This window comes from Schistocerca cancellata, chromosome 3 (genome assembly GCF_023864275.1).
Source record: "Schistocerca cancellata isolate TAMUIC-IGC-003103 chromosome 3, iqSchCanc2.1, whole genome shotgun sequence".
Taxonomy (NCBI): domain Eukaryota; kingdom Metazoa; phylum Arthropoda; class Insecta; order Orthoptera; family Acrididae; genus Schistocerca; species Schistocerca cancellata.
The window spans coordinates 2,040,664-2,329,021 of record NC_064628.1 but is presented as its reverse complement, the minus strand read 5'-3'; the positions used below and the strand labels follow the sequence as shown (position 1 = coordinate 2,329,021).

Here is a 288,358-nt window from a genome sequence, read left to right as displayed (position 1 = left end):
GTTGTTGTCTTCAGTCCAGAGAATGGTGATGCAGCTCTCCATGCTACTCTATCGTGTGCAAGCATCTTCATCCCCCAGTACCTACTACAACCTACATCCTTCTGAATCTGCTTAGTGTATTCATCTCTTTGTCTCCCTCCACGATTTTTACCCTCCACGCTGCCCTCCAATACTAAATTGGTGATCCCTCGATGTCTCAGAACATGTCCTACCAACCGATCCCTTCTCCTAGTCAAGTTGTGCCACAAACTCCTCTTCTCCCCAATTTTATTCAATACCTCCTCATTAGTTACGTGATCTACCCATCTAATCTTCAGGATTCTTGTGTAGCACCACATTTCGAAAGCTTCTATTCTCTTCTTGTCTGAAATATTAATCGTTCACGTTTCACTTCCATACATGGCTACACTCCATACAAATAATTTCAGAAACGACTTCCTGACACTTAAATCAATACTCGATGTTAACAAATTTCTCTTCTTCAGAAACGCTTTTCTTGCCATTGCTAGTCTACATTTTATATCCTCTCTACTTCGACCATCATCAGTTATTTTGCTCCCCAAATAACAAAACTCCTTTACTACTTTAAGTGCCTTATTTCGTAATCTAATTCCCTCAGCATCACCCGACTTAATTCGACTACATTCCATTATCCTCGTTTTGCTTTTGTTGATGTTCATCTTATACCCTCCTTTCAAGACACTGTCCATTCCGTTCAACTGCTCTTCCAAGTCCTTTGCTGTCTCTGACAGAATTACAATGTCATCGGCGAACCTCAGTTTTTATTTCTCCTCCATGGATTTTAATTCCTACTCTGATTTTTTCTTTCGTTTCCTTTACTGCTTGCTCAATGTACTGATTGAATAACATCGGGGATAGGCTACAACTCTGTCTCACTCCTTTCCCAACCACTGCTTCCCTTTCATGCCCCTCGACTCTTATAACTGCCATCTGGTTTCTGTACAAATTGTAAATAGCCTTTCGCTCCCTGTATTTTACCCCTGCCACCTTTAGAATTTGAAAGAGAGTATTCCAGTCAACATTGTCAAAAGCTTTCTCTAAGTCTACAAATGCTAGAAAGGTAGATTTGCCTTTCCTTAATCTAGCTTCTAAGATAAGTCGTAGGGTCAGTATTGCCTCACGTGTTCCAACATTTCTACGGAATCCAAACTGATGTTCCCCGAGGTCGGCTTCTGTCAGTTTTTCCATTCGTCTGTAAAGAATTGGCGTTAGTATTTTGCAGCTGTGACTTATTAAACTGATAGTTCGGTAATTTTCACATCTGTCAACGCCTGCTTTCTTTGGGATTGGAATTATTGTATTCTTCTTGAAGTCTGAGGGTATTTCGCCTGTCTCATACATCTTGCTCGACAGATGGTAGAGTTCTGTCAGGACTGGCTCTCCCAAGGCTGTCAGTAGTTCTAATGGAATGTTGTCTACTCCGGGGGCCTTGTTTCGACTCAGGTCTTTCATTGCTCTGTCAAACTCTTCACGCAGTATCATATCACTCTTTTCATCTTTATCTACATCGTCTTCGATTTCCATTATATTGTCCTCAAGTACACCACCCTTGTACAGTCCCTCTATGTACTCCTTTCACCTTTCTGCTTTCCCTTCTTTGCTTAGAACTGGGTTTCCATCTGAGCTCTTGAAATTCATACAAGCGGTTGTCTTTTCTGCACAGGTTGTTCTTTTCCTGTAGGCAGTATCTATCTTACCCCTCGTGAGATAAGCCTCTACATCCTTACATTTGTCCTCTAGCCATCCCTGCTTAGCCATTTTGCACTTCCTGTCGATCTCATTTTTTTGAGTCGTTTGTATTCCTTTTTGCCTGCTTCATTTACTGCATTTTTATATTTTCTCCTTTCATCAATTAAATTCAATATTTCTTCTGTTACGCAAGGGTTTCTAGTAGCCCTGGTCTTTGTGATCGTAACTCCTCCGATTTAGGGTGAAGAGGTTTTTCGAGTGCCTCGAATTCTTTGTAGAGTCGTGAGCGCGACGCCACGGAAGCTCGGAGGCGCAGACGGAAGGAACGTTTCGACCCGGGGTCTCCTCTTCGTGGGCGAGAGTGGCCCGAGGCGAGCAGGTAGGGAGGGAGCGGGATGACAAATGTCGGCGGCCGGCGGCCAGATGGGGCGCGGATTGGCCGCTAACCGCCGTCTGATGGCTTTTCAATCGAATTAGGCCGGCGCGGCCCTGCCGCAGACGGCTTCTGTTCGCCGCTTCGCGCCGCTCCGCCCCGTCCCAGCTGAGATCTGTTCCGCAGCGAATGAGCCAGCGCGGCGCCGTCTAGAATTTGTCCGCAGTCCGCAGCGTAAAAGGCCACGCGGTTCTCCTCTGATTGCCGCGCCCTAACCCCGATGTCCTTCTGTCCCGCGTTCCGAAAAATTTCCACCCCAGCCCGCGACTCTAAAAGGATTCTACGTTAAGAGGCAATCCCTTGCTTTTATTCGGTCGCGTCTTTTCGATTTTACTGTGCTAAGAAAGGCAGTTCAGTATTATTGGCTGGAAGAGCTGGAATGGGTTGTTCAGCTACCCAATCGGAAGGGCTTATCGTTTTCCACGAGTCGCGCGGAGTGGCCGCGCGGTTTGAGGCGCTATGTCACGGATTGCGCGGCCCCTCCCGCCGGAGGTTCGAGTCCTCCCTCGAACATGGGCGTGTGTGTTGTTCTTAGCGTAAGTTTAAGTAGTGTGTAAGTCTAGGGACCGATGACCTCAGCAGTTTGGTCCCTTAGGAATTCACACATCTTCCACATTCACAACACACGTGTGTGTAGCTCACTTTCAATAACTGATAATAACAAATCTTCGGACCAATCGTGTCCCTAACAGCGAACATTTGTGTTAGTAATATTATACTTCTTGTAGTCGAATTACATCAGGCGATGCTGAAGGGCCGGCCGGAGTGGCCGAGCGGTTCTAGGCGCTACAGTCTGGAACCGCGCGACCGCTACGGTGGCAGGTTCGAATTCTTCCTCGGGCATGGCTGTGTGTGATGTCCGTAGGTTAGTTAGGTTTGAGTAGTTCTAAGTTCTAGGGGACTGATGACCTCAGAAGTTAAGTCCCACAGTGCTCAGAGCCATTTGAACCATTTTGAAGGCTACGGTCGCAGGTTCAAATCCTGCCTCGGGCATGGATGTGTGTGATGTTCTTAGGTTAGTTAGGTCTAAGTAGTTCTAAGTTCTACGGGGCTGATGACCTCAGAAGTTAAGTCCCATAGTGCTCAGAGCCATTTGACCCATTTTTGATGCTGAAGGATTTAGATTAGCAAATGGGACAAAAAAGAGTCGTAGACGAGTTTCACCTACATCTACATGGATACTCTGCAAATCAAATGTAAGTGTCTTGCAGAGGGTTCATCGAACCACCTTCACAATTCTCTGTTATTCCAATTTCGTATAGCGCGCGGAAAGAATGAACACCTGTATATTTCCGTACGAGGTCTGGTTTTCCTTATTTCATCGTGGTGATCTTTCCTCCCTATGTAGGTCGGTGTCAACAAAATATTTTCGCATTCGGAGGAGAAAGTTGGTGATTGGAATTTCGTGAGAAGATTTCTCCATTACGAAAAACGCCTTTCTGTAAAATGATGTCCAGCCCAAATCCTGTATCATTTCAGTGACACTCCCTCCCATATTTCACGATAATACAAACCGTGGTGCCCTTCTTTAAACTTTTTCGATGTACTCCGTCAGTCCTATCTGGTAAGGATCCCACACCGCGCAGCAGTATTCTAAAAGAGGGCGGACAGGCGTAGTGTAGGCAGTCTCCTTAGTATATCTGTTACATTTTCTAAGTGTCCTGCCAGTAAAACGCGCTCTTTGGTTAGCCTTCCCCACAACATTTTCTGTATGTTCCTTCCAATTTAAGTTGTGCTTAATTGTAATTCCTAGGTATTTAGTTGAATTTGCGGCCTTTATATTTGACTGATTTATCGTGTAACCGAAGTTTAACGGATTTCTATTAGCACTCATGTGGATGACATCACACTTTTCGTTATTTAGGGTCAACTGCCAATTTATGCACCATTCAGATATCTTTTCTAAATCGTTTTGCAGTTTGGTTTGATCTTCTGATGACTTCATTAGTCGATAAACGACAGCTTCATCTATAAACAACCGAAGACGGGTGCTCAGACTGTCTCCCAAATCGTCCATATACATATGGAACAGCAAAGAGCCCATAACACCACCTCGGGGAACGCCAGAAATCACTTCTGGTCTACTCGATGACTTTCCTCCGACTGCCTCTTATACTAATTTTAAAAATTTCACATATATTCACGCCCAACACACAAAGTACGAGGGATGTAATGCAACACATTTTAGTTTCTTGAAAGCAGGTCGGTTTTATTCCGGATTCCAATGCACCATATTATTCCCCCATTTTTCTGGCTACAAAATACTGCTTCTCGACATCATATCAAGCAGTATATTGCTCCCTCCTACGTATATCTCGCGAAGAGACCATGAGGATAAAATCAGAGAGATTAGAGCCCACACAGAGGCATACCGACAATCCTTGTTTCCACGAACAATACGAGACTGGAATAGAAGGGAGAACCGATAGAGGTACTGAAGGTACCCTCCGCCACACACCGTCAGGTGGCTTGCGGAGTATGGATGTAGATGTAGATGTAGATGTCCGTTCAGTAGTTCAAGTTCAAGTGGCTCTGAGCACTATGGAACTTAACTTCTGAGGTCATCAGTCCCATAGAACTTAGAACTACTTGAACCTAACTAACCTATGGACATCACACGCATCCATTCCCGAGGCAGGATTCGAACCTGCGACCGCAGCGGTCGCGTGGTTCCAGGCTGTAGCGCCTAGAACCGCTCGGCAACTCCGGCCGGCTCAGTTCAGTGCGACGAGTTTACGCCACCTTACTGTGAAGGCCTGTATGTGTGCATGCTACCATTCTTCTGGTCGATATCGAAGCCAACGTCTTGCTCCATTAATTACCTGCCAACCATCCATGTACTGCTTTACGCAGAGTGCATCTTTTCCTGGACCAAAAAAACGGAAGTCGGGAGGTGCGACATCCAGGGTGTACAGAGTGCGTTAGCATGAACAGTCCAGTGAAGGCTTGCGTTGTCATGGAGAAGGTGAAGTTTGTTTGCATTTTTGTGTCGGCGAACAAGCGCAAGTGTTTTTTTTTTTTAATTTTCTGAGGGTAGCACAATACGAGATGCGACAATAAAGTAATGAGACTGATGTGAAAGAAAATGTTGCTTACCGTTTTAGCCAAGTTTAGCGTTGTCTCCTTCAAAGTAGTTCTCTTCTGACTGCTCACACTTTTCCCAGCGCTTCTTTCTGCCATTGATGGTAACATTTCTGGAACTCATCGTCTGTAATATCCTCCAAGACCCTCGTCACAGCTCTTTGGACATCTTGTGTTGTTTGAAAATGGTGTCCCTTGACCGTCGTTTTGACTCTCGTAAATAGAAAACAGTCGCACGGAGCGATATCTGGTGAGTAAGGTGGCTGTGGTAGTACTGAAATTTGTTTTGAGGTTAAAAATTGCTGTACTGGCAGAGCAGTATGGGATGGCGCATTACCGTGACGCAGAATCCAATTATCAGCAATGTTGGCAAGGACACGAAGGACTCTTTTAGGATTTCTTTGTACTAATATTGGTTAATTGTTTGTCCAGGAGGCACCCACTCTTTATCAACAATTCGATTGGAATCAAAGAAGCACACAAGCATGCATTTCACTTTTGACTTTGACATGCGAGCTTTTTTTGATCTGGGTGATCCCTTTGAGCACCACTGCGTAGTTTGCCGTTTTGTGTCTGGATCATACTGAAAAAATCAACTTTCATCACCAGTAATAACACGGTTCAACGACTATGGATTGACTTCCGTTTGCTCTAACTGATCGGCTGCCACATTTTTCCGTGTTTCTCGCTGTTGTGGTGTGAGATTTTTGGGGACCATTTTCGCACAAATCTTTCTCATACCAAGATCTTCAGTTATTATTAGACGAACCGTTACTCGATTGATGTCCAGTTCTTCTGCAATCAGTTTCACGGATAATCTCCGATCTGATCGTACGAGTTCACACATCTTGACCAAGTAGACATCCGTCCGTGAGGTTGATGCGCGTCCACTGCGGTCTTCATCTTCAACATTCATTCTGCATTCGCTAAACATTTTATGCCAACGAAAAACTTGAGCTCTTGACATAACCTCCTCTCCAAAAGCCTTCTGGAGTTGTCATCGCGCTTTCACCCAATTTAACGCAAAAAGAAATGGCATGCCGTTGCGCAATATTATGCGGTTCCATTTCCGCGACGAGGCACAGGTGTTAACCTATTACAGCACAACTCACGACTGAGAAGTTGCATCGATGTGGCACTTGGACTAGAAGCAGCTTATACACTCCTGGAAATGGAAAAAAGAACACATTGACACCGGTGTGTCAGACCCACCATACTTGCTCCGGACACTGCGAGAGGGCTGTACAAGCAATGATCACACGCACGGCACAGCGGACACACCAGGAACCGCGGTGTTGGCCGTCGAATGGCGCTAGCTGCGCAGCATTTGTGCACCGCCGCCGTCAGTGTCAGCCAGTTTGCCGTGGCATACGGAGCTCCATCGCAGTCTTTAACACTGGTAGCATGCCGCGACAGCGTGGACGTGAACCGTATGTGCAGTTGACGGACTTTGAGCGAGGGCGTATAGTGGGCATGCGGGAGGCCGGGTGGACGTACCGCCGAATTGCTCAACACGTGGGGCGTGAGGTCTCCACAGTACATCGATGTTGTCGCCAGTGGTCGGCGGAAGGTGCACGTGCCCGTCGACCTGGGACCGGACCGCAGCGACGCACGGATGCACGCCAAGACCGTAGGATCCTACGCAGTGCCGTAGGGGACCGCACCGCCACTTCCCAGCAAATTAGGGACACTGTTGCTCCTGGGGTATCGGCGAGGACCATTCGCAACCGTCTCCATGAAGCTGGGCTACGGTCCCGCACACCGTTAGGCCGTCTTCCGCTCACGCCCCAACATCGTGCAGCCCGCCTCCAGTGGTGTCGCGACAGGCGTGAATGGAGGGACGAATGGAGACGTGTCGTCTTCGGCGATGAGAGTCGCTTCTGCCTTGGTGCCAATGATGGTCGTATGCGTGTTTGGCGCCGTGCAGGTGAGCGCCACAATCAGGACTGCATACGACCGAGGCACACAGGGCCAACACCCGGCATCATGGTGTGGGGAGCGATCTCCTACACTGGCCGTACACCACTGGTGATCGTCGAGGGGACACTGAATAGTGCACGGTACATCCAAACCGTCATCGAACCCATCGTTCTACCATTCCTAGACCGGCAAGGGAACTTGCTGTTCCAACAGGACAATGCACGTCCGCATGTATCCCGTGCCACCCAACGTGCTCTAGAAGGTGTAAGTCAACTACCCTGGCCAGCAAGATCTCCGGATCTGTCCCCCATTGAGCATGTTTGGGACTGGATGAAGCGTCGTCTCACGCGGTCTGCACGTCCAGCACGAACGCTGGTCCAACTGAGGCGCCAGGTGGAAATGGCATGGCAAGCCGTTCCACAGGACTACATCCAGCATCTCTACGATCGTCTCCATGGGAAAATAGCAGCCTGCATTGCTGCGAAAGGTGGATATACACTGTACTAGTGCCGACATTGTGCATGCTCTGTTGCCTGTGTCTATGTGCCTGTGGTTCTGTCAGTGTGATCATGTGATGTATCTGACCCCAGGAATGTGTCAATAAAGTTTCCCCTTCCTGGGACAATGAATTCACGGTGTTCTTATTTCAATTTCCAGGAGTGTATACCAAGGTCAAAGGTACTGTGCCTACGCAAGCGTGCAGGGTTGCCACAACTTGCAAAGTAAATCAGTCTCATTACTTTACTGTCGCACCTCGTACACTTCAGAGCTGATCGTTGCAGTGTGAGGAAGAATATTAAACAGAATAACCCCTTCAGAAGACCGTCGCCAAAACTGGTTGTTTCGCCACTCCATGGATTGCCATTTTTTTCCCTGTTCGAAGTAACGAACCCATGTTTCGTCGCCCGTGACGATGTTCGACAGAAAAATGCCAGCCTTGTAACGGTTAGGCGATTCCGCACAGACGGTCCTTTGTTGCTCTTTGTGAATCTCCTGTTAGGTGGGTAGCAACTCGGCGGGCATATGCCTTTTGAGTACACCAACTTGTAGACGAATGTGTCAGCACTACCGATTGAGATGTGTAGTTGAGCAGAGAGGTGTTTGATTGTGATCTGTCCATCTCCTCGAATGAGTGTGTCGTCACGTTCCAACACTGCAGGAATCACGGCTGTGTGCAGTCGGCCGGCACGCAGGGGATGGGACAGGTTTACACGACCTTGATGCGATAACGACAGACGCCTCGTCCAACGACTCGCCGTGCTTTTGTTCACGGTCAGGTCTCCGCTGGAATTCTACAGTCGCCCACGAATATCTTCTGTGCTCTGGTTTTCCCAGGCCCCCACAACCGCACGAGTGGTCGACTGTGAAGAGCGGACAAATTGAATAGCTGGCCGGCGGCCATTAGAGTGGTAAACTGACGCGCGGAGTTCGAATGTTTATACATCGCTTTTGGTTGTAAAATGCCTTCCCTAGAGTTAGGTCACAAACATAAAGGCCGAAATACTAAATGTCTTTTTTCAAAGTTGTTTCACAGAGGAAGATTGCACTGTAGTTCCTTCTCTAGATTGTCGCACAGATGACAAAATGGTAGATATCGAAATAGACGACAGAGGGATAGAGAAACAATTAAAATCGCTCAAAAGAGGAAAGGCCTCTGGACCTGATGGGATACCAGTTCAATTTTACACAGAGTACGCGAAGGAACTTGCCCCCCTTCTTGCAGCGGTGTACCGTAGGTCTCTAGAAGAGCGTAGCGTTCCAAAGGATTGGAAAAGGGCACAGGTCATTCCCGTTTTCAAGAAGGGACGTCGAACAGATATGCAGAACTACAGACCTATATCTCTAACGTCGATCAGTTGTAGAATTTTGGAACACGTATTGTGTTCGAGTATAATGACTTTTCTGGAGACTAGAAATCTACTCTGTAGGAATCAGCATGGGTTTCGAAAAAGACGGTCATGTGAAACCCAGCTCGCGCTATTCGTCCACGAGACTCAGAGGGCCATAGACACGGGTTCACAGGTAGATGCCGTGTTTCTTGACTTCCGCAAGGCGTTCGATACAGTTCCCCACAGTCGTTTATTGAACAAAGTAAGAGCATATGGACTATCAGACCAATTGTGTGATTGGATTGAGGAGTTCCTAGATAACAGGACGCAGCATGTTATTCTCAATGGAGAGAAGTCTTCCGAAGTAAGAGTAATTTCAGGTGTGCCGCAGGGGAGTGTCATAGGACCGTTGCTATTCACAATATACATAAATGACCTGGTGGATGACATCGGAAGTTCACTGAGGCTTTTTGCAGATGATGCTGTGGTGTATCGAGAGGTTGTAACAATGGAAAATTGTACTGAAATGCAGGAGGATCTGCAGCGAATTGACGCATGGTGCAGGGAATGGCAACTGAATCTCAATGTAGACAAGTGTAATGTGCTGCGAATACACAGAAAGATAGATCCTTTATCATTTAGCTACAAAATAGCAGGTCAGCAACTGGAAGCAGTTAATACCATAAATTATCTGGGAGTACGCATTAGGAGTGATTTAAAATGGAATGATCATATAATGTTGATTGTCGGTAAAGCAGATGCCAGACTCAGATTCATTGGAAGAATCCTAAGGAAATGCAATCCGAAAACAAAGGAAGTAGGTTACAGTACGCTTGTTCGCCCACTGCTTGAATACTGCTCAGCAGTGTGGGATCCGTACCAGATAGGGTTGATACAAGACATAGAGAAGATCCAACGGAGAGCAGCGCGCTTCGTTACAGGATCATTTAGTAATCGCGAAAGCGTTACGGAGATGATAGATAAACTCTAGTGGAAGACTCTGCAGGAGAGACGCTCAGTAGCTCGGTACGGGCTTTTGTCAAAGTTTCGAGAACATACCTTCACCGAAGAGTCAAGCAGTATATTGCTCCCTCCTACGTATATCTCGCGAAGAGACCATGAGGATAAAATCAGAGAGATTAGAGCCCACACAGAGGCATACCGACAATCCTTCTTTCCACGAACAATACGAGACTGGAATAGAAGGGAGAACCGATAGAGGTACTGAAGGTACCCTCCGCCACACACCGTCAGGTGGCTTGCGGAGTATGGATGTAGATGTAGATGTAGATAATGCCTCATTTAAATACGTTACTACAATATAGTTTTTAATTTATGAACAAACAGCAACTAGTCACTGTTTATGAATTTATGTTACGTAGTACATGGAATCTGCCTTAGCTAAAAGTTACGTACTGGACCCCTAGCATTTTTCGTAGTTCATTTACGATAGATGTACGCCAAATGCATCAAAATACTCGAAGATTTGCCCACTATGTTAATAGATATTTTCTGACGCTACCTTGCTTTAGATTTTATGATGAAAAGTGCGTTATATATGGCTTAGTGCTTTGGCAACTCACGACCAAATTATCAAGTTTCAACCTAACCTAGACCATCAAAACACTACCGATCAGCCAGCTACAACAAACAAGACTTCAGGCAGGCAACCAGTATCGCATTAGTCACAATATTTACTTTCGTAGATGTACACTTCAGTTTATATGTGTGGTTTTTTCATATAATAAATAAAACTCAACAACTGTTCCATCGAGAGAAGTTGTGAAATCAGATTACAATTACACACATTCAGTTGCATTTTATAACGATAAAAAGCCTGCTAACTCAAATTTCGTGTTGCTTGCAACTCAACTTTTATAGTTAAAATAAAATGTGGTTCACAAAGAAAAATTTATCTTCTCCTGTATATGGTCTGGAAAACGAAAGATGGATGGAACAGCAACATCTTTCAGCTTTCTGCGATTTACGTAATTTTCAAGGAAACAACTTTCTTCAAAATGATCGGAACACATAAAATGGCATTCTGTCGGTCGGAAATCTTGCCTCCTGACAGCGTGTAACTATTTTTGTAACAGCTGTGGTTTTGAGAAAGGAAACCTGCAAATATATGCACACACATTATGCTAATACCGTGTTACAAAAACATTTACTAAGCAAGTGCACTGACATACAAAACAACTTAAATCGCTGCACAACTCTTCACCATTGTACTTCTTTTGATTGGAACGTACAGACAGTAGAATTTCGAGTAACAAATACTGTATGTACGCCCCAACAAATATACAACGTTGAATCAGGATCTTCATAAACAACAATACTACACAACACATCAGACTACCACCACTATAATGGCGTCCAGCCGAAGGTTCAAATTACCCCGCGACTGCAGCGCCATCAGTGAGTCTAGTTATTTTTTACAAGGTCTTTGGGTTTTCCACCAAATAAAATCACTGCGCTGTGCTTGGATCGCAACTGCGTTACAGATGACATTTAGAAGGCTTTCTACGAGGGGCGTTTGAAAGTCCGTGCAAAGTCCGAGAGATGGCAGCACCGCCGCGTATCGCGGTCATGTTTAGTTAGTAGCATCTTTGGTAAGAACGCACACCAAGCTTAAGCCATATTGGTCTATTTCTTTGTGTTTGGCATTCGTGTGAATCAAGGAAGTCGAGTGATTGTCAAAAAATGGACGAAAAAGAATTTCCTGTGGTGATTAAACATTACTTTATGAAAGGCAAAACGCCTCAGGAGACTAAAGAGAACAGAAACATTACGGTAACTCTGCATCTTCGATTAGAACAGTTAATAAGTGATTTCAAAATTTTCGGAGTGGCCATATGGGCACAAGTGATGCTAAACGTTCCGGACGCCCTGTGCAGGTTACGACTCCAGAAATCATTGATAAAATCCATGATATGGTGATGGATGACAGAAGAGCTAATGTGCGAGTGATTGCTAGTGCTGTGGGCACCTCGAATGGACGGGTACATAATATTTTGCATAAACATTTGGACATGAGAAAGCTATCCGCAAGATGGGTTCCGCGATTGCTCACTCTTGACCAAAATCAGAATCGTGTGAAGTGTTGCAAGGATGGTTTGCAGTTGTTCAGGAAGAATCCGCAGGACTTTAAGCGTCGTTTCGTCACTGTGCATGAAACATGGATACATTACTATACTCCTGAGGCCAAACAACAGTCTAAACAATTGGTTACCAAGGATGAATTTGCACCAAAAATGGCGAAGACTATTCCTTCGGCCGGAGAGGTTATGGCGACTGTCTTTTGGGATTCGCAAGGGATAATCCTCAAATGGTTCAAATGGCTCTCAGCACTATGGGACTTAACTTCTGAGGTCATCAGTCCCGTAGAACTTAGAACTACTTAAACGTAACTAACCTAAGGACATCACACACATCCATGCCCGAGACAGGATTCGAACCTGCGACCGTAGCGGTCGCGCGGTTCCAGACTGTAGCGCCTAGAACCACGCGGCTGTAGAGCCTAGAACCGCTCTGCCAACTCGGCCGGCGGATAATCCTCATCGACTATCTGGAAGAGGGTAAAACTATTACAGGTGCATATTATTTATCGTTATTGGACCGTTTGAAAACCGAGCTGCAAGAAAAACGCCGGCAAGAAAGTCCTTTCTCATCACGACAATGCACCAGCACACACCTCAGCAGTTGTGGTCGCAAAATTATTGCAAATAGGATTCCAGCTCGTTTCATATCCCCCCCCCCCCCTATTCTCCAGACTTGGCTCCCTCTGATTGCTATTTGTTCCCCAATTTGAAGCAATGACTGGCGGGCCAAGGACTTTATTCAAACGAGGAGGTGATTGCAGCAACTAATAGCTATTTTGCAGAGTTGGACAATTCCTATTATTCGGAAGGGATCAACCAAATGAGAACATCATTAGACGAAATGTATAAGTCTAAAAGGAGGCTATGTCGAAAAATAAAAAAGGTTTACCCCAAAAACGTAAGTAGTTTTTATTTTTGCACGGACTTTTCAAACGCCCCTCGTATAGCTCCTCCACTGATCGGGACGTCGTGAAACTGTTGTCCCGCAACAAAATTCTGCATCTTTTCAACCGGAACAGGCTGAGAAAGAAATGTGTTGCATTACTTTTTGAACTCCCCTCGTAACTACAATTTAATTTTGGCTCATGTTTCCGAATTTTGTACGCTGTTATATGGGCCATAGCCGGAGGCCAATTGATGTAAAATACGCAGACAGAATGTTGGGGAGTGATACGGATCTACAGGGGAACAAAGAGAAAAAGGAACGAATATTCTTCTAACGGAAACATTTTCCATGTCAGTTTTACAAACGTAATAAAAAAGGACGTCCGGATAGCCTTATGCTGCTATTTCGGTCCACGGAGAAAGCTCTCGGGGAGTGACAAGTCGCAGCCTTAAGATTAAGCGGAACAGCGGACGCAGCGGTTGTACCGTGCCGTCTGGAGACGAGCGATCACTTTAGGTGCTTGTCACATTCGCCCACTGCAGTCGGACACGGCGCTCCCTCGGCCGAGTAGCAGCATTCTCGCAATAAAAAAGCTTTCGCTGCGCGGAATGTAGGCCTCGTCCGCTCCGCTTTTTATTCCCTCGAGAGGTCAGCCCGACGGCAGGAAGAATGACGCGAAGGGGGGGCGGCGGGGGGGGGGGGGAGGGGAAGCGCCGTGAAAGGAACGCGCAATAGCTGCCGATAAAAGTTCTCCCCCGGCAGCGGCGAAAGAGAGACGCAAGTTTCCGCTCTTTTTGCTCCCTTTATTTTTCCCGCGCTCTCTATACCGCCATCGATGCCCTGACTGCCAGATCTGGTCGTACCACTTGCGAAACGAGAATGGACCTCGAGCTGCGACCGAACCCACACACAATTCGGTATCCTTTCCGCACTCTTACGAAGGAATTATATTGCAAGTGAGGCGAACCAATACCACTCTCTGTCTCTCCCCCTCTCTTCCGGTTATAACTTTACTGGTTCACTGTAAATAGAGTTGTAGAGCTAGCCACATAGAAATTTACGCTACTGGCCATTAAAATTGCTACACCACGAAGATGACCTGCTACAGACGCGAAATTTTACCGGCAGCAAGAAGATGCTGTGATATGCAAATGATTAGCTTCTCAGAGCATTCACACAAGGTTGGCGCCGGTGGCGACACCTACAACGTGCTGACATGAGGAAAGTTTCCAACCGATTTCTCATACACAAACAGCAGTTGACCGGCGTTGCGTGATGAAACGTTGTTGTGATGCCTCGTGTGAGGAGGAGAAATGCGTACCATCACGTTTCCGACTTTCTACATCTACATCTACATTTATACTCCGCAAGCCACCCAACGGTGTGTGGCGGAGGGCACTTTACGTGCCACTGTCATTACCTCCCTTTCCTGTTCCAGTCGCATATGGTTCGCGGGAAGAACGACTGTCTGAAAGCCTCTGTGCGCGCTCTAATCTCTCTAATTTTACATTCGTGATCTCCTCGGGAGGTATAAGTAGGGGGAAGCAATATATTCGATACCTCATCCAGAAACGCGCCCTCTCGAAACCTGGCGAGCAAGCTACACCGCGATGCAGAGCGCCTCTCTTGCAGAGTCTGCCACTTGAGTTTGTTAAACATCTCCGTAACGCTATCACGCTTACCAAATAACCCTGTGACGAAACGCGCCGCTCTTCTTTGGATCTTCTCTATCTGGCAGAGCAGTATAACACCTTTGATAAAGGTCGGATCGTAGCCTATCGCGATTGCGGTCTATCGTATCGCGACATTGCTGCTCGCGTTGGTCGAGATCCAATACTCTTAGCAGAATATGGAATCGTTGGGTTCAGGAGGGTAATACGGAACGCCGTGCTGAATCCCAGCGGCCTCGTACCACTAGCAGTCGAGATGACAGGCATATTATCCGCATGCCTGTAACGGATCGTGCAGCCACGTCTCGATCCCTGAGTCAACAGATGGGGACGTTTGCAAGACAACAACCATCTGCACGAACAGTTCGACGACGTTTGCAGCATCATGGACTACCAGCTCGGAGACCATGGCTGCGGTTACCCTTGACGCTGCATCACAGACAGGAGCGCCTGCGATGGTGTACTCAACGACGAACCTGGGTGCACGAATAGCAAAACGTCATTTTTTCGGATGAATGCAGGTTCTGTTTACAGCGCCATGATGGTCGCATCCGTGTTTGGCGACATCGCGGTGAACGCGCATTGGAAGCGTGTATTCGTCATCGACCTACTGGCGTATCACCCGGCGTGATGGTATGCGGTTCCATTGGTTACACGTCTCGGTCACCTCTTGTTCGCATTGACGGCACTTTGAACAGTGGACGTTACATTTGAGATGTGTTACGACCCGTGGCTCTACCCTTCATTCGATCCCTGCGAAACCCTACAAATCAGCAGGTTAATGCACGACCGCATGTTGCAGGTCCTGTACGGGCCTTTCTGGATACAGAAAATGCTGCACGAACAATTCGGCGATGTTTGCAGAGGTCACTCTGCAGATCTCTGACCAACTGAAAACGTCTGGTCTATGGTGGCCGAGCAACTGGCTCGTCACAAAACGCCAGTCACTGCTCTTGATGAACTGTGGTATCGTGTTGAAGCTGCGTGGGCAGCTGTACCTGTACACGGCATCCAAGCTCTGTTTGACTGAATGGCCAGGCGTATCAATGCCGTTATTACGGCCAGAGGTGGTTGTTCTGGGTACTGATTTCTGAGGATCTATGCACCCAAATTGCGTGAAAATGTAATCACATGTCAGTTGTAGTATAATACAGGGTGATTCAAAAAGAATACCACAACTTTAAAAATGTGTATTTAATGAAAGAAACATAATATAACCTTCTGTTGTACATCATTACAAAGAGTATTTAAACAGGTTTTTTTTTTCACTCAAAAACAATTTCAGAGATGTTCAATATGGCCCCCTCCAGACACTCGAGCAATATCAACCCGATACTCCAACTCGTTCCACACTCTCTGTAGCATATCAGGCGTAACAGTTTGAATAGCTGCTGTTGTATTTCTCGTTTCAAATCATCAATGGTGGCTGGGAGAGGTGGCCGAAACACCATATCCTTAACATACCCCCATAAGAAAAAATCGCAGGGGGAAAGATCAGGGCTTCTTGGAGGCTCGTTCTCGGCCGTCCAGAACTTTTCCCTTTGCACAAACACCCATTCTCTGTAAACTGTTTATACCAACGTTTAATACACCACATATCAGGAGGTTTAACACCATACTTTGTTCGAAATGCACGCTGAACAACTGTCGTCGATTCACTTCTGCCGTACTCAATAACACAAAAAGCTTTCTGTTGAGCGGTCGCCATCTTAGCATCAACTGACGCTGACGCCTAGTCAACAGCGCCTCAAGCGAACAAATGTACAACTAAATAAAACTTTATAGCTCCCTTAATTCGCCGACAGATAGTGCTTAGCTCTGCCTTTTGTCGTTGCAGAGTTTTAAATTCCTAAATTTGTGGTATTCTTTTTGAATCACCCTGTATATTTGTCCAATGAATACGCATTTATGATCTGCATCTCTTCTTGGTGTAGCAATTTTAATGGCCAGTAGTGTATTTGAGACATTAGTGGTGTGCAAGCCACATCGTGTTGCAGCACTTCTGCGTGCTGGCGTGGGCCCTACCACGATATTAGGCAGGTCTTGGAGTTCCTTTGGCTCTCCAGTGTAACAGGCGCGTAAAACTTCTCTCGCGATTTTCTCGTAACTGCTAGGTTAGTGCACCTTTCTACTTGGACATTGGGCTGTTTTGATGGCCAGCTAGCCCGCATCTCGTGGTCGTGGGGTAGCGTTCTCCCTTCCCACGCCCGGGTTCGATTCCCGGCGGGGTCAGGGATTTTCTCTGCCTAGTGATGGTTGGGTGTTGTGTGCTGTTCTTAGGTTAGTTAGGTGTAAGTAGTTCTAAGTTCTAGGGGACTGATGACCATAGATGTTAAGTCCGATAGTGCTCAGAGCCATTTGAACCATTTTTTGATGGCCAGCTAAAGGTGTAAAAAGTTTGAAGTAAGTTTGTGATCGGAAAGTCGTTGCCTCCCCTTACGAGCAATATTTGAGGGTGGACAATTTGCATGCTTTTGGGAATCGCACTTGGTGTACCTTCATGAATACTTTACAAGGTGTAGATGAGGAGATCACGAAATGTGCTAACTTCATATCCCGACACGATACTTGCCTTAAGTTTCCGCGTCGGCGCCTACTGACGTGGCTGCTATAGCGAACTGGCGCAATTTGCATAACGCTGTATCACGAGTGCAGCCGCTGTACGGAGACGCGGGGCAGCCGGGGTTGTTTGTAGCGCAGGGCATGGCGGGCTGGCAGTATCAGGTAGCCGCGGCACGTACCCGGCGCTCCGGACTTTGCGCCGCACGGCCGACGCACGGGTGAGGGGGTGGGGGGGGAGGGGAGGGGCTGTACACGCCGCCTGCATAATGCGGCCGGTGTCGTGTCGGGCGCGTGTCGGAATATCGCGGCCGTGTACGGCGCACACGCCGAGCTGCTGCGTGACTCACAATAGCCGGCAACGGCGACGGCCGTCAGCGGCGCAGTCGTGTCAACGATAGCGCGCAGCGCTGCTTGAACCTGTCACGCTGCTCAGGCACTCTGAATGAGATGGCCAAGGCGGCGGAGACATGCACAATCTTAACGAAACCGTCCGGAACCTATCAGTGGGTATCGCACCGAGGTGACACGAGCCATACGATACCTCATAATATCGTGCCGGACCTCCTTTCGCTCGGCGAAGTTCAGCAACTCGACGTGGCGTGGACTCAACAAGTCGTTGGAAATACAGAGCCATGCAGTCTCTATGTTGTTGTTGTTGTTGTTGTTGTGGTCTTCAGTCCTGAGACTGGTTTGATGCAGCTCTCCATGCTACTCTATCCTGTGCAAGCTTCTTCATCTCCCAGTACCTACTGCAACCTACATCCTTCTGAATCTGCTTAGTGTATTCATCTCTTGGTCTCCCTCTACGATTTTTACCCTCCACGCTGCCCTCCAATACTAAATTGGTGGTCCCTTGATGCCTCAGAACATGTCCTACCAACCGATCCCTCCTTCTGGTCAAGTTGTGCCACAAACTTATCTTCTCCCCAATCCTATTCAGTACCTCCTCATTAGTTATGTGATCTACCCATCTAATCTTCAGCATTCTTCTGTAGCACCACATTTCGAAAGCTTCTATTCTCTTCTTGTCCAAACTATTTACCGTCCATGTTTCACTTCCATACATGGCAACACTCCATACAAATACTTTCAGAAATGACTTCCTGACACTTAAATCTATACTCGATGTTAACAAACTTCTCTTCTTCAGAAACGCTTTCCTTGCCATTGCCAGTCTACATTTTATATCCTCTCTACTTCGACCATCATCAGTTCTTTTGCTCCCCAAATAGCAAAGCTCCTTTACTACTCTACGTGTCTCACTTCGTAATTGCCTCAGCATGACCCGACTAATTCGATTACATTCCATTATCCTCGTTTTGCTTTTGTTGATGTTCATCTCATATCCTCCTTTCAAGACACTGTCCATTCCGTTCAACTGCTCTTCCAAGTCCTTTGCTGTCTCTGACAGAATTACAATGTCATCGGCGAACCTCAAAGTTTTTATTTCTTGTCCATGGATTTGAATACCTACTCCGAATTTTTCTTTTGTTTCCTTTACTGCTTGCTCAATATACAGATTGAATAACATCGGGGAGAGGCTACAACCCTGTCTTACTCCCTTCCCCACCGCTGCTTCCCTTTCATGTCCCTCGACTCTTATAACTGCCATCTGTTTTCTGTACAAATTGTAAACAGCCTTTCGCTCCCTGTATTTTACCCCTGCCACCTTTAGAATTTGAAAGAGTATTCCAGTCAACATTGTCAAAGGCTTTCTCTAAGTCTACAAATGCTAGAAACGTAGGTTTGCCTTTCCTTAATCTTTCTTCTAAGATAAGTCGTAAGGTCAGTCTCTATAGCCGTCCATAACTGAGGAAGTGTCGCCGGCGCAGGTTTTCTGCACGAAATGACCTCTCTGTTATGACCTATAAATCTTCGATGGGATTCATTTTGGGCGATCTCGGTAGCTAAATCATTTCCTCAAATTGTCTAGAATTTTCTTCACAATTGTGGCCTCGATCTATGAGGCATTGTTATCCATAAAAATTGCATCGTTGTTTGGAGACGTGAAGTCCGTGAACGGCTGGCTGCAAATGATCTCCAAGTGGCCGAACTTAACCGTTTCCAGTCAATGATCGGTTGAGCTGGACCAGAGGACTCGGTGTATTCCACGTAAACACAGCCCACACAATTATGGAGCCACCAGCAGCTTGCACAGTGCCTGAGGTCCACGGTTTCCTGCGGTCAGCGCAACGCTCCACCTCTTACCAGCTGAAATCGGGACATCAGACCAGGTGACGGTTCTCCAGTCGTCTAGGGTCTAACTGGTAGGGTCATCATCACAGGAGAGGCGCTGTAGGCGATGTGCTGTTAGCACGCGCGACCGCTGCGGTCGCAGGTTCCAATCCTGCCTCGGGCATGGATGTGTGTGATGTCCTTAGGTTGATTAGGTTTAAGGGGCTCCGGAAAGGCTCAAAATCATGAAAAATTCAATTTTTACTTTTTTGCGTTTTCTGAATCTGCAGACTATTACCTTTTAATAGATATATAATTTATTCAATTCCGAAGACTACAACTATTTTTAAATTTTTTTTGAAATGTGTTCTACATGGGCGTGACCCACTGCGGCGCTGTTAAACTGCTGTCAAATGGTGTTATTATTAACGTCCGTGTTCATCACGTACATTTTAGTGATGTGAGATAAAGTATGTGTTGTGGCTAACCTGTGATGGTTCAATATATATCGCTGGTGTGATTGTCGATTGTTTCATGTTAATTTACTGTGTCGTTATCTCGAAAATATTCGTAATTAATTCTGTTTCTTGAGTCTCTGTTTTGTTGAAGTATAATAATGAGTAAAAGTAAAGTTGCTGTTGCGACTTTCAATGATGGCAACATTGTAAGGTGCAAGCTATTTAGAAATATGGGAATGAAGATAGGTTCTAACATGGTACGAGCGATGCTTGCTTTAGACAAGGAACGCCTTCGGGCTGCAGACAGGGCTGTAAAGAGTCTAGAAACACAAGCAAGAGTAAACAGGAGGAGGAACAAGAGGAAGCTGGAGGAGGGGTTTGCAGAGGATGAACATAATCCATCCTATGGACCTGGAATGCACTAAAAAGTTAATCCAATCTTTGTCGCTCGATTCCCAAAACTTTTATTTTCTCATACTAATTACATGTTTTCTAAGGATCTTCCAAACATATTTGTTTCAAACTTTCAGTAAATGTTACACAGTACCTTCTGCATAATTTAACACAGCCTTTTTCCAAAAAACTGTATATTTTTGAATATATAAATAAAAAATTGCAAAAAAATGTTGTGAATTTTCATTACAATTGAAAAAAAAATCATCTTTAATAACTGAACTAAAATTTTGTAAAATCCCTGTGTTAAGTTGTAGCCCATATTCCAATAAATAATCTGTAAAAAGTTCAACTTCCTACCTCAAATACTTTGTGAGGAAAGATGTAATTTATAAGCGTTATTGTAACATTGCAAGTATAGGGCGTTCCGGAGCCCCTTAAGTAGTTCTAGGAGACTGATGACCTCAGAAATTAAGTCTCATAGTGCCAAGACCCATTTTTTTGCTCTTAGCAAAGGTATTTGCGTCGGTCGTCTTGCTGCCAGAGCCGATTAACGCCAAATTTCGCAGCACTTTCGTAAAGGATACGTTCGTCACACGTCACACACCGACTCTGCAGTTATTTCACGGAGATGTTGCTTGTCTGTTAGTACTGACAACTCTCGGTGGTTTAAGCGAAGGCTGTAAGCCACCGTGTTGCCCGTGGTGGTAGGTAATGCCTGAAATTTCGCGTCTGTAGCACGTCATCTTCGTGGTGTAGCGATTTTAATGGCCAGTAGTGTAATTGCGGACGGATCTGACACCTTGAATCCTGCAGAGCTGTCAATAAATGCGTGAGAGTACGAGGGAGGTCATCCTCTGAACAGCACGTTGCTAGGCATCCCAGATATGCTCAATAATGTTCATGTCTACGGTGTTTGATGGCCAGCGGAAGAGTTTAAACTCAGAAGAGTGTTCCTGGAGCCACTCTATGGCAATTCTGGACGTGCGGGGTGGCGCATTGTCCTTCCTGGAACTGCCCAAGTCCGTCGCAATGCACAACGGACACGAATGGATGCAGGTGATCGGACAGCATGCTTACGTACGTGTCATGTGTCAGAGTCGCATCTAGACGTATCAGGAGTCCCATATCACTTCAACTGCACACGCCCCACACAATTACAAACCCTCCACCTGCTTGAACAGGTCTCTGCTGACATGCATGAGGTTGTATCCATACCAGTAAACGTCCATCCGCTCGATGAAATTTGGAACGAGACTTGTTCGAGCAGGCAACATGTTTCCAGTCATGAACAGTCCAGAGCCGGCCGCGGTGACCGAGCGGTTCTAGACGCTTCAGTCCGGAACCGCGCGACTGCTACGGTCGCAGGTTCGAATCCTGCCCCGGGCATGGATGTGTGTGATGTCCTTAGGTTAGTTAGGTTTAAGTAGTTCTAAGTTCTAGGGGACTGATGACCTCAGAAGTTGAGTCCCACAGTGCTCAGAGCCAACAGTCCAGTGTCGGTGTTGACGGGCGCAGACGAAGCGTAAAGCTTTGTATCTTGCATTCTCCAAGGATACAAGAGTGGCCCTTCGGCTCCGAAAGCGCATACGGATGATGTTTCTTTGAATGCTTCGCACGTTGACACTTGTTGTCGGTCTAGCATTGAAATCTGCAGCAGTTTTCTGAATGGTTGGTTGCACTTCTGTCACGCTGAACGATTCTCTTCGGTCGTCACTCGTCCTGTTCTTGCAGGATCTTTTTCCGGCAGCAGCGATGTCGGAGATTTGATGTTTTACCGGATTCCTGATATTCACGGAACACTCATGAAATGGTTGTACGGGAAACTCGCCACTTCACCGATGCCTCGGAGATGCTCGTGCGCCGACTATAACACCATGTTCAGACTCACCTAAATCTTGATAACCTGCCATTGTAGCAGCAGTAACCGATCTAACAACTGCGCCAGACCCTTGTTGTCTTACTTAGGTTTTGCTGACCGCAGCGCCGTATTCTGCCTGTTTATATACAGGGTGTTTCAAAAATGACTGGTACATTTGAAACGGCAAAAAAACTAAACGAGCAGCGACAGAAATACACCGTTTGTTGCAATGTGCTTGGGACAACATTACATTTTCAGGCGGACAAACTTTCGAAATTACAGTAGTTACAATTTTCAACAACAGATGGCGCTGCAAGTGATGTGAAAGATATAGAAGACAACGCAGTCTGTGGGTGCGCCATTCTGTACGTCGTCTTTCTGCTGTAAGCGTGTGCTGTTCACAACGTGCAAGTGTGCTGTGGACAACATGGTTTATTCCTTAGAACAGAGGATTTTTCTGGTGTTGGAATTCCACCGCCTACAACACAGTGTTGTAGCAACAAGACGAAGTTTTCAACGGAGGTTTAATGTAACCAAAGGACCGAAAAGCGTTACAATAAAGGATCTGTTTGAAAAATTTCAACGGACTGGGAACGTGACGGACGAACGTGCCGGAAAGGTAGGGCGACCGCGTACGGCAACCACAGAGGGCAATGCGCAGCTAGTGCAGCAGGTGATCCGACAACGGCGTCGGGTTTCCGTTCGCCGTGTCGCAGTTGCGGTCCAAATGACGCCAACGTCCACGTATCGTCTCATGCGCCAGAGTTTACACATCTATCCGTACAAAATTCAAACGCGGCAACACCTCAGCGCCGCTACCATTGCTGCACGAGAGACATTCGCTAACGATATAGTGTACAGGATTGATGACGGCGATATGCATGTGGGCAGCATTTGGTTTACTGACGAAGCTTATTTTTACCTGGACGGCTTCGTCAATAAACAGAACTGGCGCATATGGGGAACCGAAATGCCCCATGTGGCAGTCCCATCGTCCCTGCATCCTCAAAAAGTACTGGTCTGGGCCGCCATTTCTTCCAAAGGAATCATCGGCCCATTTTTCAGATCCGAAACGATTACTGCATCACGCTATCTGGACATTCTTCGTGAATTTGTGGCGGTACAAACTGCCTTAGACGACACTGCGAACACCTCGTGGTTTATGCAAGATGGTGCCCGGTCACATCGCACGGCCGACGTCTTTAATTTCCTGAATGAATATTTCGATGATCGTGTGATTGCTTTGGGCTATCCGAAACATACAGGAGGCGGCGTGGATTAGCCTCCCTATTCGCCAGACATGAACCCCTGTGACTTCTTTCTGTGGGGACACTTGAAAGACCAGGTGTACCGCCAGAATCCAGAAACAATTGAACAGCTGAAGCAGTACATCTCATCTGCATGTGAAGCCATTCCGCCAGACACGTTGTCAAAGGTTTCGGGTAATTTCATTCAGAGACTACGCCATATTATTGCTACGCATGGTGGATATGTGGAAAATATCGTACTATAGAGTTTCCCAGACCGCAGCGCCATCTGTCCCAAGCACATTGCAACAAACGGTGTATTTCTATCGCTGCTCGTTTAGTTTTTATTGCCGTTTCAAATATACCGGTCATTTTTGAAACACCCTGTATCTCTGTACTTGGATACGCATGCCTGTACCAGTTTGTTTGGTGCTTCAGTGTATACAACGTATCTATATGTGCGCAGGAGCCGGACATTAGAGTTGATGGTGGTCAAATCTTGGCGTTCGAGCTTCGTAAGGCGAACGTGTATGACACGACGCCTCGACTATCGCTCACACCTTCATTTTTGTAGTTCATGTGTAAATAATGTGACATTCAAAAAAATTGTACTTACACTATTCGTTGTTGCTACATTAGTCGCGTCTCACTCCTACGCAGATTAGCTGCCAAATGGGGCCTTCCACTGTGTCTCCAGCGCGAAGCGTCGAGATGCGAAATAGTTCCGGATACCTTACCAGATTGATGTATAAGGGATTTCTAAAATCGCGACAGACGTAATTTTTCAGGAAAACTCTATGCGTTTTTTCATTTACCTGTCGATAGTTATAAATATGTTTGTTCTAATAATTAAATTTAATTAAAAATAGTAAGTAGTAAAGTAACATGAAATTCACTAAAACTTCCTTCCCCATACTCATCGAGTGCTTGTAATTAATCAAGAATAGCTTCGATATAGACTGCACATTCTACTGCTATGGTTCCCAACCTGGAGGGAATTACCCCCTGACGGGTAAAATGAAATTTTCCGAGGCATAAAAACTAAACGATTCGATTCAGTTTCAGATACGAAACTAAATTATTTTCAAAAGATCATTATTACAATTTTGTAAGACTCTAATACTGATTATATAAGTTATCGACATATACTTTTACTCACTTAGTAGCATTAATGCGGTGGAGGTTACGGGTTCCTGACTTAGCCCACCCACGACACAAATAGATTGTGCTCTGTCCCGTACATTGCTGATGGTAAAAGTGAGACAGTTATGTAACAAATGCTAAATATCTCAAGAAACACTCTTCTCCAAGTTGCAGATAGTAGGCCTACCTGCAGTAGTCAGAAATTGCGTCATTACTCGGTTCGAAACAGATAAATGAATGAATTGACAGCACGACAAAGCAGTAACTGCATAAGGGCTACTATAGTGCAGTGCACAGTTTTATTACTATTATCATTAGAGTGGTTAGACACAAAGCATTAACAGGATGAAGTCCTCCAATTTCTGTCAGTTCAGAAGTAAGGAGTGCAGCAATGAAGTGATTTACGAACAGTAAGTAAAGTGCAAACATCTGAACTTGTTCAAGTGGTGTTGCTGTGTGCAGGTCACGCAAGTGCCGCAGTGCAGAGGAGTAATGCAGGGGAAGCGTGTTTAGTAACAAGTGTCTGTCCTCACTGTGGATACTTAGCTTTTTTTTTGAGAATGGGTTACGGGTAGCACTTGTGATGCACCACGAATTCCTTCGTAATTCATTCTAACGCGCGCACACACACACACACACACACACACACACACACACACACACACACACACACACCATTAATCTTTCATCACTTTAAAAACAAAAGTGTTCCAAGAAAAGTCTTTCAGTACAGTTAGGTTCTAAAGTTAGTGATAAAGTGTGGGGGAGGAGGAGGCAATAGATGGCAGGGGGAAGGGATAGCGGTAGTACTAGCTAATGTCTAATTGCACTCAGGGTTAGTGGTATACTTAAATTTGGGAGACACTGGTCTACAATGTATAATATAGGCAACCAGAAGCACAAACCGTTACCAAATGTTTCAAATGGCTCTGACCACTATGGGACATAAGGGGCTCCGGAAAGGCTCAAAAATCATGAAAAGTTCAATTTTTACTTTTTTGCGTTTTCTGAATCTGCAGACTATTATCTTTTAATAGATATATAATTTATTCAATTCCGAAGACTACAACTATTTTTAAATTTTTTTTTGAAATGTGTTCTACATGGGCGTGACCCACTGTGGCGCTGTTAAACTGCTGTCAAATGGTGTTATTATTAACGTCCGTGTTCATCAGATACATTTTAGTGATGTGAGATAAAGTATGTGTTGTGGCTAACCTGTGATGGTTCAATATATATCGCTGGTGTGATTGTCGATTATTGCGTGTTTATTTACTCTGTCGTTATCTCGAAAATATTCGTAATTAATTCTGTTTCTTGAGTCTCTGTTTTGTTGAAGTATAATAATGAGTAAAAGTAAAGTTGCTGTTTCGACTTTCAATGATGGCAACATTGTAAGGTGCAAGCTATTTAGAAATATGGGAATGAAGATAGGTTCTAACATGGTACGAGCGATGCTTGCTTTAGACAAGGAACGCCTTCGGGCTGCAGACAGGGCTGTAAAGAGTCTAGAAATACAAGCAAGAATAAACAGGAGGAGGAACAAGAGGAAGCTGGAGGAGGAGTTTGCAGAGGATGAAGATAATCCATCCTATGGACCTGGAATGCACTAAAAAGTTAATCCAATCTTTGTCGCTCGATTCTCAAAACTTTTATTTTCTCATACTAATTACATGTTTTCTAAGGATCTTCCAAACATATTTGTTTCAAACTTTCAGTAAATGTTACACAGTACCTTCTGCATAATTTAACACAGCCTTTTTCCAAAAAACTGTATATTTTTGAATATATAAATAAAAAATTGCAAAAAAGGTTGTTAATTTTCATTACAATTGAAAAAAAATCATCTTTAATAACTGAACTAAAATTTTGTAAAATCCCTGTGTTAAGTTGTAGCCCATATTCCAATAAATAATCTGTAAAAAGTTCAACTTCCTACCTCAAATACTTTGTGAGGAAAGATGTAATTTATAAGCGTTATTTTAACATTGCAAGTATAGGGCGTTCCGGAGCCCCTTAAACCTAACTAACCTAAGGGCACCACACACATCCATGCCCGAGGCAGGATTCGAACCTGCGACCGTAGCAGGCTGTATTCTGAGATCCAGTGTGTCAAGAATGTGCCGAGAATACCAAATTTCAGGCATCACCTGTCACCACGGACAACGCAGTGCCCGACGGCCTTCACTTAACGACCGAGAGCCAGCGGCGTTTGCGTAGAGTTGTCAGTGCTGACAGACAAGCAACACGACATTAGGGATGTATCGCATGACTTTCGTTACGTCAGTGCGTAGCTTCTAACACTTTTTAAATATCAGACCTGTTTGCAACTTCAACACGTTCTCTTTTTTTCAGTGACTAGCACTCCAACGTGTTGGCTGAAGCAGCATCGATTGACCTGCCTCCGTTTCGAACAGCTAGCTAAAAGTTCTCTAACTGGCCATTAGTTGTCGAAAGTTTCACTAATAGCCTTTAAATTGATGTGCGCGAAATTAAATCTGCAGAAAATGCGGCGCCTTGCGACGCGTAGTCTCCGTCGCCAGTAGAAACTTGGTGGTTTCGCGAGATTACCGAAGAGATATATGGACGGGCGTTTCGGAGGCGGCTGTTAACGTCACCGTATTAATTTGCGCTCATATTGCGCGCTTTTAGGATGGAAATGCAATTACGTCGCCCGTCGGCTACCAGAACACTTGGCAGCGTTCAGGAGAGGGCGGTGGGGGAGGGGGGAGGGGGGTGTTTGAGCAGAACGGTAATGGCGGCGTGGGTGGTTGGACGGCTGGCCCTGCCTTTTATTGGTCCTTGAGCCCAGTGCGAGGGCTGCCGCATCCATTAGGGCACGCTAGATGTCGCCCGTGGAGTTCCGCTCGTAATTATGACGCGGAAATGTCGTTAGGCGGTAGCTGGATTGCTACGTCAGGCGCCACTTGCTGTGCGATTAGTCGGCCGACACAGGCGAGTAAACCCTTCAGACACAGTAATGGTTGCAGCAGCCGGGAATGCCGCAGCGTCGCAGCAATACCGCAGTGATCCGCTGAACTTCGGGAGTGCGTAGTGTAAAATGGAAGGCGCCAAGGCGCCATTCGAATTGGAAAAGCGGCGAGCGCATACCCGTGTCGTGAGGGTGCAGTCAGTTGACATTTGCAACAGAAGTCACGATTGTAGAATACTGACACGGATTACAGACAGAAGAATGAGAAGCCAGTAGAGGCCGGCCTCGTGAAAGAAAGTTCGGTTTGCTGAGAAATTTCGAAACGCGCAACGCAGTGGTGGCCCTAGAATCCGTGTCAGAAGATAAGTTAAAGGAAGGCAAACTCTTTTATAGCATTTGTAGACTCAGAAAAAGATTTCGACAATGGTGACTGGAACACACGTTGAAAGGGCACAGTACCGCCCGACATTGAAAATAGGTACAACATACTTCATTATTTTTGTCAGAACAACACATTTTTTTTGTAAAATAACTCAATTTCAATTAATACAGTGAAGCCGGATACCAGTGTGGGAAAGAATGACAATTTATTTATTTAATTGATCACATGTGTACTCCCACAAAATAAATCCCTACGTCCAGTTTGGTGAGATCTTTTGAAATGAGTGAATGTATGGTCGTCTGCTAACCACAGATAGTGAATGTGAATATATCATCATCTTTGAGTCGATCCTTTGGCCACCTTTGGTGGGACCAAAGAGATGAAATTTACCTGAGCTTTGAGCGCCTGAAATTTGGCTGACCAATACGGTAGCAAGGTGCTCCCCCACTTCAGCAGAGGTGCGAGAGGACCTCGAGAACGGCCATGTTTCAGCACTCTGCCGCTGGATCTTGTGCTGTAATGACCTGTTTTAGTTGTGCTCTGTAATGACGAAAGAGTGGAGACATGGTATGCATGTGGAATATTTAAGAGTAGTTTGAAATAATAATTTCTCTATTTCAGGAACTTTTGTGGGGAGAATTAAATGTCAGGCAGGTAATATTAATGGGATTGTAGTAATCTTCGGAAGTGATCAACGGTCACAATGAAACCACGTGTAGCAATAAGTTGAAATACTTCCGTGTGCTTAAGTTAAGCTGAATTACTAGCGTGTGTACAATAAGTTGAAATATTTAAGAAATAGCGTGTGTACCATCAGTTGAAATATTTAAGAAATGGCGGGTGCAGGACTTGAAATTAGAGACGAGTACTTCCACGTGGTGAGTACTGTGTGAGTCTCAAACTGTGTATGAGACAAAGGATAAAGAGAAGTACTCGTCCATGGTATCAGTTGAGGATTCGCGTGTGTGATGAATATGTTATTAATATTACTTTGCGTGATATGATTCCGTGTGACGCTAGATTCAAACTCTGAGAGAGAAACAAGGTGAGTCGGCCGTCTATCCAGCAACGCCACTTGGCTTGCATTGCACAGGAAGACGTGCATATATCTCCAGAGTTCATAGTAGGAAAGTAGAATTACGAAGTGGGGCAGTGTCGTGTGAAACTGGGATAAATATTAATTGAAGTGGGAAAGCTGAAAGTGATAATGTTGTGACTATTACCTGTGTAGTATTTCATATTGTAGTGTGGTGTATGTCATGTAATTTGGGTGTGTGTGGATTGCATGGGAGAGTAGCGAGGTAGTTTAAAAAGATTAGTGGGTTATGCTTGTTCCTTCTGTACCGCTCGGTCTGGAGGAAAGTTTCGTGATGATGATTGTGAGAGTCGAAGTGTGAGAAATAATAAAAGATCCACCATCCTATCCAGAAAGTGCACTGTAGCGTTAAATAATTACGAGACCATAATATAGAGATTCACCAATGTAAAGCCATGCCCACTGGGCGGAATTTCTCATGTGTTATTGTTGTAGGTTATAGAATTTGTGTGTTTAGGTTATAGAATTTATCGGAATAAATAAGATAGTGAAAAGAAAAAGATTGGTGGACTTTTCCTTCGAATTGTATGTTGTCATGATGTCCCGAATTTATAATGTGTGCGCCATTCATATTCAGTGCGGTGGCCACGTGTTGATAAAAGCCGTTAAATAAAAGACAAAAAGAAAATGTGGTATTGCCAATGCGTAGTGAACAGTCAGAGTTCTGTAAATCACTGATAGTCAGATGTGCGTTTCCGTTGCATATTATTCATAGAGGAGGATAATTTGTAACTTAATTGTGAGTACGAGAGTCCATGTTACTCGATAAATAAGAATGAATCCACTCGCTTGGCAGACCACTCATCTGGCAGGCCTGACTGCTTGATGCCACAGTATGAGCAAGGCATGTGGGTGCCTCTCAACGTTTTGGAATTCTGAAGGTAGCAGGGATAAAATACATGGAGTGAAAGGTCATCTACAATTTATACAGACAGCAGAATGCATTTACAGAGCCGGCCGCTGTGGCCGAGCGGTTCTAGGCGCTTCAGTCCGGAACCGCGCGACCGCTACCGTCGCAGGGTCGAATCCTGCCTCGGGCGTGGATGTGTTTGATGTCGTTAGGTTAGTTATGTTTAAGTAGTTGTAAGTTCTAGGGGACTGATGAACTCAGATGTTAAGTTCTGCAGTGCTCAGAGCCATTTAAACCATTTTGCACTTACAGAAGTCTGTTGTTGTTGTTGTGATCTTCAGTCCGAAGACTGGCTTAATGCAGCTCTCCATGCTACTCTATCCCGTGAAAGCCTCTTCGTCTCCGAATGACTATCGCAACTTACATCTATCTGAATCAGCTTACTTTACACTTCCTTGCAGTACTAAACTGGTGGTCACTGATGTCTCCTATCAAACGATTCTTTCTTCTAGTCAGGTTGCACCACAAATCTCTTTTGTCCCCAGTTCTATTCGGTACCTCCTAGGAGTCTAAGGATATGAAAGGGAACCAGTGGCTGAGACGCGAATGAGGCAGTGTTATAGCCTACGCACGATGTTATCCACTACAAAAAAAAAGTCGAGCCAGCAGTGAAGGGAAGCAGGAAATAAAATTTGGATAGGGAATTAGAGTTTAAAAAGAAATATGACATATACTAAAAGGAGGGATGTACTGGTGGGAATCATCTAGAGTCGTCATGGAAGAGTCAGCTTGGTACTGGAAAGAAGTGGTGGATGGGAGGGAGAGGAAAGAGGATAAAAATTGTAGAGGAAGATCAAGGCTTGACAGCAGTAAACATTTGGAATGAATGTAGGGTGGAGTAGTTATACAGAGGCTTGTGCGGATAAACTAGAGTGTAGAGGCGCATCAAACTAGTCCTGGATCTGAAGTCCACAACAACCGTGACAACAATACAGACGAAAATATATAGAAACCAAGGAAAATTGTTATCTGAGGTCGGACAACAGTACCTCGAACTAGCCAGTGCTGATTATTACTTGCCTCAAGAAGGGTTTCCCCGGTTGACGTCACACACCCCGCTCCCTTCGTCCTCTTCCATTCTCCAGTCCTGCGCTAAGCTCCCTCGAGGTCCGTCTGTAATTTCTTTTTTTTTTTTAAATTTGTGGTTCAAATGGCTCTGAGCACTATGCGACTTAACTTCTGAGGTCATCAGTCGCCTAGAACTTAGAACTAATTAAACCTAACTAACCTAAGGACATCACACACATCCATGCCCGAGGCAGGATTCGAACCTGCGACCGTAGCAGTCGCTCGGTTCCAGACTGTAGCGCCCAGAACCGCACGGCCACTCCGGCCGGCTTTAAAATTTGTGGTACGGTATTATGGGACCAAACTGGTGAGGTCATCGGTCCTTTAAGCTTACGCACTACTTAATATAACTTAAACTAACTTCCGATAAGGATAACACACACACACACACATCCATGCCCGAGGGAGGTCTCAAATCTCCGACGGAGGGAGCCCCGCGAACCGTGACAAGACGCCCCAGACCGCGCGGTTACCCCGCGCGGGGCCCGTCTGAACATGGGCGCTATATGGTACAGTGTGACCACCGACATTATCTGGATGCTGTAGGGCTGGCATCGGTCCAGCACCATCCTACACACTGGCAGTATAAAAAGCAACAACGCCTACTAATACATCTTTCACTCTGTGGGTAGAGTGTCATAAAGCCGCCAAACTGTAGGTGTAGAACAATGTAACACCAGTGATCAGAAAGCAATTTTCACGCAACACGCGATGTAGCTGAGTGTAATAGAACAGTTTCGCACGCATGAATTGGCCAGGATACGATGTTTAAACATGCCTTTTTGACACAATTACCTTCTACTCATAAGAAGTTCAGTGATTCTGTAAGAAAAGATGTACTATCTCTTCAGTAAATATATATATATATATATATATATATATATATATATATATATATATATATATATCGGAATTTGTCATGAGATCACATCTCTGTGCTGACGAAAACGGAGCAGCTGATTAACAGGCAACACTGTATTCCTCTGAAAGAACTAAAGCTGTAAAAACGGGTACATCGTCGCGTTACCGAAATCGATTCAGACTTAACGTGTATAAGTGAAAGTAAAAATAGATTTCCGAAATCCGGTTTTCTTTTTCCGCAAGTTATGTCGCATGCCAAAGTAGTGTATTATTGCCCCTTGGAAGCCTTCTACGCTAAATATCCGTGGCTCGCCATTCTGTTTCACACACCTTAGTGATGAAACATGCACTGAGGTGAAAGTCGTGGGCCGGCCACTGTGACCGAGCGGTTCTAGGCGCTTCAGTCTGGAACAGCGCGACCACTACGGTCGCAGGTTCGAATCCTGCCTCGGGCATGGATGTGTGTGATGTTAGTTAGGTTTAAGTAGTTCTAAGTTCTAGGGGCTGATGACCTCAGAGCCGGCCGGAGTGGCCGTGCGGTTCTAGGCGCTACAGTCTGGAGCCGAGCGACCGCTCCGGACGCAGGTTCAAATCCTGCCTCGGGCATCGATGTGTGTGATGTCCTTAGGTTAGTTAGGATTAATTAGTTCTAAGTTCTAGGCGACTGATGACCTCAGAAGTTAAGTCGCATAGTGCTCAGAGCCATTTTTGATGACCTCAGATGTTAAGTCCCATAATGCTCAGAGCTATTTGAATCATTTGAAGGTCATGGGATACCTCGTAATATTGTCTCGGATCTCCCTTTGTCCGGTGAGGTGCAGGAACTCGACGTGGCATGGAATCAACTCGTCGCTGGAATTACCAAACTGAAATATTGAGCCACGCTGCCGTTCATAACTGGAAAGCGTTGCCAGTTCAGGAGTGTCAGGATTTCGTCCACGAAATGGCCTGTCGATTATGACCGATAAATGTTCGATGGCATCCATGTCGGCCGATCTGGTTGGCCGAAACATTCGCTCGAATTGTTCAGAATGTTCTTCAAACCAGTCGCGAACAATTGTGGCCTGGTGACGTGGTGCATTGTCATCCTTCGTTGTTCGGGAACGTGAAGTCCATGAATGGTGATATTGAAGATGTTTGGTTTGTGGGGTGCCCAACTGCGCGATCATCAGCGCCCGTACAAAGTTCCAGTTTGCAAAATGTCCAATGTTTGCACAGACCTGTCTAGCCACTGTCACGAATGATGATGATGATGATGATGATGATGATGAAATGGGGAGGACAACACAAACACCCTGTACCCGGGAAGAGAAAATCCCCAACGCGGCCCGGAATCGAACCTGGGTCCCCGTGATCCTGAGGCAGCAACTCTGGCCACTAGACTTAGAGCTGCAGACGTCCATGGTTCAAATGGCGCTGAGCACTATGGGACTTAACTTCTGAGGTCATCGGTCCCCTAGAACTTAGACCTACTTAAACCTAACTAACCTAAGGACATCACACACATCCATGCCCGAGGCAGGATTCGAACCTGCGACCGTAGCGGTCGCGCGGTCCCAGACTGTAGCGCCTAGAACCGCTCGGCCACCCCGGCCCGGTGGACATCCATGAATGGCTGCAAATGGTCTCGATGTATCCGAACATAACTACAGTATTTCCAGTCGATTTTCGGTTCAGTTGGACAGGGGACTCGGCCCATTCCATGTAAACACAGGCCACACCATTTTGGAGCCGCCACCAGCTGGCACAGTGCCTTTTTGACAACGTGTGTCCATCGCTTCGTGAGGTCTGCGCCACGCTTGAACCTTACGATCAGCTCGTACCAGCTGAAATCTGGACTTATCTGACTGGGCCACGGTTGCCCAGTCGTCTAGGGTCCAACCGATGAGGTCACGAGCGCAGACTAGGCGCTGCAGGCCATGTCGTGCTGTTAGCAATGGCATTCGCGTCGGTTGTCTGCTGCCATTGACCAGTGACGCCAAATTTCGCCGCACTGTCCTAAAGGATACGATCGTCACATGTCCCACATTCATTTCTGCGGTTGTTTCAGGAAGTGTTGCTTGTCTGTTAGCACTGACAACTCTACGCAAACGGTACTGCTCTCAGTCGTTAAGCGAAGGTCGTCCGGCCACTGGTTTGTCCGTGGTGAGAGGTAATGCCTGAAATCTGGTACTGTCCGCACACTCTTGAGACAGTAGATCTCGAAATATTGAATATCCTAACGATTACCGAAATGGAATGTCGCCTGCGTCTAGCTCCAACTACTGTACTGCACTCGAAGTCTGTTAATTACCGTCTTGCGGCAACAATCGCGTCGAAACCTTCTCAAATGAATCGCCGGAGTAGAAGTGACATCTCTGCCAATTCCTTGTCTACGCGAAACCACCGCCGTTTGTATATGTGCGTTCTAACAAGACCACCACTTGCAAAGTAGATTAGAAATCTGATTAATAATGTTGCTCACGCAGCATATGTTCGCTTTATCGGGCAACAACAAAACTATTGACTGTGGATGGTATCGTCAGAATCGAAATAATGAGGTCACTGTAAAGAAGTCATTAATTTGGCACTCATCTTGAACGGATTCCCACGTAGATTTCGTCGAAGTCGTTATGGCTCGTTTTGTTGATTCTAGGGTGATTCCACTTTGGCTGCTAGAAGGTCCGGATCTGTATTTTAGTTACATTTGAAGACCTAACAAATGCGTTTTTCAGGAAATTCTTAATGATCAAACAATCAAATTGGTTCAAATGAGTCTGAGCACTATGGGACTTAACATCTATGGTCATCAGTCCCCTAGAACTTAGAACTACTTAAACCTAACTAACCTAAGAACAGCACACAACACCCAGTCGTCACGAGGCAGAGAAAATCCATGACCCCGCCGGAATCGAACCCGGGCGCGGGAAGCGAGAACGCTACCGCACGACCACGAGGTGCGGACATCAAACAATCCCAGATCGGAACAATGGCATGATAGAAATAAGTTTTGACTTGGTCTTCACGACCCACGTTTTTAATAAACTTCTTGTAAATTCACATATACTTCTTCTTAATTGTCACATCATCAAGAAAACAGTTTTGTATCAATCTTCACATATTTAATTTCCACTTTAACCAAACACAAGACTTGACTGTTCTTTAACAAAGTGAAATAACAACAGAACTTCTGCAAAGTGAAACAAAGACTGCTCTGTGCGCATTCGCGCCAAGACGGATACAAGTAAGTCAAAGATTATGACAGTCTGACAGAAATGAATACACACAAGAACTATATCACTGTAATACATCAATAGATCGGAGTAACTATACATTAATAAAACCCAATGTGAATATTGTCACAAAAATATGTTCGTTACTTCACAGAAAAGTAGTTCGATATTACTGGTATCGAGAACTGGGGTCGGAGTGGCGTAATGCTTACGTAAATAAAGAACCATTACAGCGTATTGCTATCCCATAACTTTTGTCGCCTCAGTTCGTATCGGAGAAGACCCCTGGCTACGGTCCTTGTTGCGAGAGCCAACGAGGCAGTGGAACACCGACGCCTGTGATCTTTCCCTGTGGTGACGCGAGTGCGGAGACTATTCTCACGTGGCCAACACGTGTATCCCGTCGTACAGGCCGCGCTGTACCCGCCTTGCTCCACTCCTCGTTTCCTCCACGCGGTAATTGGAGTTGCGGTTCGTCAAAGGCCCTGCTGCGGCAGGGGCGAAGATTGCTATGCAAATGGCCGGGCGCGACCAATTTGGCGCCGGAGACGGCTCTTCACCGGCGCGGCGCAGCGCAGCCTGTCCCGGGGAATCCCCCAAACGCCGCAGCGCAACAAATGACGCTCAGACGCCGCGGCCGGTGCTTCCCCGCTCTCATTTAATTGTCCCGCGCGTACGGGCTGATAGTTAATTCGGGCACGGAAGACTGTGTTACGTGGCACGCCGCAGGCAAGGAAGGAATACGGCGCCGGATCCTGCTGCTAGCCCGCTGTCCGACATTTACGTCGCCAGCACTGCTAATTCAATTGCGGCTCAGCGCTAGTTGCTTTCGTGTCCCATACGACACAGTTCTTTCCCTGCAAAGTGAATCTGGTACGACTGTTGCCTTACTTTTCGCTGTAGTTGCTTTTCTGTCATTACGTGAATGGGTTGCTTGTCAAAGTGACCTCTTTTGGCATTATTTCGTAGACTTTTTAAACCGCAAATGCAGGCTATATCCAAGTTTTAAAAAATTGGCCAAGTACTAGTAGGATCGCTCAGCGAGAGTTCCGTACAAACTTAATTTTATATATATATATATATATATATATATATATATATATATATACTATTAGTGGACATTAATATACACGTCTGGCCATTAAAATTGCTACACCAAGAAGAAATGCAGATGATAATCGGGCATTCATTGGACAAATATATTATACTAGAACTGACATGTGATTACATTTTCACGCAATTTGGGTGCATAGACCCTGAGAAATCAGTACCCAGAACAACCACCTCTGGCCGTAATAACGGCCTTGATACGCCTGGGCATTGAGTCAAAACAGAGCTTCGATGGCGTGTACAGGTACAGCTGCCCATGCAGCTTCAACACGGTATCACTGTTAATCAAGAGTAGTGACTGGCGTATTGTGACGAGTCAGTTGCTCGGCCACCATTGACCAGACGTTTTCAATTGGTGACAGATATGGAGAATATGCTGGCCAGGGCAGCAGTCGAACATTTTCTGTATGAAGAAAGGCCCGTACAGGACCTGCAACATGCGGTCGTGCATTATCCTGCTGAAATGTAGGGTTTCACAGGGATCGAATGAAGGGTCGAGCCACGGGTCGTAACACATCTGAAATGTAACGTCCACTTTTCAAAATGCCGTCAATGCGAACAAGAGGTGACCGAGACGTGTAACCAATGGCACCCCATACCATCACGCCGGGTGATACGTCAGTATGGCAATGACGAATACACGCTTCCAATGTGCGTACACCGCGATGTCGCCAAACACGGGTGCGACCATCATGATGCTGTAAACAGAACCTGGATTCATCCGAAAAAATGACATTTTGCCATTCGTGCACCCAGGTTGGTCGTTGAGTACATCCATCCTGTCTGTGATGGAGCGTCAAGGGTGACCGCAGCCGTGGTCTCCGAGCTTATAGTCCATGGAACTGCGCCGGGCGGTGTGGCCGAGCGGTTATAGGCGATTCAGTCCGGAACCGCGCGACCGCTACGGTCACAGGTTCGAATCCTGCCTCGGGCATGGATGTGTGCGATGTCCTTAGGTTAGCTAGGTTTAAGTAGTTCTAAGTTCTAGGGGACTGATGACCTCAGGTGTTAAGTCCCATAGTGCTCAGAGCCATTTGAACCATTTTTTGAACCATGCTGCTGCAAACGTCGTCGTACTGTTCGTGCAGATGGTTGTTGTCTTGCAAACGTCCCCATCTGTTGACTCAGGGATCGAGACGTGGTTGTACGATGCGTTACAGCCATGCGGATAAGATGCCTGTCATCTCGACTGCTAGTGATACTAGGCCGTTGGGATCCAGCACGGCGTTCCGTATTACCCTCCTGAACCCACCGATTCCATGTTCTGCTAACAGTCATTGGATCTCGACCAACGCGAGCAGCAATGTCGCGATACGATAAACCGCAATCGCGATAGGCTACAATCCGACCTTTATCACAGTCGGAAACGTGATGGTACGCATTTCTCCTCCTTACACGAGGCATCACAACAACGTCTCACCAGGCAACGCCGGTCAACTGCTGTTTGTGTGTGAGAAATCGGTTGGAAACTTTCCTCATGTCAGCACGTTGTAGGTGTCGCCACCGGCGCCAGCCTTGTGTGAATGCTCTGAAAAGCTAATCATTTGCCTATCACAGCATCTTCTTCCTGTCGGTTAAATTTCGCGTCTGTAGCACGTCATCTTCGTGGTGCAGCAATTTTAATGGCCAGTATTGTATCTGGATTTCGTAGTTTTCTCTTGTAGGTGTAGCTGTGCTACCTGGGGATCTCTCGGAAGGCAAGAAGTGTGAGGACAATTGCAGGAGTATACGACTGTGCGGCGCGCTCGCGTATTTTGGGGAGTGGAATGCGCCCGACGCGGCTTAACTGCCGGTTGGCACCGCAATTCGGCGAGAGGCGTTTCGCGACAGCGACACAGTGGGGCACGCTACGGCACGGCCGGGGGACAGGAATGCCTGCGCATTTCTGCTCCACAGGGACGCGCGGATGGCGCATTTGTCATTGCGCGGCGACGTCTTCTTTGCTCTTAGCCGCGGCTCGGAAAGCCTGCGGCTCCCAGGGGCAACTACTCTACCTGCAGCCGCCATTACGTCAGCCCCCACCCCTCCCCCACTCGTCCCGAACATGCGCACTCACCTCAGTATTACGCAATCCTGAGTGCAGTTTGTAATGACACAGTTGATTCGAGATATTAACCCTTTAACGCATAGTGAAGCTGATTAGCTGCAGACTTCATTTATTCCATGTATCCTAAACTGAGCAACATTTTGTAACAAATTCGTTATGTAGCTAAGTGTATCTGCAGCTGCTAAGCTGCTAGTAGTTCTCCATAGCCATCGTAAATGGCAGGATGAACTGAACCAGATCGACAATCAGCTGTGGGGATGTACTGCCGCCCGTGTGTTTTGGCAGAAAGTAGAGACTTTTTTTTGTGTTTGTGCACTGACTTGTGGGTTTGAAAATTACTTTTTTATTTCGAAAACGTAAGTAGATATGGTGTAGACAGTTAATTCGAGTGGCTTTACGATAGATTTGAAATTAGGTCTGTTTTTGTGTTTGTAGCGATTGTAAACAATAATGCTTTGTTAATTTAATTAAAAAATGTTTCAATATTTTTTTCGTAATGTAGGCACTATAAACTAAACGTGAAAATTTTTACAGCTTGAAATAAAAAATCATACATTTAAGGGTTAACATTCGTGTAAGGCGCACACTTTCAAAGCAAAAAGGTACAACATAATTTTCTTTTTATCACGTATTTATTAGGTCCCTTTCTTGTTCGTCTGTCTGTTCGGTACAAATCTTGCAATTGATTTTAAACTAAATCCTCGATAAGATAGAGACATAGCTTGGAACTGGATGCATTGCAATAGTTTGAGGGTAAGAACTACCTGGCTACAACAGGAGAGAGGGTCAGAGTGAAAACGGGGCGACGAAGAAGCTAACTAGAGTTATAAAACTGCTGTATGCTACCGTAGACAGTCTTAAATAAACATTAACTATGCAAGTTCTCATAGTAGCATTGGCCAGTTGACATAGTTTCCACATTACCTGTACGTTAGGTGTGTTGCATACCTATAAGGCGTTACTTCCTTTTGTAACGCTTTGTTAGCGTATGCAATCAGTGTCTTACTAGAAACTGGAAGCCGTAAACAGCCTAGAAACTGAGTCAGGATGCATAAAGAGCCACGTAACCCTCGGAACACTCCTATTCTACATGTGTAGCAATACTCCTGTCTGTTACTGAACAATACATAATGTTTGTAGCAAAATTGAAACTGCCGGCCGCGGTGGTCTAGCGGTTCTAGGCGCTCAGTCCGGAACCGCGCGACCGCTACGGTCGCAGGTTCGAATCCTGCCTTGGGCATGGATGTGTGTGATGTCCTTAGGTTAGTTAGGTTTAAGTAGTTCTAAGTTCTAGGGGACTGATGACCACAGATGTTAAGTCCCATAGTACTCTGAGCCATTTGAACCATTTTTTTTTTTAAATTGAAACAATCTATCGATCGATGGTCGTGTCCAGGTACGCCACCATCCAGGTGAACGCCCACTCGAAATTATACAGATATTGAGTAGTACTTTTTAGTGTGACCAGCAGCTCCTTGTACCGGCTCCACATGTCACCATGCAATGACAAACTGGCTAGCAGGGTAATTAAATATTAGATGCGATCTAGACTGACATTTTTGTCATACTGCGTAACAAGATCGCTGTCACTCCAGTATGACTTCAAAAATTGTTACCTACGTTCTTGCAAAATTTCAGCTCAACCTCTTCCATGGTTTGTGCTTGAGTTCTTGCAAAATTTCAGTTCAACCTCTTCCATGGTTTGTGCTCGAGTTTTTGCAAAATTTCATCTGAACCTCTTCCGATGTTTTCTGCTTGACTGATAACCTCTTGAACACACAGACAAACACCACTTCGTCTTTACATGTTAGTAAATACAATTTGCCACTTTATCTGACGCGAAAATATTGTAATGTTGTTGCTTTAATTTGCTATGAAAGCGGTGCTGATTGACAATAAAAGCGGGTTAACAGCTGTGAGCTGTCTGGGGAAGTTAACCTTGCATTACTGCGCAACTGTTTCACCAGGTATCCTGTCTAGCTTACCAAATTCCCAACCAGACTAACATTAATTATAATCTTTTAATAGTCATACGACAACCGGTGATATATATATATATATATATATATATATATATATATATATATATATATAAGAGAATTTAAATAAAAAGAAATAATCAGTTTATATTTGGAAATTTATTTTAACATTGATCATTGAAATTTCAGCATATTAAACGTGAGTCATAACTAAGCTGGTGCCTTATTTAGGACTGTGAAAATGTGAGTTTGTAATCTTACAGAACACATCAAATATGGAGCCAAGAATGGGAGACTGCATGCAACACTGCATTCATAAAATAACACACGAAGAACGTTGAAACATATGCAAGAGGAAATTAATCACAACCAACCGATTCAATTTTCACCCAAAGAAATTACGTTCGTAGCACAATCCTGTCCGTCATGTAATTACCACACACTGGTATACTAAATTCATACTAACTCCCTGTGAAATCTTCCCGAAAAGAGTAGCTGAGGGCTACTTTGATGATTACACCACATGCTTCACGTGGTCAACTTGGTTTACACAAAGAGTGTAACTCCACAATAAATTTCGATAATTAAAATAAATTAGATCGAAAAGAAATTTACAAAAGAAAAACCTGAAACTGGTTACTATCGTCTTATTATTAACCTGATGGGTCAAACAATTGTATAAGCACGTGGTACTGGTCTCACAAAGTACACCGCACGTGGGTTGAACATAAAGAAAAGTTGCTATATTGAAAAATATTGTCAAGACGAGACGTTATAATCTCACGCACATTCGCATTGAAGATTGATGATGCTAGTTAGAGTTACTGATCAACACGTGGTTCCACTTTACTCATAAAGTAGTGACAAAGCAACTACCGGAATATATTCTGAACTTCACACTCGAATTACACTGTGTTGCAATTTAAGATAACATTAGATATTTTAGAGCTAAACCTGAAATAAAGGTGATTAAATTTTCAGTTAGGCTGAACTTAAGAAATCCGTTGTCCTACGGACTTAGCAGACACGCCCTTACCCGGAGATCTTACCACTTCAGACGCTCGCCGCGGACAGACTGACCTGGTCCCTTCCTGAGGGTGGCTCACAAATACAAACGGAAGTGGCCAGAGGGGCAGCTTCCTATACCAACATGACAAGGGACAGACAGGACCATACTAAGGATAGAAACCTCTTTGCTTTTAGAAAGCGTAGCTACCTGTTCTGACGTTGGTCCTACTGTTCTCTAGCAGACAGGCTTGTCTGCTACCCTCAAGCATGCAACTAGAAATACATTTGCTCATTCATCCTCTCACACAGAAGGGAAGGGGGGTGACAGTATATTATCATATACAGTATACAAAAGAAAGCGGATGTAGGTTCCGTATGAGACTGTGTGACATGAATTACATATAAACTGTGTTTTAAAGTGTAGTAGTATGACAGATCGTTCTTGTTTATGTGTAAAAGTAACACGTTCCACTACTCAGTCTCCTCCCAGATAGTCAGAAACGCCACAGTAAATTTAGAAGAGGAATTTATGCCGTAAATGACTACATATTTATGAAATTAACATGAAAGGAATCCAACATAGACCTTTCAATATGGACTCCTTGCAACCAGTAACATGCCTTCGCCCGATGTGAAAGACGCGTCGAGAACAAAACCTAACAGTAAAAGGAGAGACTTTTTCGGCTGAAATGTTGTGTAACACAGCATGAAACTTGCGCTAGTCTCGGCGCGATGAGAGTTTACTGTCGTCTTCTCGCTTTTCTGAGAAATTTATCAAGCTCTGGCGGTAACTGAAAACACTGGAAGTGCGTGAGAACTATTCGATACTGCTCTGATCGCCTCCCAGCAGCCGATAAAATGTCGTATCTGTGCCTTCCGAGTCTCAGTTAATGTATTAGCCCGTCCCCAGGTCAGAGAATTCAGCTGCGGAACTTTGTCGTTCGCATCGGCCGTTATTCAGAAGCGGGAGGCCCCTTCCAGGGAGGCAGAAATTTTCAATCTAAATTCCGTTCGGATATTAATTTGTACGACGACGCTAATGTCAGTCGAAATAAGCGGTCGTCGCTAATACGATATTACAAAGATGGCTTCATAGTTGCTGTGACGCGCACTCGAGTGGTCCTACGCATCAAACATTAAAGTACAGGGTGATTCAAAAAGAATACCACAACTTTCAAAATGTGTATTTAATGAAAGAAACATAATATAACCTTCTGTTATACATTACTACAAAGAGTATTTAAAAAGTTTTTTTTTCACTCAAAAACAAGTTCAGAGATGTTCAATATGGCCCCCTCCAGACACTCGAGCAATATCAACCCGATACTCCAACTCGTTCCACACTCTCTGTAGCATATCAGGCGTAACAGTTTGGATAGCTGCTGTTATTTCTCGTTTCAAATCATCAATGGTGGCTGGGAGAGGTGGCCGAAACACCATATCCTTAACATACCCCCATAAAAAAAATCGCAGGGGGTAAGATCAGGGCTTCTTGGAGGCCAGTGATGAAGTGCTCTGTCACGGGCTGCCAGCTGCAGACAGTGCTTGAACCAATTTCAGACGATAAGGTTTCATAACTAACCTTTTTCGTAGGACTCTCCATAGAGTTGATTCTGGAATTTGCAGCTCTCTGGTAGATCTGCGAGTCGATTTTCCTGGGCTGCGAACAAATGCTTGCTGGATGCGTGCTACATTTTCATCACTCGTTCTCGGCCGTCCAGAACTTTTCCCTTTGCACAAACACCCATTCTCTGTAAACTGTTTATACCAACGTTTAATACACCACCTATCAGGTTTAACACCATACTTCGTTCGAAATGCACGCTGAACAACTGTCGTCGATTCACTTCTGCCGTACTCAATAACACAAAAAGCTTTCTGTTGGGCGGTCGCCATCTTAGCATCAACTGACGCTGACGCCTAGTCAACAGCGCCTCAAGCGAACAAATGTACAACTAAATGAAACTTTATAGCTCCCTTAATTCGCCGACAGATAGTGCTTAGCTCTGCCTTTTGTCGTTGCAGAGTTTTAAATTCCTAAAGTTGTGGTATTCTTTTTGAATCACTCTGTACAATGGTATGTCAAAATTTTAAACATGGCTGAAGCCGCAACTGTTGAAAATCTTCACGTTAAATGATAACAGCCAACAGCTCTAACGTAATGTAGTCTGACTGACTAGGGGTTAGTTTTCTTGTCTGTTGATGCTGGTGAGATGCTTCTTTCCTGTCTTGTTGGGATTGTAAGTATGTTTGATGTTTGCTGTTCGCGGTTTTCGATGTGTATGTGTGGTTTAAATGATTCTGTTATGTTTTTTTATTCACGACGACGGATGGTTTAGATTTACTACAATATCTTGTTCGTTTTCGCTAGTATGTATCGTAGTCTTAAGTTACGCGAGATTTTCGCGCATAACACTGCCCTCTCTCGTTAGTTGTGTTCCTTAGCGCAAGCTTGACACTAGGACACAGGCAAATTGGTTTCATATTTTCCATTGTATGCAGGTGTCTTAAATGGTTTTGATATGTTTTATTTATTAAGACAGAGGGTTTGAATTAGCACAACTTTTAAAATTTTGACGCCCATCAGTATGTATCCCTGGGTTTTAATGTACGCGAGTGTCTCGCGCATACCACAAGTGCCCTCTCTCAGTGAATCTGTCTGCCCTAGGGCTTCTACACCCTCTTCACGCTAGTTCACAGGCTAAGTACTGATGATATGCCGTATTCGCATCGACCTTCTCTTCATAATTATGCTATACAAATGGAGGTGATATTTAATTTTAACTACTGACGACGCCTTTGGCACTATTGTTTTATGTATCTCCACTGCAGGATGTGATTTTAGTACGTTTTTGTGCTTATAATACTTTGGTAATTTTACCGGGTAATTTTACAGTTACTTAAAGCTATAAGGTTTTTTTTTCTGCCACTTGGCTGTGGTGTGTCATCTTCGTGCCGACTGTTTAGTGCAATGTTTCCAGTGAGTGTTTTAAGTGTTGTGCGTCTTTTCCGAAGTGTTGCGGACGGAAATCATTCTGTCGCTGGATGTGATGTTTTTATCTCTTGCGAGCAGAAACCAGACTGTCGCCGTGTTTTTTTAATTGTCTGTCTACTGTTTTACCTGTCTGCTTCCTGTGTATTTTATTAGCATCGCAAACCCTTTGTTTTATGTTTTAACTTTCCATAATTTTTTCGCCGTTTTATAATTTAAGTTACCGTTATATCACGTGCTTTTATTATTTCTTTTAGTCCGCAGCTCGTGGTCTTGCGGCAGCATTCTCGCTTCTTGCGCACGCGGTCCCGGGTTCGATTCCCGGCGGGGTCAGGCATTTTTTAAAATATGGAGTTTCAGTCTTCGATCGCTATTCTTTATTTTCAATTACCGGTTTCGGGCTAGCTGCCCATCTTCAGATCATATGTTGTAGTTACAGAGTAACTTGTCCGTACAGAACACACAGTTCACTGTCATAAGTAAAGTGAACTGTGTGTTCTGTACGGACAAGTTACTCTGTAACTACAACATATGATCTGAAGATGGGCAGCTAGCCCGAAACCGGTAATTGAAAATAAAGAATAGCGATCGAAGACTGAAACTCCATATTTTACTTAATGAACGATCGCGGAATTCCCAGTCTAGTTTTGATAGGGATTTTTTTTTCTACCTCGTGATGACTGGGTATTGTGTGTTCATCATCATCATTTACTTGCAAGTCGCCGAAGTGGCGTCAACTAAAAAGGAATTGCAATACGGCAGCGGAACTTCCCCGCAAGGGGCCTCCCGGCCAACAATGCCATACGATCATTTCATTGTTTCTTATCTTCTTCTTATGTTTTAAAAGTTCTGTAGGCTGAAGAGCGGGGAAATCGAAAATGAAAAATGAAAAAAAAAATTTTTTTCTCTCTCAGTTATGGTGCTAAGTTTCTTTTGTTAATGAAAGTGTCTTCCTGTTCAGGTGTATTTTTGCTTCTGATGAAGGTATATTTAGATGTACCGAAACCGTGGTCAAGGATTTCAATAAATATTTATCCTGCAAATGTTCGGCTGTTATCATTTACCGTGAACGATTGTATGTGGCTTTTATCTCCTATGTAGTAGGGACTACGTACCAGCATAGTAAGCTATGACAACAGCAAATCATCAGAAATTTTCTAGCGCGTTGTTTGGCGCGTCGTTGTGGTCTCAACTGAAGGGAGAAAGGAGAAAAGGTTGGGATTTGATTTTCTGTCGGCCGTCTCGGTTTTGATTGTCAATAGGTTTCTTAAATCACTCTACGCGAATGCCGATGTTGCATCAATAAGAAGCTGACAACCGGTTCCCAACCTCGTTTCTGCCGGAATGAGGAAGTACTCTGTCTCTAATGACCTCGAGAAAGCAACAAATTTTGATTCCTTTCAAAAACTGCTTTGTCAGTCGCCTCATCAGATAGCCCACGACAGACAGAGGCGCTTGTGAATGGCGACAAGAGTCTCTTGTACGAGGTGCATTCAAGTTCGAAGGCTTCCGACATTTTTTTCCTAATTAACTACTCACCCGAAATCGATGAAACTGGCGTTACTTCTCGACGTAATCGCCCTGCAGACGTACACATTTTTCACAACGCTGGCGCCACGATTCCATGGCAGCGGCGAAGGCTTCTTTAGGAGTCTTGTTTTGACCACTAGAAAATCGCTGAGACAATAGCAGCACGGCTGGTGAATATGCGGCCACGGAGAGTGTCTTTCATTGTTGGACAAAGCCAAAAGTCACTAGGAGCCAGGTCAGGTGAGTAGGGAGCATGAGGAATCACTTCAAAGTTGTTATCACGAAGAAACTGTTGCGTAACGTTAGCTCGATGTGCAGGTGCGTCGTCTCGGTGAAACAGCACACGCGCAGCCCTTCCCGGACGTTTTTGTTGCAGTGCAGGAAGGAATTTGTTCTTCAAAACATTTTCGTAGGGTGTACCTGTTCCCGTAGTGCCCTTTGGAACGCAATGGGTAAGGATTACGCCCTCGCTGTCCCAGAATATGGACACCATCATTTTTTCAGCACTGGCGGTTACCCGAAATTTTTTCGGTGGCGGTGAATCTGTGTGCTTCCATTGAGCTGACTGGCGCTTTGTTTCTGGATTGAAAAATGGCATCCACGTCTCATCCATTGTCACAACCGACGAAAAGAAAGTCCCATTCGTGCTGTCGTTGCGTGTCAACATTGCTCGGCAACGTGCCACACGGGCAGCCGTGTAGTCGTCCGTCAGCATTCGTGGCACCCACCTGGGTGACACTTTTCGCATTTTCAGGTCGTCATGCAAGATTGTGTGCACAGAACCCACAGAAATGCCAACTCTGTAGGCGATCTGTTCAACAGTCATTCGGCGATCCCCCAAAACAATTCTCTCCAGTTTCTCGATCGTGTCGTCAGACCGGCTTGTGCGAGCCCGAGGTTGTTTCGGTTTGTTGTCACATGATGTTCTGCCTTCATTAAACTGTCGCACCCACGTACGCACTTTCGACACATCCATAACTCCATCACCACATGTCTCCTTCAACTGTCGATGAATTTCAATTGGTTTCACACCACGCAAATTCAGAAAACGAATGATTGCACGCTGTTCAAGTAAGGAAAACGTCGCCATTTTAAGTATTTAAAACAGTTCTCATTCTCGCCGCTGGCGGTAAAATTCCATCTGCTGTACGGTGCTGCCATCTCTGGGACGCATTGACAATGAACGCGACCTCATTTTAAAGCAATGCGCATGTTTCTATCTCTTTCCAGTCAGGAGAAAAAAATCGGAGGCGTTAGAACTTGAATGCACCTCGTACAAAGGGAAATGACTACGCGCTTCACACCGCAGCCGACGTCGGTAACTTATGAGGGCGGATATAAGCTCAGTACAGTCCGCGATCTAAAACTGCTCCTGTGTTTCAAACAAACCTCCGCAGCCTGTCTCAGGCGTGGCAATGAGTCTTGTGTGCTCCAGCGCTCAGCTCCCTAGATCAGTGTTGAGTTGAAGAAGAGAGTAGAATATCAAAGACACAAGGCCTAATAAGTGATATTTCTCCAAGCTCACGATTCGACAACGCGTACAAACTTTCTTATAGACTACATTGTAACTTCATTTTGGTCATTCAGCATTTACGAGATGTTCTAGTGCTCCAGTTAATTTCTGTATTTATTACTGGTTTTACGCTCTTATCTATGTATAAGTAAAAAATAAACATAGGACACCATGTCACCTCAAATATTGTTTCTCTTTGTCGTTTGTTGTCTTCAATCCGAAACTTGGTTTAATGCAACTCTCCAGTGTAGTCTCCCCTGTGCCAGCCTTTTCATCTCTGCATAGCTAATGCAACTTACGTCCATTTGATCCTGCTTGCTGTGTTGTAGCCCTGGTCTCCCTCTAGAGTTTTTACCCACCACTTCCGGACTGACGATTTCTTGATGCCCCAGGATGTGTCCTGTCAGCCGATCGAAGCTGTGCCACAAATTTCCTCTTTACCCAGTTCGATTTAGTACCTCCTCATTAGTTACTCGATCTACTCATCTGATTTTCAACATTCTTCCGTAACATCATATTTCAAAAACGGCTCTGAGCACAATGGGACTTAACTTCTGAGGTCATCAGTCCTCTAGAAGTTAGAACTACTTAAACCTAACTAACCTAAGGACATCACACACACCCATGCTCGAGGCAGGATTCGAACCTGCGACCGTAGCGGTCGCGCGGTTCCCGACTGTAGCGCCTAGAACCGCTCGGCCACACCTTATTTCAAAAGCTCGTATTCTCTTCTTGCCTGAACTACTTGTCGTCCACGTTTTACTCCATACAAACATGTCCAGTAAAGACACCCTAACGCTTAAATTTATTTTCGTCATTAACAAGATCCTCTTTTTCAGAAACACTTTTCTTGTCATTGTTAGTCTACACTTTATATCCGCCCTACTTCGCCGGTCGCCAGTTATTTTGCTTCCCAAATAGCAAAACTCAACCTCTCGTTTTGCTGTCTCTCATTCCCTAATACAGATCTCCGAGCATCGTCTGATATAATTCGGCTATATTTTGTTACCGATGTGTTATTTTTGTTGACGTTCATCTTATAACTGCTTTTCATGACACTATCAATTCTGCTCAGCTGTTCTTACAAGTCCTTTGCCGTCGCTGACAGAATTGCAGTACCATCGGGAAACCGCAATGTTTTTATCTTTTTTCTTCCTGAACTGTAATCCTCTTCCTAAATTTTTGCCTGTAGCTGTAATAATTTGATTAGTCTCCACTCTAGGGTAGGCGAATGCAGTGCATGTGTCGTATGACACATCGTGTACCTCAGCTTCTAACGGGAAAGAATGAACTACATCATATCAGTATTTGACGTAAAGGACAATCTAGGAATTCGACAAAACTGTCCTGTGCTAGGTCCTGGTGGAGAAGTTAAAATAGGTATTATCTGTAGACTCGCTGAAAGCAAAAGTTTGTGTTGAAATTTAATTGATAAGCAATATTCGTACAGAAGAATGCTGAAGATTAGATGGGTAGATCACATAACTAATGAGGAGGTATTGAATAGAATTGGGGAGAAGAGGAATTTGTGGCACAACTTGACTAGAAGAAGGGATGGGTTCGTAGGACATGTTCTGAGGCATCGAGGGATGATCAATTTAGTATTGGAGGGTAGCGTGGAGGGTAAAAATCATAGGAGACCAAGAGATACACTAAGCAGATTCAGAAGGGTGTAGGTTGCAGTAGGTACTGGGAGATGAAGAAGCTTGCACGGGATAGAGTATCATCTACATCTACATCTACATCTACATCATTACTCTGCAATTCCCACACCGCGCAGCAATATTCTAACATGGGACGAACGAGTGTAGTGTAAGCTGTCTCTTTAGTGGACTTGTTGCATCTTCTAAGTGTCCTGCCAATGAAACGCAACCTTTGGGTCGCCTTCCCCACAATATTATCTATGTGGTCTTTCCAACTGAAGTTGTTCGTGATTTTAACGCCCAGGTACTTAGTTGAATTGACAGCCTTGAGAATTGTACTATTTATCGAGTCATCGAATTCTAACGGATTTCTTTTGGAACTCGTGTGGATCACCTCACACTTTTCGTTATTTAGCGTCATCTGCCACCTGCCACACCATACAGCAATCTTTTCTAAATCGCTTTGCAACTGATACTGGTCTTCGGATGACCTTACTAGATGGTAAATTACAGCATCATCTGCGAACAACCTAAGAGAACTGCTCAGATTGTCACCCAGGTCATTTATATAGATCAGGAACAGCAGAGGTCCGAGGACGCTTCCCTGGGGAACACCTGATATCACTTCAGTTTTACTCGATGATTTGCCGTCTATTACTACGAACTGCGTGCGACCTTCCTGACAGGAAATCACGGATCCAGTCGCACAACTGAGACGATACCCCATAGGCCCGCAGCTTGATTAGAAGTCGCTTGTGAGGAACGGTATCAAAAGCTTTCCGGAAATTTAGAAATACGGAATCAACTTGAGATCCCCTGTCGATAGCGGCCATTACTTCGTGCGAATAAAGAGCTAGCTGCGTTGCACAAGAACGATGTTTTCTGAAACCATGCTGATTACGTATCAATAGATCGTTCCCTTCGAGGTGATTCATAATGATTGAATACAGTATATGCTCCAAAACCCTACTGCAAACCGACGTCAACGATATAGGTCTGTAGTTCGATGGATTACTCCTACAACCGTGGAGAGATGCATCAAACCAGTCTCAGGACTGAAGACCACAACAAGAACAACAACAACAAGCAATATTGGTAGTTCCCTTTTTTTGTTGTCTTGAAGAAGTCAGTGTGGGAATCGCTGAGGGCGTTCTTGAGGATGCAGACCATGGAGGTAAGAGTAAGGGGAGATGGCGCTGCGTATCCCAGCCGTACAACGTTTTGAAGCCGTGGGGGCGTGGCTCGCTGTCATGACACTCTGACCAAAACATTGCCAGTGTGCTATAGCGCTGCGTGTATTAAACTCGCTAATTGCACCATATACGCATGTAACGTCATCAGACTGGTTGTTTCAAAGTTTTTGTTTAAAATAAAATCTCGTAAAGGCGAAATTCCGCATTTCTTCTGATTAAAAATAGTTTTTAATGTACTATTACGAATAGCTAGCCTTCAATGCAAACGATACAATTTTGTTAATTCAGTAATAAACGTGTATCACAAACTAAATAATAGAAACTGAAAACTAAGTTAGCTACACCCTCCCTCCAAAGCCCCATAAATACGTCTTGTTTGTAATACGTACTGGGACATTTCAGTTACGTTACACTACTGGGAAACACTGTTCATTACCACCAATATTTACTGAAATACGGTACATAGAATGCCAAATCTACACAGTGTCCTGTTTAGGCCTATGCTTTACGCCAGTTAATGTAATGTTAGCTTTTAATTTGGTACATGATGAAGACAAAGTGAGTTACTCAACACTTGGATTATCGACGATACGTACGTATTATACTGAAACGTGAACTTGAAAACTAAGAATTTAATTCTTTGAATTAACATACCTTTTGCAAATGTTTTGGGTGTGTAGGGAAAACTGATGGTACAGCATGTTCGCGGAGCCTTACTGTTGAAAGGGAAGTTCGGTATGTCCTCTTCTCGGAAATGCTGAGAACATATAGTGCTCCATTTAGACGCACGCCAATTCTTCCTCCTCACGGCATTCTCCCACAGAGTTTTCCGACTTTCATTTTTAGGAAATCTAAAATCATACAGGAGAAAAACACGCTATAGTACAAGTACCGATGTAGCACTCGGTCATTCGCGATGAAGTTGTAAAATCACACTTAACGAGACAACTTACACACGAAATGTTATTCCCTTCGATCTCGCATCACAATCAGAACGATTCGTACATCCGAACACCACACAAGTCACCATAATAGCGCAAAATCCTTCCAAAAGCGGGCGACAAGCCTATGCACACAAGCTTACAGCAGCAATGTTTTGGTCGGATTGAGATGGCTACCCTCGGCTGCACATAGCTTCACAGCTGTGACGTCACGGCGTCTCCCTCTATTCTTACCTCCATGATGCAGACAGTGTCACAGCTGTCAAGGAGCAGTGCTCAACCTTGTCCTGTCTTGTTGTGTTGCAGATGGAGCGACGCAGTGCGGTCCGGGCATGTTCCGCTGTCCAGAGGGGAAGTGCATCCCCTCGCTGTGGGTCTGCAACTACCAGAAGGACTGCGAGAAGGGGGACGACGAGTTCCAGTCCTGCCGTAAGTCCCACCTAAAGACAAACACTGATGATGTGAACTGGAGTGCTGTTCACACCCATGATTCTCCCGGCACTTTGGCCTGGTTTGCACTGTACTGGGTGCGTCAAAAACGACTTGGCAACTTTGGAATGACGTAGAAATCTACCGAGATAACTTTACAGATTCGGTAGATGTGTCATTTTGTAGCAAACAACTTCAGCTTTGATTCACTCACAAGGGAACCTCCCCATCGCACCACCCTCAGATTTAGTTATAAGTTGGCACAGTGGATAGGGCTTGAAAAACTGAACACAGATCAATCGAGAAAACAGGAAGACGTTGTGTCGAACTATGGAAAAATAAGCAAAATATACAAACGGAGTAGTCCATCAGCAAGATAGGCAACATCAAGGATAGCCTAAGCTGAGCAGTGACGTGGTCCCGTGGTTAGCGAGAGCAGCTGCGGAACAAAAGGTCCTTGGTTCAAGTCTTCCCTCCAGTGAAAAATTTATTTTCTTTTTTTTTTTTGCAAAGTTATGATCTGTCCGTTCGTTTACTGACGTCTCTGTTCACTGTAATAAGTTTAGTGTCTGTGTTTTGCGACCGCACCGCAAAACCGTGCGATTAGTAGACGAAAGGACGTGCCTCTCCAATGGGAACCGAAAACAGTTGATCACAAGGCCATAGTCAACCGATTCCTCCACAGGAAAACACGTGTGATATATTCTATACGACACTGGTGACGGCATGTGCGTCACATGACAGGAATATGTTGTCGACCCACCTAACTTGTACACTTGGTGAATGGGTAAAAAGATTCTTCTACCTTGCCCTGTTTAGGTTTCCTTGTGGATGTGATAATCACTCCCAAAAAAGTGATGAAAACATAAGAGTTTGTCACATCAACTGCAACAAATAAATGCAACAGTTTCACAGTCGCACAGTTTTCCCTGTGCTCTGTCAAAACATATGTTTTTAACGTTTTCAAATTTTTCCGTGTGTAGACCGTCAAATCATGCATATGTCCAAGCAAAGCTGAACATGTCCTGGAATTTTGGAGAGCGAAGTTGATTATGTGTCAGTGCCTGAACTTTGATAATTGACACACGATCACGTAAACAAATACTGGTCTGTGTATCTGTGCAGCTTCGCAAAATAATTGTCTGAAAATAAAAATTTTAACTTTTCACTCGAGCGAAGACTTGAACCAAGGACCTCTCGTTCCGCAGCTGCTCACGCTAACCACAGGACCACGACGCTCCTGAGCTCATACTATCCTTAATGTTGCCTATAAGAGTTTGTGACATAAACTGAAAATGAAAAATTAAATTTTTCACTCGAGGGAAGTCTTAAACCAAGCACCTGTCGCTCCGCAGCTGCTCACGCTAACCACAGGACCACGACACTGCTGGGCTGACATCGTCCTTGATGTTACCTATCTTGCACATGGACTACTCAGTTTGTATATTTTGCTTATTTTTTCATAGTTACACACAACTTCTTCCTGTTTTCTCGATTGATCTGTGTTAAGTGTTTCAAGGCCTATCCACTGTGCCAACTTATAACTAAATCTGAGGGGGGTGCGATGCGGAGGTTCCCCTGTCAGTGGGCCAGTACCCCATTCCGCCGCCGGGAGCGCCAGCGCAGTGCTCAGTTAAAATGGCTACTTTCTCTGGTGCGGGGCGTGCTGTCTTGTGTGTTTTGGTTTCATGAAACGAACTCTGCAACAGTTGTTCGTGTGTCTGTTCCTCACCCACCAAACAATTTAGTACACTCTGCCGCTGCGCATGTTACGCCCGATCTCCCGCTAGGAGTTGGAAAGAAAGATGTTTGCCACATCACAAGTGTTAGTCACGTCGAACCGAAATGACGCTTCACACTTTTATGTGAAACTTGAGGTTGTTTACTACAAAATGACACATCTACCGATTCGGTGACTTTCCTCAGTAAATGTCTACATGATTCCAAAGTTGTAAAGTCCTTTTTGACTCACCCTGTATTATTAAATTTTATCGACGTTGTCGAGCTAATTTTTTAAATCTTTTAACGATGCCACTTTGACTTAATAATATTGCAGTAATATGAAGCTTCACCCGTTTTAATATCTTCTGGCGTTGCTGCTTTGGTATAGACAACTGCATCATCCGCGAATAGCCTTAAAGAGCATCCGACGCTTTCTACTAGATCATTTACAGTGAGTCCAAAAAGTATTCGTCTAGCTGCAATTCTTTTAGAAAACAAAGTCTGTGTAACATTAAAAGAAATGTATACAAAATCTAAAGTCATGTAAGAAGTACCTCGGTAAGTCATTTTTGCTGAAAAGCAAGGGAAGAAATACATCCAAATCGACAGCAAGGTTAACAAAGTAGAAAATGTAATACAAGAGCTTGTTCATAAACTATTCCTCCACCATCTGAACATGCCTAAATTCTGTGTGCAGTGATAAAACTACAGGGTGATTCAAAAAGAATACCACAACTTTAGGAATTTAAAACTCTGCGACGACAAAAGGCAGAGGTAAGGACTATCTGTCGGCGAATTAAGGGAGCTATAAAGTTTCATTTAGTTGTACATTTGTTCGCTTGAGGCGTTGTTGACTAGGCGTCAGCGTCAGTTGATGCTAAGATGGCGACCGCTCAACAGAAAGCTTTTTGTGTTATTGAGTACGGCAGAAGTGAATCGACGACAGTTGTTCAGCGTGCATTTCGAACGAAGTATGGTGTTAAACTTCCTGATAGGTGGTGTATTAAACGTTGGTATAAACAGTGTACAGAAAATGGGTGTTTGTGCAAAGGGAAAAGTTCTGGACGGCCGAGAACGAGTGATGAAAATGTAGCACGCATCCAGCAAGCATTTGTTCGCAGCCCAGGAAAATCGACTCGCAGAGCTAGCAGAGAGCTGCAAATTCCACAATCAACTGTATGGAGAGTCCTACGAAAAAGGTTAGTTATGAAACCTGAACGTCAACTACCCGAGGCGATGGATCGGCCGCCAGGCAGCCCATGACAGAGCACTTCATCACTGGCCTCCAAGAAGCCCTGATCTTACCCCCTGCGATTTTTTCTTATGGGGGTATGTTAAGGATATGGTGTTTCGCCAACCTCTCCCAGCCACCATTGATGATTTGAAACGAGAAATAACAGCAGCTATCCAAACTGTTACGCCTGATATGGTACAGAGAGTGTGGAACGAGTTGGAGTATCGGGTTGATATTGCTCGAGTGTCTGGAGGGGGCCATATTGAACATCTCTGAACTTGTTTTTGAGTGAAAAAAAACCTTTTTAAATATTCTTTGTAATGATGTATAACAGAAGGTTATATTATGTTTCTTTCATTAAATACACATTTTTAAAGTTGTGGTATTCTTTTTGAATCACCCTGTATAACGCTGGCCCACGGCACTCACTGGAGTCAACCGTGCTCGGCCCCACTCTGTCGCCTGTTGTGGTTCTGAACGGCGCCGATACAGTGCAATTAGCGCCGTAGGTCGTAAGGGTAGTGAGACGACGCTGATCGAAAGGAAACTTATTCTGCACTTACATAATGAGTGCAAATCTTCTTGCGAGATTGCTGAACTAGTCGGTAGACATAGATCTACGGTTCAGTCCATAATAGATCTATTTTGTGTAACAAAATCATTAAGGAACCAATCACGTGCCGGACGACCTCACGCTTTGACTGATGCAGACGTGAGATTTATCATGAGGGAAATGAAGAACAAACCTAAATCCCTCATCCGCCCTATCCTTTGTTACGCCCATCCAGCTTGGATCTCCGCCTCCCCCCCTACCTTTTATAAATCCCTCCAAATCCTTGAACGCCATGCTCTCCGCCTCGCCTATCGCATCCATCTCCCCTCCCCCATGCGTATCCTGTACGATCTCATCCCCTTCCCCCACCTCCTCCTTTTCCTTGAAAGGATACGGCTCCTGTACACCTCCCGCAAACTCGATCCCCCTCACCCGCTTGCCTCGCCCATCTTCTCCCACCCCTGCCCGCTGCCGCGCCTGTATTCCCACATCCCACCCGGTCTCCATCTCTCCACCCTCCTTACCCTCTCCCGAGGTGGCTTCCGCCGGCTCCCTCTCCCTGATGATGCCCTCCTCCCCTCCATCTACCCCTCCTACCAACTTTGATCCTCCCATCCTCCTCCTGTGTTTGCTCCTCTGGGCACCCTCCCTCCCTTCCCTCCCTCTTCCCTCCCTCCTCCATTTCTCCCCACTCCTCCCCCGGGCTTCCCCTCCCCTGTCCCTCTCCTTCTCCCCCCATCTCCTCAGTCATTGGCATCCTTGTTCTCCCCTCTCCCCCACCTCGCCCTTGTTCCCCTCTTGGCAGGTCCCCTGACTCGCACACGCTAAGTGGACATTCGCGCGCCGGAGATCACCGCCATCAGTGTCTCGTGTGTGTTGTGTTTAGTGTTCAGTGTTCACTGTCACACTCCATCGTTCACCAGTGCCATCGTCATCTTCAGTGTTTGTGCTTCGTGTCAACAGTTTGTAGTGTGGATTCTCATCGAGTGTGAACGGCTTCATGTTTTTTATGTTCGTGTGTCTACTGTTTTTTCCCGCCGTTTTGTTCCAACCCATCTGTCTTCTCTGTTTATATCATTGTACTGTCTTCGGCTGAAGAGCGCCGTATTGTGCTGCTGCCAGCCTACCTGTTCTACGGGTTTTAAAATCACAATAAAGAAAGAAAAAAAAACCTAAAATCAACGCTCCTGTATGCTTGGGGAGTTACAAAGTCTTGGGTAAAGAAGGTATGTGCCAACACAATCAGAAATACCTTCAAAACATATGGGTATTACGGTCGGGTAGCGCTCAAGAAATTTTGGGTTAGTAAACAGAATCTAAAGAAACGTCTTCATTTTTCGATGGAACATAGATTCAAAAAGGAAGACTTCTGGAATAGAGTAATGAGAGCAAATATAACGTATTCGGGTCGGATGGCAGGCGATTGGCGTGGCGTAAGAAGAATGCGGAGATGTTGCCAGGCAATCTTGTGCCACTAGTTAAACACAGTGGTGGCTCCCTGATGGTGTGGGGCTGTATGAGTGCTGCAGGTGGTGGAAAATTACATTTCACAGAAGGTACAATGGATCATCACAGCCGGGCACCGTGGCCGAGCGGTTCTAGGCGCTGCTGCTACGGTCGCAGGTTCGAACCCTGCCTCGGGCATGGATGTGTGTGATGCTCTTGGGTGTGTTAGGTTTAAGTAGTTCCAAGTGCAGGGGACTGATGACCTCAGATGTTAAGTCCCATAGTGCTCAGAGCCATTTGAACCATTTGGATCATCACATGTATATCAACATTTTAAAGGACAATCTGAATCTTAGCGCCGAAAAATTAGGTCTGCAAGGAAATTAGATTTTTCAACAAGATAACGACCGAAAGCATACGGCTATAAATACAAGGCTGTGACTCCTGTACAATACCCCAAAACAACTTAACACCCCTCCTCAGAGCCCAGATGTTAATCCTATTGAACACCTTTGGAAAGTACTGGAAGACAACATCAGGAGAAGACACATTTCTAACAAGAGAGACCTAAAAGAAGCGCTTCGAGACCAGTGGAACAAAATTCCAGCCTCTGTGACGGCAAAATTGGTCAAGTCGATGCCCAGACGACTAAAAGCAGTAATAGCTGCAAAGGGAAACCCTACTAAACATTAATTTTTGTAACTGAAATCATATTTTCAGATTGTAAATTCAATGTGTGGTGTCACCGCCAGACACCACACTTGCTAGGTGGTAGCTTTAAATCGGCCGCGGTCCATTAGTACATGTCGGACCCGCGTGTCGCCACTGTCAGTAATTGTAGACAGAGCGCCACCACACGGCAGGTCTAGAGAGACGTACTAGCACTCGCCCCAGTTGTACGACGACTTTGCTAGCGACTACACTGACGAAGCCTTTCTCTCATTTGCCGAGAGACAGTTAGAATAGCCTTCAGCTAAGTCCATGGCTACGACCTAGCAAGGCGCTATTAGCCTTACAGTGCTTGTAATTAAAGACTCTCAATTGTATCGTCAAGAGCGATGTACCACAATGATGGATTAAAGTTAAGTATAACCGCAGCTACGTACTTTTCTTTGTAGCATTCATTACGTATCCTGTTCCAGACTTCACGCCAGCTGGCGTGTGTGTACGCGTGCCTTTCGGTTACCCGTCACTGTGGACTGGCTGTCTTGTCAGTCCACAACACAATGAGTGGACGAATACTTTTTGAAGTAGTCGTTGAATAAATTCTCCATTTTGTCAAATTTGTTATCGCTATGGGTGTATTTATTTCCTTGTCCATCAATAAAAATGACTAACCAAGGTTCGTTGCATACGACTGGATGTTCATATTTTATGTTCCCTTCCTTTCATGTGACATATACTTAGTTTTTTTTTTTTTTTGAATTACAACTAGACGAATACGTTTTGTAATCACTGTATTTATATTGTAAACAGCAACGGTTCTATCACACTTCCCTGTGGTACTCTGGATATTACCTTTACAAGATGCATTCAAGTTCAAAGGCCTCCGATTTTTTTTCTCCGGACTGGAAAGTGATAGAAACATGCGCATTGTTTTAAAATGAGGCCGCGTTCATTGTCAATACGTCCCAGAGATGGCAGCACCGTACGGCAGATGGAATTTTACCGCCAGCGGCGAGAATGAGAACTGTTTTAAATACTTAAAATGGCGACGTTTTCCTTACTTGAACAGCGTGCAGTCATTCGTTTTCTGAATTTGCGTGGTGTGAAACCAATTGAAATTCATCGACAGTTGAAGGAGACATGTGGTGATGGAGTTATGGATGTGTCGAAAGTGCGTTCGTGGGTGCGACACTTTAATGGAGGCAAGAACATCGTCTGACAACAGACCGAAACAACCTCGGGCTCGCACAAGCCGGTCTGACGACACGATCGAGAAAGTGGAGAGAATTGTTTTGGGGGATTGCCGAATGACTGTTGAACAGATCGCCTCCAGAGTTGGCATTTCTATGGGTTCTGTGCACACAATCCTGCATGACGACCTGAAAATGCGAAAAGTGTCATCCAGGTGGGTGCCACGAATGCTGACGGACGACCACACGGCTGTCCGTGTGGCACGTTGCCGAGCAATGTTGACGCGCAACGACAGCACGAATGGGACTTTCTTTTCGTCGGTTGTGACAATGGGTGCGACATGGATGCCATTTTTCAATCCAGAAACAAAGCGCCAGTCAGCTCAATGGAAGCACACAGATTCACCGCCACCAAAAAAATTTCGGGTAACCGCCAGTGCTGAAAAAATGATGGTGTCCATGTTCTGGGACAGCGAGGGCGTAATCCCTACCCATTGCGTTCCAAAGGGCACTACGGTAACAGGTGCATCCTTCGAAAATGTTTTGAAGAACAAATTCCTTCCTGCACTGCAACAAAAACGTCCGGGAAGGGCTGCGCGTGTGCTGTTTCACCAAGACAACGCACCCGCACACGTTACGCAACAGTTTCTTCGTGATAACAACTTTGAAGTGATTCCTCATGCTCCCTACTCACCTGACCTGGCTCCCTAGTGACTTTTGGCTTTTTTCCAACAATGAAAGACACTCTCTGTGGCCGCACATTCACCAGCCGTGCTGCTATTGCCTCAGCGATTTTCCAGTGGTCAAAACAGACTCCTAAAGAAGCCGTCGCCGCTGGCATGGAATCATGGCGTCAGCGTTGTGAAAAATGTGTACGTCTGCAGGGCGATTACGTCGAGAAGTAACGCCAGTTTCATCGATTTCGGGTGAGTAGTTAATTAGAAAAAAAAATCGGAGGCCTTAGAACTTGAACGCACCTCCTACATCTGTCGATTTAGTTCCGTTAAGAGCGACGTGCTGAGTTCTGTCTGCAAGAAAGTCTTGAATCCAGTCTCAAGTCTGCTCCGATACTCGGTAAGCTCATATTATTTTCATTAAACGGCAGTGCGGGACGGTGTCAAATGGCCTACTGAAATCAAGGTACACGGCATCAACCTGAGCGGCGTTGTCCAATGCGCAGGATCTCCGTTTGCGGAATCCGTGTTAACTTTTATAGGGGAGATGTTCATTTTCCAAACCGTCACAATTCTTGAGCATAAAACATAATCCACATTTCTACAACAGATTGACGTGAACAGTGTAGGTCTATAATTGTGCGGATGTGGCCGTCTTACGGCCCTTCCTAAAAACGGGAATGACCTGCGGTTTTTTTCAGTCGTTAGGTATCTTCAGTTGCTCAAGCGATCTACGATAAATTACTGCTAGAACGGGTGCAAGTTTTTTCGCATAATTTTTAAGTACTCTTGTAGGTATCTCATCTGGTCCTGACGCCTTTCCACTACTAAGCGACTGTAGCTGCTTTTCAATTCCGCGATCGGTTATCTCTGTGGTGTCACCGCCAGACACCACACTTGCTAGGTGGTAGCCTTTAAATCGGCCGCGGTCCGCTAGTATACGTCGGACCCGCGTGTCGCCACCATCAGTGATTGCAGACCGAGCGCCGCCACACGGCAGGTCTAGAGACACTGCCAGCACTCGCCTCAGTTGTACAGCCGTCTGTGCTAGCGATGGTTCACTGTCTACAGACGCTCTCATTTGCAGAGACGAAAGTTTAGCGTAGCCTTCAGCTACGTCATTTGCTACGACCTAGCAAGGCGCCATATCCAGTTACTATAATTACCGTCATCAAGAATGTATTCTGAACAGATAATATTGTCAATCATGTACCGTCAAGAGCGACGGTCATCATTAATGGATTAAAGTTAATTATCAAAGTAATTACCTCCGCTTTCTGAATTCTAATTCCTTGTCATGTTCCAGACCTCACGTCAGTATAGTCTTCCACTCCTCACGCCAGCCTGCGTGAGCTAAAACGCGTGCATTTCGGCTTCCTCTAGTATCACGGTGTTGGCTCTTCTGCCAACAAAACGATCTCAATATCTGCCAATGTCGGCTTTCGCACGACGATTGAAAGGAAGGACAGTGTTACGGTCTTCCGCGGTGAAACAACTTCTGAAGACCGAATTCAGTATTTCGGCCTTCTCTCTTGTTATCCTGCGTCTCGGTGCCGGTGTGGTCGCTGAGAGAATGAATAGATGATTTTGACCGACTTACTGGTTTTACATACGACCAAAATCTCTTAGTGTTTTTACTCAGGTCGGTTGACAACGTCTTGTTTTCAGAATTATTATCTGGTTGTAATGTCTCTTGCAGCGGTCTCTCCGCGATATTTTCAGAAATTTTATAAATTATATAACTCAGTACATATCTCGAAATATCTCTTCTTATCTTACCGATTATCAATGCAAAGTAGTTTCAAGCCCAATTATTCCTTGGAGCGTCCATTTACTCCATGGAATAGCTTCTCTGCTATCTATGTTTTCTCTTATGAAAAGAATGGAGGACTTCTTGCCGATTAGCCGTGAAAGAAGGAGGATGTATATGTATGTATTGTTGAGCTAGTCGCCATCTTGATGAGATTCTGTATGAGAAGGAATTTAATACATGAACTAAACTAAAGTAAGTGTGTTCGCGTATTATTTAAGTGATTATTATTGACAGTGTCTGCTTACTACGCTGTGTTGCACGGGATCAGTGGGGAACGTCTGATTTAAACTGGACGAACCTGCCGTTTTGTACGCTCAAGATATCCAGTTACTTCAAATAAATAGGCTAACACGGTCTTACCAGCAGCTCTCCGGTCTTCCCCATGTGATCACCGAAAGTTAATAATTATTACAAATGTTTCCAGGAGATCGACTGACAATTTTCGTCGCACCGAGACTTCGAAATTGCTTCACTGCCTTATGGAATTTAAGTTAAGCTCAATTTAATCAGGATAGAACAGTATTGAACTGTGTGAATGTGATAAGACTGCTTTGTCTATGAAAATTCCCTTAATATACGCATGTTTTTTACTATCCTGATCAGTGAAGCTAAATCAGGCCGGTGTGAGAGAGGTTTTAAAATTTTAGATCCCACACAAAAAATATATTAAATGGTGTATTTTCGAAGTGGGAGACATCAGCAGAAAAGGGATTTTTTCCGGTCCATTATGAGCTCTCCATCAGTGGCTTGGGTTGGGCGAGGTCATTGGAGGTAGGGAGCACAGTGGATTGAAAAATCAGAAGCAGGAAACAGCTCAGGGAGGAATGTAACGGGCGGAGCGCAGCTAACAGCCAGCCAGCCAGCTAGTCTCTGCTGAGATCGGCCAGGTGGGCGACGCCGCAGCAGCGGCCAATGAACCGACAGCCGGCCAGACCTGTTGCACGGGCTCTCTCTCTCTCTCTCTCTCTCCCTCTCTCTCCCTGTCGACGTCACGCCGTGCGCTTCCGTAACGGTTCGCTTCCTGCTCCTCTTCCGCCGTCTAAGCGTCTTTACACCTACTGTGAGACTCTATAATGTATTTAATTTATGAAAAAAATGAATGAGCTGTTACATTTTAAATTTCATGTTTAGAAAAAATTCAAATTTTATAGTTAATTATCTCAGCACACTGGACTCGCATTCGGGAGGACGACGGTTCAATCCCGTCTCCAGCCATCCTGATTTAGGTTTTCCGTGATTTCCCTAAATCGTTTCAGGCAAATGCCGGGATGGTTCCTTTGAAAGGGCACGGCCGATTTCCTTCCCCATCCTTCCCTCACCCGAGCTTGCGCTCAGTCTCTAGTGACCTCGTTGTCGACGGGACGTTAAACACCACTAACCTAACCAAGTTAATTATCTCAATTTTTATTCACATTTTTTAATAGATCAGGAAAATTCTAGAGTTTCATAAACCTGTAAGTATCGTTTGTATGCTGTGCAAAATTCATCGATGAATCTCATTAACTTATGATGAAAAGTGTACCTATTGCAACAAATGCAGCCAATAGTAATTGTAAAAATGATGAAATTTCACATGTAGAAAAAATTAATTTTTTTACGTTTTTCAACTTCCATTGCTATGAGTCTGAATCCTGAATCCTTACTGGGCATGCTGACAAAGTTTTACTAATTTATTTGTCAAAGAATAGACAGTGGAATGTCCGCAGCTCGTGGTCGTGCGGTAGCGTTCTCGCTTCCCACGCCCGGGTTCGATTCCCGGCGGGTTCAGGGATTTTCTCTGCCTCGTGATGACTGGGTGCTGTGTGCTGTCCTTAGGTTAGTTAGGTTTAGGTAGTTCTAAGTTCTAGGGGACTGATGACCATAGATGTTAAGTCCCATAGTGCTCAGAGCCATTTGAACCATTTAGACAGTGCAAATTAAAATGTCCTGTGGTGCCTCTCCCGCTCCAAGTCGGCCCGTTTGACGTCCTACCCTCCTCAACCTTGACGATGAGCGGTGGGAATTGGCTCGCAGCGTTTACTTTGGAGCCCCATGACTGTTTGTAAAACGGAAATAAAGAAACTTATCACCTGCAGACCTATCACCACTGATGGGAAACCAGTCGCGACATTTTAATAAAAGTACAGGGTTATTACAAATGACTGAAGCGATTTCACAGCTCTACAATAACTTTAGTATTTGAGATATTTTCACAATGCTTTGCACACACATACAAAAACTCAAAAAGTTTTTTAGGCATTCACAAATGTTCGATATGTGCCCCTTTAGTGATTCGGCAGACATCAAGACGATAATCAAGTTCCTGCCACACTCGGCGCAGCATGTCCCCATCAATGAGTTCGAAAGCATCGTTGATGCGAGCTCGCAGTTCTGGCACGTTTCTTGGTAGAGGAGGTTTAAACACTGAATCTTTCACACAACCCCACAGAAAGAAATCGCATGGGGTTAAGTCGGGAGAGCGTGGAGGCCATGACATGAATTGCTGATCGTGATCTCCACCACGACCGATCCATCGGTTTCCCAATCTTCTGTTTAAGAAATGCTGAACATCATGATGGAAGTGCGGTGGAGCACCATCCTGTTGAAAGATGAAGTCGGCGCTGTCGGTCTCCAGTTGTGGCATGAACCAATTTTCCAGCATGTCCAGATACACGTGTCCTGTAACGTTTTCTTCGCAGAAGAAAAAGGGGCCGTAAACTTTAAACCGTGACATTGCACAAAACACGTTAACTTTTGGTGAATTGCGAATTTGCTGCACGAATGCGTGAGGATTCTGTACCGCCGAGATTCGCACATTGTGTCTGTTCACTTCACCATTAAGAAAAAATGTTGCTTCATCACTGAAAACAAGTTTCGCACCGAACGCATCCTCTTCCATGAGCTGTTGCAACCGCGCCGAAAATTCAAAGCGTTTCACTTTGTCATCGGGTGTCAGGGCTTGTAGCAATTCTAAACGGTAAGGCTTCTGCTTTAGCCTTTTCCGTAAGATTTTCCAAACCGTCGGCTGTGGTACGTTTAGCTCCCTGCTTGCTTTATTCGTCGACTTCTGCGGGCTACGCGTGAAACTTGCCCACACGCGTTCAACCGTTTCTTCGCTCACTGCAGGCCGACCCGTTGATTTGCCCTTACAGAGGCATCCAGAAGCTTTAAACTGCGCATACCATCGCCGAATGGAATTAGCAGTTGGTGGATCTTTGTTGAACTTGGTCCTGAAGTGTCGTTGCACTGTTATGACTGACTGATGTGAGTGCAATTCAAGCACGACATACGCTTTCTCGGCTCCTGTCGCCATTTTGTCTCACTGCGGTCTCGAGCGCTCTGGCGGCAGAAACCTGAAGTGCGGCTTCAGCGAACAAAACTTTATGAGTTTTTCTACGTATCTGTAGTGTGCCGTGACCATATGTCAATGAATGGAGCTACAGTGAATTTATGAAATCGATTCAATCATTTGTAATAGCCCTGTATTTTAACGGACTGTGTGGAAGATTCTGTTCACCATTCGGAGGTCAGTATGCCCAGGCAGCATAACGCCGGCCTACACCGTAACACGTAGCCCACCAAACTGATCCTGTTTGACAATGTTTCCGACTGCATCACGCTTTACCCGGCTCTTACCACATGGAGGTACGTCCAGCATTATCGAACGTGATCGTGGCAGAGCAAGAATCGCCGTCCCTGCTGGTCACATACCCTATTAAGAACCAAGTCCCGCCTTTTGTAATGTCCAGGGGACCGTCATAAATCGCGGCGACTACAGCGTAATTATTTTCTTTGGATAAAAGTGTCATTTCTCCTCGCCTCATTGTGTATTTCTTTTACACTACTGGCCATTAAAATTGCTACGCCACGAAGATGACGTGCTGCAGACGCGAAATGTAACCGACAGGTAGAAGATCCTATGATATGCAAATGATTAGCTTTTCAGAGTACTCACACGAGGTTGGCGCCGCTGGCGACACCTACAGCGTGCTGACATGAGGAAAGATTCCAACCGATTTCTCATAACACAAACAGCACTTGACCGGCGTTGCCTGGTGAAACGTTGTTGTGATGCCTCGTGTAAGGAGTAGAAACTACGTTTGCTGCAGCATGGACTATCAGCTCGGAGACCATGGCTGCGGTTACTCATGAAGCGACATCACAGGCAGGAGCGCCTGCGATGGTGTACTCAACGACGAACCTGGATGCACGAAAGGCAATCACGTTTCCGACTTGGATAAAGGTCGGATTGTAGCCTATCGCGATTGCGCTTTATCGTATCGCGACATTGCTGCTCGCTTCGGTCTAGATCCTATGACAGTTAGCAGAACATGGAATAGGTGGGTTCAGGAGGGTAATACGCAACGCCGTGCTGGATCCCAACGGCCTCGTATCACTAGCAGTCGAGATGACAGGCATCTTATCCGCATGGCTGTAACGGATCGTGCAATCACGTATCGATCCCTGAGTCAACAGATGGGGACGTTTGCAAGACAACAACCATGTGCACGAACAGTTCGACGGCGTTTGCAGCAGCATGGACTATCATCTAGAAGAGCGTGGCTGCGGTTACCCTTGACGCTGCATCACAGACAGGAGTGGCTGCGATGGTGTACTAAACGACGAACCTGGGTGCTCTAATGGCAAAACGTCATTTTTTCGGATGAATCCAGGTTCTGTTTACAGCATCATGATGGTCGCATTCGTGTTTGGCGACACCGCGGTGCTCGCACATTGGAAGCGTGTATTCGTTATCGCCATACTGGCGTATCACCCGGCGTGATGGTATGGGGTGCCTTTGGTTACACGTCTCGGTCATCTCTTGTTCGCATTGACGGCACTTTGAACAGTGGACGTTACGTTTCAGATGTGTTACGACCCGTGGCTCTGCCCTTCATTCGATCCGTGCGAAACCCTACATTTCAGCAGGATAATGCACGACCGCATGTTGCAGGTCCTGTACGAGCCTTTCTGGATACAGAAAAAGTTCGACTGCTGCCCTGGCCAGCACATTCTCCAGACCTCTCACCAATTTGAAACGTTTGGTCAATGGTGGCCGAGCAACTGGCTCGTCACAATACGTCAGTCACTACTGTTGATGAATTGTGGTATCGTGTTGAAGCTGCATGGGCAGCTGAACTTGTACACGCCATCCAAGCTCTGTTTCATTGAGTGCCTAGGCTTATAAAGGCCGTTATTACGGCCAGAGGAGGTTCTTCTGGGTATTGATTTCTCAGTATGTATGCACCCAAAATGCGTGAAAATGTAATCACATGTCAGTTCTAGTGTACTATATTTGTCCAATGAATACCCGTTTATCATCTGGATTTTTTCTTGCTGTAGCAATTTTAACGGCCAGCAGTGTACTTTAACGGCCAGAGCGGAAGATCCTGTTCACCATTCGGAGGTCAGTTTGCCCACGCAACATAACGCCTGCCGACACCGTAACACCTAGTCCACCAAATGATCCTGTTTGACAATGTTTCCGACTGCATCACGCTTTTCCCGGCTCTTACCACATGGAGGTACGTCCAGCGTTATCGAACGTGATCGAGGTAGTGCAAGGATCGCCGTCCGTGCTGGTCACACACCGAATTAAGAACCATGTCGCGCGGGATTAGCCGAGCGGTCTAAGGCGCTACAGTCATGGACTGTGCGGCTGGTCTCGGCGGAGGTTCGAGTCCTCCCTCGGGTATGAGTGTGTGTTTGTCCTCAGGATAATTCAGGTTAAGTAGTGCGTAAGCTTAGGGACTGATGACCTTAGCAGTTAAGTCCCATGAGATTTCACACACATTTGAACATTTTTGAAGAACCATGTCCCACCTTTTGTAATGTCCAGGGGACCATCATAAATCGCGGCGACTTCAGTGCAATTATTGTCTATGGATAAAAGTGTCATTTCTCCTCGTCTCATTGTGTATTTCTTTTAGTTAGGTTCCGTACTATAGTGTAGCAGTTCTTTCTCCGTATATGGTACAAGTTTCACCGAGCTATGTTACTGTGCAGCGACACGCCATGCGGAAGTTACTTTCGTACTTAAATTTTGCACGCCAGTATGTTTCAAAAGAAAGCGTACTGTTTGGTGCAGGGCTGCTGCAACGGCATCGACTGCTGGCGCCACTTATTTATTGACCGTGTTGGCTTGCTTTTTCTCCTGTTGCCCTGCTCTTTTGAGAGGACCGCGGCTGTTTACACAGGAGTCCGCGATGTGCTGCATTATTCCACAGGGAGCACAGCCGCAACCCTGCGGCCCTCTGGTCTGGTTCAAAAATGGCTCTGAGCACTATGGGACTCAACATCTGAGGTCATCAGTCCCCTAGAACTTAGAACTACTTAAACCTAACTAACCTAAGGACACCACACACATCGATGCACGAGGCAGGCTTCGAACCTGCAACCGTGAAGTGAAAGCAGAAAGGTGGAAAGAGTATATAGAGGGTCTATACAAGGGCGATATACTTGAGGACAATATTATGGAAATGGAAGAGGATGTAGATGAAGATCAAATGGGAGATACGATACTGCGTGAGGAGTGTGACAGAGCACTGAAAGATCTGAGTCGAAACGAGGCCCCGGGAGTAGACAACATTCCATTAGAACTACTGACGGCCTTGGGAGAGCCAGTCCTGATAAAACTCTACCATCTGGTGAGCAATATGTATGAGACAGGCGAAATACCCTTAGACTTCAAGAAGAATATAATAATTCCAATCCCAAAGAAAGCAGGTGCTGACAGATGTGAAAATTGCCGAACAATCAGTTTAATAAGTCACGGATGCAAACAATCAGTTTAATAAGTCACGGATGCAAAATACTAACACGAATTCTTTACAGACGAATGGGAAAACTGGTAGGAGCCGACCTCGGGGAAGATCTGTTTGGATTCCGTAGAAATATTGGAACACGTGAGGCAATACTGACCCTACGACTTATCTTAGAAGTTAGATTAAGGAAAGGCAAACCTACGTTTCTAGCATTTGTAGACTTAGAGAAAACTTTTGACAATGTTGTGTGGAATACTCTCTTTCAAATTCTGAAGGTGGCATGGGTTGTAGCCTCTCCCCGATGTTATTCAATCTGTATATTGAGCAAGCAGTGAAGGAAACAAAAGAAAAATTCGGAGTAGGTATTAAAATCCATGGAGAAGAAATAAAAAGTTTGAGGTTCGCCGATGACATTGTAATTCTGTCAGAGACAAAAAAAAAAAAAAAAAAAAATTGGTTCTGAGCACTATCGGACTTTAACATCTGAGGTCATCAGTCCCCTAGAACTTAGAACTACTTAAACCTAACTAACCTAAGGACATCACACAGATCCATGCCCGAGGCATGACCGTAGTGGTCGCGTGGTTCCAGACTGTAGCGCCTAGAACTGCTCTGCCACAACGGCCGGCCCTCTGGTCTGGGGTGATACCCTTGAGTCGCGGTGCCCTTCTCGGTGCTGCCCTGCCACGGACCCTCAGAACAATCTGCACTGCCCGCCACAGCACCGGTGTATAGTGCTACTCCGCCACACGGCAGCCGGGCTACACCACCACAGGCTTAAAGGGAACTGCAGAGTTGGAAACTCTGGCACGGCCGTTCGCGAACTAGTCCTAGACAATATGCTACGTACTTTATTGGGGCAAGAAGAAAACAAACCCTTACCCTGGCGCAGATACGGCGCTGCTATCAATGAAGGACAGTTTTTGTTTCAGTGGCACACGGTACGTGGCGTGGCTAGGAATCTTAAGTACAAGCTAGGCAATAACGCAAGTAGACTAAAAATTAATTAAAATACAGCAATCGGTCGCTAATAATCTACTTAGCTAGCTAGATTTCAACTACTCTGTGGCTATCATCAGCTCTAACAAGTCCGCCCCCGGTAGCTGAGTGGTCAGCGCGACAGAATATCAATCCTAAGGGCGCGGGTTCGATTCCCGGCTGGGTCGGAGATTTTCTCCGCTCTGGGACTGGCTGTTGTGTTGTCCTAATCATCATCATTTCATCTCCACCGACGCGCAAGTCGCCGAAGTGGCGTCAGATCCAAAGACTTCCACCTGGCGAACGGCCTACCCGACAAGAGGCCCTAGTCACACGACATTTACAGCGCTAACAAGATATCAGAATGCATTAGAATAAGGCATATGCCTGAATCAAAGCCGGCCTGTGTGACCGAGCGGTTCTAGGCGCTTCAGTCTGCAACCGCGCGACCGCTACGGTCGCAGGTTCGAATCCTGCCTCGGGCATGGATGTGTGTGATGTCCTTAGGATAGTTAGGTTTAAGAAGGGTCGTCGAGCAGATGCGCAAAACTATAGACCTATATCTCTGACGTCGATCTGTTGTAGAATTTTAGATCATGTTTTTTGCTCGAGTATCATGTCGTTTTTGGAAACCCGGAATCTACTGTGTAGGAATCAACATGGATTCCGGAAACAGCGATCGTGTGAGACACAACTCGCTTTATTTGTTCATGAGACCCAGAAAATATTAGATACAGGCTCCCAGGTAGATGCCGTTTTCCTTGACTTCCGGAAGGCGTTCGATACAGTTCCGCACTGTCGCCTGATAAACAAACTAAGAGCCTACGAAATATCACACCAGCTGTGTGGCTGGATTGAAGAGTTTTTAGCAAACAGAACACAGCATGTTGTTATCAATGGAGAGACGTCTACAGACGTTAAAGTAACCTCTGGCGTGCCACAGGGGAGTGTTATGGGACCATTGCTTTTCACAATATATATAAATGACCTAGTAGATAGTGTCAGAAGTTCCATGCGACTTTTCGCGGATGATGCTGTAATATACAGAGAAGTTGCAGCATTAGAAAATTACAGAGAAATGCAGGAAGATCTGCAGCGGATATGCACTTGGTGCAGGGAGTGGCAACTGACCCTTAACATAGACAAATGTAATGTATTGCGAATACATAGAAAGAAGGATCCTTTATTGTATGATTATATGACAGCGGAACAAACACTGGTAGCAGTTACTTCTGTAAAATATCTGGGAGTATGCGTACGGAACGATTTAAAGTGGAATGATCATATAAAATTAATTGTTGGTAAGGCGGGTGCCAGGTTGAGATTCATTGGGAGAGTCCTTAGAAAATGTAGTCCCTCAACAAAGGAGGTGGCTTACAAAACACTCGTCAGACCTATACTTGAGTATTGCTCATCAGTGTGGGATTCGCACCAGGTCGGGTTGACGGAGGAGATAGAGAAGATCCTAAGAAGAGCGGCGCGTTTCGTCACAGGGTTATTTGGTAACCGTGATAGCGTAACGGATGTGTTTAAAAAACTCAAGTGGCAGTCTCTGCAAGAGAGGAGCTCTGCATCGCGGTGTAGCTTGCTGTCCAGGTTTCGGGAGGGTGCGTTTCTGGATGAGGTATGGAATATATTGCTTCCCCCTACTTATACCTCCCGAGGAGATCACGAATGTAAAATTAGAGAGATTAGAGCGCGCACGGAGGCTTTCAGACAGTCGTTCTTCCCGCGAACCATACGCGACTGGAACAGGGAAGGGAGGTAATGACAGTGACACGTAAAGTGCCCTCCGCCACACACCGTTGGGTGGCTTGCGGAGTATAAATGTAGATGTAGATGTAGTTCTAAATTCTAGGGGACTGATTACCTCAGATGTTAAGTCCCATAGCGCTGAGAGCCACTTGAATCAAAACATGTCACAGTTGTATAAGCTTTGTAGAAGAGCAAATGATAAACATACCGGTAAGATTCAAGTCATATCATCATGCCCATACTAGACTATCCGGGTCAGTATTCCAGTTCACACTGAAACCGCTATTTACAGTTATTATACGGCTGACCTCGGCGTGCGTTGTAAATGATATGCACAGCTCTCTATACATATTCCGCTTATTACAGAATTTACTGGCCTTGTTCATACAATGTTGGCTGATATTTGGAAAACACCAAATACAGTAGATGAAAATATTACCAAACGTAGCTTAGATATGTATTATTCGAAAGGCAGTCGCTACTCATTTGCCGATCGACCTGCGTGGTGGCTGCTGTGTAAACTAACAGTAGTTTGTACCTGTTGCTGTTTAAAAACGTAAATAAATAGAAAATAAATAAATACAATTACTCTTGCTTACAGGTAGAATCAAAAATGTACACCAGGAGGTTTGGGAACCTACGTATCAGTAGAAAGTGACTCAAATAGCTCTATAGTCCTAACCACAAATTTCAAATTTGAGCAGTAAGGATTCAGGATTCACACTCATAGCAGTAGAAGTCCAAAAGCATAACAAAATATTTTGTTTTTACCTGTGAAATTTCATCTTTTTTTTCTCTTACTATTGGCTGCATTTGTTGCTACACGTATGCTTTTCTTCATAAGTAAAAGAGATTCTTCGATGAATTTTGCACAGCGTACAAACCATACTTACAGGTGTATGAGCCTGTAGAGTGTATTTAATTTATGAAAGAAATCAGTGAGCTGTTACATTTTAAACGTCATGTTTAGAAAAAACTCAAATTTTATAGTTAATTATCTCAATTTTTATCACAGTTTTTAATAGATTTGGAAAATTGTGGAGTTTCGTAAACGTGTAAGTATGGTTTGTATGCTGTGCAAAATTCATCGAAGGATGTCTTTTATTTATGAAGAAAGGTGTACCTATAGCAACAAATGCAGCCAATAGTAAGTGTAAAAATGATGAAATTTCACATGTAAAAAAATTAATGATTTTGAACATCCACTGCTATCAGTGTGAATCCTGAATCCTAACTTCTGAGGTCATCGGTCCCCTAGAACTTAGAACTACTTAAACCTAACTAAGCTAAGGACATCACACACATTCATGTCCGAGGCAGGATTCAAACCTGCGACCGTAGCGGTCGCGCGGTTCCAGACTATAGCGCGTAGAACCGCTCGGCCACTCTGGCCGGCGTACCAGTGGAGGCACGTTGTGGGATACAAGACGCATTACACCTTACGATGCATTCAAACCCAGATTCCCCTTAGTATCATATAACTGTTGGTCAGTTAGGTGCTAAATTCATTAAGCTTTAAAGTACGCTGGCTGCTGGTGTAGAAAAAAAAACTTTATTTTACGTAATACCGACCATGTTCTCTTATGTGAACCTGGAGGGGATACCCTACATGCTTCTCCCGTATTTGTTTCTTTTTCATCTAATTACATTGTTTTGTCAGTTGGCTGAAGAGTGGGTTGCCTGTAACGCTGATAGCCCCCCAGCACCGCACTTCCATCATGATGTTCGGCATTTCTTAAACAGAAGATTGGAAAACCGATGGATCGGTCGTGGTGGAAATCACGATCAGCAATTCATGTCATGGCCTCCACGCTCTCCCGACTTAACCCCATGCGATTTCTTTCTGGGGGGTTATGTGAAAGATTCAGTGTTTAAATCTCCTCTACCAAGAAACGTGCCAGAACTGCGAGCTCGCATCAACGATGCTTTCGAACTCATTGATGGGGAGGATCTTGATTATCGGCTTGATGTCTGCCGAATCACTAAAGGCTCTGAGCACTATGGGACTTAACAGCTATGGTCATCAGTCCACTAGAACTTAGAACTACTTAAACCTAACTAACCTAAGGACAGCACACAACACCCAGCCATCACGAGGCAGAGAAAATCCCTGACCCCGCCGGGAATCGAATCCGGGAACCCGGGCGTGGGAAGCGAGAACGCTACCGCACGACCACGAGATGCGGGTCGAATCACTAAAGGGGCACATATCGAACATTTGTGAATGCCTAAAAAAACTAATGCCTAAAAAAACTTTTTGAGTTTTTGTATGTGTGTGCAAAGCATTGTGAAAATATCTCAAATAATAAAGTTATTGTAGAGTTGTGAAATCGCTTCAATCATTTGTAATAACCCTGTATTTTATGACTGTATAAATCTGTGAATAAAGTAACATTCTCTGACTTTGAAGAATAATGAGCTAGGAAAAAAAAATCATTGTGTTACATTACAAATAAACATCGTTGGGACAAAATCTTTTTAGCTCGAGATACGGACGTAAACCGTGATGAAATGAAATGTCGTGTGTCTAGGGCCTCCCGGCGGGTAGACTCGATCGTCCGGTGCAAGTCTTTTGAGATGCCGCCACTTCGGCGACTTGCTCGTCGATGGGAATGAAGTGATTGAGATGGAGACGACACAAACACCAGTTCCTGAGGCGAGAAAATCTCGAACCCAACCGGGAATCGAACCCGAGTCTCCCCGGCATGACGAGGCCGCACACTGCCCAGTCAGCTACGATGGCGGACTACCGTAATGGAAATATTAATGTTTAGCCGTCGCCGATGACATTGTAATTCTGTCAGAGACAGAAAAGGACTTGGAAGAGCAGTTGAACGCAATGGACAGTGTCTTGAAAAGAGGGTATAAGATGATCATCAAAAAAAAGCAAAACGAGGTAATGGAATGTAATCGAAAGAAGTCGGGTGATGCTGAGGGAATTAGATTAGGAAATGAGACACTTAAAGTAGTAAAGGAGTTTTGCTATTTGGGGAGCAAAATAACAGATGACGGTCGAAGTAGAGAGGATATAAAATGTAGACTGGCAATGGGAAGGAAAGCGTTTCTGAAGAAGAAAAATTTGTTAACATCGAGTATAGATGTAAATGTCAGGAAGTCGTTTCTGAAAGTATTTGTATGGAGTGTAGACATGTATGGAAGTTAAACATGGACGATAAATAGTTTGGACAAGAAGAGAATAGAAGCTTTTGAAATGTGGTGCTACAGAAGAATGCTGAAGATTAGATGGATAGATCACATAACTAATGAGGAGGTATTGAATAGAATTGGGGAGAAGAGGAGCTTGTGGCACAACTTGACTAGAAGAAGGGATCGGTTGGTAGGACATGTTCTGAGACATCGAGGGATCACCAATTTAGTATTGGAGGGCAGCGTGGAGGGTAAAAATCGTAGAGGGAGACCAAGAGATGAATACACTAAGCAGATTCAGAAGGACGTAGGCTGTAGTAGGTACTGGGAGATGAAGAAGCTTGCACAGGATAGAGTAGCATGGAGAGCTGCATCAAACCAGTCTCAGGAGTGAAGACCACAACAACAACAAGGGCCGTACTGCGTTAGCAAGAAGCCTGTTTCAGCGCGTATTACATACTCTCATCGACAGTCTCCAATATTTCTTTCCCTGAAGTTCGTTTAAATGGCTTTGAAAGCTCGATAGCTGCAAAGATAAATTGAACTGCTGAACAGGATGTTGGTCGTAAACCTGTTTGTGTTTACCAAGTTGTAAAATAGCGTCGGTAACTGTTTCCTCGCCCCCCCCCCTTTTACAATTCAGTCTGATGTATGGCTTAGAAATTTATCTGAAACTGTCTCTTGGCGTATTTTTTTGTCACCGGTAGACTTCTTCTTTTTTTTTTTTACTCTGGTCATTGCCCGTTCCTCTCCCTCTACATCCGCTGACCGTATATTGCAGATTAACCTCACACACCTTCGCAACAAGAAACTCATTAAAACTGCACCGCCGTAACGGATTAATTATTTTTACCTCGCGCGGGATGCAATTTCAGTCGCATGTAATACGGCAGGACATCACTCTTCGGAGCGGGGCGCCAGAGAAATTAAGTTTTCCGCTTCGCCCCCGAGAAGACAAAATAAATTGAATCGTCTGCCTTATAAATCACGTCGGGATGTTCGGGCGGGCGAGAGGAGGGGGTTCGCGGAACGCCCCCTGCCGCTGCTCGAGTTCGCGTCTACTTTGCTGGTGGCTCCTGGCTGGGGACGGCAGCTGGCCGGGGTAATTAATTGATTGCGCCAGCGCCCCTCTGCCCCGGCCGAATGCACCAGAAGTTGTTCCCGCTCCTCAGCTCGGCGCAGGCTCCTGTCTAGCCGGTCACGATATACGGATTAGCTCTTGCCTTCTGGACAGTGCCGAAATCTTCTACGTAGCTGCGCAGAAAGACCCGCCACGTTACTGAACTAGGTTGTACTTACAAGGGAACCTCCCCATCGCACCCCCCTCAGATTTAGTTATAAGATGGCACAGTGGATAGGCCTTGAAAAACTGAACACAGATCATTCGAGAAAACAGGCAGAAGTTGTGTGGAACAATGAAAAAAATAAGCAAAATATACGAACTGAGTAGTCCATGTGCAAGATATGCAACATCAAGGATAACGTGAGCTTCGGAACGCCATGGTCCCGTGGTTAGCGTGAGCAACTGCGGAGCGAGAGGTCCTTGGTTCAAATCTTCCCTCGTGTGAAAATTTTTCTTCTTTTATTTTCGCAAAGTTATTATCTGTCCGTTCGTTCATTGACGTCTCTGTTCACTGTAATAAGTTTAGTGTCCATGTTTCGCGACCGCACCGCAAACATACAGTTCGGAAAATATTCATTGACCTTGTTATTGAAGTCGCGAGCTATATTTGCTGGATTCATATTGCCCACGGAATACATCTCACGTATTTAATGCACTCCCGTCCAAAGTAGCGAACAGTCGACTGCCAGCCAGGGAGCCTCGTTAGCAGGAATACTCTCTCTGCCGTGCGCTGTAGTCGACTGACGTCGTGTGTTTCGATGTTTGTTTAGGTGTAGCGTCCCCATACTACGGCGCGGTTACCTTGCATCGGACGGACGGACGGACAGATAATAATTGTCTGAAAATAAAAAAAAAATAAATAAACTCTTCACTCGAGGGTAGACTTGAACCAAGGACCTCTTGAACCGCAGCTGCTCACGCTAACCACGGGACCACTACGCTCCTGAGCTCACTTCATCCTTGATGTTGCCTATCTTGCACATGGACTACTCAGTTTGTATATTTTGCTATTTTTTCATAGTTTCACACAATTTCTTCCTGTTTTCTCGATTGATCTGTGTTCAGTTTTTCAAGGCCTATCCACTGTGCCAACTTATAACTAAATCTGAGGGGGGTGCAATGGGGAGGTTCCCTTGTTAGTTTCGTAGGTGCGCAGTAGTTAGTTTCGTAGGTGCACAGGTAGTTCTCACTCTACCAGACTGTAGGCCTAAGTATCCCAGCTATCCCTACGATTTTTATCCAAAATTTAACGTAATTTACACCTCATAGCACCTCACGGTTTCCATACGAGAGAAAACTGTCAACCTGTTACCACAAATTCTCTAGTGCTGGGAGTCAAACAGATTTTTTTGTTTTTGTAAATGGTTCAAATGGCTCTGAGTACTATGGCACTTAACTTCTGAGGTCATCAGTCCCCTATAACTTAGAACTACTTAAACCTAACTAACCTAAGGACATCACAAATATCCATGCCCGAGGCAGGATTCGAACCTGCGACCATAGCGGTCGCGCGGCTCCAGACTGTAGCACCTAGAACCGCTCGGCCACTCCGGCCGGCAGATTTTTATTTTCATCATTTTTTTTATATATTCTTCAATTAGGTATCATAATACAGTACTGGCCATTAAAATTGCTACACCACGAAGATCACGTGCTACAGACGCCAAATTTAACCGACAGGAAGAAGGTGCTGTGATATGCAAATGATTAGCTCTTCAGAGCATTCACACAAGGTTGGCGCCAGTGGCGACACCTACAACGTGCTGACAGAGGAAAGTTTCCAACCGATTTCTCATACACAAACAGCAGTTGACCGGCGTTGCCTGGTGAAACGTTGTTGTGATGCCTCGTGTAAGGAGGGGAAATGCGTACCATCACGTTTTCGACTTTGATAAAGGTCGGATTGTAGCCTATCGCGATTGTGGTTTATCGTATCGCGACATTGCTGATCGCGTTGGTCGAGATCCAATGACTGTTAGCAGAATATGCAATCTGTGGGTTCAGGAGGGTAATACGGAACGCCGTGATGGATCCCAACGACCTCGTGTCACTAGCAGTCGAGATGACAGGCATCTTATCCGCTTGGCCTTAACGGATCGTGCAGCCACGTCTCGATCGCTGAGTCAACAGATGGGGGACATTTGCAAGACGACAACCATCTGCACGAACAGTTCGACGACGTTTGCAGCGGCATGGACTATCAGGTAGGGGACCATGGCTGTGGTTACCCCTGAGGCTCCATCACGGACAGGAGCGCCTGCGATGGTTTACTCGACGACGAACCTGCGTCCACGAATGGCAAAACGTCATTTATTCGGATGAATCCAGGTTCTGTTTACAGCATCACGATGCTCACATCCGTGTTTGGCGACATCGCGGTGAACGCACATTGGAAGCGTGTATTCGTCATCGCCATACTGGCGTGTCACGCGGCGTGATGGTATGGGGTGCCATTGGTTACCCGTCTTGGTCACCTTTTGTTCGCATTGACGGCACTTTGAACAGTGGACGTTACATTTCAGATCTGTTACGACCCGTGGTTCTACGAAACCCTACATTTCAGCAGGATAATGCACGACCGCATGTTGCAGGTCCTGCACGGGCCTTTCTGGATACAGAAAATGTTCGACTGCTGCCGTGGCCAGCACACTCTCCAGATCTCTCACCAACTGAAAACGTCTGGTCAATGGTGTCCGAGCAACTGGCTCGTCACAATAAGCCAATCACTACTCGTGATGCACTGTGGTATCGTGTTGAAGCTGCATGGGCAGCTGTACCTGTACACGCCATCCAAGCTTTGTTTGACTCAATGCCCAGGCGTATCGAGGCCGTTATTACGGCCAAGTGTGGTTGTTCTGGGTTCTGTTTTCTCAGGATCTATGCACCCAAATTACGTGAAAATGTAATCACATGACAGTTCTAGTATAATATATTTGTCCAATGAATACCCGTTTATCATCCGCATTTCTTCTTGATGTAGCAATTTTAATGGCTAGTAGTGTACATGTTTTTAGTAACACACCTCAATATACATTTCTTCTTGGTGTAGCAATTGTAATGGCCAGTAGTGTATATTTGGTGGGGTAGTGTCGTTGGCTGGGTCCTCTTCGCCATTCGTGCCTTTTGGGTTCTCCGGTACGGTTATTCTAGGGTTGAGGAGACTACCAAAATACATGCGCCATCTTTCGCATATTCCCTTCCCTTCACTTATTATATTCCCTGTCTAAAGATGAGACGATAGTGGAAAAAAAATGAAAAATAGCAAATGCGAAGCAGTAGGAGCTGTCACGCGCTGCCTAGATGGCCAGAACAGAAGGAGCAAAAGAAGAGTTAACACCAGAGTCGATCGATCACTGTCAGTTGTTGTAGCCGAGTGGCGGCGGGAAGCGTTTGATGCCGGTGTGACCTCGAACTTGACCCGGCCGGTGCCGCTAGCCAGCCGTCAGTGACGGGCCGTGATTGTCCCCAATTGACACGGGCTCTGAAGGCCCGGCACCACTCGGCCGGCTGCCGGAGTGGCCAGCGGCTTCCTGCTTACGTCCTTACTTTCTTCCCCACGGCACCCCCGGGGCTCTTCGGTCTGCGCGCATTTCACTGTGGTGGAGCAGTAACGTTTACCATCCCGGCGAGACGATTAGAGAGGTTGCAGCAGCTCGGATGGAACATTATCAGCCGCGGCAACTTGGCCACGCATCACGAGGCACTGCAGAAAAGTTTAGAGTTTTCCACAGGTCACTGACGCTAGGTTGAGAACCATAACGCCACCAACTCTCCAATCCTTGCACGTCAGTAACATAGCCGCCCGCTCCCGGTAGCTGAGTGGTCAGCACGACAGAATGTCAATCATCTACATCTACATCTACATTTATACTCCGCAAGCCACTCAACGGTGTGTGGCGGAGGGCACTTTACGTGCCACTGTCATTACCTCCCTTTCCTGTTACAGTCGCGTATGGTTCGCGGGAAGAACGACTGCCGGAAAGCCTCCGTGCGCGCTCTAATCTCTCTAATTTTACATTCGTGATCTCCTCGGGAGGTATAAGTAGGGGGAAGCAATAAATTCGATACCTCATCCAGAAACGCACCCTCTCGAAACCTGGACAGCAAGCTACACCGCGATGCAGAGCGCCTCTCTTGCAGAGTCTGCCACTTGAGTTTGCTAAACATCTCCGTAACGCTATCACGTTTACCAAATAGCCCTGTGACGAAACGCGCCGCTCTTCTTTGCCTCTTCTCCATCTCCTCCGTAAACCCGACCTGGTGCGGATCCCACACTGATCAGCAATACTCAAGTATATGCCGAACGAGTGTTTTGTAAGCCACCTCCTTTGTTGATGGCCTACATTTTCTAAGAACTCTCAGAATGAATCTCAACCTGGCACCCGCCTTACCAACAATTAATTTTATATGATCATTCCACTTCATGTCGTTCCGCACGCATACTCCCAGATATTTTACAGAAGTAACTGCTACCAGTGTTTGTTCTGCTATCATATAATCATACAATAAAGGATCCTTCTTTCTATGTATTCGCAATACATTACATTTGTCTATGCTAAGGGTCAGTTGCCACTCCCTGCACCGAGTGCCTATCCGCTGCAGATCTTCCTGCATTTCTCTGTAATTCTCTGATGCTGCAACATCTCTGTATATTACAGCATCATCCGCGAAAAGCCACATGGAACTTCCGACACTATCTACTAGGTCATTTATATATATTGTGAAAAGCATTGGTCGCATAACAATCCCCTGTGGCACGTCAGAGGTTACTTTAACGTCTGTAGACGTCTGTCCATTGAGAACAACATGCTGTGTTCTGTTTGCTAAAAACTCTTCAATCCAGCCACACAGCTGATCTGATATTCCGTAGGCCCTTACTTTGTTTACAGTGCGGAACTGTATCGAACGCCTTCCGGAAGTCAAGGAAACCGGCATCTACCTGGGAGCCTGTATCTAATATTTTCTGAGTCTCATGGACAAATAAAGCGAGTTGGGCCTCACACGATCGCTGTTTCCGGAATCCATGTTGATTCCATAATGTTACTTAAAATCCGTCTTGACTGCAAAAAATTTTTTTATTATTCATATGACCGGTTTCGGTTCATTCAGAACCATCTTCAGATCTGATATTTCAGTTACAGGAGTAACATGCTACGTCACATGTGAAAGTTGCTGGATTTGGACGGGTTACTCCTGTAACTGAAATATCAGATCTGAAGATGGTTCTGAATGAACCGAAACCGGTCATATGAATAATAAAAAAATTTTTTGCAATCAAGACGGATTTTAAGTAACATTATAAAATCACTGATTGCTGTTATCCCATAAGACATTATGTCTGTTTTTGCATGTTGATTCCTACAACAGAGTAGATTCTGGGTTTCCAGAAATGACATGATACGCGAGCAAAAAACATGATCTAAAGTTCTACAACAGATCGATGTCAGAGATATAGGTATATAGTTTTGCGCATCTACTCGACGACCCTTCTTCTCTCCTAAGGGCTTGGGTTCCATTCCCGGCAGGGTCGGAGATTTTCTCCGCTCAGGGACTGGATGTTGTGTTGTCCTAATCATCATCATTTCATCCCAATCGACGCGCAAGTTGCCGAAGTGGCGTCAAATCGAAAGACTTGCACCAGGCGAACGGTCTACCCGACGGGAGGCCCTAGTCACACGACATTTACAGCAACATAGCTGGACGTTAAAATTGCTATATCCTCACGGTGTTCGTTGTACGTGAACATGGCATCGCGCATAACACTGCAGAGTCACGCGGAGGTAACACTGAATAAAAAGTTCTCTGGTTTCCAGCTCCGTCAAGTGATTAAAATTACACGAGCTTTCGGCGAGGTACTCCTTGGCCATTGTCAGGTGTTGCGACTGCCAGTGGTCGGGTTGGTACGCCACGTATATACACTATGCGTGAAGCGTTCAGTGAATTCGAAAGTAAAATTCTATGTACCGACTTGAAAATCCTAGGAAGTTCTGGTCTTACGTTAAATCAGTAAGTGGATCGAAACGGCATATCCAGACACTCCGGGATGATGAAGGCATTGAAACAGAGGATGACACGCGTAAAGCTGAAATACTAAACACCTTTTTCCAAAGCTGTTTCACAGAGGAAGACCGCACTGCAGTTCCTTCTCTAAATCCTCGCACAGACGAAAAAATGGCTGACATCGAAATAAGTGTCAAAGGAATAGAAAAGCAACTGGAATCACTCAACAGAGGAAAGTCCACTGGACCTGACGGGATACCAATTCGATTCTACACAGAGTACGCGAAAGAACTTGCCCCCCTTCTAACAGCCGTGTACCGCAAATCTCTAGAGGAACGGAAGGTTCCAAATGATTGGAAAAGAGCACAGGTAGTCCCAGTCTTCAGGAAAGGTCGTCGAGCAGATGCACAAAACTATAGACCTATATCTCTGACGTCGATCTGTTGTAGAATTTTAGAACATGTTTTTTGCTCGAGTATCATGTCGTTTTTGGAAACCCAGAATCTACTATGTAGGAATCAACATGGATTCCGGAAACAGCGATCGTGTGAGACCCAACTCGCTTTATTTGTTCATGAGACCCAGAAAATATTAGATACAGGCTCCCAGGTAAATGCTATTTTTCTTGACTTCCGGAAGGCGTTCGATACTGTCGCCTAATAAACAGAGTAAGAGCCTACGGAATATCAGACCAGCTGTGTGGCTGGATTGAAGAGTTTTTAGCAAACAGAACACAGCATGTTGTTCTCAACGGAGAGACGTCTACAGACGTTAAAGTAACCTCTGGCGTGCCACAGGGGAGTGTTATGGGACCATTGCTTTTCACAATATATATAAATGACCTAGTAGATAGTGTCGGAAGTTCCATGCGGCTTTTCGCGGATGATGCTGTAGTATACAGAGTAGTTGCAGCATTAGAAAATTGTAGCGAAATGCAGGAAGATCTGCAGCGGATATGCACTTGGTGCAGGGAGTGGCAACTGACCCTTAACATAGACAAATGTAATGTATTGCGAATACATAGAAAGAGGGAGCCTTTATTGTATGATTATATGATAGCAGAACAAACACTGGTAGCAGTTACTTCTGTAAAATATCTGGGAGTATGCGTGCGGAACGATTTGAAGTGGAATGATCATATAAAATTAATTGTTCGTAAGGCGGGTACCAGGTTGAGATTCATTCTGAGAGTCCTTAGAAAATGTAGTCCATCAACAAAGGAGGTGGCTTACAAAACACTCGTTCGACCTATACTTGAGTATTGCGCATCAGTGTGGGATCCGTACCAGATCGGGTTGACGGAGGGGATGGAGAAGATCCAAAGAAGAGCGGCGCGTTTCGTCACAGGGCTATTTGGTAAGCGTGATAGCGTTACGGAGATGTTTAACAAACTCAAGTGGCAGACTCTGCAAGAGAGGCGCTCTGCATCGCGGTGTAGCTTGCTCGCCAGGTTTCGAGAGGGTGCGTTTCTGGATGAGGTATGAAATATATTGCTTCCCCCTACTTATACCTCCCGAGGAGATCACGAATGTAAAATTAGAGAGATTAGAGCGCGCACGGAGGCTTTCAGACAGTCGTTCTTCCCGCGAACCATACGCGACTGGAACAGGAAAGGGAGGTAATGACAGTGGCACGTGAAGTGCCCTCCACCACATACCGTTGGGTGGCTTGCGGAGTATACATGTAGATGTAGACATGTAGATGTAGATGTAGTTGCCGGCTGTGACGTCACTGTTGCTCGCGGCATCGCCACAAATGATCATACGTTGACTCGTCGTTGACGTACCCGCTGAATCGCACGCCGTGCTGAGCTGCGGGCCACCGTCTCTACCTAGGTTGTTATCGGTGATTTTTATCTTATATAGACAATCCCAGAAGCCGTTAGTGCGAGTCGCGGCGGATGCTTCGTCAAATTTATCAGGTGTCTCTTTTCCAAAGCATGTTCTGCTACAGCAGATTTGTCGGGGTAGCGCAGGCGCTAAAACCTCTCATGCTCTTCCCGCGTTGTTCCCCAGTGTGTCGAATTGAGCTTACGAGGGCTTAAGCCAGGGGAGTGCAGTAGGTGGTATGGCACGTAACAGCCCCGTCAGTCAAACAAACCAGTAACAGCTCGATTGGCGACTCCATGGCGTGATGTGTGCACCACGACCAAATTGTGGATAGAATTGGAAGGAAAATCAGCATTGGCCGTATTTTGTCGTTTTACTGTCAGCAAAATCGATTTTCGGTCACTTAGTGACCGTCCTCAGTGCTGTAATATACAATTAAAATTGGTAGGCACTGGTATCAAACTATAACCACAAGTTTAGAGCGATCACATAAACTCCAGTTATGTGATCGCTCTAAACTTGTGGTTATACAGGGCTATTACAAATGATTGAAGCGATTTCATGAATTCACTGTAGCTCCATTCATTGACATATGGTCACGACACACTACAGATACGTAGAAAAACTCATAAAGTTTTATTCGGCTGACGCCGCACTTCAGGTTTCTGCCGCCAGAGCGCTCGAGAGCGCAGTGAGACAAAATGGCGACAGGAGCCGAGAAAGCGTATGTCGTGCTTGAAATGCACTCGCATCAGTCAGTCATAACAGTGGAACGACACTTCAGGACGAAGTTCAACAAAGATCCACCAACTGCTAACTCCATTCGGCGATGGTATGCGCAGTTTAAAGCTTCTGGATGCCTCTGTAAGGGGAAATCAACGGGTCGGCCTGCAGTGAGCGAAGAAACGGTTGAACGCGTGAGGGGAAGGTTTCACGCGTAGCCCGCGGAAAATTGGAGACCGACAGCGCCGACTTCATCTTTCAACAGGATGGTGCTCCACCGCACTTCGATCATGATGATCGGCATTTCTTAAATAGGAGATTGGAAAATCGATGGATCGGTCGTGGTGGAGATCATGATCAGCAATTCATGTCATGGCCTCCACGCTCTCCCGACTTAACCCCATGCGATTTGCTTCTGTGGGGTTATGTGAAAGATTCAGTGTTTAAACCTCCTCTACCAAGAAACGTGCCAGAACTGCGAGCTCGCATCAACGATGCTTTCGAACTCATTGATGGGGACATGCTGCGCCGAGTGTGGGAGGAACTTGATTATCGGCTTGATGTCTGCCGAATCACTAAAGGGGCACATATCGAACATTTGTGAATGCTTAAAAAAACTTTTTGAGTTTTTGTATGTGTGTGCAAAGCATATTGAAAATATCTCAATTAATAAAGTTGTTGTAGAGCTGTGAAATCGCTTCAATCATTTGTAATAACCCTGTAGTTTGATACCAGTGCCTAACAATTTTAATTGTATATTACAGCACTGAGGATGGTCACTAAGTGACCGAAAATCGATTTTGCTGACAGTAAAACGACAAAATACGGCCAATGCTGATTTTCCTTCCAATTCTATCAGTAAGAGCTTGCACTGTACATGCTTGAGCATTGTCCTGCAAAATGACGGTCAGGTCCTGCAGAAAGTGTAATCACTTCTGTCTCAATGCTTCTCATTTTTGGAACAAAACCTACGACCAGCTTGGAGACACAAGTTATGACACTTTCTGCAGGACCTGACCATCATTTTGCAGGACAATGCTCCAGCACGAAAAGTGCAAGCTGTTACTGATTTCTTTGACGGATGGGGCTGCTAAGTGCTATACCACCTACTGCACTCCCCTGACTTAAGCCCTCGTGAGTTCAACTCGATTTCTAAACTGAAGGAAACACTTCACGGCATTCGCTTCAGATCTGCTACAAATTCGTCGGGCAATAGACCGCGCCGCTCGAGCTGTCAACACAACTGGCACTGCTAAGAGTATCCTACGACTTCCACATCGCTGGCAACGGGTTGTACACAATGGTGGTGACTACTTTGAAGGTCATTAAAACTTTGAAGCACGAACTGTAAATAAATTGTTGCCACTATTAAACTTCCAACCATCGTAGAAGCAATCCAAAGGCGATCTGCTAGATTTGTTACGGGTAGGTTCGATCAACACGTAAGTATTACGGAGAGGCTTCTGCAACTGAACTATTGAGAAAATTTGGACAACCGGCATATGCAGCTGACTGCAGTACGATTCTGCTGCCGCCAACGAAACTTTCACATAAATATCACGAAGACAACATAACAGAAATTAGGAGATGTAGGGAGGCTTATAGACAATCGCTTTACGTTCGCCCCATTTGCAAGTGGAACAGGAGAGGGAAAGACTGGTAATGGGGTACAAGATACCCTCCGCTATGAACCGTACGACGGCTTGCCGAGTATGTATGCACATGTAGATGTAAAAATTTTAATAAACACAGTCTACAGAACTTCCTGGCAGATTAGAACTGTGTGCCGGACCGAGACTCGAACTCGAGACCTTTGCCTTTTGCGGGCAATTGCTCTACCAACTGAGCTACCCAAGCACGACTCACGTTCCTTCTTCGCAGCTTTACTTCAGGTAGGAGACGAGGTACTGGCAGAAGTAAAGTTGTGAGGACGGGGCGTGAGTCGTGAAGGGTAGCTCAGTTGGTAGAGCACTTGCCCGCGAAAGGCAAAGGTCCCTAGTTCGAGTCTCGGTCCGGCACACAGTTTTAATCTGCCAGGAAGTTTCATATCAGCGCACACTCCGCTGCAGAGTGAAAACGTCATTCTGGAAACAGCCTACAGACATAGAGATAGTGGAATATCAGTATGGTGGCATTCGGGCAAGATGTTATGATTTAACGACTTCCATTCCGTAAGTGAATATCTGTCGAAGAAAATGTGCCAGATTACTGTTCCAGTCTCGTCACTACATCGATCACGTTTATCCCTTTACGCCAGACAGTTTCGTGTCCTCTCGTCGCCGTACGGCCCGTAGTGGTTTAGGCGGTTTGGTGCGGTGTAACGACGTTACCGCGCTCGTAATTACAGCGGTTGTGGTCGCCGGCGCAGCCGCCCTAATGAATGGGCGACCGCTCGAGCCCAGCTGAGGGTCCAATGAAAGGCCAGCCCCCTGTTCTACACTGTTATTATTGCTCCGCCCTTTCCCTCTCGGGCTCCCCCGCCCGCCGGAGAGTATTCTGGATCCCCACCGGTAATTTAGCTGCATTTACACTCCAAAAGCGAGAAGAATAGGTGGAAATTTATACTCCTGCGTTAACGCCCCCCCCCCCCCCCCTACGAATGGAGTAGCTTTTCTTGTTCGGTAATCTGAGAAGATGCACAATTTTCCGCTGCCATGAAAAGATAGTTACTAACCGATTCATTGTTGGGCATGTGTTTGTATGTCCAAGTCAGGTAACAGCGCTGATTTCCGAACTGATATCACTCTGATATTTTTTCCTTGTTCTGGGCTAGCACTGGTTCAACATTCCCGGCTTCAGACACGACCGTTTATAATAAAGGTTGGGGCAAAACATCATTCCTAATTTGAAGTTCAAATAAAAAAAAAAAACAGGCGGATCAAAGTAAAGGAGCTGTATTGACATTAATTATATTTACGGAGTGGGAAGTTTTGTTTAAATGCTCTGCCACGGTCAAACTTTAAACACATGAAGGGCTTCAGCCACAAAGGGTGCAGGCCGAACACAGGAAGAACGTAGATACAGGAACCATCGGTGTAACAGTTGTAAATTGTCGTAGCTGTGTTGGGGAAGTACCAGAGCTCCAAGCGCTAATAGAAAGCACTGATGCTGAAATCGTTATAGGCACTGAAAGCTGACTAAAGCCGGATATTAGCTCAGCCGAAATTTTTGCGGAGAACCCAACGGTGTCACGAAAGGATAGGCTAAACACGGTTGGCGCTGGCGTGTTTGTTGCTGTTAGAAGCAGTTTATCCTGTCGCGAAACTGAAGTAGATAGTTCCTGTGAGTTAGTATGGGCAGATGTCATTGTTGGCAACCGGAATAAAATAATAATTTGATCCTTTTACCGACCTTCCAGTTCAGATGATGCAGTTGCTGAAAGGTTCAAAGAAAACTCGAGCTTGATTTGAAACACGTTCCCGACTCATACGATTATAGTTGGTGGTGACTTTAATTTACCCTCGATGTGTTGGCGAAAATACATGTTTAATTCCGGCGGTACCCGTAAAACATCATCCGAAATAGTGCTAAACGCATTCTCTGAAAATTATTTCGAGCAGTTAGTTCATGAACCCACGCGAATAGTAAACGGTTGTGAAAACACCTCTTAGCAACAAATAATCCCGAGTTAATAACGAGGATCAAAACGGATACAGGGTTTAGTGAACACAGGGTTGTCGTAGCGAGATTGAATATTGTAACCCCCGATCTTCCAAAAATAAAAGAAAAATATACCTATTCAAAAACGCAGATAAAAATTTACTTGAGGCCTTCATGAGAGACAATCTCCACTCCTTCCAAATTAATGATATATGTGTAGAGCAGATGTGGCTTGAATTCAGAGAAATAGTATTGGCAGCAATTGAGAGATTTATACCAAATAAATTAACAAACGACGGAGCTGATCCTCCCTGGTACCCAAAACAGGTCAGAACACTGCTGCAGAAACAACGAAACAAAACATGCCAAATTTAAAGAGACGCAAAATCCCCAAGATTGGCGATCATTTGCAGAAGCTCGAAATTTAGCGCGGACTTCAATGCGAGATGCTTATAACAGTTTCCACAACGAAACTTTCTCTCGAAACCTGGAAAATCCAAAGAGATTCTGGTCGTATGTGAAGTTTGTTAGCGGCAAGAAACAATCAATGTCTTCTCTGCGCGATAGCAATGGAGATACTATCGAAGACAGTGCTGCCAAAGCAGAGTTACTAAACATAGCCTTCCGAAATGGCTTCGCAAATGAAGACGAATTCGAGTCGAGAACAGCTGTCAACATGAGTAACGTAGAAGTAAATATCCTCGGAGTAGTGAAGCAACTTAAATCACTTAATAAAAACAAGTCTTCTGGTCCAGACTGTATACAAATTAGGTTCCTTTCAGAGTATGCTGATGCATTAGCTTCATACTTGACAATCGTATTCAACCGTTTGCTCGACGAAAGATCCGTACCCAAAGACTGGAAAGTTGCACAGGTCACACCAAAATTCAAAAAAGGTAGCAGGAGCAATCCACTTACTTACAGGCCCATATCATTAACGTCGATATGCAGCAGGATTCTGGAACATATATTGTGTTCGAACATTATGAATTACCTCTAAGAAAACGGTCTATTGACACACAGTCAACATGGGCTTAGAAAACATCGTTCTTGTGAAACACAACTAGCTCTTTATTCACATAAAGTGTTGAGTGACATTGACTAGAGATTTCACATAGATTCCGTATTTCTGGATTTCCAGAAGGATTTTGACACTATACTACACCAGCGGCTTATAGTGAAATTACGTGCTTATGGAATATCGTCTTAGTTATGTGACTGGATTTGTGACTTCGTGTCAGAGAGGTCACAGTTCGTAGTAACTGACGGTTCTAGGCGCTTCAGTCCGGAACCGCGCTGCTGCTACGGTCGCAGGTTCGAATCCTGCCTCGGGCATGGATGTGTGTGCTGTCCTTAGGTTAGTTAGGTTTAAGTAGCTCTAAGTCTAGGGGACTGATGACCTCAGATGTTAAGTCCCATAGAGCTTAGGACCATTTGAACCATTTGCTCCTCAATTTGGTCCTATGGAACTAGACGTGTAAATAAATAAATCAGGAAGGATAGCAAATAACGAAGTTTTACTTGTTGTGGGTAGACCTATACAGTACAGCAGGGAGAGTACATGATTAAAGTTCTGGGTAATTTGGGCTTAGGCATGTTGCAAAGTTTGGAGCACAGAGCTGCCGTTTCTGGCTCCAAAAAGGCCCCTAACTCGACCGGGCATGGAGCTGGATTGAGCATAGACGGTAGACACGGCTACGTCATTCTGTGATGCTTTAACTCTATTTAGACTCCACCGATCTTAGTGGCGTCTTCAGTGGTGGCGTGCCAGTCTCTTGACAAAACATGCCAGGTGTCTTCAGTGGGTGAGAAATCTGGCCAAGACACTGCACTGCACTGCACTCTAAATCTCTGGTTGCATCTACCAGGAGGGAGACAGGCTAAGCAGCGAAGCTGCTGTTCCTGTGTGGACCTCAAGAACTATTGTGTGGCCTCACGGTTAGGATTGGCCTATGTGAGCGTCCGCGTGGGGGCGGACGCTGCGTCAAAGAACGTCAAAGGGGCCGCGGAAGAAGCTACTCCCGCAGCAGATCAGGCCAACGCGTGGTCGGCCTGCGGTGGACTGGGTGGCCCAGTCCGCGTATAAGACGACTGCCAGAGCGTTCTGCAGAGGCATAGAACGCCCTGGCGGACTGCCTGATGCGATCCCGCAGCAACGGGATGCCAGCCTCCTCATGAAGCAGCCTCGTGGAGTAACGAGGCGGCTTGTGGAGAGCGAGTCGCAGCGCCCGATTCTGGACACGCTGGAGCATCGCAACGTGCGACGGAGCGGCATTACCCCACACGACGGCGGCGTACTCGAGGACCGGCCGGACGAGGGCCAAGTACACGGTCAGGCCGTGCCGAGGGGGGAGGGTGGATGTCGGGTTCAGCAGCGGGTAGAGCGCCCGGAGACGCCCAATCGCCCGCCCCCTGATGTCTCGGATGTGCGGCAGCCAGGGGAGACGCCTGTCCGGCGTCACACCGAGGTATCGGCCGGCCGGTGGCCACGGGATGGGGCCTCCCGAGATCGAGACAGGCGGCAGGGCAGGAGGCAGCCGTCTCCGAGTGAAGACAACCGCAACAGCCGAACACCCTTTTTATTGTCATGCGGTCTTGCGTTATCTTGTTGGAAGGTAACATTACCGTGACCTCGAAGATAGGGCACACACACTGGCCTTAACGCTTTAGAAATGCAACAACTGCCGTCCGAATTAGCAACTATGCGAACCAGATCGCGTTGTGTAACCGAATGGAACCCGCGGACCATCACACCAAGACCTACGTCGTTATGATTATGATTAATGCAATCTGGCAATTTTCGTTCTTCTCGGATTCTCCAAACACTGATACGTCCATGGTGATGCTGAACAAAAAACTGGAACTCGTATGAAAAGATGGTGTGATGTCACTCCTGAGTCCTAGAGCCTCCACCCTCGATACCCCCCCCCCCCCCCCCCCCCTGTGCTATGTGCGTCAGTGAAAGCCGCAACAACGGTTGCCATGCTGACAGTCCGAAGCACTCCAAACGTTGTCGCACTGTACATGAGAATATATAGCTTGATGGAAACGAACTCGTTTCGTGACTGAAGGCGCCTCACGTAGACGATTCTTCTCGGTCGCGTGAACAATAATTCTGCCCTCTCAGGTGCTAGTCGAGTGGGGCTGTTGAGATCCGGCATGGTGTGGAGTACGGACTTAAGGATCCAATAGATTTCATATCCACATGACAATCAGGGGATACTGAACAAAGCCAGCAGGAATATCATGGAACGATAAATTCCAGTCTCGATAAGCCATGGTCTTGGCATTGTCATGTACAGAAATCCTCTGCCTAGCCTTTCCTTATATAGGGAACGTAGATGACGTTCTCCTACTACCTTTTTGTGGTTGTGCTGAAATGCTAATTACTTGCATCCGCAATCATATTGTTCACTTTTTCACTTCATGCGAATTTGACGTTTGTTTCACTCCGTCTTCATGATGGAGTGGTTTCCATGATCGGCAGCATATTAGAAGAAGATTTACATTGTTTTTAAAGTTACTAAAATGACGACTACGCGGTAATGGTATTTAAAAAGAAAGAAGGCAAAAAACTCAACTTTTAAGAGAAAACCTGATAAAACTTACGTGCACCATAACAAAAAGACCTGCACCGGTGGGGAAAGGGGGAAGGTTTCTGGTAGGTTGTTCTAGTGGTGCAAAGTGTGGCGTATCAGTGGAACGGCAGGGTTGGTACCACGGGTGGGTGGTAGGGAAACGTGATGTTTGGGATAGGTGTGATTATGAAAGTGAGTAGACCATCGTTATGACGAGGATCGCTGGGGTAAAAGGGACCCTGATGCGGTGGAGGGTAGGGTGTGGGTTGGGTCTGATGGGTTGGGTAAAAGCCATTGCGGCGGGTATCGTTGTCTGGACAAGGGAGTATGTTAAAACTGCGTAGGGAGACGATGGGGAGTGTCAAGGTTTAGTGTTGGTGTGATTGTTGGTGTAGGTGTGGCAGCATACCAGAATGGGAAATAAGAGTAGAAACAATGAGGTAATTAGATTCGAGTTTATGGGATGTGTAAGAGGAAGACAAGGGCATATCATCTCCAAAAGGACCCTTCCTAGTAACGCACAGCAATGTGGACTGAAGACAATTTATATTTTTACCAACATGGAATTGTCATTGCCAGTGTAGGAGGTTCTAAGTTACTGGAAGCGCATACTGATGAAATATATACTGGAATATTGTAGATCTGCTAAAACGTTTAGACATGATTGATCGCCAGTTTTTGGGACCTATTTTCAATCGTTAATATCATTTTGTATCATATTTTGACGTGATTTCCCACTTAGACAAAGAAACACTTGTTACACAGAAGGAAGTAATTAGAATAATGTGTGAGGTACAAAGCACAACATGCAGGCATCAGTTTGAGCCGTTGAGAATATTAACCGCCACCCCAGAGTACATTTATTCGCTGATGACATTACTTGTCAACAATTCATTTGAGTTTCAGGGTAAGAGAGACACACAGAACGAGAGGCAAAGTTTTAGCACAAGAAGGAGCGAAATACTTGAGGTTAAAATGATCTACAGCGCTCTCTAGTGAAGCTTTGGTACAAAAATCAAGAGCTAAATACCTCTTTACCAACCTACTCACAAAAATAAAATGTTCGATTCACTTCAGTAGCGTTTTGAGTTGCAGATGAAAGTTGTAATCTGTGGTTCCAAAACTTAACGCTTTTTGCTTCTCCTATTTCAGTGCCCGTGTTGATTATCATTATAGAGAGAAATACTGAAATTTATGCACTGAATTTTGTCCAGATTTTATGTTAATCTGATGGATTTTTGTGTTCAAATATTTCGTTAACTACCTTTTCAGTAAGAGAAATAGTACTATTTTTTATTCCTACGTTTGTATCATCTACAGAAATGAAAGAAATGCATCTTCTAACAGTGCATTAATCATTTATGTAAGTCAGAAACAGAGGACCCGAAATGGAACCCTGTGGTCTGTGTCTGATGGCTTCTAACTCTGACCATTAGTTGCTATGGGGCCTACATGAACTTCATACGCATTGGCTTCTGTGTAGAGATGAAGTATGGTATCTACTCACTGTTGTGGCCTTCATTCCTGAGACTGGTTTGATGCAGCTCTCAATGCTACTCTATCCTGTGCAAGCTTCTTCATCTCCCAGTACCTACTGCAACGTACATACTTCTGAATCTGCTTAGTGTATTCATCTCTTGGTCTCCCTCTACGATTTGTACCCTCCACGCTGCCCTCCAATACTAAATTGGTGATCCCTTGATGCCTCAGAACATGTCCTACCAACCGATCCCTTCTTCTAGTCAAGTTGTGCCACAAACTCCTCTTCTCCCCAATTCTATTCAATACCTCCTCATTATTTATGTGATCTACCCATCTAATCTTCAGCATTCTTCTGTAGCACCACATTTCGAAAGCTTCTATTCTCTTCTTGTCCAAACTAATTATCGTCCATGTTTCACTTCCATACATGGCTACACTCCATACAAATACTTTCAGAAATGACTTCCTGACACCTAAATCTGTACTCGATGTTAAGAAATTTCTCTCTTCAGAAACGCTTTCCTTGCCATTGCCAGTCTACATTTTATATACTCTCTACTTCGACCATCATCAGTTACTTTGCTCCCCAAATAGCAAAACTCTTTTACTACTTTAAGTGTCTCATTTCCTAATCTAATTCCCTCAGCATCACCCGACTTAATTCGCCTACATTCCATTATCCTAGTTTTGCTTTTGTTCAAATGGCTCTGAGCACTATGGGACTTAACTTCTGAGGTCATCAGTCCCCTAGAAATTAGAACTACTTAAACCTAACTAACCTAAGGCCATCACACACATCCATGCCCGAGGCAGGATTCGAACCTGCGACCGTAGCGGTCGCGCGGTTCCAGACTGTAGCGCCTAGAACCACTCGGCCACCCCGGCCGGCTTTGCTTTTGTTGATGTTCATCTTATATCCTCATTTCAAGACACTGTCCATTCCGTTCAACTGCTCTTCCAAGTCCTTTGCTGTCTCTGACAGAATTACAATGTCATCGGCGAACCTCAAAGTTTTTATTACTTCTCCATGGATTTTAATACCTACTCCGAATTTTTCTTTTGTTTTCCTTACTCCTTGCTCAATATACAGATTGAATAACACCGGGGAGAGGCTACAACCCTGTCTCACTCCCTTCCCAACCACTGCTTCCCTTTCATATGCCTCGACTCTTATAACTGCCATCTGGTTTCTGTACAAATTGTAAATAGCCTTTCGCTTCCTGTATTTTACCCCTGCCACATTATAACTTATCGAAAGCCTTAACCAAATCACAAAATATATTTTCGGAGAAGCATATGCACCATTTTCTTTCAGTTAACACGTTCCATATCATAACGTTTGTCATTAATATGGTACCTATATCTAACTAAGCAACCAAGCTGCGTACGCTACGGGCCGGGCACATGCATGAGGCGGTGTGTCAGTTGGTGTTCGACGCCATAAGCGGCGAGCAGCTGCAACAGCGCCGCGGGCGGCGGTAGACCGCATTAAACAGTAACGTGCCTGGCCGCTAATAAATTCATATCACCATTCGGCGCCAGCCGCGACGCTCGGATTTTGCGGGGCGGACACAGCTCCCACACGGCCACATATGAATTTTGCAGACGACGCATTATGCGCGATTTGACCCGTACCGCTGCACCTTCACAGACCTATTACGTACAGCTGTGAGCGACAGCATTTTAACTCGAAGCAACTAAAACCATAAATGTATCGGAAAGATTAACCTTTGATCGCTACAGCCGTTCTTTCTCATTCCGTGCTTAGCGTCATCAGTGATCTGTAATTAAGTTCCTTACATTTTGATTTGCTTTTAAATTCGAAGACAGTTCGTTAACAATATGTTGGTTTGTACTTATGGTGATTTTCGCTTGATTTCTCTCTTACATCGGGAAATGCCGTCTACTAGCTAGAGGATTTTTTTTTTTTTTTTTTTTTTTTTTTGGTGTCTGTAAGCGAGAAATCAATCGAAAATCGTAAGTACTAACCAACATATTGTTAACGAACTGTTTTCGATCTTAAAGCAAATCAGAATGTAAGGAACTTAATTACAGACCACTGATGACGCTTTACCTCAATAAAGCGAAACGCATATGGTGGAAAAAAATTCGCATTTTTGAAGTCGCAACGACAGAACAAAAATACATTCAAGAATATCATTTCTGTACTAATAACTCTATTCGCAGCACAGTTTGCAGATACTAGCCACATGTACCGCTGAATGTGCCTGCAAACTTTATCACTGTAGGACACATAGAGTACCAGATATGACGTAATAAACGTTTTCATTAGTCTGTGTGTGAATCGAAACTAAGAAAACCAACATAATTAGAGCCGGCCGCTGTGGCCGAGCGGTTCTAGGCGCTTCAGTCTGGAACCGCGCGGTCGCTACGGTCGCAGGTTCGAATCCTTCCTCGGGCATGAACGTGTGTGATGTCCTTAGGTTAGTTAGGTTTAAGTAGTTCTACGTTCTAGGGGACTGATGACCTCAGATGTTAAGTCCCATAGTGCTCAGAGCCATCTGAACCTTTTCTGAACCAACATAATTATGGTTTTGCGTCATCCACCATAAAGGTTTTACAGGCTTGATGTCAAATATTTAGCACAGTAATTAATTTGTTTAGTAAACAGACGTTTCAAGCTGTTTCATTCATGCCACTTCGATTGTTTAAGGAATCACAAGTGGGACGTTACCTGTCTGTACGTTCCGGAATTTCTCTTAGTTTTAGCGACATGAACTGTGTGTTGGAGAGGAAGTAGTGTACTTTGGAAATGGATTCTCCAAATTTTCTGAACAAGTCTTTTCACAATGCAGAATGACTCTCTCCACTATAGTTCGATGGCCATCAATTACAGTCTCGCACTGACTGAAGAAACTTGCAACAGGTAGTGCAACTCTTGAAACTTCCTGGCAGATTAAAACTGTGTGCCGGACCGAGACTCGAACTCGGGACCTTTGCCTTTCGCGGGCAAGTGCTCTACCAACTGAGCTACCCAAGCACGACTCACGCCCCGTCCTCACAGCTTTACTTGTGCCAGTACCTCGTCTCCTACCTTCCAGGTAGTTCGAGTCTCGGTCTGGCACACAGTTTTAATCTGCCAGGAAGTTTCATATCAGCGCACACTCCGCTGCAGGGTGAAAATCTCATTCAGAGCACCTCTTCTCTGCATCTTTGCTATCTCTTTCGTTAATTCAACATGGTAAGGACTCCAGATAGACGAACAATACTTAAGAATTTGTAACCTCCCCCTCACTTACCGACCTTAATGACAGTGAAAGATGAAACCGCGTGTACCTAATGGGAGTTTTGGAAAAGCAATCGTCACCGAAGTTAAGCTGTCGGTAAAGAGGGAGGAAAGGGTTACATCTAAATGAAAGGAAATGTGCTAATGAAACTGGTGGAAATTAATTTTTAAAAGGGGTAAAGTTAATAAAGAAAGTAAATGTGCAGCCGTTACGTTAACAATTAACTAGCGGTAATTAGGTATTTGAGATTTGGGGGAAATCACGGTCGCCAGTCCTAAGGACAATTACTATAGTAACTGAAAAAGAAAGGTTATTACACATATAATTAGCACTAGAAGCGTGGCAACTGAAGGTTGACACGTGTAGTGTGAAAACTGAAAGTTTGTCAGAAGTAATAAATTTCGCTACACCCTGACTTAATTTAGCAAAGAATTAATAAAACCGGAAAATCGAAAGTTAATTTAGTGACTGAAGTTAATAGTGAGCTTTCTTTCTGAAGCACATCGAAATTCAGTAAAATACGGTTAGTCTTGGACTACCTCAACAATCATTTCAAAAAAACTACTTGAATCTACGCAATTTGGAAATAAGAGATTTAACTTTGAACTTGAATTAAATGATTCTGAACAATTAACAATAGTAAAATTTAGTACGTACCAAGCTGAGCTGCAGTCACAGGTAAGCTAAAATACGATAACAAAACTCGCACTCTTAATTTGTGCTTGTGTAATCTGAATATTGTAGCCAGCTAACTGAACTTTGAAATTAAAGCAGTGAAATAGAATTAGCTATATTACTTTAGTGCTGGCGTTTAAATTTCAACGACACTCGGGTTCATTACGGAAAAGGAAGGGACCCTGCTTGGTAATGCAATTGGGACAATGAGCAACAAAGGTTCATGCTAAGTTGCTGTTATTATAGTTACGAAAATGGTACAGTTTGAAAAGCTGAGGTCTGCCATACAGTTCTAAAACTTTACTTGCTTCCAGTCTTCCTTGATGGTTGATTGAAGGTTTGAAGCCGTCGATCGAGGAGGTGGCGACAGTCACTCATTGTCGGCCGTCGCTGTTGCAGAAGCTGGATGTTGGCGCGCCTTCTTCTCGACACGGTCACCAGACGAAACGGGCTCTTGATGTGCGCTAGTTAATGTTTCCCGTCCGCGACACCATGTCAGAAACTATCATCGCAAGTCGAGCGCAATTACATGCTGCCAAACCCCGAAAGCGCGGCAACTCGCGGGAGCGTCACACAACACACCTGCTCCACTCGCTACTCCCGCCACACTCCTTCTCTCAGCCCGCGCTCCACGCGGCAGAGTTAACACTACCAAAGATCCTACACACTTTGATTCTTCACACGACCTATCGACGTAATCGTTCGATAGCAGTTTTCCCTAGGCAAGACCCAGCGTAAAAATACAAATAATATTTACGAAACAAACCAATTATACATCGACATAAATGCATAAATATACAAATAGTAAAACAATTACAATATACAAAGAGACAGAAATGTCATATCTTGAGGTAACAAAGCAAGGAAAAAAAAATAGTACAATAGATGGAAATAGGAGGATATGCATTTCCGGCGTTACACGTGCCCCACATTGTCTGAGGATGTTCGTGTAACGTAAACAGACTCAGAAAATGTCCCAAAAAAGAAACAGCGGAAATGCATATGCTCAAAACATCAAAAAAATTTAGCATTCGTCTAATTAATCATAAACCAATTTTTAGACAATAATAATTGAGTGGAGACACTCCTAATCTTATTCCACTCTGTCATCTTGCACAAAATAAAACAGGTTGACAACATATCAAAATTCATAGAAAACATAGAAAATGGTTTAGCTATTCCAAAATCATTAAAATTCGTAACACTATAAAAAAATGGAATACTATTTGCAAAATTGATCAGAGTACATGGTCATAAAAAACAGGTATATCAAAATACGCAAACTAATAATTAATTGCATAGAATACACAATTTTATGTAACCTTTTCATAATTAATATTCTCGTCATGTCCAATTAACGCTAAACAAGAAAATAATATACAGCAGATAAAATAAAACATAAATATTGACAGCAGAATCCTTTCACATCAGCTGTCCGGGAAAAAAAGCAACTCCACATTCCGTACTCGCGAGTACAAAGAATGCCGACAGCGGAACAAGAGCCGACAGCGACACAAGAGCCGACAGCGGCTCGGTCTTTCCATTATTGTTGCGCCCGCCGGTGCGGCACGCTTGATCTCACTCCCCCTTGTAACGGCGTTTCCAGAACGTCCGTTTGACTGAATTCTTTAGGAAAAACTCACTCCCGAGTAATCTCAAGGAGTCCCTTAATACTATCACAGTGGATAACTCAACACTGTCCATCATCACACGCATGTACTAGCCTGAAACTTAAAACAGCGTCTAAGTACATCGGCAATGACTAATAAAAACACACATTCATGAAATATTACAGAAAGTTACAAAATCATATTTACATTGCTTAATCTACTGTGACTCAGCTGAAAACTTAAACTAGCAGCTTGGATTTTTCAGATGATTACTAATCAGTTACTCTTAAATCATTTAGTCAAAATTAATTACTTATTAATTACAACTTCTTTAATGACCTCTAGGTCAGGCAAAAGCATCGTAACATAGCACATCCTTAAATCTTACACTCTATATTTACATACTGTACAAATTACCCATTGTGTGGTATTAATCGATCCTAGGTTGGTACAATTTCAAGTCTACAATATTCCGTATACCTAATCGTTTTCCAGAGCTTGGATACTATAAGCAATAAGCATTTGTGTGAGGTATACCAATGACTTTATATGGCCCATTATAAACAAACTTAAATTTAGAGATTTCATTGTCTATCTCGCTCGATTTCTCATAAGCTTTTACAAGTACTAAGTCTCCGATTGCAAACTTAGCAAAACGCGTTTTAGCGTCATGACGACGTATGCGAGCATCGGCTTTTAGCTTCATTACTTCTCGCAAACGATCTTTTTTCACACCAATACTAATGTCAATCCGTGGAGGGAATTTGATTATCTCTTCCAATTCACTTTCTACACTTTTGTCACTGCCGAAATTCCTCACGTTACGGCAGTTCAAATTCATTCCTACGTCAATGTCATCCGGCCAGTTAACAATGTGTATAGGCTGGTATTGCCTATGCACACCGTCTCCTGCCTCGTCAAAACCAACTACTATTGTTTTATCTAGTGACGTACATGTCAAAGTTTTACTTTCGCAATTAATCACTGCACGGTACTTTAATAGCCAATCTAACCCGATAATTACTTCCGTAGTCAAGTCTGGCACGACGACAAACTCTTGTTCAAATCGTGCCCCACATATTTCGAAGTTGACAAAAATCTGTTTTGTGACCGGTTTACAGGCCTTCCCAGTAGCACCGATAATTTTCACTCCTGCTACTGGCATAACTACGATGCCAGGTCTGTCTTTCAGTAACTCAAATATTTTCCCAGATACAGCACTCAATTCTGCACCGGTGTCAATCAACACGTTTAGTTGTAGGTCATGCATATTAACAGACACTACTATCTGTCTACACTTGTCCTCGGCTGTCTCTTTATTTTCCCACAGTAAATCCTCGTCTATATCCAGGTCATTCCAGAAAAAACCATCCGGCTTTGACCCTAAATCCGGCTTATCTGGCGGCTTTTTCAGCCTCTGTTCACATACAGTTTTAATTTCAACACGTTTGTCCTGAGGCTTAGCCTGTAGCTTCGCCTCCAATACCGAAACCTTTTCCTGTAACTCGTCAACTAGTGAGTGTTGCTTTGCTATCAATTCATTAATCGTCACCTTCGTTGATTCCACTTTGGTCAGATTAATCTCATCCGCCAATCTACCTGGAGGAATGTGTCCAGTAGTTTCTGCAATTACTTCCGCTAGATCTGCGCAACCCACACTGCTATCGTCTGACCGTATAATGTCAGCTCTAACCTCATACACGTTGTAATCTATGTGCTTTTCTACCAATCGTGTCCGGCTATCACTAAAATTTTCGCAATCTTTCTCCTTAATACTCTCGCAATGTTTAAACTGGAGGTTTGCGTCGGATGGGTCGGTTACTTCTACCACTGAAACTTTCGGTAAGGTCTGCCGGTTAGGGCCAGAACTTTCCGTTACTATTTCAACATCTAACTCCTGCGGGACGAAACACGACGAATCTTGCTCGTGCTCCCCCTTAACATCAACTATTTCTAGTAAAGTCTGCCGATTAGGGCCAGAACTTTCTATCATTTCACAAACACTATCTTCCTGCGGGACGAGACGCGGAAAATCCTGCACGCGCTCCCCATAAACACTTCTCCCATACAGACCCCTATAATCTCTTAGTTCGTCGTATAAGCGACCGAACTGCCTTAACCAGACCTCATCCCTCTCTGCATCCCCTCGCTCGATGACGGACGTGTTATCCGACATCTCATCTTCTCTCAACAATTGCGAATCATTCTTAAACTCAATCTCCAGTTCCGCTGTGGGTATTACAGCTGCCACTTTATGATCGATTTCCGGAACACTACTTAAATTGTTCTCACTGACAGCGAATGTATTTTCTACTGCCGTGTATACAGCTGATCTACTACTTGTGGGCGCACTCTTTTCTCTTAACACTGGCACACTCTCCCGCCGTTGATTATTCCATACGGAATTTTCATAACGGCGACACCTGGGTTTTCTCTTGTTATTGGGCCGCCAAAATTTCTCCACGCCCGCTCGGCCCCTCACCGGCGCGGCTAATGGTTTCCCTGTCTCGTCCCAGCAGATACGCTCCCCGGATGCTGCTGAGGTGGCTGATCACACCCTCTGGCGTTATTACTATTCTGTGAAGCCCGTATCACGTTAGTATGATACTGGTTTCTGTCATTCCTGTTATTATTTGCATTGTACCGATTGTTATTACGGTTCGAACCATTATTGTTATTGCTGCGGTATGCATTATTCCCATGGTTATCATTGTTGTGGTTGCTGTGGTACTCGTTATTGTTACCACGGCCTCTACCACTGTCGCGATTATTGCGCCAATTGTCCTCGTCCTCAACTCTTTCCAGGAAATCATTCACTGTCCTATAATTGCTTCCTACGTAGCGTTTTGTATCATCTGGAAGCTTCTTGTAGAGTTCCCAGACTATTTCGGATTCCGTGCGGCGATCACGCAAATATTCCAACTTGCGGATCCAGCCCTCACAAAACTCCTTCATCGAGCCGCGCGAATTCGCATCGAAAGGCCTCGATACGACAAATTCGTGCCAAACACTTTGCTGTTTTTGCTCTGACCAGTATTCAGCCAGAAACAAATTTTTAAACTCGTCAAAAGTCAGGTTCGTAATGTTGAGGTTTATGCCCCAACGCTTGGCATCACCAGCCAGCACATCAATAACCGCATTAATTTTTCTCTCATTAGTCCATGATCTGGGTAAAACTCTTTCACAATTTTTAATGAAATCCGTCGCGTGTATACCGCCTTTTTTCAAGGGGTCGAACCGCTCCTCTTTCGTCAACAATTCCGAACTATGTGCACAGATTGGCACATAGCTCTGTTTTTCGTCAAGTTTCTTTTCTAATTCCGACACTCTCGTAATTACTTGGCAAGTGGTTGTCGCAAGCGTTTCCACCTCCCTCTTTTTCTCTTCGCAGGTATTAGCCTGCTCCCTCACTTTAGTGTCTACTTCGGACACTAAAGCCTTTAAAGTTTCCACCTTCTGTTGATCCTCTTTTTTCACTAATTGAATTTGTTCCGTCACCTTATTCTCGATGATCGGAGCAACTGCTTCTCCTACACTTTTCTCGATTCTGCTAATTTCGGAATCAAAACGAGTATTTATGCTCGCAATTTCCGCCTGAACGCCTATCATTTCCTGTTTAAGATTACCGATTTCGGTATTAATTACAACAATATCTTCTTTGATTTTATCAACTTTTGTATTAACAACTCCAACATTGTTGTTAACAACGTTAATAGCTTTGTTCTGATTGTCTAGCTTGGCCGATTGACTCTTGATTTCGTTAATCAAAACATTCAATAAATCAGTTAAATTCCCGAAAACTACCGGTTCCACTTCCGTAGCGGCTTCCTCTTTAATTGTCCCCCCGTATTCGTCATAAAGGGATTCAGGTTTGATTTTCACTTCCGATTCCGAAACATTTTCTAAAGTTTGGAATTCCATTTCTGCTCTTTGTTGCGTTTCGGCGGTCGCGTCTTTCATGCTAGCCGCCTGCCCCTGAACAATGGGTACCGCGGTGCGCGTTTCCCACTGTTCGACCGATTGTTCCGTATCCAAGTCTACCAAATTTTGGCAATTGTTGCCTTCACTCATTTTAATAATTTTCAATATAAATGCCAAATCTCAAATATAATTAGGATTACTCCCACTACTTATTCTCGCTGACGTAACGGCATGTACGTAACCAATACTTTGTTACGAGATTCGCACAATGCAAAATTCGTGTCCAGAACAACCTCAAATCTGAAGATTGTCCTGTCACCAGGTCGCCACGTGTAACCTCCCCCTCACTTACCGACCTTAATGACAGTGAAAGATGAAACCGCGTGTACCTAATGGGAGTTTTGGAAAAGCAATCGTCACCGAAGTTAAGCTGTCGGTAAAGAGGGAGGAAAGGGTTACATCTAAATGAAAGGAAATGTGCTAATGAAACTGGTGGAAATTAATTTTTAAAAGGGGTAAAGTTAATAAAGAAAGTAAATGTGCAGCCGTTACGTTAACAATTAACTAGCGGTAATTAGGTATTTGAGATTTGGGGGAAATCACGGTCGCCAGTCCTAAGGACAATTACTATAGTAACTGAAAAAGAAAGGTTATTACACATATAATTAGCACTAGAAGCGTGGCAACTGAAGGTTGACACGTGTAGTGTGAAAACTGAAAGTTTGTCAGAAGTAATAAATTTCGCTACACCCTGACTTAATTTAGCAAAGAATTAATAAAACCGGAAAATCGAAAGTTAATTTAGTGACTGAAGTTAATAGTGAGCTTTCTTTCTGAAGCACATCGAAATTCAGTAAAATACGGTTAGTCTTGGACTACCTCAACAATCATTTCAAAAAAACTACTTGAATCTACGCAATTTGGAAATAAGAGATTTAACTTTGAACTTGAATTAAATGATTCTGAACAATTAACAATAGTAAAATTTAGTACGTACCAAGCTGAGCTGCAGTCACAGGTAAGCTAAAATACGATAACAAAACTCGCACTCTTAATTTGTGCTTGTGTAATCTGAATATTGTAGCCAGCTAACTGAACTTTGAAATTAAAGCAGTGAAATAGAATTAGCTATATTACTTTAGTGCTGGCGTTTAAATTTCAACGACACTCGGGTTCATTACGGAAAAGGAAGGGACCCTGCTTGGTAATGCAATTGGGACAATGAGCAACAAAGGTTCATGCTAAGTTGCTGTTATTATAGTTACGAAAATGGTACAGTTTGAAAAGCTGAGGTCTGCCATACAGTTCTAAAACTTTACTTGCTTCCAGTCTTCCTTGATGGTTGATTGAAGGTTTGAAGCCGTCGATCGAGGAGGTGGCGACAGTCACTCATTGTCGGCCGTCGCTGTTGCAGAAGCTGGATGTTGGCGCGCCTTCTTCTCGACACGGTCACCAGACGAAACGGGCTCTTGATGTGCGCTAGTTAATGTTTCCCGTCCGCGACACCATGTCAGAAACTATCATCGCAAGTCGAGCGCAATTACATGCTGCCAAACCCCGAAAGCGCGGCAACTCGCGGGAGCGTCACACAACACACCTGCTCCACTCGCTACTCCCGCCACACTCCTTCTCTCAGCCCGCGCTCCACGCGGCAGAGTTAACACTACCAAAGATCCTACACACTTTGATTCTTCACACGACCTATCGACGTAATCGTTCGATAGCAGTTTTCCCTAGGCAAGACCCAGCGTAAAAATACAAATAATATTTACGAAACAAACCAATTATACATCGACATAAATGCATAAATATACAAATAGTAAAACAATTACAATATACAAAGAGACAGAAATGTCATATCTTGAGGTAACAAAGCAAGGAAAAAAAAATAGTACAATAGATGGAAATAGGAGGATATGCATTTCCGGCGTTACAAATTGTTATTTATAATCCGTCTTGACTGCAAAAAATGTTCATTTGCATGACCGGTTTCGGTTCCTCTAGAACCATCTTCAGGTCTGCAATTTCGGTTGCAGGAGTAACCCGTCCATATACACCAACCTTCACATGCTGCGTCACGCAGCAAAACATTGTAAAAACCAGTGATTGCGGCTATCTCATCAGACATTATGTTTGTTTTTGCAGTGCTGAAGAACTGACCGAACGACAATCTAGTGCAAGTGCAGTATCTAGTCTACGAGGCAACGGTACTTGATTGTATCCAAGGCGTTCAGGAAATTAAAAAAAATTATTAAAAAAGTAACAGATCGGATCGGTAAGATTTTACGAAAACATGACATAAAACCGATCTTTAAACCAACAAAGAAAATAAGTCAAGTACTACGATCTGTGAAGGATAAACTCCCTCCCCTGTCGACATGTGGTGTGTATAAAATTCCATGTACCTGTGGTAAAGTTTACATTGGTACTACCAAAAGAAGCGTAAACACGCGACTGAAAGAGCATAAAAGTCTTTGTCGACTTGGAAAAATAGAAAAGTCAGCTGTAGCGGAACATGCTCTTCAACCAGGCAACCACCAAGTGAAGTTTTCGGATACCGAAGTTTTATCTACAACGTTAAATTACTATCCACGGCTATATAGAGAAGCTATCGAAATTTATAAACATCACGATAATTTTAATAGGAAAGAGGAGGCTATGAAACTTAGCAATTTTGTAGAGCCACTGTCCATATATCGCTACCAGTTTTTATCTTTGACAAGGTGGTAATCGATAGTCAGCTTATCTTTGCTATGGATTATCACTGCTCATCACGTGTCACCTAAACCACGCCCCGTTTCTCACAATATATAAGTCGCTCGGCAAGACTCAGCGGAGCAGCGCCTCTGAGGAAGTCCAGCGCAGTTCTGGACGAAACGTAACGAGCAGAAAAGTTCTTGGACCACGACCTCACATCCCGGAAAGTATATCAACAGCTTGACTGACTTTTTTGTCACAAAGCGTATGTTCCATGATTCTACAAGAATCATAGCGGCGAGATGGGTCCACAGTTGTGCTTGTTGATCTGGCAACCTTCCCTATAGACTGCTATGACTTGCGCCTTGTTGCCAGGCAACTGTCACCCTCTATTGTTCGAGACATCTACTGTAAATTGATGCTAGAAGAGGGGCCACTTCCTCAGAATTTGGAGTCCAGAATCCAACGTGTGCCCGATTAGGTCCTATTTTTCTATTCTTCAATTGTGCGCTTACTTATTTCTACATCTCTCAGTTTCGCATGCGTGCCGTGGTTGAATGCGCCGTGATCTTATTCGGTGAACTGCCGTTACGGTGTATCATGGACAAAAAGCCCCTGGACACTGATTTACCGTAGGACCAATATTTTTAAGGTTTTTTAGACAACTCAGAAGGCTACAGACACGATAACACGCTATATGTTTTTTCAGCATTCTTTTACATGTATGTTGGCCACTTTAATTGCTCTCGTTCCACGGTGCTCCGACCTCGCTGCTTACCTGCCAAAGCGCTGCGCCTAGACCCAGCGTGCCGAGCCCGCAGTGAGTTTGTGTTTTGTGTCGCAGCGCCTCCGGACTGCGAGCCGGGTCAGCTGTCGTGCGGTCAGTACGTCTGGAACAAGACCTACTGCATCCCGCCACACCAGCGCTGCGACATGACCATCGACTGCGTCGACGGCACCGACGAGGCCGAATGCAGTGAGTACACCTCTCCACACGTCATAACGTAGAGGCTTTTTCCTTTTATTTGTACTCCATAATCTTGGTAAATGTGTTTTGTTCGAGTTCCATTACTTCCGTGTATTGTTTCCATTTATTCGAGTGGCACAACACCGATGAACAACTTTTTGGTTTCAAGTTCCATAGCCTTGTTGAAGTCTTTTTCATTGGACTCCAATAATCACTACGAATTAACGTCATTCGAGTTACTGTTTGTTCACGATAAGTTGACGATCCTCGCAGTGGCCAGCGGGAAGGGCCCTGCCTCCGCATTAATGTTTATAAAGTGTAATTGACTATGCCTGAAAGAACTGTCAAAATGACGTCCAATGAGGATCACTGTCACCTGTGTTTGATCCAAGATCATCATAATTGCTTGACGACGTGTTACTGACGACCGTAAACATAAATCCATTACATTTCCAATAAAAGTAGTAAATGCTGCTCTGAAAAGTCGAAGAATAATTAAAAGGCAAGGCTAATTAAAAAGCAATCTCTTCGTGTCAACGAATATATGGTAATACAATAGATAAGAGATGCTGAAAATTTGCATACCACTTCCTCAGAAAGTTTTTAATGTAAGTTTAAATCCTCTGATTTTAGTTTATTCAATACGAGGTGCATTCAAGTTCTAAGGCCTCCGATTTTTTTTTCCCAGAGATGGCAGCACCGTACGGCAGATGGAATTTTACCGCCAGCGGCGAGAATGAGAACTGTTTTAAATACCTAAAATGGCGACGTTTTCCTTACTTGAACAGCGTGCAATCATTCGTTTTCTGAATTTGCGTGGTGTGAAATCAATTGAAATTCATCGACAGTTGAAGGAGACATGTGGTGATGGAGTTATGGATGTGTCGAAAGTGCGTTCGTGGGTGCGACAGTTTAATGGAGGCAGAACATCGTGTCACAACAAACCGAAACAACCTCGGGCTCGCACAAGCCGGTCTGACGACACGATCGAGAAAGTGGAGAGAATTGTTTTGGGGGATCGACGAATGACTGTTGAACAGATCGCCTCCATAGTTGGCATTTCTGTGGGTTCTGTGCACACAATCCTGCATGACGACCTGAAAATGCGAAAAGTGTCGTCCAGGTGGGTGCCACGAATGCTGACGGACGACCACACGGCTGCCCGTGTGGTATGTTGCCGAGTAATGTTGACGCGCAACGACAGCACGAATGGGACTTTCTTTTCGTCGGTTGTGACAGTGGATGAGACGTGGATGCCATTTTTCAATCCAGAAACAAAGCGCCAGTCAGCTCAATGGAAGCACACAGATTCACCGCCACCAAAAAAATTTCGGGTAACCGCCAGTACTGAAAAAATGATGGTGTCCATGTTGTGGGACAGCGAGGGCGTAATCCTTACCCATTGCGTTCCAAAGGGCACTACGGTAACAGGTGCATCCTACGAAAATGTTTTGAAGAACAAATTCCTTCCTGAACTGCAACAAAAACGTCCGGGAAGGGCTGCGCGTGTGCTGTTTCACCGAGACAACGCACCCGCACATCGAGCTAACGTTACGCAACAGTTTCTTCGTGATAACCACTTTGAAGTGATTCTTCATGCTCCCTACTCACCTGACCTGGCTCCTAGTGACTTTTGGCTTTTTCCAACAATGAAAGACACTCTCCGTGGCCGCACATTCACCAGCCGTGCTGCTATTGCCTCAGCGATTTTCTAGTGGTCAAAACAGACTCCTAAAGAAGCCTTCGCCGCTGCCATGGAATCATGGCGTCAGCGTTGTGAAAAATGTGTACGTCTGCAGGGCGATTACGTCGAGAAATAACGCCAGTTTAATCGATTTCGGGTGAGTAGTTAAATAGAAAGAAATCGGAGGCCTTAGAACTTGAATGCACCTCGTAGTGTTTTCTGATAACATCAGTATGCACTCCTCTAACACCGTTTTTTCCTGTTTGTTAATTTTTGTGTTTTGTCACGATTTTTATTCATTAATAATAATGCAGAAACAGTGGCGACTGCTCTGGTTTTTAAGCACGATTGCCCTTCTGCAACAAGTACTTGCAGCGAGTTCCTGAAATTAAGTTGCCCCAGCAACTTGAAGACGTAAACTTGAGAAAGTTTTTGTTTTAATGTTAACACCTCAGCAAGTGCTTACAGAAGTTACTTGCTAGTGAAAACAAGCCTTTCAAAGCGTACAGTTATACTTCGCGTCTATGGACAACTAAACGTTGGCAGTGCTTGGAGACAAATGAATTTCTTTCAACTAGTGCCGATTTCCTCCGCTTCTGGCAGCACTAGTGAAATCGTTATCGTGGACAAACAGTACATAATCTTGACCATTTTGTTATACAAGTTACACAACAGAATGAATTTTTTATTCATGTTCGATAACTACGAGGAACATTTTTATTTGAGTTCCATAGTTCAGACGCATTTATGCATTTATTTTTAAATAAGAGTCCCATAACGTCGGTGCACTGTTTTTATTTACTCGAGTTCCAGAATCTCGACTGTTATTCTTTTTTTGGGTGGGGGGGGGGGGGAGGGAGAAGTAAGCGGCTTTTGACGATTGCGGACCCCCTGCATCCCTTCATGCTTGCTGTCCTCCCCGACGGCGATGACATTTTCTAGCTGGATAATTGTTCGTGTCACAAGGCCAAAATCGTGCTACAGTGGTTTGAGCAGCATGATAGCGAACTCGCGCCGTGTCTTGGCCACCAAATTCGCCTGATCTGAGCTCGGGGGAACACGCTTGGGTCTCTATCGGGCCCGCAATTTCGCGGACACACGCTGCCGGCTAATAATTTACGGGAATTGGGTGACCTGTGTGTTGATATCTGGTGCAAAACACCTCCGGAAATCCACCAAGGACTTGTTGGAACCATTACACACAGAATCGCTGTTATATTGGGTTCCAAAGATCGACCAACACGCTATTAAGCTTGTGGTCGTAATGTTTGGGGTCAAGTGTTCGTTTACGAGTACGAAAAAGCGCTGAGCTCAGTGTCGTCTGATAGAAAGTTATAAGTGCGGAGAGAAAGCTGAGGTTTCCGACCCAGACCTTTCGACTTCGATATAAGTAGGTACCGACATCAGTCGTCGCGCCGAAAGTCTTCATAAGCCTCCTTTACAATGGAGTGAATGGAAGTGAACACGAGCGTTTGCATACAGTTCGCCATTGTTTACTATCATTCGCCTGTACCTGTGAACAAGTGTTTACATAAGAGGTAATGGAAGCGAGCACGGGAGACCGAGCATAATGTGTTAAACCTAGGCTAGTTATAACCGCCAACCGCCATGCGGGTGATATTAAGAGGTAAGCGGGAACGAGCCCAGGTGGTGGCTGGATAGGCAACCCGCACTACAAGCTGGGGGAACTGTACCGTAGGCGGCAACACCTAAGCTTAGAATAGGGGGAAAATCACACAATAATGGGGCTGGGTACGTAGTCTGCATTGTTGTCAGATCACCTCCCACCACCTATTCTACGCCAAAACCTAAATGTGTAAAAATATAAATGTATCTAAAAAGTTGAGGGAGTCGTTTCAGGTGTGTGTGTGTGTGTGTGTAAAGATACGTAATGTGACTCAGTTCACCAAATTAATTAGAGCAACTATTTAGTTTCGGTGGTAGCTATTTTTTGCTAATAAATTAGAGGGGGCTTTAGAGGTGATCAATTGTACTAATAAATTATAACCACCATCTTTGATAAATCTAGCATACAAGTAGGCTATGCCACCTTTTCCCACCAACAGGTTAACGCCTCACCTCCAGTTTTTTATTTTCCCACCGGTAGTGGGGGAAAAATCTGAGACAGACATTTCTTTGAGGTCATAAACTATGGTAATAAATCATAGAGGGGGCATGACAGGTCCTAAATTGTAATAACTGTGTGATTAATTAGACAAGGCGTGGGTGAAAGTGACATACACTAATTAGGGATAAATCTGGCAACCATGCAGGCTAGGTTCTTTCCTCCAGCGAATAGGAACTCCAGTTTTTAATTTCACACCACTTATACCTCATCCAAATGACCTAGAACCGAGTACGGAGCGAGGCGGCGCAGTGGTTAGCGTGCTGGACTCACATTCGGGAGGACGATGGTTCAAATGCGCGTTCGGCAATCTTGATTTAGGTTTTACATTATTTCTCTAAATGGGGGACCGATGATCTTGCTGTTTCGTCCCCTCCCTTAACTCAACAAACCAACCTAGAATGGACGGGGAGGGGAGAGGAGGGAGGAGATGTGGCAACAATGCAGGAAGCGCTCGTCGTCATGCAGCCCCGTTGCTGTTTGAATTTCCCGCCATTCTGTACCTCGTTAACTTAGTTAACTTATAGTGCAGGATGCCTCTTAGGCTTATGCCTGCTTACCTATACTACACTACTGGCCATTAAAATTGCTACACCGCGAAGATGACGTGCTACAGACGCCAAATTTGACCGACAGGGACAAGATGCTGTGATATGGAAATGATTAGCTTTTCAGAACATTCACACAAGGTTGGCGCCGGTGGCGACACCTACAACGTTCTGACATGAGGAAAGTTTCCAACCGATTTCTCATACACAAACAGCAGTTAACCGGCGTTGCCTGGTGAAACGTTGTTTTGATGCCTCGTGTAAGGAGGCGAAATGCGTACCATCAAGTTTCCGACTTTGATAAAGGTCGGATTGTAGCCTATCGCGATTGCGATTTATCGTATCGAGAAATTGCTGCTCGCGTTGGTCGAGATCCAATGACTGTTAGGAGGATATGGAATCGGTGGGTTCAGGAGGGTAATACGGAACGCCGTGCTGGATCCCAACGGCCTCGTATCACTAGCAGTCGAGATGACAGGCATCTTATCAGCATGGCTGTAACGGATCGTGCAGCCACGTCTCGATCCCTGAGTCAACAGATGGGGACGTTTGCAAGACAACAACCATCTGCACGAACAGTCCATGCAGCAGCATGGACTATCAGCTCGGAGACCGTGGCTGCGATTACCCTTGACGCTGCATCACAGACAGGAACGCCTGCGATGGTGTACTCAACGACGAACCTGGGTGCACGAATGGCAAAACGTCATTTTTGCGGATGAATCCAAGTTCTGTTTACAGCATCATGATGGTCGCACCCGTGTTTGGCGACATCGCGGTGGACGCATATTAGAAGCGTGTATTCGTCACCGCCATACAGGCGTGATGGTATGAGGTGCCACTGGTTACACGTCTCGGTCACCTCTTGTTCGCATTGACGGCACTTTGAACAGTGGACGTTACATTTCAGATGTGTTAGGACCCGTGGCTCTACCCTTCATTCGATCCCTGCGAAACCCTACGTTTTAGCAGGATAATGCACGACCGCATGTTGCAGGTCCTGTACGGGCTTTTCCGGATACAGAAAATGTTCGACTGCTGCCCTGGCCAGCACGTTCTCCAGATCTCTCACCAATTGAAAACGTTTGGTCAATGGTGGCCGAGCAACCGGCTCGTCACAATACCCCAGTCACTACTCTTGATGAACTGTGGTATCGTGTTGAAGCTGCATGGGCAGCTGTACCTGTACTCACAATACAAGCTCTGTTTGACTCAATGCCCAGGCGTATTAAGGGGCTCCGGAACGCCCTATACTTGCAATGTTAAAATAACGCTTATAAATTACATCTTTCCTCACAAAGTATTTGAGGTAGGAAGTTGAACTTTTTACAGATTATTTATTGGAATATGGGCTACAACTTAACACAGGGATTTTACAAAATTTTAGTTCAGTTATTAAAGATGATTTTTTTTCAATTGTAATTAAAATTCACAACATTTTTTTGCAATTTTTTATTTATATATTCAAAAATATACAGTTTTTTGGAAAAAGGCTGTATTAAATTATGCAGAAGGTACTGTGTAACATTTACTGAAAGTTTGAAACAAATATGTTTGGAAGATCCTTAGAAAACATGTAATTAGTATGAGAAAATAAAAGTTTTGGGAATCGAGCGACAAAGATTGGATTAACTTTTTAGTGCATTCCAGGTCCATAGGATGGAATATCTTCATCCTCTGCAAACTCCTCCTCCAGCTTCCTCTTGTTCCTCTTCCTGTTTACTCTTGCTTGTATTTCTAGACTCTTTACAGCCCTGTCTGCAGCCCGAAGGCGTTCCTTGTCTAAAGCAAGCATCGCTCGTACCATGTTAGAACCTATCTTCATTCCCATATTTCTAAATACCTTGCACCTGACAATGTTGCCATCATTGAAAGTCGCAACAGCAACTTTACTTTTACTCATTATTATACTTCAACAAAACAGAGACTCAAGAAACAGAATTAATTACGAATATTTTCGAGATAACGACAGAGTAAATAAACATGAAATAATCGACAATCACACCAGCGATATACACTCCTGGAAATGGAAAAAAGAACACATTGACACCGGTGTGTCAGACCCACCATACTTGCTCCGGACACTGCGAGAGGGCTGTACAAGCAATGATCACACGCACGGCACAGCGGACACACCAGGAACCGCGGTGTTGGCCGTCGAATGGCGCTAGCTGCGCAGCATTTGTGCACCGCCGCCGTCAGTGTCAGCCAGTTTGCCGTGGCATACGGAGCTCCATCGCAGTCTTTAACACTGGTAGCATGCCGCGACAGCGTGGACGTGAACCGTATGTGCAGTTGACGGACTTTGAGCGAGGGCGTATAGTGGGCATGCGGGAGGCCGGGTGGACGTACCGCCGAATTGCTCAACACGTGGGGCGTGAGGTCTCCACAGTACATCGATGTTGTCGCCAGTGGTCGGCGGAAGGTGCACGTGCCCGTCGACCTGGGACCGGACCGCAGCGACGCACAGTTGCACGCCAAGACCGTAGGATCCTACGCAGTGCCGTAGGGGACCGCACCGCCACTTCCCAGCAAATTAGGGACACTGTTGCTCCTGGGGTATCGGCGAGGACCATTCGCAACCGTCTCCATGAAGCTGGGCTACGGTCCCGCACACCGTTAGGCCGGATTCTGCTCACGCCCCAACATCGTGCAGCCCGCCTCCAGTGGTGTCGCGACAGGCGTGAATCGAGGGACGAATGGAGACGTGTCGTCTTCAGCGATGAGAGTCGCTTCTGCCTTGGTGCCAATGATGGTCGTATGCGTGTTTGGCGCCGTGCAGGTGAGCGCCACAATCAGGACTGCATACGACCGAGGCACACAGGGCCAACACCCGGCATCATGGTGTGGGGAGCGATCTCCTACACTGGCCGTACACCACTGGTGATCGTCGAGGGGACACTGAATAGTGCACGGTACATCCAAACCGTCATCGAACCCATCGTTCTACCATTCCTAGACCGGCAAAGGAACTTGCTGTTCCAACAGGACAATGCACGTCCGCATGTATCCCGTGCCACCCAACGTGCTCTAGAAGGTGTAAGTCAACTACCCTGGGCAGCAAGATCTCCGGATCTGTCCCCCATTGAGCATGTTTGGGATGGATGAAGCGTCGTCTCACGCGGTCTGCACGTCCAGCACGAACGCTGGTCCAACTGAGGCGCCAGGTGGAAATGGCATGGCAAGCCGTTCCACAGGACTACATCCAGCATCTCTACGATCGTCTCCATGGGAGAATAGCAGCCTGCATTGCTGCGAAAGGTGGATATACACTGTACTAGTGCCGACATTGTGCATACTCTGTTGCCTGTGTCTATGTGCCTGTGGTTCTGTCAGTGTGATCATGTGATGTATCGGACCCCAGGAATGTGTCAATAAAGTTTTCCTTTCCTGGGACAATGAATTCACGGTGTTCTTATTTCAATTTCCAGGAGTGTATATTGAACCATCACAGGTTAGCCACAACACATACTTTATCTCACATCACTAAAATGTACCTGATGAACACGGAATTTAATAATAACACCATTTGACAGCAGTTTAACAGCGCCACAGTGGGTCACGCCCATGTAGAACACATTTCAAAAAAAATTTAAAAATAGTTGTAGTCTTCGGAATTGAATAAATTATATATCTATTAAAAGGTAATAGTCTGCAGATTCAGAAAACGCAAAAAAGTAAAAATTGAACTTTTCATGATTTTGAGCCTTTCCGGAGCCCCTTAAGGCCGTTATTACGGCGAGAGTTAGTTTGTCTGGGTGCTGATTGCTCAGGATGTATGCACCCAAATTGCGTGAAAATGTAATGACGTGTCAGTTCTAGTATATTTGTGCAATGAATACCCGTTTATCATCTGCACCTCTTCGTAGTGTAGCAATTTTAATGGCCAGTAGTGTACTACTACTGCATACACGGTGCCGATTAGGAGACAGCCGTGCGAGTCTTCGGTGCTGTGACCACTGTGTGCGACGGACCTCTTCCGGGCAGGGCCAGCCGCAAGTGGCCACTTGCCGACGACAGGGGCCCCATGCCGTCTGCGGCAGCTGTCCGCCAGCCTTTGTCGGCAAGGCGGCGGCCGAGCAGATTCGCACAGCAGCCACTTGCCGAGATCCCGTCGGGTCGCGACCCGCGAATTGGCCGCGAGGCGCGGGCGGCGGCGGCGGCGCGGCGCTCCCTCCAGTGCGCCTTCGCCAGCCGATGCGACCAGAGGCCAGCTACACAGACCGCGCCTGCTCCGGAGGACCCCCGCCAGCCAGCCCGCCATGGGCCCCAAGCGACTCGTCAGCCGGCGGGCGCAGCTATACGTGGCCGCCGCCGCGCTCCTCTTCACCTCCTGCGCCTTGCTGTCCACACTCTACTTCCGGGATTTGCAGCGGCGTGAGTCCTGCAGACCGGAAACGGAGCGAGTACCATTCCGGCTTCCCGGCGTTGCGGTCACTCCCCCCTGCTCGTCGGCTCGTTCCCTCTTACCGAAGCTTCCGGGAGTGTAAAGCCGTGGCTTAGCACGGAAACTTGAGTGCACGATCTGGCTGTTGTACTGTAGTACCGACTGTGCGAAAATTACCGACACTCGAGATCATATGGTCACGAGCTGTATTTTGTGAGACTGTGGAAGACGGGGCCGTGTGTGCAGTGTATACAACTGCAAATTGTCCGCCGCTCGTGGTCTTGCGGTGGCGTTCTCGATTCCCGCGCACGGGTTCCCGGGTTCGATTCCCGGAGGGGTCAGGGATTTTCCCTGCCTCGTGATGACTGGGTGTTGTGTGTCTTTCTTCATCATTGACTCGCAAGTCGCCGAAGTGGCGTCATCTAAAAAGGACTTGCACTTTCGGCGGCCGAACATCCCGCATGGGGTCTCCCGGCCAGCAATGCCGTACGATCATTTCATTTCAACTGCAAATTTCACCATCAGAGGAGGTGTAATGTCTGGAAAAAGTCCGATGACATAGCCTACATTTCAGAGGGAAAACACACAAAATTCGTCCAATCAAAACAAATAATAAATTTACAGCGGTCTTCGAATTTTTTTATATATAAGCACACACACACACACACACACATATATATATATATATATATATATATATATATATATATATATATATATATATATATATATATACAGGGTGATTCAGAAAGAATACCACAACTTTAAAAATGTGTATTTAATGAAAGGAACATAATATAACCTTCTGTTATACATCATTACAAAGAGTATTTAAAAAGGTTTTTTTTCACTCAAAAACAACTTCAGAGATGTTCAATATGGCCCCCTCCAGACACTCGAGCAATATCAACCCGATACTCCAACTCGTTCCACACTCTCTGTAGCATATCAGGCGTAAGAGTTTGGATAGCTGCTGTTATTTCTCGTTTCAAATCATCAATGGTGGCTGGGAGAGGTGGCCGAAACACCATATCCTTAACATACCCCCATAAGAAAAAATCGCAGGGGGTAAGATCAGGGCTTCTTGGAGGCCAGTGATGAAGTGCTCTGTCACGGGCTGCCTGGCGGCCGATCCATCGCCTCGGGTAGTTGACGTTCAGGTAGTTACGGACAGATAAGTGCCAATGTGGTGGCGCTCCATCCTGCTGAAATATGAATTGCTGTGCTTCTTGTTCGAGCTGAGTGAACAGCCAATTCTCTAACATCTCCAGATACTGTAGTCCAGTTACAGTAGCACCTTCGAAGAAAAAGGGACCAAAAACTTTATTGGCTGAAATGGCACAGAAAACGTTCACCTTAGGCGAGTCACGTTCATACTGAGTTGTTTCCCGCGGATTCTCAGTGCCCCATATACAGACATTGTGACGGTTGACTTTCCCGTTAGTGTGGAAAGTTGCTTCATCACTAAACACAATCTTTGAAACGAAAGATTCATCTGTTTCCATTTGAGCAAGGATAAAATCACAGAAATCGATTCTTTTAATCTTATCAGCTGCAGACAGTGCTTGAAGCAATTTCAGACGATAAGGTTTCATAACTAACCTTTTTCGTAGGACTCTCCATACAGTTGATTGTGGAATTTGCAGCTCTCTGCTAGCTCTGCGAGTCGATTTTCCTGGGCTGCGAACAAATGCTTGCTGAATGCGTGTTACATTTTCATCACTCGTTCTCGGCCATCCAGAACTTTCCCTTTGCACAAACACCCATTCTCTGTAAACTGTTTATACCAACGTTTGATACACCACCTATCAGGAGGTTTAACACCATACTTCGTTCCATATGCACGCTGAACAACTGTCGTCGATTCACTTCTGCCGTACTCAATAACACAAAAAGCTTTCTGTTGAGCGGTCGCCATCTTAGCATCAACTGACGTCGACGCCTAGTCAACAGCGCCTCAAGCGAACAAATGTACAACTAAATGAAACTTTATAGCTCCCTTAATTCGCCGACAGATAGTGCTTACCTCTGCCTTTTGTCGTTGCAGAGTTTTCAATTCCTAAAGTTGTGGTATTCTTTTTGAATCACCCTGTATATATATATATATATATATATATATATATATATATATATATATATATATATATATATATAATCGAGTGATCAAAAAGTCAGTATAAATTTGAAAACTGAATAAATCACGGAATAATGTAGATAGAGGGGTAAAAAGTGACACACATGCTTAGAATGACATGGGGTTTTATTAGAACAAAAAAAAAAGTATTGCTAGACGCGTGAACGATCTCTTGCGCGCGTCCTTTGGTGATGATCGTGTGCTCAGCCGCCACTTTCGTCATGCTTGGTCTCCCATGTCCCCAGACCTCAGTCCGTGCGATTATTGGCTTTGGGGTTACCTGAAGTCGCAGGTGTATCGTGATCGACCGACATCTCTAGGGATGCTGAAAGACAACATCCGACGCCAATGCCTCACCATAACTCTGGACATGCTTTACAGTGCGGTTCGCAACATTATTCCTCGACTACAGCTATTGTTGAGGAATGATGGTGGACATTTTGAGCATTTCCTGTAAAGAACATCATCTTTGCTTTGCCTTCCTTTGTTATGCTAATTATTGTTATTCTGATTACATGAAGCGCCATCTGTCGTCCATTTTTTGAACGTTTGTATTTTTTGGTTCTAATAAAACCCCATGTCATTCCAAGCATGTGTGTCAATTTTTACCTCTCTATCTACATTATTCCGTGGTTTATTAAGTTTTCATCAAATTTATACTGATTTTTTGATCACCCCGTATATAGGGTGGTCCATTGATTTTGACCGGGCCAAATATCTCACGAAATAAGCGTCTAACGAATAAACTACAAAGAACGAAACGTGTCTAGCTTGAAGGGGGAAACCAGATGGCGCTATGGTTGGCCCGCTAGATGGCGCTGCCATAGGTCAAACGAATACCAACTGCGTTTTTCTAAATAGGAACCCCCACTTTTTATTACATATTCGTGTAGTACGTAAAGAAATATGAATGTTTTACTTGGACCGCTCTCGTAGTGGCGTACTGATGTGGAAAGATCGGTTGTCTCCAGTCGATCACTGTCTTCGGCGCAATCCACCCATATCGGAGCCACTGCGATCGCAGCCTGACGCGCTGACGAACCCAGTACATCTACATCTACATATATACTCCGCTAGCCACCAAGCGGTGTGTGGCGGAGGGCACAATTCGCGACGAAGTCATATTCCCCCCCCCCCTCCCCCCTCTGTTGCTCTCGCGGATCGCGCGAGGGAAAAACGACTGTCTGAACGCCTCGGTACGAGCTCTTATTTCCCTTATCTTTGAATAGTGATCATTGCGCGATGTGAATGTTGGTGGTAATAATATATGCCCTACATCGTCGGTGAAGATCGGATTTCGGAATTTAGTGAGCAGCCCCTTCTGTTTAGCGCGCCGTCTGTCTGCAAGTGTGTCCCACTTCAAACTTTCTATGAGATTTGTAACGCTCTCGCGATGCCTAAATGTACCAGTCACGAATCTTGCCGCTCTTCTTTGGAGCTTCTCAATCTCTTGAATCAGACCCAACTGCTAAGGGCCCCATACAGACGAACAATAACTCCAAGACTGGACGAACTAACGTATTGTAAGCTATTTCCTTTGCTGAACGACTGCATCGCTCCAGGATTCTACCAATAAACCGCAATCTAGAGTTCGCCTTACCCCTTACTTGTGTAATCTGATCATTCCATTTGGGATCTCGAACAGTCACACCCAGATACTTGACGGACGTTACCGCTTCCAAAGACTGGGCATTTATTTTGTACTCGTACATTAATAGGTATTTTCGCCTTGTTATACGCAGTAGGTTACACTTACTGATATTGAGAGAGAACTGCCAGTCATTGCACTACTTTGCATTTACTTTATGCAAATCCTCATTGATTTGTTCACAACTTTCGTGCGATACTACTTTCCTGTAGACTACAGCATCATCGGCAAACAGTCTAACGCCGTTGTCAATACCATCAACCAGATCGTTCAAGTAAACCGTAAAAAGCAGAGGACCTAATATGCTGCCCTGGGGCACACCTGAAGTTGCGCTTGTTTCTGTTCAAGTCACCCCGTACAGCAGGATCGTCCAAACTGTGCCCCTGGGGCTCCAGCGCCCGCAGCCAGCGCCCCGGGCGAAATCGTATGTTGTCGCAGTGGGCGAGCCGTACCGCCTAGCTGGCCGTGCAGACCTCATACCACTAAAAGACACAACCACGGGTTTGGATATTTTACTAGCTGTGGAAAACATGTTAGAGTCAATGGGTTTAAAATGGGAACGCCTGACCAGTGTCACAACGGATGGAGCCCCTGCGCTACGAGGGATACGTACTGGATTCCTGGGGTACGTCACGTCAAAAATGGCTGAAGTTGGCTGTTCCTTATTCGGGACAGTCTGATACACCAGGAGCCACTTTGTGCGAAATTTGTCAACATAAAAAAAATGTTATGGACACAGTTCTTCGAACGGTTAATTATCTTCGATCGCATGGACTCACACACACCTCCAATTTAAAGAATTTCTGGCTGATATCGAAGCGGAATATCCGGACATCCCCTACCACACCGAAGTAAGATGGCTGAGCAGAGGAAAGGTGCTTCACCGGTTTTTCTCTTTGAGGGGTGAGATAAATACGTTTTTGAAATGAAAGGACGTCCAGAAGAATTACTTTGTGATCCTAAGTGGGTGGCGAATTTGGCCTTTTTGAGTTACCTTACTGGTCATTTAAATACTTTGAACATTTCACTCCAACGCGAAAATCACTCTGTTGCTGATTTAGTGCAGACGATTCAAGCATTAAAAAAAAAAAAACCTTACTTTATGGGGAAAACAGTTGCGCGAGAAGAATTGTGGACACTTTCCTGCATTAGACAGTGTTACAGAAGATGTGGATTTTTCAGATTATGTTCAAATCATTTTCGAATTACAGGAACAGTTTGAAAACAGATTTTTGGAGATAAGTGAGCTTCAGCCGGCCTTAGATATATTTGTTCGCCCGTTTTCCCTTCGGGCAGAGGACGTCTTACAAATGCTTCAACTACAGCTGATTGACCTGCAATGCGATATCCGCCTGAAGAACCGCTTTCTTGTGTGTAAAACTATGGATGACTTTTACAGATGTCTTCCACGACAGAAATATCCCCTTTTGCACAAGCACGCGGCCAAATTTCTCTCAATGTTTGGTTCTACGTTTATTCGTGAGCGCTTTTTCTCTCTTTTAAAGCTTGCTAAAACTAAGAACCGTTCATTACTTGGCGATAAAAATCTGACGAATTCTTTGAGGTTAGCAGTCTCACGGAATATTGTACCAAACCTAGACAAAATCGTTTCCTCGAAAAAGAAAAACGTGTAAAATGTTAATTGTCTTCTTTAACAATGTTGACTGTAAGAATTAAAGAGCTTTATAACAGTAATTCTATTTTTAATAAGTTTTCAAACTTGGTCAGTTAAAATTATTACGTACAAAACAGCAAACTAAGGATCCGATTTCTAAACTCTGAAAAGGGATACAAAAAGCTGTAGCACGAAGTATAACAAAAAATATTCACTTATAACTACTAACAGTAAGAACGAGACACTATATCCCTTACATAAAACTATTTCTAAAATAGAATATTTTGTTTACGTTGGATCAGACCGCGGGACAGTCCAGCGCAGAGCAGTGCTGTGCGCTCTCTCTCTCTCTCTCTCTCTCTCGCCCCCATGCCGACACTAGCGACACACGGTCGCGGACGGGGCGCTGAACTACACTGCCTTGCGCCCGCGGGGCGCAATTCTTGGATGAGCCTGCCGTACAGTGACTGACGTAACGCGACCTTCAAAGTCCCCTTACCCAACCACACAGGCGCTATGAAGCTACAAGCATTTGTTTATTTTTAATAGGCAGTCAGAGGCTAATTTACGAATAGTGGTCGTGTTGTGTCCTATTTTGTTGCATGTGAGCTCGGGGTGTGACGGTTGGTTTTGCCCACAGCATACCGGAAGTGCCAGCAAGACGACTTCCGGTGCCGCTACGACGGTGACTCGGGCGGCCCGTGCATCCCGCGCGAGAAGCGCTGCAATGGCTACTTCGACTGCCGCAACCACCGCGACGAGATGGGCTGCCCGAACGCGGGCCGCGCCTGCGAGCTGGACCACTTCCGCTGCGCCAACGGCCAGCGCTGCATCGAGGGCTACCAGCGCTGCGACCACCGCAGGGACTGCTCCGACAACAGCGACGAGGAGAACTGCGGTCAGTGCGCATGCGCGTTCTTCCTTTGTCTCAGCCGGCAATCTTCGACCATAGATACTAGTAGACTGGCCTTGCTGTGCAGAAGCTATGGGGCTGGTGTGGCTCCAACATAAACCACGTGACTGTTGGCAAAACGTGGCGGGATTTCAAATCAGCGGTCTGCGATCCTATGTTTGTATCGGATTTTCCCCACATTTCTCAATTGACTGCCAAACGCTTCCAACAAAAACTACTTTTTTATTTGTGAAAAATTATGCCAGAACTACATTTGACCTGGATTTGTTCAAAGTACCATTTATAAAATCTAACAAATACATCGAACGCCACTCTGGTGGGCAGCGGGACGAAATTACTATAAACGTCGTTAAAATTCTTTTAAACAGTAAGAGTGGGCTCGTGTCAAAACTTTAAACATTGTATTCGCAACGTTTCGAGCTCTAGTCACTTATGAAAGAAATTGGCTATGGGAATTATGTCAACTATAGGTGTCAAAATTGTTTACTTTAGGAGCAGGTCCATTTTAGAGTATCAACTTTAGGTGCACTTCAAAGGTTCAGTTCCCACTATTTTTACAAAAGTTTAAACTATCAGTTTAAAAAAATTGATATTTTAGATGAAAGATGAGACTTTGCTGTTTCAGAAAATAATTTTGGAGCCTAGGTTTAAAAATGACAGACACTGTAAATACAAATTATAGATATACATTGTACATAATAACTAACCTATCGAAACACTTCTCCGCGAAGTGCTTCGAGCAAAGGCGCGTATGTGCAAACGGCTTAAAGTTTTTCCGTTTCAGGGCCTGTATCCAAAGCTGCCTTCGGTTTTCATCCTCACGGGACCTATGACTAGGAACGAGAAACGATTATACTTACTTCTGTAACCGAATTATCACAGATACTTTCCAAAATGTAAAATGAGTCTGACTTTACAGGCATCGCTTTCAACACTTTAATTTACGTGATACTCTATTTCAAGCGTAAAAAACATATAAAAGTCACTTCAGCAGATTTCAATAAACGCATCTGCACTATCATAGAAACACACGTGAAATGTAAAGCCATTTCCCCGACAAAACGCTGAGTACAGCCATAAGCGCAACACGAAACAACCATGTTTTGCCAAAATTCACGTGACTTTAGCCCAGAGATGTTGGAGCCACGAAAATGACGTCAGGGCCAGTCTATTACATTTATGGTCGAAGCCGGCATTACACTATCGTATTTCTTTGTCAAAGTTCATACGTCAAATGGTTATGGCAAAGAAATTTGATAGTGTAATGGGGATCTTTGTCAAATCTCCCCTTTCGTCAAAGAAATATGACTACATCTAGAGCCCCGACGTGGATTTAAAAGTCGTTCGTCTGCTGTTCGCTACAATGTGAAATGTACCCGCTCGAAGCGCTGGCGTCGCTCAGCTGTTTGACGTCTTTGTAGTAGAGTTGGGCAACACGATTCTTTTTCCCGATTCGATTCCTACGATTCAATCTCACATTGCGAATCGATTCCTACGATTCTTTCCCGATTCATTCTAGTCTGCGATGGCACGATTCTTACGGAATGCAAAAAGTTCTACATCTGACTCACAGATGGGAGGACATGTTTGAAATTGTCAATGAGGTTAGAATCGAACTGTGTCATGATAAGATACGCCAGAAATAGTTTATTTATGAGTAAACATACATATGACGTTACAAGTGTGATTCTCGATTTATACGTGTAATGCCCTAATTGATGAAAGCTGACGTCAGCGCGGTGCCTGATGGTAGCGATAGTAAATGGGAAATGCCTTTACGCTCGTTCCCGTTAGCCACCGCCAAGTGTCAGCTTGGTTTTGACTAGTAATATTACGGCCCACGAACTTCGTTTGTTCGTTCCGAGCTTCCTTTGTTCACACGCATCCTCCACTTGACTGCCATCTGGCGGTCGTAATCATTCGGGACGACTCAGCATGATTCGGAAGTTCCCTTTGAAGCATAAGAATCGATGAATCGCTGGAACTTGGAATCGTCACGACTCGGAAACACGCAATCGTTCTTACGATTCTTTTGAACGATGATTCGTCGGTATCACGATTCGATTCTTAGGATTCTTTACCTGAAGTCGTTCAAATGAACGACTCATTCACGAATCGCCACAACTCTACTTGGTAGTGTGCTTGTAAAAATGGCTTCAAAGTTTAGGTGGTGTGTTCCTTCGACTCTTTTTTAATAACCTTGCTTCGACTGGGGTAGGGAGTGCGCAAGGGGCACAAAGCATGCCATTAATCTTGTACTGATGGGCAAGTGGAATATGCTGCAGGCGACTTCATATCCATAATCACAATAACTTAGGTTAGGTTAGGTTCTGGAAACACCCAGGCAGCTTTTCGGCAAGACGGAATAGAGGAGGTGGTCACACTATAAAATATTTTTTTTTCTTAGCATTCCATTCTACTTTGTCTATTTTTGAACTCTAGAGCGCCACATCAGAGATCTTTGTCAAAGAAATTTGACGAAATATTTGATCATATTTCTTTGAGAGAGAAATACAATAGTGCAATACCGGCCTGACATACCGCTAGCTGATTAAAAGTATCCGGACACCCTATGTAAGGCAGAGTTGACCGCTGGATACCACAAGAGACGAGACTGTCAGCATAAAAAAAGGTAGAGAGGATTATGTTGTCAATCACGAGGGTGAAACTCATATAGGGATTTCCGGTAACACGACCTCGGTTCGCTAACAGGCCACTTGGAGCGCTGCAAGCTTACGAATCTTTCAGCATTTCGTTTTCTTACTAGGTGATTTAAAGTCCTCCATATTTGTTTTTGTTTCGTAGTAAAGAGAAACTGGTTTCATTGCATTGTGTTTCTGATAACGACTTCTTGTGTGTATTTCACTTTGAACTGCATTGTAAATATGTTGCTTGTATTTTGCTTGGTTTTTGCTCGCATCCGTAAACTAGGGTGGAGTAAATGATCCCATATTTGTTTCTGTGTCATATATAACAGAAGCTGGTTTAATCGCGTGGTGTTCTTTGGACTTATATTTATTATTGCTTACGAGGCCATGTAGGAACTGCTAGGTTTAAATCCATTGTAAATATATTGCTTTTATTCTACGTCATTTTTGTTGTATCCGTTTTCTATACTTTCTACCGAGCGAGGTGACGCAGTGGTTAGTACACTGGAATCACATTCGAGAGGACTACGGTTCAAACCCGCGTCCGGCCAACCTGATTTGGTAGAGCACTTTCCCGCGAAAGGCAAAGGTCCCGAGTTCGAGTCTCGGTCGGGCACACAGTTTTAATCTGCCAGGAAGTTTCATATCAGCGCACACTCCGCTGCAGAGTGAAAATCTCCTTCTGGCAACCTGATTTAGTTTTTCCGTGATTTCCCTAAATCGCTTCAGGCAAATGCCGGGATGGTACCTTTGAAAGGGCGCGGCCGGTTTCCTTCCACTTCCTTCTCTAATTCGAGCTTGTGTTCCATTTCTAACGACCTCGTTGTCGACGGGATATTGAACTGTTCCTCCTCCTTCTGAGCTTTCTCACATTTGATGGGCCGGCCGGAGTGGCCGAGCGGTTCTAGGCGCCACAGTCTGGAGCCGCGCGACCACTACGGTCGCAAAATAGAATCCTGCCTCGGGCATGGATGTGTGAGACGTCCTTAGGTTAGTTAGGTTTAAGTAATTCTAAGTTCTAGGGGACTGATGACCTCAGAAGTTAAGTCCCATAGTGCTCACAGCCATTTGAACCATTTGAATCACATTTGATGAAGAACTCCATATTAACAGCTTTTGAAGGTATTGCTATTCAGATTTTTTGCAACTTGTCACGAAATTGTGATGCTTGTTGCTTCTGAGTGTCATGCATTTCACAGTTATGAGTCTGCTTTCTAGTCTTAGTGACTAAACCATTCCTGCTTGCAGATGCTAAAAATGCTGCAGTAGTTACGCAAATATATTTACATGTTATTAACTGCTACAACAAACTGTACATTTTATCAGAAAACAATTTACTAGAATCATCCTCTCCCTCCAATGAAAATTTTGGAGGTCTTCATTAAAGGCGAGAAAGTACGAAAAACGGATGCGCACAAAAGTACTTACAACTCATTTAAATCGAGAAATTCACACTCGTAAGCAGTAATAAACAGAATATCATGCAACAAAACTAACTTCTGTTTTGTATGAAACAAAAACAAATATCGAATCATTTACTCCATCCAGTACCGTATTACGGATACTAGCAGAAATCAAGAAAAATACAAGGAACATACTTACAGTGCAATAGACACAGGACGATTGTAATCAATAATAGTGTGCGATGACGCCTAGCCTCGGTGTCATGTCGTGTCAAATGATTTTTAGGTTTTGACAAGTGCTAAAGCGCAATTATTTCCACTTGATAATGACCCAAACTGTTGAAATTGTAATATTAGGTTTTACAAATAAATAATTTTACTGTGAAAAGGTGACCATGATGTCATATACTGTACAATATTTTACATGTCTGTGTAACTCAGCTACGAGAGGCTACTCTTAGTTTTTGATTGAGATTTCTCGAATATATTAGTTTGTAAGGTCACAAAACCTTTCCAAGTACACTAGTGACAAATTGGTCTAGGGAAAACTGTTAGTAGGGCAAGTTTGGTACTTTTATGGCTGTAAGTTGGCATCACTGGATGAGCCCTGATCAGCTGATGTATATATAACCTCAAAAATACAATTCAAGATGGCGAGTCCGCTTGAAACGTCCATATTGGTTGAACAACGTTCACTTATTCGTTGACCGATGGCCTTTGTAGTCTGCTCCCTTCAACCCCAACAAACCAACCAACCAACCAACTTATTCGTTTTTTACTTGCTGAAGGCGAGAAACTGGTGAAAATATACTGTAGGATATCTAAAGTTTATGGTGAAGGTTGTATGAATCGCTGGCCGTTGTGGCCGAGCGGTTCTATGCGCTACAGTCTGGAACCGCGCGACCACTACGGTCGCATGTTCGAAAACTGCCTCGGGCATGGATGTCTGTGATGTCCTTAGGTTAATTAGGTTTAAGTAGTTCTAAGTTCTAGGGGACTGATGACCTCACAGTCATTTGAACCATTTTTGTATGAATCGCGCAAATTTTTACAAGTGAGTAGAGCAGTTCAAACATGGTCGTGACTCAGTGACTGACGAACACAGTTCTGGCCGACGAGTTGCAGTTTCAACTCCCTCACTTGAAAGTCGAATTGACGACATTATTCGTGCCGACCGCCGTGTGACTGTGGATATAATACACTCCTGGAAATTGAAATAAGAACACCGTGAATTCATTGTCCCAGGAAGGGGAAACTTTATTGACACATTCCTGGGGTCAGATACATCACATGATCACACTGACAGAACCACAGGCACATAGACACAGGCAACAGAGCATGCACAATGTCGGCACTAGTACAGTGTATATCCACCTTTCGCAGCAATGCAGGCTGCTATTCTCCCATGGAGACGATCGTAGAGATGCTGGATGTAGTCCTGTGGAACGGCTTGCCATGCCATTTCCACCTGGCGCCTCAGTTGGACCAGCGTTCGTGCTGGACGTGCAGACCGCGTGAGACGACGCTTCATCCAGTCCCAAACATGCTCAATGGGGGACAGATCCGGAGATCTTGCTGGCCAGGGTAGTTGACTTACACCTTCTACAGCACGTTGGGTGGCACGGGATACAAGCGGACGTGCATTGTCCTGTTGGAACAGCAAGTTCCCTTGCCGGTCTAGTAATGGTAGAACGATGGGTTCGATGACGGTTTGGATGTACCGTGCACTATTCAGTGTCCCCTCGACGATCACCAGTGGTGTACGGCCAGTGTAGGAGATCGCTCCCCACACCATGATGCCGGGTGTTGGCCCTGTGTGCCTCGGTCGTATGCAGTCCTGATTGTGGCGCTCACCTGCACGGCGCCAAACACGCATACGACCATCATTGGCACCAAGGCAGAAGCGACTCTCATCGCTGAAGACGACACGTCTCCATTCGTCCCTCCATTCACGCCTGTCGCGACACCACTGGAGGCGGGCTGCACGATGTTGGGGCGTGAGCGGAAGACGGCCTAACGGTGTGCGGGACCGTAGCCCAGCTTCATGGAGACGGTTGCGAATGGTCCTCGCCGATACCCCAGGAGCAACAGTGTCCCTAATTTGCTGGGAAGTGGCGGTGCGGTCCCCTACGGTACTGCGTAGGATCCTACGGTCTTGGCGTGCATCCGTGCGTCGCTGCGGTCCGGTCCCAGGTCGACGGGCACGTGCACCTTCCGCCGACCACTGGCGACAACATCGATGTACTGTGGAGACCTCACGCCCCACGTGTTGAGCAATTCGGCGGTACGTCCACCCGGCCTCCCGCATGCCCACTATACGCCCTCGCTCAAAGTCCGTCAACTGCACATACGGTTCACGTCGACGCTGTCGCGGCATGCTACCAGTGTTAAAGACTGCGATGGAGCTCCGTATGCCACGGCAAACTGGCTGACACTGACGGCGGCGGTGCACAAATGCTGCGCAGCTAGCGCCATTCGACTGCGGTTCCTGGTGTGTCCGCTGTGCCGTGCGTGTGATCATTGCTTGTACAGCCCTCTCGCAGTGTCCGGAGCAAGTATGGTGGGTCTGACACACCGGTGTCAATGTGTTCTTTTTTCCATTTCGAGGAGTGTAGTTGATAGGTTCAAGTTAGTACTGGTACAGTTCATAACATTGTATATAACAAGCTGAAGTACGACAAAACATGTGGTAGATTGGTCCCAAAGGAGTTGACGCGTCTACACAATGAAACAAAGTTGAGAGTGTGCACAGAACTAAAGGAACGTTATGAAAGAGAAGGCGAGCACTTCCTCAACAAAATTTTAACTTGTGATGAAACTTGAGTTAACTGTTTTGAGCCAGAATCAAAAAGAAGCACACCAACTCACATGTCAATAAAAAATTCAAAACCCTAGTATTAGTAGGAAAACTCATGTTGACGGTGTTTTGGGATGCTGAAGGTCCAGTTTTTTTGTGATTATCTCGAAGAGCGGCGTACAATCAACAGCCAATACTACTCGGATTTGCTTTTAAACGAGGAGAAGCCAGCCATGAGAGAGTGGTGTCCTCGATCTCAGAGGAGAGGTGTGATTCTCCAGCAAGACAACGCACGTCCTCATATTGGTCAACTAACCCTTGAAAACATCGACAAAATGGGCTGGGAAGTACTGCCTCATCCCCCTTACAGTCCTGATTTAGCATCTAGTGATTTCCATTTGTTTGGTGCGCTAAAGGAGGTATTACGTGGGAAGACGTTTCAGGACAACGAGGACGTGAAGAAGTTTGTGGGAAATTGGTTCAAACACCAAGATAAAGAGTTCTTTGCAGCGGGAATAAAAAAGCTTGTAGCCCGTTGGAACAAGTGCATAAATGTTCAAGGGGATTATGTTGAAAAGTATAAAAAGTATAGTTTTGTAAAAATAAACTCTTTTTTCTCCAGAACAGTTTGTCTCTTTAGTTATTGAATGACCCTCGTATAAATGAAAAATATTACCATCTAATACTCTTATTGCGCAAAGCTACAGGGGTTTATGTGCCATATTTACCCGTATTCGTACACTCCTGGAAATGGAAAAAAGAACACATTGACACCGGTGTGTCAGACCCACCATACTTGCTCCGGACACTGCGAGAGGGCTGTACAAGCAATGATCACACGCACGGCACAGCGGACACACCAGGAACCGCGGTGTTGGCCGTCGAATGGCGCTAGCTGCGCAGGATTTGTGCACCGCCACCGTCAGTGTCAGCCAGTTTGCCGTGGCATACGGAGCTCCATCGCAGTCTTTAACACTGGTAGCATGCCGCGACAGCGTGGACGTGAACCGTATGTGCAGTTGACGGACTTTGAGCGAGGACGTATAGTGGGCATGCGGGAGACCGGGTGGACGTACCGCCGAATTGCTCAACACGTGGGGCGTGAGGTCTCCACAGTACATCGATGTTATCGCCAGTGGTCGGCGGAAGGTGCACGTGCCCGTCGACCTGGGACCGGACCGCAGCGACGCACGGATGCACGCCAAGACCGTAGGATCCTACGCAGTGCCGTAGGGGACCGCATCGCCACTTCCCAGCAAATTAGGGACACTGTTGCTCCTGGGGTATCGGCGAGGACCATTCGCAACCGTCTCCATGAAGCTGGGCTACGGTCCCGCACACCGTTAGGCCGTCTTCCGCTCACGCCCCAACATCGTGCAGCCCGCCTCCAGTGGTGTCGCGACAGGCGTGAATGGAGGGACGAATGGAGACGTGTCGTCTTCAGCGATGAGAGACGCTTCTGCCTTGGTGCCAATGATGGCCGTATGCGTGTTTGGCGCCGTGCAGGTGAGCGCCACAATCAGGACTGCATACGACCGAGGCACACAGGGCCAACACCCGGCATCATGGTGTGGGGAGCGATCTCCTACACTGGCCGTACACCACTGGTGATCGTCGAGGGGACACTGAATAGTGCACGGTACATCCAAACCGTCATCGATCCCATCGTTCTACCATTCCTAGACCGGCAAGGGAACTTGCTGTTCCAACAGGACAATGCACGTCCGCATGTATCCCGTGCCACCCAACGTGCTCTAGAAGGTGTAAGTCAACTACCCTGGCCAGCAAGATCTCCGGATCTGTCCCCCATTGAGCATGTTTGGGACTGGATGAAGCGTCGTCTCACGCGGTCTGCACGTCCAGCACGAACGCTGGTCCAACTGAGGCGCCAGGTGGAAATGGCATGGCAAGCGGTTCCACAGGACTACATCCAGCATCTCTACGATCGTCTCCATGGGAGAATAGCAGCCTGCATTGCTGCGAAAGGTGGATATACACTGTACTAGTGCCGACATTGTGCATGCTCTGTTGCCTGTGTCTATGTGCCTGTGATTCTGTCAGTGTGATCATGTGATGTATCTGACCCCAGGAATGTGTCAATAAAGTTTCCCCTTCCTGGGACAATGAATTCACGGTGTTCTTATTTCAATTTCCAGGAGTGTATTTCACCAGCAGGACACAATGGGCGATGCTGTCGTTCCCCGTCTACATATTGTGACACGGTCCTTGAACTTCTAATAATTTGGTGTTCTGCGTTGTCAGTAGAGAAGCAGTAACAAAAGTGTTGATGAGTCAGGGCTGCTCAGGTACTTCGAATGCGAAGTAGTCACTGGATGTCGCCTGAGTAACAAATCCATGTGGGACACGCCTAAAACTGCCCAGTCGGCTGTTGGCTATGTGATGATGTGACAGTGAAGTGTAAACGTGAAGTAACAGCCAAGACTAGGCGCGCGTCGTGTACTGGATGGGCAGGGACCGTTGAGCATTGCTGAGGGTGGTTACAAAAGCCAGCATGAAATCTGCAGAAGGAACGGTGATATTCGGGCAGTAATGCGTGCAGTGTCTACTCATCGGTGGCAATTACTGGTAGAATTAATTACCTGACATCCGCGTAACAAACATAACCGTCTGTGTTTATTCAGAGTTTTGAAATAATTTTGCGTGGAAAAGAATGTTGGCCATCGCCGTGACATAAAACTTGCCTCAGTTATTAGTAATTCCTCCACAACTGAGTTTTAAGACCCTGGACTTGCTTTCGGGAGTATGACATTTCATACCCAGCTACACAGATTTCCGTATTCCGAGGCAAATGTTGCAATCGTTCCTTAGAAAAGAACTCTGTCGGCTTCCTTCCACACCCTTTCCAAATTCGAACCTGTGCTCTGTCTCCAGTATCATCGCTATTCATCAAACCTTGTAACCTAACATTCCTTCTCTTTTTTTTTTTTTACAGTGCTGATCACGACTACGTATTTTTGTTTGCTGACGTTAGTACCAGTCTGGGCTTCAATGGAAATGGATAGTTATTATAAAAGAAATTTATTTATTACGGCTTGTGTCTTAGTTTTTTCATAGTTAATAACATACTCTTTGTTGTTAATGTATATGTGTGTGTCTTTATTTTCACAGATTTCCCCCCGTGCCATAAGAGTCAGTTTAGATGCGCAAACGCATTGTGCATACCGGCTTCGTTCCACTGCGATGGATATAGGGACTGCATTGATGGTAGTGACGAGCAGAATTGTACAGCAATAGCATGCCCAGAGAACAAATTCCTGTGCCCGAAAGGTGGCCCTGACGGCGCGCCACGTTGTATTTCGAGATCACAACTGTGTGATGGCAAAAACGATTGCGAAGATGGTGCCGATGAAGAAACAGCTTGCTGTAAGTTCCAAGTTAATAATACCGCATTTATTCAAGTCTCGCCAAACAAAATCTGTAATAATACGCAATACGTTTGGTCTTTGTAATACTCAGTTTCACATATCGATAGTCAAATTTCGTGGGTCACGAAATTGAGCGTCGGTACGCTGCTATTCGATTCTGTACGTAAAGTGTCATTGTTGTTCCTGTAAGTTTTGTTGCACAGTGATGATACTTCTCTCTCAGTTTTTATTAAATACTGCATGTTTGTTTCGCTTTGTTGATTCTTTTATTACACTTCAGTGTAATGATATTGCTGCCTTCTTCCGTATACCATTAATTATTGCAATAGAACTATGAAGCGCCAAAGTAAATATTGAGGGCGTTTAGTGTTTATAAAGCGAAGTGAATGGAGAAGTGATTTTGAGAACACATTTACTTCCATACTGAGAAGAAAACAGACGTAGTTAAAAATGTTTAGAAGTGTTAGTTTAAATGACATTTATTTTTTATGTATTTTTTAGATTATTTATTTAGCATCCTTGTATCTCATCAGTATAAAATGATATATGATTTGTCATACATAATTTTTCAACATGATTATCGGAGTTGTAGTTTTTTGGTACTAGAACAGATACTGTTGTGATACTCAGCTAGAGTAATAAAAATTTCATCAGAAATGAACATGAACTAATGAAGAAGCTTAAAAGTGTACATCTTAAAGATAGTTGGGCGAAAAAGTCATTACAAGGTAAGGTGGGAGTGGAACAGCTCCAGAGAGAGGTTTGCAGGATTAACTAGTAAGAAAATGAACATTCACCATGAATGAAAGATATAAAGCCACAAAACACAGGCAAACATTGCGGCTGGCAGTAAATTAGAATGAAAATTGTGAAGTACAACCTCTCATTTTATGCTGCTTGGAGCATGTTTGTGATTTGGACAGTAACTGAATTCAAGCCACCCTTGATGTGGAGGTCATGGACTGCCCAGAAAACTCTTTCTCCAAGCATTCGTTAAAAAAAATTTTTTTTCTTTACATTCATAATCACTCCTTTTAAAGACTCTCATATGCTATCAGTTTATTCGTAAGAAAAGGTCTCTCTACCCAACGGAATTTTATTGATCCAACGGTGGGAAACCACTGCATATTACAGTAAATTTCAGTGAGCAGTTTTATGTGATTTTTATTCTGGCAAGTAATTTGCACAAGAAAAACTTTCACCATATTCCATGTTATTTCCTGTCTAAATTCCACCTTAGATAGATTGACACAAAATGAGTTATTTGATAACAGTGAAAAAAGTAATCCCTTTGATTACCCCAGAGAGCAAGCATTATAGATGAAGCAACTAGGATGACAAACAGGCACAATCATACAATAGGTTATTTTAATGACAGAGATGCTGTGCAAAGAAATCTTTATCTGTGTAGGAGCTGATATGAAGTGGTTTGTGGATGATCACAATGATGAATTGGTTTGTGAAGAACCTAAGAACTTCAAAAAATGAGAGAAAGAGAGAGAGAATGCAAATGAGAGTGTATTCACCTATATGGGAGTACAAATAATAATAAATAGTGCTTTGGCAATAACAATTTAGTAAATTTTGCCGAGGGAAGACAGTATACATGTTTAAATGTCACCACAAAAGAGCTGATAATAGACAATGAGATTTTCCAATAAGAATGTGATGTACTGGGAGCACAGCATTCATCAGCTCCTCTTTATTATAATGGGTTAGATGAGGCCTATATGACTAGGATAAAAAGATCCCTGTGTGCACGCTTACCATTGGAACATGTAGTGTACAAAGTTCTTTAACATATAATGTAAAAATACAGCACAAGATGAAAGTAATATGATCTATTTATTCTGCTATCAGTGTTAATAGAAATGATTTAGGATATAGGAGTGCATAGTTTCACGACGGTATGTACTAATAAAGGTTTCTCGGGCTTCCAGCTGCATCAAGTGGTTTAAAAGCAATGAGAATTCTGTGGCTCAATAACAGGAAAGATAAGCTGGCTCCTAAAGAGGCATAAAATCGATTCGGTCTTCAGGGCTCCAGCAAAAATTCGACAACTCTTGAGGCCTGTGAAAGATGACGTAGGCCTCAGAACACCAGGAGTATATAAAATACCACGTGGGTGTGGACGGTTCTATATCAGACAGACTGTGCGTACCATTGAACAGTGCTATGTAGAACACGAGAGATGTTCTCGTCTACGGTACCCAGAGAAATCAGTGATATCAGAGCATGCATTAGAAAATGGCCATCGCATTGCATTCAATGAGACATCTATTATCTCGTGAACTAACAGTTTTTGGTATAGCCTAATAGAAGAAGCAATCAAAATAAAAAATTTGTGACAACACGCTCAATAGAGACGGCGGCCTGCAGCTAAGCACAGCGTGGGACCCGGCCATTGGAAGTTCGAAGCGGGCGCGGCGACTGCACAACACAAACTTTACCATACACGGTGCTGGAGAGGGTACCAGTGATGTCATGGAAGGCAGCGCGGCTATATAAGGATGGCAACAGCAACCAGAAGACAGTCACCACTTGACAATGGCCGAGGAGTACTCGACCGAAAGCTCGTGGATTTTAAACTACTTGGCGCAGCTGGAAACCCAAGAAACCTTAATTAGTAAATGATTTAGGAGTCTGAAATTAAGTTATTCTATATTTGTTGACTTAACTACACAGCAAATTGGCACAGTTCAGTAGTACTGCAATATGAAATGTGCTTGATATGATAGTTTTCAATGTCATCAGTGAGGCTGCACTTTAATATTGGTGGAGTATTTCAGATTGTCCATTGGAGAATCTCTGAAATCTTGAAGCAATATTTTTTCCTCATCTGATTACTTCTGCTGTTATTGTCTTTATTTTTCAATTTCTTGTATGCTTGTTTTCCTCATCTGACTACTTCTGTTGTTATTGTCTTTATTTTTCAGTTTCTTGTATACTTCTGTTGTTATTGTCTTTATTTTTCAATTTCTTGTATGCTCTCACTGTAAATATGTAAATCTATTTGTTATTTAGCTACAAACAGTTGTCCAGCTTTGGGATGTGAGTACAAATGTCAAGCCTCATTGACTGGTGGGAGCTGTTACTGCCCTGAAGGAAGAAGTTTAGCTAATGACAGCAGAACTTGTGTTGGTAAGCTTTACTATTACGTACTTATTTATATATTTGTTTTACAGTGGTGGCTAATTATTTAGATATTAATTTTACAGTGGTGGTTAACAGTGTGTTTCTGTTTGAAAAGTGAATATGTGTATAATGTGAAATGTGTATGTGAAATGTGTATAATGTGCAGGAACTGGTCAAAACAAATATTACATGACACTATTCTGTTTGCACCATTACTGAAAATATATTTGGCTTACTTTCAATATCTCGCTTACTTCCACTTTCAGACTATCCTCATTTGTAAAGGCCACATAATGGAAGATACAAACAGTACAAATACTAGTAAGAAATTCAAAAACTGTGTAAGCAATGCATTTTGCACACTTTGACGCAACTTTAAAGGGAACCATTCTTGGAATGAACAGTGTCAAACTACCCTATTTCTGGCCTGTGTTTTTGGGAATCTCAATTGTCTGATAAAATTTGAAAATTGATTACCAGTAAGTGGCTCTCAAGATGAGAATTCAATCTGCTACAATCAGATACACCAGTGAGATAGAACATTATGACCTATGAGCATTTGCCGCCCCCCCCCCCCCTCCCATGAGATAAAATGCCAGCTGGTGCCTCTGTGGACACATGTTGAGATAAGGAAAGCATACAAATGTAGCAGAGCCCCATTGACAATCATGCTAGTGATGGTACCTGCTGCAAATGGAGAAATCCACTGACATAAATGACTTTGACAAACCCCACATTGTTATTGCCTGGGATTGAGCAGCTCAGAAATGGTGAAACTGGTCAGCTGTTCACATGATACTGTCATGACCAGCGGCGGATAGTGGTTGAAGGACGCTGAAACCATGACTTGGTGAATGGGTGTTAGATGTCCATGCTTCATCACAGGATGTGGAGGTCTGATGCATGCCCACTCAGTAAAGCAGGATAACCAACGATTCATGGCAGACCTGACAATAGAACACAAGTGTTTCAGAGCACATCATTTAGTGCATGGGTGAATATGGGGTTCTGTAGCAGACAACCCCTACATGTTCGCATGCTGGCCCAATGTCATCACCAATTAAGATTGCAATGACCCTGGGATTGTCGAGATTGGACTGTGGATCAATGGAAACATGTGACCTTGTACAGTGGATCACATTTCATGTAACTCCAGGTGCATGGCCGTGTCCAGATAAACTGTTATCGTCATGAACAGATGCTTGAAACACGCACCACAACATGGACACAAGGTGGGAACAGTGTTATGTTACATGCATTCTGTCCCGTAATTCCAGAAGAATAACTACAACGTGTAATGGCTGGGGAAAGTAGTGGCCATAGAAAAGTCTTGTTCTGCCTAATCTGGTAGTCAGGAAATTTACTAGTCAGTAAATTGTAAACAGCTATAGTTTACTGGGGATGCATCAGTTAATGTTATGCTGTAGATCCCATCATGAAGGGAATGTTTCAGAAAAATTGAATAGTGTTTACATTTATGTTTTATCGAACACTGGTTTTATTGACCTGGAGATACGCAGGTAGCTGCAGCATTTCTGATTTCTGAAAAGTCTTTGATTCGGTGCTTTGACTCCATGCTTTTTGTCAAAAGTATGACCATGTGGGATATCAAACAAAATTTGTAACTGGAGTGAGGATTTTTTGGTAGAGGATGCAGTGTGTTATCTTGGATGGAGAGTAATAGTCAAATGTAGAAGTAAATTCGGGTGTGCCCCAGGAAAGTGTGTTGGTATTCTTGCTGTTCATGCTATATATTAATGACCTTGTGAAAAATATTAATAGTAACCTCAGACTATTTGCAAATGACGCAGTTGTCAGTATTGAAGTGCCATTTGAAAGATGCTGCATAAATATTCAGTCAGATCTCAATAAGATTTCAAAGTGCTGCAAAAATTGGCAGCCTGCTTTAAATGTTCATAAATGTAAAATTGTGCCCTTCACATAATAAAAAAAACTTAGTATCCGGAATTTGAATGTGGTATTATTGGCTATTCTTAATGTCTGCATTGTCATTCACACAACAAAGCACATCTGTAGGAAACTCTTATCACTCAATACTCTGCCATGCCCCATACTTCCAAAAGAGATATAGTTTATCACCATATAAACAAAGTCCTTGATATGCTACACAGTCTAAAATGGCTCACAGCACATTAAATTATCTTTATGTTTCACTTATGGGCTTGCAAGTGTTTTTCATAAATTCTGTTCTCACACCTGCTAGGTGAGCACTATCCACTAGTTCATAATTTCTTTGCACTGACATGTTCACTTATCTTCCTTCGTATTTAGTAAGAACCAATTTACTTCACATGATTGCTGTGCATTCTGGCCAACAGTTATGATAACTTCATCCGGATAAAATGATATGAGCAATAAACATTTACCTCTTCTAATAATTTTACTGTTAAGTAGTTAAAATAGGCATCAAACACACCATTGTGATGGTTTCAGTGTCCAAACATTTGTGTATTTTTTTTTAATCTGTAGTGTGACAAGAAAAAATGGAGTGTCAGTTTGACCCAAATGTATTCTGTGCCTGTAATATATATTTTTTTAAATATGCTTTATTCCTATTTGTTTGTAGTACATCTTTTGCATTTTCTGTAAATATTTCATCCAATCTTTTACAGATCTTGATGAGTGCACAAAGTGGGGATACTGTGATCAATTATGCGTCAATTCTGATGGCTCCTATGCTTGCAGTTGTGTTGATGGCTACGAACTTAGAGATCGAAAGAACTGTTTTGCTGTTAATGGTTCATCCCTTCAGCTGTACTTTGCTCATGACCTGTCAGTTTGGCGCATGAATAGTAAGGGACAAGACTTGCAACTCATAGCTAACTCAACTGGTGCTAGTGGCCTGGACTACCACTACAGGCGCAACCTGCTCTTCTGGTCCGATACCAAAACAAGAAAGGTAATACAGATTTGTGTTTTGTTTTCATCTTTGTGATCTATATATTTACATAAAATTATGTATGAAACAGAGTATTAAAATGTCAAATGTCACTTTAGTGTTGATGTGTTTCCATTTTCATTTATTATTCATACACACATTAAAGAATTTTATGCCTACAGTTTCATTCTCCAAAGTACAGTACCAAATTAGCAGTTGTCAGTTTGAAATGATACTACGTTATTACATTACGTTACAGTAATACTTGTTCCATATTTCATGAACATGTTTCTTGGTATGTGTCAGCTTAACATAAGTTTTCTTTACATAGTATAATTTATAGTACATTTTTTATCTTTGTATCTAGAAATTCCTCATCTTAGTGGAAGGAGTTATCATCCAGACATTCTTTTAATTTGTTTTTAAGTGCTGGTTGGTTATCTGTCAGAGTTTTAATGCTATTTGGTAGATGACCAAAGATTTTTGTAGCAGCATAATTCACCCCTTTCTGTGCCAAAGTCAGATTTAACCCAGAATAGTGAAGATCATCTTTCTTCTAGTGTTGTAGCTATGCACTTTGCTATTATTTTTGAATTGGGAATGGTTATTAATAACAAATTTTATAAGTGATTATATGAAATGCAAAGGTACAGCGAATATCCTGAGTTTGTTAAATAAATGTCTGCAAGGTTATTTGTGTGGGCTCCAGCTGTTATTCTGATTACTTCCTTTTGTGCAATGAATACCTTTTCTCTTAATGATGAATTACCCAAAATATGATACCATGTGAAAGCAGTGAATGAAAATAGGCATGGTAGGCTAATTTAGTGATATGATTATTACTAAAAACTTGCAATAACCATAATAGCATAAGTAGCTGAACCTAAACATTTCAGTAGATCAGCAATGTGTTTCTTTCAATTTCTCATCAGTGTGTACATCCAGCAATTTTGAAAATTGTGCATTTGCAACCAACTTCTGTTCAAAGTCTATATTTATCAGTGGTGTTACGCCATTTACTGTACAGAACTGTATATACTGTGTTTTTTCAAAATTTAGTGAGAGCCCATTTGCAGAGAATGACTTAATAACTTTCTGAAAGACATTATTTACAATTTCCTTAGCTAATTCTTGTTTGACTACTGTACTTGTGTCATCATCAAAAAGAACTAGCTTTGCATCTTCGTGAATATAGAGTGGTAAGTCATTAATATATATTAAGAACAATAAGGGAATTAAGACTGAACCCTGTGGTACACCATTCTTGATCCTCCCCAGTCAGATGCCTCTGTTGATTTTTGCAGACTGTTTGTACTGTTAATTTCAAACTTTTGCATTCTTCCAGTTAAATATGAATTAAACCATATGTGCACTGTCAGATTCATACTACAATACTTAAGCCTCTCTAGAAGAAATTCATGATTCACATAGTAAAAAGCCTGTGAGAGATCACAAAAAATCCCAATGGGTGATTTTGTTTATTCAGTGCATGTAATATTTGATCAGTGAAAATATATATAGCATTTCTGAAAAACAAATCGACATTTTGTTAATACTTCATTGTTACAAATATGCAAAGCTACTCTTGAATACATTATTTTTTCAAAATTTTGGATAATGCTGTCAGAAGTGATATTGGGTGGTAGTCGTTAGCATTAGACCTCTTCCTTTTTTACGAAGTTTTTTAACACCACAATATTTCAGTCTATCCAGAAAAATGCTCTGTTTCAGTGATCTACTATATATGTGGCTGAGAGTCCTACTTATCTGTTGTGAACATGCTTTTAGTACTCTGTTGGACATGCCATCAATTCCATGGAAGCTTTTACATTTGAATTAATTTATTATTTTTCTAGTTTCAGTAGGAGATGTGGGTCGAATTTCAGTGTTGTCAAATTGCATAGGTATTGCCTCTTCCATATACAGTGTTGCATTTTCTATTAAACAGCTTGATCCTATTTTCTCTACAACATTTTGAAAAATGATTGTTAAAAATATTTTCCACTTAAGACTTTTTGTTAACAAACTTTTCATTGAGTTTGATACTAAATACTGTATCCACTAATGGGTTTCTTTTAAGAGAACATTTATTATACATTTTATTTCCAGACATTATTGCAGTTAAAACTTCCCTTTTTTGGGTAAATATGTGGTCTGTGCAAAAGCTGAGTGATTATTTCTGCTTATCTACCCACTTAGAGAAATTATAAGTAATGTACATATAGTTATGGCTCTTGTTAGACTCCACATTAGCTTTTGCAGATCTTGATCAACATGTGACACTGACTGCCACTATTTACTCGATGGTTAGCTGTAATTTCCGGACTACTATCACCTTCTGAAGTACAGTCTTAATGTATTTGTATACATATGTAATCATTGTCCATGAATTCATTCCAGATTCATTCTCAAGCCCTGATGTCAGAAGTATCCGCATATGGTGCAAAAGACTTTACACTTCCTGGAACGTGGGCTCCTGTTGCTCTTGCAGTAGACTGGGTTGGTGATAAAGTATATGTAGCTGATGCTGTTGGACAGAAGATTGACATTTTCGAACTGAACGGCAGATGGAATGCCATAGTGCTGGGAAGCAACTTAAGTAATCCTGCTGATATTGCGCTAGATCCTACAGTTGGGTAAATAAGCAGCACATACTTTTTTATTATCATTAGAAGTCACAAATTTTACTATAAACTGAAAAAAAATGAAAAATTATGTTTTAGATTTTGATAATAGTTTGAATCCATCTCAGAATGATGTCAAATTTTCTAATATTTATGTTTCATTTCCTGTGATAAATTATTTGCTGTTGTTGTTATTCAGGTACATGTTTATAGCAGATAGCACTCAGATTCTACGTGCAAATATGGATGGAACAAATTCTCGTGCTATTGTATCAGAGGCAGCGTATAAGGCCTCAGGAGTCTCAGTCGACATCATTGCAAAAAGAGTATTTTGGTGTGATTCACTGCTTGATTATATCGAAACTGTGGATTATGAAGGCGGTCAACGATTTCTTGTTTTAAGAGGTAGCTATGGCAGGATATTTAATTTGGACATAAACTCTGGGAAATAAATTCAGTAAAAATATTGGTCACATATGCTGCCACCCAATGAATATTCATTCTCAGACTCACAGATATGTTAATGTGTACTTATCCATTAACCTGGAACTTTAATTTTCTAGGGCAACCAGTACCATCTCCATCTCGACTCACAGTATTTGAAAATCGTATTTACTGGTCTGATAGCACAAAGCAAGGCATTGTTAGTGTAAACAAATATGAAGGAACGAAATCGATATTAGATATTTACCGTATGAGGGATGTTAAAGAACCAAAGGCTGTGAAAGCTGTACATGGCTTAATTCAGCAACAAGGTAAGAACGAAAGAAAGAAAAATCATTTAAATTCAATATTTTACTCGTTTAATGTAAAAATCGGAGCTACATCAAGAACCAGAAGTCATTTGAGTACCTCCTAAATAAGTGTCTTTAGTACCAATCCTATTTATAAATGAGACTTATTCCACACCCATGAAGGTTCTTCTCCCTGATGAGAACTACAAAAAATGATGAATAAATGGCTGGAAGTGTTGTTGCTGTTATTAGAAGAGGTGGTGTTGTTGTTATTGGTGATGGTGGTGGTAGTTGTGAGTGAGTGATGATTGTGTGCAAACCACACAGCCTGTTTGGTTATTTGATAAACATTATTTGCAGCAAGCTTTTGTGTACCTGATGTTCTGAGTCTCACTAACTTCTGTTCAGGAAATTTACTGGTAGGTACCTATATGATTGTATAATAGCCTTTGTCATTGGGGCTATCAAAATATCTTCCTGGGTAAGGATGATGAAGCAGTCATGTCTCTTGAGATTAGAGTAAAGTGGTGAAATTGTCTTGCTAGTGATGAAATACTGAGATAGTCTAATTTGGACTAGACAATTAGGAGGTAAAAATTGTGAAATATAAAATTAGACTCAGGGCAGCTGATCTCTTATTTTGAGTTTCTAGGCCCTAAGATACTTTTTTTCTTAGGCAGATAAGGGTAAATTAGAAATTTTTACAAAGCACATATTGTTCAATGTGATGTATCAGTTATCTGTGAAGAAATATCAAGGATCAGGCAATATATTGAGACTTGCTGTTTTTTAAAGTTAAATATGTCAACAGTATGCTGCAAGAGATAACAGTAATATGGATAACAGAGAATTCTGATCTGAGCTGCCGGAGTTGGTGGTCATGTGTGCATGATGTGTGCTTACTTCCGTGTGTGAGTGGTACGGGTTTCTCTTTCATGTTCTGATGAAGGCTGTGGCTGAAAGCTTTGTGTAAGTGTCTTTTAATTTTGCCTGTCTGCAACTTAACATGTCATCTTCATGGTAAGTAGCAGTCAATTTGTTCTTACATTGTGGACAACAGGGAAGATAGACATATTCTGTGACAAAGTTCAGGGACTGTTAAAAGAGAAAAATAGAGATGTAAAGAAGAAATGTTAGGAAAAGGAAAATAGTAAATGAAAAATTGAATAAGAAAATGAATGATTGTAAACATAAGGCAACTAAAAAAAGGTGCCCTAGTGGGAGAAAATGCAGAGAGATTTTGGTGAGAGGTAGGGGGGGGGGGGGGGGGAGAGCAGCAATAAAAGAAAGTATAGTTCCAAGTTATTGGAGCTGGCACTTTAGTGGTTGAAGGAGAAAGGTTGGAGATGAAGGACACATCAGAACATGGCCTTTTTATTGTTTTGATACTGTTTCTGTGGATGCATAACTTGTGGTTTGAGGCTGAACATCTCATTTTAATGTTAGTTAATAAAAACTTAATTTTTTTAACTATAAACATATGAGCCTGGATTAAAAGTTTAGATATGAATTTAGGTACTGACACACTCACAGTGAATAATAAATATTCAGATACATTACTCTCCCAATAGAAAGAGAATAGAGATAAAGAAAAATCTTAAAATTGAAGAAGTAGTTTGAACCTGCAGCACGCACTTGAGCAATGACTTGCTTTGTCTTTTTGGTAACCATTAAGATAACAAAAACAAGCAAAAATGACACAGGTGAAAATTGAATACATCTTTTAGACAGAGCTTATCAACGGCAAACCTGAATTAATACATACAGTTAAGAGTTGAAGTAATGTTCAAAATAGACAATAATCCAATAAAAACTGAATAAAAAGAATGAAGTATTGAAATTGAAAGAACCAGTAATGATAGTTACAAAACTGAGAACATTTTTGAATGATGTTTCAGTTAGTGAAGTGGTAGGGGCTAGCTATCAGCCAGTTGTAGTTCTTTCTTTATCACCAGTGCATGCTGTGTTGCCTCTTTCGTAGGTTCATGTAGAGTGTTGTAAAGCATGGCTGTTTGAATGCTGGAAACACTGCTCCACAACCACTGCAATTTGTCAGTCACAAAGTTATTTTATTTGATCAATAGGTTGATAATAATTTCATGAGATGAGTGGCCAAAAGAGGGAGAGTATTTGAATTGTAAAGAGATACTTCATGCGGTGACGTGATGGTGCGATGATGTGATATGAAATTAATCAACAACCAGCTATACTTTTTCATGCATTCTAATTGCTGTTTATTTTGGTATTTTAGACAACCATGCTTTAAACTTGTAAATCTCCTGGTGTGTTAAAGATCAGATTTTAACACAGATAGTCCAAATATTTTCACATTGTTTAGATGGGTGTCATTGAGATAATAAAGGGAAAGGGAGTGAATAAGAGTTAATGGAAATTTTTTCTTCAGAGTTTTGATTTTAACATTTTAACCACATTTGTTGGTAACAATATTAGCAACTACAGTAATAACAACTGTTGAATTTCCTAGTAAGTTAAAGTAACATTCACACTTCAGTCATCTGTTATTAACAGTTTAAGCTATCATTCATTTCAAATCCTTGTTAGATAATTACTATAAACTTAGCAGTTGGCATTTCAGGGACTGAAGAACTCCATGAACTTTTCTAATCAGTAATGCTATTCCTATTAACTGTAACAACAAATTTATGTTGTGGGGAAAATGGAAGACCGATAAACAGTATAATTAGTTTTTTTTTTTTAAAAAAAAAAAGAGTAATGTGTTTGCACAAGGCAAAAGAAAAATAAAGGAAAGAGGAAGGTGGAAGTGTGAGATTATGTGAATGCAGAGCTACCTCTGTTCCAAATTCTTATAAAAGAAACCCTTTAGCTGCCTTGTTACTGATGGTTGTACAGGGCAATCAGAAATTTTAGTTTCATGGTGTTCCATTTATGGTGTTGTTAATCTCAGGACTCCAGTTGTTGATTATGGTGTACATATTATGGTGTTAAGTGTTGTGTGTGTTTAATAACTTTGTGAAATTATTAAAGACACTGTATTTATTTTGAATGCTTTTTATTTAACAGTATCAAATCCTTGTCACACAAATAATGGTGGCTGTCAGCACATGTGCATTGTGACAGTTGGAGATGCACCAGGAATTCTCGGCTATCGCTGTGCATGTAATATTGGGTTCAGGCTAGCCCAAGACCGGAGAAGCTGCAACAGTAAGTTTACTTCCATTTATTATTTTAATAATGCCATTTAGTGAGGTGAAATACATTACAATTGATTGTCCTATTGTGGGATGAAATACATCAGACATTTCATTGATCTGCTCATGCGAACTGGCTTGTGTTCACACCTCGCCAGTGAGCAACTGGCCAGATCACAATGAGTAATGGTGGAGGAAGGGGTGGGGAGCACTAATGTTAGTTATACGGAGATGAATTGCTTCACTGTGGCTGATTAATGCATTTCATGGTGAACTAATGTCTTAAGACTGATGAGGAATGACAATGGAATGGAACTCAGATTTACTTTAATTGATAAGGTAAAGAGCAAGGGACAGCTAAGTACAAAACTTGTATGTCTTACAACTGATGCAGCCCTATAGTGAATATCAGTTTTGGACGAAGCTTAAATTGGCATCGCCTTGTATTTTGTAACTATTGTGTTTACACATTAAACATAAAAACACTGCATATCAGTTAATACTAATTACTATGCTTTTCTTTAAACCATCAGTGTCAGCTAACACTTTCTGAACACTGTTGATCCGAAAATAAGCTTTTAAGTTTCAATCTTTGAGTGAGTTTCTGTGCGTGGATTTAATTCTGTTCATTGCGAGAAAGAGCTGCTTGCAGAAGTATGTATGTCCAAACATCGACATAATTGAAGCTGCAAACTTGCCAAGTCATTTAAGTTTATGATGAGGACAATTTTTATGTAAGTTCACAAGACTTATTTTATTACAAAATTTATCACGCAACTGCCTGTCCATAAGTTACAACTGTAGCTAGCCATCATGGTGTGTCTGACCTTCACGCTGAGGTTGTCAGGATAAGCAGAACATAAAAAAGTGTTTTCAGAATTAGTGATATTTACAATCTACCACAACTACTACTGATTTTTGTGATACTAAGGTACAAAAACAACAATATTTTTGCCTTTAATCTTTTTTGTCACCACTTACGCCAAACATTAATCAGATTGCAGAAAGTCCAACTAATAAGTGGAAGAAATAAAGTATAAATTATGGTTCTGATTATTTTAACACACCACTGTCATACACTGTTTCATTATTTTTCTATGGTGTTTTAGAACCAGAAAGCAACTGGAGTATATTTAAAATTTTTGTTTTTTTTTTTTCAGATGTTGATGAATTTTTGATGTACTCACAACAAAGATTCATTAAAGGGCGTGTGTTGGATCCTGTAATTGAAGGTTTCAGCGATGCAATGTTACCAGTTGTTTCTCGTAGAGCCCGATTTGTTGGTCTGGATTTTGATGCTTTTGATGAATTTATTTATTACTCAGATGTTCTGCAGGATGTTATACACCGAATTCACCGCAATGGAACAGGTCAGTAATAACAGAAAAGGAAATGAATAAAATGAGAATGGACAGTTACTACTGTATTTTGAAACAGTTAAATCAAAATTACAAGTAAAATCACATCCGTTTATTTCTTGGAGTATTCTCGTTTCTGTTGCAGGTCACGAAATAGTACTAGCCTCTCAAAATGAAGGAGTGGAGGGAATGGCTGTTGATTGGGTTTCAAAGAATCTTTACTACATTGACAGCAGGAAGGGGACTCTAAATGTGCTGAGCACAAGAAATGTTACTTACCGAAGAACTCTTCTGAAAAACTTGAAGAGACCGAGAGCAATTGTTGTGCATCCAAACAAAGGGTAAGTACTGAACAATAAAATAGATTTGTTGTGGGTCGACATCAACATTTGTTTTCTACCAAGTCACCACACAGTGGGTCTGTTGTGTACCATTACTACTACCTAACTTTGTCTTACAGTGAGGAAGGGTGGATAGAGTGTAGGGCTACACCTATGTATGTGGCCTCAGTTGATTTACTTTTGTCAACATATTTATTATTGTAGATGATGATGATGATGATGTTTTCCTACAGAAGCTTGGTTCTTGGAATTTTTTGAAAAATAGTTTTTGTGGTGTACAATAACTTGTTTCAGTGTTTGCCTCATGAATTTGTTGAGTATCTACGTGATGAAAAATATTTATCTGCAAAGTTCTCACTCTCACTTAACACACTTCTCTTTAGATCTCCTGTTTGTTGTTTTGTAAGGGTTCGAGAAGTTTAAAAGATAGTCTAGAATTGGTTAGAGAAGAGTTTTGTAAGCAGTCTCCCTCACAAATAATGTACATGTTTTAAGAATCCTTCCAATGAATCATAGCCTGACATCTGCTTCCCCAACAACTTAATTTTTTTGCTTGTTTCACCCCAATTCAATCTGGTTGCTAAAACTGTTGAAATAAATTTATATTGTAACAAAATGAAAATTCAGTTCAGAAAACTACAAAATTACAAAGACACAGGACAGCTGGCCACTACTTGACTTCAGGAGATGAAATTTCACTGCCGCCAATAAACAGACTTATAGCATTTTTCTCACTTGTCCCCACTGCAGATGGATCGCTCTCATTCAGGTTGTTGAATGGCCTGCCCCTCCTTTCTAACTTTCCCCAGCCTATCCCTCTTTCATCCGTAAGGAAGAAACTGATAATTCCAGAAGCCGGGTAGAATTTCTTCACTTTAAAATGTGTCTCTTGGCAATAATACTGGTATTTCATCGCCTGAAGGTAAATACTATGCTACTAGTTGAAAAATCACGCTGTTGGCATACATAAGTAGACTGTTGTTGCACTATTTTGCATTTCTTACCCAAGTTGTTAATATTTATATATGTATTCTTTATCATAAAAAAATTATGTCATTTTCACTATTCATTGTGTAATTTGAAGGTAATAGAATAGTTCATGCAGAATAAAATATTATCTTGTACAAATGTTGTTGTGCTATAGAACTCTATAAACAAATGAAAATCACTACTTATATTGTTATGGATTGCTAGCTCCATTATAAAGTTTTTGTGCTATTATTTGGAAATGTGAACATTTTTCTGTTCCTAAAAGTTTGCAAGACTTTAAATTTTTTATGTGTTTACAGGTACATATTCTTCTCAGAATGGGATCGTCCTGCAAACATTAGCCGTGCACACACTGATGGCAGTAACCTGATAGTATTTCGAAATGTTACTCTTGGTTGGCCCAATGGGTTGTCTGTTGACTTTGATTCTGATCGACTTTATTGGTGTGATGCACTTCTTGACCATGTTCAACATTCCAACTTAAATGGCACAGATGTCAGGACAGTTAATTCACGTCTGATTAGACATCCTTTCTCCATTGTTATACATAAAGGTAAGTTCATAAACTTTATTTCTCTCCTGCACTCTCATATTCTGTGTTGGGCATTATTGAAAGTTGTAATATTACTTATATTTGTATGGAATGGAGAAGTGTGGTGATGAAGTTGCTGAACTCTTATTTGGGAAGTACAAATTTCAAATTGAAAGCCAATCATGCAGATTCAGATATTTTGTGGTTGTCATATATTATTTCAGACAAATCCCCTATTGCATCCTTCAGAAAGACCATGGTCAATTTCCTTTCCTTCTGAGCTCATGCCCCTATGCCAATAATCTGACGAACAATGGGACAATAATTGCTAACTGGGTACCTGTCTTATAACTTACATTAACAAAATTAGTGTATAACAGTAAACAATATGTGTCACATGTTTGTTTGGGCAAAGGGAAAATAGGGGCCATACAGTAAATCACCACAGTTTAGACCTGTGACCATAATTTTAGTTGTTTTTGCTGCACTGACTTTAGAGCACCTTTCAAGAAGCATCATTTGGTCTCTTATACATAATTTCTACTTAATGTGTTTCCTGTGATGTCACTGACACAATGTTAAACATTAACAAATGGAAGGGAGAAGGGTATCTACAGAAAGTACAGTAGCTGGTCCTCGGATAATGTTTTGTGATTGCCCTAAATTATTTCAGACAAATGTCCTATTGCATCCTTCAGCAAGACCATGGTCAATATCCTTTCCATCTGAGCTCATGCCCCCATGCCAACAATCTGGCCAACAATGGGACAATAATTGCTAACTGGGTACCTGTCTTATAACTTACATTAACAAAATTAGTTTATAACAATGTGCAGTGTGTTTGGATTTTATTTATGAGAGGATAAGCTGCAAACAGATTTTAAAGGTACAGAATTCCAATCGTTATGTCTTTTTGCAGTGCAGGTGTGGTAGATAGATTGAAAGAAGGTTCACAAGGCATGACTGCGGGAGTGTTGATTTGGTATCAGTGTGGTTGTGTAAGTGTATGTGTGCACTTTTTCCAGAAAAAGAGCAAGAATACTGTTTTCTATTATGTGTTTCTACACTCCACCATCAGCCTGTGGTAGGTGAGTGGGTTGCCTTTCCCTGTTTATTAGCCTTGTTGACGTACAAAATATGTGTCAGACTCACATCTGGAAGTCTGTATTATATTTTGATGCTGTCATGCGTTGAGAGAATAAATGAAAAAGGCAACAAATCGGCAAGGAGAGCTCATTATGAAATACAGAAATTACAAATAAAACACACTCGGCTACCTAAGTAAGTTGCTGTAGCTGTGTTGTCTGTCTTCTAAATAATTCATAGCTTTATCAAGAAATATTCCTGTGGTTGAAATAAGTTAGGAGGCTGAAACATTGATTGGTCAGTTGAAAGAAAGTTAGCAACAACAGTCTGTTTTTGCAGGTGAAAATGTGAAATTATAAGATGGAGTACAGATCCTGCAGCCACCTCCCCCCCCCACCGCCCCCCCCCTCTCTCACCACAATACCCCCCACCCCCAACCAGGTCCCCCCTCCCCAGTTGTAATGGAATGAAGCGAGAGAACTTTCAGATACATTGTGCATTCAAAGAGGTGCCACATGTGGGACTTACTACGAAGTAGTATGTAAAATTCTGCAAAAGTTTATAGTATCAGCAGTGAGCATTGTTTGTTAATGTTAGTCACTTAATAAACTTCAGTTCTCAAAATGATTTCTGTTATTTAACTTACTGCTATTTGATTGTCTATTAATATTGCAAATGGATCTTGCTCATCTGATCTTAATAAATAAAATGAATCTGGTTTAATTTGTTGTTAAGGCTCAATTAATTTGCTATTTGTGGAAATAAAAATTTTTCTAATTGGGAAAAAAAGTACATAAAGTTCGTGAAGCCTGTTTATAATTCATGAATCCTATTTTGTTAAAAAAATATATATGAATTTAATAAGTTTGACACCATCAATTGGCAACAGTTTTTTTAAAGTATACATGCAGAAGAAGAACTAAAATACTGACAATAAATAATGGTATAAACTTTCTCCTTTTTCAGACTTCATGTACATTACTGATTGGCGACTAGATGCAATAATAAAGCTACACAAGTTAACAGGTGACAAGGAAGAGATTCTTGTTCGAGAACCAACTACAAATCGGCTGTATGGAGTGAAAGTATACAGTCATAAGGAACAGATATTCAGTGGTAGTCAGCCCTGTGCATACAATAATGGAGGATGTGAAAAATTATGCTTTGCTGTTCCACGCAATGACTCTCTTGGCTCCCTTCAGGTAAGATAGCTGATTGATGAGCAGGTTTTTTCATATAAGCTGTCAGAAAGTAAAATATTTGAAGGTAGCAGTGCTAGACAGATTGCATACAGTATTCACCACCTGCTTCTTATTGTTGCTCTGGTGTTTGACAAGCTAAATTTTGTATTCTGGAGTTATCATCAGCTGCCATTTGAAATCCATTTTCTTTGTTATTTCTGTGTGTTTTCTAATGTCATTTATCCATCTTTCAGTAGATCATATCTTGGTCTACACTCATCTCTTCTAGTCCAGCAAAGGACTTCCATGGTCCATTACCATTCATTTGCTCAGCTATGTGTGCTACGTACCTCACTTACAACTTCCATTTTAAACTTTTCGTTGATCTGTTTGTTTATTTTCCTGTCTGCGCTAATAATTCCCAACGTAGATCTTCCAATAATTTATTGAGTTGCCCTCAATATGTGAATGACCCAGCAGCAAACATCCATGTCTCACAGCCATGTCTCACAGCTGTAACTCAGTCTGGTAAAGTGCACTAAATGTAAACTTTCCCTTTAAGAGAAATTGTATGGTTGGTTTTGAAAAACCTATTTTGTTCACCAAAAGCACTTAAGGCCATTTTTACTCTTATGCCCTCCCCCTTCTCCTTGACATACGGTCTAAATCTTCAGCTGTGCTTAGTACACCAACTCCTAAAATGGTTTTAAGACTTCATTTATACTATTTTTTCTCAATGTGTTCATTGTATATTATTTTAATCTTATTATCAAACAATGGAAAATCCAGGATGGAATGTAACATATTATGAGAAGGAAAAACATATAGTGGAGATGCTGAGTTGCAGATAGGCACAACAGTTTCAGTTGCCTTAGACTGCAGTCGTGCGTATGAGTTGTGTTTGCGTTGAGTGTGTGTGTGTATTTGCGTATGCATGTCTATTGTTGATGAAGGCCTTAATGGCCAAAAGCTATAATTGTGAGAGTCTTTTGTTGTGTCTATCTGCGACTCAGCATCTCCACTATATTTAGTCTTATTATAATTGATTTCAGGTCAATTTTCAGGCCTAGTTTCAAAATGACCTTGTTAAGTTCTTCCATTAGTTGTTGAAGTTTACCTATACTAGAGGCAAACAGTAAAATGTAGTCAGCAAAATTAAGATGGGTCATAACCATTACGAATTCTGACTTTTGAAATAAGAATCCAACTGTAATATTGATTATGTACAAAACATTGTCAGAGGTAAAAATTGTTGTTATTTTCTCAGTTAACCAACAGTAATTTTTCTACAACTTAAATGCGCATGTCTTGCACATGATGGAGCAAATAAGATTTGAGTTAATAGAGAAATTTGCTTCGTATATTTTTAAACTGCCCTCGAAATCAATGGTTATATTGTTCTGTTAGTAAATCACCAACAGAGAAGAACTAATAACCTTAGGAAATGGATTTCACAACTTTGTATTGTTGGATGTTATCAGTATTATTCTCCTAACAATTTGCTGTATAGGTGAAGTGCGGCTGTCCTTACGGGGAGAAGCTAACAGAGGATGGATCAACTTGTGCTGCAGACCCAAATGCTGAGCCACCGGTTCAGGCATGCCCCAACTCCTGGGACTTCACATGCAACAACCAGCGGTGTGTTCCAAAGGCTTGGGTTTGTGATGGTGATGATGACTGTCTAGACAATTCAGATGAAGAACAAAACTGCTCAAGTAAGTATAGTAACAGAGAGTGAAAACTGGTGTGAATATATTGCTAACAAAGCAAGCTGTATCTAGCACAATATGTGTTTCTGTGTAATGGTTAGTGATTTTGGCCATGTGGGAACAAGACTTGCTGAAGGTTAATTCTCAGTTTTGAGTAGTGTAATCTGATAATCAGTGTACTACAAAATAGATAACCTGCAACTAGTGAATAGAACATATGGTGAGTGCTGTGCCCCCCCTATAAGACAGCAGCCTGCGACCAACTACAAGTTTACATCCCGAGGGTGGCCACCATTCAGGCACCATTTGCTGCCCCTGGCACAAGCTTCTACAAGCCACACACCAATCCACTGTCACTTCTTATGTTGGTAAATGATCCGGACAGCAACAACATGCCAGCTTGTTATTCACGGAGTTTCTGGCAGCCCTTAAGAGAAGTGCCAGGGCTGCTACCAGCAGAACACATTTCAATGTGTGATCACAGGCACTATTTTTCTACACGATGTCACATGCCTACTTGCATGCCAGGTTTTATCTGTCCCCAACAACACTATTTATGCTGGTGCACAACCACGAAATGATAGTTCAGTCTTAACTATTGAACATGTCATTCCTTGGAGTGATCTGGGCCTGGTGCTGACCACAGCAGCGGTTCCTCAATCAGAGCTCTAGCAAAGGAACCATAATCAGACTGTCGCCGTGCTGTTCTTAACTTCTAATCCCTACCGAGCTTTGGGCTCTGACTCCACTTATTCAGACTTTGCATCTGGTCTCCCTTTACAGAGACCATGACTGATTGTGTTGTTATCTCCAGAACATTCCAAGTGAATCTAGACTTAAACCATTTTGTTACTCACTTTGGTGTTCGACCACTTAATTTTCATTTGCCTTCCTTGTTGGGACTCAGAGTACCAAAAGGACTTTTATTTATATGTACACTAACTTAAAACTCCATGAAGGAGTGTTTTGTTTATGGATAGTTAATAAACGTGGTCTACATTGTTTACGTGGGTGGCGATCTCTTTGTGTCTCCACCAGCACAAGACATAGCAGAGAGTTATAAACAAACTGAAACAAAAGTGCTTTTAATTGAAGAAAACTGTGCCAATTTGTTTTCATTAGTCTGACTAGAGCTATCATGATTATTATTGATAAAAGGATTTGGAAACTTTGCAAAAGATGTTTGGATTGCTGTGACAACCGTTTTACTTATTGTATTGAAAGGATAAATTATTTGAGAAAACTATAACATTAAAGGGACACAGGAAGGTTAGCTATTACGTATCTCCAGGAAAAGAAAATCCATTACTTCTGTTAGACACACATAAAAGCACAAAAGGCTATTCTAGTTTTGGGAAGTAGTAATTCCTTCCTCTGAGAGGAAAGGATAGGTTGGAAAAGAAAAGAAAGAATTATCAGTTTCCACAGAAAAACAACGTTTGCACTGATTCAGTGAAGATTTTAAATTAGAGATACCTATAAAATGTTTCGTGAATGGATCACAGTGTTGGCAGCTACATGTACTTCCATAAAAGTTCATTGACATCTCCATAGAAACCGTCCTCCATTTTTATTAAAAAGTATTACAAATATATTACTAGCATCACTTTATCATCCTGATGAAACAAAAACAGCTGGGTTACACCACATTCATGTGAAACAACTGATTCTCAGAAAACATATCTACTTTGATACTTGTTTTAATCATAACACGTAAATGATACGGTAGAAATGAGTTTCCAAAATTTGGTTTTTGTCTTGTAGAATTTATGTAGCCTGAACGTAGCAAATGTCTTTACAGCTGCTTCAGACATTTGTAGGACTGTTGAGAATGCTTATTTTCAGGTAGACTGCCAATTAGCATAAAATTATATAAGTGAGGATTAGCAGCAGCATCATCATTAATACAATTCACTCACAGAGATGAGATTTTGGCAGTGGAAAGATCTGTTCATGATTTATGCCACATAAACTGAACAGTGAGCAGAAGGCATCACTTATGAAAACTACTGCAGATTTCATTTGTATATGTAGTTGAGATCTACTTTTTGGTGCATATTGTCAGTGTGAAGAATGAGAGTGCTGCAACTTTGATCCATTGCAGTATTGGCAGTCAGAACAATGAAATGCTTTCAATAGTTTAAGAACAATGAGCTGTTATAGGGTACAGAAAAGTTAATTTCTAAAATATGATGTAAAAAGGCATAAGCCATTTGGATTACTGGAGAAGAAAAGATTTATGATGCACACATTTCCTCGTACATCCCTGTTATGTAACACATTATGTTTATCAGACCAAATGGTATGCTACTTGTATACTGACTGTGGTTAACGAACAGACTGTATAAAGACAGAAAATTGCTGTAATTATGATAATATTTTCTTAGAACATTCAAGCTAAGGATGAAGGGAGTTTGTTTGGAAGATGAAGAGCTGGAAGTGAATTTTTTCACTGAAAGACTAAACTCAAGCAGCACCAGTCATCAACATACACAAATAGGAATCAAACTTATGTTGCCTTACCTTATGAGTAATTAATATTTTACCACCAATCTGAATTTTAAAACACTTCTCTTTCTTAATTTCCCTCTCTTGTCTGTTATGTGAAATCTAAAAGTCTCCAAGTTCTTCGTCTTCTTTTTTTCCTCTGATTTTTATTTTTTGTTTCATTTTTTTATACAGTTTTACAAAGTTTTGTCTACATTTATCGGCTTTGTAAGTTTTTGTGGGCCTTTGTAATGAATCTTGGTAGTCTTAGAAATAAGCATAATGATCTAGATGTAATTTCACAGATTGACAAACCCGATATATTAGTTGTAACTGAACATTGGTACAATGAAGCTCTGATTAACATTAGTCAACCACTGTGTATGAAATTCTGCACAGCCTTCAGTAGAAAAGACAAGACTGGGGGAGGTGTAGCAATTTTCACTGTAAATGAAAGTAATTTTAATGTTATTGATGTGAGTGCCTTCTGCTTGGAAGGAGTCTCAGAATTTGCTGCAATAAACCTAAAATGGGGTAGAGATAACATAACAGTTATTGGTGTTTACAGGCCACCTGCAGCAAATACAGATAACTTTTTTGTAAATCTTTCTGACTTGCTTGTATATATAGACACAACATTTTCTGGGCCAAATGGTCATATAAATATTATAGTTACAGGGGATATAAATATAGATTTATTAACAAATGATGTCAGCACCAAAAAATTACATCGCCTGTGTGATGAATTTAACCTGACCCCACTCATTCGGGAACACACTAGAGAAATTGGAAATAGTAAAACATGTCTTGACAACATAATAACAAACATGACCCACCTATCCCACAGTGCTTCAGATTTAAAACTAGCCATCTCAGATCACCATGCAGTACAGCTTAAATTGGAGCTCCATGAGCCCCCCACTGTCACCACAAAGCAACAGTTTGTAACTAAAAGAATAATGTATAATGACAACATAAATAGTCTAAACTGCTTGCTAGCACAAATAAAATGGTTTGAAAATAATAGCTTTTCATATGATACCTTTACTGCTGACTTCTATTACTGCTTTGATACCACATGCACAGTTGTAATCACAAAAAAGAAACAAACACAAAATATAAACAAAAATATTTGGGTAAATAGTAATGTCACTGAAGCGAGGGAAAAATTAAAACTACTCCACAGTGCAATGCTGAATAATAGAGAGATTCCTGAGCTAAAGGAAGCCTCCAAATATCAAACACACTATAAGGACTTACTCACCCAGACCAGGAACAACTATGTTGCAAATAAGCTTCAAAACTCACACAACATAACTGCTGGCATCTGGGCAGTTTTAGCACCTGCAGTGACAAATCCTGTATGGACTTTACTATTAACCACAATGGCATACTCATAAAAGACCAACTGGAAATTGTAAATATTTTTAATGAATATTTATCTTCCGTAGGGGAAGCCATAAATGACAAACATAAAAACATGCACTACGGTTTTAAAGGTAATACATGTGACCATAGTATATATCTAACCCCCACAAACTGTGCAGAAATAATGGGCATCATTAGCTCTCTAAAACCCTCTAATTCAGCTGGGCATGATGGCCTAAATATTAATGTTTTAAAAGCCTGTAGCCAAAATGTCTCTGTACCTCTGTCTGTAGCAGTCAACAATATAATAGAATCAGGCACCTTTCCAGACAGACTAAAAATAGCACAGGTAACACCCATTTTTAAGAAAGGTGACAACAACAAAATAGAAAACTACAGACCAGTCTCAATCCTTCCTGTCTTTTCCAAAATACTTGAGAAAGTTACATATAACAGGATTATAAACTTTCTTAACAAACACAACCTGATTTTCGAAAATCAAAATGGATTCCTAGAAGGTAAATCAACTAGCACTGCAGCTGCTCAACTAATTGAAGAGGTGTTGGGCCCCCTTCTGTTCTTGATCTATGTAAATGATATTAAATACTGTACTAAAAATTCCAAAATTGTTCTGTATGCCGATGACACGTCCATTGTGTGTAAAAAGGAATCATGTAATGAACTAGAGGTCGAGTGTAATAATGTGACAAAAGAAATTGTTCAGTTTTTTAATGAAAGCAACTTAAATGTAAGCACCAGTAAAACCTGTTTGATGGAGTTTAACAAAAGTAGTTTGAATAATGAAATTAAATTATACATTGGCAACGAATTGGTAAAGAAAGAGTCTAGTGTAAATTTCCTTGGTGTAACAATCCAAAGCAACCTGAAATGGGACACACATATTGACTCCCTAGCAACTAAGTTGTCAAGAAATATATTTGCAATCAGTACTATTAGCAAGTTCTGTAGAGACACTGTAGTCCTAAAGACTGCATACCATGCTCTTTTCTCCTCTCACTTTAACTAGGGTATTGAAATTTGGGGGGCAACAACCAAAGCTAATCTAGATAAGCTACTCATTCTTCAAAGAAGGGGTGTGAGAATAATTTGTGGAGCAAAGGACAGGGAATCTTGTCGCAACTTGTTTCCAAAAACAGAGGTGTTAACTGTTATAAACACATACATTCTGAAAGCCATATTGCTTGTGAAAAGACGGCACCCGAACACTTATTCAGATTTCCACCAGTACAATACTAGAAATAAAGAAAGATTTTACAGTGGCAGCCACAGAACAGCACTTTACGAAAAGGGGCCTCAGTACGCAGGTATAAAATTAGCTAATGCACTGCCTAGTGCAGTCATGGCTCTTCCTGCAATTAAACTGAAACATCAGCTTAAGAAATTTTTAGTAAAACACCCTTTCTACACACTAGAAGAGTACCATATTTATATGAAGAACAACAAATGCTTTGTGAAATTATGTGGATAGAAATCAGTAAACATCTTATTGTAATTTTGTTGTAAATTAATGACGTATTCAGAAGAATGTGTCGTGTGTATTGTACAATTAACTTTAATCATTACTGTTTCTTTGTACATGTGCACGGTACCATTTGATGTTGAATAAAGCTATTATTATTATTATTATTGTTATAATCATGCAACCTTCCAGAACCAACATGTGGTGCCAGACAGTTCCAGTGTAAAACAGGTCGCTGCATTCCAATGAGCTTCAAATGTGATTCTGAAAATGACTGTGGTGACTACTCAGATGAAAGTGGTTGTGTAAATGTGACATGTGCTCTGTCTCAGTACCTCTGTGATAATGGACGCTGTATTCCTGAAACGTGGAAATGTGATTCAGAGAATGATTGTGGTGATGGCTCTGATGAGAATGTGTCATGTGTATTGTACAATTAACTTTAATCATTACTGTTTCTTTGTACATGTGCACTGTACCATTCGATGTTGAATAAAGCTATTATTATTATTATTATTTTTATTATTGTTATTATTATAATCATGCAACCTTCCAGAACCAACTTGTGGTGCCGGAGAGTTCCAGTGTAAAACAGGTCGCTGCATTCCAATGAGCTTCAAATGTGATTCTGAAAACGACTGTGGTGACTACTCAGATGAAACTGGTTGTGTAAATGTGACATGCGCTCTGTCTCAGTACCTCTGTGATAATGGACGCTGTATTCCTGAAACGTGGAAGTGTGATTCAGAGAATGATTGTGGTGATGGCTCTGATGAAGGAGAATTCTGTAAAGAGAAGACATGTGCCTATTTTCAGGTAAATGTTGTGTACTATGTAGCTATTCTACTCACTATTTGTGAACTATATTGTAAACTCTAGTTGTATATTCTTTTGTTATTAGAAATATGTTTATTGACTGCATAATATATTTTATCTTCCATAACTTAATTGAAAGTCAATTTTTTAAAAAGTTGGCTGATTAATTTTAATTACTTTTGCCAAAACATATGTAAACTTTATATTAATTACATACTTTGATATATACAGACTGAAACCAAAATCTATACTGTTTTTTGTTATATAATTTTTCAGTTTACTTGTCCACGGTCTGGTCATTGTATTCCACAGTCATGGGTCTGTGATGGAGATAATGACTGTTTTGATAATCAGGATGAAGAAGGCTGCCCACCAATAACATGTACAGCATCACAGTTCAAATGTGCTGATTTGAAGCAGTGTATACAGGAATCATATAAATGTGATGGTATACCTGACTGCAATGATGGTAGTGATGAACAAGGCTGCCGTAAGTAGTGATTTGTTGTATTGTTTGTGAAAAAATTACAAAGTCCATGCGGGATGATAAAGTATTGAATGTTTATGTAAAACAATCAGTGAAAATTGTGATCAATTTGATATTGTTCTTTTTGGTGGTTAGTGAAATGAATCTTCATTTGACAGTGACAGGATTAGTGATTTATTTTAAAATCTGTGTCTATAACATTGACATAAAATACTTAGATGTGAGTATGCCATGGATACTGGAGTCATTTTAGAATGTGTATTCAACTGATGAGAAAGCAATATTTATGAAGAGGTGAACGTTGCCCATAGAGATTTGACTGGGATATATTTGTTTTTATGTTATTTCTATTTATTTATTTAACATGGCAGTATTATGACCAATCAGCCATGTCTTACATTTAACCAGGCATTCCACATATTTTGCATTACATCCATTGCAGCAAGCAAAGTTATATCTAATATACAGCTTTATAAAAATTTTAATAATTACTGAAGTGCAAAAAAGTTAACATTCACTCATGAGTACAATGATAGGGACAGGTTACAGGAATGAATAACCAGAATAAGAAAGAAAGGAAGAAATAAAGATGAAACTGTTTTTAAGTACATTGAAATCAAAATACCAAAATGTTACGTCTATTCATAATGTTCACAATATCATCACAAAGAATCTGGAGAGGAATTCCACCTTATGCAAGACACCTTTGTAATTCAGAACTGCAACATTCACAAAATGATCGTCACAAAGAATACTTTTCAGTGAAGAGAAAAACTTGTTTGGTCAGAAAACATTCTCAATTTTCAGTATGTTTGAAGAATGAGGCCAAGTATGAGAATTTCAGTGGAGGGGGGGATGAAATGATATATAAAAATATAAGCTGTGTATATGATTTTTTATTTTTTAATTGAAGTTTCCATTGCATGTGCTCCAAGAGTTGCTAAATGGATGCACTTTTATATGTAATACAACATTAAATAATTCTGTTTTCTACTTCTCACCCATCAGTTTGCTGAAATGTTCTCCCATTTTGCAGCATCCTTGGCTCCGAATCAGTGTGACAGTGAGAAACAATTCCAGTGTAAGTCCTCAGGGATATGCATTCCCCGATCATGGCACTGTGATGGTACACCAGATTGTGATGACGGCTCAGATGAACCATCATCTTGTGGACAGGTAAAATAATTTACTGATTTGGTACAACTTTGCAGAGTAATTGACGACCCCCCAAGTTGAACAGTAGTTTATTTCAGTGGTAAACACTGCTACTTGCTCCTCCCAGTATTCATCATGAATTTATAATTCTAGGACAGTAAGAAATACGTCACTAGGTTTTGTGTGAATATAGGCCCCAATTTTTTTCTTAAATTTTTGCTTGAAAAATTGTGGTGTGGCCTATAATTGAGATTTTCCCCTCAAATCATAAGTTATCAATTTCAAAAGGACATGTACATGTATCTTGTGGATCAAAATTAATACCATTACATGTTAGTGCAGTTACTTTTGTAAACCTTGAGAAACTAAGAAGAAAATAGCAGAAAAACTTATACCTTGTTTGTAAATAAAGTTATTGTTCTTGAAAAAGTCTCCAGTCAGCAGCGGGAGAACACCCACTCAAAAAGGTTTAACTTATGCAAACTTTTGAAGCCAGTGGCTCCTTCTTCTGGCAGAAGAGTTGAAGGGAAAGGGATAGAGGTGAAGGAAAAGGACTGGAGAGGTTTAGGAAAAGTGGTACAGTTTGGATAATTCACGCAGAACCCCGGGTCGGGGAAAACTTATCGGATGGGATGAGAAGTAAAGACTGATTGTTGGGACTGCACCAGACGAGGTTTGAAAACCTGGGAGCTTAAAGGTGCAAGATTGGGTAATATGCAAGACAGAGATTATTAATAAAACATTGTGCACAAGTTAATAAGAGTAAAAAGCTAAGTACTTGTATATAACAGAGATGGGAGGGGGGCTGTCGAAAAATAGACAGGTCAGAAAATAAAAGATGTAGAAAACTAAAATGGAGTGAAGAAATGCTGAGACGGAAGGAATAAAGAGCAGGTGGGTGGCGAGAACCGAGGACGTATTGTAGCGCTAGTTTTCGATCTGCGGATTTCTGAGAAACTGGTGTCTGGGAGAAGAATCCAGATGGCGCGCGTGTTGAAACAGGCACCAGGGTCACAACTGTCATGTTGTAGAGAATGTTCTTAAATAGGATAATGTGTGTTGCTATTAACACACCTTCTGCCTATGCCCATTCATCGTGACTGATGACTGGGTGGTAGTCATGCCGATGTAAAAGACCAAACAGACTTCACACAACAATTGGTATATGAGTGTCATTTCACAGGTGGCTCAATTTTATACTGTTATATCTTCTCAACTGGAAAACAATTGTGAAATTTTGTCTACTAATTAATTGTATATTACATGCTATTTTTTTCAGCTTGCAGTGGTTCTAATTTTTTTATACAGACTATTGCTTTTATTACTGAATCTAAAAGCTGAGCAAAATGTAGTATACCTAAAGAGAAACTGAATTGTTAAGGTCAGTACAAGACAAACAATGTGAACATTACTGTACTGCTCCCAAGGAGAAGCACAAAAAAAGAGTAGAGAAAAGCTGTACAAACTATTTAAGCTGCTGGCATAGTATCAGGAAGAACAGTCATTGTTGAAAAGGCACTAGGAAAAAATGATTTTGATTTGATCGTACATTGTCTTTAAAAGATGATATACCATTTCATTGGCGCGTCATGTTCCGTAAATAGCAAGAGGCTTTAGTGGTGTAGAGTGAGAAACTACAGACCACATCTCAGAATGCCCTTAGTAGCAATTTTCTGTCTGCGGTTGAATTGTGATTTTTTTTCTTTGCTTGAGGCCGTAATTTTTCCTCTTCACACTTTGCAACTGTTTGTTGTTCAGTCTCATATACTCAAGCAAAGTGGTACCACACTTTCACTGAAACAACTTTGAACTTCCTGAACCTGAAATCTGGCCATTTTGTGTAAGTTTATGTGTGTTGGCCACTAGCTTCCTTGAAACCTTTAATGTTTTCTGATCTTTCTTTTTATTTGGAATACAGAATTTGTTGTATCAGCACTTTCATTGTTGAACATTTCCTTCAGTCATGACCTATATGTCTTCTTATATAAATTCATGAATGTAAGATTCAGATATTTTAAAAGCTGCAACCTGATGCAATAATTAGTTTATTTTCAAAAGTTTGAACAATTAAAACAATTGATTCCAGTCACTTGAGTATTTCGGGATAAAATTCGTATGGATTTGACTTACGAGAATAGCTTCAGTTTGAGATTGCTTCATTATACAACACTGATTTTGTGAATGTATTGAGCAGCTGAGGTAGTGAATGGTGATGGAAAGAAGGCAAACTGAAATATTATTATTCTTATACACACTCCTCATCTGATTTGCAGTTCTTTTCAGTTTATTGAATGAAATTATTACATTGTTAAAATAAATCAGGAAGTGTCCTCTGGTAACAGATACTGTTGTTAAAGAATGCAATCTTATACAATCTTGTCAAGACTGCTGCTGCAGATAACAGAATGTTGAGGGAGGACTGGCTAGCTATGCAGCACAGAAATGTCACTAAGGTTTATTATTATTATTATTATTATGCGTGTTAACTGCTCAGTGATGAGACTGCAGCTTTCAATGGTTTCAACTAGAGGTGAGTACATAATAGTAAGCAGCAGCAGATCCAGAAATATCATCTGTCATGGGCAGAGACAAAAAAGAATAGTATGTAATTTGTTGTCCTCATTTTTGTATATTGTTTCCATTTTTCAGCTCCCATTATCTTAATAATTACAATGAAGCTGTTTTAATCTACCCTTATGTACTTGAACTGCATTTTTCTTCTTTTAATGCTGTTTGTATGTTTACTGTTGTAGATTGACTGCCAAATGGGTTTCTTCAGGTGCAACAATTCACAGTGTGTGTTCAAGGCTTATATTTGTGATGGTAAAAATGATTGTGAAGATGGATCAGATGAAGACGCGAGACATGCATGTGGCCCACCTCCATTCAGGTATTGCCTTGGGATATGTCTTAACTTTTGTTAATGTTTTCCTTTAGTTTGTATGTGGAATTTGGTCAAATATATTTCACCATACTGCCAAATTTATTTATTTATTCAGCCAAAAACTCTTTACAAGTTGTGGGACGCACACACACACAAAGTACAGAAACAGTAATATTTCAACAATAAATGAATTTTCTGCTTTATTATTAAAAGAGCTTATACTACTTGCAATAGCTGCACTGTCTTGCATCAAATCTACTCTTTTCAAGTTTATAAATGTTGCTGGAAATATTAAAATATCTGTCTCATTTGAAAATATCTTTTCCTGTGAAACTGGCCGGTATTTATTCCTGCCTCAAAAAAGATGAGAAGTATCTTCTAAGGTGTGTGTGTGTGTGTGTGTGTGTGTGTGTGTGTGTGTGTGTGTGTGTGATCGTTCTGAACACTGTCTTTTGTAAAACATCTAATAACACTGTCTGATGGAAAACACCTAACGTTTTCCTTTCCATTTTTTACCCAGACCTGTTTAATGACTTATGCACCATCTTCAGTGAGTCTTGCTTCATTTGGTATGGATTTGAGTGGTTTTCTGTGTCTATATTTTCAGCCTAGTTAGTTTGTTAACAACATGGAAAACCAGTTGTATTTGTGCTACATTTTTAATGTAAATGATGAATTGAGATGCACTGAAGTCCTAAAATGTACCGAAAGAGGTAAGAGAAAATATTTATTATTTGTCAGCAGAAGTTGATGTTAAAAACACTATATTTAGTATTAAAGAGGTTCTGAACTTTTGTTTAGTTCTGTGTGTGAATCCAGCAGTATTGCATCCTCCTTTTTTGTTGGGGGGTGGGGATGGGGGAAAGGGGGGGGAGGGACATTTCAAACTGGTTGCTGACATGATTTACCGTGAGAGACAACTTTTGCGTTACCAGAAAGGAGACAGAGATAAGTCTGCATTCATTATCTTGTTAATAAAGGAAAATGGTCTAAAATATATTGTCTCGGTTAAAGTGAGAGATTTGTTAACATCTTTCCAGGAAACAATTTCATTTAGAAGGAAAAAAGAAAATTCTTGTTTAATGTCCCATTGGCTAGGTATGGAGCACATCAGCAGATAAGACAAGGATGGGGAAGGATATTGGTTATTTAAACTACATAGGACCCAGCCTAGTTTTTTCCACAGTAGATCCTGGAAATCACAAAATACATAAATCTGGATCGCTGGGTGATGAATTGAGCCCCACTTTACTGAAGTGTGAAACCAGAAAGTGCTATAATATTTTCAGTTGTAACAATGAACAAAAAAACTTGCATGTCATTTTTTGATGTAGTCTCCCTGATGTTGAATGCACATATTTCACCACTTTGAAAGTGCATAGATACCACTATGAAAGGATTCATTTGGTCATGTGTGTAGCCAATCATGGACTGAGGTTTTCACTACTTCATTACTTCTGAAATGCTTGCCTCTCATTGCTTCTTTGAGTGTACTGAACAGATGAAAGTCATCAGGAGCAAGGTTGGGTGAATAAAGACGTACCAGACATTGAAATGTAATTTTCTGAAGAGTCTCAATTGTCTTACAGGCTGTATGTGGTCGAGCATTGTCATGCTTTGGCACTACTTCTGAAGTCAGAAGTCCTTGTCGTTTACTCCTGATTTTGGGTCAAAGCTGATTTTTCAGAATGTCTGTATAAGAAATACTGGTAACCTTCACTCCCCTATCCATGTAACGCTCCAAAATTCCACCATTTGCATCCCCGAAGAGAGTGAACATGGTTTTTCCAGCAGACAGCTGAGTGCAGAATTTTTTTGGTTTTGGTATGAGGTTTTCATTTCTTGTTGGGACTCGGTGGTAGAGGTCCCAAGTCTCGATCACCTGTTATAATTTTTCCCGGAAATGCATCACCATCAATATGGAAATGATGCACAAGTTCTTCACAGGCATCTATGTAATTGGTAATTGTCTTTCAATTCGGCAGTCAACTGATGTGGAAGTCATCTTGCAAACACCTTGTTGAAGTGCACTACATTGTGAACAAATAAAATGAAATTATCGTGTGGCATAGCTGACCAGGAGGCATAGCTGACCAGGAGGCCCCATCTGGGGAAGTTCAGTCGCCGGCTTGCAAGTCTTATTTCAGGTGACGCCACGTTGGGCAACTTGCGCATCGGTGATGATGAGATGATTATGGGGACAACACAACAACTGGTCCACGAGTGGAGGAAATCTTCACCTGGCCGGGATTCGATCCCAGGCCTGCTGCAAATACGTTACCATTCATCTAAGCAAGTGGACATTGTGAACAATAGTCTACTCTGAGCCAATACTAATCTTCAGACTTGTGGCTATTTTGTTCAGAGTTATGCATATGCTCTCCTTTACAAGCTCATCCACTAACCACAGTTTTCTTATGTTGAGAGTCTGCCCTGGTCTTGGAGCATCCTCCACAGAAGTTACACCGCTTTTAAATGTCCTACACCACTTACACACTCGCTGCAATGACAAATCGAATCACGATACTGTGCTGTCATTCTGCGATGAGCTTCGATTGGTTTGACACCTCCATTACACAAAAAATGCACCATAGATTTCTGCTCAATCACGGTACATGTTGACAGTGGGGCTGCCATCTTGTTGTGAACATTGCTGCATTGAAGCATCACTCTGCCATCGGTCGGTCACTTTCTGAACCTCAAGGAACACTACTGCCACATAAAAACACCATCACACAATTTTCAAAATTGTTTTCATTTGACCATCCTCATATGTATTATTACAACTTTTCTTTGACATGTCTAACATCAATTTTACAGTTTGTGCTGTGTGATAAAACTGGACCAATAAAAAATCAAATCAACCAATCAGTTGTGTTTGGGCTTTGGGGCTTGCCTGTTCCACCTTTCCCTCTCTTCTTACTGCTGTTTTTAGTTTGTTCTGAGGTCTGATGGCAGAGGATGGCAAAATATTCATTTCCTTACATGTTACATTGTACAATGTAGCCCATAGTGGCCATAAAATCAGACAAACTTTATGATTAATGAATGTAAATAAGGGAAAATATCCCCATGCACACAGTATCCTGTATGTGGGGTAGTTGTATAGTTTTAACTATCATCACAAAAACTAAATCACATAATTAATTTTTGCAGCCTGTTGACAAAGTTGAGATGGACTTTGCCATTTTGATCAGTTTCTTCTGGTGCTGTGGTACGGTACCACGGTGCAGGGATTTCAGTGTCTACCAGGACTGTAGACATGAATCAGCAAACAAATGAAAAAATAATTTTGAATGACATATTAAATGTTTTCCGCTGCACAGTGATTTTATGGGCTGTCAACAATTATGCCTTGTGTATTACAGAAACAACACCTGAGTACACCCTAATAATAGCAATTTAAGACATGTGCATTTATTTATCAGAGAAACTTCTTTTGCTACAACAGAAATTACAATGGAAATTTTTTTCAGATGTGCATCTGATGAATGGCAGTGTCCAGGAGTGACAGGGCGCTGTGTGAAATATCACCAAGTATGCAATAATAAGCCAGATTGTCCCAATGGTGCTGATGAGGGTCCAGGATGTGACAGGAACAGCTGTGCATTCAGAGGACTCCTGTGTTCAAATACCTGTCTTCAGACACCTTTAGTAAGTACTCAAGTCTTAAAGTCATTTAGTTCTCTCTGTAAGCCTCAAATTTTTATTACAAAAGGATCATTTTGAGAGCCAAGGTTATCCCTAAGACATCTATAAAAATTCAATGTTGTTTTTGTTTCCTCTTTAGAGTGTAGTTTATTTCATGTTTGCAACTTAAAGTACAAATTCTCTCTCACATTTTAAACTGATAGAAATAGTGTCTTTGAAACAACTTCCTATAGGCAAATAGCTATGTCCACATGCTTACAAACATCACTACCCCAGAAAAAGAGGGAACAGAGAAGGGAAAAAGACAAGTCAGTGTGTTGGCAGAGAGTGGTGCACAATGAGGATGGGGGGCATGAAGTTTCAGGCTGCTCTTGAAATTATCACAGCCGTAACCTGTAGTAAGCTACTATCCCCACACCCTCACCAAGTGAGGTGGCACAGTGGTTAGCACACTGGACTCACATTCAGGAGGGCGGCGGTTCAACACTGTGTACCACATCCTGATTTAGGTTTTCTGTGATTTCCCTAAATCACTTCAGTCAAATCCTGGGATGGTTCTCTGAAAGGGCATGAACGACTTCCTTCCCTAATCTGATGGGACCGATTACCTCACTGTTTGGTCCCCTCCTCCGAATCAGTCAATCAACCGACCGACCCTCACTTCCACCCAACAGTTTCCGCCCCCTCTGTCATATCACCTCTTCCCATTTCATGTCCCCTCACCTTCATTGTTGTACCAGTCGAAGCCAATGCTTCATCTGCTGCATCTGGCAACTTTGTCTTGCCACGATCTAGTCCCTGCACACTCTGCCAGAGAGCACTCTTCTCTACCCCCACACGTACCCTGCTATCCCTCTCTCTTCCTCACCCCACTTCGGACTGCTGCTTTCATTCAGTGTGACAGTTGCATTCTCGCTGAAGTGACTGGAGATAGAGGTCATTTGTTTTTGACATGGAATTGCTTGTGTCAGTGTGTGTGTGTGTTTTTCCTGATCTGAAGAAGGCTTTGGCGGACAGCTCAGTGTGTAACAGTCTTTTTTTTTTTTTGTGCCTGTCTGCAACTCAGTGTGTCATCTTTACAGTGAGTAGCAATCTATCCTTTTCATAATATTGCAAACATGGTTGTAGTTTGCTTCTTGCTTCACATAGCAGACAGGAACATTGAAAGGGGCTGTAATATTACACTGAAATTGATTGTCAGTGTAATTCATATTGTGTACAGGATTGGAAGAAAATCCTTGCAGAATATAATCAATAAAACAACATTCAGTGCTCTGCCTCTTTTTCTAGTAGAAAGCACGCACATTCACACTTGCCGTAGAATTGTTAGTTCTGGGGTTTGGTGTGATGGATGCAGTAGTTTTTTTCACTGGGGGGGGGGGGGGGGGGGGACTGCAGTGGCGTGGGCGTCGGGGAAGTGGATCAGGCTCATCAGTGGTTATGTAGGATTTGCAGTAGAGATAGGAAGATAGTGGAACAGGAGGGGAAAATTGCTGCCCTTCAGGCTGAGCTAGATCAGGCTAGGGAAGATCTGGACAGGTTAAGGAGGGAGAAGGGCAAAGAGAGGTGGGAAGTGGCGACAGGTAACAGAAGGAACAGGCCTAGAACTAAGTCTGACAGTTTTGTGGTGAATGTCAAAAATAAGTTTGACCTGTTGCTTCAGTTAGAAACTGATGAGCCTCAAGCAGAGGTAGGTGTAGACAGGACACAACAAACTTTCAATAGGAAATTGAAAAAGAATGTAGGAAAGTCATCAAAAAGGAAGAAAGTTTTGTTGTTATGCAGTTCTCATGCCAGAGGTGTAGGCCAACTTCTGCAGGAGGAATTAGGACCAGAATACCAGGTCACAAATTTTTTCAAACCAAGTGCTAGTCTGGATCAGGTGACAGAGGATTTAGGTTCACTCTGTAAAGGATTTACCAGGGAAGACACCGTGGTTATTGTGGGAGGGCCAGGGAACAGCATCGACTGAGGTCCTGGGTACAGTATAGAGTGTGACCTGGTAAAGATTGCGTCGGCATCGAGACACAACAATGTTGAATTTGTATCTGCCCTGTGACGCCATGACCGACTTCATTTGAACTCTTCTGTTGGGAGAGTTAATTTGGAGTTGGAATGGCTGCTTGGGTCGGGTGCGGGGGCTCATATTGGTGTGGTTCCTGTTGATTCTCTCAGTAGGTGGGACTATACCAGGCACAGCCTACATCTCAACAGGAAAGGGAAGGGGAAACTGGCTGGGGTAATAGCAGGAAATTTAAGGGGGGGAGGCACTGCCATGAATGGTAAAATACCAGTGGTCACAGGTGTTGGAGCAGCACCTTTTTTAGGATAGGTAAGACAGAAAGATGTCAAGTTCTACGAGAGGTCAGGATTGAAACAAATCTTCAGTTTAGGAAAGAAATTAAGCAGCACAATTCTAGCACATTGGATCACCAATCACAGCTGTCAATTACAAATTTTCACCAATCACCAGAAATTTTATCTCCACCAAGTTGTATCTCAGTCCTAGGTAATTGCATTGATGAATTAAAGTCACCCAACCCAGTTGACATAATCTGCCTCTGTGAACACCATGTGACCACTGGTATAGCAACTAGGCCTAAGCACAATGAGAAACTCAGACAGGAAAGTACTGCAAATGTTAGAATAAGGAAAGGTTCTCATAAAAGTATAATTAAAAATAATGTAAGTATATTTCATCAAAATATTGGGAGTTTAAAGTATAAAGTAGATGAGCTTCTGGTTTGTTTAGAAGATTTAGAAGCTGAGGATGAAATAGATATACTACGCCTGTCTGAGCATCACATTGTTACTGATATGGATAAGGTAAATGTAAGTGGATATAAGCTCTCTGCACATGTAATGAGAGAAAATATGGAGAAAGGAGGAGTTGCCATATATGTCAAAAGTTATCCTTGTGCAAAAAGTATAGAAACAAAAAAGTTTTGTGTAGAGAAACGTATAGAAGCATGTGCCTGTGAGCTTAAATTAAATAAAGGCACATTTATAATTGTAACTGTATATAGGTCTCCATCAGGAAATTTTCATATATTTCTGAAAAATTTGGACTCCTTGTTGTGCTATCTGTCAGACAGGGGGAAGCAAATTATTATTTGTGGGGACTTCAATGTAGATTCTCTGAAAGAGGGTAATAGGAAAAATGACCTTGAAGTATTACTCGGTTCTTTCAATTTGACACCCGTTATTGATTTTCCTACTCGGGTGGCAGCTCACTGACAGATAACTTCTTTATAGACCAAGATATGTTTAACCAGATAAATGCTCAGCCTGTTGAGAATGGTCTTTCTGATCATGGTGCACAGCTAGTTACAATACATGACATAGCTCCATTCAGCAATACTAAACAGTCCTCCAAAGTAGTACGTTCAGTCAACGATTTAACAATTGTAAATTTCAGGGAAAGCCTACAGCAATTAGACTGGGATGAGGTGTACCGTGAACCTGATGCCAATTTAAAATATAATTTATTTCATGACATTTTTGTAAATGCATTTGAAAACTGCTTCCCCAAGAAAATAGTTAAATATACTCGTAAGAAACCTTGTAACAAACCATGGCTTACTAAGGGTATAAAAATATCTTGTAACCGGAAAAGGGAAATGTATCTGACAGCAAGAAAGAGTAGTGACCCAGAAACTATCAAACATTATAAAAACTACTGTGTTATATTAGGAAAAGTTATTAAAAAATCCAGAAGTATGTGTATCATGTCTGAAATCAGCAACTCTGATAACAAAATTAAAATAGTTTGGAATATTATTAAAAGAGAAACAGGGCAACCAAGAGCACAGGAAGACAGTATTACCATCAAATTGAATGAAAACTTCACAAACAAAAAGTCAGAAGTTGAAAATATTTTTAATAATCATTTTCTAAATGTTGTGGATATAGTAGGATCCAGGTGTTCATTAGAAGATGCTAGGCTGTTAATGGAAGAGGCCATACCTATGCAGTTTGATACAATTGAAATCTCACCCACTTCTCCCTCTGAAATTAGGAAAATTATAAACTTGCTTAAAAGCAAAAACTCACATGGAATTGATGGCATTTCCAGCAAAATACTAAAAGCTTGTTCTCAACAGATAAGTAAGATTCTCAGCCACCTGTGTAATAGCTCTCTGGAACAAGGCATTTTCCCTGATAGACTGAAATATGCTATTGTTATACCTTCGCATAGAAAGGGGGATAGATCTGATGTCAACAATTACAGTCCAATCTCCCTTCTAACAGCTTTATCCAAAAATTTTGAGAAAGTAATGTATTCAAGAGTAGCTTCACATATCTGTAAAAATGAAGTACTAACAAAATGTCAGTTTGGTTTCCAGAAAGGTTTTTCAACAGAAAATGCCATATATGCTTTCACCAATCAAATTTTGAATGATCTGAATAACCGAACACCACCCATTGGGATTTTTTGTGATCTCTCAAAGGCTTTTGATTGTGTAAATCATGAAATTCTGCTAGACAAGCTCAAATATTGTGGCATGAGTGGGACAGTGCACAAATGGTTCAATTCGTACCTAACTGGACGAGTGCAGAAAGTTGAAATAAGCAGTTCTCATAATATGCAAAGATCAGCACATTCCTCAAACTGGGGAACTATCAAGAATGGGGTTCCACAAGGGTCAGTCTTGGGTCCTTTGTTGTTCTTAATATATATTAATGACTTGCCATTCTATATTCATGAAGAGAGTTCTCTTTGCTGATGATACAAGTATAGTAATTCTACCTGACAAACAAGAATTAACTGATGAAATTGTCAATACTGTCCTTCAGAAAATTACTAAGTGGTTCCTTGTAAACGGACTCTCACTGAATTTTGATAAGACACAGTACATACAGTTCCGTACAGTGAATGGTATGATGCCATTAATAAATATAGACCTTAATCAGAAGCATATAGCTAAGGTAGAATATTCCAAATTTTTAGGTGTGTCCATTGATGAGAGATTAAATTGGAAGAAACACATTGATGATCTGCTGAAACGTTTGAGTTCAGCTACTTATGCAATAAGGGTCATTGCAAATTTTGGTGATAAACATCTTAGTAAATTAGCTTACTACACCTATTTTCACTCATTGCTTTCATATGGTATCATATTTTGGGGTAATTCATCACTGAGGAATAAAGTATTTATTGCACAAAAGCGTGTAATCAGAATAATAACTGGAGTCCACCCAAGATCATCCTGCAGACATTTATTTAAGGATCTAGGGATATTCACAGTAGCTTCTCAGTATACATACTCTCTTATGAAATTTGTTATTAACAACCAAACCCAATTCAAAAGTAATAGCAGTGTGCATAACTACAATACTAGGAGAAAGGATGATCTTCACTATTCAAGATTAAATCTAACTTTGGCACAGAAAGGGGTGAATTATACTGCCACTAAAGTCTTTGGTCACTTACCAAATAGTATCAAAAGTCTGGCAGATAACCAACAAGTATTTAAGAAGAAATTAAAAGAATCTGAATGACAACTCCTTCTACTCTATAGAGGAAATTTTAGATATAAATTAAGAGAAAAATAAATAAAAAAAACACAAAAAAAAAATAAAAAAAAGTTCTTATATTAACTTAAGTATGTTGTTAAATTAACTTAATTATGTCATGTATTGGAAAATTTGACGCGTTCCACATCATTACGAAATATCGTATTCATGATCCATGGAACTAGTATTAATCTAATCTAATCACATGCAACCACCCAAACGTATACCGCCACAGCCATGGGGACACTGATTCTGATCTGATTTGATACATCAACTTAAATATGAGTAATGGAGCCATGAAAGAAAATTTGAGAGCTGTGACATGTCAGTACTTTAGATCACCTGGTAAAGTTGATGGGCAAGTTAAGAAAATATCATGCAGAAATAAAATATTTTATCCAGTCAGTTATGGAAATAAATATGCTCTTCATGAATTTGACTTTAATTTCTGTAATATATATAACTATACAAAGGTAAGTCAATGTTCAATGTTATTATCAAATATCTCAAAAAGTTCATGATCGATTTACTTCAAACTTTTACACTATACATACTCAAATAAACATTTATATCTAAAAAAAAAAGATGCAGTAACTTACCAAACAAAAGCATTGGTATGTTGATAGAGACAATAACAAACACAAACACACACACAAATTTCAAGCTTTCGCAACCCACGGTTGCTACATCAGGAAAGAGGGAAGGAGAGGGAAAGACGAAAGGATGTGGGTTTTAAGGGAGAGGGTAAGGAATCATTCCAATCCCAGGAGCGGAAAGACTTACCTTAGGAGGAAAAAGGGACAGGTATACACATGGGTTGCGAAAGCTTGAAATTTGTGTGTGTGTTTGTGTTTGTTATTGTCTCTATCAACATATCAACGCTTTTGTTTGGTAAGTTACCGCATCTTTGTTTTTAGATATATTTTTCCCACATGGAATGTTTCCCTCTATTCTATTCAAATAAACATTTAAAAACAAAGATGATGTGACTTACTAAAGGAAAGTGCTGGCAACACAAACATACACACAAAATTCAAGCTTTCGCAACAAACGGTTGCTTCTTCAGGAAAGAGGGAAGGAGAGGGAAAGACGAAAGGATGTGGGATTTAAGGGAGAGGGTAAGGAGTCATTCCAATCCCGGGAGCGGAAAGACTTACCTTAGGGGGAAGAAAGGACAGGTATACACTCACACACACACACACACACACACATATCCATCCGCACATACACAGACACAAGCAGACATTTGTAAAGGGTTTAAAACGAAACTTGGGGATTTCTGCATAGTATTATAATTCATGCAACATATCACATTTGTGAGGCTTAACAGTGATTTTGTTGGTCATATAATGTTATATATGCTGTCATCATAATCATCTTCTCACAGCTACTGAACCTGAAGGTTAGTTGTTTGCAATGGCCGCAACAGATTATCTGCCATATCTTTGTTAATTCAAGCTTGTGTTCCATTTTTAACAACCCCATTTTCGTTGCTTCTTTCACACATATAAAAAGTCATGAGAGAAAAGTAATATTTTGACCAAGTAATAGGTTTCACAGAACACAACAAGATAGGTGTTGTTTTGAGGCTGAGAAACTGACTTCAAAATAGTATATTTCTAGGGAAGCAGTGATATTGTTGTAAATGTTCAGCTTTCACATTAGTAGCACATATGATGGTCCATGTTAAAATTTTGTAGCAAAGTGCACTATTGAAGCTTAACAGTGTTTTAAAACTAAAAAGGTAAACTTGTCATAGCACTCTTTAGAAACAAATAATGGGCCAGAAAAATTATATGAAACAAGTGTGCTATTTTGTTATAAAGTTTGATTCTGAAGGTCTAATGCATTGTACTTGTATCTTTTTAAGGGTGCAGTGTGTACATGTCCTCCTGGAGAAGTAATGAGCAGCAATGATAGCCTCACATGCCAAGACCTAAATGAATGTGAACCTCCTGGTATGTGTTCTCAACACTGTCAAAATACCAAGGGCAGCTTTATTTGTTATTGTGAGGAAAACTATGTACTGGAGAGTGATAATCGTACCTGTAAAGCTATCAGTAAGTACAAAATTCTTAATAAATGTATAACAGTTATTGTAAATAAGACATATATGAAAAATAGTATGTTTAAAAACCAACATTAATTGCAGATGAGAGTGGAGCATTCCTTATCATATCAAATCGTCATTCCATATTAATTGCTGACCTGAAAGATAATGGATTAGAAAGGGTCCCAATTATCGTTGAGAACGTTGTTGCTACAGCATCCAATATGCATACTGGGACTATATTTTGGTCTGACATGAAACTGAAGAAGATTTCACGACTTGATAGGGGCAGTGATCCCAAGGAGGTAATGTTACTACTTTACTTATTACAGCTTTGTGTAAGCGAATTTCCTTAATTTGTCAGTTTTTGTGTATTCTTTGTCATTGCACTGAGCTTCTAAGTTATTTTCCTTGTACAATTTTCTTCAGGTGATATCAAATGGCCTAGATCTTGTTGAAGGCTTGGCTTATGATTGGATTGCCGGAAACTTGTACTGGCTTGATTCAAGGTTAAATACTATTGAGGTAGCTAAGGAAAATGGATCAGACAGGATGGTGCTGTTAAAGGAAAACATTACTCAGCCTAGGGGCATGGCACTGGATCCTACTGATAAGTAAGTTATCTTGACTTCATGGAAAAACAATACTATAAATTCATGAACAGTGTCATATGTACCTTCATTCATACTCAGTGCACAAAGTAAGTGAAGAAAGGCTTTGTAAATTGTGAAAGTGGAAATTTTGTCTATGTCTTTCCGTGTATTACTCATGTGACTCATACAGAAAGAAACAGTGTCTTGTTTTGTAATGGATTGGTGGGTATTGCATTATTTTTGAACAAAAATGGAGATCCATTTGAACATTACCAGCTATGCAGTGGAGCATGTTTTAATGTGTTTCCAATTTTAAATAAATAAATTTGATTCCTATGGCCTGACAACCCGAGTAAAATTCACACAAATTCCATGTAGCTGTCCCATTGTTTGGAGCCTTTTCTCAGTCATTGAGGGCTCCCGCTTTTCAGTGATCTCCATATTGTAATGCCATAATTCTGTTCGTGGAGATCTTCTTCCTTCTGGCACTACTTATGTTGTTTAATGATTGCCATTAGTTTTGTAAATATGTATAACGTGTCGTGTGTAAACTAGTCCCTACATCTTAAGCAACTTGTTATATGTAACTGTCTGGTTTCCAGTCTTTTCTCTTCATACTGTCTTTATCTTCACTGCATTTGTTTCACCTTATCTAGTTCTGACCAAGGGCTCCTAGAGTTACTGAAGTCCAGTTTCATTGCCAACCAGAATAGAGGGACATAGTGTAATAGTTGTTGATAAATTATTTCTAAATCCAACATCCTTTCTGAAATGGGTTCGAGCCCCATAAAAAATGGTTTGATTTAGAGTGGTAGACAAATGGTGCCAATAAAGTACTGGGTTTATACAGCTACTAATCTGCAGACTTTCAACCAACCCCAGCCAGCCCAAATGCACACTGTTCAAAGGACCTTGATTCATCAAGCAAAATGTGCGTATGATGCTGAAAACTTGCCACAAGAACTGAACCACCTATGAAATGTTTTCCATGTGAATGACTACAACTACAAACCAAGTGAGGTGGCGCAATGGTTAGCACACTGGACTTGCATTCAGGAGGACAGCGGTTCAAACCCACATCTGGCCGTCCTGATTTAGGTTTTCTGTGATTTCCGTAAATTGCTTCAGGCAAATGCCAGGATGGTTCCTTTGAAAGGCTTCAAAGGGTTTAAATGGCTCTAAGCACTATGGGACTCAATATCTGAGGTCATCAGGCCCCTAGACTTAGAACTACTTAAACCTAATTAACCTAAGTACATCACAGACACCCATGCCCGAGGCAGGATTTGAACCTGCGACTGTAGCAGCAGCTCGGTTCCGGACTGAAGCGCCTAGAACCGCTCGGTCACAGTGGCCGGCCTTTGAAAGGCCACAGCTGATTTCCTTTCCCATCCTTCCCCAATCCTAGCTTGTGTACTCCTCTCTAATGACCTCCTTATCGACATGACATTACACACTAATCCCCTCCTCTTCCTGCCTACTACAACAACAAATATTTGCAAGCAGTTTCAGGAGGCATCGGTAAGCAAAATATCACACATGATGAAAGTAAAATGCTTAAATTCTTGACATTCTGTTGTTCAGGGACAGGGAAGATTAGCCAGTTTCTGAAGAGTCATGACATCAAGTCAGTTTTCAGGCCTCCTGCTACAATACATCAATTCATTGAGACCTGTCAAAAATGAGACAGAACTCAGAGCTCCTGGTGTTTACAAAATACAATGTGAGTGCAGGTAGTATTGAATCAGAGAGACCATGAATTTGATAGAAGAATGTCAGATTGAAGATGAGAGGTGTCAGCAGTTGTCCTATCCGGAATCACAGATGATAGCTAAACAAGCTTTGAAAAATGGACTTAAAATTGCATTCAACAGCAGCTGTATCATCATTGATGCTTACTGCTATGTAATTAAAGGAGCTATAGAGATCAAAACAGCTGATAACATTACTAGTAAAAACAGTGGTTTGCAGCTGAACACCTCTGGCCATTGTGAGTTTAAGTGGGCAAAGCAGACATGTGAGACAAAGACATGGCCGTATGTTATGATACAGTGAACACCAATGATGTCATAGCCATTACTGAGGATGAGAACAAGGATCATACAGCAGTTGGTTATCACTTGATTATGGGCAAAGAGCATTTGGCAATAAGCTCACAGAGATACATAACACTTAACAGGGCTGGAAGCCTGAGAAGATTGTATTCAGTCATATCACTGTGAACCATGCATTCATAAATCTTGAAACTACATCTCAGTTTGGCTTGTGCACAGATAAAGCAATACTTACACGTATGGATTTCATCTTAACATTAGAAAACAGAGAGCCACATTTGCAAATTATACAACAGGAATAACTCTAATATTGTGTCCCATAACATACAGTGCATGGCCCACACCTGATCTTGGGCTTCATAAGTGATTTACTAGGGATATAAGCAGACAGTAAAGCTTGCTGACCAAACAGGTGTTCTGATGGGTCTCCGTGTGTGTAGTTCTTTGATATCCAGATGGATAATAAACTGAAGTGGCACCAGTACAGGAATAAGTTAACCAAAAAGCTCAGCTCTGCCAACTTTGAACTTAAAAATGTCTCTCATTGTGTTGTCCTGTCTTGAGGATTGTTGGTATACTGTGAATACTTTCCCTCAGCACTGTTGTATGCCTTGATCTTTTGGGGCAATGCAAATAATATCAAAAAGTATTTATTCTACATAAATGTGCGATATGAGTATTGTGTAAAGTGGATCAACTAGTATCTTGCAGAAACCTCCTGTTGGTCGTAGATACTTGTATTTTTACATGCCAATGCATGTATTCTGTAATGGTATTTGTGGTTAATAATGAAAGTGAATTTGGAATGAACTTTGCAATTCCCAACTATAATGCTAGAAGTAAAAATAATTCCCATACGCTATACATTAGTATCTAGCGTTCAGAATGGAGTTCAATACTCTGGAGTAAAAGCCTATAACAGGTCACCAGTAAACTTCAGACAACAAATTAAAAGACCCCAGATATTCAAAAAGAAGTAAGAGAATATGTTATTAGCCACTCCTCAAATTTATCTGAATATTTGGACTCTACATATCTCCAGTGTTTGTGATAAATAAATAGCTCTTGACTTTTTGAGTGTGTAGCCAACTGATAGTTTTTTGCATAAAGTTACGTAAATGCTTTGTATGAAGTATTAGCAGCTGTGTGGAATGAGAGAAAGAGCAGTGGCTTTTTTCAATACGCCTGTTTTCTCCTAACCTAGATATATAAAGGAACCTACAAGTAATTCCCATAATAACCAATGTGAATAAATTACCACTACTCAAAAATTTTTGTGGCATTCCTTACAGAAGTAGCATGTGTTGTTAATGAATGACTTTATTTGTTTCACATTCGTGAAGGCTCTCTTTCATAATGGGTTTTATTACCTGTATGTGTTATATTTTCTGGAATCAGGAGGGATAACTGGCAACTAAGGTTACAAGGTCCTTAGTTCTACCAGGGAATTGAGTTTTTCACAGTTGGTACCACTGTTGCATATGGTAGTGCACACTGAAACAAATTAGTGTGAATGGTTATCAGTAGTGCCCCAACTCTCATTGTGGTGACAATTAAAGATGAGCACTCTCATTCTGTCTCCCATCCAGTGCGAAGTGCGTGCCATGATACGCTGTTTGAATTGTCAAGGTCGTGAGTGCTGCTGTGATTCATTCCAAAATTGTGTAAGTGTATGGGGAGGAGGTAATATTGTGGTAACATGTGACAAAATTGGTACAGATGGAAATTCACAATGAAGTGAGAAGTGGACACCTGTCCATTATGACTGATGAACTGATGCAAAAACTTGCAGAGTGTATTTGTTCTGATTGCCATGTGTTTGTTGATGACCTGCACAAACTATTTCCTGAAGTTTGTCAAACTGTTGTTCATGAAATCGTGAGTGATCAACTAGGATATCGCAAGATGTGTATGCAATGGGTTCCAAAGATGTTTACTGCAGAACACAAAATCAACGGACTCAAGGCTATGCAAGAATATTTTGATCATTTTGCAAGTGACAGAGAGATGAGAGTGGAACATGGGATTACCATCATACCCTGGAGAACAAGCAACAATCAGTGCAGTGGTGCCACAATCATTCTCCCTCAACAAAAAAATTAGAAACACAGCAATCTGCTCAAAAAATCATGGCAACTGGCTTTTGGGACACAAAACTGGTTCTGCTTGTTAAGTTCTTTCCAAGGGGTGAAACAATCATCTCTGCACGATACTGTGAGACTCTCAAGAAACTTCACAGAGCCGTACTGAACAAACACTGTGGAATTCTGATGAGGGGAGTCTGCCCCCTTCATAGCAACACTAGGCCACACTCAGCACGAGCAGTGTAAGAGTTGTTGGCCTCATCCCACTGCAATCTTTGAAAAGAACACTCTCATATGTCCTGATATCACACCTGGCAACTATGATTTATTTCAAAAATATGTGTGAGGAAAGCATTTTTCCAATGATGAGGAGAGAGGTGTAAATCAAAGTGGCGAATTGGTTAAGTGGTTCGCAGGAAACATATACATCGCAGGTATTAAAACACTCATCCTATGGCTGACAAAATGCATTGAAGCAATTGGTGATTATACGGAAAAATTATGTAATACCTATACTGCTATTCCTGTATGTTTCATTGAAATATATGCATTTGTGTTTGTGTAAGAAATCTTGCACTCTCTGGATATCCCTCATAAGTTTAAAGTATGATCTTTCAGCTATGTTCATACAGTTTATTTGTCTGTTTGTTTCTTACTCCATCAATCCATCTGTGACAAACTCACAAAGATATCTAGTGTGAAATTTTTAATGTCATTTTACATAATCTTTCTAAACAAATTGATACATAGTTATAATAGAGGGAAACATTCCAAGAAGGAAAAATATATCTAAAAACAAAGATGATGTGCCTTACCAAATGAAAGTGCTGGCAGGTCGACAGACACACAAACAAACACAAACGCACACACAAAATTCAAGCTTTCGCAACAAACTTGCGTCATCAGGAAAGAGGGAAGGATAGGGAAAGACGAAAGGATGTGGGTTTTAAGGGAGAGGGTAAGGAGTCATTCCAATCCCGGGAGTGGAAAGACTTACCTTAGGGGGAAAAAAGGACGGGTATACACTCGCGCACACACACACACACACATATCCATCCGCACGTATACAGACACAAGCAGACTACTGCTTGTGTCTGTATACGTGTGGATGGATATGTGTGTGTGTGTGCGCGAGTGAGACTACTGCTTGTGTCTGTATACGTGTGGATGGATATGTGTGTGTGTGTGTGCGCGAGTGTATACCCGTCCTTTTTTCCCCCTAAGGTAAGTCTTTCCACTCCCGGGATTGGAATGACTCCTTACCCTCTCCCTTAAAACCCACATCCTTTCGTCTTTCCCTATCCTTCCCTCTTTCCTGATGAGGCAACAGTTTGTTGCGAAAGCTTGAATTTTGTGTGTGTGTTTGTGTTTGTTTGTGTGTCTGTCGACCTGCCAGCACTTTCATTTGGTAAGTCACATCATCTTTGTTTTTAGACGAATTGATACATAGTTAGTCATGTTACAAAAAAGACAAAAGTAATATTAGGTCACTTTTGCATTATACGTAAGTGCTATGTCCATGATGCAAATTCATACCGAGTGATTTGTCACAAAGAAACCAGTCATCAACCAGTAGGATGGCTTGAAAATATAAGCACTTTGGTTGGTTAAGGTCCTGTTGGAAATAGAATGCCCTATCATTGCTCTAAACCGGTAACTGGCTCATCCAGTCAGCAGCTAAATGTGAAATTAGTTTTATATATATGCAAAACATTGCCAGAGGTAGAAGTAACATTGTTGTTGTTGTAGTCTTCAGTCCTGAGACTGGTTTGATGCAGCTCTCCATGCTACTCTATCCTGTGCAAGCTTCTTCATCTCCCAGTATCTACTGCAACCTACATCCTTCTGAATCTGCTTAGTGTATTCATCTCTTGGTCTCCCTCTACGATTTTTACCCTCCACACTGCCCTCCAATGCTAAATTTGTGATCCATTGATGCCTCAAAACATGTCCTACCAACCGATCCCTTCTTCTAGTCAAGTTGTGCCACAAACTTCTCTTCTCCCCAATCCTATTCAATACCTCCTCATTAGTTACGTGATCTACCCACCTGATCTTCAGCATTCTTCTGTAGCAAGAAGTAACATTAAGTATGAGAAAAACCATAAGATTTATTAACATCAAAACCCCAAACCTTCACAGCTGTAACCTGACATTGCTAAACCATCAAACCACAGATTCATTTTCCATTATTAAAGGGAAATGGGGAGTAATATAAATTAAATGAATACGTTGGATTTTTTGTGTCCTTATTGATCTGCATAATGTAGTCAACTGGAAAAACATATTGAATAATGAGGGAACAAGAATATAGAACAAACTGACTAGCAACACTATTACCACTGTATAACTTTTTTAAATTAATCTCATTCGTTGGAAAATGGTTATGCAATGACTACCACTTTGCATTTGGAGACTGCTGCACATGGAAGTAGAAAATATTAACACCAGTGAAATCTTTATTCAAAACTAAAATTTTCTTTAACAAATGGATATTGGAACAGTAGTGAATTATTTGATAATGACAAGCAAATTATAATTTATTACATATATCAATTGGAAGTATAAAGTTGTCGATTTTTAAAATTATGTTATTGTTATTTATTTCCTTGTAGAGCTCGTTGGTTATTTTGGACTGATTGGGGAGAAAATCCTCGCGTTGAAAGGGTTGGCATGGATGGAAGCAACCGCACCATTATCATCAATACAAAAATCTATTGGCCCAATGGACTTACGTTGGATATCGCTAACAAGCGTGTGTACTTTGCAGATTCTAAACTAGACTTCATAGATTTTTGTTCGTATGACGGAACTGGTCGCCAACAGGTCAGTAAAAGTATTAGATGATAATGCTGCTTAATTTAGGACAAGAAGTGAAGTAAATCTCAGGTGACTAGCTCTGGCTTGTCACATCTATATATTTATTATTGCACTTGTTTTCAATATATGTTTATTAGTACTTTTATAATTTCATTTATCTTTTATAGTTTTTTGAAGTTATATTTATACTTATGTGTACGATGAGGTGTAATGTGAATAAGTGCTACTCACAAAATAGAATAGTTGCTGAGCAACATACAGTCATATAAAAAAGGTAACAACTTGCTAAAATTGTGGGTGATATCAAAAAAGTTAACAGCTTGCTAACTAAAATTTTGGATCATATGCTTATTCAGAACAAACTAAAAACAGGTTGATGATAAATAAACACATTGAGACGAAACAAATATCTGAAGTAAATGTTGTATTTAGTATGGGAAATACATGTTCAACAAGAGGGTAGTGCTTGTACACAGTAGTAGACAGATAACTTTTGTGTTTAAGTAACTGAAATTTGACAGCAGAATTCAAAGACTTAAAGTACTCTTCAGGTTTGTAGGATGTGGTGTATCATACATTTAGTCTTAACACTATGGAAACTGTAATTTCTGAGCAGATTAAACCCATTAAATCAAATTAAGAGGGAGGACTTATAAAATATATTTCAAGTGAATCTTGAAATGTAGCAACTTTGAGACAGACACAAATATTCACCATATCAAGCACCGTTATGTCACAAAAAGACTTTAATTTGTAACAACAACACATTACATCTTTCGGTAGAAGTGTGTACAAATTATATTCAAAAGTTTTTCACTAGATAGAAAAGTTTTTCCCAGTTGTTTCAACTAGCTCCTCAGTTGGTTGTGGGAAATAAGATGTTCCTTTTAAAACTTTTAAGACAAACTTTGTACTAGATGTATAACTTTATACTGTCATGTTACGCAATATGTTGCAGGTTTTGGCAGCAAGCCATTATTTACTTCATCCACATTCTCTCACACTTTTTGAGGATACTGTATATTGGACAGATCGGCAATTGAATCGTGTCCTGTCTGCTCACAAGTTCCGTGGTCACAACCAAACTGTGGTATCACATCTGATTTCACAGCCACTCAGCATACATGTGCATCACTTTGCACTGCAGCCCAATGCAAGCAATCCATGTAAAACAGCACGCTGTACCCAGTTGTGTCTTCTTTCTCCTACTTCACCCACTGGATATACCTGCAGATGTAGGCCTGGTTTCCGAATGTCAATTGAAGGGGTCTGTACAGTTGGTAAGTATACATATCTTTGTTTTTGATAATTTTTTTCAAATGTGACATTGATTTAAATACATAGTTACTTAATGTTTTCTTTTGTGCAACACATACACTCCTGGAAATGGAAAAAAGAACACATTGACACCGGTGTGTCAGACCCACCATACTTGCTCCGGACACTGCGAGAGGGCTGTACAAGCAATGATCACACGCACGGCACAGCGGACACACCAGGAACCGCGGTGTTGGCCGTCGAATGGCGCTAGCTGCGCAGCATTTGTGCACCGCCGCCGTCAGTGTCAGCCAGTTTGCCGTGGCATACGGAGCTCCATCGCAGTCTTTAACACTGGTAGCATGCCGCGACAGTGTGGACGTGAACCGTATGTGCAGTTGACGGACTTTGAGCGAGGGCGTATAGTGGGCATGCGGGAGGCCGGGTGGACGTACCGCCGAATTGCTCAACACGTGGGGCGTGAGGTCTCCACAGTACATCGATGTTGTCGCCAGTGGTCGGCGGAAGGTGCACGTGCCCGTCGACCTGGGACCGGACCGCAGCGACGCACGGATGCACACCAAGACCGTAGGATCCTATGCAGTGCCGTAGGGGACCACACCGCCACTTCCCAGCAAATTAGGGACACTGTTGCTCCTGGGGTATCGGCGAGGACCATTCGCAACCGTCTCCATGAAGCTGGGCTACGGTCCCGCACACCGTTAGGCCGTCTTCCGCTCATGCCCCAACATCGTGCAGCCCGCCTCCAGTGGTGTCGCAACAGGCATGAATGGAGGGACGAATGGAGACGTGTCGTCTTCAGCGATGAGAGTCGCTTCTGCCTTGGTGCCAATGATGGTCGTATGCGTGTTTGGCGCCGTGCAGGGGAGCGCTACAATCAGGACTGCATACGACCGAGGCACACAGGGCCAACACCCGGCATCATGGTGTGGGGAGCGATCTCCTACACTGGCCGTACACCACTGGTGATCGTCGAGGGGACACTGAATAGTGCACAGTACATCCAAACCGTCATCGAACCCATCGTTCTACCATTGCTAGACTGGCAAGGGAACTTGCTGTTCCAACAGGACAATGCACGTCCGCATGTATCCCGTGCCACCCAACGTGCTCTAGAAGGTGTAAGTCAACTACCCTGGCCAGCAAGATCTCCGGATCTGTCTCCCATTGAGCATGTTTGGGACTGGATGAAGCGTCGTCTCACGCGGTCTGCACGTCCAGCACGAACGCTGGTCCAACTGAGGTGCCAGGTGGAAATGGCACGGCAAGCCGTTCCACAGGACTACATCCAGCATCTCTACGATCGTCTCCATGGGAGAATAGCAGCCTGCATTGCTGCGAAAGGTGGATATACACTGTACTAGTGCCGACATTGTGCATGCTCTGTTGCCTGTGTCTATGTGCCTGTGGTTCTGTCAGTGTGATCATATGATGTATCTGACCCCAGGAATGTGTCAATAAAGTTTCCCCTTCCTGGGACAATGAATTCACGGTGTTCTTATTTCAATTTCCAGGAGTGTATTTTCCAAAAAGAGTCACATGCAAGAAGTTGAAAGACATTGCTACAAATAATTTGGTCAGTAGTTACATATTTTGACAGTAAAAGAACTACTGAAGCCACTACGTTCCTCTGGAATAACTGATATGTATGACAAGGAAGTGCTTAGTGAGGTAGCCATACAAAAACAATCATTTAATCTGTAAGTGACACCACATTGTCAGGGTTGTTAACTTGTACTATCTTGCAGAGTATGCACATTGCTTACCTATGTGTGAAATTATAATTGTGGTGGAGTGGGATTTGAACATAGAGACCAGTATCCTCACATATAGTCAACAAAGTGAATATTCTACAACAGAGCAGACAAATTAAATCTCAAAATGTATTTAGTTCAGATGGTTTTGACACAAAACACCAGCCCACAACATGAAGTCCTTGCAAGACATGAGTGGAAAGTAAATTGGATGTAAACTAAATATGAATTTGTCCATATTCAGTTATATTTTAAGAACAATTATATTATGAGTAGCAACTTTCCTTCTCATAATATTGTTACATTCTATCCTAGATCTTCCACTGTTATATTTTAAGAACAGTATTTACATGTTAGTTTCATAATACTTATCAGTAAAGGAGGACAGAGTGACAAGACCCCAACACAAATTTTTCCTGTAGTCATGATGAACCACTGTGAAGTACATGGCAGAGGCTACATCCCACAGTACCAGTTATTACGGCTTTATCCCATTCCATTCATGTATGGAGTGCAGGAAAAATGATTGCTTAAATGGCTGTGTATGCTGTAATTAATTTTGCTTAAATGGCTGTGTATGCTGTAATTAATTTAATCTTGTCCTCATGATCCCTATGGGAGCGATATTTAGGGGGTTGTAGTATGTTGCTAGACTCATCATTTAAAGCTGATTCTTGAAACTTTGTTAGCAAGCTTTCAGAGGATGGTTTCTGTCTGTTGTCAAGAGTCTGTCAGTTCAGTTCTTTCAACATCTCAGTGACACTGTCCTGTAGATCAAGCAAACTTGTGACCATTTGTGCTGCCCTTCTAATGTACATGTTCAGTATCTACTGTTAAAATCAAACAATGGAAAATCCACGATGGAATGTAACAATATTAAGAGAAGTAAAGTTGCTACTGACCATATAGTGGAGATGCTGAGTCATAGGTAGGCACAGCAAAAAGACTCAGAATTATAGCTTTCGGCCATTAAGGCCTTTGTCTACAGTAGACACACACACACACACACACACACACACACACACACACACACACACAATTGCCTGAGACTGCAGTCGTATATGTGAGTTTGCATTGTGTGTGTGTGTGTGTGTGTGTGTGTGTGTATTGTTGACAAAGGCCTTAATCGCCAAAAGCTATAATTGTGAGAGTCTTTTTGTTGTGCCTATATGCGACTCTGTATGGTTAAATGATGATGGCGTCCTCTTGGGTAAAACATTCCAGAGGTAAAATAGTCCCCCATTCGGATCTCCGGGTGGGGACTACTTGAGAGGATGTCGTTATCAGGAGAAAGACACCTGGCGTTCTACGGATCGGAGCGTGGAATGTCAGATCCCTTAATTGGGCAGGTAGGTTAGAAAATTTAAAAAGGGAAATGGATAGGTTAAAGTTAGATATAGTGGGAATTAGTGAAGTTCGGTACAGGAGGAACAAGACTTCTGGTCAGGTGACTATAGGGTTATAAACACAAAATCAAATAGGGGTAATGCAGGAGTAGGTTTAATAATGAATAGGAAAATAAGAATGCGGGTAAGCTATTACAAACAGCATAGTGAATGCATTATTGTGGCCAAGATAGATACGAAGCCCATGCCTACCACAGTAGTACGAGTTTATATGTCAACTAGCTCTGCAGATGATGAAGCAATTGAAGAAATGTATGATGAAATAAAAGAAATTATTCAGATAGTGAAGGGAGATGAAAATTTAATAGTCATGGGTGACTGGAATTCGTCAATAGGAAAAGGGAGAGAAGGAAACGTAGTAGGTGAATATGGATTGGGGTAAGAAATGAAAGAGGAAGCTGCCTGGTAGAATTTTGCACAGAGCACAACCTAATCATAGCTAACACTTGGTTCAAGAATCGTAAAAGAAGATTGTATACACGGAAGAAGCCTGGAGATACTAAAAGGTTTCAGATAGATTATATAATGGTAAGACAGAGATTTCCGAACCAAGTTTTAAATTTTAAGACATTTCCAGGGGCGGATGTGGACTCTGATCACAATCTATTGGTTATGAACTGTAGATTAAAACTGAAGAAACTGCAAAAAGGCGGGAATTTAAGGAGATGGGACCTGGATAAACTGAAAGAACCAGAGGTTGTACAGTGTTTCAGGGAGAGCATAAGGGAACAATTGACTGGAATGGGGGAAAGAAATACAGTAAAAGAAGAATGGGTAGCTTTGAGGGATGAAGTGGTGAAGGCAGCAGAGGAGCAAGTAGGTAAAAAGACGAGGGCTAGTAGAAATCCTTGGATAACAGAAGAAATATTGAATTTAATTGGTGAAAGGAGAAAATATAAAAATGCAGTAAATGAAGCAGGCAAAAAGAAATACTAACATCTAAAAAATGAGATCGATAGGAAGTGCAAAATGGCTAAGCAGGGATGGCTAGAGGACAAATATAAGGATGTAGAGGGTTATCTCACTAGGGGTAAGATAGATACTGCCTACAGGAAAATTAAAGAGACCTTTGGAGAAAAGAGAGCCACTTGTATGAATATCAAGCGCTCAGATGGAAACCCAGTTCTAAGCGAAGAAGGGAAAGCAGAAAGGTGGAAGGAGTATATAGTGGGTCCATACAAGGGCGATGTTCTTGAGGACAATATTATGGAAATGGAAGAGGATGTAGATGAAGATGAAATGTGAGATATGATACTGCGTGAAGAGTTTGACAGAGCACTGAAAGACCTTAGTCGCAACAAAGCTCCGGGAGTAGACAACATTCCATTAGAACTACTGACAGCCTTGGGAGAGCCAGTCCTGACAAAACTCTACCATCTGGTGAGCAAGATGTATGAGACAGGCGAAATACCCTCAGACTTCAAGAAGAATATAATAATTCCAATCCCAAAGAAAGCAGGTGTTGACAGATGTGAAAATTACCGAACTATCAGTTTAATAAGTCACAGCTGCAAAACACTAACACGAATTCTTTACAGACGAATGGAAAAACTAGTAGAAGCCTGTCGCCCTTCATCCATAGTTCACAGAATATCATGGGAGAAAAGGGCAAGCTGAGTTTTGCACAAGTGATGCTTTCTAAAACCATGATGATTCATGGACATAAACTACTCTGTCTCAAGAAAAGAATATGCTCTAGAATTCTTCATCAAACCGATGTTAGAAATAGTGGTCTAGATTTTTGTGAGTCCATTCTTTTAGCCTTCTTACATAATGGAGTCACCTGCACTTTTTCTGTCACACAGGACATTAGTGTGACCTATTCTTGAGTACTCTTCAGGGAAGACATCAGAATAATTCAGAGTTGGGCTGCTAGATATGTTACTAGTAGGTTCAAACAACACGCAAGTGTTATCGAAATGCTTTGGGAACTCAAATGGGATCCCTGGAGGGAGGACAACATTCACTTTTGAGGAACACTATTGAGAAAACGTAGAGAACCTGCATTCGATGCTTACTGCAGAATTATCCTGTTGCTTCCAACATTCATTGTGCATAAGGACCATGAAGATAAGATATAGAGGTATATAGACAGTTGCTTTTCTCTCGTTCTGTTTGCGAGTGGAACAAGGAGGGAAGTAACTAGTAGTGGCACAGGTTACTCTCTGCCAACTGCCATAAGGTGGATTGCAGAGTATCGATATAGATATAGATGTAGATGACTCATTAATATTATATAATATATATTTATCTGGATAGGATATAAAATACAATTCAGAGCTGATGTAAATCTGCTGAAAATTTTGAGTAATTTTCAACTTTTTTTGAATTGTGTATACAGGCTTTAGTATTTTTTAAATATACCAGAATAGTATTGTGTAATCACTGTTGACTGTATTCTCTCTCTTTTTTGCTTGTACTGTGTAGTTTTTAACACTGTTATATGAAGCAGCTTCGATATTTGCATAATTTTATGATTTTTGCAGAAGAGACATCATTCTTAATGGTCATGAGGGCCTCTCAAATTGTGGATGTTAGTTTGACACCAGGTGACAAAACAACTGGTTTTCTCACACCAATTGTGGGTATTGAAGGAGGAATTCAATTGGACTATGATCGTAAGATGAATACTTTGTATTGGGTTGAAGGCAAAGAAGATGATGACGAAAATGTGAGTATTTTACTTCTTTCAACAAATTATAATTTCAGCAGCCATAACTGCAGTGGACATTCTGATGCCATTCTGTATGTAATCATTGTGTCAGATACGTTTTGACTTCCTGCAAATTAAATCAGTAATGTTTAACTTTTTATGTGTTCTTAGTGCACAATTTATACCACTCCATATGGGGGTGGAAACAGAACAGAATTGTTGGGAAATGGTGACACTGGAATTGTTGGTGCCCCATACACAATTGCATTTGACTGGCTTGGGCGCAATCTGTACATTGGAAACCGAATGGCTTCAAATTTTGAAGCCATCAAAGTTGATGGCAAGTCAAAATACCGTGCCATTATTTTAGCAAACGATGGCAATAAAACATCTGTTGCAAAACCCAAATCAATGTGTCTGGATCCAAAGGAAGGGTATGTTTCATATCGTGAGTGAGTGTTTCATCATACTGAAAATAAAAATACAAATTTTCACGCTCATGTTAACTGTTACAGGAAATTGTACTGGGCAGATGAAGGTGGCTTTGGTGTGCCATCCAAAATAGGAAAGGTTAACATGGATGGATCAAACCCAGTAGTGCTCAAAGAGGTGGATCAACCAGAGGCAATTACAATTGACCTTGACAGCCATATACTGTACTATAGTATACAGTATCCTCCAAGTGTAAGTAGAAATTATTTACATAACTTTTGTAAAGTGATTTTCAGCACTAGTTATTAAAATGTGTCACTGTCTTTTCATAGATAAATATGATAACCACTGATGGTGTAGATCAAGGAGCACTCCTCAAGGAAGATAAGAATGTAGCATTACCAAAGGCTCTGGGTGTATTGGATAGCAGATTATATTATTTAGATCCTGTTTTCGAAAAGATTGAACGAGTGGACCTGCCAACTGGAGGGAATCCGAAGTTAATACTAGATAATGAACCTGATCTGAAAACATTCACAATATTCAGGAAAAGACAAAGTAAGTAAATATTGAAATATGAATACTTAAAATGTAGCAAAATGGAAAAAAAGATGATCAGAGATAAGACAATGAGAAAATTCTTCCCCATCAGATAAAATGCTTATTGACTGCTGAAAAGTCATTTTTATATTCATTAGACTGCAATGTCCATAGCAACAGCCCATAAGTTATGTGATGCTGAAAAAGTCAGAAGTAAGCTGCCCTAAGATATTTATTATTTACTAGATCAGCTAATTTCCATATGATACAGGAAACGTGTTATCTTTTTGTAGACATACTTAGTGTGGGTTTGTCAGTTTAATTTTGAATCAGTATGTATTCCAAGCAGTTCTACAGATTTTGGTTCTACATCTTAAGCTAGTCCCAGTTCCAAATGCTGAGATTTCTGTGGATTACACAGTAGTTTTTTTAGATGAGAACCAGTTTAGTTTTGAGAAGAGAGTGTCATGATTTCTGGTGTAGCCTCGATATATCTTGATCTGTGGTGATTAAAGTTATATCATCCACTTAGCAGATAACTGACTGAACCCCAGCACAATGTGGCTAATCGACATCTTTAACGACAACAATGAAGAAAGCTGGTCCAAGGACGGAGCCCTGAGGCACACCAGACACGACTTTTTTCGAGGAAGAATGCCCGTTTTGAGTCAACACAAATTGTCTCCTGTAATTTAGTTAAGACTTATTTATTTATAATGCTAACAATATTATGACAAGGACAGTTTGCTTCTGACCATGAAGATGGCATGTTGAGTTGCAGATAGGCACAACAACAAGACTGTGACACTGTTTGTTATGCCTGTCTGAAACTCCACATGTCATCTTTGCAGTGAGCAATCTATCCTTTTCATAATATTGTTGATATTCCAATATGGACTTCCCATTATTTCTAATGCTGTATTATTTATTCCATAATACTGTAGTTTGGCTAATAAGACGTCAAAGGGAATGCAGTCAAATGGCTCACCGAAATAGCATAGCTGAAGAGAGACCATACATCTACATCTACATTTATACTCTGTAAGCCACCCAACGGTGTGTGGCGGAGGGCACTTTACATGCCACTGTCATTACCTCCCTTTCCTGTTCCAGTCGCGTATGGTTTGTGGGAAGAACGACTGCCGGAAAGCCTCTGTGCGCACTCGAATCTCTGTAATTTTACATTCGTGATCTCCTCGGGAGGTATAAGTAGGGGGAAGCAATTCGATACCTTATCCAGAAACGCACCCTCTCGAAACCTGGACAGAAAGCTACACCACGATGCAGAGCACCTCTCTTGCAGTCTGCCTCTTGAGTTTGCTAAACATCTCCGTAACGCTATTACACTTACCAAATAACCCTGTGACGAAACGTGCCGCTCTTCTTTGGATATTCTCTGTCTCCTCTGTCAACCAGACCTGGTACAGATCTCACACTGATGAGCAATATTCAAGTATAGGTCAAATGAGTGTTTTGTAAGCCACCTCCTTTGTTGATGGACTACATTTTCTAAGGACTCTCCCAATGAATCTCAATATATATGATCATTCCACTTCAAATCATTCTGTACGCATACTCCCAGATATTTTACAGAAGTAACTGCTACCAGTGTTTGTTCCGCTATCATATAATCATACAATAAAGGATTCTTCTTTCTGTGTATTCGCAATACATTACATTTGTAATACTCGTATTTTCAGAAGCAGAAGTGGTATTTTTTCTGTGTCAAAGACCATGTAGTCGTTTACAAACAAGGTCATGTTTTGCAAAGTAGTTACTAACCTGTACATTGCTTATAATATTTTGAAAAATATTGTAACAGTAGATCTGTAGGTTTCAGGGAGATGCTTTTTCCCCTTTTTGTAAATAGGTATAACTTTTGAAATTTTAAGCTGGTCAGGGAAAACTCCAAATTCTAGCCACATATTCATAATAAAAGCAAACGATTTGAAAATGTGGTGTATTGTCATTTTCATCGTGTAGTTAGATAGCCAGTAGCAGTTCATACTTTTTGAGTTTAAAAATTTTGAAAGTATTTTGTAATCTGTGGATGTGACAAGATCCCAATGGGATTCACGCCCTCTAGGAAGATGATCAGCAGTTGCTGATGTGTTTGATGGTTAATTTTTTTCTTAATTCATTTACTGTAGAAGTAAAGTATTTATTGAGCTCTCCTGGCTCAAGAGAATATGTTGAGTTTGGGTAGAATTGAATTCTTGTGTTATAATATCACAATCAGCCTTGCATTTATTGGGAGCTCCTCAGTGTAACTTTCATAGGCAGCTTGTATGGCAAGTTTAGATTTGGCTTCATAATGTTTTTTAAATTTTAGATAAGCTTTATAAGAAATATCATGCTGCTGTCTGTGCCACATTTGCAATTATTTTTGTGCATTTTGTGTAGTGAAAGCATCTTTTTACCGGATACAGCAAGGTCATCAGTGTACCATGTAAGCTTTTTGCCTTTTCAATTTGGTTTAGTTATGTTTCTTTTCAGTGGTGAGTAAGAGTACCATAAGTCGGTATATGTCTGAAAGAAATTATTAAAGAGTGATTTGACAGTTGATTTATCTACATCCTATTCCTAAACAAAGTTCCACCTTGCATTTCTAAGCAGTGTGTGTATAACTTACTATGCTTCTCTTTCTGACATTATGTGAGGAGTAGGGGATCACAATATGTGAAACATTCACCTGCTTTGCTTACAGTGCATAGGTCTCTTGAGAAATTGACTATAATATTGTCCAAACAGGCGTTCCCACATGTAGGGCTATTGTTAGCCCAAAATAAATGTAATGATGTCAGTAGGTTTAGAAATGTTTTTAATTTGAGCTCATCCGAGGCAGACAACTCTGTTTTTTAATCACTGCAAGTTGCGACGTTTTTATTGAGCTTCAAAATTTTTCTCATCGTTAGTTCAAATTTCTCAAAAAATAAATTAACATCACCATTTGGAGATCCATACAAACTAATAATTCTAATATTCTGGCCGATCAATCTTGTGCAGCTAAATTCTCCATTTCAATTTAGAAGAGTATAAGTTTTTATTTTTCTAGAAAATTTCATGTATTGTCTTACAAAACATTGCAGCACTCATCTACTCTCATAACAGTTCTCTGTAGTGCCAATTTTGAAAGAACCAGAAATATTTCGTGACCTGTGAGTATACAAGGGGTGGACAAAAATATGGAAACATTACAAACACAACACATTACCATGCCTAATATGGTAAGGGCAAACCATTGGCATTCAAAACAGCTTACGATCATATTGAAATGGATAAATACGTGTCATGAGTGGTATTCAAGGAACTCTTATAATCTTATACCATTCTTCCTGCAAAATAGTGGCTAGTTTGCCTAATGCTGTTGGAGGTGTTATTGATCATACACCCTTCTCTTCAAAGCAGACCACAAAGGCTCAATAATATTGAGATCTTATAATAGTGATGGCCAGGGGAGATGCAACAGTCCATCTTCATTTTCCCAAAATGAGTCGTGGATGATGTAAGCTGTGTGAGCAGGGACCATGTCATCTTGGAACACAGCATCATCACTTATCATGGGCAGTAAGGCCTCTTTGCAGAGTAAATGTGGGGCCCATGGAATACCACAATGTGGCTGTCCAAATCATCACTGAACCCTAACCATGTTTCAATCTCGGGATATAAACTCGGTGATAATTTGGAAACAGCATGAAACAAGACTCATCAAACCAAGTGACATTCTTCCACTGCTACACAGCCCAGGTTTTTGTGGCTTTGGGGCCATGTTTTCTTGTTACAGGCATTTTACACCGTTGATAACTGTTTTTTAAATTCCATCTTACCCTACAATTCTGTGCTTATGGAGTCCATCTGCTGAGCTGAGGGTTCAGTACATCTGACTGAGATGCAGCAGGTCCAGGTTTGATTCCCGGCCAGTTTGGAGATTTTCTATGCTCGGGGACTGGGTTTTGTGTTGTCCTCATCATCATCGACACACAAGTCGTCCAGTGCGTTATCAACTGAAAAAACTTGCAACTCAGCAGCCAAACTTCCCCAGTTGGGGGCTCCTGGAGATCGATGCCATACAATCATTTTGTGTGTATGTAGTTTCCTTCATGTTGTTTTGATGCTGGCAGGATTTGTGAGTGTGACATTCAGTTTTCCAGTGACTTTTGCAGCTGTTGTCTCTTTATTTTGCATCACAATCCCCTTCAAAGACCATCCATCGTGACTGCCCAAGACACAGTCTCATCCACGTTGTGACCTAGTGGGTGATTATTTTCCCAGGTGTAACTGAATCTTTGATATGATGCCTCTTGAAACACCAAACACTTCAGCTACCCTGGCAATGGACGCACCCATTGTATGAGTACCAACAATTTAGCTACTTAAGCATTCACTTAGTGCCAACATCATGCACTCACAACTACACATAATACTGTTCTGGCCACAACTGACACTCGCAACATATTGAGGACGTTGCACAGGCACCGATCGTGGGTAAATACAACAGCCTCACCTGCAGGCTTGGCTAACATCTGCATTTATTTCCAAGCGTGCGTTTCTCGTTGTATTTCCATATTTTTTCAAAACCCTGTACATTTTAGAGGCCATTTCATTTGTGAATAAGAATCTCCATCAGTTTTAAACAAATAATGATATGATATGTGTGATCACTACACACATAATGGTGGCAACATTCATCTGATGAACCAGAGACTGAGTAAATACCATGGCAGCATGGGCCACAGAAACATCATATTTTATTATAAATTGCCTCAGTCAGAAATAATAAGAACTCAACAGGAAGGATGTCACCATTATCCTGCCCTAACATCTTTTTTATTCAGTTGCTGAAAGACTAGTTTGATGCAGATCTTCAAGATACTCTGTCCTCTTCATTTCGGAATAATTACTACAATCCGCATCCATTTGAACCTGTTTACTGTACTCGTTCCTTGGTCTCCCTCTACAATTTTTACACCCTCCCCCCCCCCCCCCTGCCCCTCCACACACACCCAGTTCCCTCCAATACTAAATTGACAATTCTTTGATGTCTCAGAATATGTCCTTCAACCAGTCGCTCCTTTTAGTCAAGTTATACCCTAAATTTCTTGTACCTCCTCATTAGTTACATAATCTACCAGTCTAATCTTTAGCATTCTTCTTTAGGACCACATTTCAAAAGCTCTGCCAAATCTATGAGACCAGTACATGTCATAATTACATTACAGTGCTATGGTCTTGTTATGTTGTTTTATTCAGTTCTAGACGAGTTTATATTAAGTGGAACTAATTTTCGTTGCATTGTTATAATATTGCATATTAATTAATATTCTAGAACAGTATCCTACCTGAGAAACAGTGATATCTTTAGTAAATCAGTTTGGGTTTAAGAAGAGTTGCTCAACTGAGAATCCCATTTACATTTTTACCTGCAAAATTTTACAAGCGTAACAAAATAGAACGAATTGTTCTGTGACCTATCTAACACATCTGACTGTGTGAATCATAAATTGAGGTTTTTTGGGATAGATGGAATAGCCAACCATATAAATAACATTATACCTAATGAAAAGAATTCAGAAAGCTGTAAATAATAATTCAGCCAATGTAACTAGGCGAGTTTATTCTGACCGGGGAAATCACAAATGTTCTACAAGGCTCAATCTTATGCCCACTGGTGTTTCTCACATATATGAATAAAGGGGCTTCCATCTAATATACAAACAGAATTAGTTCTTTTTGTGGATGGCACCAGTGTTGAAATTAAGAAGAAATGTTAAGTAATGCCCTTAAAAGTATTATTGAGTTGTTCTCTACAGATGGTCTCACTATCAATTTCAAAAAGATGCAGCATAGTCAAATCTGCACATCCAAAGATACTGCAGCAATGATAAATGTAACACACGCTGAAGAAATAATAACTAGGTTGAAAATTTCAAAAATTTTGTTTTCCATATTGATGAAAATTTAAACTGACAGAAAGAAGGAAAAGAGAAAAGACATTTTTCAACTCCTTAAACAACTCAGTCCAACCACATTTGCATATAAAATCATTACAAAACTTGAGGAGAGAGAAATCAGTAAGTTGACACACAATATTTGGGTTGTTACATTCGGTAATTTCATGTGGAATAATGATATGGGGTAACACATCTTTAAGACAGAAAGTTTTCATCTCCAAAAATGTGCTGTGAGAATAATATTAGGCGCTCACTCACAGTCATTTTGTAGACATCTCTTTAAGGAGTTTGGCATTATAAATAACCAACTAAAGCTCAAAAGAACACTGATGTATATAATTAAAATACAGAAGATAAAAAGACTTCAGTGTTCCACATTAAGATTGGATTTAGTGCAAAAAGGGATGCACAGTGCGGATGCTAAAATTTTTGAAAATATTTTCACGTCCAGAGAAGAAATTAGGTGATTAAAATTTCATGAAAAGATCTCACTGCAATGAAAAAGTTTTTGTTTTAACAGTTACCACCCTAACTCCCATATCACATCTATGACACTCTGTCTCCTATTTCATGATAATACAAAATGAGCTGCCTTTCTTTGAACTTAAGCCCATCATATAAAATGCGTGATGGACAGAAAAATTAAATCTGAAAATACACTGAACACATTTCTCCTTGATAACTCCTACCCTGTAGAAAAATTTCCATTTATGTAATACTTAATGACTAATTTGTATATGGGGGGGGGGGGGGGGGGAGCATTTGGCCATATTTGTATAGAAATATATCATATAAATGTAAGTTGAATTGTTCTTCATCATTACAGTTAATCAAACAAATTATCTGTGGAATATGAAAGTAACTAACTGTTGATATGTATACACTGTCATTTAAGTACATTTGTGTATAAAATTATTGTAACAAATAGCTCTATGCTTTTTCAATATGTGCATTAACATGTGATCCATATCACAAACATGATGCTTTTGATAAATAAATAAATTTCCATATATTTATTAACAATGTTGGAAGAAGGCAGGTGAATGCATTAATATGTAAGTGTACCAATGACAGTGTATTTTTAATGCAGATAAGACAAGGTTGGAGTGCACATAAAATATTTACAGTGGCTACTGGGGTATTGTTTTTGTTCCAGTAAACACATCTTCAGTTAGAGACCTGACTGTTTCTGTGATGGTTCTTAAATGCTGTCAACTTTTACTTTTAAGCACAATAGACAATTCGTAATTTTTTTTAATACAGTTGAGATACCTAGAATTTTAAATATATTTGCCTTCCAAACCATCACATTTGGTAAAAAAAAAAAAAAAAAATAAATAAAAAAAAAATAAATGTAGCACTGCGAAGAGTAGTTTAAATTAGATTTGTTTTCAAATTTATTGTTTGATTTATCACAATTATATGTGACAACTTTCAACTATTATAAACACATAACACTATATTTTCTGTGATATAATTTTTTCAGCTGGAAATCATCCTTGTGTGGCTAATAATGGTGGGTGTAATCAGTTGTGCATACCCAGTGAAAGTAATACGAGAGTGTGCATGTGCTCTGTTGGTTACAAGAAAGATAATGAAGTGAGCTGTGTGCCCTACAAGACATTTGCTGTAGTGTCACAACTAGACATTACAAGAGGCTATAGCTTGAAAGATTCAGCAGAAGCTATGGTTCCAATTTCTGGACTAGGTGAGAAGAATAAGATCAGCATAGTATTCCCATATGTACTGTGTTCAGCATGGCAATAAACAAATGGTCATCTAAAAATTAATAGTTTTAGGGTTTTTGTAAGCTTGTTAACTAGAATGTGGAGAGGCTGACAGTACAAGACATTTGATAATGGGAAAGGAAAAATTTATATTAGGATATATTGTTTTCTAAAACTATATCACCTTCTCCTTCACCTACAAATACTCTTTCATGCATTCAGTCCCCACTTTTATGCAACATGCATTGTTTAATTTCCACACCATTTGAATACAGTCTGCCATGATTACTAAGTTAACTTTGTACGTTCCTTATTCTTGTTGTATGAATCATTTTAACTTGTATTTACTTTGATGTCTAATATACGTTGTAACGCACAGGTATTTTTTCTACTCTTCTGCTCATTTCACTTTTTGCTTACAGTGACTGAATCTTCGTTTAAATTGTTCAGCCATTAGATACCACTGTTTTTGTAAATCATTAGCAATTTCTTTGTTGTCCCCCATGTTGTTGGCATAATCTTTACAAAACTTTTTATTAACATATTTCATTAGCTCATTTACATTTTGTTTTCATTTCCTGGTAATTGAGGGAATTTATGTATTGTTTCCAGGGCATCACATCTTGCATGTTGACGTTCATTATGCTGAAAACTGGATCTACTGGGTGGAATTCAATAGAGGTATATGGAATGGTATTTTCCGTATACATCCAAATGGTACAGATCTTCAACCCGTCATTAAAGATGGAATTGGTTCCAATGGTATACGAGGACTTGCAATTGACTGGGTAGCAGGAAACTTGTATTTCACGAATGTCTTTCCACATGAAAATTATCTTGAAGTTTCCTGGCTTGATGGTTCAAACAGGAAAGTTCTTAGGAAAACAACTACCGATTCACCAAGAGAGCTTGCAGTAAATCCAGTTAAAAGGTTTGTGGAAAGTGACTTCATAATTATCCAAAATAACATTTTTATATCAGTATAATCATTATCTTTTTTAAACAGGCTTCTTTACTGGATTGATTATGGACAGTACCCACGAATCGGAAAGGCTTTGCTAGATGGTTCAAACTGGTCCCCTGTTGTCACATCAGGTATCAGCAATCCAAGAGATCTCACTGTGGACATGCTGACTCATGATGTGTATTGGGTTGATTCAAGACTAGATATGATACAAAAAATTTCATATAATGGTGGTAACAGACAGGTAATAACAATACACTGTATTCTGTCATAAATGTATTCTGTTTGTTGGAACAAGTCAGTAGACGTTTTTGTTATTTTCAGCTTATACGACGTAATTTGCCCAATCCAATGGGAATAGCTGTACACATGGGTGATGTATATTGGGTTGATCGTAATCTAGCTACAGTTTTCAAGGCATCAAAAGTGCCTGGGAATAATTCAAGAGCCATCTCCCTCCGAACAAATCTGCCACGTCTAAGAGACATCGCAATTTATGATCAGTTAAACCAACCACGTGATGAGGGCAATCCTTGCGTGAAATTAGGAAATGGAGGCTGTGAGCAACTATGTTTTTCATTCCCACCAGAACCAAATGGTGGAAAACCACAGTTTAAGTGTGACTGTGCTACAGGGGAGCTGTCTACAACAGGAAATGGACGCAAATGTGAAACTGTAAATGAATTCTTGGTGTTTGCAACTCGAACAGAAATAAGGGCCATTAGTCTGGATCCTCAAGTTACAACGTATCCGTTCAAGCCTGTGGTATGTAACTCTTATTTACATTAACTGCAGTATGAAACATTAGTTTGTATGCCTCTTTATTATGGAAAAGCAAGGATGGAATAATGACAGTATTATGCTACTCGCCATATAGAGGAGACGTTGAGTCCCAGCTAAAAGGCTGCTACATGTTTACCCTTTTGGCCAAAAGGCCTCCTTCTAAAGTAAAAAAACACACACACATTCACACAAGCACAATTCTCAAACACATGACACTGATTCTAGCTCATGAAGCCGCACAGCCTCAGTGGACAGAAATAGTGGTCGTATATGTGTGTGTGTGTGTGTGTGTGTGTGTGTGTGTGAGTTGTATGAATGTATGTGTTTTTTCTACTTTAGAAAAGGCATGTAGGCCAAAAGTGCAAATGTATAGCAGTCTTTTTGTTGTGCCTGCCTGCTACTCAACATCTCTGCTATTTGGTGAGTAGCAATATGTCCTTTTAATAATATTGTTGTTGCATTTTTGTTTTATCAGTCATACTTTTTCTTTGATACACATGAAATTATGGTAACAGTTATTACGAATTTTGTATTTTTTGCTACGTATCTGATATTATTTGTGAACCAACATGGTCAGTGTACATATTTTAGATGTAAAAATTTTGACATATCCACAGATTTATATAGTAAACATGAAATTGTAATTGCAGGTCAATTTAACAAATGTTGTCGGAGTTGATTTTGATTTTGCTGATCAGAGACTACTATTTACGCAAATTCGTCCCTGGGCAAAGATTGCATGGATTCCAAGTGCAAATCCATCAAGTGAGACTCATACTATTTTAGACAAAGGCATCAACCCAGAAGGAATTGCATTTGATTGGACACAAAAGAAGATTTACTGGACAGATTCTTCAAATAGTAGCATCTATGCAATGAATTTTGATGGAACTGATCTTGTAATGATAGCTCGAGTTGAAAGACCAAGAGCTATTGTTATTGATCCTTGCAATGGGTAATTGTTCATTGTACTTTTAACTTTTGAGTATGAATATTCCTATTTTAAGTATGATATCAAAAGTGAAACGTAATTTGTCAAGACATCCTTCTCCATAAGAACACAATTACCCTATGCTTTGTTTCTTTTACTTCTTCCTGCACCAGTGTGTAATATCTTGGTCCACTTTTACATATACTTCAATCAATGATACATATCTATGTTAGATCTGATGAAGTTTTTGCCAGCACTTGCCAAGCCCCCACAGTTATTTGTTTTGTATTCCACATTTACTTTCTTCTGCTACTACACACATTTTAAACAATGAAATGTTTTAGTACTGTATGGGATATTTAGAAATATCTATACTAGATCTGATACACTATTCATGAGTACTTGTTAGAAACTGAAGCACTCAGTGATGGGTCCACTTGTGGCATGAGATAATCTCCACTCATAACATAAAAAAAAGGTAGATAAACAAGTGCCCCATGGACTGAAAAGGAGCTCGATAGAATTGAGGAGGTTCCAAAGATAGTGACAGTTGGCCATATTATGAGAATAACTTTGATTAGGATTTCAGAATAATATTTTGGAAGAACTGCCTGCTGGTAGTCTCACAGTGTTGTGAGGGAATCATATCTTGAACACAGTGGTAAGAGATTCGCCACTGTATATGAGAACTTTGTTTGGGCAAGAACTTTGTTTGGGCAGTACAGACAGGAGGTACTCATACAGAATAACACTCAGTCTATTGTAGAAATGGACTGCTGAATTGTTGATGACAGTAGAAACGCTATTATTGTAGTTTTTTCTTGCAGTCTCCAATTTTGTGGTGTCTGAATTGGCAAGCTGTAACTTAACCAACATGTTTTTGGAGTAGTATTCATGGTGCTGTTAATGACAACTTTTCTCCCATGTTTTGAAAGTAGAATGTGACAGGAATGAAGAAAGGTTATCATCATGTATTTGGGATTGTTGTATGTTTATGGGTATGCAGCTCTGTCATTTCCATTCACAGTATTCTAATGAGTTAACTTCTGCATATACATCTACATCATACTCTGCAAGCCACCTAATGGCATGTGGTTGAGGAGAAGTACAACTAAGAGATCCCCACTCGCAAATTGTTTGTAGGAATAATGGTTGTTGGTAAGCCTCTGCATTGTCTTGTATTTCTCAGATTTTCTCTTCATGATCATTACATGAGACGTATGTGATAGGAAGTAATATGTTGTCCGACTCTTTCTGCTAAGTGCTCTCTCAAAATTTCAGTAGTAAACCTCCCTGTGATGCACAGCACCTCTCTTATAATGTCTGACAATGGAGTTTGTTGAGCATCTCAGGAGCACTCTCATACCAATTAAACTATCCTGTGACAAAACATGCTGCTCTTCATTGGATCTCTCCATCTCTCGTATCAGTCCTACCTGGTAAGGATCCCATATTGAAGAACAGGTCTCCAGAACTGATCGAACAAGCACCTCATGTGGCACTTCATTCATGAATGAGTTACATTTCCTTAAGACTTTTCCTATGAATCTCAGCCTGGTGTCTGGTTTTCCTAATATTTGTTTTGTGTGGACCATCCCACTGAAGATCGTTCTGGATAGTTACTTCTAGATATTTTATGTTAGACATAGTTTCTCATCAATAGGGTAGTTGTACAGTAGTGGCTTTCTTTTCTTAAAATCTTCTGCAGGTCATCATCTGCAAACAGTCTTAAAGAGCATGTGTCACTTTCTACTAGATCATTTACATTCATTGTAAACAGTTATCGTCCTATCACATGTCCTTGGGGTACTCCAGAAATTACATATACACCTGTTGATTTTGTTCCACTAAGAGTGACATATTCAGTTCTGTCTATGAGGAAGTCTTTAATCCAGTCACAAATCTGGTCCCGCACTCGATACGATTATATGTTTTCATTAAGTGGTGTGGGACAGTGTCAAAAGCCTTCCTGAATGCAAGGAACACTTCATCAACCTTAGTACTGTTGTCTACAACACTATGCATCTCAAAGAGGAACAGAGTGAGCTGAGATTTGCTAGATATCTGTTTACAGAATCATGTTGATTTTTATAGAGCATATCTTTGTTCTCCAAAAACGTCATAATTCTTGAGCATAAAACATGTTCCATAATTCTACATCAGATTGACTTCAATGATATAAATATGTAATTGTATGCTGCTACCCTGCAGCACTTCTTGGAATCGGGACTGACCTGTGCTTTTTTGCAGGTGCTAGGTACCCTTTGTTGCTCTAGCGAACTACGATAAACCGCTGCTAGAAGGGGAATTACCACCTCACATGATCTTTGTAGAATCTTATAGATATCTCATCTGGCCCAGATGCCTTGGCACTGCCAAGCAATTATAGTTGCTTTTCTGTTCTGCAGTCAGTTATCGCAGTATCTCCCATTACAGTGTTCATATGATGATTGAAAGGAGGGACTGCATTATGATTTTCCACAGTGAAACAATTCCAGAAGACTATAATGGCCTCCTCTCCGTTATCTTCCATTTCGGTGCCAATATGATCTCTTGAGTGATTGGTTTCAAACTGCTTACTGACTTCACATAATACCAAAACTTTTTAGTGTTTTCACTTAGATCATTGACAAAATTTTACTTTCAAACTCATTGAACACTTTTCTCATTACTCATTTTCGCTTCATTCAGCTTTTGTTTGTCAGTTAAGTTTTTACTTGTCTTGAATCTGAACTGAAGTTGTCTTTGTTTATGGAGTAGTTTTCTAATACAGCTGTTAAACCACAGTGGGTCTTCCCCATCCTGTAAGACCTTGTACCAAACATGCCTGCCTAAGGCATATTGAACAGTGCTTTTGAGTTTTTTCAGTTGTGGGCCACATCTTTGTCCTCATCACTGAACATTTGATGCTGAATACTCAAATACTCTGCAATTTGTATCATGTCACTCTTGCATAGTAAAAATATCTTCCTATGTTTCTTAACCCTTTCACAGTTAAAATTTATTTAGCATATATTTGAAAAAATAAAAGGTCAAAACCTGTCTTCCTTTGTGATAAATAATACACTTTCTCTACCAAAAAAATGTGATGTGACCTATTTTGAAAATCAGTGAAGGAGGACATATGTCCAATGAATCTAACTAGATCCCTGTTTTTATGTGAACCTAGAATTCTCTGAGTTAAATTTTTCATTTCAGAATGTTTTTATCAGGATGGCAACTACAGAAAAAGTATAACAAATTAGTACCAAAATACATTGTTTCTCCTGACATTGAAAAACATGAAATATTGCACACAATTTTCAACATAACATTTGAAGATGGCTTTTACAAACAGCACACCTACGTTTTCTACATTCTGTGAAGTTTTCTGGGATATATATGTCCCACTACATATAAATTATGCGCAAACCAGCAGAATTATGAGGTGTATGGCAATGTTTCAAAACAATGTCTATAATGTGTAAGAAACCACAGTTAGTTACTTCAGATATTCTTGGATGTAGAAGGTAGTGATTTGATCTGATTTTCCTTAAACAGACACATTATAAATACATGCCGCCCCATTTGATCACTCATAGCCTTCTATATATCCATCCCATGGTCCGTAGTGTTTTTCTCCAAAAGTTGTGAAAACATCTCTCTACATGCTAGCACTAGACAGATATGTGATGTAGATGTCCTAACACTCAGAACTGCATATTACTTTAGTGAGATGTTTGTATCTCATCAACTCCGAAAGGGTTAATATTCCTTGTAAAACACATAGTCATAGTTGCTATCACAGCCTTATGGTCACTGATACCTTCCTCTGTGTTAACTGATTCAATAAATTCAGGTCTGTGTATTGCTAGCAAGTCTAAGATGTTACCTTCATGAGTTAGTTCTCTAACTATCTGCTCAAAATTATTTTCAGACAAGACATTCTGTATAATGACACACAAATCCCTGTCTCTGGCACCAGTTTTAATAGCAAAACTCTCCCAATCTTTACCTGGCAAGTTGAAGCCCCCCCCCACCCCCCGCCCCCTCAATTACAACTGTATGATCAGTAAATTAATAACAATATTCTATAAGTTCTCTCTTAAGTGCTGTACCACTACAGCACCTGACCTAAGTGGTCCATAATAGCATTCGATTACTATTTTTGATTGACTTTGATACATAACTTTACTATGACTAATTCCCATTCAGGATTCATGATAACCTCACTAGAAATTATCGATTTCTTTACAGCAATAAATACACCACCACCACTGGCTGCTAAGGTATCCTTATGATAAATATTCCAGTCGGAATGCAGGCTTTCGTTGATATTCACCTGCTGTTTCAATCAGCTTTCTGTTCCTATTGCTATCTGGGCATTATAACTTGAACAAGCAGTAGCAATTCTGAGACCTTTCCTTGGGTGCTCCTGCAGCTTACTAATATCGTATTAAACTTTTCTGTATCCGATTCATGAGAACAATCAGTCTGTGAGAACATTGTGGCTGATGTCTGATGTAAATTCGATTTGGCAGGCAATTCATCTCTCATACCGGGAGGGGGGGTTTCTCTAACCTAAACAACTTCCATGTGCATGCCACACGTACTCTGCTGCCCAAATAGCCACTTTCTGCGTGTAGTGCATACCTGAACTATTAATGGGCAGATGCTGTAAATGATGGTCTTATTACTGCTCACTGCCTGAACTCCCAACAATTGCTTGCAACATATGGTGAAACCAGCTATGTAAGTTATTGATTTGTCATGCATAACAATGAGATTGTGTGTGACTTGACTCTGAAAACACATCATCTGTCATGATTGTCCCACAGCCCAGTAATGGGCAAACTTTTCCTCTTAAATGTTCATGCCATAAAAATAAATTTTTGTCAGTTTATTTATTCTTACCTTTCAACATTGTCTTTCCTACTTTTATTTCACTTCCACTAGCTTGCAAAGTGCACCACTTTTCAATTTCTGCTCAGTTTTTCTTGCAGTCTCCAACAGTACTTTTTCCTACCCTTGCTCCATATAAATAGTTTTGGCTGCTCTCCCAGAATCCTGTCAATTTACAGCATGTAGTTTCTGATTCATAGCCACTACAAGCTTTTTTTTGTCATTTATCACTCATTTCAGACTTTTTAATTAAACACAATGGAACACACAAAACAACAATTTAACAACCTTCGCACTTTGGATGTCTGATATGCTACTGGAGAAACAAAGAACACAGAGTTGCTCTCTATGTGTGTTCTTTGCTGTTTGTGAGTGCTGGAAGAGGACATTGTTGTATCATTTGTTGAAGGGCAGTTTTGATACTTGAACAGTAGACTATATAATTTGTAACTGTAATCCAGATGTGCTGGAACACAAAGATACATAAAACATTTTGAAAGGCGACACAGCATTGTAGCAGGTGCCATCTTGCTAAAGCTTTGGAAAAGTACAGTACATACAATACATTAATCCTCATTTTATCATGCAGATGTATTATTGTATTTATTAAATAGACTGGGTAGTACAGAGGCCAATAGCTATGAACCAGATAGTCGAGAGTTTACTGTGGTTGGGAACTTATCTCAGATCTCACTCTTCAGTCAAACCTTTTGCATTCCTATGTATGTGTATGTTCAACTTTCTTGTAATATGCCTTTACATTATTCTTCCTGTTGTAAATATAAGAAACAACATGTAATATGAAGTATTTTTTACTTTGTATATTATTAATATATTTATACACCATTAATACAAGCAATATTTTTAGTGTGTTTCTTTAAGCTCAGTGTAATACAAAACAAGTATGTTATTTTTGCAGGTCCTTATACTACACAGACTGGGGACGATTTGGGACATCTGGTAAAATTTATCGCACCACTATGGCAGGTTCTCTTAAGAAAGCCATAATTGACAAAGACCTGTCACAACCCAGTGGTCTTGCCATTGACTATGATGACCGGATGCTTTATTGGACAGATGCTGTTCGTGAAAAAATTGAGAGATCAGATCTGGAGGGCCAGAATAGAGAGGTCATTAATTTTTTAAAATGTTTCCACCTGTGTGTAGAATAAAAGACTACTGCCACAACAGTTTAAAGTCTAATAATGGTGGTAGCATTTTTCCATTTCACCTGTATTTATTTAAATTACTTCTTCATTACACTACTAATTTTAGATTTTTAAACCATTATTGAGTGTCTACCTAAAACATTGTACCATAAGTTTGAAAATGGAATTGTTTTCACATGATGTGCTACTACTCATTTTGGTTACAAATTTTGCTGTTCTTGATAGTTTGTCAGATAGTAGGTGCACTTAAGCTGGTAAAAATTTGCAAAGATGAAATAGTGAGAAAAATCTGTTCTTCATTTGATAAATTCATTTCCATGGTGCCTACAGTGAAGGAGAAAAACAGTAATAATATCATGGCTCCATTTTCCTGATGATGCTACTATTAGTAGTTTATGATGTTGAAGTGCTCAAAATTTTGAAGAGAGTAGCAAAATTGCAGTGTGTAACTGAGCTTTATAAGAAGCACTCAAAATTTTGAAGAGAATAGCAAAAGCGCAATCTGTTACTGAGTTTTGTAAGAAATCTAAAGTACTTTTCCTGTATTTTAAGTTTATTCTCACGCTCATAAATGACAACATTGTGTATACATATTTCAGATTTTAATAACGGCCACTATTTATCCATTTGCTATCACTGTACATGGACAATATATGTACTGGACAGACCTACAGCTCCGTGGTGTCTACAGAGCTGAAAAACATACTGGTGCCAATATGATAGAAATGGTAAAGCGGCTGGATGATTCACCTAGAGACATTCAAGTTTTCTCTTCACTTCGACAAGCATGTGTAGAAAACTCATGTCACATAACCAATGGAGGCTGTGAACAGTCCTGTCACCCAGGACCCAATGGAACAGTAAGTTCACTGGAAATCTTCATAATTAATAAATTAATGAGTGAATTCTATTTAAGAAATTGCATCAAATTCACTTTTTTAATGCGGGAGAAAAGGGAGTGGTATCAGTATACACGTGAATGTGTATGGGCCAATGGCCTTGCCACAGCGGTAACACCGGTTCCCATCAATTCACTGAAGTTAAGGGCTGTCGGGTTGTGCTAGCTCTTGGATGGGTGATCACTTGATTCGTCGAGCACTGTCGGCAAGCACGATGCACTCAGCCCATGTGAGACAAACTGAGGAGCTACTTGATTGAGAAGTAGCAGCTCTGGTCTCGTAAACTGACATGCGGCCAGAAGAGTGGTGTGCTGACAACGTGCCCCTCCATATACACATCCAGTGATGCCTGTGGGCTGAGGATGAGATGGCAGCCAGTTGGTACCGTTGTGCCCTCACGGCCTGTTAGGGCGGAGTTTAGTTTAATTTTTACGTGAATGTGTATCTTCCATACTGTTTCCTTTTCTGTGTTTTGACAATTTATTTCTGTGTTGAATAGAAAACACTTTTCTAATTTTGTGCGTAATTATATTTATTTGGTCATGAACTATGGGAATTAGGTTACCTGAACATGAGAGAAATTAGTGATTCAACAACTTAATGCATGAATAAATTTCTGGATGAAAGATAAAAATGATGGTGCTTTAGCGGTACCCGAAACACTCAGGAGAATGTAGCACTTGTCATAAGTATTGGCAGTGTCATGAACAATCGGCATCTACTGGCATTGCCATTCAAAAACATTTAAGCTTCCAGTTATTAGCACAGCGTTCATATGGTGCGAATTCATGACACTCAGTGTTAGGGGATTAAGAAAGACAGATTCAACATCTTTTACTAGAAAGCTGCCCATGTGATGTAGATTATGAAGTTTTACCTACTGTTCAGAAAAGCAGAAAGATGATCCTACTGGACTTACTTGAAATCAATGAACATATAACACATGACCAATTTAGTCTCCCCTTTCCCTCTCTACCAAATTTATGTTTTAGTTATGCAAATATTAGCTTACTGTTGCAAATTCAGCTTTATTTTTCATTGGCTGTTAAATGCAATGACATGTGCATAAAAACTTTTTTTTTTTTCATTTTTAGGTAAATATAACTATTTCTGTGTGACATAAAACTGTAGTACTCTTCTTTGTAAACACTCTGTATGTTATCATTTTTGTATCATTTATATAAGTAATATCTGAGTAAATTTTACATTAGTTGCTCTGTGTTAGCAACATTCAGTTGCTACCTGATATGGCCTAATAAGCTGAAAGTTGGTTCATTAATGAATAAATCTAATTGTACAGAAAGTTGGGAAAGTGTTTCGTATTTGACATAATTGTCATCGTCTACCAACCACCAAATTCAGTTATTTTATTGCTAAGCATTTATATTAAACAATAGAAAGTCCAGGATAGAATAACAACAATATTATGAAAAGGATAGATTGCATAGAGGAAGGATTGAGTCGCAGACAGGCACGATGGAAAGTCTGCCAAACATTTAAGCTTTTGGACAAAAAATCGAACAGAAATAGAAAACACACACATTTCACAAAAGCAAAATTCACACACACGACCGCTGTCTGTGGCACAAATGCGGACTGTGACAGAGACTGCATCTGAATGTGAGCAGTAATTTGGTGAGGTGTAGATCAAGCTTGGGCCAGGGAGGAGGAGGGATAGCAGAATAGTTGTGGGGAGGATGTGCTGCATGTGAGAGTGTGCAGGGGCATGGTGGAGATAGGATAGGGCTGCTAGGTGCGGAGTTGTGTGGATACCGTATTTACTCGAATCTAAGCCGCACTCGAATCTAAGCCGCACCTGAAATATGAGACTCGAAATAAGGGGAAAAAAAATTCCCAAATCTAAGCCGCACCTGAAATTTGAGACTCGAAATTCAAGGGGAGAGAAAAGTTTTAGGCCGCACCTCCAAATCGAAACAAAGTTGGTCCATCGTAATATGAGACACAATTTAGGTCGAATGAATGACGATACAGCTACAGTAGTTTGGTTCGAGTCGAAAGCTTAGCAGTTAAGCTTTACCAGGTAGCCATTGCTATGCGTCAGGTGCTCCGTCCGTAGTTATACGGATACCCTTCCTTTTTCACGTGCTTCGTCTGGTTTGAATCGATTGCTTATTTTGCTTTGATCTGATAAGTGCCGTTTTCTATGTTATAGGTGTTTACGTCAGTCACTCTAAGCTGAAAATGCATTACTATACTGTGTCATGCATTATTTGTCGCATTCTGATAGTGCGTGTTTACAGCCTGTCGTTGCTCGCGGCATGGCTTGCTTTTGTACGTGCTACCGCCGCCTACAATTACAAAAAGAGAGGAATCGTCGCATTAGCGAAACAATGGCAAGAGACTGCTATTTGTTGTTACTTACACTGCTGCTTTCTTTGATAATGATCAACAGGAACCAAATAATAGACTGCGTATGATAGAACATGTTCTGAACGAGAGTTTGGCGAAAATTTTTCAATGTTTGAAAATCTTTGCGGCCGCTTCTTTAGTACATCAAATTCTGCACAGAAATTAGTCATCTTAGATTTAAAAATCTAGTCAGTTGCCGTGCTTCATTTCTGACTGTATCACTATTAGGCATAAGAGTAATACGAATATAAACATGACACGATACGTATATTCTTCCGCGTTTGCTGTTGTCTCACTCTAGTTTCGTAGTTTATTTGGCAGACAGGATTTAAATGAGATAGAAGCAAACATGAAAGAATACATGGCAAAATGTTTATATTCGTATTATTCTTATGGTGAAGAGAATACTGCACGTGATTCACATTTCATCAGGTTGCTATTAGCAACCATCTCTTCTCACAGCTAGGAAAAAATTCAGAACGTAGAGTTGGCCATATTGACAAAAATCCCAGTATTACCAGTCGGATTTTCGTAGTACATTGAAATTCGAAGATGAACAATACGGAATTTGTATTTACTTCGTTGGATAATGTATGAAAATGCAGTGGTCGAAACTCGGGCGGAGAAATATCCTCGTCTTCCATTTTTTTTTTTTTATTTCATTTACTGACGCAGAGGTTTTGGCGCCAGTATTTATCTTTGTGCCTACAAAGGATGCCTGTGTAGCGCTACATATATTCGACGGCAGAAGTTATTTGTGGCGGCACCTATCAACATTTTTCAGAACTTCTGCTTGCTTTGCACTCGATTCTAAGCCGCAGGCGGTTTTTTGGATTACAAAAACCGGAAAAAAAGTGCGGCTTACATTCGAGTAAATACGGTATGCTTGGGGAGGGGGGGGTGGGGGAGAAAAAGCAGAGGAGAGAAGGGGAAAAGGCTAGTAGATGTGTTGGCAGAATAGGAGGCTTGTAGAGTGCTGGAGTGGGAGCAGGGGAAGTAGATAGGTAAGATGATGACAGGGACTAGCGGAGGTCAAGACCAGGGGGCTGTGGGAATGAAGGGTTACGTTGTAAGAAGGTTTCCATCCTGCACAATTCAGAGAAACTGTTGTTGTTTGAAAAGGTCTAAATGGTGCAGGATGTGTAGCTGCCATTGAAGTGAAGCACATCTTGTTTGGCAATATGTTCAGGAACTGGATGGTTCAGCTGCATTTGACCACAGACTGATGGTGACCGCTCGTGCAGAGATCTTGTTAATTGTCCTGCCCACAGAGAAAACAGCACAGCAATGGCAGCTTAGTTTGTAGATCACATAGTGGCTTTCACAGGTAGCCCTGCCTCTGATAGGATAGGAGTGCCTGTGGCAGGACTGGAGCAGGTGGTAGAGGGAGGACGTACACATATATATGCAACAGGTCTTGTATTTAGACCTATTGCAGGAATATGAGACATAAGGCAAGGGTTTGGGAGCAGGGGTGGAGTAGGAGTGGACGAGTTTATTGTGTAGGTTCAGTGGGCAGTGGAATACCACTGCGGGAGAGGTGGAGAGGACAGTGGTAGAATATTTCTCATTTCAGGGCGCAACGAGAGGTATCAAAACCATGGAGGAGAATGTGATTCAGTTGCTCATGTGTGGTACTGAATCATGAGAGGAGTGGTCTTTTGTGGCCAGATAGTGAGCATGCAGGAGGTGATCGGTGAGTGAAGAGACAAGACATGGGAGATTTATTTCTGTACCAGGTTGAGAGGGTAATTACATTCAGTGAAGGCCTAAATGAAGCCGTCAGTATATTTCGAGAGGGACTGCTCGTTACTACAGATCCGACTGCTGTGGGTGATTAGGTTGTATGGAAGGGGCTTTCTGGTATAGAATGGATGGCAGCTGTTGAAGTGGAGGTTATTAGGTGTGATGTGAATGGAGGAACTGATGTGGCCATCCTTGAGGTGGAGGATAATGTTGAGGAAGGTGGCTTGTTAGGTTGAGGATGATCAAGTGTAGCAAACAGGGGAGAAGGTGTTGAGATTCTGGTGGAATGTGGCTATGGTGTCTTCACCCTCAGTCCAGATCACATAGATTTGATTAATTAATCTGAACAAGATGAGGAGTTCGGGGTGGTTAGGAAGCAGTTATTTAGATTGTCCATAAATAGGTTGGTGCAGGTTGGGCCATTGCTGTACTACAGATTTGTTTGGAGGTGGAGGATAATGTTGAGGAAGGTGGCTTGTTAGGTTGAGGATGACCAAGTGTAGCAAACAGGGGAGAAGGTGTTGAGGTTCTGGTGGAATGTGGCTATGGTGTCTTCACCCTCAGTCCAGATCACATAGATTTGATTAATGAATCTGAACCAGATGAGGAGTTCAGGGTGGTTAGGAAGGAGTTATTTAGATTGTCCATAAATAGGTTGGTGTAGGTTGGGCCATTGCTGTAGTACAGATTTCAGGAAATCCCTGTGGTTGATAATGACAGTGGTGGAGCCTTTGGTAGCAGGTAGCACTACAAGGCTGGGATCAGTTTTTAGGTCATGTTTCTGCAGATGTAAGCTTGCTTTGTGTGTTGAGGGACTTGGGGTATGATGGTGAGGAAAGCTTCAAGATTAGGAAATTCTGGAAAGTTAACAGGGCATTATTTGGGCGCAGTGGGGGCAGATGATGGTTGGTTGGAAGAGTGAACTGAGTCAGGCAGCGTTCAGTAATGGCTCTGGATTGAGTCCAAGTTCCGGTCACAAAAACTGACTATGGCTGGGAGAGTGATGTGTTAACCATATGCCCCTCCATATCTGCATCCAATGATGTCTGTCAACTGAGGATGACACAGTGGTTGGTCATACCATTAGCCCTCCAAGGCATGTTCGGATGAAGTTTGGAATGAGTCTAATTGATAGAGCTGGTTGCAAAAAACTGTTTCCACTATAGGAACTGGGAGAAGGAGAGGTTGTCAACAAGTATCTATGCAAGCTGGTGGTGGTTCCATAATGGTGTGGGCTGTGTTTACTTGGAATGGACTGGGTGCTCTGGTCCAACTGAACCGATCATTGATTAGCATTGGTTATGTTCATCTACTTGGAGGCTGTTAGCAGCCATTCATGGACTCCACATTCCAAAACAACATTGTAATTTTTATGGATGACAATGCTCCATGCCACTGGGCCATAATTGTTTGTGACTGATTTGAAAAGCATTCTGGACAGTTTGAGCGAATGATTTGGTCACCCATATGTCCCACCATGGTACATAACATTGTGCACAAAATCCTGCACCAGAAACACTTTCACAATAATAGACAGCTGTGGAGGCAGTATGGCTCAGTATTTCTTTAGGGGACCTCCAAAGACTTGTGGAATCCATGCCACGTCAAGTTACTGCACTATTCTGGACAAAAGGAGGTCCGACACGAAATTAGGAGCTATCCCTTCACTTTTGTCATGTCTGTGTAACTTGAATTTACATTTCACTTTTTAATTTCGCTATGATACAGTAAAAATTCAATTTTCAAAATTTAACAATGGAAAATCCAGGATGGAATATAACAATATCGTCTGTCTAACCTGCAGAACTTCTCTGTCTGTCGCCCCCACCAAACTATTCCTCCCCATCCCGGCCCCAGCCTCCTCCTTACCCCCACCCAGTCGCCACTCCCATCATGCACTGGTGCTGCTGCTCACAGTATGGTTTCAGTTGCCTGAGACTGCAGTCGTATGTGTGAGTTGCGTTTGTGTGTGTGTGTGTGTGTGTGTGTGTGTGTGTGTCGTTGACAAAGGCCTTAATGGACGAAAACTATAATTGTGAGAGTCTTTTTGTTGTGTCTATCTGTAACTCAGCATCTCTGCTTTAGGGTGAGTAACAATTTTCTAAATTTGAAGTATGAGTATTGTATGAGAGGCTTACACAGCATTTTTAACAAACATAGCAGTAAACATACTTCCTACTTGTGCTTTACTAGCAGTTTCATAAATTTTAAGAGAGATTTTGGGTGTCATAGTCAAGAAGAGAACAGATTTGTAGCAACTAGAACAAAGTTCAGTTTTTTTTAACCTTCTCAGATTTATCTTCAGATGGATCATGCAGAAGTTACTTATTTATTTTTGTAATGTTATGCTGTATATTAGAAAAATAAAAACCCAAAGATGAGCCCAAAACACCCAAAAACTGGTTTATGGAAATAAATTAATATTTCATTAAAGACTGGGTGCAGATATTTTTATTTTCTATTAATGCACTGTCTTGTTTTCTGCAATATCTGTAATAAATAAACATAAGCATTTGTTAAGTATTATTTAGTGACTGACATTTCTTTAAATGAGATTGTTATTGGATTTCAGGCAGAATGTAAATGTGATGACAACTCCAAATTAGTAAATGAGAACAGAATGTGTGTGCCAAAGAACTATTCATGTGACGCAAGTAAATTTTACTGCAAAAATGGCAGGTGCATTTCACGTATGTGGGCATGTGATGGAGATGACGATTGTGGTGACAACAGTGATGAAGATGTATACTACTGTGGTAAGTATCAATTTATTGTTTAGCTTAACTGTACTTATAGAAGTTGTGATGTTGTACATCTGAAAAGAACATGACAGGCTATTGCCAGTGTTCTAGTTATGTTAGTGATGAAAATAATGCACTTAATTTATTTTTATAATGTTAACGAATATGTTCATTTTTATTCTTTTGGTCTGAAAGGATTTTATTGATTCTTTTAATTGATACATTGCTTCTTGTCACACTGAATCCATGAGTTCCCTTTTCTCTTTTTCATACACTTTTTCTTATGTGCTTTGCCTGTCCCAATGTGCAAATTTCTTATACATTTTTATGTAGAACAGAAGTCAGATTTTATTGTAAACATTGAAGAAAAGTGCTAAAATAAGCAGAAAGTGTATAATTGCATTTTCTTCCAAGAGTGCTTCAAATGCCATTAACCTCATCTAGTTGAGTGCAGTATTCATAGAAACTACTTTCATCTTCTTAAAACTGCATAGTAAAGTGAACCTGAATTCAGATTTTTATGTGAATACACATATTCATTGTATTCTTTGCTGATTTGATCATGTACCGTCCCCAGCAGATGGTCTATCACTGAGTGGTAGAAACCAAGCTTAGAGATGTGATTCAGAATGTGGTTATTATTTATTATTAAGTTTCATGTCAGTGTACATTCCTCTGCAGGATAGAAGATTGTAATTAGCACTGAATGTGATTCAGATGGTGTGTGTTTCCAGATATTTGTGGTAGTTACTCATGCTACACCTGTAATTAAAATCTTTTAAAAAGCTGCCCACTGTACAATCTTAAAATATCTCATATAGCGTCTTCCCTGATTATAAACAGATGCTACTAATAAATCAGAATAACCAAGATTACACTGTTGATGTTTGATGTTTTAACTTATAATCAATGGGCATTTTTTTTATTTTCCACACAATACATTATTTTGCAGTTTACAGTGTTCATCCAGGTTAGTAACCTAAATTATACAACTGGCAGTTTACACAGTTCTTCCAATCTACATCATATAATTCACAGTGGTTAACTCAACATTACTTATTGATAGAGGCACCTGTCTGTGGTGAAAATTTTTGCCTGGTGTATTCCTTTTTAAAAAGCTATTTCAGTACACTTTTCACTATTTGTATATCATTTCATCAGTAATTTTTCTAAGTTTTATTTCCACTTCTGAGCAGTAAAAGCTAAAGCAAAAATCATTGATAGCATATTTGCAGGGAAACATCTTTTTTTGCTTGCTATCTTCTGGAGCCAGTGGCTCCTTGTTCTGGCAGAAGGGTTTAAAGGGAAGAAAGAGGGGTGAAGGAAAAGGACTGGTGAGGTTTAAGAAAAGGGGAAGAGTTCAGAAAAGTCACCCAGAGCGCTGGGTCAGGGGAGACTTACCTGTCAGAATGAGAAGAAAAGACGGATGGTTGGGGACTGCTCTGGACAAGATTTGAAAAGTGAGAGCTTAAAGGTAGAAGGTAGGATATATGCAGGAGAGAAATTACTGCTGAAATATTGTACATGAGTTAATAAGACTGAAAAGCTAAGTGCATTGTATTTGATAGAGGTGGGAGGGGGACAGCAAAAATAGATAATTCAGAAAACAAAAATGTAGAAAACCGAAAGGGAATGAAAAAAGGAATGGTTTCTGTGAAGAAATGCTGGGACCAAAGATATTGACATAAACTAAGACCAGGTGCGTAGCGAAAACCAGGGATATGTTGTAGTACCAATTCCCACCTGCAGAGTTCTGAGAAACTGGTGTCTGGGGACGGAAATAACATGTCTTTGGTTCTTGCCACCTATCTGGCCTAAATGTACATTAATTTCTTTGGTCTCAGCTTTTCTTCACTGCAGCTGTCCCTTTCTTCATTCCCTTTCAGTTTTCTACTTCTTTCATTTTCTGACCTGTCTATTTTTCGCCATCCCCCTCACACATCATTACATACAGTGCACTTAGCTTTTCACTCTTATTAACTTATGCAAGATGTTTTACCAGAAATCTCTGTCTTGCATATGCCGTATCTTCTGCATTTAAGCTCTCAGGTCCCCTGCAGTCCCCAGTTGTCAGTTTTTCCTGGGATCTGTGGAACATGATAAATGAATGAATGACCATATCTTAACTAAAACTCAATGAAGACTGACTGACACTCTCTGCTGCACCTTTTTAAACACCCGTGAAGTGAATTGTTATTACAAATTGAATAATAATGTTAAAGACAGGAATGGTAGGCAGTACTTGAACACTTATAACAATTAAGTTAGACATTTGAGTATTAGGAATTCTTTGAATGTCATTAATATTCTATTTCCAAAAGTGGAGCCTTAGGCATACTGTTTTCTCCACATTTTCTAATACAGCCAGAGAAAATTTCTACTAACAGAAATAAGGTATTTCATCACTAAAGGAAAATTAAGATATTTCATTAACTATCATGTATCTCAAGCGATAGTATACACTTTTTTCAACAACAAAATATGAGGAATATAAAATGGTAATTGTGCATTATTGAAAGGTGTACAGTCTAAAACTCAGATAATCTGTGTCTTAAAACAACATTTTTGAATGCTGACAATATTATGAGAAGGAAAGTTGCTATTCACCATACAGTGGAGATGCTGAGTCGCAGACAGCCATAACAAAAAGGTTTTCACACTTAAAGCTTTCGGCCAATGGCCTTTGTCAACAATAAACACACATACGCACACACACACTCACTTAAACGCCTATCTGCGACTAAGCATCTCCACTATATGGTGAGTAGCAACTTTCCTTCTCATAATATTGTTACAATCCATCCTGGATTTTCCATTGTTTGATTTTGAATGCTAATATTTCCGCAATGACAAAATTTTGAATGAAGGTAGGATTTTCTTTATGTGTAGGAAAAATAGGGCTTCTAAATGAAGTATATCAATCCTGAAACAAAACCTTAGTAGCAGAGTCAAAGTTTTAAGTGCAGATGATTTTCCTGTATCTTAAATGTTGAATATCTTAAACAAAATGTTTCCATTCAGGATTTTTTATAATAGTTATCAACCACATATAAGTAATAAGGGTCATAAGTGTGGTGTCACCGCCAGACACCACACTTGCTAGGTGGTAGCTTTAAATCGGCCGCGGTCCATTAGTACATGTCGGACCCGCGTGTCGCCACTGTCAGTAATTGCAGACCGAGCACCACCACACGGCAGGTCTAGAGAGACGGACTAGGACTTGGCCCAGTTGTACGACGACTTTGCTAGCGACTACACTGACGAAGCCTTTCTCTCATTAGCCGAGAGATAGTTAGAATAGCCTTCAGCTAAGTCCATGGCTACGACCTAGCAAGGCGCCATTAGCATTACATTGCATGTATCTAGAGAGAGTCTCACTTGTATCATCAAGAATGCTGTATACAAATGATGGATTAAAGTTAAGTATTCCAGCAGCTACGTACTTTTCTTTATAGCATTCATTACGTATCAAGTTTCAGATCTAACGCCAGTCGGCTTGTGTAAACGTGTGCCTTTCGGTTACCTGTCACTGTGGACTGGCTGTCTTGTCAGTCCACAACAATAAAAATACAGTTGGTAATAGAATTTTGAAATTTCGTGTACATACCGCATGTGGATTAGGAAAGAGAAAGAATTTAAAAAGTGGTATTTATGCTAGGATTGATATTAGAGAAAGTGGATCTAGTTCATCTAGCTGTGTTTCTACTTGTTCAGCAAATGATAACACAAGTGAAGCTAAAATTGCAAAAACTCTTGCAGCAACTAGTTGATACAGGCTACCAATATTCCATTTCTTTGATGCAGAGCATGCTCTGAATATTATATGGTGTGTGTGTGTGTGTGTGTGTGTGTGTGTGTGTGTGTGTGTGTGTGTGTGTGTAGGGGCAAAGAGTGCACACTTTTTGTGATGTGTTTAGATTAAAAATATTCAAGATAAAATTAGTTGTCACTTAGTTGGACTAGTTGTTGCTAAATCACATCTTTATTCCACAGCTTGTCCTGATTGACAAATCATTACTGATATACTGACCAAGTGAATAAGCAGTATGAAAGCATTTTTGTATTTTAAGTTCAATTAATTTAATTATTTTCAGCGTTTCATTCTTGTGGCTCCAACGAATTTCGATGTGCAAATGGAAGATGCATTTTCAAAACTTGGCAATGTGACCATGAAAATGATTGCCGTGATGGTTCTGATGAATTAGATTGTGATTACCCACCATGTGCTGCTGGAGAATTTACCTGTGAAAATCATAGATGCATAGCAAAATCTCAGGTAAGACACATGTTTTTAAGAAATCAATTTTTTAAGTGTTTGTAATGCAGCAAAGACTTGAGATTAAAGCATTTATTTGAATGTATGTTCTCAAAGGTACTTTCTCCTAGTTCCTCCAAAAACTTTATATCTTCTTCATCCTTCTGTCCTCAAATAACCACATTCCTCAACATCAACATACATCAATACCTCTATTTTTGTCCACATAAGTAAACTACAGTTAGTATCAGCACTTTGACTACTGTTGTCTTTGTGCACAAAAAGCCCTCCACTAAAGTCTGTGGATACATAAATTTCATTGATGACCATTATCAGCCCATGGTGAAGTGCAGACTCAGCCAACCAGTGGTAATGCCTTCATTTCAATAGCTATTTTACAACTCAAGTCATCTTTAACTCCCTCCTGCCCTTCCTAGTGCCATTAACAGCTCCTATGAACAGTCCTTGTGATTATCATACTCCCACTATATCTGTCTTACAGTCCCATAAATCTCCTGGTCTCAGTTTTTGCTCATACGTATACCCAGTTTGGCTTGGTTTCTGTATCACTTTCTTCATCTGCTGCAGTGACTTTTTCTTTGTTCTGTGTTCTTATTCCATCCTTCTCTTTAGTAGGCTTCAGAACTTCTTAATTCGCTCAGTCCATTTCTGATGTTTACTGTTGTATCTATCTTCATATTCTCTTTCATACTTGTTCGATATTTTGGCCACTTAGTGTTATACCTCTGCCCTTCTCCCTAGACCCTTTACAGCTTGCCATTACCTACAACCACCTCTGCATTTGTTGTCTGTGGTTTTTGGTGCATGCATACTTCTCCTTGTGTATTTAACTTCCTGCCATTTTCAAGTCATTTATCTTTCCTATCTGGACACCCCATCCTCTTTCTGGTTCACTGCTTACATCAAACATACCAAAGTTTCTTGAGTTTCGTATGCACATATGTGTTTAGATCTTCATATTCAAGGTAATTGAATAGTCATTGTTTATTTTCCATTGGGACTTGACATAAAATTATTATCATCACTATTATTATTTTGTTTGAGAAAGACAGTATTATTTCACACTCAGAGAAAGAACATTGCTTCTATTAGTACTAAAAATTTGAGGTTTATTATACACTGAGAAATAAGAAAATGATAATATGAGTCTAAGTTGATATTTTGAAATTTAGAAGACAGTAGTGAGGTGGAAAGATGATCAGGGTTTAACAGCCATCCACAACAAGGTCATGCTCTTTTCAAAGGTACTGTTCATGGCCATCTAAACTAATTCAAGGAGACCATGACAAATGTAAATTAGGATGTTCAGATGGGGATTTAAATACTGTTACTCCTAAATGGGAGTTCAGTGCCAATTAAAGTTCATTTGAGGCTATTCTGAATCTCGTGACACTTTCCTTGATGTTGACCTCACCACAAGTCAGCTACATCCTTCTGTTGACATTAAACCTACTAACAAACAGCATTACATACATTTCGACAGTTGCCATCCTTTCCATGTCAAATGTTCACTACCATACAGCCTTGGCATTTGAGGCAAACAATTTAGCTCAGATGCAGACTCCCTACAGTAACACACCACGAGTCTAACCTCCTCCTCTTGTCACTCAGCATTATCCTGGTCATGAACGTATTAATTGGATACTTCAAAAAGACTATAACCTCCTGAAATTACGTCCTAAAGTGGAGTTCATTCTGTCTGACATTTTGTCCCCGACTCCTAGAGGAGCTTTTCGTCACCCTCCCATTCTCTACGTTAACCTTGTCAAACACTACACTAGTTCTACACCCACTTCCCTACCCTGTGGCTCCTTCCCCTGTGATCATCCCCACTGTAAGACTTGCCCTATGCACTCTCCTATACCAGCCATGTAGCTGGCAAGGCATATAGTATCAAAGGGAGGGCCACCTGTGAAGAGACACATTTATGTACCAGCTATTATGCAAACACTGTTTGACCTTCTACATTGGTACCACTACCATCCAGTTATCAGTTAGGATGAATGGGCATAGACAGAGGGTGTACACCAGCAACACACAATATCCTGTTGCAGAGCAAGCTCTTCAACAGGACAGTCATGGACTTCGGTATCTGTTTCACCACACATGGCATCAGTATTCCTCTCCCTGACACCATTTTCTCATTATTCTGCAAGATGGAAACTGTCATTACAACATGTCCTTGGATCTCACTACCCACCTGACACCTGGTTTTAGTTTACATTAATTCCTTTGGTCTCAGCATTTATTCTCAGTAACTTTTTCTAACTTCACCTCCATGTAGTTTTCTATATCTTTTATTTTCTGACCTCCCCCCCATCCCCCACCCCTACCATGTATAATGCATGTAGCTTTCTGCTCTTATTTACTCTTGCACAATGTTTTGTTAGTAATCTCTGTCTTGCTTATTACCCTATCTTTCACCTTTAAGCTCCAAGGTTTTCAAATCTCATCCTGTGCAGCAAAAATTGGTGTTTTCTACTCATTCCCTTTGGTAAGTCACTCCTGACCCAGCATTCTGCGTGACATTTTATAATCCTCCCCATTTCCTAAACCTCAACAATCCTTTTTCTTCATCCCTCTTCCTTCCCTTTCAGCCCTTCTGCCAGAAGAAGGCACTGGCTCTAGATGCTTGCACATACCCTTAACTTTTGTATGTGTTTGCTTCTGATGCCACTTGCTGAGTAGATTTATGTTACATTACATATTCAAGGGTGTGAAGTCGTTATATAGGACTATTTGAAGTATTAATTTATGGTTTAATAAGTGTTATGTAATAAATGTTTTTTAAATCTTTGACTAAAGATTCTGGAATCATTTAGACCTACATCTTTCAATTTTCTGTGTCAGCCTGTTGTCCAGTGTCAGTCCATTATATAACACACTGTTTTGTGTTTTATATTTGTTTTTAATGTTTAGATGTAAATAATGACTCGATTTGATTCCCTGTTCATGCATTGAGATGTTCTTGGCATACAGATGAAGATTTTTCTTAATGTGCGCGATATTCTGAAAGATACATTGACAAAGGACGTCAAAATTCGTAGCACAATGCAATGAACCCTACTGCTGCTATTCTTTTTATTATTTGCACCACCTTTATCTTTACCTTGAAGGCAGACTGTATATTCCTGGCACTTATTCTCCAAAGCATGATATGATAACTGAGGACTGGATGTATATATCCAAAATGGGTCACTTTGGAGTCATGAAATGGTGCATGTTGGAGCAAGCATTCAAAGGACATAACATAATGTAAACATTCTCTTTGCCAAAGTCTTTACATGTTCTGCTACATTACAATGAGAAATCTCATATATTCTGGTCTGCTTTACACATATTCCCAGTATAGTTTAACATGGGTAATAAAATTCTGTGGCCAGCAGTGTCAAAAACATTTTTTTTTTTTTTTAGATATAATTGAACATTGTTATACAAATGAACTAATTAGTGGATGTCACAGCCACTCTTCATGATCTTTCACTCTGCCTTTGATAGAAAAGAGCAATGTGGTGATGGGGTAGCAATCTTTGCTGAAAGAGCTAGAAAATGAAATGTAATAGATGTGAGTAGAGTGTGTGCTGTATCACTTGTCCACTAGCTGCTCAGAAGGTGCAATGGTAGTAGTGGGGGCTCCCTTGCGGACGGGACAGTGCAGTAGGATAAGTGTAGTCCTACAGCTTCCCAAGCCTTCACATGAATGCATATCTCACAGAACTTGTAAGCTATAGTAAATGAGCTTGCAAACAATTGTATTAACAGGCTGTACCAGCACAACAAACAGTTCGACAAGTCAGCAGTTTATTATTAAAAACACAATGGGTGCAGGATTAGAATGGAACTGGATCAGAGACAGCGATTTATTTTTTCTTGTCTTGTACACCTTTTTTCCTTTATCTTGTTGACATGTTAAAATTAGCTTCTTTCCCAAAACAAAGCATTGTTTACACAATTTCACCTCATAGTTATGCTAAAGCAGCTCCAATTGTGATAGAACCCTGAAACAGCCTTCTGTAAATCAAACAATTGAGGCCAAGTTAAGGTTAGTAATTTATGAAAAGCCTTGCTTGGTAAAAAAATAAATGTGATTCCTTCATTTATGGTGTTACAAAATCTGTACTAATTCTCATTTCACCAGCTGTCAATAGCTGTTGGATGGGTAACATTATTTCAGTGAAAAAATCTGTAATCATTCATATATCACAGTAGATAAGAAAGTTTTGCATGTTAGCTATGTATCAAATGCTCTCCACTTTACAAGCTGTCATTTGCCAAAAATTTATTTCGGTATCTTGAACTGTCTATGAGATTTGAAGGATGATATGAATATTTCATTTCCATCATTGTTTGCGCAGACAGTCAGCAGCTAGTGCACTACATACAATCCATTTTCTCGAGGTTAGTGACAGATACAGATCTCATCTCCAAGTTTGAAGAAAAATTCAAAATGTTAGCTCCATTTCATAAGCAATAATACATGAACTAACGTGCACCACATGCAAACTCATAAGCGACCCTTTTTTTTATTGCAAAGTATTTGAATTTAGCATAGTACATTGCTAGGTATAGAAATATCACAATAATTATGACCGTTAATGAAATGATAGGCAGTTGATAGTCAAGCTGATGAATGAGACTAGCTGATGTGTGAGAATCAACTTCTGTTATCAAATAGTTTCCTTAACACTTTCAACGCTGCCCTCTTTACACCCGGCACTTGGCTGTGAACTGGCATATTTAATGAATGTTTGAAATTAGATTGCAAAGAACAGGAAAATGATAGGAATATGGTTCTTGCATCATTTAAAAGGAAAAAGTAAGAGCTTTACATGATAGTGAGTTTATTTTACAATATAAAATACAAATGGGTGTTATAATTAAAAAAAGAAAACACAAAAATATCATGGATAAAAAAGTTTTACATGATCTCTCTCTTGAGTAATGCCATTATTACTGTATCTAAATTTAAAACAAAATATCATTTGACTGTCTAACTGCTGGTACCTGTAAACTAGAGTATTTTAATAGTTCAGATGTAGTTAGCCTTCATGTGAAAATCCTGGAAACACTGTGGGACGCAAAGGCCAACGCCACAGTCCTTGCACCACCATCTACTTCCTTCCTGATGCACTTACCCGTCTCTTTCTTCCCACTATCTGAACATACTTTGCAGTACCTGGTAGTATTCACCTTGTTTGCAGTGAGTGGGACCTTCTCTGCAAAGTGCCTTGCAAATGTCCTCTCAATTTGTGAGGATGAAGCGGCTTATTGCTGAAAAATATTTCCGCCCTTCTCAGCCAATTTCTTCCCCACTCTGTGAATAAAGTCTACTAGTAATGCATTCTACCTAGTGTTCTCTTCATATAAAACAAAACTGTTGACAGTTGACACTATAAACAAGTGGAAAAACAGCTTTTACCACCACTCAAAGTTTTTCGGGCAAACGGGCTCTTCACTTTATGAACAATTGAGACATATACATAACTGAATCGTCACTTGTACTTTCGTCTGGAGAGTATGAATCCTCTTTGTCAGAATCATCAACTTCAGATCCTTCATCTCCATAAAGAATATCTAAGATCTCTGCCTCCGTCAACTCGCTGCGCGATATTTTCACGATCGTAAACACCTGTAAATGAACTGCAGATAACTTCGACTTTGCAGTGCTCACAGCTGCTCCCAGGATGAGATAGCCAATAAGTGCTTGCCTCTTGCAGAAGAAGAATGAAATACGTCCACATTAGTTGACGAAACTTCTTCGGAGACGCGCTAAATGCGCTTACGGAGCCAAATAAAGGCTCGCCCGTATGGTATACGGGCGCCGTCGCCAACGTCAGGGCGGCCGCGCCTGTATGGCGTACGGGTACCGTGCTGTAAGTGTTAAAATCTTATGAGAAAGGTAGCTGTCCAACTGGCCTGTGCATGCCTCTCTTCTCACAGTGTAGTCGAGATGGGCACGCAATGATTTAGTTGTAATGGACGAAGCTCACAATTGTGTAGGCGATAGGCAATTGAGATGACTGCCACTTCAGAAAAGAGGTGGACTCACCCAGTGCTGACAACAAGAATGCATTTCTGTGCACTGGCCAAGTAATCTTGTGCGAGCTCTACTTTTAGTGTAGAGGATATAAAAAAAACTTGCAGCAGCTAACTACCAGTGAGGTTAAGGCAGCTTGATCATTTTAGGTCTGTACAGACTGTCCTGTGGTAGTCAAGATATTTTCTTTTAAATTCTTAATGCCCTACTTGTTGACATAGGCAGTAAACATTGCAATAAAAAAGGGTTGGGTTAACATCATACTGACTGGAGATAAAAAACATAGACTTGCTATCTCCTGACACCAACTGGATGGCCATTGGGAGGGGGGAGGGGGGGGGGAGAGAGAGAGAGAGAGAGAGAGAGAGAGAGAGGCGTGAAAAGAACCACCCACGATAACAATTTTGAGAAACTCAAGAGTATGCTAAAAAGCTTACATTGCTATGAGAATAACTATATTACTTTTGGTGAATTTGCGTCAGACCTTTATTATTGTGTCAGTTTCTCACATCCAGGAATAAAAAAGGATAAATCATGAAGTGAAAACAGTGAGAGAAAAACTTAGACTTTTCCAATGAACAATGTTGAAGGATGGCAATAATCATGGACTAAAGGTAGAATTTAAGAACTGTCATGATTTTTACAAAGATCTACTAGTAAAAATTAGAAGTAAATACATGTCCACAATGTTAAAAAAAAAAAAAAGTTGAGTAACACGGGCATAGCTGTTAGGAAAGTTGTAAATAACTTTATGGATTGTAAGGGCAAATCAGCAGTGATCTTACCGTCAGCAATAGTGGGAGTATCATCAAATGCCAATCTCAGATCACAAATGCTTTTAATGTGTGCTTTTCTTCTACTGGAAAATCCACCAATGACCTTTTCAGTAATCTCCAGTACAGATATGAGGGCATTCAAACTAAACAAAACATATAATTGGCCCCAACTAACAGTTAAGAGATAAAATACATAGGAAGGTTTTAAATCAGCAGGCTGTGATGGTATGTCTATCAGCACATTAAAAAAGTGCATAGAAGACAGATCTGATGCCATGGCCACAGCAGTAAATGATGTAATTGCATCAGGTAGTTTCCCAAACAATCTACAAATAGTACAAGTAACCTTGATTTACAAGAAAGGTGATAAATTTAAAACTGAAAACTATCGACTCATCTCACTGTAACCACCTGCATGATTCTAGGTAACTGAGAAAGTTATTTACACCAGGCAAATGACATTACTGAGGTTACACAATCTAATGTTTCAAAATCAGAATGGCTTTGTGAAAAACAAGTCAACTGCAGTAGCTTCAACACAGTTGATAGAAAAAATAAAAACTGCTGTAGCGAACAATGACTATGTAACAGGAGTGTTCCTTGATCTTGAAAACACTTTTGATTGTGTCAGCAGCACTACATTACTTGACAAGCTTTAGAACCTGGTATTAGAGGAACTTCTTTTGAATGGTGAAATCGTATATGAGCAACAAGAAACAATTTGTGTTGCTTGAAAAAACAGTGGCTCATTCAAATTCCAAATCCATGATATGATACATCAGTTGTCTCAAACGTAAGACTGGAGTTGTTGTCTAACAGTGTTACCAGTGAAGTAGTCAAGTATTTCAATGAAAGCTATCTAAACGCTGGAGCTTCAAAGATTGCTTTAACAGAATTAACACCGGGTAATAGATTTTGGTTTGAAATTATCTTTAGCAAATCACATAAAAATGGAAAAAAAAAATGGATGAAATTCTTGGGAAATACTATCCACGTCAACCTCAAATGGGACATGCATATACATTCCTTCGCCTGTAACCTATCTAAAATCATATTTGCCATAAACATGATTAGCAAATATGGTAAAGATAAGTATGTATCAAATTTGTACTATTTGGTAGAAACTTGCAGCAATACAAATCAACCTAAATTCATTACTATCGCTGCAGAAAAAAGCTGTCAGATTTATTTGTGGTGCCGAACGGAGAGAAGCTTATCGGAACCTGTTTCCAAAATTTATTAAAAGTAATATTGCTTGTGAATATAATAAATCCAAACTTGAACTGTGACCTATGGCAACTTAATACCAGACAAAATTAAGATACCGTGTAATTTGCGGTAGAACAGCATTGTATGAAAGACTTGCACTTCATGCTTGGCTGAATGTAGCCAGTGGACTACCTAAAAATGCCACAGACCTTTCTGTTAGTAAATTAAAAGACCAACTAAAAGGAATTTTTGTTGAACATCCATGTTATTCCCTTATTGAGTTCATTATCTCTATGAAAAATGCTTTGTAAGAATATCAGGCTCATAGTTTTAAGTAATTCACATACAATCTAACGGTAATAAAAATTTTATAACTTTGTTTCTTATATATTAATAAATGTTAAATGTATTAAAATGTAAAATTATTTGTAAAACAATAAACTTTCATTTATAAATTATAAACTGACAAGAAGAATATGCAGAAGAATAATTTGTATGATATTGTGAAACTGTTTTGTTTTTAAGGATTGTATCTGAATATTCAGTGTTGCATAAATATTATTATTATTATTATTATTACTCTGTGTTTCAGTAATTTATTTCATTTTTTTTTTTCAGGTTTGTAATGGAGTGAACGACTGTAAAGATAATGCAACATCTGATGAGACACATGACCTGTGTCCACGAAATAAGACATGCCCTCCAAATCACCTTAAGTGTGAGAAAACAAATATCTGTGTGGAACCTTACTGGCTTTGTGATGGAGACAATGACTGTGGTGACAACAGTGATGAGGATCCGCTGCACTGTGCAGAGAGATCTTGCCCACAAAACAGCTTCAGGTCAGTTTACATCACTTGTTCCTTCCAACAGTTCTTTACACTGGACTCGCATTCGGGAGGATGATGGTTCAAACCCGCATCCGGCCATTGTGGTTTAGGTTTTCCGCAATTTCCCAAAATCGCTTCAGGCAAATGTCAGGATGGTTCCTTTGAGAGGGCACGTCTGACTTCCTTCCCCAGCCTTCCATAATCCGATGGGACCAGTGACCTCACTGTGTGGCCCCCTCCCCCAAATCAACCAACAGTTCTCTCACAAGAAGTACCTGTGACTCACATAATGAGACTGGAAAATCCTGCATGGAATATAAACAGCTTAATGAGTGAAGGTAGTCACTTGTGGTATAATAGAGGCGTTGACAGGTACATCGACAAGAACTGATTGGTAACATGGCAAATAAAACCACAAAACCTTCTTCATTAGAATCACAGATGTTGTCCCGTGGATGTATATGACCTGTGTATTTCAAAGAAGAACGCTTTGTCAAGCTGAACTACTGTGTTACAGCACTTGTTTATTGCTTATTGATGGGGGCTGTAGAAGTAACGATTAAAATTTGAACCATGTGTATTCCAGTCTACTGAGCCACATTCCAGTTACATAATATTTGTTACTTACTACTTTTATTACTGGTATACAGCCAGGTGTTTTTTGAGAATGTTATAACATGACTAATGTGAAAGGGAGACGGCATGTACACTTCATTATAAAACATTGTTGACACTGCGATAATTATTTATTAGTGTAAGTTGCTAAAAAAATTAATTACAGACCAGCAATCCTTGTAATTGAACACTACACACAGGATTAAATTGTGCACCAAGTATAAATCCTGTATTGGTGATTAGTTTCCTAACTGTATGCTATGCTATGCAAATATATTCCAACCTTGACATTTCCAGATATTAATGCTTATTACTGCCACTCCCAAACATCATCAGATGAGTTATATAAATATTTTTCTTTAAAGAGGTCAATCATTAGCTATATTAGCTGTATATTTTCTGAAAACAAATTAATAAATTAAGATTTTCAGTTAAATATAACTACATTATGAATATTTATCATCATTCCTGCTATTTATAATATTCAAATAAGAAATGACAGACAAGCTGAGACAACCCTCTTTACCTGCTTTGCACTCAGTTCACTTAGTTTGAAGTGACACATTTTGATGTTCTGAAATAGTTTTTTGAAAACTAAATAGAAAAGACAGTACCAAATGCTGTAGACCACACAGTACTTGAATTTTAAGTGGCTTTTTTTCCATGTTATTGGCACTGTAATGTTTTTGGTTGTCAGTTCCAGTCTTTCAGTTTGCAGATCAAACAGATAAAGAGAATCACATCTCTTCCTTCATCAACAGATCCAGAAGATAAATAATGCAGTCATTAATCAGTGACATATGCACATGTTATTGTCATGTAGAAAGTTAACAATATAATTAAAACATCTAGTAAATAAGCTTTATGATGCAGTTCACAGTTGTACTTATATGTTGCATATTAACTATAGTATACGGGATTTTAAGGTGTGTAGATATTATGCAGTTACTTGATGGTCACAGACTTTTACACAAGAGGTTAACATTACAAGTGGACCCTGCAGACTCTGACACGAATCAATGTAAGGATCTTGCATGATTACTCGGAGGTTACAGAGCCTAACCAGTATAGTTATTACACATATCGTACCTGAAGCGAGACTCATAGATAAATAGATATTACATGTTTAGTGTCAGGATGCAGCCTTTTTCATACCAGCCAACATAGTTGTTGCTTGTACAGATGCTAGTGGCAGACAGGTGATTTTGGGGTGTTGTGGGCTATTTGAAGACAACGGTACAAATATTTGTTTGTCTCAGAAACTACATAATGTTTTGAAAATTGGCTTGGTTAAATTTTGCTATTTTGAAAGGACTATGAGACTTAACTGTTTTCAGAATTGAGAAAAATGTAGAAGGTTAGTAAATTATAAAAGTTTACTGAACTATCTTATACTTCTGCATTGGGGATACCCTAATTACAAGTATCTCATCCATATTCAAGAGAAATTTATATTATGCAAAATAATGCAAAATCTTAATTTAGTGGTTGAGTGGCACCATCTGATTTGGAAAAAATTTAGCAACAAAAGTACAGTGTCAAAGTTCAGAATTTAGCAAGCACAAAGCAAAATTGGCAGTTCAAATTATGATGGCCCATATTTTCATTGTCAGTTATGCCATAAGTTAATTAGTTTCAGATAATTTAAAGTATGTTCTTGGAAAGAGTAGGAAGTCTGCTTTCGAATAAGTGGTAACAACATGTCAGGTTCCACAGATTAGCTCAGAATGTTTTCTCATTATGTACTGTAATAGAATTTTCAGTTAGCTATAACTTTTAATTAACTGATCTTCCCATAAAACTAATTGGATCATTACGTCACAGATACCAGTAGAACCAACTGAACAATCCGTCTACATGGATCTTGGCCTAAATAACATTCTGAAATATTATGTATTTTGTGTGCAGTTGCATTGAAAATAGAATGAAAAATGAGGAAAAACTTTAGTAATTCATGGGAGGATAAAGCATAACAGGCGAATAGTTTCCAGCTTGTTGCATCTCAAAACTGCAAATAATTCTTCTGTACCACACATGCACACATTCCTCATACTCAAGTGTTCAGTTGCTAGACATATTCATGGTGAAAAAGAATTCACAGGACCTACCAGATGTGTTTGATAGTAATAAATTAGAATATGAAAACTATTAGCTTGGCTTTAGTTAGACATGAATTATGTGAGGGATAGAAATCATGCGAAAAAAGCAAAATACTCAGCACTCCAGTTTAACATGCAACAATACTGAATTGATAATTCAAGATAAATCTAATAGATTATGCTAGCTTTGGTCTTTATTGTCTCCATACTCGTGGTTTTTGCATTTTCTTTTATGAACCCCTCAATAACAACTCTGTTCATTTGCAGAAAATTGGTGTTTGCTTTTAAAAGGCCTTTTGAATATCAGATACAACTTTAACATCTGGCTAGTTCACAATGTTACCAATATTTTGTGTGTCTGTATTCATATACAAAAATACTTATGTGGTGCAGTGGAGCTCATGCCCTCACCCCCGACCCTCGAACTTCATGTTATACGATAGCACGCTTTTGCAGATGTCCAAACCACCGATGCATACCTGCTACATGGTACTGTGATGGTGATGATGACTGTGGAGATGGATCAGATGAGCCACCCGAATACTGCAGGTTGGAGGGTCGCACCTGTTTTGGTGATCTTTTCACTTGTGATAATGGAAACTGTATTCCAAGGATCTACATATGTGATGGGGATAATGACTGCCTTGATAATTCTGATGAAGATAAGCGTCATCAGTGCAGTAAGTAAAAAAAAAATGTATATTTTTATTCATGTCAGCCATTCTCTGCAGTTTCAAAATAAGTTTCAATTGTTGTAAATAAATTCCTGAGCCTCACGTAATATTCCTACTTTTTATGCTTCAAAAAAGAATCATCTCAATTTATAAACTGACAGATCAGTTTTAAACTTCTACTTACTTAAAATATCACCATTGGGCCTCCAAAGTTCACAAGAGGACTGTCACATGTTTTATCATAAATTCATTCACATCTTCGTGGCTGAAGATTTGGCTACATTATAAAACTGTAATATCTGATTTTTATATGCCATCACACATACTGCTTACACAGCACAAACTGGACTGCAGTAATTATGTTCCAAAATGATATACATTCAAAATAAATGGCAACAGGTCATTAATCAGATTACTTGTATTTGTTGCATCAGATGTAAAATTGCTATATGTTAAATTCACACATTTAATTACATTGTATGAAATTAAATATTTCATATGTTTTCTTGAACCAGTTACCCTACAGATGCTGAACAGGCTTTGACCATCTGGTGTAGAAACTGTCATTACATATCGAATTGAGAGCATTCACTTTCAATACAAAAGAAAACATATAATAACACTCATTTCTCATCAATGACTTTCTTTTCAGGCATAATGCTTTTAATACAGCAAAATCGATACATGTCTTATCCCCATAATTTCAAGAAAACTGTGGGAATTCTTCCTCTATAGCGTGAAAATTTTTTTAAGAAATTTGTTCAGTGCCAAACCGTTGTCCCTGATAGTGTGTGTGTTTTTGGGATGGAGATGTGAAAGACAGTAATAGTGTGTGTTCATTTTAATTAATGTTGCAGTTAGAAGTAACAATATGAAAAAAATATCATTTACAATGTGCGGAGGGGTGGGACGTATGTGTCCCACTGGTATTTTTATTTGGGTCTATTTTGTCCCAGTGTACATGAAGTGAATGCTCATCTTGTATTTTCATCTATGAGGTATGGGCTGAACCGTAACTCCACCAACAAACTTGCTCAGGTTGTTCACTGGATAAGTTCTGAGTGTTTCGCTATAAGGGACTTGCGATCTTCAGCAGCTCTTTATAAAGTAATAATGTAATTATCATTTATCCTGTTTGTCACCCCAATTACCTTTCCTTCTGAGAAAACACCTTCACAACAGTGAAAAAGCCTATAATGTGTATTCACCAAACTGTACATCCCAAAAAAAAACAAAAGATTTTGTTTTTCGTAGGTGACTATGTACAGCTGAAGTGGTTGGCATCACTGGCTCAGCATAGTGTCATTGTGCCCCTCTGCCATTGCATTCATTGAATCTATACAAAAAATGCACATTGGCCAACTCGTCATCAATAAACCTATCCATAACACTGCTGTGTATCATTGTTAATGCATAACTAACACTGCCAGAAAACACAATTGTAGACAGAACTGAGCATTACTGAATACTAATTTGTAGACGAATTAAAGTGGACTTTACTTGTGTCAGCAGCAGGCACTGTGAGCAAGTGGAAACAAGAGACACAGCTGATACCATTCAAGTTTGCAGTGTTGTGCACTGTTTTCAGTATTTTCAGTACAATACAGATACAGTGGTAAATGGGGCAAGCAACTAAAGGAATGCAATAACGCTGTAATTAGAAACTGGAGATCATAGGTCTCATGTTCCAAAATACTCAGAAGATATGCCAGAACAACAACTGAAAGTTGTTAAGTGTAGTTTTGGTTCACACTGTATATTTTCCAAAAATCATGTGGACTGTATGATTACAAATATTTGACTTTTCAGTGGGTAAAGTAAAGGAAAGATGATCACTTGCTTTTAGGGGACTGTTGTGTGATGCATAGACACAGTATTAAATAGCTTTTGATCTCTGGCTCTTCTACTGGCAGAAAGTACACATGTTCACACACACAACCACACAGACACCTAAACACACACTACCGCAGCCACTGTGACACTTTAAAGCTAGTTAATACTGTGTTCTGTTATGTGTGTTCATGCATCACACATCAGTCTGCTAAAGGTGAGATTGCCTTTCCTTTATTTTATGTAATGTTCCATTCAGTAAGTTCCATTATTAAGTTTGCAGGGCACTCACAAGTTCCAATCAATAATTTTTTATTGACTGGTATAGCTCTATTAGAAAGAGTATTGTCAGAAACTGGAATTTACTTTGAAATGTAAATACCACAGTTTACTTGAACTGTAACTTCTACGTTCCTATTATGTTCTTGTCAAATCGAGCAAAACTGGTGTATAAAAAACATTGATTGGGACTTACAGCAGTCCTGCAAACTTAACTTCAACAGCTACTGCTTCTCCTGCCATCAGTGCCAGGTCTTTCTAAATTTCCATTATTGTTTGTCATTTCAGTAGATTATTTCAACTGACAAGATCTTTATATCTAAAAACAAAGATGATGTAACTTACCAAACGAAAGTGCTGGCATGTTGATAGACACACAAACAAACTCAAAAATACACACAAAATTCAAGCTTTCGCAACCAACGGTTGCTTCATCAGGAAAGAGGGAAGGAGAGGGAAAGACGAAAGGATGTGGGTTTTAAGGGAGAGGGTAAGGAGTCATTCCAATCCTGGGAGCGGAAAGACTTACCTTAGGGGGAAAAAAGGACAGGTATACACTCGCACAAACACACATATCCATCCGCATGTACACAGACACAAGCAGACATTTGTAAAGGCAAAGAGTTTGGGCTAAAAAAAATGTCTGCTTGTGTCTGTTTCCCTCTATTATATTCATATCATTAATTTGACAAGATCTTTATCATTACATGAAAATGCAAGTATCTCATGCAACAGTTACATGTATCCTACTTGTGATATGGTGTCAAACAGTTTTTGCACAAAGAAGTTTGACAATAACATGCAGCAAATTCTCACTGGTTCTTTGGTAACCTAAGTGGCACGTACATGTCTCAGTGGCAGTGGAAGAGTTGAGACATTTTTGTTACTGCTTTTCTTATGAATTATTGAGTGAGGTGGTTCACTTTTTACACTGGATTTATATTTTGGTTGGTGATGGCAAATCCCTTCCTGATCGTCTATCTAGCTTTTCTGTGCTTTCCTTCAGTCACATAAGGTAAATTCTTGGATGGTTCCTTTGAAACCTGTTTGCTGCCCTATTATCTAATCCACATCTCTACCAAGTCTCTAGTGATGTGTTCTCCGTGGGACATTGAATGTCAATCTTCCTTCCCTCAGAAAATTCTTGAATAAGAAATGGTGATTCTAAGAGACAGCTCCATCAGTTTTTCAGATTTTAAGTACTGGTTATTTACAGTGTTCGTGTTAATTTTTGGTTTTTATGTAGATTTGAGGATGTCTCATCGTGTTTCCAAAAATCTGTTTTCAATGCAATTTAACTGGAATATATCTTTTTACCATGAAAGACTGTAAAATGACAATTCACAAATTATGTTTCTTTATAATTTACAACAGTCCCGTAACAAAATAATATAGCTATAATTTTATTGAAAATTTTAGATGATAGAAAATGTGATGAGGAGACAGAATTTACATGCAATGAAAATAAGAAATGGAATCGTGCCCAATGTATTCCCAAGAAATGGCTTTGTGATGGTGACCCAGATTGTGTTGATGGGGCAGATGAAAACTCGACCCTCTTGAATTGCCCAACTCCAGCTCCTTGTGGTGAAGAACAGTTTAAGTGTGCCAATGGACGCTGCATTAACAAGGTAAATACTACTTAATTTTATTGTGCGCTGCCGCATAATTTATGACGGCAAAACTCTTGGATATTTCTGATCCTGTGTGCATTCTAAGTGCTGCATTTATTGCAACTAACATTATTCTTCCTGAAAGTTATAGTAACAATAAATAAAGTGCAATGTAGTGCCCCACATTTTTATTTCTGTCCGTCTTATTTGTGTACTCAGTTGGATTAGCATGTTGTGGTTTCTAATCATTTCTTTGCAGATTTTTGAGACAGGATCATCCTGCAACTAACAAGTTTGCTTTAGCATACTACAAATAATCGAATTAAAATATGAAAGCTTTTAATGTTGATAACAGTTCTAGGAAAATTCACATGAACTGTAGAGAATGAAACAAGTGATATCTAGAACCTTTGATTTGTATATGCCATCATACCGTCATCATCATCTTCTTCTTCTTCGTGTTTCTGTGTGCCAGTCTATGTTGATTGTTAGCTAGCAGCAGTAGAAGGTTCTCGGCAGAGCTTGTGATTTCCTATTAGAGAGTGTTTTAATATATTTAGCATCATCTGCAGCAATGTGCTCACTGCAAATCTACAAAACTCTAATGGCCATCACAAAAATAGACATGTCAAGTTCATCTTACATCCAACAGCATGGCCAGTTCTGATAATCTCAAATGTTAGTAAAAATTCCGAAAAAAGTTAGATATCTCTATTAGTAGTCTAGAACAAATTTGGACTGAAAATTAAATGAGAACATTCTCAAAGTTTGCAGATTCATTTGATACATATTTCTGGGGAAAACTTAAAAGTATTCCAAGATAAAAAAATAAAATACCATGAGAGGCATGAAACTGTTCCTCTTGTGTAAAGAAAAATGTCATCACTAATGAATTTGCATTCTGTTGGACCTGTAGAAACTTACAGTGAGAAATTGTTAAGAAAACTATAAAATTAATTTTGGTAGCATCTGAGACATCATTATTGTGCCGTGTGCCACAGTGCAAGTAATTACTTGCCAAATGAGCTTTTGCGTATTTGTTGTTTAATTTTTATTGTTGTTTCATATGGCTTCAATGTATTCTTCTATTTGCTTTCATTTAATGCTATAAAACTACACGAAAAAAAACTTTTTTCTGTTATGTCTGAATATGAGAAGGAACTAAAGTCGTTGCTGATTGCTGAGTTGATTACTGCCCACAACAAGCTGGAAGCAACACACTCAATATTTTGTCAGAGAAACTCAGAAGGTTGTTACCCTGTGGATTGGAAAGCTTTCACCCTGCCAGTAACTAATCCTGCAGCAGGAGACAATAAAATGAAAACTCAAATCTTATATCCTGCATCTAATGCTGTTGATCAACTATTTAAAACCAATATTTGATACAGATAGTAAAATGATGAAAGCCGTACTTTCATATATTTTAGTATAAGGATCATAATAAAAGGATAAAAGTGATTTTACATCTATACTCTGCAAGCAACCTTACAATCTGTGGCTGAGGGTTCGTCTGGTACCACGATCTGTTCCTATGTTCCCCATTCTATTTGTGAGTGGTGTGTGCAAAGAATGATTGTCAGTAAACCATGTTAGGTGTATTTTTTGGGATTTTTTCATTGCGGTCATTTTGTAAGATATATGTGGGAAGAAGTAAATTGTTGCCCGACTCTTTCTGGAACCACTCTCTTGGAATTTTAATAGTAAACTTCTCTGTGATGCACAACACTTCTGGAGTTTGTTGAGAATCATGGTAATGCTGTTGTGCCAACTAACCATCCTGTGATGAAACATATAACTTTTTGGTGGGTCTTGTCTATTTCTTCTATTAATCCAACCCAGTAATGGGTCCAGACCGATGTACAATACACAAGATTTGGTCAAACTAGTGTTTTGTAGATCACTTTACTCATGCACGAATAAGATTGCCTTAAAATTATTCTAATGAATCTCGCCTCGCGTCTGCTTTTCCTACTATTTGTTCTATTGGTCATTCCACATAGGTCACCCCAGATGGTTTCTCCTAGGCCGTTTCCAGTGATTTGTCACCAATAATGTTATCATACAATAGCGAATTTATTTGCCTATTTATCTGTAATATGTTACATTTATGTACCTTCATTGTCAACTGCAATCCCTGCTTCAGTCATTGACCTTCTGCAGGTTTTTCTGGTGTTTGCTAGTTTTCTGGGATTGCTAACTTCTTACAGACAACCACACCATTGCAAATAGTCTCATGGAGCTTCTGACATTATCTGCTAGATTAGTTACAACCAGTGACCAGTCTTCCCAGGTGTACTCCTGAAATTACCTGTACATCTGTTAAATTTATTCCATTAAGATTGATGTGTTGAGTTCTATCTGCAAGGATGTCTTGCATCCACTCACAAATCTGGTCCAATATTTGGTAGGCTCATATTTTTTCCACTTAACTACAATTCACAACTGTTTTGAATGCCTTCTAGAAGTCAAGGAATATGGCATCCATCTAGTTGCTGATGTCTGCAACAATGTGGATCGCATGGACAAAGATAGCAAGCCGAGTTTCAGAAATCTGTGTTTGTAGGATTCATGTTGTTTTATGTAGAGGAGATTTTCATTCTCCAGAAATATCATAATATATGAACATAAAACATGTTCCATTATTCTACAACAGACTGATGTCAGTGATATGGGCCTATAATTACATGTGTCTGTGCTATGACTTTTATTGAAAATGAGAGTGCCCTGCTTTTATTTCCCCAGTCACTAGGTACCCTTCATTGTCCCAGCAGACTGTGATAAACTTGATAAACTTCTGCTAGAAGAGGAGCAAGTTCTTTGTATAATCTCTGTAGAATCTCACAGTTATTACGTCTGGACTGAGATACTCAACAAACTTCATTAAGCGATTGTAGTCGGTTTTCTGTTCTGAGATAATGTGTCTCAGTACCTGACATTTTCATATTCATGTGATGAGTGTTGGTTCTTCATCATCTTGACCTGTTTAAGGTGTTTAATGAGGCCTACAGTTAGCCATTTCTTCCTCATTAACAGGAACAAAAAAGAAATTGACTAACAACTACACAGAGAATCTTCGGCATTGCCTCATTCAGTGACTAGAAGATATAAACTGCTATACTAAAGCAAAGCAGTTAAAAAATCAAGATGGCAGACCAATTATAATGTAGAACTCATTTCTCCAAGTGGTATTGATAAAGAAGCGAATAAAAGAGGAGCTAGGGAGGTGAAACAGTTTAGCAGATAGACATAATATAGAGGTTAATGCAGAATACATCAACAAAAAAGTGATTACCAAAACATAGGTAAAGCATAACACTACAACATTTTATAGTGAAAACAGAAGCCCATAACAAAAACAGAATCATGTCAAAATGCCCGATATGAATAAGAAATTGGAAATGGAGTACCTCGAGAAGAAAGAAAGAAATTGCTTACGAAGGTAAAAGGAAAAAGTGCTCATAGAGGCAAAGGAAACAACAAATATGATATGCGAGAGAAGGCTGTAATTCTATGGAAGTTTACTATAATTAGTGGTAGTACATTAACAAACGTAAATGTTGAAAGTGGATGCAAAATGGGTTGATGAAGTAAAAACTATAGTCGAAGTAGTTGAGATTGGCCCAAAAGATATTTAGACTAAAGAATCATTTCAGACTAAGGCCAATAACTTCAAGAGTTTACAAAAAAATTATCTGATACAGGATGGAGAACTTCAGTGAAAGAATGAAGACATTCTGGAAGGAGAAGAGACAAAGCAGTCATTAAGTTCATGTGTGCGACTCACAGTATGCCAAACTGTTGAAGAACAAGTAATTCAGCTTTCTGATAATCTACTGTCCCAGCTCTCCATAAATGTTACATTTGTTTTTTCATTCTTTGCTTAATTTACCAGATGTAGAATTTAGCAGTCAGTGATCTCGTAATATGTCGCCTTGTATCAAATTCCTATTATTAATGGGATTGATTGACATCTGTTAAATAATGTACACAACACTGCAGTAAGTAATTTTTAGTCTCTTCACAATATTCCCTTGTGATAATCAGCTTTTTATCAAGCAGGAGCCTCGATGTTTATAGCAGATAGGTAAGCTACACTCATTACTAATATTTGCACAGTTCTTTGGAGGCAAATTAATTCAAAATATGGTAGATATAGGCACTTCTCCTGAGCACTGATTCATAAATAGGTGATATTAGTATAATAAAAGTTTCCCTCTGATTCATTGTAAAATCCATTTCAACAAGCTACCAACTACATGTTGTATACATTTTGGTTCCTGAGAAGGAACTGACACATAGTAAATGTACAGTTTTGATACTGGACACAAATTAACTTATAAGTAAATGTACAGTTTTGATACTGGACACAAATTAACTTATAACATGATGTTTATGTTCTGGTATCAAAATAGAGGCTGACTAATAGCAATGTATAGATGTTAGTAATTTAACTACTTTCCAGACTGTTGTTGTTCTGTTTGCCACACCTATTTGTAGATGAGCACAGTATAAAAATTACAGAACATTGAAATACACAGCAATTATATGTTGGTTAGAGATACAAATGACAGTAAAATGAAAGGACACAAAGATACAATAGGAAAAAGAGAAATTCTGTTCAACTATGAGCTGTATAATTAGAAAATTCCAAAAATATCAGGCACTACATTATGAAGTTGAACTTAAATTTTTCAGACTGAATAATTAACGAATTAACAAATTATTCTGCCGAAAGTAGGCATTTTTGGGATGAAAAAAAAGAAAAGAAAAAAAAGAACTGTGCATCAAAACTATGGTACTGAGTTTTGGAAATAATCACAAGTTAGCATCGAAACATTTTGGAACACAGACATTGTGAATATGAATAACTTGTGAAATATGAAGTGTTTGGGAAAAGTTAGATGTTTGTTGAAAAGAGGAGAATGAGGGCTTTCAAACGAGCTGTGTTACTTTAGAAATAAACTCCTGTTTGTTCATTGAAAATTTCACCTCCACATGTTTTTTATGAATCGCAAACCCTGAATTTTTCTTTAAATAAAATAATTCCATAATAACCAATGGTATCACTATCATAAATAGTCTGTAAATATCAAGTGAATAGTATATTTCATTGGAATAAATCATGCATAAAAAATTAGCTATTGTGTGTAACTATTGCATATTCCTTTGTAACAGAATGAGATCAAATAAAGAAAAAAAAAAGTTAATACCAGGAATGGTATAAGAGAAATTATGATGGTCCTGCCTTACTTTCATACATCTACAATAAAAAGAATCAGTGGTTTCTTTAGACACATATGTTTGTTTGACTTCTCAGTCAGCTGTATTCATTTTTATTCTAACTTTATGTGTACTATCAACATTTTATTGATTTGGGCTCATTTGAACTCACATTTAGGGTTGGGTATGTGACCATGATAATGACTGCGGTGATGGAACAGATGAAGGGAAATTCTGTAATTCTCAGTACAAAACATGCAGTCCTCAAGAATTTACTTGTCAAAACTTCAAATGCATTCGTCGTACCTACCATTGTGATGGGGAAGATGACTGTGGCGATGGTTCTGATGAGTTCAATTGTCCAGGTAAGATACAGCAAATTGATTTGTGCATATCAGTAAATGCTGATGGTTATTAAAGTCACTAAAACATTTCAGTAAAGCAAAGTGTCTGCGTGGTGTTGAGGGTAGAATAATGTTGTATTGTGTTTGTGATTCATTTATTTGGTGTCAGTTACAAGTCATATAACTACATTCTTTGTTATTTGATTCTCGAGAGAAAATAATAATTAGAAGCAAAATTGGTTTACTGTATAATATTTAAAAAAAATTAGTTTAGACATGGACGTAACACCTGTAAATATTTCTGGCTAGCGGATATGGTATTAAGAGCTCTTGGAATGTCTTGAGTTGCATCACTGTTCAGTAGTATTTCTAGAATACACAATAAATAATGATTAAGAGACTACAGCTATGTACAATGTCTTGTTGTATGACATACATATTTAGTTGTGAAATACGTACGTGGTCCAGTAAACAGACTACACTAATTTTGTGTCAGAGATGTGCTACAAATAGATGAGCATTAAAAAATGATAGTTTTTGTGTAACACTCTATAGTAAAAATTTTTACGTAGCACTGTATAATAAATTGTTTTTAACTGTTACAATTGTTAAAAATTGTCGACATACATGAAAGTTGTTCTTTAGGCTATAAGGTTTATTCACCCTGCTCACTGATCAGAATACCAATTTAGGTACACAGATTCATTTTTCAGTCCCATGTGGAGTTTAAACCATGATTTTATTTGTAAGTTATCATTTATTTTTATGACAGGCTTACTGTGCATAATTTTATTGAGATCAACAAAGAAATTAATTAAATAGTTTGATTGATCTCACCCCTGTTCAGAGGCTCTTCACTTTCCACTTTAAAGATACAGTATACTTGCTATTACATGCAGATTATTGAGATTAGGGTAATTTTTTGTAGTGGTTTAGCCAGAAATAAGTAAAAGCTGTCCATGTTTCAGGCATGATTACCAAAAATACTAAGTTTTTTCATGAAGCAATCGTGTTAGAGGGAGAATTTAATGTCTTGTGTGGATAGCTAACCAGGCTCAAACAGTGTCATGTGATTTGCAAACTTACTGTGCAAGGATAGTGGCTTAGTTCAAATGTTGTGGCAGCTGATGTCTTCCAGGAAGAGGCCCAGAAATTTGTGGAATAAGAGAATTTCACACATGACCAAATTTATGATGCGGATGAAAGTGCTATGTATTGGAAATGTCTACCAACCACAACCCTTGCTTATAGGAGAAAAGTTTGTGCTCCTACAGATAAGTCATCTAAAGAATGCATTACAATTTTGTGCACCAAAATGCTTCTGGGAACCACAAACTGAAACTACTAGTGATTGGAGAAAAACTGTAGCATTCAAGGATATCACAGCTAAGGATTTCCTGTGCGTTTTTATGACCAAACAGGAGCTTGGATAGCGAAATTTTCAAAAACTGGTTCCACCCACATTTTTTATCACAAGTTTGGCGATTTATAGAAGAGAAAGGATTGCCACAAAAGGCTGTTCTATTGCTTGATAGTGCCTGTTCATATCTTGATGATAAGATCCTCCTACCTGATGATGGTCTCACTGTAACGAAGTTTTTACCTCCTAACGTGACAGCCATTGCACAGCCAATGGACCAAGGCATAATTGCATAGGTAAAATGGCACTAGCAAGCTGGTCTATGTTAGTTGATGAGGATGATTTGGTGGTGTTCTGGAAGAATTTGGCAATTCTAGATGCCATATGCTGGATTGCTGATGGCTGGTAGGAATCAGCCCGCATACACTAGTTCGATCCTGGAGGAAAATTCTTCCACATATAGAAGAAAGTGATTTTCAAGGTGTTAGTGATGAAGAAATAATGACTGCACAAATAATGAATCTAGAAATTGGTTTAAAAGTTTTTGAATCTGTTGATGAAGAAAATTTGAATGAGTGGCAGAAGATCAATGCATGGGAAGCCGTCTTTCAGTAATGAGGGGCACGAAAATTGTGACTGCTGTTTCACAATAAAACAAAGAAGAGGACAGTGAATATGAAAATGGGGATGAAGACAATGACCTTGTCAGTCATTTTGCCACACTGCAATGTGCTGAAACTCTTCTAGACTATATGGGTCAGAGAGGGTATCAGTACAAAAACATAATTGTGGCAAAAGAAATTTGAAATGCTCTGCAGAAAAATGTCAACTCCTTTCACAAGCAGACCAACATCACAGAATATGTTTATAAATAAACAAGGCTACAGTACTTAGGCATAGAACTTCAATAAATTTTTGAACAAAAAATACATGTTTGAAAATATCTCTGTTATTCGTGTTTTTTTTTATTATTCTTGCATTTCTCCCCCGTATTATCCCAAATAATCATGAGTATACTGTACTCCAATTTCCTTTCAGTCTGAAGCTTTGAGTCATGCTGAGGCAGCACAGTTGGTGGCAAAAGGCAGGAATTTGAGGTCGAATCCTGTTCTGGCGCACATTTGCAGCTTGTTTCTTATAACAAAGGCGCCGCTTATATTCTGCATGGAATGTGAGAATTCTTTTTCAGTTTTCATGCCACCTTTTCTCAGGAGATTGTATTTTGAGTTAAACTTCTTTGTGTCAAAGACCTGCCTCCATAGCTGAGTGATAGGAGTAGATGGCTCCCAGGCGGAGGACCCGGATTCGATTCTCATTAGTGCCAATAATGTTTCCTTGGTGGGAGGACTGATACAGGGTGGACTCAAGCTGATGATGCCGATTGAGGAGCTACTTGATCACTAAGTAGTGGCTCCTAGGTTTGGCATGTTGGCAAAGAGAGCAGGAGGGAGGTGTACTAACCACATGCCCCTCCTTGCGGCATGATACTGTGTGGCAGAGGATGACATTGTAGCCAGTCAACATGCCTTGGACGTTCAGGGTCAGGATGAGGAGCGTGTGTGTGTGTGTGTGTGTGTGTGTGTGTGTGTGTGTGTGTGTGTGTGTCAAAAGGAAAATTCGCTTGAGAAAATTATAAAATTGCAAGGAGACAAAGTGACTACCCAGTACTCACCAACAGGAGGTACGATCCAGTAAGGGTGATAAGCACATTAAATAAATAAATAAATAAAGCATCATTCATACCTTTCAGATCTGTTAGTGTGCTCCTCAGATATGAATGAAGGGTACGTTGGTAAGGAGGGGTTAGTCATTATTTCTTAAGAAGGAACTAATAATTCTGAAAGCTATGAATAGTTTTCTTTTTTCTCTATTTTTCGTGTATCTCTCGGATATCTGGTATTTTGACTGTTGTAGAAAAGTAGCAGCCAGCCGTTCTGTCTGCTCATAATTTTACAACATGATTAAGCCTTTACAACTCTTTGAGTTCTGCTTTCAGTTTCCTTGTTGACATTTCCTATTGTTGAATCTGGGATCACCTGTTACTCTTACATGTTTGTATCTTATTTCAGAGAAAAATAAGACATGCCCACAAGGAAAATTCCGATGTAACAATGGAGACTGCATCGATAGCAGTTTGGTGTGTAATAAGGTATCTGACTGTTCTGACGATTCTGACGAGCCTCTGCATTGCAATGTTGACGAGTGTGCCAAAGTAGAAGTGCATCAGTGTGGACACAAGTGTGTGGACACACCCACAGGATATTACTGTGAATGTAACCAAGGATACAAGTGAGTTCACAAAAAAAGTGCTTGTCCAAATATAGAATTCTGTTTGAACTTTCATAAAAGAATGTTTCTCATATTCTGTTGTTTCTTTCCAGGTTAATGCCAGACAATAAAGCTTGTATAGATATAGATGAATGTTTGGAAACCCCTGGAGTTTGTTCACAGTACTGTTCAAATACACCTGGTTCTTATTACTGCAAATGTAATGATGCATTTTATGAGAGAGAAACAGATGAACATACATGTAAAAGGAGAGATGGCACAAAACCCTGGCTGATATTTACCAACAAGTATTACATACGGAACATGTCACTGGATGCTACACAATATTCATTAGTCCATCAGGACCTCATGAATGTAGTAGCACTGGATTTTGATTATAAGGACCAGTACTTGTACTTCTGTGATGTCAGTGCTAAGACAATCTATAGGTAAATTGAAGTAGTTCTACTCTGTACAATAACATTAATTTACTGGTGAAAATTATAATCATCCAGTGAAATTTGATCACTCACTGACATTTTGTGATGTATGCCATTACTTAAAGATTTATTCTAGGACCCCCATAAGATCCAAACAAAGAGCTTGCTTAAAGTCCTGATAAGTTTAATTTTAATATTTTATCCATCTTCAGCAACTGTAGCTTATATCAAAATAATCAGTAGTCATTTGTATAAAAGAAATTTTAATTTGCTTAACCGGTTTCAGGCACTTAGTGCCGTCCTTCAGAAGGTTATAATTATGTCATTATTTGTGTGAGTCAACAATATTAATTTACAACATTAAAATGGCTCTACAGCTATTGTGCTCACTTTGAACTAATATAATAGTTCTACTGTGACAAAAAAAGCAATAAATTCAAATTAACATTGACCACTAGAATAATTGATGTATGGCATAACACATTAGCAATTTTTTCTAGCATGAAGGAACTAGCGTTCCAGAACATTAAGTTGCAAGCAAATAAATGGATCACAGTGATCAGGGTCAATGATTTCTTTATTTTCTAAATCAAGCAGCTGTATTTAAAAAGCTGAAGGAGCAACAAAGTAGGCATACATAATCCTCTGTGATTGAAAAATATGTAGCTTATTCTCCCTCTTCCAATAAATATGTAACTGTTGTGGACATATTTAGACTGTTTCTGTAGAAGTCCAAAGAAGAACTCTGTAAAGATATCAAAATTAGTAATCTTGTATTTACAGAGGTAATAGAGTTTTTTAAAGATTAATTCTTTACGTGCTTATTTGATGTTATAATTAAAATATTCAAGGTCAGGAAGGAAATATAGGTGGGTGGGCGGGGGGTGGGGGTGGGGGTGTAATGCCACCTCAATCCATTGATGTTGATATATTGTAATGCAGGAATATTTTCTTTACTTCCCAGGAAATGCCTGTGTTCTGATAAGTCTCTTAATTTGTTCTGATTCTTTTGTTGCTGCAGTATTTCACTAACTGAAAAAGACAAACATAAATAAATTTGTCAAGCTATGGTTGAAGTTAGGACACAATTGCTGTCTCCATTCATTGATGCAACTCTGTGATATTAGGCAGTCGTCTGATGACATCACAAACAGACCATTTCATGAGCATGTGTAAAGAGTTTGGCTTTAAATGTGAATCTGCCAGCTGAGTGCTTATACCCCTAATGATGATGTTGTGATGTGTGGCATTGAGAGACAAATGTTAGACAGAGAATTATTCTTTGGACCACTGTGTGAGGCCTGTGAAACAAAAATCACCAATGGCTCAATGAATATTGTTTCTATTGTTCAATTTTTTTCTCTTGTTGCAGATCTCCAATTGGTAGCACAGACAACAACCAGACAAAGGAGCCAGTTATTCGCCATGATAGCCACGGTTTAGAGGGCCTTGCTGTGGACTGGGTTGGCCGCAAGCTGTATTGGCTTGACCGGCACAGTAAGAATCTGGATGTTGCTGAACTGGATGGCCGCAGCAGGAAGACTATCATGTCTGGCATTGCAGACCCACGTGCAGTTGTAGTGCATCCTGGCATTGGTTACCTCTACTTTACCAGCTGGCATCTGCAGGTAACCTTTCAAGCATGTCTTAAGTATTAACATATTTTGTTAACACCAAGTGCACAGGAACAATGATTTGGTGACATGACACTATGAAAGACAGCTTCAAATCCTCTGTATATGAGAAACTACAGTAATCACTTCAGGCTACTGTTACTAAACAGCATTATGGTCTGTTCCTTTCCACAACCTCTCCAAACAGAGTTAATGACCCATTTCTAGCAAAATAATGGTAAATGAGAAGATAACACCCTTGATCACACGCAGACAATTGTACAGGCACAAATGTACACCCAAACAAACACACACCCATGTGCATACACACACAAAATTACTCAAAAATGTTTTGGACCACCCTCATGACTAACATGATTTGTGTTTTTGGATTAGAAAGCTCTTTTCTAATATTCTTTTGACCATAAGAAGTCACTGTGTAATGAGGGTGAAAGTAGCCCGGCATTAACAGTGCTGCTTTGTGTGTGCGCTGTCTCCAGTTGTGAAGTGGACAACATGGTACGTGTGCACTTGTAAATCTGTCAGACTGCCATGAAAGGTTATGTCAAGCTTCGACCATGTTCACAGCATCAGTTTGAGGTAAAAAGAGTTGCTAGAGTGGGAAGTTACCCACCAAACTAGTGGACACCACAGCACTGTCATCTTCACATTCACCTGCTGTCGTGAGACTCAAAATATTGAAGATCTGCCTTGTAGTTGTCACCTGCACTCAACAAAACTAACTGATAACTACAATCTAGACATTGATAGCTAATAATTATTCTGAGGAGAAAGCAACAGAATAGCACACTGGCTTTTTGGAGGCAAATGGGAGGACTGGGTGGACTCTAAAACAGTATGGAATCATTTCTACATGTTCAATTTGGCCTTCAGTGTCCATTAGGCACAACATTTCTAACGTTTTTCGGACGACAAGAGACAGCGTGGTATTGGGTTGCAAGGCACACACGTCTCTCAATTCAGTTAACTTGCTCGTTGTGTGTAGCTGATCCTCTTCTCTGGGTAATCAGCTTTATTGATCTCCCACAAGCTTCTTCTCCGAAGACTATAGCTGGTTATTTATTAAAATACTTTTCTATCCTTGAAATAATTTTGATACTCGTATAATACTTTTCAGTTCAATCACTTTATATTTTCAACTTTCACAGATAATAACTTCTGCAAGCTAACTTATTCCTTACACGTTAGACTTATTTACACATATTCAAATAGCATTCATGTGTCTTGTTTCATTCATAGCCAAGACATGAAATAATTTGAAAGTGTCTAGTCTCAAGCGAGTCCAATACATGAATGTGCATAGCAATCTATATTCAATTGTTCAATAGTATTTTTTACAATCACCACAGACACTAATATATCAAAGAATACGACATAATTATTCGTTGCGTTCTCACGTCTTCTGTGGCGCTGGTGGCAAACACTTGTTGTCGTCAGTGACTTGCCCCTCTCCCACTCTTCTAATAACAAACTTCTGACCTGCACATAGAAACAGCTGGATCACTAGAAATGTTCTCACTCCCCGCACTTGTACCTAAAATATCGGATGTTTGAGACGGTTAAGGCCGAGTGTTTCTAGAATTTACCCCAAAATTCTTGAGGCACTACACAGTGCAAACTCCACAGCACCATGGTACATGAAGAAGGTGAGAGAGGGATCAGTGGAATGGAATCTGGATCAGTGGTGTAGGATTCTGTCATCAATGAATGCACGGTTTGTCTGATATCTGGCAGTCATTGTAGAAGAGTGTGGAACCATCTGAGTACCAAGACAGGACCAGTAGGGAGGTATTTAATCTTGTTTTGGGGTGGTATCATGTAGGGATCTCTGAACGTTTTCATTGCTATAAAGGATAATTTGAGATCTGTGCAGTATCAACCAACCTATTATTCAGTTCTACTGTCAACATTTTGGCAATGGGTCTGTCTTTAGATACAAAATGCATGAGCATGTTGCTTCCACTTCTTGAACATCTTCACCCAGGTGACAAGAATTAACTGAATGGAATGGGCTACTGCATCTGCAGACATGATATCAATTGAGATTGCTTGGGACCAGGTGGAGCTTGCAGTGCATTGTTGCAGGTACGCTCCTCACATACTGGAGGACCTCATGAGGGCTGCCATGAAAGAGTGGTAAATCTTGACCACTTTGCAAACTGCATGCCAAGGAGAATCCAACCATCCAAGGGGTATAGCAAAACTGTATTGAATGTTACCTTACACCAGATTTTAATTCTGAAGCTGAGAGAAGATATGTTCTTTTGAACAGACCGTCTTATTTATTTTGATTGTTGTTTTGTTTAACAATTTTGTAAGACTTATCCTATCCCACACATATTCACAAGTATGCATGTAATAGAAACATCAGTTTTCCACATTTGACTCCAGAACACCTTCATCATTGTTTTTGTAGTGCACAATGAACAACTCTTCAGATTTCACCGTGCGAGATCTTTATTTACCTGTAATGACTTTTTGTGCATTCACATTAATAATATCACATTATAAAATTAGTTGATGTACACGAAAAATAGAACATGTTAGATACTATAGTTCAGACAGGTTTCAATAAATATTTGCTGTTATCAATATATTGGAACTGGACATATACAAGACATACTGCTGTAGATGGTGAAGTTCAAAGCCTTTTAAATGTATATACACATTTTTCAATTAATAACTGTTTCAACTTGTACTTAGAACACTAGGCAACCTGTTAAAGAAATACCTTCAAGCAGCAACTGGTTTATTTACTGTAATTATGAGTGTGTATATTCATTATGTTACTTTATACATTCTCTTTTACGAACATGATTGTGATAAGAACATATACAGAGTACACAATTAGTAAATTACACTTAATGAAATAATACTTACAATGTTGGCATTTACTCTGTTAGTCGTTACTCTTAACTGCCTGTATATTTTACCCTTGTAGATTGCACAGTGTCCCCCCCCCCCCCCACCCCCCCCCCCCACCCCCCCCACACACACACACGCACACAAACACACACACACACACACACACACACACACACACACCAAATCACAATCTGTTGTTACAGATATGTGTAGATAAACCCATAGTCAATTTGTTTTAAGACAGTGGGAGTTGCTATGGTTATGAGCTATCTTTTTCGTGGATGTAGCTGGTATGCTCTTTCCACCTAAGATGCCCATTCATCACAACGCTTAAAATAAAACCATTTACTGCATCAGTTACTAGTTTACTTTCCTACTACGCATTTCAATGGTTCACACAATCGTCTTCTCATGGAGAACTGTGTAACATTTTATAGTTACAGAGAACTGTATAGCTACATCTTGGTGTCGTTTAAGAAAACAGCCATCTTTTCACAGCAGCAGACCATGTGCAAGGCAAGTCATGTTTCATCTTTTGATTGGAAGTAGATTCGAAAGGATACTGCATACTGCTACTAGTTGCATGTGCTCTTCGCCATACATTATGTTCACACTGTCTCTCTGAAGATGTTCTGGTAGCCAGTGGGAAGACTCGTATGATGATGTCCAAAGGCTGGTATGGTGCAGATTCCTAAACTAGTCTATCCTAAGAGTTCATCTTTATATAACTACTGCAACCAACATTCACTTGAATCTGCTTACTATGCTCATGCTGTGATCTTCCTCTACAAGTTTTGCCCCCACATTTCCTTCCATTACATGACTGACTATTCCTTCATGCCTCGGGATGTGTCCCATCAACTTATCCCTTCCTTTAGTCAAGTTGTGCCATAAATGTCTTTTTTCCTCCTGATTAGCTACTCGATTTACTCATCTAATCTTCAGGATTCATCTATAGCATCACATTTCAAAAGCTTCTATCCTCTTCTTACCTAAACTGTTTGGCATCCACATTTTGCCTCCAGACAGTACAAGTACCTGTGTGCTAGATACGCCAGACCTACACCTGGACGTATGGTCTCGGGTGTGATTTCGCGTGACAGTAGGAGCACTCTCATTGTTATCCCACACGCCCTTGCACTCAGGAGAATGACAGATGAAAACCGCGTCCGGCCATCCAGATTTAGATTTTGTACAATTTACCTAAATCATGTCAGGTAAATGCTGAGTTGATTCCTTTGGAAGGGCACGGCCGACTTCCTTCCCTGACACCGAGCGAGGTGGCGCCACGGTTAGACACTGGACTCACATTCAGGAGGACGATGGTTCACTTCCGCGTCCGGCCATCCTGATTTAGGTTTTCCGTGATTTCCCTAAATCGCTCCAGGCAAATGCTGGGATGGTTCCTTTGAAAGGGCACGGCCGACTTCCTTCCCCGTCCTTCCCTAATCCGATGAGACCGATGACCTCGCTGTCTGGTCTCCTTCCCCAAACAACCCAACCCAACCCCTCCTTCCCCACCCTTGATACAATTCAAGCTTATGCTCCATCTGTAATGATCCTGGTGTCAACAGGACATTAAACCCAATCTTCTTTTCTTTCCACACTCATACTGACTGCAAATTTGTGTTTTCCGACAGGATAACATTTGCCGACGAGCTGCTGTTATAACCCAACATCCTGTACACCGTTTCAACACGTTGCCTTGTCTTGCTCAATCACCAGATCTGTCTCCACTCAAGTTTGGTGTTGCAATTTTTTTTCCTTCCCACAGCATCATTTGATTTAATTAAACTACATTCCATTATCTTTGTTTTACTTATGCTGGTGTTAATCTTGTGATCTCTTTCCAAGTAGCCAACAGCCTTGCATTTGGAATACACTGGTTCCTGTCAGATTACCAAAATTAAGCAGCATCAGGCATTTGTGGTACTTTGATGAGTAACTGTCCGAGTATGCCATACACTTTTGGCAGCTTTGTCTTTATGACAGAAGGGAAGGACAGATGTTGGTGTATAGTTCCTGATAACCAGACTTTGCGTCACTGTCCTGGATTAAAATCAAAACCTGTCTGCAGTGTTTGATGAAGCAAGGGCATGTGACACTGTTTGATGGTGATCCATCTGTCAAAGGAGAATGCTGAGCTCAGAGGTACTCTTGGTGCTATTTGAAAGCAGTGGCCTGTATGCCAGCACTAGGTTTGATGCTCTCCCTTCTCTCATCATCATACAACACAAACATAACACTACACTACACTACACACACATCCATCTCGGTCACTTACATTCCTCAAGATAAACCGGAACACACAACACGCACACTTCACAAAAAGGTGCCACTGTGCACGAAGGAAACAGAAAACCTTTCTAACTAGGTGGCTGCACCTGCCTTTCAGGCTGTCCAGTCAACCATGTCATACAACTTCACTTTTATTTTTCAAGACACTATCAGTTCCACAGAACTGCTTTTCCAAGTCCTTTCCTGTCTATGGTAGGATTACAGTGTCAGCAGCAAACCTCAAAGTTTTTATTTCCTATCCTTGAACTTTAATGCCCTTTCCAAATTTCTTCTTGGTTTCCTTTACTGCTTGCTCAATGTACAGATTTAATATAATTGGAGAGAGGCTTCAATCTTGTCTCACACCCTTCTCTCCTTTAACTGAGAAATGTATGTTTATTACATTTTTTGCCAATAGACATACATACAAAAAAAAGAAATGAACACTTTACATAAAGTAAATTCACACATATTTGTCATATATTTTCCCACTGCTGATAGCCTGGTTTAAAGTTTCAGAATAGGACAAACCAAAACACTTCAGGAAATAGTTGTAACCAAAGAGAGAATGAGTCAGGTTGAACATTTGCCATCAGGCAAGAGTTCAAAAACATTAGATAGCATAGATTGTTTATTTAGCTTTCATATTCACTATTGTAAAAGTGAAGAGAGCACATGTAATAACTGAAAACATACTTCATTAGTCACAGAGTAATTGTTTTGTTGAGATGATTCAAATAACAATTTGTAGAGTGATAAAAGAGGATGTGGTGAACAAAATTAAGTGAAATAAAGACTGCAATCTATCCATGTGTAATTGACAGGTGAAGGTAAGGACACTATCCATGCACATGGGAGGATTTTGGAGACAGATGATAAAGAGCAGGAAATGGAAGAAGATGTGTTGCAACAAGAGTATAAAAGCAATTGAGCTGCATAAGTTTCTTGGAATTTCACAGATGAAGCAATATCTTATATTCCCACAATCCACCCAGGATGCGACTTTCTTGTCTCTCCACATCCCCTGGTCTCAAAATCACCCCCTCCCCCCCTCACAAACACGCATTTCATTTCTTGTGTATTGTATGTCGTTATTAGTGTAATAGCAAGAATAAGTAGCAGCTTAAATGTTTTTTAACTTTGCAGGCTTATATTGGAAAGATTGGTATGGATGGCTCTAACTTCACAAGAATACTGAAGTGGGATCAAGACATTGCTTGGCCAAATGCTTTAACCATTGATTATTTCACCGATCGTCTGTATTGGGCAGATGCACATCTTGATTACATTGCATCTGTAGACCTGGAAGGCAGGCACAGACATGTGGTGTTATCTGGTCAGCAAGTGCCACATGTATTTGCAATAACTTTATTTGATGATGATCTGTTCTGGACAGACTGGAACCTTAAAGCCATCAGTCGAGCAAATAAATTTAATGGGCATAACTTGGAAGTAATTCGCAATACCACGCACAGACCATATGATATTCATGTGTTCCACCCTCTGAGGCAGCTAGCATACCACAATCCTTGTGGTAATGGGAATGGAGGTAAGATGGACTGAAGTCAATTGTTCAACTATACCAGTGGAGACATACACTTTAGTTGCTGAGTATTTCATTTCTTTATGAAATGAATCTATAGATTCTTTACAAAATGAGTCTAGAGATGAAAAGCTGACAGAACTCAATAATAAATTTTATTTGAATGCTTTTCATGGTTTTAAATGTCATTATCTTTTTCTAATTGAGTACAGTAATCTAGTTCCTTTGACGTTTTGTTGACAAATGTAGAACAGTGCATTGTCAGCTTTTGTAAAACAAAAAATTATGTTTTTGTGCAGGTTGCTCACATTTATGCCTGCTAGCTCCAGGCTCAGGACAGTACCAAACCCCAGAGGGTTATGGAGAAGGTGAGGGTACTGTTGGCTACACTTGTGCGTGTCCCAATCAGTTTTTCCTCTCTCCTGCGGATAACAAGACCTGCATTGCCAACTGTACAGTGGGACAACATCGTTGTGGTGCACCAGATGAGAGTTGCATCCCATGGTTCTGGAAGTAAGTTCTGAAAGTATGCATTGAAATTACAAACTGTCTGGGACCAAATGAAATTGTAGTTCCATAATATATACTGTGGCAGTCATAATTTTTACTTTGATTTCCTTGTGTTAATGTTACCACTGAAGTAATCTAACAGTGGATAGGTTCTCTCTGGATCTGATTTATAATAATTAAAAATGTTTGTGTAGGAGTTGTAAAGACCATATAAATACTGTATTAAGTTACTTTCTACCTTGTAAGCACATTCTGTTTGGAATAGACAAATGTCTATTGTTTAGTGTACGGCAGAGAAGTCAGTAAATGAATAGATTTTTATTTATTGCGGCAACAAAATGTGAGCTACTGTAAGTCAGGCATCCTTCAGTTGCACCAGTAGTGAAGGATATTAGTTGTAGACATTTAAAACTGCTTGTGAGTGCTATCTAATGATGACAAATTGTGTTTATATATGTTGTTTGATCCATTTTTAACGTACTTGTAGGTGTGATGGGGAAAAAGACTGCAGGGATGGATCAGATGAACCTTCAGATTGTCCTGGCCGGCAGTGTCGTGCAGGGACATTCCAGTGTGAGAACGGAAACTGTACTGCAACTGCCACTATATGTGATGGAGTTGATGACTGTGGAGACAATTCAGATGAGAAAAAATGTGATTTACCATGTCCTGATCTTGAATTTAAATGCAAAACTACTGGACGGTGTATTCTCAATGCCTGGAAGTGTGATGGTGATGCAGATTGTAAGGATGCCAGTGATGAAGACCCTGCAATATGCCGTAAGTACACTTGAAATCTATAATTCATCTTTACATTCCTTACACAGCCAAAGTAAATTAAATTTTCCCTCCATTCAACAGCTTCAACTCATTGAATGGATGAAAATAAATTTATTTTAATTGGTTTTTAGGAAACCGACAGTGTGATCCTGAAACAGAATTTGCTTGCAAGAATGGCCGGTGTATCCCTAAATTGTGGATGTGTGATTTTGACAACGATTGTGGTGATGATTCTGATGAACCAGCTTACATGTGCAGGTAAGTTAAATCCTTGTGGATAAATGTTAACTGAGATAAATGTCCTAGGAAAGTTCTAGTAGAATGTAAATACTTTAGGATTAACGGACACCTATCCCTGAAAAGCAGAAGCATTGAGTTGTCAATAGGCACACAACTTTAGCCGGCAGTGCGTAGGGGCATAGGCATATGTGTGAAAGTGTGTTTTTGTGCTTTAGCTTGTCAAAGGATAATTCCAAAAGCTAGCAAGTTTCCTTTTTTGTGTGTGCTTATCGATGACTCAGTGCCTGTGCTTTTTGGATGTGTTGTCTCTTTTATTCCTAAAATACGTAACTGTTAACTGAGACAAATTTATATTGAGCAGAAGATGTAATTAATAAAATATGTGAAGATTTTAAGTGCTCCAACTAAGACTGAAGAATAAATGAGAGTTGCTTTAAATATCAATACAGCTGCTGATACCGGGTGAATATGTTGTTGGTTATAATGAGACTGGAGATGTATATGAACAAAAGTACAGGTAGCAGGTGAAATTCAGAAAATTATGGTTAAATAACAGTATTAAGGGAGAAGACTGTTATTTTTCTGAGACGTGCCATTTTCATGGATTGGAAAACTAAGAAACACGATAAAAGATGGGAATTAAATGTAAAGGTGGGAAAAATGTGGGAAATGAAAATAATAAAAGCACGTATACTGCCACAAGTAAAATACTGCAAGACAAGTAGCGCTACTCGAGATGGTTTGATTGCACAAGAGTATTGTAGTTTGCACAAGAGTATTTGTGACAGATTAGGAACAAATATCAGCAAAGAGAAAAGGCTCCCTTATTCTTCTTTGTATGCACATCTCATATTTATTCTCTCTCATTTCAGTACAACAGTGTAGATTCTGTTCTTCCTCCTACATTATATATAAACTATAATTGTTTTTGTTTTGAAGTATAGGCTTTTCTGATATTTTACCATGTTTAATATAATCTGTTTAACTACAAATATATTGTGGTTTTATGATTATTTATTGCCAATACAATGTTTGCAATGAATTTCTAAGAACCAGCTTTCTTTATTAATGTATGCCTTGACTCCTTCTACTTCTCTGAAGATTCTATTTTAGGATGGGATCTACAGAACACACTGAATGAATGAAATATTAATTCTTGAACTCTTACTGCATTTTCTGTGTTTTTTATGTAAATGTTACAAAAGAAACATGAATAAAACACTTTATTTTAATTCCATTAGGCAGCGTAACTGTACAAATGGGTGGCAGCGTTGTCCCGGCCGTGCAAATTATCGTTGCATTCCAAAATGGTTATTCTGTGATGGAAAAGATGACTGCAGAGATAACAGTGATGAAATGGTAGAGAACTGTCCGAAATGCCATGAGACAGGTGACTTCCAGTGTATGAACAACAGATGCATTCCAAGGTAAGAGGGGACATTCCTGCATTGGCAAAAAATATCTGTTATGTAGAAGAAAGAGCCCTAATTCTAATAGCTAACTGTCACAGAATCAACACAAAGTGAATATATATCATGCCTATGAGTTCCTCTGGGCTTATTCATACTTTTGTCAAGTTTCCCTGTTGGCTGACTTCCATTGTTATATGCCTTTCTCTGTCATGTCCAGCACTTGCACATTTTTTATATCGCCTAATTACATTAAAGCATTGATTGTTGACTAATGTTAATATTCCATAATTGAATATGGTAGCTAAGAAGATAAATTGGTTTTTAGCAACTTAACCCATAAAAGAAATTGCAGTCAGCCAAGCTTATGGGGAGAAGGGGGGGGGGAGGTCAAGTTCATAATGTGTATCTAGGCAATGACATATGGACCATTGAATCTGACAGATCTGCAGGCTGGCTTTTGTAGGAACTCCAATCTTCTTTATGTTTAAATTCTTAAATGTTACGTACTCTTTTACCCTTTTTTTTCACACAGCTATCTAAGGTAACATGGAAAGTACACAGTGGCAGTTGTATTTAAAAATGTACATATACCTCAAGAAAGTGTCACAGTCGTACCCTTTCAGAAACCTTTCCCTTACAAGATTTTTGTGACAATAATATGGATAATAATTTATGGTATGATTTACTGCAGCTCACTAATCTGTTTTCCAAGTATGTTTCCAATTAGTTAAGTACTTTGTTTGTTATGTGTTGAGTGCATTGTCATGATAACTTGAATAACAGTTAAAATGATATTCCGGTATAGCACAGATTATAAATTAGCCTGTGCCAACAGATAACATAAGGATCGTGTATCAGATTTAAAATATTATTAATAAACTCTTTAACAGACATATCAGAATTTTCTAATTGCAAACACAATAGTTCTTACTTTCAGTCAAAGTTTTACAGCAGTTGTCTTTTATCCATGGGTAGTTACTTTCAAATGGTATGTGACTCAAGCATAATTTTAGACTTTTGGTTCTCCATATGCAGTGAAGCCTTTCCTTGAAAAATATTATATAACTTTCTCACACTGAATGACGAACTGTGAAATTTAAACAACAATGAGGAAAGGCAACAACTCATATGTGACAAACAAAAGTTTAACTAATTTGTGAGTTACCACTTTTCTTCATTTGTAAGTAGACACATTCACACATACAACTGCACATACGCACTTGTAGGTATGTGTGCTTGGCTCTATGTGTTGTTATTTTTATTTTAGAGAAAATATTTTAATAGAAAAGGAACAGTAGCTCAAAAGCTTCTTAATCTTAGCAATACCAAGCCATTTTCCATAACACACATTACGGAGAGGGGGAGGGGGGGGGGTGTACGTTGTGACCACCAGGAAAAAAATTTAAAAATAGGCCATTAATTGTTGTTGAATTATATTAACATACTATTTGAAGAGGTATTGATGTGTCAGTAGGGGCCAGAACCTCATAATATCTTTTAGCCCACACTTAGCAGTTTCAACTCGCTTTATGAGTACCACAGAAAAAAATTTAAAATGCAAATTTCATTCATTGTTGTTGATTTTTATTCTCAAAATACTATTTCGAAGAAGTATTGCTGTGTAAGTTAGGCCCTGAATCTGGAATAGATATGACATACATTGGGGAAAGAGATCTAAGTTTCTGGGTTAAGTTTAACTGAAAAATTTAAAACTTGTATGGAATTTGGTAGAACAATTCACTACAGATAATAAATAATGTTTTTCAGGATTTTAAAATATTATGTATTACAATATTTTCAAGAAGTGGGCATAAACTAACCCGCCTCCCAGTATTGCAAGGGTTAAGTATCTGTGCTGCTGGGTATGTCTTTGCACCACACAGCTTTAGACAAGTGGTTGTCTTGTTTCTATCCTGGAATTTCTGTTATTCTGAAAGTGTGATTTTTTTTTTTCAGGCGGTGGCTATGTGATTTTGAGAATGACTGTGGTGATAATAGTGATGAACATGAATCAGTGTGCAGTGGATCATACAGGGAATGTTCAGAATCAGAGTTCCGTTGTGCAAATAACAAATGTATTCCAACAAGATGGCGCTGTGATCATGACGACGATTGTGGAGATAATTCAGACGAAGTAAACTGTGCAGGATTTCAGTGCAGGGTATGATTACTTGTCAGTTACTTCACTTCAAAGTAGTGTAATAGTGGACTTCTACAATCCCAAAAACTTAAATGCTTCAGAGTTATTAAATATAATACATACTGAGATTTTGTCATTTGTGGGTTCAGTACATTTTTCTTTTAAGACCTCTTTTTTATGAAAAACTGTGAATAAGCAGGGAAAATCTTCATAATATTTACATCACATGTTGTAAGCAATTTAATATTAGTAGTGAAAAGAATGAACAGATTACTTTGTAGATGTACTAAATTACAAAATTAGTCAGCAAATGCAGAAAGTTATTAGGAGGCTATTTGAAAATTGGACGATTTGCAAATGATTGATTAAAATTTTTTGTTTGACTGGTATAATATTGTGAGATATAATGTATAATCATATAATATTGTGAAATATAATGTATAATAGTTTCATATTTCAGCAATTCAAAAGTCATAACTGTCCACAAAAATTAAATCTAAGTATTTAACAGACAAAGTTATACGATTCTCAGGCTTTATCAGTGTTGTTGATCATTGGAGTGCTTCCAGGTGTTTTGTGTTGTTGCTTCCATTTACGCACAATATATCAGTGACTGATCCAGCCTTCCTCTCCAGGAACTCTTGAGTTTTGCTGTTACGAACACTTGCTGCCTGTGCTCCAAGCAAACTGTGAACTATTGCTGGTCTAGCACCATTAATTATAAAGGAGTTCAATCCCCTTTGATGCTCTTTTATTTTTCAGAGCATGTTCTGTGAAACTCAAATTCTCTCAGCCTTTTCCAATTCGGGTTAGGTGTGGTGTCTGATGAGATCTTAATAAATTGAGTGCCAGACCACAAATGTTTTATAAATTGAAACCTCCATCCCTGTTTGAGGTTTTCTGACGTTTTTATTTTGATAGGTTCCTTAACTGTGCTATCCCAGAAATTTGGTGATTGTATCACAATACTGATCTCATCATACTTAATTTCAATATTATATTTGAGGCAATGTTCAGTAGCATCTAATTTGCTTCAGTTGTTTTAGACGTAAGGCATGCCACATCTGCAGTGATGAATGTACCTTTTAGTATATGATTGGCTCCATTTGCCATAATCGCAGATCGCTAAAGGTGTCACTTAGTGGTCTGATGATGATTTCAGAGATTGAAATCAGTTACCATGAATAAAGTATTGTGCAATCAAGACTGATTACTTTACTAAAGTTCAGCTATAAGTCAAGTGTGGTTAAAAATAATTCAGTCGGCTGGAGTCCAGGCAGAAAGTGCATGCAACAGTGAAACTTGCAGCGCCTAAGAAGATGTCTGGGTTGGTCATCAAAATATTGTGCAGAAAATGTAAGCAACAACTTAGCAGAACATCCGGAAGCACACTTAAACAAATTTATACTTTTTCCCCCTATTCACAGACTAGCTTGATTCCATTGTTTCAAATTATTTTAGACTCGCAAATATCCAAAGTGTGTCAGTATACATAATTTTACATTTTTCTTAACTCTTTCTTTATTTACCAATCAGTTTCAGATATTTAGTTTTTAATACTTTATAAAAATGTGCAGTTTCCAGCATCACATTTTCCACACACACAAAATTTCTTTTGATTAGTCTGACCCCTCAGTCTGTGTGTCTAAATCAAAGAACAACAATATTATGGAAAGGATAGGATTGATTGCTACTTACCATAAAATGATACATTAAGTTGCAGACAGGCACAACTAAAAGACTGTTACACATTTAGCTTTTGATCAGTGCTTTCTTCAGAAAACACACATTAACACAAGCAAGCACACGTCTTGCACACATGACCATTATCTCCAGCCACTCTGGGTAGAAAATAATCAGATTGGTTTGTGTACAGTGGAACAGAAACTTCCTCTTCGAATAAATGTCACTGATCAATTTATAAAAATATGCGTCCATATCAGGTCTGATATGCTCAAAAGCTCCCCATTGTTTCACTTTTAGTCTGTTAATACAACATTTCACTGTAAAAACAAAGAAATTCTGTCAGCATAACTTCATGTTATGAATGGTCCGTATCAACAATGGATGCGTGAATGGTTGTAAACGCAATAAAAATTATGATATTATACCAGAAATAATTTATGGCCTTCTTTTTTCGTTTGCAGAATGGAACATTCCAGTGTGCTAGTGGCCACTGCATTGCAGCATATTTCAAGTGTGATGGAGACAGAGATTGTCTGGACATGAGTGATGAAATGCATTGTCCACCACGATATCCTAATGGTAGATATTGTCCCGAGAGTAAATTTGAGTGTTCCAATCATCTGTGCGTAAACCAAGGGGACCTCTGTGATGGAACAGATGACTGTGGTGATAATTCAGATGAAAGTCCAGCATTGTGCAGTACGTTTTTTTGTCTTCTGTATAAATATTTTGGATTAGTTGGTTGTAGGAATTAAACTGAAATTTCAGACGAAGAAAGACAAATGGGAATGTGACAAGAGGAAAGATTTGAGAATGTATTACCAAAGACGTGTTATCTGTAAAAAAAGGGGGTTGGGGGTGGGGGGTGGGATTACATTGATCCTTATAGAAATACTTGATAAATACTATTTTTTGTTGTTAGACAACTGCTATAAGTTTTAACTTTGTTTTGCAGATGACTTTAACTGTGATACCCTAAGAAGATTCCAGTGTGATAATCATAAATGCATTCCAAGATATCAGGTGTGTGATGGAGCAGACAATTGTGGTGATGGAAGTGATGAAAATAATATGACATTGTGTGCCTCTCGTATCAAACCATGCAACCATTATTCAGAATATCACTGTGCAAATAAGAACTGTGTTGACAAGAAAAAATTGTGTGATTTTGCAGATGACTGTGGTGACAATTCTGATGAGCTTGGTTGTCGTAAGTAATCCCTCTGTGTTATTTATATAAAGTAGTTAATTATTCAGGCTAAGTATCTTAATTTGAGATATACTGCACAGTTGTATACAGTGAGAACAAACCCAAAAATGTGGACAGATTTGTAAGTGGTGATCTTTAATTTTTGGAGGAGTAAAGATAGCAAGAGTGTGGGATACTGACAGTGTCTATAACTGCAATGTGCTCATTTTGAAGAAAGAGAGTAACATTTTTCCAAAATTCTTTTACCTGTTTAGTGTTACGAGTCCATGTAATGGATATTTTTAGTGACAGAAGTTCCATTTAATGGACATTTTTGGGAGAGAAGTTACTATTTTGCATATACATCTTAGTTACGCATTATCTGTTGTTGTGCTGAAACCGGTGAAAGTAAGTATAATGTATGTGTCTTAATTTTGCTGTATCAGTTGATAACCAATGGTATTTATTTTTATATATCATGTCAGTAGCAAAAAATACCATATAACAATGGATACATGACTTAACTCCGAACAAAATATAAGCATTAAAAATAGTAAACAACTTCACACCAGAAGTAGATGACGTCAAAGGCACTGACTGTAGATTTTACTAAGTCCTCCATGGTGTACAACACTGGGCTAAACAACACTACAAGAAGTAGTCTGAAGTCTGCTTGCCCTCTTTCATGCAGCACCGGTTTCACACTAAGACTCCATCCCTGGATATTAGTTTTTCTCCTTGTGATGCCAAAAGAGAGTTGGTTGAATGCCCTCCAGGTAATCCATTCTTGTGTGTGACCATAGAAATTAAACAGAATGTAAAATCAAAAATCCTTTCCCTTTAATATAGTTTTTTCAAAAACTTGTTTGATGCAAGATAGCACTCAAAGGAATTATGTTGGGAGTTTTGATATGCGGCAGTACAGTCTTATGTTGTCTTCAGCCTCATTACAAAGAGCTTCAATAATGCAGAAAATCTTGATGTTTCTACTTTGTTCAGTGTAATCCATTTGTTGTTGTTGTTATGGTTTTCAGTCCTGAGACTGGTTTGATGCAGCTCTCCATGCTACTCTACCCTGTGCGAGGTTCTTCATCTCCCAGTAACTACTGCAACCTACATCCTTCTGAATCTGCTTAATGTCTTCCTCCCTTGGTCTCCCTCTACGATTTTTACCCTCCACACTTACCTCCAGTACTAAATTGGTGATCCCTTGATGCCTCGGAATGTGTCCTAACAACCAATCCCTTCTTCTAGTCAGGTTGTGCCACAAATACCTCTTCTCCCCAATTCTATTCAGTACCTCCTCATTAGTTACATGACCTACCCATCTAATCTTCAGCATTCTTCTGTAGCACCACATTTCGAAAGCTTCTATTCTCTTCCTGTCCAAACTATTTATCGTCCATGTTTCACTTCCATTCATGGCTACACTCAATACAAACACTTTCAGAAACGACTTCCTGATGCTTAAATCTGTACTCAATGTTAACAAATTTGGAAACCATAGAAGAATGAAAGCTGTATATGGCGATGATTGTATCAACACTGGGTTGTTCATGCTCGTAATGAAGGAAATGGTGGTGCAAACCTCAACTTGACCCCATCCGATTTTCACCTGTTTACAAAACTGCCGTGACAGTATCAACAAACTGGTCTCTCGTTGGGAGGAATGTATTGGTCACCAGGATGACTATGTTCAGAAATAAATAGGTAGACATGAAGAATAAAGATGTAGATTGTTAATAAATTTTGTTTTATTTAAAAAGCTTTAAGAGTTTAGACATAAAAAAATTCATAGGCTTTCACAGTCCCTTTGGGAATGATATGTAGTGGATTGTAGCATATTACTTGATTCATCGTGCCCTCGTAAATTGTATACCATGTTGAACATATGCTTTTTCCCTTGTTTTCAGACCATTTGAAATCATGCACAGAAGCAACAAGAGGAGGGTGTGAACATCACTGCATCAATATAACAGGTGGTGGATATATCTGTGCTTGCTACAGTGGGTACATTATATCTCCTGAAAATAAAAAGAAATGCCTTGGTAAGATTTTCTGTGTATTTGTCATGAACTAATGGCTATTTATAGTTGTATGGTTGTGTAAGTGAATAAGTGCAGATATGTGATCATATGTAAGGTCTGAACATTTCATTGCAATGTGTTTGCACTGAAAGTTACTCACCTGTTGTTACATCTACATCCATACTTTGCAAATCTCTGTGAAATGTTTGGCAGAAAATACTTTCTATTGTACCAGTTACTAAGGTGTCATCCCATTCCATTGGATCGTGGCAGGAGTGGGTTCTTAAATGCCTCTCTCACATGCCAAAATTAATGTAATCTTGACTGAAAGATTCCTCCAGGAATGATATGTAGTGGGTTGTTGTATATTCATAGATTCGTCACTTAAAGTTGGTTCTTGGAACTTCATAAGTAGGTTCTCATGGAATATTATGCGTCTGTCTTCAAATGTGTGCTATTTCAATTTTTTTTCAGTCATTACGTTGTGCTGTGCAGTGTTTTTATGTACTACAAGAGCTGTGCCTTCCTGATCATTCACTCAGTGATAGCATCAATGAAAACAATACAGTGTATCATTTTAACTTATCTTAGTTACTGTTATATCAATGAAAATAATCAGTTATTGACAATACAATGTAAACAGATAGATAAAAAAATGTACTCAAGAAGCAGTGGCAGGGGAACACACAGACAAAAGGGTTTGACTTTTACAAGCTTTTGGAGTCAGTGGCTCCTTCTTCTGGTGGAAGAGTTGAAGGGGAAGGAAGGAGGGTGAAGGAAAAGGTTTAAGAGACCGAGGATCAGAGGAGACTTTCCAGAGGTGATGAGAAGGATTAGGTTTTCTTAGTTCACTTTAACTTCTCATACTTGTTAGTATGTATATTCTTTTCTAAGTGCTGTCACAACCACTGCCTCAACTTATAAACTGATTTATATATGACTGAGCTCTCTTTCCACATTTTAGTAAGTTTCATTCTAGTATTTTCTTTCAAGGTTGAGTTTTCCCAGCTTCCCAGGCTTTAAGATATCAATAGTTTCATTGCCTGACAAAGGAGACAATGTATAACACATTTAATAAATTATTAAAAATTCGGAGATATGAGGCAGGGCTAGTAATGAAATGTGAAAGAAATGCATGTTCTTACAGTCAAAAATGTGTGTAATGTTCAAAAATGGGGAACTGTTTTACAGAAAGCGTAGAATGAAGAAAGATGAAGATTATAAAATTCATAAGGCAGGATGGAAAGCAATAACAACTGTACTTGACAGTGCTTCAAGTAGAGAGAATAGTAAACAGTTATGTGTATGCTAAGAAATTTAAGAACTGCAGACTAAGAAAATATGTGTATGAAGAATCAAATTTACCAAAGAATCTAGCTGATTTGCCCTAGTTCCAAGTTTGCAATGTGACTTTCTAAATACGAGCATCAGTATTTTTTGCTTGTTATTTGTTTTACTTTTTGTGTTTATCATAAAACAAAATTCATTGGAAAGGGGAAGAAAAACAAAAAAATATCATTTTCACTTGTGATTTGTTTTGTGAACCTTATCTCATTCACAACAAAAGCCACAGTACTTATTTTTAAAACGATTAGCAATAAAATCTCTAGAGGGAAATGTTGTTTCTTATAGGTTTAAACACAGGTTATATAAAGATTTAAAATGTAATGTAGAAGGAGTTTTTTTTTCAAGTGGCATAGTCAGAAATTCATTTGCAACCTTGCATTTGTCTCCTCAGGTTTCTCCACTCTTTGTTATCAATCCTCTTTCTGTCTCCTCTTCTTCTGGTACACGTGTACTTTGAAGTGTGGAACTGTTGTGAGGAAATATGCAAGAGAACAGAAATAAAGGGAAAGTAAAGCTCTTCATGAAAGAACACTAATCCTCAGGATGGCACTTTATGTGAAGTTTCTGTCTTTATTGACTTTATCATTCATTGCAACTGTGAAAGTAATAGAGGTGCATTTTCTTCAAAATTTTATAATTCATCTGTAATTTCTGTGTGTTATTCATTTCACTGATGGATACTTTGTGACTCAGTTTCATGTGTTTCCAGCTAACAAAAAAGAAATGGATATTTATTGTTATCTGCTTGCAGTAATTTTGCTCACTCTTCAGGTTATTTTTGAGATAAAATAATTTCTAGAATATTTATGTATGATAGTTTATATTTTTATTAAATTTGATTTCTTTGATTCTACAGATATAGATGAATGTGAATCTGGGACCCATCACTGCTCACAGACTTGTACCAATCTAAATGGAACTTTCAGTTGCGCCTGTCGAGATGGGTTTGTTCTCTCTGATAGACTGAGTGGTGTATGCAAGGTGGCAGACGGTGATATTACATTACTTTTTGGCAATGGACCTGAGATAAGAGCATATGAACCTAAAGAACGAAGAGCACAAAATGTAATTCAGAATGAGAAGAGGATTGAAGCAATTGACTATGATCCAAGAATGGAATATGTGTTTTGGGCAGATTCATATGATAAAACAATTAAGAGGTCATATATGATTAATGCTAAAAATGGAGAAGTAAAAATGGGATATGCTCAAGATCTGAATATGAAAGGTAAAATGCTTTACTATAAATGTGTGTAAATTTGAAAGAAAAATCTGTGCTGGAATTTAATGTGTTTATTTACACTAGAATACCAATCATTTCTCACCTAAAGGTTATATTAAAAATGTAAACTTGAGACTGGAACCTACAAGCCTCCCCCAGTTTTGGTTATGATAACGTTTGGTTTCTGATGTTTCCTATTGATATTATTGGCATCAGACTACAAGGTTAATGACATCACTGGAGTACAAACTTACATTCTAGGTAATCAGGTCAAAACTATTAAAGTCTCTGTGTGCATGTTGCACCTACCTTATAGAAAATTGTGTCATTCTTATGTATCATTCCCCATCAAAATAATAACGATGATGAAAAGTGTCTCTTCCAGTTACATACAGTTTAGAATGAACAATGAATTTACTTGTTCTGTAGAGTCAAAGAAAATGTCCCTATTGTATAGCCTAATCAGTATTCACACCAGAGTTACAATCACTCATATTTCGAAGTTTCTTCTAAGTTAGCCATTACTATTTAGTTCAATGTGATCACTGTACTATGAAATAGTCTTTCATCAAGTACTAAATTAATCTCAGTCTTTAACAAATAAATTTCTATACATGATCACACACATTGTGTTCTCTTGCAACTTGGTCAGTATGCAAGCTCAGACTAGACTGACTACTTCATGTATGTCAAAACCAACTGATGCCAAACCTCACATTGCTCATGGTATGGAGCACCCCTGCATCATCTGTGTTGATACATCTGAGCAAATCATCTCTGTTTATACATCTGAGCAAACATATGCAAGGCCGAATTCAATAAATTACATGCAGGATCAGTATATATAATCATATAGGATTTAGTCATGAAATGCTTACATATTCAGGATGCAATCAGTATATACAAAATTAGCATGAAAGAGTTTCATGTGTACTTTAATTCCAGTAGTTGGCCTACCTACTTCTTTGCACAACCTTCCAGACTTAATTAAACCAACCATCATGTTTTAAATGACATTCCTAAGTATGAAAATTTACTTACTGAAATATTTATACACATAATGGTTGTGTATGGCCTTTGTGTCATTTTCTTTCATCTTCTTACAAAATAGCTTAATGCCATTTTTATGGTCTTATATACTTAAGACAATAATGTACAAAGATAACAGTCAATCAATTTTGGAATTTCTTAGCACTATATTATTTTTTATAGAAATATGCCAATAATTGAAAAACAACAGGTTTTATTTGTATTAACAATGTAAAATTGCTACATTGCCAGATACAACCTTATAGTAGGATGTACAAATATATGGAAGATGCAGTTATATAGTTATGTAATGCAGGTAGACATGAGATCGTCAAGGCTTGATGCAAAGACTAATGAGTCATCACTCAACACAACCAAGTATGCATAAGTAGGCGAAAAGATCTAATATTGCTACAGTACTACATTGGCTGTCAGTCACAGTCATCAAATCTAGGGATATTCATCCAAAATAATTCAAAATGGGAAGAACACAAAAAATTATGTTAGAGACAGATGACAGGCTGAGATTCATTGGGAATATTTAAGCTAGTCCTGTTCATTAAGGAGATTACTTACAAAATGCTTGCTGACCAAACTTTGAATACTGTTTGTCAACTAGAATCTCTTACGAAGTCGTTTTAATGGAATTGATAAGGAAATACAGAGAAAAGCAGTGACAATCATCATGGGTTAGCTGCGTCGGCATGACAAAAATGCCCAACAAATGCCAGCGAAATCCATGACTAAACATATGTTCTGAATTACCATCAGGCTCATACATTACTTTTCAAAAGCATCTAGTCCAAGATGTCATGAGAAATGTATTATTTCCATCTACATACAGCTTGTGTAATGCCATGAGAAGAAAAGAGGTATATCACAAGAAATGAAGAGGTATACCACAGTAATTTTCCTTGTTTACTGTATGCAAATGGAAAAGAGAAAGAGAGGAAAAGGGGGGGGGGGTGATACTGGTTATTGTGAACCCTCCACCATGCATTGTAAGAAGGCTTGTGTAATACGGGTATAGGTGTAGAGAGAGCCTTCTTTGTCTTTTTGTAGATGCTGCCACATTTCTTGTCTTCTTTTTCCCCCCCCCCCCCCCTCTCTCTCTCTCTCTCTCTCTCTCTCTCTCTCTCTCTGGATATACTTTTTTAAGTCTGTCTTGGAAAAGTCTATTATTTGTAGGAGGAATTTCCTTTTGTATTTTGTGTCCATCCATTGATTTTTATGGATCAGTTTAAGACAGCTATGACAAACAAATGTGTGTGACCTGTCTAATCAATGAGTGACTTACAACTTAATACCAACAGAAGAAATTTGTACTTACCAAATGCCAGCAGAAATGGTTACACACTGATAGTCGTAAAAAGTTAATAGAATTCAAAAATTCCAGTATCTCCATCTGGTGAAGCAAAGAAAACGGCTGGTTGGAATGATACTATTTAGAAATTAAATAGGATATATAACCAGAAGATCTTGTATGAAGTGAGGAAAGGCAAATCAATAGCAGAATACAGTAGTGGTGTGCAGTTTGGAAGGGAGCTGTGTGATGTATTCTCTGCAGAGATAGTGAGAGAGGGACAGAGAATATCAATGTATTTTATGTCTCAGTCCCACACCATATTCTCTAACTGTTCTCTGATCGAGCAACTGCTAATGCTGTTGGTATTCTCCATGAGGACACTTTTTTATTGCTTCTGGCTCTCTTGAAAAATTCACATATTCTGAAAACCATCACTATTGGTTGTTAATGTAACGAGTTGAGCTGGCAAATGTCACCCATAGTAAACACTATGGTGACAAAGTAAGTCTCACCATATCTTCACTAACATGAAAAACACTGCTAAATATTCTACCCTACAAGTACATATTATAGACAGGTGTGGCAGAGTGATGCTATTGGCTGGAGCGTTGTGTGATATACTGCTTCTTGCTGCCTGTCATCTTTTGTGCACGTCACTGTAGCAAACAATTGAAGCCTGAAAATAGTAGAATTTAGAAGTTGCAGGGAGGGTGCAAGCCAGAATAGCACAGGAATGGTCAGAAAATGGAAGTACAAATGAGGCATAAACTGACAGAACAAACAGAAAGAAATGAAGAAGTAACTATTGTCGAAACAGTGGCTAAGGAAAGTCATGACACAAAAATATACATAAAAAAGAAATAATTACAAACAAGAGTAGCAGTAATGGTGTGAAGAGAGGACAGAGATGAATAGTAGTGGACAGTGACCAGAGTGATTAGCATATCTTTAGGCCGGCTCATTCCATACAACAAAAATGACCAATCATTCATCATGGTAAAAATAAACATAAATTAACAGCTTCAAAAGTCACTAGTCACATCTATATCTGACAATAACCTAACCTTACTGATCCTATCTGATGAGTTTCAAACAGGGTCTTATAACTCCAATGTGACACCCTGGAAGTCGTGAAATGTATCACGAAACAGTCGTTCACCTTGAAAGTTCTGTCGTTCTAAGTTCCTTGTAGAGGTAATAATTTAAATTGTTCAAGACAGTTAACATAAGTACATTGTTGACACAGTATGTTCAGAAAGGTTTTAATTTCATCTAAATAACTGCTTGTATGCTGCTTGTCTAATGCTTAGGTTATGGGTTAGCCTTCTATTTGCTAAACATTTTTGCTGAACGTTATGTACATAGTCGTATCCAAACTACAAATTCCCATTCAATTTTGTTTGTATGTTCCATAAAAATGTATTTTTCATCATTTAGAGTGAGAAAAGCATTAATCAGTATAACTGAATGAAACAACAAGATTACTGTTACCAATCACTGTCCATCACTTGTAACAGTAAGATTGTTGTTTCATTTGATAGCAGTAACAGTCATGATAAAGCCTAGCCTAAAATGTTGACATTTGGAGTTATCTTTGTAACTATAATATCAGTGAATGAGCCCGTTCGCTTTGCTTGTAAAGAACTTGGATGTTTCTTTTAACACTTATCAGAAGATGTGTACATAGATTATTCACATATGTCCTGAAGCAAGTGATTTACATTTCATCTGTGGAACTGTTACTTAATGAAGCTTAATGTTTTCAACAGGTAATTCAAAGCCAACTGGCATTGCAGTGGATTGGGTTGCAGAAAATCTGTATTGGACAGAGACTGATCGTTCAGGCAACAAACCGAGAGGCAGAGTAATGGTTGCAAAGCAAGATGGACGCTTCCGCCGCTCCCTTGTGACGACTGGACTGGAATCACCAACTTCAGTGGCTCTCGATCCTCAGTTAGGCCGCATGTTCTGGGCTGATGCTGGGGCAGCACCAAAGATTGAGACAGCTTGGATGGATGGGAGCAAACGCAGGCCACTGGTCACAGATGGTATCAGGCACCCGACAGGCCTTGTTGTTGACTACGCTATGGACCACACGTTATATTGGGCCGACACTAAACTGAACTACATTGTGAGGATGCGACAAGATGGATCCAACAGAGTTGATGTTTTGAAAGGAGGTAGATATTTGTTCTCATTTATTTTGAATAGAAACTGAAAATTCTCCAGCATTATAGAATTCAGTGATAAAGTGATAGTGTTTTCCAGTCCCTGAATTGATACTTAGAAACAAAATCTTCAGTTTCCTCTTTGAGGACTTGTTATTGGCTCAGTGAAATCAATAGCACCAGGTTAAATTACGTGTCACTTCTCTAGCTGTAGGAATATTAGAAGAAAAATTGTTTTAATTCAGCAGTGTCATTCAGAATAACTTAAGTATAGTAGTAGATTGCTGACACTATATCCTGTCAGTCAACAGTGAGTGTAAACAAACAAGAACTTAAACCACTGCTAGGGGAGAGGAGCAAGACGAGGTCCACTACCCTCTCGCAGAGTCAGCAGTCTGCGTTCGTGTTCTGTGGCTCAAATGGCTCTAAGGACTGTGGGACTTAACTCTGAGGTCATCAGTCCCCTAGACTTAGAACTACTTAAACCTAACTAACCCAAGGACATCACACTCATCCATGCCCGAGGCAGGATTCGAACCTGCAGCTGTAGCAGGAGCGCGGTTCCAGACTGAAGCACCTAGAACCGCTCGGCCACAGCGGCCAGCTCGTGTTCTGTGCTAGCAAAAATACAGAACTGATATATGGTCTTGGGTATCATTGGTCTCTTCTGACATTGAGAGAATCATACTCAACCCGGTGATGGATCGGGATTAATCTCTTCACTCGTTTCAAAATTAAAAATAGAAACAATAATGAATGATTGCACAACACAAAACAAAACAGAGTACAGTAAGCTTTCATTAATGATTACAGTGCAATTCTTGACTGAGGTCGGCACTAAAGTTAACAGTACAGGCCTGACCTCTGCCAATATTCTATGATCACGTATCAAAACGCCCCCTCTCCCCAACTAAAAACTGCCATGTTAAATTGTCTGCAAAATATTAGTGTGTGTGTGTGTGTGTGTGTGTGTGTGTGTGTGTTTGTGCGTGTGTGTGAATTTTTATACAAACTTTTGATAATGAAGAGAGCTACCCCTCTATCAGGGCTTTTGATACAGCATTGATTATGACACATTGTTTCCATAACTGATAATGTTCATTTGGCATTTTAGACTACTGTGTGACCCAGATTGAGAATTTGCAGTTTTTTCTATAACTTCACTGACAACTTTTTTTTTAACTTGCTGGCTAAGTGTATGGGATGTCTAGTGAAATAGCAGAAAATATTTGGAATACCCACTGAACTTGTTTACATCGTCTTTGCTATTTAGAGACAAGATCACAGTATTGTGGGCAATTGGCCAATATTTTAGAGACTCCGTTGTGAAGCACATTTGGACTGCAGTGAAGCTCTGATGTTAATGCACCATGAACTAAAATGGCATTTTACCATTTATGAAGTGTTTGAGAAGAGTATGAATGTGTATGGATGGCAGAGTACACAATGTTGAAGACATGTTTGGAGTTGTATGCAACAGTGAGAAGAAACAATTTCAAGTATGAAATCACATGAATGAGGCTGATTATCAGTTGTTGTACTGGCTACCAGTTTCAAAAGAAACAGCTGAAATTTCCTTATAGACTCTTAATAAAACAGTATCTACACTGAATTAATAGACTTGGAAAGTCACTTGCAACTGAGAAATCATTGATCATTGTACCACATGTGCTCCATCATTCTATTAGTTACTGGTACAAGATTCCGATTTTTAAAATGTGAATTTAAAGCTAATTGCATTTTGTTGTTGTTGTTGTGGTCTTCAGTCCTGAGACTGGTTTGATGCAGCTCTCCATGCTACTCTATCCTGTGCAAGCTTCTTCATCTCCCAGTACCTACTGCAACCTACATCCTTCTGAATCTGCTTAGTGTATTCATCTCTAGGTCTCCCCCTACGATTTTTACCCTCCACGCTGCCCTCCAATACTAAATTGGTGATCCCTTGATGCCTCAGAACATGTCCTACCAACCGATCCCTTCTTCTGGTCAAGTTGTGCCACAAACTTCTCTTTTCCCCAATCCTATTCAATACTTCCTCATTAGTTATGTGATCTACCCATCTAATCTTCAGCATTCTTCTGTAGCACCACATTTCGAAAGCTTCTATTCTCTTCTTGTCCAAACTATTTACTGTCCATGTTTCACTTCCATACATGGCTACACTCCATACAAATACTTTCAGAAATGACTTCCTGACGCTTAAATCTATACTCGATGTTAACAAATTTCTCTTCTTTAGAAACGCTTTCCTTGCCATTGCCAGTCTACATTTTATATCCTCTCTACTTCGACCATCATCAGTTATTTTGCTCCCCAAATAGCAAACCTCCTTTACTACTTTAAGTGTCTCATTTCCTAATCTAATACCCTCAACATCACCCGACTTAATTCGACTACATTCCATTATCCTCGTTTTGCTTTTGTTGATGTTCATCTTATATCCTCCCTTCAAGACACCATCCATTCCGTTCAACTGCTCTTCCAAGTCCATTGCTGTCTCCGACAGAATTACAATGTCATCGGCGAACCTCAACGTTTTTATTTCTTCTCCATGGATTTTAATACCTACTCCGAATTTTTCTTTTGTTTCCTTTACTGCTTGCTCAATATACAAATTGAATAACATCGGGGAGAGGCTACAACCCTGTCTTACTCCCTTCCCAACCACTGCTTCCCTTTCATGTCCCTCGACTCTTATAACTGCCATCTGGTTTCTGTACAAATTGTAAATAGCCTTTCGCTCCCTGTATTTTACCCCTGCCACCTTCAGAATTTGAAAAAGAGTATTCCAGTCAACATTGTCAAAAGCTTTCTCTAAGTCTACAAATGCTAGAAACGTAGGTTTGTCTTTCCTTAATCTTTCTTCTAAGATAAGTCGTAAGGTCAGTATTGCCTCACGTGTTCCAGTATTTCTACGGAATCCAAACTGATCTTCCCCGAGATCGACTTCTACTAGTTTTTCCATTCGTCTGTAAAGAATTCGTGTTAGTATTTTGCAACTGTGGCTTATTAAACTGATTGTTCGGTAATTTTCACATCTGTCAACACCTGCTTTCTTTGGGATTGGAATTATTATATTCTTCTTGAAGTCTGAGGGTATTTCGCCTGTTTCATACATCTTGCTCACCAGATGGTAGAGTTTTGTCAGGACTGGCTCTCCCAAGGCCGTCAGTAGTTCCAATGGAATGTTGTCTACTCCGGGGGCCTTGTTTCGACTCAGGTCTTTCAGTGCTCTGTCAAACTCTTCACGCAGTATCGTATCTCCCATTTCATCTTCATCTACATCCTCTTCCATTTCCATAATATTGTCCTCAAGTGCATCGCCCTTGTATAGACCCTCTATATACTCCTTCCACCTTTCTGCTTTCCCTTCTTTGCTTAGAACTGGGTTTCCATCTGAGCCCTTGATGTTCATACAAGTGGTTCTCTTATCTCCAAAGGTCTCTTTAATTTTTCTGTAGGCAGTATCTATCTTACCCCTCGCGAGATAAGCCTCTACATCCTTACATTTGTCCTCTAGCCATGTCTGCTTAGAAATTTTGCACTTCCTGTCGATCTCATTTTTTAGACGTTTGTATTCCTTTTTGCCTGCTTCATTTACTGCATTTTTATATTTTCTCCTTTCATCAATTAAATTCAGTATTTCTTCTGTTACCCAAGGATTTCTACTAGCCCTCGTCTTTTTACCTACATGATCCTCTGCTGCCTTCACTACTTCATCCCTCAAAGCTACCCATTCTTCTTCTACTGTATTTCTTTCCCCCATTCCTGTCAATTGTTCCCTTATGCTCTCCCTGAAACTCTGTACAACCTCTGGGTCTTTCAGTTTATCCAGGTCCCATCTCCTGAAATTCCCACCTTTTTGCAGTTTCTTCAGTTTTAATCTACAGGTCATCACCAATAGATTGTGGTCAGAGTCCACATCTGCCCCTGGAAATGTCTTACAATTTAAAACCTGGTTCCTAAATCTCTGTCTTACCATTATATAATCTATCTGATACCTTTTAGTATCTCCAGGGTTCTTCCATGTATACAACCTTCTATCATGATTCTTAAACCAAGTGTTAGCTATGATTAAGTTGTGCTCTGTGCAAAATTCTACCAGGCGGCTTCCTCTTTCATTTCTTAGCCCCAGTCCATATTCACCTACTACGTTTCCTTCTCTCCCTTTTCCTACACTCGAATTCCAGTCACCCATGACTATTAAATTTTCATCTCCCTTCACTATCTGAATAATTTCTTTTATTTCATCATACATTTCTTCAATTTCTTCATCATCTGCAGAGCTAGTTGGCATATAAACTTGTACTACTGTAGTAGGTGTGGGCTTCGTATCTATCTTGGCCACAATAATACGTTCACTATGCTGTTTGTAGTAGCTTACCCGCATTCCTATTTTCCTATTCATTATTAAGCCTACTCCTGCATTACCCCTATTTGACTTTGTGTTTACAACCCTGTAGTCACCTGACCAAAAGTCTTGTTCCTCCTGCCACCGAACTTCACTAATTCCCACTATATCTAACTTTAACCTATCCATTTCCCTTTTTAAATTTTCTAACCTACCTGCCCGATTAAGGGATCTGACATTCCACGCTCCGATCCGTAGAACGCCAGTTTTCTTTCTCCTGATAACGACATCCTCTTGAGTAGTCCCCGCCCGGAGATCCGAATGGGGGACTATTTTATCTCCGGAATATTTTACCCAAGAGGACGCCATCATCATTTAACCATACAGTAAAGCTGCATGCCCTCGGGAAAAATTACGGCCGTAGTTTCCCCTTGCTTTCAGCCGTTCGCAGTACCAGCACAGCAAGGCCGTGTTGGTTATTGTTACAAGGCCAGATCAGTCAATCATCCAGACTGTTGCCCTTGCAACTACTGAAAAGGCTGCTGCCCCTCTTCAGGAACCACACGTTTATCTGGCCTCTCAACAGATACCCCTCCGTTGTGGTTGTATCGCTGAGGCACGCAAGCCTCCCCACCAACGGCAAGGTCCATGGTTCATAAAATTGCATTTTATTAGTAGCAAATTCAAATAATTAGTTAATTTTACTGTACAGGTTTATATAGAAAGTATTTAGTCTTTTATTTCTTTTTTTATTTGTTTATTTTTATTGGCTAAATGCAGTACCGCCTTGCTCTCTTGCTTCATAAGGCTGTGGAGGATGAGCTTAACTGACGTTTTTTGCTGCCACTTATTGATGTTAGTGTGCATCTTTTTTTGATAAAGGAAATAGTCTCCTGACTTTTCTCTGTCATTCATTTTCTTGTTCTTTCTTTTTTTGCCGTTTTCTTCTAACCTCTCATATTTACCCTGGTTGCTCCCACTTTTTTCTTTTCTTTTTTATGCAAGTTCCTGACCAGCTAGTTTATGCTTAGATCATTTCAGTGTTAATTTGCTGTTGTTACGTCTGAACAGTCTTCATTCAGATAGCTTGTTGGGATGCTCATAAGAGTCTTGTTATCTGTCCACTTAATATTCTCTCAGAAAATCCTGATTAAGGTTATTCCCATTCCACCGGTACATTAATTTCTTGTTCTACAATCTTTCAGACATAATTTAATTTCAGTGCTTTAAATATACACGTCCTTCTTTGTTAGTGGTAATACTTAATACTTAATAATTTTTGAATTAAAATCTTGACATCACATGCGCTTACAACTTCTCAGTCCAAAAATCCTTTGAATACAAGTAGGCTGAAATACAGTTCTTAGGTTGCTTAGCAGCAGTTGCCACTAACTACATCAGTTCCATTTGCAACACTCGTATGTGCACATTTTTTTCATGGATGACGCACTCCTGTGATATCCTGATTGCTGGCGGAGCTGCAGTCTGTCAAACAGTTCCTGATTGAACTGTGCAGCACACCATTGTAACAGTCGTAGGGCTGTTATTATGTCCCTGCACACACCACCAATTTTATATGTTGACCATATGTGAAGTGACAGAAAGCTAAAGAAAGGAAGATAATGGAGTTTGTCAGTTTTTTATTGTACTTTTTATTTTTGCACTTGGAAAATGTTAGTCACTTACTCATTATCACATTTTATTTAACTAAATTAACATGTTTTCACAGGTTTTCTTGGCATGATTTATTAAAATTGTACTTCTGGGTGTACATTTGAGATATTGCTTCCATTTTTGCAGCAAGTGCTGTTACATGCACTTGCTGAGTCCAGGCAACGAGTAAATGTAAGAGTTCCAAGATAATATTATTGTAACACCACATTTTGCAGCGCCAGAAGATGATGATTGGGTCGGTTGTCAAAATATTGTGCAGAAATGGAAGCAACAGCTTGGTTTTACACTTGTATGTACACCATTGACATTTACACATTGCATAGGCTACAATTAAACTTACTTAGTATCTGATGTGGAGTTTTCCATGCAGTGCCCCAGACATTGCAGAGCTTCTTCAGATCTCCAACCATTGTTGTTCTGAGACAGTGCCAGTGCCATCAATATGTAAAGAAGATGTCAACCCTCTCGCTCCAGAAATTTCAGAGCTACAAGTTTAGCACATGCACATTTTACCTACCAGAAATGTTGTCTAGAAAAGCTGTGTCAGTTGTCTCTCTCCCACTGCAGCACTTATGAGGATGAAACTCACCAAATAATACAAACCACACCAGAATAACTGAAACAGAATCTGCATCGTTGTATTAGGTTTGGGTTTTGACAGTGTCCTTTATACACCAAAAAATTTTACCTTCATGATATAATTGAAGAAATTAAGTAATTTATTGTTACTGTGGTTTTACAGATTTAAATTTCTGGTAACCTTGGAAACGAGAAATTGAGAGTAATGTATCATTCACAACACATGCTCATTTCTATTTATCTTATTGTTGTCCTAATAGAGAGGTGACCATGTAGTCATCTCAGCTGTTGATAGATATTACATGTTTCTCTTTCCTAGCCTTGTACAACAGGAAGCAGCATTAATTTCTAGTCTCATAGAACTGCTGTATGCCCAATTTGATTTTGGTACTGGGAAATTATGAGTGAGCTGAATGTGATTTCTAGGCTCTCTCCTGAACTGGTTAGGATAAATTTTGAACAAAGAATGCCCATTTCCTCCTCCTTCGATGTCTCCCGTAACATCCTGCAGCTGAAATTTTGACAAATATTGTACAGAATCTAGTTTTGTAGTAGCAGTGCTCATGTTGATGTTTATTGTTACCTCGTTCGTATATTACCCATATATTAATTTCCATTATCAGTCTAGCTTGTGTAAGCTATATATAATGTAGTGCACCAATTAACACCCTACTTTAAGTAAAAAATTGTGCTCTTTTTCTTTTTATAATTGCCTTTATATATCTATTATCTCCAGATTTTTTATATTATTGAATTATTTCTCTCTTTCCTATTAAGAGTCCTTGCGTCATCCCATATCATTGGATGTTTTTGAAAGCAGCCTGTATTGGGTGAACAGAGACAATGGAGAACTTGTCAGACAGGACAAATTTGGACGTGGTGTTCCAGTAGTAGTTGCAAAAGATATTGAAAGTCCATCAGGAGTGAAAGGTAAGTTTCGTTTGTATCTGTATGTTTGTGGCTTCATATGTTTGTGTATGAGGGTGAAGTGAGCTATTGGATTGGTGTACTATTAGTGATTTGCAAGCTCAGAGTGCATATTTGAATGAGAATGTGGACATTTACATGAGACACACCATATCGTCTGTCAGATCACACAAGTACAGGGTTCTTACTAATACCAAAGTCGAGATGCCTCATAAGCTAAAGCTAAGGAATAAATTAGGTAATGTCTTCAGAATAGAGCAAATTAATTTCTTCTGTTTGATAGATTTACACATTTTGAAAGTTACATATGAACGCATCATGTAGGCAGTGGCAGGAAGTAGCTGTTTTACACATAGATGATAGATGAGTTGGAAGATGAAACAAACAAGTTTATGATATCTGCTTTTGTGTGAACCCACATTAATATCAATCTTGTATCAATAGTTGGTAAATTGCTAGAAAATTTTGAATTGATTTTAAATAGAGACTTAATTTTTGCAAATTCGCCAAAATGAATGCAATTATTGATAACAAATAACAATTCAATTGGGCACATGTTACAAGGCTAGTGCGGAAATCCTGTTATTTGATTTTAAGTAGTTTAGGATAGCAGTATTTAGAATTACAACATTCATGTTAACAATGAAGAAGAGAGATTTTTGACTTTTCACTTGCTCTAAATAGTCCACCAGATTGTGGTACATGGATATGATGGTCAACAGACCTCCACATATCGTTAATACATTTTCATGATAATCCTAAAAATATTTAATGACACAGTAATTGAATGTTTCAGTAGATATGTATGAGTTGTGGACTGGAGTTAGGCTTACAAAAGGAAGATTAGGCTTTAATGTACCATTGATGATGTGTCCATTAGAGATAGAGCATAAGTTCATATCAAGCAAGGATGGGGAAAAAAATTGGAACTATCCCTTCAAAGTAACCCTCCTGAGATTCACTTTAGTTGATTTAATGAAACCACAAAAAAACTAAATCTGGATGGCTAGACATGGACCAGAAGGCCAGTTCTCTCGAATGCAAGCTAATTGCATAACCACTAAGGAGTTAAGTTACACGTTAATAGGCAGAAACAACCACTGTTGACTACTACTTAAAGTGTACTAACAATAAATTATTAGCAGCACAAATCTACACACTCTGATAATGATAGTAAGCACTTTTTAGATTACTTTGCATATGCATATTAGGAGTAGAACAGCTGCTCTGAAAATGCCACTGCTCCACCTCCTGTACTATTCAGCTTCTGTTTTTATCAAGCACATCAGACGTAATGTTGATGAGATGTTAAACTCTTAACTTTCCTGCCTTTTCCCTCTCTGCCTTTCTCTCCTCTTTGCTTTACCAACCTTTAAGTGTTTAATGAAAAACAAAATATGTCTCATTTCTTTTGAACTAAATGAGTGAGTTAGGACTTAACTCCTCTATTCCTCGTAGCCATCTTTGTGCAGCGGAAAGCTCCCTATGCCTTCTTTTGAAAATGACAAAAAGGTATATGGATGGTATACTATTTACAGGGTTGACTTTTTTATGTATTAGTGAAAAAGTTAATGAATGTGTTTCATACTCACTGACGGGAATAAAATACTGTCATGCAATCAGTGCAAATAATAATGTATGGGAGGGAGCAATTACAGACATGGTGTGTGTGTGTGTGTGTGTGTGTGTGTGTGTGTGTGTGTGTGTGTGTGAGAGAGAGAGAGAGAGAGAGAGAGAGAGAGAGAGAGAGAGAGGAGGTGGGGGTGGGGGATGGAGACCTTACTTGGATTAGACTAGTACTGAATTTTAAACACTGTTAATTATTTAAGAATGAACTTGAGTATTCTACATTCAGTACTACATGGCAGGAAAAAAAATTATTACACCTGGAAAGACCCATGTTGATTTTGATCTGATGATGGTGTATGCCAACTAGGTGATAATGTATGTAATGATAATCGTTTCAACATTGTCTGCCAACAAACAGCATAGTAGCATTGGTACCAGTGTGCCATCTCTGTCTACCCTTTACTAGGGAATGTTCACAGCCAGAAGGCTCAGTGTTGTGCAAATGTGTAAAGCAAGCAGGCAAGCATGCCACTGAGATGCACTCGTGCTCCCTACAGCCAATGGAGTGAGTTTGAAACGGGTCAAATTGTAGCCTCCCGAGTGGTGGGATGGTTCTTTTGCAGAATTACCACACAAGTTGGATGTATTGCATCAGTTATGCAATGCTGCTGGTACCAGTGGTCATGTGAACATCCTCACAGCTGTAGATGAGGTTTTGGACATTCACACTGCACAGATGCCTTCCAGGATTATCGCATTGTAAGGGCAGCAGTGGCAGATCATACAGCTACCACAGCACAGAGAAGAGAGCTTTTGAGCCAAGATGTGTCAACACGAACTGTGGCGAACTGGTTATTAGCAGTGGGACTATGACCACGCACACCTGTAGCCCATTTTCCACCTGCGCCACAACATCGACAACCGTGGCTTGACTGGTGCTGTCAGAGGATCACTTCCCTCGGAAGATGGATTGACACGTCACGGTCTTCAGTGATGGAAGATTCTGCCTGCATGCAAGTGATGGTTGTTTGTGCCTACAGCATAGACCTGGTGAGCACTGTCTCATAGAGTGCATCCTTCTAAGACACACTGGCTCCATCCCATACTTTATGGTGTGGAGTGCTATAAGCTACAACCCTCGCTTAACATTGGTGTTTCTGAAGGGGGATGCTAACCACTGCTCAGTATGTGCAGAATGTTGTTTAGACCTGTTCTTTTGCTGTTCTTGCAACAGGAATGTGACGTGTTGTACCAACAGATTAATGCTCATTCACATACTGCCTATGAAAATCATTGTGCTCTGCAAGACGTGCAACAATTTCCCTGACCAGGACAGTCCCCAGACTTGTCTCCAATCGAGCACATGTGGTATATGATGGTGGAGAAGTGACTCGTGTGGCTCGTCAACCATCAACTCTTACTGAACTAACTGGACAGGTCGAGCAGGCAGCACATAACATATCCCAAGACAGTATTCGTCACTGTGCGATCAGCTGCATGCCAGAATCAGTGCCTGCATTGCGGCCTGTGGAGGCTACACCAGCCACTAATATGAGTGCTTCGGCATGGGTCGATACCTGGTACTTAATCATTTCGTGTACTCAATATGCTCTGTTGCAACAATACATCTTGAGTCAATTGGAAACCCCCTAAAATGCGGTACTAATTTTTTCTGGCTGTGTGTATACACTGATTACCACTAAAAAAAATGTCGTGTGGCGAGGGTGTCCCGTTGCGTAGACCGGTCGCCTGGTGCAGGTCTTTCAAGTTGACACCACTTTGGCGACCTGCACGTCGATGGGGATGAAATGATTATGATTAGGACAACACAACGCCCAGTTCCTGAGCGGAGAAAATCTCCGACCCAGTCGGGAATCGAACCCGGGCCCTTAGGATTGACATCCTGTCACGCTGACCACTCAGCTGCGGGGGGGTGGACACCACTAAAAGTGTAACATTGTGAAGGCAACGTGCAAAAATGTAAAATTGGCCTCAGATGTTTTACCCGTTAGGATATACAAATGGTTAGCCTTTCAGTGCAGCACGCAAAGTATGCAGAAGTAATATTACCTATGTTCTGTTTGTAAGAAAAGAATACACAGTAGGTTTTTCATTCAGAAGTCCCATCTAAATGTTAGGAGTCATGTAAGAAGAAACATTTACCAGCAAGTGTCGGACCTCAGCACTGGAAGGATTTTGTGCACTATCGAGACTGTGGTTTATCGTTCCACAGTCGGACCTTCGTGTTGGACAGTATGCCACAACTGTCATGCAAGTACGGTGTCTATGGGCTCAGGAGCCTCATAATCGTTGTCAGGCAAGATCTAGGTGCCCCTCTTGGCTTGCATCTGAGATAACAGGCATTTTGTTTGCTCAGTTGTGCCAGGTGTACAGTCATGTCAGGAAATTGGCTTATTTGTGGCAAGACAAGTACCTACACTGACAGTGGGATGACTTCTAGAGCACCAAAGACTGTCAGCACATTGTTTTGGCTTCCTTCCTTGTTGCAGCAGAGGGAGGCATAATGGTACGGGTTGCCAATGGGCACACATCATCGTCACCTCAGATTCACTTAGCTGGTAATTTGGACAGCAGCTATTACATTTCTGACCTATGTTTGAGGTCTCTTTGACACTTTATTTTGACGAGATGATGCAAAACCCTGTGTTGTCTGTGCTGTCCCGACCTACATAGATACAGAAGCTGTTTGACTGTTCCCATTGAAAACATCTGGCCAAGAGACTGCAAAGCCAAAACTCGCCAGCTACAGAAGTTCGTGAACTGTGGCATGAAGCAGCATGGAATGGTGTACCCAAATCTGTCATTTGAGCTCAGTTCAACTCGATGCCCTGTCGTGTTAGGGCCATCATTGCTGCCAGAGGTGGGAGCTCTTTGTATTACATTTTGCAACTTGTGTGCCCCAAAGTCACCTACTACTTTAATCCTGTATTCTTCTTACTATACTGTATTGAATCATTATGCAAAACTGTCTTGCCTGGTGTTGCAATTTTAATGGTTAGCAGTGTACTTCCCAAGCACATGTGGTTCTGTCATATGAAACTAACTGTCTTCAATGGAGAGTGATATTGGTACAAACTAGTGATGGCAACACTTTGTACCAGAATATGTAGTATTTGCTGTCATGGACCAATTTTTTTTATATTGTAGAGTACTGAGCAGTCCGAATAAATAATTGCTATGTCTTTGTTTCTCTTCCAGTGTACCACAAACTTCGTTACAACATGTCACTGATTGATCCTTGCTATAATAGCCCATGTTCCCACCTGTGTGTTATTGTGCCTGGTGGGCACCGGTGTATGTGTCCAGACAATACACAGACACACACAGGCAACAATGAAGTTCAGTGTGATGCACCTAACGAAGAGCCACATCCAGAACCACGGATATGCAGGTGTCAGAATGGTGGCGTATGTCAAGAAGCAGATGACGGTTCCAGTGATCTTGTTTGTGAATGTCCCAAAGAATTTGCTGGCAAATTCTGTGGAACCTATCTTCAGCATGCAACAGAAGGTGGATCTGGACCTAATACTGCAACAATTGTTGTGCCTATTGTGGTTATTCTTCTTGTACTAGCATCTGCAGTGGCATTGTTTATAGTTTTCCGGAAGCATCCATTGTAAGTACAGCACATAACATGTTTTCTTATTATTTATTTATTTAATTATTTAAGTGAATTGTGTCTCTGGCTTTCAGTTAAAGAGTCTTTCTTGCAAAAGGAAAATGCGCATAGGTTTGTAAATATATTTTAATTTCCTGTCATATGTAATCAAACACGTGCTTTGTTGTTTATGATCAGCTTGCACTTCTGGATATACAATGACTAGAAGAATATACGTAGCAAACTAATAGGCTTTTAAAATTGCCAGCTTCAAGGCATTTGTTGTCAAGGTCTATGGGACTCGTGCATATCACATACATGAGTGTATGATGGCAGCAGTTGCATTTGAGATCTCAATCTATAAGATAGAGAGAAATAGTTTTTAAACTCAGATTTCAGTTTTATTCTTCATTTTATGCTTATAGCAAGAAACACTCCTAAAGTCTTATGGGTGTGAGAAAAGCACTGATATAATTTTTAATCAGTCATCGTAAGTATTTTACTTTATCCATGTGCAATACATGATGCCTCATAGACCATCACAGATCAGTGCAGCCTCGCAGTGTCATTATGCTTTGGTCTCCACCCTAGTTGTCAGTTTGTCTTCTGTCCTTTCCGTCATATTTTCCAAACTTCAGGCAATTAAATATGCTACTGTAAATGAATGCTTGTTTAGGCATTACTTGTCATTGTGAGACATTATTCATTATTGGAACAGTGTCTATTAAGGTTCTGATATTCTGTTGCCTGTGGGTTGATCCAGCAATGGAAATGATTGAAACAGCTTATGAGGAATATACTTGTGAGAAAACAGGTGTTTTCATTTGTATGCATTGTTCTGAAACCTTTTCTCTTCTGAATGTCAAACAGTGCGTTTGTTTTTTTATTGTCAACTAAGAGAAACATGCACTGGAAAGAAAATTAATGCAAAAATTAATTGTTTTATGCACTGAAGTATGTGTGGAAGTTTCAATAATTGCCAAAGAGGACTCATTTTATAAGTATTCCTACAAGTCAATAAAGAAAACTTAGCTTTTAAACTGAAATTACATTAGCAAATATGACAATTAAGAACTTGGGATGGAATATAATTTCTGTATCCCTGTAAGGGATGGAGGAAGTGTTAAGCAGTAGACAGCATGTTTAAAAAAGAAAAGGGGGGGGGGGGCCTAATAAACAGCAGAGCTGTCCTTGATCGGAAAGCAAACAATCTCAGGTGAAGAACCAGCTGGAAAGCTCAGCTGGTGATAGTCTATTTCCATGTGCTTAACTGACACTTAGTGCCTCATTTATTCAATGAGTAGTGATTTATTCTCACATAAACATTTAAAATTCTAATAAAATATAGATTTTTAAAAAGTCTCATTATGATTTGTCTGAAAAAACAAGCCCAGAGGAAACACCAAATTTTTCTCAATTAAAGTTTCCATCATACGGCACAATAGGGGAACAAGTTGTAGGAAATAGAGTATAAATGGTGATTAAGCACAGAATTTATCTGGAACCTGAGTCAAGAAAGACACAGAAGGGCAAACCGTGAAAGGAAACTGTTAAAAAAATCTTAGTAGAATAAAGACACTGTGATTTATTAGTGAGTTCTTAGCGAACTATGAGTGCTCGATAAGAGGTGCTACACAATTGTAGCATTCTTCCACAAAATGATAATGCAGTGGAGAGAAGTGTGTATTTTCTAGCTGAGCCATAAAGAGGCATCTGTTATAAATAAATAAGAAAATGAACTAGAAACTTTCATAAGCAACTGAGAAAAGACTACTCTTCTTTTATTATTCATAAGTCACTGTGGAAACAAAACTAACAGTGTGTGTTGTTAGACATGTATTTTTTTAACAGATCAATTGCACTGTGTGTGGAATAATCATTTTGCTCTTTTGCAGTGGAAAGGCTCCTGGCCTCGGTGGACTAACGAATTCCCAGAGTGTTTCCTTCAGACAAGGAACGAATGTTGAATTTGGTTCACCAGCTTTTGCAGCTAATGGCCCGCAAGGGACACGAGTAGTAAGTAACCTTGCCATAAATATTAATTAACGAAAATACACCTGGCGAGTAAAAACTTACCTTCTGTAACCATGAATTGCTTATCAGATTCCCAGAGTTAAAAAAAAAACTGTCATTGTTTCAGCAATCTCATTGTTCTTATTAGTAATTATTATTATTATTATTATTATTATTGCAAAGGATAGCCTATTTTATTAACATGATTACTACATATAATGATTGCATGTGCATGTAAGTCCTGTGAGAGAAACACCACTGTAGTGCAAAGAAGTGCAGCAGATCATATGTAGGCAACAATTTTATGCTGTGATACTTTATGGCTTGAATCTTTACTGCATATAATAGGAAATCTCAAAAAATCATATCTCTGCCCTTTCACAGTACATGTACATATTGCTGCTTTTAGATGATGCAGGATATCTCTCTTAGGTGAGGCAGAAATAAGGCATTCGTAAGTGCATGTTTGAACTATAGGATACTGTAGCTAACAGGAATTTATGGATACATTTTGGGCATTTTACAGAAATCTATTACTTGAAAATATTTGAGCTCAGGTGGTAGATAGGGAGACGTAGCGTTAACAGAAGGATTGGCTGTAAGAAAGTAATCAATAGTTTGTCTTTTTGATATTGAAAAAAATGTGAAATTGATTGTATACTGAGGAAACAATATCAGATTGCTCAGTGTTATGTTTTCTATTAATCAAGAGATACAAGGAGATTCAGTAGAGCTAGTAAATACATGGATTCTTCTGCATCGGAAAGACAATGCAATATGATTGTGGAGCCCAATTTAATTTGATACCTGCTAGAAGTTTTCCAGTGGAGCTATTACGTGGAATACAAAGCCAGGCATATCTGAACATACAGATTTTTGAAACAGTAGTATTCCTGTAATACAAAGTATAACTGTTCTTAAAGTGGTTTGGGATATGTGCTACATTAAAATGATGCCATGTGGAGATATGTAGTAGCAGCAACAACTATTTTAGTATTTTTTATTTCAGCTTATAATCACATTTATGTTTATAGCCTCCAAAGTCACTAATAACAGACATTACAGAGTCAGGAATTACAAAGGAGTGTCGGTTAGCATGTTATGAGGTGTTGCCCGCTACATATGGTACATCAAGATGATGAAGTCACTATATTGAGAATAAACCATTGTAAAGATATAATAAAACTATGGCCAGCATATGAAACTAAAATCAGGTCGGAAGAGAATGTCACTGTTCATTCTCGATCTCATTTTCTTCAGTCTTACATATTAGTTTACTTCTTCTGATCCTAATTTTATTTTACCTTTGTAACTGTTTTGTTTGGACACAGTGACTTATGGAGGCTGTGCTTTGCACATATAATTAACTGGTTGCTCTGCAACTACAATACATCCAGAGGTGTTCTAAAATGTAATGAAACTAGTAATCGTTATAAACGGATATTTGACTATGGATTGAAATAAAAAAAATATTAGCCACATTTGACATTGCTTTGATCCCTGTAACACTGAAATATTTAGTAGTTTTCATTTTAGTCATATTCCAAAAATTATTAACATTACTGGCAGGAATTGCAGTTCTGTTTCAAACATTTGTTGTTATTCGTGAGCAACTCCTGTGGGCAGTTAAGGCATAAGCATATGTAGTGAAAATATATCCATTTTTCAAACTGAAGCATAAATATCTTTATATATTTTTTGCCCAGTCAATATACTTTTACCAGCAGTTACAGTTAATAGTGGCGTTGTATAACTGCAATAGACAATTCCTTATTTCTTGTAGATATGACACTTCAGGCTATAATTGTGTCTAAATCAGGTGTAGTCAACCTTTTTTGCCTATAGCCCAACTCTGTTAGTAGTAAAATTTTGTGACTGGCCACCAGTTCCACAGTAATGCTGATTCATACTGTAGAGAAGTAACGTTACTTAATAAAATTTATGAAGCAGAGCTACAGAAGGTTAAAGCATATAATAATAATTAAATCATATAATAATAATTACTAATCAAAATTTTATAAAAACATATTAAAAATGTATTTAAAAGCCCTGCCCCTTACTGCCCACCATGAAAACTGGAATTCCCAATAGTGAGTGGTGGGGAGCAAGTTGATCATCATTGGTCTAAATTAACACACTTTAATATGTTCATGATATGTTTGTATAAAACACTATGTTCTGGGTGTGTCAGATGTAAATTAAAACTCACAATTTCAAGGATTACTGCCATCCTTCTCACTAGGAGTAAAACTCACTATTATTTTTACTGTGTATATGTGCACTAGGTCTGCTGTCGTAGATCAGTGTACCAACATCTTGTATAGACGCCATCCTCTGCATGATGACATTGTGAAACATTTGAGCAATGGTAGCAGGCCTAGTGCATATACACAGAACAGTTGTACTACCTACTTATATGGATATGGTGTCTGTTCTTTTGGACATGACCTCCTTCTTCTGATTACAAATGTACTATGTGGACATACAAGGTGAGAACGTGGGTCTCACGGGAGCCGTGCACGAGATAGTCCCTGCAGTCGCGCTATCCTCTGTGCCCTCGGTGGCTCAGATGGATAGAGCGTCTGCCACGTAAGCAGGAGATCCCGGGTTCAAGTCCCAGTCGGGGCACGCATTTTCACCTGTCCCCGTTGATGTATATCAACGCCCATTAGCAGCTGATGGTATTAATATAATTCTAATTTAGTTGTACTATCTGTTTTATTTCTGACAAAGAGGCTAGAGATAATCCACAATAAATTAAGTTTCAATCCACAGTTGAGGCAGTTAGAACATGCAATTCATATACACGAAGGCCTCTTCAATATCCTATGTGCACATCTACATTACATTCAAAATAAGAGCTGTATATTAGTATTATATTGTTGGTGAAGAGTAAAATAAATGAAACTGTTACTAGGACATTAAATTTTATAGGATACCCATAATACATTGTCATTGCCTTATTGTATAAATTGGCATTATTGAAAACCTACTGTGATTTATATGCTAACATTTGGCTTTCTTGTACTAGTATGTGGACACTATTGACAGAATATGTTATTACAGGAACCAATAGATGCTGAATACAACATGCGTGATGTTGGACCAAAAAATAGAGACTTCAGCAATCCGATGTATGATGCCCTTGGAAATGTAACTGGAGGACAAACTGGGAATGGAGGCGGTGGTGGGGGGATATACGAAGTTCCAGCAGATGTTGCTAAATCAAAAATTGGAAGCAATGGAGAAGTAGATATGATGCCTGAACCAGCATCAGCTATTCTCGCACCTTCAAGTATAATTCAGAAATCATCACCTCAGATTCACATAAGGCACAGAGAACTGGATCCCACCTCTACAGATACTGGCAAAGACACTCAAAAGCTCGTAGAGGAGGACAAATCAGAATGCTGAAATATGCACACACCTATTGAACTGTTAACACAACAAGTTCTCTGAGAGAATTCGGATACTGCGTATCTCAACCAGTGTGGTGCAATTATTATACCAACTGAATATTTACAAACTTGATTGTGAAAGGACATCACTGGTAGGCCGTGTGTTAATAATTGACATTAAAAATGTAAATATTCTTAACTTCAATGCAGAAGTCATAATGAAGACAAAGGCAGAAATACTATGATATATTTTCATAACAGGTACATATGAATTTGTCACAAGATATTTCTGTAGAGGATCCTGTTGTCTCTGTTAAGAGCTTGTGCAGTATTACAATTTTTAAATCTGTTGTGCATCCCAGGAGTGTGAGAAAGAAGTGTATATTGTTGATATGTTTTATTGTTGAAGTTGAAGCAGATTTGTGAATATTCATATGTAAATATGACCAGAACATCATTTTATGTGAGGCTGCAGCTAATACTCTATAAAAGCAGAGGAAGACTGACTGGACTATGACACTTTGATATCAGGGCCGTAAACTGTAATTCCTCCCTGTATTTTAAATTACTTCCCCCAATCTGAAAATGTTGAAGGTCTTAACAACTTACAAGTGGCACAGAGTGATAACTATCATTATAAATAGTGCAGAGTTATTTTTATATAAATGTTGCATGTAAAGTATACATACAAATGTGGCATTCCAATGGGCCAAACAACTAAGTAAAAATCTTCCATTAGTATAAAAAAAGTATTCCACATGTAATTTAAGACAGGGTAACAGTTTTGAACAAAATTTTATCCTGTATGAATTTACATATCTGTTTCCTAAAATGTGGAAATCTATATTTCTGTACATACTTCAGACCTTTACATGGGACCATTTATGACACTTCATCACTGTTGATCTAAAAGTATTTTTTGTTGTGTAAATTTTTGATTTGTTTTTAATGTTAAAATATGAAAGTTTAACTATGCTGTTGAAATTCCAAACAACTGCCTTATTTATTTCATAAGGATACGGGTGCTCTCCTGCACACTTTCCCCTATGCATTGTTTTGAATTAAGATTTGTGAAAATACACAAATATTGTAATGAAACCGTCCATGTTCATCTTCTTTGTATGCAAAGTTTTTGATTTTAACAAAAACTTCATACAGGAATATGGAATTATAGTACTATATAAATATATTTGTTACTACTCCAGAATGTTTCCCAAAAATTAGTGGATTTTGGGAACTGACAGTTGTGATAACCATTTTTGTCACTGAGCACAAATGATAAAGTGGATGTTATTTTTCTAGATGAATAGCAAATTTTATTTTGTCACACAAATGTGGCTCCATATGCATCTTTGCAGTTGTAAATCTCTTTTGTGGTGTGGTATGCTCTATATTATTAAAAAAGATGAATAAGAAATTAATAGGAATTCAACAATGCTGTGGAAAAACTGGAAACTAATTTGTTTGCTGGACATTTCTATTTAAAATGTTATATGTTTTAAATTATTAGTGCCAACACATAAATAATTAAAGAAACCTTGGAAAAACTCTGGCAAAAGTTAAGGGAGATGTTTAAGATCAAGTTGTTCTTGTTTCAGAAATTGTATTATATTTAATGTGTGCCTATAATTAAAAACAAGCAACTGAAAGCATAGTGAGATGACATGATTTCCAGAAGATCCATAGCAAACTTTTAACTAATAACTGAGAATAAATGGCCAATTACAACTGCAAAATAATATGAAATACATTTAATTTGTGTGCATTTAAATCTTCAGCTTGTTACCAAATTCTGTGATATCAGAGCAGTAATGTTATCACAATTCAAGCTTTTTAGAGTAATTACTGAATAATTACTCATCATGTAAATTCTTACAATGACCTGTACCAAGATATTGAATATTTTTTTACAAAAAAATGTAATATATTGACTGAAAATTGTCAGCCTGAAATAAAACACTTTGTACAATAGTGATTGTTATTGCATATTAAGAAACCCATAACTTTCCTTGTAAAGGATCTGAAGGGTCCTTGATGATTCTTAAACCCTGCAGTAAACTTAGCAAGTTTTATTATAATGTTAGTGCAGAGTAAGGACAAACTGTTTTAAAGTTCTTGAAAAATTATGTGAATTACAGTTTATTATCTTGAAATTATCGAAAAAATGACAATTAAGGTGGTGAGTGGGTGCCACTTGTGTGTTATATTAAAGAAAAAGGAACATGTAAAGGAATTTCAACACAACGACCGTTGTTACAGCACCACAAGTAGATGATTACATCTTAATGGGTTCAGCATCAGAAGACAATCCCTACTATATAATATCATAATGTTTTTTGAACTACACACACACACACACACATTCTCTCTCTCTCTCTCTCTCTCTCTCTGCAAGTGATAATATGTGACTTAGAGTACCCACCTTAGTGTGTACCAAATGAAATTTTGAGTAAATTAAGATCTATGTTGATTGCAGACTTTTGTTCATATAATAAATTTGACATATTGATGTTGTTGTTGTGGTCTTCAGTCCTGAGACTGGTTTGATGCAGCTATCCATGCTACTCTATCCCGTGCAAGCCTCTTCATCTCCCAGTACCTACTGCAACCTACATCCTTCTGAATCTGCTTAGTGTATTCATCTCTTGGTCTCCCTCTACGATTTTTACCCTCCACGCTGCCCTCCAATACTAAATTGGTGATCCCTTGATGCCTCAGAACATGTCCTACCAACCGATCCCTTCTTCTAGTCAAGTTGTGCCACAAACTTCTCTTCTCCACAATCCTATTCAATATTTCCGCATTAGTTATGTGATCTACCCATCTAATCTTCAGCATTCTTCTGTAGCACCACATTTCAAAAGCTTCTATTCTCTTCTTGTCCAAACTATTTATCGTCCACGTTTCACTTCCATACATGGCTACACTCCATACAAATACTTTCAGAAATGACTTCCTGACACTTAAATCTATACTCGATGTTAATAAATTTCTCTTCTTCAGAAACGCTTTCCTTGCCATTGCCAGTCTACATTTTATATCCTCTCTACTCCGACCATCATCAGTTATTTTGCTCCCCAAATAGCAAAACTCCTTTACTACTTTAAGTGTCTCATTTCCTAATCTAATTCCCTCAGTATCACCCGACTTAATTCGACTACATTCCATTACCCTCATTTTGCTTTTGTTGATGTTCATCTTATATCCTCCTTTCAAGACACTGTCCATTCCGTTCAACTGCTCTTCCAAGTTATTGATAATATACAGCAAAAAGGCAGTCACCAAGAAAGCTTATTTAAAGACAGAAAAACTGCATTATAGCTTTGACACGTACTTCAGAAACATAATTGACATGAAATTTGAGTTATCACACTTCGTGAGGTTTAAAAGGGATCCTTAAATTAGCAGGTGGCATAGTAAATGGTACTTCAACAAGGCTGACTACCCATTAAAGTCTAATATGAAAAGGTTCTTTGGGGAGGTTCTTCGGTGGGGTAGACACTTAGAAGGCAGCAACAGATTAGAATGTTTGCGATCACCCAAAGATCAACCAGCACCCAACAAAGAGATTAACCA

At 40.8% G+C, this 288,358-nt stretch overlaps 1 protein-coding gene and 1 non-coding gene across 2 annotated transcripts; both read left to right on the top strand.

Moving 5' to 3' along the window:
- Window positions 1–51,195: 51,195 nt before the first annotated feature.
- On the top strand, window positions 51,196–286,753 carry LOC126176760 (low-density lipoprotein receptor-related protein 2). The gene is made up of 60 exons (XM_049923928.1): window positions 51,196–51,315; window positions 104,567–104,698; window positions 119,471–119,728; window positions 129,721–129,975; window positions 133,002–133,118; window positions 135,746–136,032; window positions 138,412–138,647; window positions 138,835–139,040; window positions 139,199–139,390; window positions 142,412–142,552; window positions 143,700–143,909; window positions 144,043–144,238; window positions 145,528–145,781; window positions 147,813–148,048; window positions 149,538–149,742; window positions 155,628–155,887; window positions 156,164–156,377; window positions 157,411–157,550; window positions 160,283–160,419; window positions 163,890–164,067; window positions 171,452–171,641; window positions 171,734–171,936; window positions 172,061–172,245; window positions 178,978–179,188; window positions 180,141–180,462; window positions 186,107–186,291; window positions 186,445–186,707; window positions 186,789–186,957; window positions 187,038–187,263; window positions 194,683–194,904; window positions 195,536–195,854; window positions 195,930–196,131; window positions 196,212–196,652; window positions 197,321–197,625; window positions 203,402–203,612; window positions 204,251–204,511; window positions 211,239–211,422; window positions 215,502–215,683; window positions 224,324–224,547; window positions 227,706–227,929; window positions 231,452–231,663; window positions 237,044–237,230; window positions 240,639–240,858; window positions 240,951–241,286; window positions 242,650–242,905; window positions 249,200–249,602; window positions 249,896–250,109; window positions 250,594–250,886; window positions 251,018–251,144; window positions 252,368–252,553; window positions 254,495–254,699; window positions 256,826–257,063; window positions 257,320–257,574; window positions 259,467–259,601; window positions 261,784–262,155; window positions 266,254–266,664; window positions 274,034–274,186; window positions 278,972–279,389; window positions 281,267–281,387; window positions 284,451–286,753. Exons 1-60 carry the CDS (start codon window positions 51,219–51,221, stop codon window positions 284,796–284,798), a joined length of 13,770 nt encoding a protein of 4,589 aa, XP_049779885.1. The 5' UTR covers window positions 51,196–51,218; the 3' UTR covers window positions 284,799–286,753.
- Window positions 283,938–284,012, top strand: Trnat-cgu (transfer RNA threonine (anticodon CGU)). Its single transcript has one exon. It is a non-coding gene; the product is annotated as a tRNA-Thr (tRNA).
- Window positions 286,754–288,358: the final 1,605 nt, after the last annotated feature.

Excerpts from the sequence above, each read along its gene's own strand:
- LOC126176760 (XM_049923928.1), top strand. The coding sequence starts at position 51,219 with ATGTTCCGCTGTCCAGAGGGGAAGTGCATCCCCTCGCTGTGGGTCTGC. Across the intron at positions 156,378-157,410 it reads TAGTGATGAACAAGGCTGCC|CATCCTTGGCTCCGAATCAG; the intron begins GTAAGTAGTGAT and ends CCCATTTTGCAG. Across the intron at positions 254,700-256,825 it reads GTGCAGGATTTCAGTGCAGG|AATGGAACATTCCAGTGTGC; the intron begins GTATGATTACTT and ends TTTCGTTTGCAG.